We start from the raw sequence: 255,663 nt of genomic DNA on the forward strand, positions 1-255,663 counted from the left end.
TCAAATATTAGAAGATGATGATAAGAAATTCTGAAGTCAACAAAACAAACTGAAGAAATACTTTAATTCCATATATTGGTTCTAATGTTCTTCTGGTCAGCGTTTTCATAGTTTATCCATAACCCCAGTTAGCCTTGACCATCAATTCTGATATTGCACCACTGGAGAATGTCAGCATCAATGAAACATGATAATAGTGGTCAGTGGAATTGATCTTTTGAATCTGGATAGAGCAAAGGAACAATGTTGGATGTGCTATGGTTATTGAGGTGGTCAGAAAAAAAGAAGTTAAGTAAGAGGTATTAGAGGGTTCTTCAGTAACTGAGACCAAAAAAAAAAAAAAAAAAGAGAGAAAAAGAGGAAAGGAATAGTTTCCAGATGTGAGCACTGCAGGAAAAGGGAAGCCAAAAGAAAGCAGCTCTGCATGTTTGGGGTAGTAGGTAAACAGGGATTTTTCAATATTGATTTTGGTGTATAAGAAGTTACCAGCCATGAGGCTGATGTGGCAAGCAGGTGATATTAGAGACCGAATGGGACAGGTGTGATGTAGAAAAGTGTATTATTAACTTAAAATAGTCACTGCACATTAAACCAATTACTGGTGACTGCTGGGCAGATCTCTGTTCTGTGCTGCCTGTCTAAAGCTGATCCATCTTGTTTCTAAAGTGCACTTGCCTCCTTTGACTGTTATCATCATATTGGCTTAATGAGTGTTGTAAAGTGACATAAGTGACAACGCTGCCAAATTAGGGAGTTTTCTGCTTTTAAATACGCATCTGATATGTAAGGAAAGTATGGCAAATGCTTGGTGCCTTTCTGATTGGGACTTCTGGGACAAAACATGCTTTTGGTGTCATACACCAATTGATCTAAGTAAAACAAATTTTTTTAAAGTGTATGAGAGGTATTGAAATTCTGTCTCAAAACTGATTGCTTTCTGTCAGAAATCTACATGGTTTTCCCAAGGCTTTCTGTAGGTCCAAAAATGGGTATGTTCAGGAATGTTCTTTGTAAATGGGATGGAAACCATTAATAGGACAAAAAAAAAATTCTAGTAACTCTAGTGTTAATAAAATAAGAAGAATTACAGTTTCTGAAAAAATCAGAAATGTCCATTACATATTCAACTAGCATAAGATCAAATTACAAGAGTTGAATAATTCTGTGAATCAGAAAGCAATAGGTCATGGTTTTGATCTTTTGTTTATTTATATGCAGAAAAGATGCCCTCTGACTTCTAAACTCCTTGTTGCTTTCCTAATATTGTTTCATGTGGCATTTGAGCTGCTTACCTTTTCTCGCTGACCTAGTTAAAATGATGAGTTAAATTTGGAATATTGTGGGTTTTATTTCTAATTAGCTGGGATGTAATCACTCCTTGAACAAATCTCATCAAATGACTTGGGACTGAGTTGCATTTAGCTTGAACAAACAGAGAACAAATCTGCTCTGATTTCTTTCATTCATTTTGATCGTCCCATTTACCTGAACTCAGTGCCAGTTTCTCATATTGAAGTATTCTTTAATTTCTGAGTGAAAGGCTGCTCAGCTCAAGTGTGATGGAAAATAAAGCACTGAAGTTTGAAGCAGACATGGGTGGAAATTCTAAACTTGTTCAGTGCTGAAGTTTCTGGGTTAGAAAAATACTTGAAATTAGTTGAGTCATTTCTGCTCCCCACCCCCATGTGTAGAGATCCCAGACTGTTGCTTCAGTGTCTCCTCAAGTTACCACTGGGAATGAGGCCTCTGACACTTCACATGAGTGTCAGCCTGATGTGTCACAATACAGAGGGAGATTTAAGGCCCTTTAAGGAAAAGTCTTTCATTAACAGTGTTTCTTGCCCAGCCAATGAAAACCCTTGTTGGGCAGTGAGAGCCAGGCAGTTTGTAACCACAGCAGGGCTTCTAGCTGAGCACCAAACCCCAAAGGAACAACATCAGGGCCTTGGCTCAGCCACAACTGCACAGCAGTGACAGCTCACAATGACACAAAACCATTAATGTTAATGACTCCCTTTGCTGGCTCTGCCCAGCGCTGTGGAAATCCTGTCCCACTGCCTGGATTTGTCTTCAGAGCACTTAGAAATTCTAACTGCACTATGATGTGTATCTGTTCTAGGGATTTGTGTGTGAGACTGCTTTGTCCTCACCAAATGAAGGAACAATTATGGTCTCCAAAGACGATTTAGAGACAGATACAATATTAGATGAGATTGGAAATAATATATTGGTAGTGAAGGATATTGAATTACTCAGGTTGACTGCCGGAGTGTATTCCTGCATTTCTGCATAATGATTTTGGCCATTATAATGAAATAGTGTATTAAGGGAATAAAAGATTGTCAATAAGGTATTTAAGCTTCCACTAGTGAATGTAAAAGACTTACATTTTACCATTTAATACCAACTAGGATGCTTCTCTTTATCAAACTGCAATAGGTTAGGTGAAAAACTGTTTCTTTGGTGTTGTATATCAGCCCTAGGGTGAAGGTAGGGTTAAATTTCACTGTCTAATGCACATTTGTTCTCATCGTAAAGCTAATCTTGTAATTTCTCACAAGACTGGCAATCTTGGGAGAAATGAGCTAGTACTGAGGTTAAATTACCTCTTACCCTAAAGGAGGCAAAGGATATTCTTGGATGAATGGCTCAGCATGATACACATTATAGATAACTAAGGTGTTGCATAATGCAAGTCTTGGCTTTTGGCTGTGGAAAGAGCTTTAGGCCTGTTTCTAGTAGCATATCTGTCTGGGAAATAATTCAAGGCTTTTTGGAATAATTCAGTTTTACTGAAAGTTTAAAATTGTACTATCTCATTTTGTATTGTCTGTTGACTACTGATCTCAGAGTTTTCAGTATTGGCTGGAGCTATTAATGCAGTCCCTTGCTAGCAGAAAAATGTACAGTGCTGACTTTTTTGATGAAGTGTGCAGGATACTGGAATTTAAGTAGTGTGGGTTTTTTTAATGTACATGACTATAAGCAGTAAAACACCTTTTTCTCAGCATAGCTGTGGAGCTAAAATTTTTAAAGATTTTATGTCAATGCTTACAGATTTAAAGACAAGAAAATGTAATGCTTTCAGCACTTACTTTAATATTAATTATTGAAATGAAGAGGTAGATAGAACTCACATTTGATCAAAACAGATTTTGCAATCTGTTTTTGATTGTTTTCTGACAGCACTGATTCTTCTTTTCTGAAACAGACTAAATTATAATAAAATATACAGCCATAGAAGGAGTTGAAAAATAATCCTGGAATAAATTATTTAATGCTGGTTACACAATTAGTTTTATCTCATAATAAATTATTTTTCATAGTTTTCACCCATTCCACATGAGAGGAACAAGAAATGGCAAGCTCAGCAGAAAGTAGGGACATTATAATTTATGAGTGGTTATTAAAAGCATCAAGAAAGGGAAGTATTTAGAGGAAAAATCTGGATTGAAAGAAATTAAAGTGCCTATAAAGATTATTAATATAACATAACTGTGGCTCATAGTTCAAATACTCAAGTGTTTCTTGAGCGTACAATATCCCTTCATTTTCCAGTAGTGCAGAGTTAAGGGAGAGATTCACTTTACTCAGTGCTCTTTGATATGTCTGTGAAAAAATTGAAGAAATTTAGAACATTTTTTGGGCATTTTTTGATTGGAGCTTGAAGACATGGCACTCAAAATTGCAGAGAAGTTAATAGAGAGGCAAGACAAATGGCATAGGTAACCAGTGAAATAATAACTTTATAAAATGGCCTGTGACTGATAACAAGTTCTCACATTGTTGGTGGTCACAGATATGGAAAACTTCTGCAGAAATGTGTAGAAGTTTGTGGGATCAGGTAAATAAAGGAGCTGGGATATATTCATAAAATATTATGAATTGGAAGGGACCCACAAGGATCATCAAAGCTGATGCTGATCTATGGTTTTATGTTGATGTGAGAACTTTGATACTTCTTGAGAAGTCATAGAAAAAACAAATCTATTTCAGTATGTAGTATTGAGATGAATTTTGGGACTAGTAATAGCTGATATAAAATTTAGGACTGAATTTATTTTTTTTTAAGAAAAAAATAATTATAATATTTCTGAAATGGCAGCAAACTCAGTGAAGAAGCTAAATTGGTATTTGTGTGTGTACAGTTACCCAGAAAAGAAGACAGAATAACTTATTTTAGACAAGAGAAAAGCTGTCAGTATGCATCTTGAGCAGTAGAAATAAAATGCCTTTAACAGAAGAGTAGCTATTCAGCATATGAGCAAAGTGGCAAAATCCAAAGAGAGAGGAAGGGGAAGAAAGCAGAAGGTTTCTGCCCTAAATCCCTCAGTGATCTCCATTCCCACTGAAGAGGTGGAAATGATGGGGTGAAGGGAAGGTGAGGGTCAACCCCAAGAGCATGATTTCCGTTTTGTATCTAGTGAATGAAAGTGACAGGCTTTCCTCTGTGGATTATTTGTAATCATCTGCTCTTAAGAGTAACTACAAACAATAGTAAATATTAGCATGAGTTTCAGTGCAAGTTACAAAATATCGTTTACATTCTGAGATGGAATCATTAGCACCTGATTTTCCAGTAGTATTCTGAGAGTGAAATAGACTGAGATTTGGGCTTACAGTCCTTCTTGACTGTATTTTTTCAATACTTTATTTTAATCAGTGCTCTTTCTTCCTGTATAGGGAGAGGTTGGCTTGTGTCATCTGTTACATGAATGAAACTATGAATTTCAAACAACGCTTCCAGCATCTGGGCTTCGTGCAGATGTGTGACATCTGAGCTAGGTAAAGAATACATTTAAATTACTTTCTTAATTGCTTTGTTTAGGTGCTCAAAGCTATTAATAAAAATGGCTGAAGGATGAATTTTTTATAATATTTGGACAAAGAAAAATAGATATGGTTGGATGGTGTTAAAAGGTAATAATAACAATGATCATAAATCTGGAAAGTTCAAGAAATTATTGTCCTCAAGAAGAATAGGTTTTATGGAGATGCTGGCCTCATTACTCTTATTCTGAGAGCTGTTGTGTCATTATGTGCTGTTAATATGAATAAGTGAAAACTCCTTCAATAGCATCTCCCCCTGGGCTGTGTCTGTTACCTGGAGGAATGGGTATGTGAACAAGCCACATTATCAAACTAGGAGTCAATTTATTCTATTCTCACTTTTTCTCGTGCAGTTTTTGATAACTTGAGGGATGTTTCTGATTTCTGCCACCTGCAGCAGCAGCACTGGCAGCACAGGGAAATGCCAGGGAGCCCTCATCACAATGTTCATGTCTTCAGACATGAGAAGGAAAGGACCATTAAAGTTAAAACTCCTCCACACCCACTTCAGATGTGTCACCTCCTGAACTGCCTGATAGAGTGATTGCATGGGCAATTCAAAAACAGCTGCCCTACCCTGCAACCCCTTTTCCAGAGGAGCCATGTTTTCAGAGCAGTTTCTCTTACTCTCTGCAAATCTCTGCCTTGCTCTCTAATTTAAAAAGATATTCTTTGTGTCTGCCACCTCCCTGCTAAATGTAGATTGTGTGTCAGGGGGCTGACACACAAAAGGCCTCAATCTCTTAAGAAGCTGCCACCAGAACACCTAATAGACTGTCAGTTTGAATGTTTAAATGAGACACAGCAAGGGAAGGAATAATGCTTTTAACAAAAGAGTGGTGGGTAGACTAGGAAAAAAAGCTCAGCTCCACTGTCAAGGTGACTGGAAATGCAGTACTTGCAGTGGAAGGGAGATATTGATGAAAGCATCAGTAACAGGTGAAAAATGGTGCTCAGACTTGGGCTGCTAATGGGAAATAGAGAAAGCATTTATGGCTGTAGAGAGAAGCAGGTAAGGAGTCAGGTTGGGACTAGAAGATTGGCTCCTTTGTAGGATGCAGTGCTGTCACCTCCCCCTGTGAGGAGCAGTACTCTAAGCTACATCTCTGGATGTAATACAGATTTGGGCATGACTGAGCCCTGAAAATTAGTGTTTGTACATCCTGTTTGTGTTTTAAACCATTGCAGGTAGCTACATCTTTGAAACTCTCCATGACATTATTTGGGTTAGGGATTCAGCACTGAATTCCTGCATGGCAGCACCATCCCAAATTGCCTTGCTCACAAATGGAATGTAGAAGGATAGAAATTGGAGGAGTTTCGCTCTGTGTCATGCAAGTGATTCATTTGAACACTGCCACATTTGAATGAAAACACATTTATTTTGGCACACACTCTAACCAAAGACTCTTCTGCTTTCTTTAAGAAAGGTGGAAACAAAAGCTCTGTTCTTTCCTGTAGCAGTAAAAAACTTCCTGATGTTTGGATTTGATCTTTGATTGGTGGTCTTCCATAAAAATGTGTATTTCTTTCCAAAATTGAGTGATGCAAAAAAGAAGCCATTACAAGTCAGGCACAATCTCTTCCTCCCTAGTCTTGACTAGGATCCACTCATGCCTTTGGCTACCTGTTTTGCCAATAATTTTCCAGTTAACAGGTGGCAAGCCCACATTCCTGGATGTTATTAAATAAATGGTTTTCCAGATGGCTATAATATTGTATCTTTAAATAAAAATACACAAGCTTAGTGTCAGCACCTTATTTATGGAATGCTTTTGGCTCCTGAACTGCTTGTTAAAATTGTTGTGAGCCATTTGGTCACTGAGAAGTAATTGTGTATTACTGTAGACAACAAGCTGTTTGCATTAATTAGCAATCCAAACATATTGCCAAATGAGGAATAACATGTCTTTGACATCTCTGCAGATCCTGGTAACTGAAGCAGTGCAAACTCATGGATTGTCCTTTGCTGCATGTTTGTTGTGTGAAATTCCAGTCTGCCCATCTGCAAAACCACCAGGAGCTCAGCTGGGAGGAATAAAAGCTAAGGTAGGAGAATCAGCGTGTGAAGGTACAAGGAGTTTGTAAAATGTTATTGGTTTTTGCAGAAAAAATAATTTCTGTGATGATTTTATGTGGCTTCCAAACATGGGAAATAGTAAATATCTTGCTCATGCGTGCTATTTTCACCACCTAGGGAAGAGCTGTAGTAAATTGATCAGAAGTACCCTGAACCAGCCTCAGGGAAGCACAGTGCAGCATGATAGAGACACAGCCTTCTGAACACAGCACAGTAATCCACCTTGGGTGAGGCCATGGACAGGCCAGATCTCATGGAATTTACCTCAGAAAGAATTCCAGCCATTCTCTGTCTCTCCCATTGCACTTTTGAAGGCACAGGAGTTAGACAGCAATGCCTCCACGGTACATTTGGATGTAGAAGGTGCCCTTGGCTGAACAGCTAGATAGGATTTGCTTTTATCTTGTTTTGTTGGGTTTTGGGAGGTTTTTGTTAAAACCTCTTGAAAGATCATGAAAAGATGGGGAAAACTGCAAGAAAGCAGGAACTTTGTTCCATGTGGAAAAAGAAGGGTCAAGATAAAAAAGATATCTCTATAGAATTGACACTAAAAGTAATGCTGGGGGGTTCCCCTTTGGCCAGTTAACTTGCACCTTCTCTTGAAAAATAATGTTATACAATATCAATTGCATCCTAAATAGCAATTGTTGTGATAGGCACTATGAAAACTTTGAGATTCATAGTATTTCCTGTGTAGCACTGTTTTTTTTCCTCAAGGCTTTTTGAAAATGTTCTCCTTAGTGGGAAAGTTTCATGTGAAAAACTAGGAGTAAAGAACCCAGAGCAGTCTGGACCCAGGGGCAGAAACCTTCATAGGGAGAGTGGGAACTGGGGGTTTAACATTTTAGAACTCTTGCTCTTCACATTCCTCCTTGCTTGGGAGTCCTAGCTTGGTTTTTGATGACCTCTGAAGTCTTTGTTGACAAAGGTGGTCAGGAAAAATTAATTTTTGAGGAAAAAAAAATTTAATTTTATTTTTTTTTACAAAAAACCTCCTTCCTGCTACCTCCATTTTTCTTTTAAAATGAAATTATTGTGTAGGCATAAGGTGCTTTTAAGAATTATCTTCCTGGACCTAAGCTAATAAGTGCACGTGTCTCTGAAAACTCTTGTGCTGCTGTGGTGGATTGGGACAATTTTGTCTATGTGTTTTGTAGTGCAAGTAATAAAACCAGTTTTGACTCCAGTGTGCAGATTTTTACCCCCTGAACTAGGAAATGTGGGTGGTTGAAATCTAGCAGTGGTTTCTGCCTCTTTTGTGTTGTGTAGAGAACAGAGGCACAATGGGAGAGAGGAAGGAAAAATACATTCAGGTGCAGGTCAGTGCTTTGCATTTTAACTTTTTGCAGGAATGCTTGTACTGGTAAATGCATTTTTTATCATTTATCCTGTGCTTAAGAATTAGAGATGTTTGCTACTAAAATGCCAGGTCCTCTGAGTTATTAAGCACAGCATAATGAACCCTTTGCAGAAAATAACTAGAATGTGATCTATGTCTGCAGAGGAAGGAAAGGAGCAAAACACATTAAAAAATAAATTAATGTAATGCAAAGTAACCTTAGTTCCAGTGCACAGAAATTTATAATTGCACTGATCTTGTTAAGGTGCTCTTCCAGAAGATGCTGCACATTCTGTGCAGAAGTACAGTACAGTGATGAGTGTCATTCAAAATTAGGATCTTTCATATTCAGAGTGTTTCACACACACATTTGGCATGTACAGGTAGAGACATTTCAATGAAGCAAGATATCATCTAGACAGGAACTCTTAACAAACAATTCCCAGCAGGGGCTTGGGGATGTAGTTTTCTAGTGCTTCTGGGTTTTGGCTTTTTGTTTCATTTTTTCTTTAGGATGTATTGCTTTTTTGTTTACTTTCAAAAGGCAGTGCACTGACATAATCTTTTAGGATCTCCTTCATACCTCCAGGGTTACACTAGAGGTCAGGGCTGCATTCTCAGCTACTGGTGGCTTGATATGAATAAATTGATTTTGAAATAACTAAATAAATTTCTATGATAGAATAAGCAAAGATAAAGCATTTTCACCAAAGCATTCAAAGCCAGCATAATTGGCCAATAAATAAATAAGAAAAATCTCTTTGCTGTCTTTCAGAAAAGCATCTCTCACACAATGTTTTTCACAACTGCAGGGTTCACTGGCCTTAGCCCCATGTGACTTTAGTTACCCAGTTGAGACTTGTGACTCCTTCTTAGAGTTTCCAGGGGAAGCTGATGTCCTGTGTTTTCCCTAGGGAAATGTAACTGTGAGCAGAGCAGTGTATGGTGATGGAGGCCCTTTAACAGGGAATTGTCTGAGGGGACTTTGTGCCAGCAGCGCAGGCACTTGAAAGAAGATCATGGATTCAGGCAGCTCCTTTGCCTGTGCAGGGAGGTGTACAAAGCCCTGTGTAAGCCTTGGAGTTAAAGGTTGGATCGTGATTGTGATCCAATCCCCAGAGTGGATCAGTGTGTGAGAGGCACTGAGCAGCTGCTCCCTGCAGGGGCTGCGCAATGAGAGCAGGAGCTGCAGGGGAGGGCACAAAGGGAGGCACTGCAGGGGCACAGGGGCTGCCCTGGGGCTCAGCCCTGGCTGGGGCTGCTGTGTTTGGGGGGCTGGAGCAGGGGCAGCCTGGCCCTGGGTGTGGAGCAGGCCAGGATCAGGATCAGCCTGTGTGCAGTGCTGCCCTGGTACTGCACACACTGCTCGTGGGAACAGGTTGGACGGACAGTGCCATGTGCCTGGGCAGGAGAGCCTCCATCTGGGCCTTGACAAGAAGAGAGGTTTGGGGAGTTTTTTTGTTGTGTTAAAATTTTTTTGCCTTCTGTTATTTTTCAAAAGTCATTGGGCATTTTCAGAATGGCTTGATTTGGTCTATTTCTTCTGTATTATGACCTGAATTAAAGGGAGCAGGGAGTGAAAAAAGTGGATTTTAAAAAGCTCCCATAGTAAGTAAACTGGACTTTTAATTTTTGCTCAAAGCAAAATTTTTAGGTTGCGTTTCGCTTAATTTGACCGCACTCCTTTTTTCTAAAGCCATGTTTATTTGCATGGAGGCTGAGTTGTGAAAGGGGAAGGTGTGCCTGAGAATGAAATTGAGCAAGATGCTTTCAGCTTGTCTGGCTTTGATTACTTGTCAGGAGCAAGTGTTGCTCTGTTACTGAACCTGTTAGTGTTATGCAGTTCTGCTTTTCCTCAAAAAACTCCATCAGATGTATTTACATGTCCCCTTGGATGAAAGCCCCAGAGCCAGGCAGGGATGTCCCTGCTACCTCTTGTACTGTGAAGTGGTTGCAATTTTGCTTTTGAACCTGGAATGATATTTTAATCTTGTATCAGTGTAGGGTATTAATCCCATATAAATCTTGGTATCTCTTCAGAGATAAAGACTTAGCCTTAAAAAATTCATTTAATAGTTATTTCATAAAACCAATGCCTGCATACTTTTGTTCCCCTTTGTGTTTTTCTTGTCACACTTCATTGAGGTGAAAACAATTTATTTGCTTCTCTTGCCAGGATATGTCGATCTGACAGTGAAAATAAGATGTCATTTTCAGTGTCTCATCTGATCAACAACATAGACAGCCATCAACAAAATATTTACATTTTTCAGTGATGATTATGGATGAGAATGCATAAATCAAGATTGTTTTACATTTTATAATCTAAATTGACACATATGAATTGATTCTGAAGTTTCATTAGGACTAGAAAGTGCCAAAATTATTCAGTGAACTCTAAGCATGGCAATAACCATTGAAAACAGTCAAAATCAGGGCTATTCCTCCTTATATTGATTTTTTAAACTAGGTTTCAGCACATTCTTGCCAGTAGCTTCTATTGACATTTGGTGTAAAAGAAAGTAGGCGTTCTGATTATTGTTTCTAACTTTTTGCTTATAATCTAAATTTCTGCATTAGGCATATTACCAGAGAGTTGCTAATAGACAAAATTAAATCTGCTTTTAGTTTTCCATATTTTTTAATGTCTAGCCAATTTATATATTATCTACAGTTTTGCATTTATCTGTAATTTCCAGTAAGCTAGGTCATGCTCTTAATTCTTATATCTGATATCTTTTTGCCTCCTAAATACTCTGAAAATTTTGGTTTGAGACTGTGTTTTTTAGATGTAAACTCTGCCAGATATTGAGTCACTAAACACTTGTGAGAGCTTTGGTGATTGCAATGCTGTCAACTGCCTTTAAACTTTTTTGTATGCTTTTATAATTATCTCATGTGTTCTCACAGGTGCTCTAATAGCCTTGGGTCCTTATTTAATGACCCATACAGACATAATTGTAGAATAGTCAAAAAGAACATCATAAAAGACAGTTAAATACCATATATATGTCTTAAAAATTCTTTAGGGATCATTTAGTCACTGCAACCCCTTAGGTACAGAAGCAAACAAGCTGCTTCCTAAGCCAGCTCAGTTTTTCATATGGGGAATGGAAGTTCTTTCCCACAAGAGAAAAGAGCAATTTCCAATTGCAGCTGCTGTGATGGGGATGTGGTGCAGCAAACACAGACAGGAAGGAGTGGCCATCCATCATTTGACACACTAGGCTGTTGGTCTTGCAGGGGTTATGGAAAAGTAAACCAAGGTGGGGAAAAGCAATTATTTTATACATTGAAAGTGCCAGTTCAAGTTTTACTTCTTTTGTTTTTATCCTCTATTTCGATGCTGGCTTGGAAAATGCTGTGCAAATAGCCAGCTAAGACTGAACAGCAGCTCCTTGTTTCTGCTGCTGGGAAAGCCCAAATGCTGCAGTTACACTTGTGCTGAATCCATGAGCAATCCATGACAGAGATGTGAGGTTTCACTCCAGGGTGACTTTGGAAATTCTGCTCAGGTGCTGTCATCTCTACTGCATTCCCAATCCAGTGGGCTGAGACTTCCATGGATTTGCAACAGCTTCATGGATGCAATGGATCCCAGCTTGGTTTCCTTAAATGTTTCTAGTTTTTCTCAGGAAGGGCATGATCTCTATACTCCCAGATGCTCTAAAATGCTTTGACTTGTTTTAACACCTCTTCTGAACAGAGAACCTATCCTACACTGGAAACTTAGAAAGCAAGTACTTGGGATCTGAATCTGTCATTCCCAGTATCCAAATAAATGGTAACACACAGTGACCAGAAAAGTGCTAATTTCTGAAGGCAACAGGCTTGTATACAGCATGAAATGAGGTATTAAACATTTTTTCAAGCTGGTGACCTTTTACACTGGGGAGGGAAATGTAAAACCTGACATTTTTTCACTGATCAACTTTCACAAGAATTAAAAATACCACCTTTAATCAGTGAGTGATAAATGCTCTTTTTTTGGTTTTGAAATGTTCTACAATTGATTGCACATACTAACTTAGAAAAATTGCTACAGACTCATAATGTCAGGATTTATCTGAAATTATGTTAAATCGGTTTCAGTGTTTTTTTTGAAAAATAAGAGGTTTCATTGTCTTTAGGTAGGAGTGAGTTACTCCTCAGTGTGGGTAATTGTACCTGGTAGTTGTTGTTAAGGAAGGAAAAAATGTGTTTTTTGGTCCCAGTTCTCTCCTCCTGTATGCCCCCTCACTGCTTCATTTTTCAGCCAGAGCTATGCTTAGCATGGAAACACAGCCACAGTACCAGGATGCTCAACATGTTTCAGCTTTATAAAGTGTAATTCATGAGCAATGCTGAAACCCAAGTTGTTGAAGGGCATAAACACAGGGAGCTAATATTCTTCAGGCAAATCCAAAGTTATTTTGATATGAGACAACTTCTGGCAGGTTACCTTCTGTCCTTCCTGCAGTAAAATAATGGCTTTTGTCACTTGTTTTTAATTTCAAACTGATGTGCTGGAAGTATCTATTTCAAAGATGAAGGAAAAGTAAGACAAAAAGAGATTGTTACTTTCCCCAAATCAGTTTGATTTCTGTCATTACAAAACAATACCTTTCCAGCAGATGTCTTTGAACACCAGCCAGCACTATGACAGATAACTTATAGCTGCTCTGATTATTCATGCAGATATCAGCAGGTTATTCCAAAAGGGCTTTATTTCATATTGTTAAAGCTATTCTCTAAAAGAAACAGTAATCTTTCTGATGAGCATGGGGAACAATTTCTTCCATACCAGTCCAATTTATTTGGACCCTCTGATTGGTGCTTTCAGCTAGATCTCTAAGCACAATATTAATTATTCATTAAGGTACTTGAAGGGAGAATATTTGCATAGGCATACTGCAAAATTGATGAGGCTTTGCCTATGCACTGTAGGAATAGCTTTCAACTTAGTGCTAAAACTAGAGATGATACTAATAAAATTATTTTAAAAAATTATCTAAAAAGCCAACAATAATTTGAACTTTCTCATAACCACAGAACATTTATTTTTATAGCACCCACATGTCCTATTGAGAGCATGAAAATATTCTTTCTACAGCTGCTCATGTGGGTATAGAATAAAAAAAAAAGTCTTCAAGAACCTTTGTATAATAAAAGGTCATAATGGGGATAATAGATAGTAAAAAGGGAGAAAGAGCTTTTCTGTGAGTGGGAGGAAAGAGTAAGCCTGACATTTAATGTACTTATCTCCACTTGGAAACACACAGACTGGCTTTATGAAAAATTGTAGTGTCTGTCCTTAAATGGGCAGAGGGTCATCTGCTTAGTAAAAGGTTGGGATACTCCTCTTTGTGTGAGCATGTTAAGGTGCAGTTACTTCTAAAGTGGTAAATTAAAAATAAATCAAAACCTTTAAATTCAAACTTTTTTAAAAACTGTAAAAATTGAAAAAGATCTTGGTAACTGGGAAAGCTGCAAAGTGCTGCCCTGTGGCCTGGCTGCAGTTCCCACAGCTCTTCTGCAGATGAGGGAATCCAGCTGGAACATGTTTGAACTTTTAATCATCCCTTACTCCTTTCTCCCAGACCTTGAGCTGTGCAGGGGAGAAGCTCTTGCTTCACACCCCATAGAAAAATGGAATGACTTCAGGAGCTTGTGCCCGAGTTTCAGTATTTCCATTCACTTCCCCAGTAATGCTCACTTGGTGTGAAACACAGGCGTTCTTACTCTCTAATCTGGCACCCTTGTTAGCAGGGGAGGAAGGAAGGTTCACAGTTTGTGAACTTAGGGCAGCAGCACCATCAATTCTGGTAAACATTGAACTAGAATTGGTTGGTTTGTCAAAAAGCACTTACAGCCTGTGATTTAGATAGCTAAAACTCTGATAGGAAACGTGAGTTTCCACTCACAAGGATGGAATAATATTTATGGGATTATCTTTCAGAATATAGGAAAAAAGTGACCAGTTGTGGGAAATGTCAACAGGGAATCAAGAGCAATAAAGTTCATTTTTTGTTCATTACAAATTTTTAAAAATTCTATTTCTAACCTTATTTCAACACCTTTGGAAAAATAGTATATTTGCAATATTAAAACCATTTGAAAACTAGAGTATGGTTCAGTTTCAGTACAATTCTGCTGAATCTAAAAATGTTTGAATACACTGTAAATCTAATTTCAGTGTGGATTTATTGAGAAACCATTAAAATGTAAACTGAAATATTGCCAAATCAAATGCCTTTTAATCATAAAAATTAAATATGAAAACAGAAAATAATATGCTTAGGTAATTTTGTAATTCAGCACACACAGAAATTCAAGTGATTCCTATTTGAGTGTCAAAGAGCTTTTAACTGCCATTTGTTGCATTTTAGGAGGTGCAGAGAAAATGTATTTGTTGATGCACTGATGATACAAGGTTTGAAAATGTCTTAGAATGCCAAGATAGAAAAGATACTTTAGGTAATGAAGCAGGTGAGCTTTAATTTCAAGTCTTTTTCTTTTGTACATGAGTAAAATGTTTTTGGTTTCACAGAAGGAATTTGGATGTTCAATTTGCATTGTAACTAAGGGTAATTCAGCATCCCAGTCTCCTGAGAGTCTTTGAAAATATGATAATCTTACCTAAAATCTCATTTGCTTTGTTTTACCTTTAACGCTTCTATACACAACCTAGGCATTATTAAAATGCCCTTTAAAATGAGCCTGAAAATATTGGGATTCCATTTTGAAACAGGTTGAATATAATTGAAGGTATTAGGAGAGGGAAAGACTGTAATGAATGGCAGAAAAGGCATATGTGCTAGTCCTGTGCTGGAATCGAGGCACTAACAATGGGATTGGAAAAATGCAGTCTACGTTATAAGAGAATATGAATTTCATCAGTATTCATAACATATGTTGATATTCCATCAGTGAAATGCTGCTGTAAGCATCAGCCCATCTGCATGCAGAGCAGTGCTCTCTTAAATAGGAAAATAAATGAGGAGTTAGTCCTGATACGGGGAGTGTTTCAAAACTATTTCCTTACATTGAAAATTCAGCAGCCTTGGTATGATTGCTGATTTCTAAATTTTTTAAGAGATAACCATGAGTCATAAGAAGTACCACAACTGAAATCAAAATAAATATTTCAAGGCAGTTTTGATAAGCATTTGGGACTTCATCTGAATGTAGTGCTAGACCTCAAAGTTATTACACTTCCCATCCTCTTTTGCTTTCCCCACTCATTTCTCAATGCAGTCTTTGGAAAACATGCCCCACAAGATATACCTCAGTCCACAATATCCAAAATGTTCTGGGTTGCCTCTCCTTGGGTTGGACAAAAGCATGATTTTCCTCTCTGATTCACATGAATTAAAATGTACAAACCAGCCATTTTTCTGCTGCTTGTACAGATACTACTGCCTGCACATCTGTGCTTTTCCCAAAAGAAACTAGTTTTTTGCACATTTCTTCATATTTATTTTGGTTTTATGTGATTTTTTTGTTGTTGTTATTTATTGGTGGCTAAACCATATAGATATCTCAGACTTGGTGCAGACAGGGCAGAGTCATCCTGAGCTTGTCCTCAGTCACCACGTTAAGTTTGATCACCAGTAGCTGAAGGCTGTGGTTGCTACACCTTCTAATAGTGTAGTTTAAAATTCAGGCTGAGCTTAGCCTGCAGAGCTGTTTTCACCTATTGAATGAGCTCCAACCACTTCAACTGAAATTGAATCTGACATCAAGAGTCACCCAGATGTCCATTAGGTAACAGGAAAGTGTGAACTGAGTTTGCCAGCAAAGAAAAGACACGTGCCTACACACAGGTCTGTCCTTTAGGTTCAATAAGATGGGGTATCAGAACAAAATTCACCAGAAGTATCTAAAGACATGCCTGTAAGAATAGTGAGCAGCCATTTCAGTGCTCCCTTTTGACTGTGTAATAGAAAAAGCTATAAAACTGGTGTAATTTAACTGAGAAATCTGTGCACTTTTGCACATTGTTGTTCATTCTACTTAATAGAGTGCACCTAATGGGCAGCAGATGAGCTGAGGACATGAATATTATCCTTTAGTGAGACATTTTGTTGAAAATAATTCAGCTTCTGCTAAAATAGTGTCTATTTGCTTTAATATGTTTTTCCCTTGGGAAGATTAAGTACGTAACTTTTTTAAACTGGTGAAGTTAATGATTGTGTGTATGGAATGAAAGAGTTCTAAATTCTGTTATCAGTCCATGCAGAGCAGGGATGATATTTGACATGAGATCAATTGGATGTTTCTGTACAATTCTGTACAAAGTCTACATTTAGAACTGGAGCTGCAGAAGAGGAAATCACATTTATGGAAATAAGGTGAATTTTGGAACATCCCCATATTTTGTAGTCATGATTTGGTGAAATGTCAGTGTCCAAAAGGGTAGGCATTCTGGATCATAGAATCATTAACACTGGGAAAACCCTCCAAGACTGTCAAGTTCAACTTTTAACTGAAAACCACCATTTGCACTAAACTGTGATGGTTTAGTGAGTATGGTGAAAGTGGACAGGAAGAAGCCACAGAGACTTGTCCTATCTGCCTGAGCAGGTTTGTCCTTCCATGTTTCTTCTGAAATACCTTTCCAAAGAGATCACTTCCTACACTCCCTCCAATGATCTCCACATGAGTGTTCATAAAACCAAACTTTAGAATATTGCTGCTGCTTTAATTTATAAATAATTTGCATAATTAACTGTAGCCCCAGGTATGCTTCAAATCTAAATTTGCATTTAAATCTAACTTTCTCTGGATCTCTGCTGCCTCCTTGACATCACCATCAAGTGTGGCTCAAATGTTTCATGTTTAAAACTACTTAGATTTGAGGGAAAAACAGTGAAACTTTAGGAGGAAATACCTGCACTGCGCAGATTTCCTTTTTAAAACAAAAGATTTTCATTTAAATACATCTGGAAGAAAATATGTCTGGGTAGATTGTACTCTGCTGTTTCCTCTAAGGATATAGTGGTCATTATAATTAACAAATACTTAGTAATCAAAGACAGAGGAGTTAACCTCTGGAAATAGTGTGGTGTGTTTTCAGACAGGTGCTTGGGAGTTGCTGGAAAAAATGAAAGGTTAAAATATTTGGGTCTGCAGCTCCGACAGTCAGTGTTTCCTTCCAGATGACCTACACTTTCAAAACTACCCCATTTCCCTTTCTTCTTAGCAGAAGTTGAAGAAAAACACACATTATTTAACTAAACGTTCAAGAGAGCTTGGTTGTGATCTTTTAAATTAGTTTTTTCATCTGAGTTACATCCTGGAAGCATGTTCCCTTAGTAACTGAGTAATGCTGCTGCTGTGATGGTCTCTGCTGATGGCTGAATCGATCTTGATGCTGTTCCCAAAGCCAGAGCTGCTTTGGAACGTTCAGATAACATTTCCATGGCCAATTTACTTTATGCCATGATGTAGTATCAAGTTAAATAGGTTAATTATTTTCTTCTTTTATTGTTATTGCTTTACAAGTACTTATCAGTATTTGAACAGGAGGGTATTAAAAGTCACAAATGCAGCTAGGAGTCGAAATATAGGTGGGAAAATAATGATCTTCAGGAAGGTTTCTCTTGTTTTTAGTACTGAGTGGTATTCCCAAATAGTTTATCTAAAAGCCATTTTTAATGCTGCTGACTCAAAGCCTGTCTATGTAGTTTGGTAGACATGCAGCAGCAGGATGAGGGTATTTCAAGAGACTTTTTCACCGGTTCTCAAAAATGCTTAAGCAGTGTCAGTTCTTTTATGTTCTTCAATCCACACTCCTTTTGCAAGTTATCTGCTAAGTAATAATGGAGCCTTTCTCTGTCAAGGTCATTATAACCTCCACAACGTTAGAGTTATGTACTTTCCAAGGTTACAGGACTCAGATTTTACATAGATCTCACGAGCCACTACTGCTGAAGTAGATTAATATTTTAGCTGCCATGGCAGATTATTCCCTGTCCCTTAAATCTCTTTTATTCAAGCAAAATGACCATGATTATGATCTTACTCAGCTGCTGGAAATTAGAAGGCATTATGAAGAAATAAACAGGAATTAGGAACAGTTTATGAATTTTACAATATCAGTTTGCTGTTAAAATAGTAAACCCCAAATGGGAATTATGCGTGCTGTGCCTTTTTCATTAGATATGTATTTTCAAAATTATATGTGAGTTGAAATAAATTAATACTTTAAAAAAGAGATTTTTTTTTAAAAGTACAAATAGCAATTTTTCATTAAAATCTCACTGTACAACACATTGAGGTTTATCTATTACAGTATTTTCTGTTGAAGTTGTTTGATGTTCTATGAATAATAATCTCTGGAGTCATGTCTCTATTCACCTGCAGCACAGCTGAACTCCCAAAAGTCTTCACTTTTCTCTGTGGTCCAGTAAATATCTTATTAATTTAATTCTCTGAGATGATGGATCTGGGTTTGCTTTCTGTCTAGAGCATCAGAAGAAAGGAACCTTTGTTATGAAGAATTTGGAAATAGGGAGAATACAGAAGGGGGATACAAAAGGCCTGCCTGCCCAATGGATTTGGCTCTACAGGGAAGCTGGATGGTGGATGACCTAATCTATGAATGCTGTTCTCATCCTTGGCATGGGAGAAGCAATAGCCATCTTAGTTTTGAGCAGCCTCAGGCTCTGTGTGCTTGTTTAGTGGCTGAAATGTAAAGGACTTTATTGGCAGGCACTAAAGTGAAGCAAGTGTGTCCCTAGGGTGTGACCAGGGTTTCGGGGAGCTGAGTTCCGCTCTTGCACCTGAGCACTGGAGATGAGAGCACACTGTGACTCTCCTGTGAAATAATGTGATTGGCTCTAGGGGAAAATGTGTGCAGGTTGCAGTGCTTTGTCAGGGCTCGGTGGGCATGACACTGTCGGGTTATTTTCTGCAACTTGTTCTACTTCATCACATCTGAATGTGGTGTCTGAGAACTCTGTTGTGGTGCCAGGAAGATTTTTTTTCCAGATTCTGTGTGAACTTTTCTGGAAATATGTTCTGCCAAACATTAATTAACAGACATCAGTGAGTGCACTGGCTGCTGTGTTCATCTCCCTGATTTCATGGGTCTGCCCCAAACCCCTGCAGGGTGGCTGAAGTAGCTGCCTTTTGATCCTGCCTCTTAGTGTTACTCCTTAGTGGACTGACTGTGTTCAGTATTGCCTTCTCTTGGATAAATTCAATCTGTGGTAGAGGAAAAACACATTGACAGAAAAAGTGACCTTGGGAGAAGCCAAGGCATGACTGTGTGTGTTAAGCCATCAGCTGATTTGTCATGAATCACCTCCTCCCTTTTCACACAAAAACTTAGGTGAGGGGAAAGTCCATTTAAGCCCTCTTCTAATTTTCTTGATTTTAAAATATTTTTGGTAGCAAGAGAGCTTGTTCACAAGTCTGAAGTAATAAATGGGATTTACATCCATTATCAGCTTAATCTAGAGTTTCTTGTTTGTACGTCCACACCAGCAAGCGCATATTGATTACTTGATGGTTTAAAAATTACTCAAGCAAAAGAAATCACATGGCATTTATAAATAGAACCATTTCTAGAAACTGTTTACTCTCCCCTTGTGCAGAATACATCCTGCATTGAGAATTCTGAGAAAAGTATATGTGATCTGAACTGGATACTGGAAACTTGGACACAAATGTTAACCAAGAAGCAAAATAGTTAAAGAGTAATACAAACGTTCAGCCTGCTTCCATTTAAAATAAAAATATTTTATCTTCATTTTGGGGTAATTTGTAGCTTTACTAACATTCTTTTTCTGTATATAATTTAGTATTTTTCCTGGCTTAGAAAAATGTTATGGCAGAATCTCTGATTGTTCATGAATTAGTGAAAAATACAGAGGCACAATGACACATTTTGAAATTAGCCACTTGCCTAAAGATCCCCTCTGTACTCCTGCATTAGTCAATTTAGGACTGTGTTGCCAGTCAGACAGGACATCCAGTCCTGTCTCTCCACCACCCATGTCTGGCTGCAGATTTTTGTCCACTTCCCTTGCCCTAGCTCAGTCTGTCAAACTGACACTCTGTGGGCAGTCCAAAAGTCAAATAAATAGAGCAAAACAATCTGTCAGTCAGCTATGATGCTGCATCCTAAATGATTTGTGTATTGTCTTCTTCCCATCTGCAGGAAATGTGCAGTTGCTTACACCTCAATCTAAAAGGCAGAGAAACCTCCAGGTATTGAGTATCTGCCTTAGTCAGCATCTTTTGCTTGCCTTGAAATCCTCTAGATGCAAAGTAGCCTCAGCATCATAACCTCAGGTGTGATTGGAGCTGAAAGTTTTGGTCTGATAGTTCTGAAACAGCATTCTGAACACAGTAAGTGTATTTGACAGAGTATGAGTCTTGAAATGCAGCTGACAGTTGAATTTTTATCTTAAATATATATTGCTGAAATTTCTAATGGCACATTGCTGTCTTGTGAGCTGTGATGCAGCAGCTGAGACATGGCTGGATCTGTCTGTGAGTTGCTATGCTGAGTGTGCCAAATGCCTGTTTGGAATTAAGAGCTGGAACTATGGCTTCCCATGACTTTGTAAGTCTCCATGTGGTAGGAGAATGTGGTCCAACTGGTGGACTGCTCACATTTTTGGCCATCTGGATGTGGGCAACAAACAGAAACACAAACACTCTCTTAGCAAAGTGATCGTTACTTTGAAGAACATTTTTTGCTATTAAGATTTATAAACCTAATGTTTCTCAGTGAAAAGCAAAGAAATCATTTTATACATATTTCTGTATAATCTGTCATGGCAATATTTGCATTCAGACAATGTTTTATGATTAACATGCAGTTAGGAGATATGCTAGATATGAAATCTATATTTACAATAAATTTAAAATGTGCATCTCTGAATATTTCTTTCTGCATCAATTGATATATTTTCTTCATGTATATTAGGGAGATTTTCACTTGTGTGATCAGAATTTGCTGAACTGTGGTTTATAGCAGACAATTAACAGCTGTTAAATAGGATTATTGCAGGCTGTTATCTTCACCTAGCATCGATTCAAATGCTAATTTCACTCAATTTACTTCTCATAAGGCCACCCTACTGCCAGGTATGCTCTTCTTGTGATGAATGACACAACACATCTGGAAATAGTGTAACCTTCAGCAGATTTCATGTCCTGGTTTTCAGCTCCTTGACACAGGTCAGAATTCACAAGTGGAGTGTGATGCCTTGAAGAAGTGGCACAGTCAGGCCTAGCCCAAAAGAATTGTTACAAAACAACATTTTCTAGGGGAGTTTTGTGATTATAAATACAATTTTAGTAATGAAAATTAATAATACTTTTCACCTTTTGAATCTTTCACCTCTTGAAGAATGTCATACATGCTGGGGGATCTGCTAGCAGGAGTCACCTTTGGGTGATGTGATGTTTCTAAATGGTGCACATATGTTGAACTGTAGGTTAAAATTCAAAGTACATCTTTTTTTCATGCAAAGTTAACTATCCTTTCTCCCAATCAACATTTTCCTCATCTCATCTTTCTTCTATGGCTTCACATTAGATGCTTCCCTCTTTCCAGGTTAACTTCAGGATGCAATAATTTTCTGAGCTTTGCTGTTGGGATGATGTTGTCATGGGAAGACAATATTCTCCTTCCTGCCCTTTACCAGCTATCTCCCCTTTCAGCCTTTGGCTGGCAGTAGCAATTATGCACGTTGCTCCAAGCAGACAGGAAAATGATGCCTTGGAAAGGCATTTCTGGTGAATTAGGTCCCTGCCTTGGGTCTCTGGGCAGCCACAACTCAGTCAACAAGAATGTGTGGTGCTTGGACACTGGGATTGCTGTTTGGAGCTGTAGGGGCTTAGACTGGCCTCTCAGACTCAGCTGGGAGGTGTCATCCTTAAGCTCTGAGCTGTCATTAAATCCTGTTTCACCTTTACAGCTGGTATGTGATCCCCTGGTACCCCCAGTGCAGCTTGGCCTTGTGTCTGTGGATGCTTCTGCACAGGAGAGTCCTGGGTGCTTTAAAAGAGAGTTTGCTAGTTCTGCATAGAAATACCCCACATAAACACTTCTTCCTATCTCTAATGCTTATGAAAACAGCAAGAGACTTTTAAAGGTATTTCTGTTAGGTTTGAATTCTATGCTGCTGGGTCTGTTTGGGAAATCTTTCCATTTATGGGTTAGTTAATGCTTTCAAATGTTGCTTGAGGAGAATTTAAATTACTGTCTGATTAGGAATGAAAGAAAGAAAAAGATTGTCTAATACTTTCAGTTTTACTGTTATCTCACTATGTCTTTCATAGTTAAACAAAAAAAATGTATAAAGTAATAAGTTCAGTATTATATTCCATTCTAATTATTTATCTGATCAGCCACTTGTAAGGTATATTCTATATACCTTGCATATTCTATAGTTAAATTTTGGACTTGACTTTTCAACTAAATCCTTGACAATTGTGTTACATTAAGTGAACATATTAAAAATAATTTAATTTTTCATAGTCCTGTGTAGCCCAGAGATTCAAAAATATACAGCAATAGTCTTTCATGTAATGCTTCTTAGATTCTTCCTAAATTTTATTCAAGTGGGTTACAACAGGGAAATTAAGAGTCTATCCTGATAAAATAATAATACAATTGGAATGAAGCATCACTGGAAAGCATCAGCCATCTCTAGTTTAAATAAACATAATCAATCACATCAGTATGACATTTTCTTCATCAAATGGGCAGCAATGTGTTGTTCTTAATTACATCCAGACTTGTAACCTAGGAAAACTAATAACTAAGGCTTCAGAATTGCTATTAATGCTCAGAAGGACTTATTAGGATAAAAGGTTTAAAATCTTCTTGTTTTCATATGGGTCGATATTTATTGTGGTCTTCTGCCAGCATGTCTTACACTTGCATTACAGATGTTACAGTGTTCATCCATTTTCAGGACAATGACAAAGTAGAACATCCATTGTTTTGTGGGCTTTCAACAGTGAAGAACACAAACACAACACAGGATGATGAATGAATGGCTGTCTGACAATTAACTACTGTAAAAGGAATATACTCAATGAAGAATTTTGCATTAAGAAATTTTATTTCTCACTTGCTCTGCAGAGTAGCAAACAATTATGTTAAGTAAAAATTATTCTTAAGTAATCTCTATTTTGGAATACATAAATAATGATATGTTTCAGGATTGTGCCACTTGTTGGCCATAAGAGGTAGGTAAATCATTATTAAACTATCAATTTTCTGATAAATTAAGCCTGTTTTCTATTCATGAAATATCCAAGCAGTCTTAGAGTGTTCATAATGATTTGAAAACCACTTCCTTCCCTCTGTATTGATTGTAAGTATTTGCTTTTTTTAGAAACTATGTTTTGCTCATAACACGTTACAATAAGAGTTATGGCAAAGCTCACTAAGTTTCCTCTGCTGGCAGAAGACAGAAACCTTTTACACTAATGAGGAGCAAAATTATTACTACTGACAGATAACCATATTCCTCTCAAAATTCTCCATTCCTATCTGAAATACAAAATGAAAAATAGCTACTCCCCAATATGTTTGGAACCAAAACTGACATTGCACTCCTGGCAAAACAAATACTTCAAACTTCAGGTACAGCTGAAAAAAAAAGTTCCAGAACTGACCAGAAGAGTTGCAGGTAATTATTCATTCTTGCTGTTAGCTCCTTAGGGTTTATTACTGTTCCCATTGAAGTAATCTGAATTTTAGTTTCAGAGAAGTCTTTGCAAACAGAGCCTCTGGAGTGGCTCATGGCCGGATCAAGTGTGTCTTGGAGGTGACCAAAGTGCTGCAGAGATCTTTGGCAAAGGCTGTGTTTGGAGCAGTAGCATCTGGCACTTAGTCCATCTTGACACATGTAAAAGTAGCTAGTTTGGAATAGTTTGTTCTTGTGCCTTTTTGAGTGAAATCTTGCCCACAGTGGCTTTTGGAGCTCAGTGCAAAATTCTATGAAAAATTGATAGTATGGAGCCTGCTTTCAAATATTTGTCCATCAGTCCCTTGACTTAGTAACCTTTGAAACTCTATCCTTTCTTAGAATGCAAATCCGATTTTTTTTACTGACATAAGCAGATAATTTCAAGCAGCAAAAACTTGTAGAGAAAATACTGTATGTTTTAGCGTTACCAGAAGCTTTAAAATCTTTCTGAACCAATGGAGAAATTAATAAATACATCTTCACAAAGTAATAGCTGTCTCTCAAATCTGACACCTTTCACTCAGACAGGTAATGGAGATGCAGAGCAAATAAGCTTATGCTCAGTCCTGTATTCCATGGTGGCTGAGAGCTGGAGCTGTGCCACAGGCAGAACAGGTGGGGGGTGAGGGAGTCATCTTTTGATCTGCACTAATCAGAAGAGCAGCAATAGGATTCTGTCAGCATTAATTGTAAGTGTAATTAGGAATGTTACATTCTGTGTCAGCATTAGGTGGGGTATGGCTCAGTGTGGAAATAGCAACTGGAAATGTGGTGAGAGTGCTGAGACGCAGGGGAGGAACAATACTGGCAGTGAAGGCATCAGAAAAAGCTACTTGAAATCTGGATTCATCTTATTTTTTTCCCACACAATAAAAAAAGAAGAAAAAAAGAAGTAAAATCCAGGGTTTTAAATGATTAGCGTTTTCAGAACAGTGATTGTTTCCATTACATGTTCATACAGATCTGGAAAAAGTCAGGGTTGTGTTACTGTGATATCAAAATGAGAAGTCATTCTTTGTTAGAGACACTAAACAGAATCCTTGAAAGGATGAATATTGCATGTTATATTGATAGCTGACAGAGCAGAGATTAAGGATGAAATTCCAACTCGGCTGACTTTATTGTCAAAGCTCTCAATGATTTCAAGGTGGCCAAGGCTTCAGCCTGCATTATTTCAAAGCACCCTGAAGAACACCTCAGATTGTTCTCACTAAATTGACAGTGGTGTTCATATGTCCTGTTGGGCAAGGAAGGCCACAGACACAATTGCTTTTATTTGTGTTTATCTGATGAAAGTGTGGATTGCATAGATGAGTAATTACTAAGATTAATCAATTTATCTTTGTTTGTCATACAAATGTTTCTTTTCCTGTACATGAAGAGGGAGTGAAGAATTCAAAACAGAAGGGAAATGAAATAAAAAAGGGTAAGATTTGACTGCAATCATAGTAAAAACACACTGTAATTTATGAGCAAACCATCTCTGTGCCAAGTTCTGGGCCATTTGTATTGATATTTGTTAATAAAGTGGAGTTGATATGGCAGTATAACAATCATGTAATATATACATTCAGGCTCATGCTTATTTTGAAAACAGCCAATAAAAAATAATGGAGCAGTAAAGAAGTATTTTTTCTTGGTTAAAGAATTTTATAATAACAGTATTTGCAAGTGGGTTTATCTGGTTTTATGGTGTTTGGGAATGTTGGATAATGTGGGGACAGTTTTTTAGGAAAATTTCCCTCTTTACCAGAAATTATTCTAAAAGCTAAACAACAGAGACCTGCCCCTAACATATCCAGAAAATCTTATCAATATTCTTTATTTATTGTACTATGGCTCTTGTATCTATATGTTGTGCATCAGTTTAGGGTCAGAAATGCAGCATTCCTCCCAGGGCTCTGGGTTTGCCTGCAGGACTGGAGGGTGCTGAAGCCAGGCAGTGCCCGCTCCAGTCTGCTGGGGCTGGGCTCACCTGAGGGGTTTTGCTTGTCAGCACAGGAAGATATCACCACAGAACACAGACCTCCAACATTCTCTTTCTTCAGGTGTTTTTCAGAAGCTACTTAATGTAAGGTAACAAGGCTTTAAATCTGTAACTTTCAAAAATTACTCACAGAGGTGTCTCACCTCTGGACAGCTCTCTCACTGGTTTTTGACAGATAATGCACAAGCCAGTTGGAATTTCAGCTCTGAGCTATCATCTCATCAGAATTTAGTATTTCTATGATATCACAGAGAAAGGAAATAATAAGAAAACAGGATTTGGAAACAAGAATGCACTGAAACATGTTAAACAGAATTTGTAAGCAGTATTGTGGGTTTTTCTCTTCCTTCTGGCTGTATTCACACCCGATAAAGCAAATGCCATATGGGAGGATCAGCAGTGACTCACATGGCATTGTGCAGAGCTGGTTTGTGAGTGCCAGATGATGTATTTGCTATTTATGTAGTCAACAGACAGTTCTAGGAAGCTTCTAAAGTGGTTCAGAGACAAAGAATGATTTGTCAATGACAATCAGTGTCTTATGTAGCAGCTTCAGAGCTGGGGCAAATGGGCTAATCTCATTCATTCCTTTCTGAGTCTTAATAGTTTGTCTGGAAAGTATAGACTATTCTTACACATGAAGACCCTAGAAAAATAAACCAAATGCTAGAATTACTCTCTTAATACTAAAAACAGGCAAAAACAAGATCATTAGGACAGGCTAGCAGTTCAGATGTCAGCATGAAAATTCAAGCTTCAAATTCCTTCAAAATTTACAAAAAATTTGTATTGAAATATTATGATTTGAAACTTCCGCCACCTATATAATTGTTCAAATAACCAAGAACAGTCCAGAACTTAATGCCTGTTAAAAGCATCGACAGAACCACAAAGCTAAATCACCAAAAAGCCCAAAACAAACCAAGCAAAGCCAAAATATTTATTTATATTGTTTCAGTGAAGTAGAGCTACTTCTTTATGATGCCTGCAGATTTTTAAAACTTAAACTTTTAATGGTTTTATGAGTTTAAAATGTTTAGATTTTCAGTGTATAAAATTCTACTAGAGTTGGTAATTTTTTTCTATTTTGTCTAATTTGCATCTTTAATGTTTGGAAGATAATTCACTGCTTTTAGAGAAAGTTTATTGTTTCTTTGCCTGTCATTCTCACTTTTCAGAGATAATGCTTTCAAAAATTGCACAGTAAGGAAAAAAGAAGGAAAAAAAGCTCATTTAATTTTTGGTGTGTTCACAGAAATCTTTTGGACAGATCTGGTCAGATCATTAATCTTCACTGATTATTGCTTTTAAATAGTAGAAAAATGTAGCTGGTTCTTCTGTGTTGGAGAAAAATCACCCTCAAATTTTTTTGGCTGTCACTCTTGTTCTGGTAGGTGAAACAGCTTTTTGTACTTTCACATGCTTGTATTTCAGTCTTCTCAGAGGGGTTTATGGGAAGCAGAATGTGTGATGAGGAGTTGGCTGGTAAAAGAGAAGATAGAAAGCCCTGTCTTGTTTTAGATCTTGAAGACTTAGAAGTTTTCTGTCTCAGAATAGTCTAAAGCATCAACACTTTACAAGTAATATTGCGCTACAGACCTTTTCTGAAACGAAGTTTATCTGAGGAGATCAGAATACTAACTGGGGAAAAAAGAAAGTACCTGAAATCTAAAGATTCAGGTTTAAATTGATAGCTGATTAAACTAGTAGAGAATGGACTGCCCTCTTTTTTGAATCTTATGGTTGACTTTGGAAAACTTGAAAGCATTACAGCTTTTGTGAAAGACTTTACAAATCTTGTAGTAGTGGGACTGACCTAAATTTCTTCAAAAGTGACAACTCTGGTAGGGCAAAAGAGTACCTCTTCAGAAGTTCCCCCCAAAATAAAAAAACCCAAAACCCTAACAACTGAATGGCCAACCTGAAATTGTTTTTCTTATAAGAGCCTGCAAGTTTCTTTGCTTCTTTAGGGTAATCTGATTTTTCTAAATGTATGTGTTGAAGATGAGGATTCACCCTGAAACTGCTGTAAAGTTCTCCCCTCTGTGTGCTCTTGCCCTTTGTTAGGAACTTGTTTATCTGTCTGAGGATCACAGGTGAGTTCCTCAAGAACAACTGAAAACTTTCAGTGATGTTTTTTTCCTTTGAGAAATCAATTATCCTCAAAGCTTCTTGGGATGTTGCCCTGTTCTGTCCAACTGGGAAAACTAATTTCCACAGCAAATTATGTGTCTGCTGATCTGCATTACATATTGGAAGGAGACTGCATGAGATTCTGCCCTTTAGGTGGATTGAATTTGTCTTTAATTTCTTGGGTTTTCTTCTTTTGCTGCAGTGTAATGATAGCCCTTGCCTAAACTGATGAAATGTTGGTTCCTGGCCAAAATTTTAAAGCGACGAGTGTATTTTCTCTAGGAAAGTTGATATTAGCTCATTAGCATCTCTCACAGCTGAAATAACACAGGGAGCCAATGTGAATCAAAGGTTCCCAGGGGGCTAATTTCATCCCACTGATTGGAGAGTGATGAAAACAAAGAATAAGAGGTCAGACTGCATCTAATTTCAAAAAGGGCCCTATTGGTGGGGAGAACATCTGAGATCAAAGGAGCAAGATCCAAGTGTAATCCATACAGACCTGGTCTGTGATAAACAGTGAAATCAGCCTTTATAACAATATTACCATTCATTATTTTAATGCATCTAATGATTTCTCCCCTATGGCCTTTTTTTGCCCTCTACACAAAATCCATACTTGTATTGTTATTTCTAGTGATATTGGAATTGATGAGCACCCTCCTTGGCAGTGGCTTTGCAGCTGAGCTGACAACATTCTCTGTCACCAGAGTCACCACCACTGGGGGGGCTGGCTGATAAACACAGGCACTGTCTTCATGTTTCATGTTCCTGAGTAAAGCTCTTCCTCCTAAAGCCCAGACCCTCTCTATCATACAGCATTTTTGGTACATTTCCTCAGCTGCTCAAATGCCTCTGATATCAGAGGAAAAGAAATAATTAAAGACTGAAATTCAGCACAACAGATGCACAAATGAATGTTGGGATGAATATAGCCCGGGCTCAGAAGTTAACTGTCATTACTCCCCATTGCATTTTGTCTGTTCCATGTGCTGTGCACCTGTGGCTTGCAGACAATGGTTTTGATTGCACTATGGAAAACTGGCAGTCGAGTTAAAGCTGCTGCTGCCTGTTGCTGTGTCTTTGTCTTCTCCTGTGAGCTCCTTGTAAGTTTCTGTCCTTCTTTTTTTATTACTATTATTTTTGTGTTACCTCTGTGTGGTCATTTAATTATTATATTCATGCCCTTTGTTGCCACTTTTGAGATACTCTAAATGTAGTGAAGAGGAAAGTGAAGGCAATGTGGATTTTAGACAGAAGAAAACACATTCAGCAATGTGTGAAGTACACAAACACAGGGCCAGTGTTGTACTGACTTGAGTCCACTAGGCAGCAGAAATAAATTAACAGCAGACTATCCCCTCCTCCAGATCCTATCATCAAAATTAAGTGAACACCTGCACTAAATACAATTGAGCTGAACCAGTGTGAATATCCAATTCTGGGCTTGATTTACTGCTCCAATACTCCAGTTTTATGCTGGCATAAATTCCCTTTAATAGAGTTACATGGTTATGAATTGGGAGTAATGTGGTTGTGAATTAAATAGTTCAGGTTCTTTCCTCTGATGTCAGGTCTTGTTTGCTTTGGAGTATCAATACAGATGCCACTTTATGTCCTTTCTGATAGAGCATAGAGTTGGAGAAGAAATTGGCAGACTACATAATTTATGAGAGAAGTTTTTTGTGACATTTTCCATTGCTTTGTTTCACTAGATTCTCACACCCATAGGAGGTTTGCGTTAGAAGGGGCTTTAAAGATCCTCTCATTCCAACCCCCCTGCCAAGGACAGGGACACAATGCTTTATTTCACAAGATTTTTCAGGGTTTAAGGTCTATGGGAAGCTCAGTTTCTCTCTTCAGCAATGGGTTCAGTGGATCCCCTGCAGCAGGGAGCACCACAGAGGTGATGGTTCCTGTGGAAGGGCTGCCTTGGACCTGCTGGCACTGTGTCCTCATGCAGCCATCGGTACACAGCCCTTTCATGGACCATGGTCCAAGATTACAATGGAATTTGCACAGAATTCAGTACAAAACTAAAGCCATAGAGCATGGAGGGTACATGCAGCTCTGCACCCATGACTCCCATGCTCTTCCTCAGCTTGTCTGGGTTTGGTGTGCTGGAAAGCCAAGGATACTCTGTGGAAGAGAAAAGCCCATCTTGGACTCATTGGCTTGGAGATGTTAAAGGAGCTTGGGCTAATTATTTTATAAGAATTCTTCTGTCCATCCTAATGATGAATTGTGCAATTTTCCATGTTGTCATATCCAGCCTAGCCACTTGATCTATAGTACTCATTCTATTTTCCTATATTTTCATTCCTATGATAGACCTAAGTGTTTTTAAGTAGACAAATCTTAAAAATAGGGCAGTGGGAAAGATGCAAGGAGATATAGAAAGAGGCATCCAGCTGCAAGTAAAAATGCTACCAGATAAATAAGCTGAGACACTCCCCCCAGTCCCTTGTCTCCTAGGGCTTAGTCTCAGGCCTTTTGAAGACTTCCATGGACTTCAGCAGGCACTGGGTTAAGCCCTTAATCCTTTATTTTAAACTTGCATTGATCCAGAGGGTTATTTAGTTTTTTCAGGAAATCTGTGTTGCTTTTTATTTTCCTTTTTCCTTTCAGGTGCTGTTTAAATTATTTGTTCTTTTCTGGATTATCAAGACTACATTATCCTCTGATTGAATCATATGTTTATTGGTGATTTCTATATTTATTATGAGTTGCACACTATCCTGGGCAATTTGTAGAAAAATAATACTTAGTTCTGAAAAAAAACAACCAACCCTCATTTTATTTTCTAGTTCACTTTTCTGTTATGGTTTGCATTCCAATTTAGCTACCTGCTCTATTATTAATTTAAAAGTTCTCCAGCAAATTCTTGCTGTACTAGTCTAGGGAAAAGTTTACTAAACCCTCCTGTCAGTAGCATTGAGCTTTTATTGATGTTTCAGATGCTGGTAGACAGAATGCTGCAATAATCAATCTGCCATGTCTCAGTAATCTGCTATTCAGAATTCCTCTTTTTCACACACACTACTGACTCTATGTGCAGGTTCTGTCAGTGCCTATTGAATCAGACACAATGAATTTGTAGGGTGAAAGATACCTACAGATGTTATCCTTGTCCCTACATACCCAAATCTCTGTCCCATATTTGAAAGGCCTTGGAGTTCTTCCTTTGAAAAGTTTCTTGGTAAGATATATGTAAAAAGGCTTGAAGTTTTTAATGTGAGAAATTAAGTGTGAGATAGGCAAATGTCAGTCAAAAATTCAAACTTGTAGTAGAAATAGCATCAGCTGAATAGAATACATAAGAAAGTAACAAAAATATTTTGACTTTTAGTTTTTAATACTTTGAAACAAATATTTTGGTTAAAACAGATTTTGTTTCAAATCTGGGCTTCAAAAGATAAATATACATGAGAATAAAGAGTTATTTTCATACTTTTTTACTTTATTGTGTGCAAAAATTTAAAATATTCCAGAACTTTTAATAATTACTTAGACTTGATTTTGAGCTTTTCAGATTTTCTAAAAACAGTAGATCACGCTTAGCTATTCTTGCCATTGTTTAAGCTGATATTAAAGGAATAAGGAGTACAAGTATTGCATCCATATTTGTGCAAAGCAGTGATCAGAAATAAGGCGGAGTCATTGACCATGGTGTTAAGTCAAAAGATTTTCTAAATACCAATATGTTACCAAAGTGATAAATGTGAGCAGCAAATGATATGAAAGCAATCTGACCTCTGATGAGTGAGTTTAATGGGGTAAATAAATAACTGCACAGGATTTTGCTAGTCAAGCAGAGATGCTGGGACCTGTAGAGACTGCACACTTTCAAAGACAGCTTTCATTTCTTCTGTGAGTCCACCTGTTGTTCACTCCAGTTGCTGTGTGTATTTTTTCTTTATTTGAAGCTGGCTCTCCCATTTATTTCTGCATTTGCTTTGCATCCTCCAGCTGTTACAGTCCCTACTTTAGTCCTCTTTAAGGAGCCTTAAGTTAGGCAGTGGCAGCTGCTCACTCCTCGTTGGGGCTGTTTTGGGATCAGGGAGAGGCTCCTTATGCTGTCTATAGAGCTCTGGCTTTCCTGGTAGACACTTTTGCCTCTCTCTTTCAGTCCCTTTCACCCTTATGGCTGTAATAGTTACGAGCAAAGGGAAAATGATTTCCAGAACCAAGCTGGGCTTTGTAGCAAGAGAGTGAGTGCCTGTGTGCCCAGACATGCCAGTACAAGATGGTTCTGACTTTGTGTCCAAACATTTTGTTTGTCTGTGAGACTGAGTGTTAAAAGCAGTATTGGGCTATGTTGGCTTTATAATTTAAATAGCCAAGGAAAGCATAGAGTATAAAACTCATAAACTTCTGTTCTTGCCAACATAGTGTTTGTCTGTGTGCAGAATAGTAGGAAGTAGTTATGGAGTTCCTTTGTTCATTAACAGAAATAATTGGGGTCATCCTTGTATCAGCAGTATTCTTTCATCTGGTGAATGATTATGTACCAGTGAATTTGAAATGACCTAATTCTTTAACACATACTTCTCTCATAGATGGTTATGTGTGCTGGCTCTGGGACTCAGGTAGCTGCTGATGGGAACTGCAGCAATCTGCAGTAGAGATGGGCATTTGGGCTTGAAATGTTACCCAAAATTGAGGTGTGATTTGTCAACAGTGGTTGAAAGCTGGAAGTGTGTCCTATGTGGGATTGTAGTTGACAAGTTGTGATGGAACAGCTTTTGTTGCTACTCTTCTGCCCTTGTCCATAACTGGAGGACCTTACAGCTGGGAGCTGTCAGTCCTGAACACTTTTTACAGATAAACATATTTTTTCTCCTAAAGAAACAGGAGTAGTGAATGTAATGGAAATTTGGTCATTGTATAGCAAGTATTTAGAGTTTTAATTTCAACAATGCTGATTTAATGAAAATTGGCTCCTGCTGCTGGGAACATGTTAAGAGGCCCTCCTTCTTGACTGCAGGTGGGTTTTAACTTGCTGGTTTCAAAGCAGGCACTAATACAGACTGTCAATTTCTACTTAAAAGAAGATTGTTATCAGTCCCCTTGATACTTTCTGCCTGACAGCTAAACTTCTTCCTCAAAGAGGTTAGATATACATAACTAAGCAGTAAATATCCCAATGACACATCACAGTGCTTTACAAAAAATGGCAAAGAAAAGGAAAGGCTTAATCTACAATACACTGCAAATTATTTCCTTGAGCTGCATATTTTTGTTCCAGACAGAATGTCCAGGGAAGTCAACCAAGGAAATGACACATGCAGAAGGCAATGCCTTGGTTTGACATAACTGAAAAAATGCAGCTCTCAGCCTTGAAAATGTTGCTTTTGCCTGACTAACACATCAGTAAAGCTGGGAGATGGGCTCCTGTTGTGATTTAACCTCAACTAAGCCTCACACTCCTTTCCTCTCTCCTGTGGGATGGGGTAGAGAATTGGAAGGGTAAGAATGAAAACCAGTTGAGCTAAAACCAGTTTTAATAGGTAAAGGAATAGCCACTCCCAGATGCAAAGGAAAACAAGAAATTCGCTCACCACTTCCCATGGGCAGTCAAGTGTTGAGCCATCCCCAGCAGAGCAGGGTCCCACACACCTAATGGTGACACAGAAAGACAAACAGCATCCACCCTTCCCCCCCCCCAGCTGTACACACCGAGCCTGGCACCGCCTGGTCTGGGACATCCCCTGGGGCAGTTGGGATCAGCTGTCCTGCCTGGGTCCCCTCCCAGCTTCTTGTGCACCCCCAGCCTCCTCAGGGGTGGGGTGAGGAGCAGGAAAGGCCTTGGCTCTGCGCAAGCTCTGCTCAGCAGGAGCTAAAACATCCCTGTGTCCTCAGCTCTGTTCCCAGCACAAATGCAAAGCACAGCCCTTTAGTGGCTGCTGGGGAGAAAAAACCACTGCCCCAGCCAAAAGCAGCCTCCATTAACAAAACTGTTTTCTTTATTCTTATTAAAAAATGTAAACACGTTTATGTGAAAATATGAGACTATTAAAAGATCAATTAAACAGGAACAAAATAGATTCTTTTATAGGGAACTCCAGCTTTGAAAATGTAGGTAGGTGACTTGAGACACTGTGCTAATCCAGTCAGTGCAGATGGGAGAGATATCCTGTGCTGCTTTAGACCTTGAAGTTATCTGATTCAGACTCTCTCTGTTGTCAGTGGAAAGACATAAACTTCTGACATAGTTCTTCTCTTCTAGTAGGAGGATAATATTGGTAGGAATTTTTCACCCATTCTTTGCTAATGATAAACTTTATGTTAAATGTTGCTTCCTTACCCTATGGAACATCAATATTCGCTATTGTTTTTAGATGATACCATACTACCAGAAATGAAAATGGTCTTTGGCTGTAGGGGGATAGAATATAAGGAAATAAAGATAGTGTAGAAAGTAATCTTACCCCTAAGGAGTTGCAGCTGGGCCAATTAGCAAAGATTGGGAGCAGGCCTGACTTTAACAGGCCACAGCTGTGCCCAATGAGAAGAAGATGCTATAAAAGAGTACGGTGGCTGGGTGAGAGGGGACCTGGAGTTAGTTGGCTGCTTTGTGAAGAAGAAAGAATCAATGCCCTGAGGAGATGACCATGAGAAACACCAAGAAGGTATGGAACTTTTGTGATATGGAGAGAGTAGTATGGAAGCCCTGCAGTAACATGACAATATTTGCCTAGTAGAGTTTTTACAGTATTTTAATAGTTCTGTAGTGTCAGTGATGCCAGACCAGGGATGTCTCTCCAGGTTCACTTGTTGGCACATTTTCAGCTGGGGATGTTGGTCATGCCCGGTCTGTACTTATTTGTGCTGTACCTACCACGATCTGCAGAGGCACAGCAGGAACATGAGCTGAATACTAACATGAGCTGAATCTTGCTGCTCACATGATAAGCCTTCTGCCCTCCTCCCCCTCAGCTTCAATTTATAGTAAATTCATGTAATGTACGACCATATAGAGCCTTTGAAGAATGACTTTTAACCTGCCTATTAAGTTAGAATCTAATTTAGTCTCAAATGGGATTTCACAATCTCATAGTATTCCTGAGAAACTCACATCTCAATCTAATGTTTTACATTAATACTGATGTTTTTCATAATTGTAGAACACCATTCTGTGCACTTCTGGTGAAAGATCATAATTATATGGCCATCCTTAATGAACATATTTTTTTCAAAGCCATGTAAGCCATCCTCATTGTCATCTACATGGGGTGGTTCCCTACGAGGTGCACATGCCCGCCTCACTTTTCAGTTTTGAAACAATACAGCAAAGATTCATTTGTTGCTCACACACTGTCTAATCCTTTCCAAGCTGGCAAGAAAAAGAATGATTCTTTATTGCTTTTGAACCTTTTCTAATTCTGTAAGCTTTAACTTAATTTCAAAATGTGTAGATGGCTTTAAAATATTGCAAACTCATGTTCATCTAATCCCAGAACAAACAGTTTTTAAAAATTCATCTGCCTGCACTAATAGAATATAATCCCTACAATATAAGTGTTGCTCTGCTTAGAAAATAGACTGGGCATGTAACATCTCAAACTAAGTTAGCTATTCAGTAAAAAGCAACCTTTGCAGTCTTGTAAGCTGTATGAAAATGAGAAATGCTGAACCAAGAGGCAATCTATGTTCACACATCATGTTGCTCTTAATCATATTTTTCTCAAATATGCATTGATGTCTTTTGTATTTAAAGCTGCTACTGTTGTTTATTTTTCAATTTCTTCATTAATGCCAGATTCATATGACATTAGGCAATAATTTGCTGAAGTACTGGCATATATTTTATTGTAAAATTGCAATCATGCTTGTCAATTATAAAACTGATTGCATTATATATCCAAGTTACTTTTGCTTCATATAATTTGAAAGAAAAAGAGGGTCCCTAAATCTTCCTGCAGCAGAATAGCTGAAAAAATATTTCAATTATTCGTTAGTCACACTAAGATTAATAGCATCCAGTCATTGACAAAACTCTGTCCTGTAACAACGTGCAATTGTTCATTACTGAAAAGGATGTAATTCTGAGAAGCCCATCATTTGATTAATAAAGCCTTATTTGTGTGTCTTGAATCCAAGTTAGCAAGTTTCTGCTCTGTTCCCTAAAGCCCTCACACTATAATAAAAATATTTTACTGTGTATGCTGGGAATGATGCAATCACTCCAAAGAGAGGATCAGTGTCCAGGTCATTCCAAATGACTAATGTATATGGTTGATCATTGTGAATTATGCTGTGTTAGATAGAAAATCCAATTTATTTATTTTATGATATTTTCAATTAATTTATTTGAGAAGATTTACCCATTGTTTTATTCTTTCAGTCTTACTGTACAAGGCTCACAGCAATGAACATTGAAACTTTGACCTTTGGAATGTGAATTCTCCAGAGCAGTATGAAAATTCCCAGTAATAAAAAACTGTGAGTCTTTACTCTGTGAGACTGAATTCCCCAGAAGGCACTGTCAAAGTGCAAGCTACAAGGCTTCAGAGTGCTGGGCTCAGGTTTGATTCCTGTGTCAGATCTCAGGCTATGGCTTTTTGGTACCTGGTGAGTGGAATGAGGCAGATTCTGCTAATGGAGGCAGCAGGTGGGAAGGGGAGAAGAAAATGCTCCTGGGGGAAGCCAGCAGCAAAAATAGTCCCTATTGAAATTTGCTGTACTTATGCAGTGGATTAGTGGGCAAAGTTCAGAGTACCACACAGAGGGAAGGTTTGCAATGCAGAGCATCAAGGTAACATATGTCAGAATTGTCCCTAAACTTGTATGGCTCTAGGACAGTCCTGTGAAAAATGGAAGCTTCAATTACAAGGGAGACTCTTTGTTGTGAGAGGTCTTGTTCTATTCTGATATGTGCTAGACCTAGAAAAGCAGCTGGAAGTGAATCAGGTGTCACCTTCTTGGGCTCACCTATAGGTAACCTAGAACTTACAAACTGTATTTTAAATTGCAGTTCTGCCTCTCCAAGAAGAGGCAGAGGATAATGGGAGGGATAACTCAAACTTTCTTGAGTACTTACTGAGAAAATATTTGAAGAGATGGATGTGCATGTGTTAAACCCAAAACCTCTGTCATTAATTCCTCTGTTGTGTTTAACATTACCCAATGTAGAAACGGAAAACAAGCATTCTGGTAGGGATTTTGAACTGGAATTGGGATAGGTCCTACTGGCTTTAGAAAGTATAATTGTTTATGGTTGTGCTTTCTGTATTGTAACTAGATGTCTAGATGTTCCTAACCTCACCTGGGGTTTTTTAGAAATGATAGTTTTGTATTTACCAGCAGGAGAACACCTGAGATGGGCTTGTACTGAATGTGCTCCTTTTCTCAGGAGATCGATCCACAAGATAAAGAATAAAAAGGGAAAAAAAAAAGAAAAAACAAAACAAACTTGCAGCTGTACATTTTTGAAGGTTTTACAGAGAAACATGACAGGACTTTTGCTCTGTATCTTGGGTCAGCTGCAGATGAGTATTTGGCTCTGTCTTCCTAAAGACTGAAAAAGGAAGAGACAGTTCTGAGTGAGTGGTTATTATACACAAGTTTACATGAAGTGTGGAAATTATCCTTGCAGTCTCATCTTTGCTACTGCTAACTTGCTGTTGGCAAAGCAGATGTTTCTCACAGGGTTGTTTGCAAACAGCTTCTCCCAGAGACATTCCCAAGAGCATGCAGGTTGCTTGTACATCAGTGTGTTTCTCCAAAAGTCCTTGGCTCCTTTTGTGACCCCAGCTCTTGCACAATCTATGTGAAAGTTTCATTTCTCCTGAGTGCCTGTCTGGTTTAATTATGGTAATTAGCTCTGCAACATGAGTTTCTCTATTTAAAATTATTTCTTGAGATATCGATAGCAGTAATGTCCAATAACTAGCAACGTGAGTTTTGCGCTACCACACCAAGACAAAAAATATTCACTCTATATTAGGAGGAAGATACTTCTGTGGACCTAAAGTGATAGAAAACTGAGGGCATGTCATATCATTATACCAAGACAGTACTATTAAAAGAGGGAAGTTAAAATTTAAATACAATTTCATGAACTATATTAAAATTCGTAGGCTTTGGGGAAGTAGAGTAGGACAGGATTTATCATTATTATCTAAATGAATAAAAGAATGAAGTTTCTCTGTGTACTGGGAATTGAAGATTTTAGCTAACCTTTTAACAGGAGATCTGGATTCTTTTCAAGTTTCATTACTTTTACAGCATCCTGTTTAATGTTCTGCTTTCCCTCTGTCCAAGATCAGGACAATATCTCACTGTCTTGTTGGCACAGTGAGACATTTACTAGGATGGTGAGATATTTTACTAGAATAGTGAGCAATTAGGTGTGACAAATTAAGCTCTGCAAGTACTTTGAACTTCTCATGTGAAAGCTCCTATTGAAATATAGGCATTGTTTTTTTCTGAACAGGTGGGATAGAAGACTACTTGAATTTTGAAGCTCTTTAGCAAGGAAAAGCAGTTCTTAACAGCACCTTTTCTATCAGCTACATGTTAGAAAGCTTGGAACAATGGCCATATTATGGATTTTCTGTTGGACCCCTGATTTTAAGGGTGTATCATGCAATTTCAGCCTTCTGTTCTTGCTGTGTTCAGTCTCAGAAATAATGGCCTCTGTTCTGTTTCCCTAAAGTCTGTATTAGAACAAAGTGTAATAACATCAGTGCTCAATTCAGAAGGTGGTAAGGCATGAGTGCCTGCAGCATTATTCACAGTATGAGCACTATATCTGGTGCTGACTGGCTCCCACTACATCACAAAGTGACAGCAAACTTGCTCGACTGTGGTTGATGTGAAAAAGCTCTCTTGAGCAGAGTCCTACAGGAAAGCACAGAAAATTGTGGTTTGTGATTTATATTCACCCAGTTTTGCTTGATGATCTATGTAACTAAATACTCTATCAGTTACTTTTAGGAGATGAAGTATTTGTTGTTAAAATTATCTCACCTATTTTGAAGAAGTATCAGGAGATGTGGTTACAGAACCTTTTCAAGACATCTTAGATCCCCAAATAGCTTTTGGGGTAGGACTCCCCTTACAAACTTCTCTTTTTGCATGTAAACTGGCATAATGCAAAGGACAGACATGAAATCAAAGCTGCACTGAGATCCTTAGCCAGATACGAAGATGAGACCTACTACAGTTGACATAAATACATATTATGACAAGCCCATTCTTGATCTTTCACAGTTTGTCCTTTTAAAAGTATCACAAGGCTTCCCCAATTATCTCCCATGAAATCAGTAGAGTCTGACATTGATTTTCACGGGATCAGAGCAGGCGCACATTATAAAGGCTGTTTCATTCTGGTCCTGAAAGGAGTTGTTCTAAAGCAAAGGGTGCATTTGTCTTCCCCTGTGCGTATGTCCCTGCAGCCCCAAAGCCTCTCCATTTTTTGGACTTGTGTGGAAGAGGAATTGGAGAGTGGGTTTAGCTGACCCCAGGAAAGTTGCTGGTGATTACTGTAAATTTCTGGCTTTTTTCAGGATGATACATTCTCTCTTTACTGTGAGAACTGTCTCTGTCCTTTAGAACAATGCAGTCTGCTTAAAATTGTGTCTGGTTCCTTGACATTGTTCTGGCATCCATTAAAACTTCTTTTGATTCTATATATTTACATGGGGTTTGGCCCATGAACAAGTCTACTATTTTCTAAAACATATTTAAGGGCTTATGTTCCAAGGTGGCAAGGAGATAAGCCCTGATTCCTGATCTAGCTCCTTAGCTGAATGGTGCCTTCAGCTAAACTGATTAACAAATATCAGACCATGTAGAACCCTTTCTGCTTTGTTTATTTGTTGGGACTGTGGTAGAATCAAATCTGAATGATCCAGGGCAAAACAATTCATGACTGAAGCCCATCAAAATTACTCGAAACTTTGGACCTGCAGTCCAAGACGTGGGATGCAGTTTGGCAGTGCTGAGGAATGAGAAAGAGAACTACAAGAAGCAGCTGGAGGAGCTACAGGAATGTTTTCTCTCTTACAGAAGTTAATTGAACAAGTTTATAGAAACCTTTTTCTTCTGTGGCAAAAAAAATACAAAACACAACTCTCAAATACTCTAAAAAAATGACATTTCTAATTTTCTTCAGTAAGAAACAATTGCTTCTGTGTGTTCATGTCCCAGTAGTCCCAAATTCTCTATAGACAGCCAGAAGATTTATATTTGAGTGAAAGCCAGTGCATCACACACAGGAGCTTGCAAAAGTACAGTAAACATCCTTCAAACAAATTCTCATGTGCCCTGACTACAAAGTAAATGAAAAGCAATACACGGGGTTGGAAAGAAACCACATTTCTAGGTTGGTTTCAATAGACTCTTAGTTTTCCCAGTGTATTAGTACTCACTCCGAGTCTGCTGCATCCTGCTTTCCCCCCCACAACACAGCTGAGCTGCACTTTGTCTACCACTGTGACATTTTATGGAAAGCCAGCATATCAAGGTTTATCTTTAAAACTTCAAAATAATGACTGTTGGTATGTGTGAGGTCTGGTTAATTTAATATCTTAAAATGTAGTCAATAGAGACATAAAAAGAACAGATTTCTTGCCATGCTGAAGAAGCAGGAAAGAAAGTAGACTAAAGCAGAGTCCAGGGTAAGTTTAAATATGCTGAGCTATATCATGGCATTGATTTTTGAACAGAAATCCTATTGAGTTCAGTGGGAATTTCTGCTTAAAAATCAATGGTCCAAAACAACACCCTCAGATTAAGATGAAAAGATGGAGGATGATACTTAACTGGTGCCTCCTTGTTGGGATGGGTTTCCCCTATAGATGGAGTTGCTGCTCTTTGCCTTAAACAATAGTAAAATCTGTGGGAAGTTCTGTGCAAGATGGTTGTTATTCTACCCTTATTCTGCAAGTCTTAACATATATTAGGTTTAATTAAAACAAACACAGAGACCTATTGAAGTATTATTTATTTTATTTTTTTTTTTTTAGATTTGAGGTAATGTCATGAATCTCTTTTGGGAACTAGAGTGTCCTACCTGGGCAGAGAGGGGCATAAGAGCACAGCCCTTACACTCTAAACACCTGATTGAGGGAAAAGCTCAGACTTTTTCTGTGGTGTTTTCTGCAATTAGAATAACTTCATACCCTTTAGTGAATACATGTTGGGATCTGTAGAAAGGCAGCACAGGTGGGGAAATAAAGCACAGCATCACTGGCTGACTTGTCTGTGTCCTTTCAGGAAAGGAATGGCAGTGGCTGAAAACTCTGTCCCCTTCTCCTGAGACAAGGTCTGCTGCCTTCTCCTTGCAGGAAGGCAGGGCTGCTTCTTAAGAGGGCACATTTCGTGTAGAGAAGAAAGATGGCCACAGCATACATTTTAAGAAAGCTAATTGCAACTATTGCTGTTAGGGGATTAGATGATGAAAGGTCTTTCTAAAAATTCTACAGTCATAGAGGGAAAAATAGGTCGTGTTTGAAGAAAAAAGTTCCTGTAAATGACAAGAAATGAGATAAAAGCCAACAGTAGAGTTTCAGACAAAATTCTTATGACTTTTTGCCTATTCTTATCTGCTTGTGATTAAGGAAGCAATGGTGTTTTGAATTGAGATGTAATTCATCTTATTGGTCCACAGGCCAAACAAAAAGTTTGGTGACTTATTGCCATTAGAAGAAGCAGTTCTGGGCATTGCTCAGGAACAAATATATTGTGGTAATGTAAATAAAAGAGAACTTAGATTCTGAGAAAAAAATTGACTGGAGGCTGGTTCTGCTGTAACAGATTGTGTAATCTAACTACTCTTGACTTCAAAAAAACCTAGCAAATTACTGTTTTCCTGAAAAGAAATTATAACAAATTTAATGGGAGTCATGCAGTTCTTATGATCCAATGATGGACACTTTAAGACAAATTCACTATTCTTGCATAGCCCAGTCAGATCTAATCAAGGTTTATTTCCATAAGAAATGTCTTTTTTTTTCCTTACAAGAAAACATCTCACATAAAAAGGTGCCTTTCTTTCTCTGGTTTCTGTTACTTGAATGTAAAAACTTAAAATTTTTGTTTCCTGAAAAGACTAGGGGAAAGAAATCAGTGTTTATGTAATACTTAAAAGGAAATAGGTATAGGTAAAAGTAAAGGTTTTTTATTTTCTCTTTCAGTCTTGCCCATATTCTCATGCTTGAAAGCTCCTGTAGGGTGCATATATTGTTTAATGTATTAATACCAAGTATTGCATGTGTAAGATACTTTTTTGCTCTGAGGGCATCTTGTCTTTCCCATTAGCAGCTTCGCCTGAGGTGTGACTGTTCTACAGGGAGAAGTTCTAGTCTTTGGCTCTGTGGTTTAGTTTACACTGTGTGCCATGTTTTGTGTGATTTGTTTTTAACTGGTAATTGAAAAAAAACTCATTTGATGGAAAAAAAAGAGACTTCTTAACTGTGCTTTTGACATTGGGTCGGATGCCTCCCAGCTCAGCCTAAGTGAGGTGACTATTATTTGGCAGGTCTGCATATAGCTCAGCAGTGGCTGATGCAGCTGTGCCCATTTGGCACACAGGTTTTTAATTTTGTAATTGGTAGCTGGCCAATAACCACCCATTCTGTAGGTTTTTCTTGCAAATTGGTGGGGAAGGGTGACCCGCAGCTTCTGTGTGTGCAAAGAACATGCAAGGATACTGGGGCTGTGCTCATCCCACTGATGGCATTCAGGGTTGCAGTGGGGGAGCAGATGTGCAGTCAGGGAATAGGCAGGCGGAAGGGTTGGAATACTGGCCTGAGTTCTCTGTTTCCTCCTGTAAAGGATTGCAGTGTTTGGTTTCTGCAGCTGGCTGCAGTTTCTTCCATTTCAAGAAACTGCAAGATATGTTAGCACATATGTGGGGTTTTAGGTTGTTTCAAGATCCTTTGACAAACTGGATATTTTCCAGACAGTTTCCTTATGAAATTGCACAAAATGTCAAGAACAGAGGATTTGTGTACTTTAGGAAGTAGTAGAAGAAACTGGAGAGTGCCAAGGCTATATCATATCATCCAAACAATGTGTTCTAGATCAGGTGTTTAGGACTTTGTTAGTCAGTGCTGGAGGTTGATTCTGTCCAGAACTGGTCCCTAGAATGTGGTATAGACATTATTGAGTTTTTTCTGTGCTTTTGTAGACAAAAAAAATCTCACATCCTCATAGAGACATCTTTTTATCTTGCTGAATACCTCAGCAGGGAATCATTACTGACAGGAGCATGCACTGGACTATCAGGAGGCATTTTTTTCATGGAAAGGGCTGTTAAACATGGGAATGTCATGAAGTCACAGTCTCTGCAGGTGCTCAGGAAGAGACTGGATGTGGCACTCAGTGCTGTGGTCCAGTTGACAAACAGATGGTGATCAGTCAGAGGTTGGATTTGATGATCTCAGATCTTTTCCAACCTAAATGATTCTGTGAGTATGAAAAAGAGAAAAAGGTTACCCATGCAAGGCAGTTTGTTCCTCTCAGATGAGATGTGATGACTTGAAGTGTGTCTGAGACTGCCTCACTCCAAAAGTGAAGGTAGGCAGTCCCTGTGTGCCAGAAGAAGGGGTATGACTATGTTCTGGCACCAAATATTCATCCAAAGATTTGATGAATTGTCAGTAAGAGGCAAAGAGTCAAAATCTAGAAATCTGGATACCCCATCTGTCTGCTGCAGTTTGTGTGTTACAGAAAGATGTATATCCTTTATGTTTTTAAGGCTGAGCACTGATTATCTTGTGATTGTTATTTATTGCTATTGTCAGGTTGGATTAATGTCTGACGGTGCAGCAAGTTTTCTAAACCTTTGTTTTATTGGAAAGAAAACTTCCTCTAGTGACTTTGCTCTGTTCATGTTCTTTTCTTAGATTTCTGGTGCTCATAAAAAGACCTGAAGCTGTGAAAATGCTCTTTTAAAAGTTAATTCCGTTCTGAGCCATCATGTCTTTTCAAGGCTCCTCAGCACTTAAGCCCCAGGTCACAGTGCAGTGATAAAAAATATGTATGTTCATAATTAGCTTATAAATAATGCAGTTTTCTCATTCAGACTTCATCCTTTCAACATGCCCATGGATTATTGTTCTCTCTGCAGTTTAAATGTCTGAGCGCTCTGTGGCCCAATTTTTTTCTACCATTTGGTGGGTTAATTCTCTGTTACAGCATGATCAAAGCCTAGAGCTGTGGTGGAGTCTGGGCAGGATTGTGTCTGGTCTTCATTTGTTTTTGTGTCAGGAATGTAACAGATAAATGATATGGTTCTTGTCTTCAGGTATGAGTTTGTGTAGCTGAAGTCTGAAGAGCTGACGCAGTTAGACTCATGCTTCACGTCTCTAATCTCAAAGGTTTTATATTATAGATAGAACTAGATTGATCATGTTTGAGGCTGAGGTGCTCTAATAGGTAATTTAATAGTATAAAGAATAGAAAGGAGTCCAGAGTTCACATGAAATATCTGGACATAAAAATGAAAGCACCCTTTGGTTTCTTGGTAAAAAACCTCAAGTGCCTCTTAAAAAAGGTTAGCCCATTTGAGAGAAAAATAAAAAACCCAACCCAAACTTAACAACATATATTAAACAAGTACCTTTCCTGTGACAGAAGTTTTCTGGCCAGTTTTACCAAAGCAGAATTCTCAATGGCTGCTGGTAACTTGCACAGAAAAGAGAGAATACATGGCAAAATTCACCCTAATTTACACGCTGCATATATCTTTTGTTGAATGGGTGCTGTTGCTTGCTGGACATGGACCATGCTGTCATTTTCAATGGAGATTTCTGTGGCAAAAGGATGGAGAGACAGAAAAAACCTCCTTGATGAAATGCCTGCAGTTTTTTATTATGCATCCTTCCAAAGGCAACGCAATCGGAGGGAGGCAGGAAAAAGGAAGAGATTGCTCTCGAAAGCATCAACTTGTAGTGTCTCTGCCACCACTCCTCAGTTCCTCCCACATAACTCTGCAGTGCCCTGGTTCCCCTGGAGCTCAGTATTATGGGGATAAACCATTCTATAAAAACAGCAGCCCTCCTCGTGCTCTGGTGTGTTTACAGAACTGGTGAATATCATTGCTAGTTTTCAGTCTCCTTTCAACACTTAAATGCCTTTCTTTTCCTTTTGTGGAGCTAGAAAGTGTGAGATCTAGGCTTGAGCAGGAATGTTACTGCATACTCAGGCCATTACTTGACTTTGAATGGTTACAGAGCATCATTTTGGAACTAGTAGACTGGAAAAGATGAAATGTAAAACCTCTCATGAAAATAAAAGGGGCAGACAGGGAAAGGAGCCCATAAGCAATGTTCTATTCCTGTTATAGAAGTATCTGAAGTAAAAAAATTGTTGTAAGACTGTTTGGATAAGATAACCACCGTGTAGTTGACAAAGAAAAGTTCCTGGTCAAAATTAATAAGATATTGGTCAAAATCCCATCTCGCGCTGCCTTGATTTGGTTTCATGCAGTAAACATAGTGATGTAATGGAAGACCCAAGTGATGGAGCAAGGGTTAAGATTGAGATTTTCTGGAAAGAAACATCAGTGTGGGAGGAATAGGCAACAGCTTGCAGGACAAAATGAAAATTCAAAATTATCTCAGTTGAATAAAGGCTGGTCTGAAAAGGTAGAATGAAATTTAACAGGAATAAATAGTGCTGTGTTATCTAATTTTTACAGACTTAATCAACACAAGTATAAGAGGAGAAGCTGCTGATTTGGGTGAATTTGTTGGTTGGAGTTGGGTTTTTATCATTTCTTTTAGAAAAAAATGATGTGATTATGGTGGTTTATAAATTTTCAAGAATCAGAGGTCTTGTACTTTTGCAAAAAGATAGGGCACAATTCTGGAATGAAAGTAACATTTCTAAACCACACACTTCACAAGGCATGAAGAAGAGACTATAGCTATACTACACACTATAAGCCTTCTGCTGCTGGGCAGTTTGGAGGCAAATTTTTTTTTTAAAAGTTGAAAAGTCATCTGAGTCGTCTGAAATGTACATAAGCATTAGTGTAAAAATGAAAAAAATTATTTAGAATTTTGTGGTGACCATAATAAGGAATAGACTTAAATCAGAGCAAGATTCTTTAGCGAATGCTTCCTAAAGCAAAGATAATACACTCTTTGGGGAGTTTTGAAGTTTCAGTTGTTGGAGTTCTCTAGGGAAAGGGATGGGAAAATGTTTTAGAAATTACAGAGGTGTAATGAATCCTGCCTTGGGCAGCACAGCCATCAGTGCTGTGCAGTGACCTCCCCTCCCTGGAGCTCTCTGCTGTTATGGTTTTATGTGCAGGTGTGGTGAAAAGTGTTTTGGTCAGAACAGCATATGCATTTCTCTAGGACAATCTGCATTGTTCAGAAAGCATGCAAATGTCCCTTATTCCAGTACTGGAATTACTAGCCATTGCATTGTTCAGCATAATCATCACTGGTTTTGATAAAACATTTCCTCTCAGAGCTCCTTTGAATTTATTATTATATGATGAAAGACCAGTTTGTGGCTTAATTCACAGATTAGACAGCGCTCTGTAATGGAGTTCCTTCAATGTGTGAGTGACACTAATGTATTTGCTGTGCTGGTGTAAATATTCATGGGGAGATTTTTTGCATTATCTAGTCTGTGCACAGAGTATATTGTGGTCTTGCAGAGATTTCATAGGGATAAACAGAGACTGAATGCTCCAGCAGTAGAAAGTGATGATGAATAAGAAATGAAAGCATTCCACTTTCTTTGGTTTGATAAAAAATACTTTAAAAATTTTCTCCATTGTTTTGGATGATTTGAAAGTCTTTGTTAAATTTTATTTAATCTTCAATTAAGTGACCAACTGCAAACATAAGACAAAAGCTTTCCATTTTTTTTTACAAGGAGAATTCATTCCATTCATAAAATGGACAAAATGGATTAAATTTAATGCAAATATTAAATTGTTGAATTGTACAGGGAGGCAGAGTGAAATGGAGCTCCTCAAGTATGGTCACTATATACTGTAAGAAATTGTTTCAGCTTGCAGTGTGGACAGTTCAGACCTTTCAGTGATTTGCTGTTCCTGTGCAGGAGAAACACAAAATAACATTTGAATTGAGGTTAAGGATTTGTGTGTTCCCAGGAAGTCTTGATTTTGGTTAAATAAAATCTGAAGCAGTGAAAATCAAAATCTCTCATCTCTGTAATCTCTGATTTAAACCTTTCATGTTTAGATGCTTTCAGATGATCAGGGCATTTTGGGGGACATTGTGCAGTTAGCTTTTGGGGTTTTTTTCTTTTGTTTTTCTTGCTGCTTATTTGGGAAAAAAACACTATTGTGCTCCTTATGTGCTCCATAGATCAACAAATGTCACACGCTGAAGTCCCCTGGCTGCAGGACTCCTTCCCCTGGCTGAGACTGACAGGTCATTTCACAGGATGCTTCCTTTAGGTAGAGCTAAGAACAGTGATAGCAGGGGGGGAAAACCCAGTAACAAAGCCATGCTGGCTAGCCTTTGTGAGCAGCAAATGTGCAGTAATTCTGTCTACACGATGATATCTTACTGTTGAGTTCTTTGATCTGACTTGGTTTTTTAATTGCAGTTTTTTATTTCTGAAGCGGCTTTCAGAGGCAGAAACCTCCATAGGAAGTTTATTTTTTTTTTGGCCATCCTCAAAGCTTCTTTTGTCAATTTATTATCACAATAGCAAGATATGCACATGGAGTAAATCAATGTAGGTTAACTTTTTAATGGGAAATGCATTCTACATTTTTTGGCATCAGTCTGTATCTTTTTTTCAATTATAAAGTCTCTCACTGGGCTAAGCATTTGTCTGGTAGGTGCATGTATCAGTGACAACTTAATATTCAAAGGTCAGACTGCAAAGAGCTGGTCAGTGTGATGGCATCTTTGCTCTTTAATAATCAGATGGGATGTCTGTGATCTCTTGAAGTGCTTCTTCTAGGTGGCAGTGTACCACTGCAGCAGTTAATTGCCTGTTAGCTTCTTGGATCAATGTAAAAGAGAGAGATGTGAAGATTTTTCCAAAGTCTCTTTTCTTTTTTTTCCTCCCAACACAGCTCTATTTGAACACTTTCCTCTGATTTATCCAAGAATAACCTGACTATGTGAAAGGAAACTTCAATACTCAATTTAGACAGCTACCTAGGAGGTTTTTTTCCTAGAGGCTGGTAAAGGAAAAGGGGAAATTTTGCCTGCTCTGCACTGGAGGTTGATGGTTATTCATTACATAGGGTCACTGAGAAGAGGTTTGGTTTCTCAGCTTCCCCCATGTGCCTTGGTGTTGTGCCTTCAGTGGGGTCAGTGATTCTACATAATTTTTAAGCTTTTTCCCATGGGGAGCTGAATTAACTACTAATGTATTCTGCAAGTATTTTTGAGTTAATTGAACCCTATAGGTGTTTCCCTGTCCATTCCTTACTGTTTTTTTCTTGATTCCTCCCTTTCCCCTCACACATGGCATGATTGCATGTGCAGCTGCATTTGTTACCAGCTGAGATGAGCGAGCTTATTTACTGGACTTTTAGAACAGGCTCTATTAAACCATCTTAATGGCTATTAAGGAATTTATATTTTAATGCTCATACATACCCTGTCTGAGAAATAATTCATATGGATGCAAATTTCTGCCACTGTGGGTACAGCATGAGCTGCCCACAATTTGTATCTGGGGCATTGCACTAGAAATGGCAAAGGTGTAATGGATCCATTTTAGGTAGACATGGTAGAATCATAGAATAGCTTGGGTTGGAAGGGTCCTTTAAGGGTCAACTTGTCCAGTGCCTCTGCTAGAGGCAGGGTTGTCTTCAACTGGACTAGGTTAGTCAGATCCCCATCCAACCTGACTTTGAATGTTTTCAGGGAAGGGATCAAACCAAATGCACATCACATCCAGAGAGAAACCACCTCAATCTCTTCCCTTGTCCCCTGATGCAGTCACTCCATCACAGAAGGCCACTGGGTTGGTCAGGCAGGACTTGCCCTTGGTGAAGCTGTGCTGGCAGTCACAAATCACCTCCTTGTCCTCCGTGTGCCTTAGCACAGCTGCAAGAGGATCTGTTCCATGATGTTCCTGAGCACAGAGGTCAGGCTGACAGGTCAGAGGTTCCCAGTCCTCCTTTTGATCTTTTTTAAAAACAGATGCAGTGTTTCCTTTTTTCCAGTCATCAGTGACTTCACCTGGCAGCTGTGACTTTTCAGATATGGAGAGTGGCTTGGCAACTACATGAGCAATTCCCTCAGAGCCCTAGGATGCATTTCAGCTCCCACAGATTTATGTATGTTCAGATTCCACAGGTGTCAGAAATCTGGACTAGTGGATCTAGCTTATCTATCTGAGTTATAGCTCCCTGAAAAATCTAAAACTTGTGAGATCCCAACATTTCAGCAACTCTCATCTCTTTAAGGTCTTTCCTTGATATGAACTTGAATCTTAAAATAAAAAAAGAAATTTAAAAATTAATAAGAACAGTAAAAATGTATCCTGCCCTCCACCTCTTTAAAGATTTTCTTCTGTCATGGTCACAATTCCCAGGAGACAGAAAATGAAAATACTTCAGACATCAGCTTTTACCCTCTTGGGTTTTTTGGCCATAATCATGTCATAACATCCAGTGTAAATGTTGATGTTGGTTTGGGACAGTCCCAGTAGCCCACAGCTGTTCTACCCCCTGCAGAAGGAGGAGCTCTGAAACACAAGAAATGAAGCACTGCAATTTGCTAATTTGGAGATCTATTTTACCACTTCAACATTATAAAAAAAAGTAATCTTGTGCTTGCAATTTTTCATTTTCCCCTCTTCACCAGCTGCCATAAAGCTGTAAGGCACATAAAAGTGGTCAGTATGGTAACAGAAGTTTTATCAGGAGGCCTTTGAATGCTTTTCCATCCTAGGTGATCATATATTTCCAAATAAATATGACTCAGGGGAAAAGGAAGAATTTAAAATGAACCCAGTGTATGTGTAAGGGTATGCTATGCTTATAAAAATAAAGTAACTTTTGGTTATCTTATCACTGTGAAGCTGATCAAGTACTTTCAGCAAAAGACTCCAGACACATCAATGTAACTATGTGAAAGCTTTTGAAAAATTAAGGCTGATGTGTTGACAGCTGTAATACCACTAGCTTTTAATCCTTGGTTTCTTTTTTCATTATTAGGGATTCCAGAACATGGGTAGGGGAAGATTAGGTTTATCCACTAACAATATAAAATCCTGTAATCCCTTGAAAGTTTAAAATCTTCCTTGGGCTGGAGAAGGAACACTTTATCAATATGTACAGCTATGGCCTCTTTAAAGGATAAAAACCACATCTCCTAGCTTAAGGGAGGAAGAATAACTTTATATTGGCCTGAGGAATTTCAGTTTTGAACCTCTGCTTCAATTCATGAGAAAGGCTGAGTGAAGATGCTATTATTATAGTGTTATTTTGATCCAGGGAAATACCTGGTTTTTGACTCGTATATTGCTTCTCACCTGTTGCTGCCTAAGAACTTTACAAGGATCAGTAAATACCATGGAGCCAGGTGTTGACTAGCTGTCCTGGGAACCTCTAGAGTCCTTACTAAATAACAGCCCACAAAGGCACAAGCACCATCCAGAAACCTGGGAAGATGAATTTAATTGTCTCAGTGTTGTCTAAGTGATTGTTTCTCCCTCATAAGAGTTAATCCAATGCACTTAAGCAAAAGGAACTGCTTTTGGAGTGCTGGAGCCATGAGAACATGCCGTGAAGAGTTGCCACAAGACCCCAACAGCAATGCCCAGCACAGCACCTCGGCCCTTGTGCCCAAAGCTGGCTGAGCCCTCTTAGCTGCCCTCTGCCCTTGAACCAACCTTTATTCTTTATGGAAACTTGTTTGTCAGGTCAATGTTCTGAAAACACTCTGATAACTTAGTTTGTATATATTTTACTCTTTGTTATCTTTATTAAAGTTATCCCTCATGCTTTATAGAGCTGACCCTATTTATGCAATGTAGAAAGCTAACTGAAGACCAATGGGGAATACATGTTTAAAGCAGTTTTCCAGTGAGGAAGAAAAGGTGAACAGCAGCCTGATTAGTGAAGAAATAAACTTCACAACTATTTAAATGTGGTTTCATTATTAAAATGCAGCTTTATATACCAATTTCCAAAATGAGTTTTTATGTTTAAATGTTTAAGCCCAAAACATAGTTGTATGTTTTCTTAGTTTTGCCAATTTCTTATTAGGAAAACAGTCTTTGGGGCAGGAGAGCCAAGGACATGTAATTCCCTCCATGGAACAATTTCCCTCTTGATTACTTATGAAGTTTAAACTGAGATTTTTCAGGAAAGCAAGTCAGTCTTAATGCCTAGAATAGGCTTCTAGAACAGGGGGATTAAAGTATTTACCTCAAACCTAGACTCACTGCAGCAATAAATTTATGTGCACATCAAAACCTAATTCTCTTATTCTCGTGGATAAACATATGGTTATTTTGCTAAAACAATGCCATGCCATGAAATTGTTACTGCTTTGTGTGAGCTTAAATGTTTTTTCCCCTCTAACTTTCTGAGAAATTCAGGCTTTGGAGAGAAAAAAACCTTCTACAATTCTTTATAACTGGGCTCCTACAAATAGAGGTGACATTTTTATACCTCTCTGCCTAAGGAGACTCTACAAGCCTCATAGAATTCCATTGTACTTTTTGTGTTTGCATTTATCATCAAAGGAGAAATAGCTACAGACTGAGATGTCAGAGAAAATATAATGTCAGCTTACCAAGAAGTGTTGGAATTTGTTTTGGAATCTGGACATTTTAATTTGCGTCAATATTCATTATATTCATAAACAAAACAATAGGGGGCTTTTCAAGTTAGAGACAACAATTATTTTATGGATTATAATTTAAATAGAAAATTTTTCTTGTGCCCAAACACAAGAAGTCAATGTCTTTAGAAGTCAATAATTTATTTTTATTTTCAAACCCATATAATTTTTGAGACACTTGGACATATGATCCCAATAAATATCTCTTGGACTCTGTGGGAGCATTTCCAATCACTGCAGTGGGCAGTGAAACAATTTCATTTTCATCTCTCTGCTTTTCAGCCCATTGTTTCTTTTTTCAATACAGTGAATGAACTGTTCTCAGTTTCGCAGTAATAATGAGCCAAGGCTGCAAATGCTTATTTGCAAATGCACCTTCAGCCATAGGAAGAGCTCTGCACTGACATCAGTGTCTGCACCGTCATTCCTGAGGGATTGGGACCATAAGTGTGTAAGTGCATCAGGAGAAAGCTACTTAGCAATTGTGTTACTTAGTGCTCTTCTCTGAAATGCAGTCCTAATAGCCAGGTCAGAAGAAAATTTCTGAGATAGTAACTAGAGAGAAAGGGAAATCACACTGCACAGCTAAATAAATTTGAGCAGTAGAACTGTTCCAAGAATCCTCTTAATGTGTTTGGATCAAACTTGAAGTTTCAGTGTGAATGTCCCGAATTGTCTTCTCTGTAAGGCTCTGCCATTTACATTTTTAAAGCTTTGTAAATTTTATCTTGCTCTACCCTGTTTGAAAAAAATGAATCATTTAGGTGCATTACAGTTATTTCACAGTAGCACTTCTGTGAATTAAAAAAATAGAAGGGTATCTATAGCTATTCCTTCAGCTTTTTAGACTCTTCAGACATTAGGAGTCTGGGTGAGACTGCAACCTGTACTTTGTCTTTGCTTTCCTGGGTATGGATACAAGAAAAATTTTTCTTAGGTAATGCCCTTCACAGAGAAGGTCATCACCAGAAGAATGGCTTCAGGCTTAGCAGGACTGTGCTACTGCAGATATTTCTAAATTTATTGTCCTCTGAAAATCAGTATTTTCTCCAGTTCTACCTTTCCCAGTCTGGAAATAATTGGGTTATACCACTGATTCTGGCTGTAGAATAAAAACCTGAATGAAAAAATATTGCAATTTCTATAGAATAATGATGTCTTTTTCTCTCTTAGTCGTTGTGATACTATAAACCGTACTGCCAAAAATGCTAGGCCTTGTGTACTGTTTAAAGTTCTGGCAAACAGATATTTCCTTGTTTTCAGCTGCAGAGGAAACCCTCACTTATTTTCATTTCTTAATTTCTAGTTCTTCAACTTGGCAGGCATGATATTATTTTGCTATAGATAGGATGTGATATATGTAGGTATGTATATAAATATGCACATGCAGATGCTTATGTGTGCATAAGCCTTCTATATCCAGTTATCTCTGAAAGTATCACTGCTCCTTTTGGATTTCCTGTGGTTTAAAACTCAGGTTTCCTGTGGTACTTTTGTGTAGGGAAACACACTTGTTATTTCTTTGTACACTGGTGTGCTGGGTGGGTATGGCCAGCAATAGTCCCTTAGGGCTGTAACACACACACTCCTGTGCCAACTGCCAACCTCACCATGTTCAGAAACCATCAGTCAAGTCCCAGAAAAAAAATTAGAATGGTATAAATATTATTGCCCTTGAGAGAAATAATACATTTGTGAATCTCTTGTATTGTCCTGTCTCTTGTTTTATTCAGTGCCATGTTTTTGTAGCTTCTTCTATAACCAAGAGGCTGAGTAGCACCCTTCCCTCAGTCCTTATCAGTGGTGGTGGTTGTTCTGTGCTGCTGGTTCCCAGCAGTGGAGCTGGGATGCAGGCACTGCCTGCCTTCCCCTCCTGTGCCTTGTCCTGAGACGTCCAGCTGTGCTCACAAACTTGTGCTTCCTTTTTTTGTAGCTCAATTTAAGTGTTCTCTCCTTCAAGTAGTTTCTGCTGCCCCTGAAAGCCTTGGTGGTAGTTTGGTAGCATACACAGTTTGTGGGCATTTTCCAAATACAGGTGGAAAGCCCTGGATGGCCTTCAAGCACTTAAGTCATAAGGCCAAGATTCACAGTTCTCGTGTCAAGAAATATTCTTGTCTTGGGAAAAAGGCAGAGAGATATTTTTTAATTATCTTGCTTTTTTTGTAGTTTATCCTAAGCAAATGTGTGAGCATCTGAGACATTTCTAATTTTGGTGAGTAATAATGTCAGTCTTTTTTGCTTCATTTGCGTTTCATGTGAGATTCTTGCCAGGAATAAGTAAAATATTCAGGTTTCATTTACATTGGAAATTACTCTCTCATGGTTTAGGGGAAAAGATAGAGTTATTTTTTTTCTGACAGGTGTTCTTTTGTTGATGATGGTACATGCAGCCATAAAGTGGTGTTCTATGAGGCTTTAATGCTTGTCATAAGTGCACTGCTAGTCTTTAAAGACTGTAAATGTTAAAGACCTCTTCTCCAGAAGAGGAAAGAAATGAGTGTCTGTCTTTGGGGAGAAAATGACCTATGATAGCAGAGTGCTTTGATTGTGCAAGTTCAAATCCTTGACAGACTCAATCATATGAGAACTATAAGAAGCAGCTATAGGTGAATTTTGTAATCTTTTCAGCATCTAAAAGTTCAGATGATTATCTGCTACTTCTTGACCTGTGAGTTTCATAAGAGAGAACTTTACTGGTATCACTTCAGGTAGTAATGCAAGAGAATTAGGGTTTCAAGAATTTTTGAAGATATTTCAGTGACTGACTGGCTAAAATAATTAAATGTTTTGTATTAGTATTTTACATTTTGAGCTGTTTCAGATCTTGATGATATTTGGTTTGACTGGCTCGAATTTTGAGTTTGCCATGTTTTTCTGTTCTTTCAGAATGACAGATATTTTTATAATTATTTTTTATTTTTAAAGCACCCACCTGCCACAAAGAAGTTTTTTCCTTCAGCAAAATTTCCAAACATGAAAACTTTACAGAACAAACATAGGGAAATCTTCAATTATAGGAATGAATTCAAGTATCTTTTAGGTGATTTTCCAGACAATCATTACAGCATTTTTCACAGCTTCTGGGGTCCTCAAGTGTGTAGTTTTCTGGCTGTCAAATCTCTGTACCAAGAACCAGAAAATGGGAGAACAGGAATGTAAAATAAGCTAAAGAAGAGTTTCAATGCAAACAGAGCTCTTCAGAAGTTCACAAGCTCTGGAGAACCTTGATAGGCATGTGGATTGATTTTATGGGTAGGAAAGGTTTGATACTGAGAAAATGCCAAGAAGATCTTTGACAAATGCAAATCCTTTGGGACTGGAACAGAGGAGAGGAGATAGATCATGAAGTACTATCTGTATTTGTACTTTAAAACTGTGAACTTTAGTCACTACCTATTGATTGCAGTGTTTTCAGCTCCCCTGTTGTGCTGCCATCAGCTGCTCACATCTTCCTGTATTATCCTGCTTGTCACATAAATTGTTTGATCTCTTCTTGTACTTCAGTCACAAAAGCTACTCTGAGCTGGACTGAACACGTGCAGTGATCTTGCCAAACTGTGTGTGTATGACAAGGCTGATGAGTGACAAGCTCACTTGATTTGGTCCCTGTGCAATGCTACAGGAGTTGGTCTGGAGAAATTTATTGGATCTTAAAATGCTTGAACAGAGATGATAAGCAGATAGTTGTATCTGAATCCATAAGCTATAAGCAAACAAGTTTTATTGGGTTCATAAAACTATTACCATTTTCTGTTGAAGAAGTGTTTCTGGCTTGTGGGACTGAAATTAGGAATGGATAATGATGATGATGAAAAAATTACAGACCCACCCAAAGCCTGAAGCTTTGTTGTTATGTGAGCTGCTTTGTCCTTTCACATGAAGGAAAGTCTTACACCCCAAATTACAGCCTTTTTTATGACCTTGTGTAAAACACATGATTTTTAAAAGAGAAATTGTGTTCAAATGGGTCTTATCAGCTACCACCAGGCTCTACTAATTTCCTTCATCTCTGTTCAAAAAACAAAACAGTAAAAGCTGAATTGACTTAGAAGCAAAACAGGCTTCTCACCTCTAAATCAACTGAAGGGTGGGAGATGGGCACTTCCAGTGACTTTTAACACTACTCCTGTTTCAGCTGTAAATGTCATGTCCTGCAGGTGTTTTGTGCTGCCAGTGCCCTTCAGTGCAGAGCAAAGGACTAATATGGGGTGTGAAATCAGATTGCCCACATGTGCTGTGGAACCACAGGATTTGTCTTACTTAACCAATACCTATGGTTTGACTCAGGGTCTGTAATGCCTCAACTCACTGACTGGGTCTGTGGCTCTATTCCTGACAACATTTAAGGTCGCTGCATGTTTGTATTCTCAGGTTTTCTCTGTGTATTGTTTGAAACATTTCCATCATCTGTTGCTACCTAGCATATTTAGAAGTTATTAATTATCAGCTAGTTGTGTCAAACTGCAGGTTTTTATGCCCTGTCTTTCACCTTATCGATGAGTTTTATGATTGTGTTCTATGATGTTCCCTCTCCAGCTCCTCTTCCTGGGGAAAGGGATGCACCCACTGCAAAAGGCTTCAGCAGCTACAGAATGAAGTGGCACCCACGGTGCTCAGGCAGTTTTTCTAGACATGGGTGAAGGCTCTTCACAGATAAAGGATCTTCAGATAAAATCCTAGAAGGAGCCCTGATAGCTAGCACAGGCAGTGCTCAGGCAATAAAAAGGACCTGGGTGAATCTCACTGCTGGTTTCCAGTATTTTTGTAACCGATCACAAAACCAAAATTGCCTGTGAGGGCATTTTACCCTCCCAGGTGTAAATGCCCTTTTCCACAATTTCTTTGCATTTTAGTGTCCTGTTTAGAAAGATGAAGTGGCATCTCTTAAGGATCTGATTTCAGGATGAACCAGGCTTTAACACTGATACTTCTGTGTCTTCCTGCCTGTGCTTGACTGTTATTCTGAGACCTAACTGTTGGCCCTTGAGACACTGATCTATTTAATTGGATTGTGAAACATGACAGAAGCTCATTTTTCAGACTTTAATCTTGGGAAGTTTCCAATATGTACGCAGAGTTGTAATTCTCAGTAGTTCCAGAGGCCTAACAGATTCTAAGACCATTAACATTATGTTCTTTATGGCAGAGGGTGTGACCATAAATTATGTTGGTATGAGCTTGAATAGAACTTTATGAGCTGAATTCTGCTGAGACCCTCAAACCTTGGGCTGTTACAGTTGTAAGCAAGGGTGCAAGAACTAATAAAAAGGAGAAATTTCAACACTGATGCAATTTGTCAATAGGATCTTTTAGTTCAGTGGAATTAAAGCTCCCTCAAAATTACTTTTCATTTTAATTTTGTTCAGTGGCAGTTTAACCTTTTTTCCAATATTGTGGTTTTATTTATGCTAATTTTTGTTTTGCCTGTGAAATGTTTGTGAGTCACATGACTTTCTGGTGATATTATGCACAAGTAGAAATATTTGTGCTCCTAACTGCTCTTTGAAAAATAGATTTTTCCTAGCCATGTGTAGTATAAATATCATTTCCCTCTTCAGGTTAGAGTCTGATTTCAGATAGTGTTTTCATAGAGGATAAAGATTAGTGCCTTCTTATTGGTGTTGCTTATATCCTTGCTCTGTATTCTTTATTGTAACTGCTAGAAGATGCTTCTCAAAGCATGAGAGTTTTGTAATTGTAAAATCAAGTTTACATAAGATGAGGAATCAAAATGCCACTTCTACATGGAGGCTTAGGAATTAGACTGTGCATTTGCATTTGCCTTGACCCAGACCACTCATTCTGATGCCTGGTTTACAAAATCAGTTTACAATCTTTTATTTATAGGCTTCATATCCTTCAATCCCTTTTTTTAGATGATTTCCACTGAATTGCCATGATGAGAGGAACTCTTGTGGAAGACATCTCTTTGTTAGCTGCCCTGCTGGCTGTTCTTCCTTGCTGTGCTGTACCAGCACCAAGTGGGCTGCAGAAGCTCAGGTTTTGCCAGGTGCATTAGGCTGCTGTTGTCTGACAGCTCCTCAGATGCACTGAACTCACACCCCTCTGCAGGGCCAAATTAGATTTGTGTGAAATGGTAGCTGAGCCAGCAGCACTGTGCAGCTCCAAGTGACTGCGTTAATTAGGAACCAAACCATAAAGAGTAGCATCTCTGCAAGGAGAATGCTGGCATGCTAACTACATCTGTGACAAATTGAATTAAAAGAAATCCCATTATCTTGCTTGGGATTCTGCTTTCTACTGACAACATGTGTCAGTGTTACTGCAGGTCAGTTACTGCAGAGATATTTCATTACTGTAAAAGGTTCTCTTAGAACAATGCACAGAGGCATAAAACTAAACACAACTGCTGTGAATGGTAGTAAGAATATTATTTGAAGTTGAACTAAAGGAGTGGTTTACCTCTTTTCCTCTCTGTATTGCTCAGAGGTGAGGTGACAGAGTCATCAAAGCACATGGAATGTTCATAATTTTGATGCTGTATCTAAACACCTTTGCTGACATGCTGTTGTCAAGCTAATACCAGAGAGCTCTTTCAGAGACAAGTATTTGTCATAGTACTTATAACTTTGTCTTTCTCTGGGGCTTGTTTTTAGCAGTTTGTAAAAATGTTCATAAGAACCAAGTATATTCAACCATATATGTATCTCTTCTTTTATAATCTTTCATGATTCCTGCAAAATTATGATTTTCTGCAAAGAATACAGAAACCATAAAATTTTCAGTTCCATAAGTGAGCTAAAATATTGAGAGTGAAGGACAGGCATACAAATGGAAGCACATGTAAAATTTCCTTATGTACAACAATCCTAGGGTTAGGGGTAAATAGAAGCAAACAGAAACATGGAGTTATCTCTTTGTACCTCTGCTAATTTGGAATAATTGTTTCAGTTTGGTGACAAGAGTGGACAATAGAGTTGCATATTTAGCTAGGCTTTGGCACTGGAAAAACTATGGGGAATAAGAGATGATTAGATTTTAAGTATGTAGTGTGGCTTTGATAAAAAATAGCCAGCAATGCACTTTTGTGTGCCAGCATGTGGAACCCACCCTTTGCAGCAACAGGAAGACAGGTTTTGTTTGTGGGCAGTGATGCTGCAGTGTCACTCTCTTAATTGCTTTCTGGCTTTTATGTGAGTATCCTCTCATCCTAGAAACTTGTAGATTTAAGCTCCCAGAATTTAGGCTCTTTTTTTCCCATATGCATAAGATATAAGATTTTTAATTTCTTGAATTAACTTTCTTTTACTGCTAATAATGCCCCTTATCCAGCTATTAAAATGTCAGCTTACTCTGGTGGTCCTTTTTACCAGCAGATATAAATTTACTCTGAGACTCTAAGACCATGTCTTTAAACAATGTTTATGCTGCTTGCAAGAATTTTGCTCTCAGCTATTCTCCTTAATAAGCCTTCTCTCCATTAAAAAACTTTTGAAGAGAGGATTTTTCACTGACAAAGATGTTTTCTTCTTGCTTCTTTTGGCTTTTCCATCTGCACTGATGCTGAGTATGATGCCATTTAGATGTCATTATAGAGCTAATTTTCATATTTAGCTTGTGAGCCATGGTTTTTTTCCCTGATTGGGACTAAACAAAAAATATTTCTTCAAGACCTTCCCCTAATGGATCAGATTCTTCCTGTCATCAGTATCCCAGGTCCTCTAGACAGATGATGTCTTCTCTGAACCTTGTTTGCTCTACACAGAATATTTGAAAAAAAAAACCTGTAAAATCCATCTCCTTTCAAATATTTGGATGGAATATTTCAAGAGAACATTCTCAGTCTGTGTGTACTGAAGATTGACTAAGATCTATCCTTATCTAAAAAGCCCTAAAAACATCTAAAAATACGTCTAAGCACAACATTCTTGTATCAATTGCCAGACTATTATTAATGTCCCAAGAGATCTTGCACTAATGGAGATTCCAGCTCCATGGACACCTGGAGCAGTGGCTGGGCCTCAGTCACTCAGGGGCAGCAGGTTCCTGCACCCAGGGCTGGGGCTGGGAAGAGCAGCTCCAGCAGAGCCTGGGGAAGGCTCTCATGGGGGATAATCCTGTGTTTGCACACCCAGGGCTCTGCCTGCCCCACGAGCTCTTTGGTGCAGGAGTGTGCATGGACCACACAGACCCCTGGACTGAGCATCCTCCTCAAAGCACCAAGGGAAGAAGGAGAGGGGACCCCCAAAAGGGAATGTATTTAAAACAGCTCTGTAATGCTTGCTTATATCAGCTAATGTTCAGTCTCATGAAGCACTGCTCAAGTACTAGAAATTATATTGGACATGATGTATATGCAGGTTCAGAATAATCACCCTGGTACCTACAGGAAACCCAATTTCCCAAGACCAGCCAGGAGTACTTTGTAAGTGGCAGGTGTCATAACCTTTGCACATCTGAACTATGTAAAGGTTAATTATATTCCACTCCACTGCAACTATGGTTACATCCATGGGACTTCATGCGTAATGCTGCTTTCTAAATGATGTGTTACTGCAGAGATGAATTATATGAATGCAGAGCTAAAATTATTCACATCAATTACAATAAGTTATTTTACTTAAAAAGTAGAGATAGGAAACATATTTGTTATAAATTATTCTGAATAGAATAATTTCTGGTTTGCAAATATTTCAGCAAATGATCTTATTTTCTGATAGTGCATGTTTTATTTTTTAATATTTCCTTCCTTGTCTCAACAGCTAATTTTTAGCATATGGGTCGTTATCAGTAAACTTTGACTGTTTCTTACAGTCCAAACATGTCTATGTCCTTCTTATGCTGGGACACCAGATCTGGATGCAGCATTGCAGGTGGGGTCAGAGCAGAGGGGCAGAATCACCTCCCTCCCCTGCAGCTCACAGTGCTCTGAATGCAGCCCAGGGCATGTTTGGCTCTCTGGGCTCCCGGTCATCTTGAGCTTCTGGTCAGCCAACACCCCCAAGTCCTTCTCCTCAGGGCTGCCCTTAATCCATTCTCTTCCCAGCATGTATTTGTGCTTTTTTGTTTATCTTTCTTTTATTGTAGCAACTGTCTCGAAAACCTCCCTGTTTGAACATGTATTTTAGTGTTACAGTATGGAAAATCATGAAGGCAAAAGAGCAGCTACCTATGGAGATAATAACCATGATAAAAAGGAACTGTACTTAGAGCCAAGACAGGTGCTATTGTTAGGTGTACATGTGGCTCTGCCTTGAGAATCTCTGTATGTCCTTTCCCTAAGGAAAGGCTGTCTTTTGTCTTAGTCACTGCATTGATAATTACCAGTCATCCAGTTATGTGATGTGAATATCAGAGCTCACTCCTGAGATCATGCTGCTACTACACATTCACTTGGACAGTTAAATTAACCACCGACTGGGTCATGACTACTGTAAGTTTTTGTGTATTAGGGAGAATAAATACATGGACATGGAATGAGCAGAACTGGCTGGCAGCAATGAGAGGCCTTGGAGCATCTGTACAGGGAGCAGCTGTTTGTGGCTTTGTTCATTTACAGTTCTGCTACCAAAATTCCCCTCTCTCTTTCTGTTGTTGATTGGAAAGAGTTATTGTTGCTAAGGTCATTACAGAATCATTGTAAGTGAGAATGGGAGCCAGGTCCAAGCCATCTAATTGTGTGTTAGTGCTGAAGAGATGAGCCCTGAGGCCCTGCTGAATCTGTACTTAGTTACCAAACAGCTGCTGGTATTCCCAGTAGCTCCATGTGAAACCCTGCACAAGCCATGAGCTTAGAGGGGTAATAGCTCTCAGGATGCAGGGTGCACCCTGGTACTTCTGCTGCAGGATTTCTGTTACTGACACTGCAGCGGGATCTAAACTGAAACCTAAACTAAAACAGGAAATCAGACTTTTTTCTATCAAATAATAGACTTATTTCATACCTTAGGGACCAGCTTAAGCTCAGAAATTTCCCTTATTCTGTGGTTGAATTTGTTACATTTCTTGAAGGATCATGGTGACTGATCCACTGCATGCCTTCAAACTTTATGGAGTTTGCCCCTCAGCTTTCTTCATAGGCTTGTGTACCCCTCAAGAACTCCTCATGAAGACAGAATTTGTTAGAAAGAGCAATGTTCCCTTGTCAGAAAGCTGCAATGTCAACAAATATTAAATCCTTCAAGTGTTGCTTTTCAAAGACACACCAGAGAGAACGAGGAGTGTGTAACAAAACCAAACAAGTTGTCAAACTGATATGAATCTTGAGAATTAAAGTTCCTGCCTTGAAATGTGCATAGATTCTGCCAGGTGTTCTCTGCCCTGGTTTTGTTACCTCCTCAGTCTAATTATGGAGGAATCTGAACTCAGTGCTAACACGACAGCGTGAGCCTCAGAGTCATCGCTCATCCTGGAACAGAGGGAACAACTTTGACGTCAGCTTGCTTAGTGCTACATCCCAGATTCAGGAATATGTTCTTGCAGGAGACCTCATGGCAGAAGAGTGTGGAGTTTGCCATTGTGCTGCAAACACACATTCCTCCTGATCTTGCAGGAGCATTTTAAATTATGCAGTCACTATGCTGCAGTATCATCATCTGCCATGTCCTGTGTGGGATGCAGCTTGGATGCAATGAAACATTGCAGGTTTGCAATGCAGTAAGCAAGAGTAGACTCATAATGTGTTTAATTAGGTCATCTAAACCCTCAGTTCTCCTAAGTTTAAGTTCTCATAAATTAATTCACTTCCTTTCTTTAGTTGATCAAAACTCATTCCCTTTGTTTTGATTGCACCTCTCTTAGTCTAGGAGCAATGAAACAGATTTTTGCAGAGATGAGAAAAGGCTTGAATGCAATGAGTTGCTTCTGATTTCAGAAAAATGTTACTATCAAATCTTCAAAGGATCAAATTCTGACCTCAGCTGCTGTAGATTCCAATTTGTGCAGCACCATTGGTTCCCTTGGATTTACTCCTGCCTTTCTCTGGTGTGCATGACAACAGCTAGAGCCTCTCTGTGTTCAGTGTGGCTCTGTTGGGGTGGTTTGTGCAGTTTAAAATGGCTGATGGCTGCTGGCTCACCATTCATTTTCTGTATCAGGCAATCCAGGATTCTGTGGCATTCTAGTCACGACATGTAACAGAACCCCAAAGACAGATTATGCAGTCACACCGATGAAAATTGATTACTAAGCACTCAATGAGTCATCTGCCTCAGGAAGTAACTACTTCAATCTATTATTGTCGATGTCCTGATGGGTCAACCAGGACGTGAAAAGGAATTTGCATTAAATTGATTTGAGTGTTTTTTCTAGAAATAACATCACTCAATCAAAGGAAACATTCAGACAGAGCTAGGGAGGACTGACTGAATTTGATTTGGGAAGGCAAAGCAGAAAGGGATGAGCAGGCTGATTCAGATAAAAATATAAATGGGGTTTAGAGCACCATAAATCTCACATTTCAGAATGAAGAGTTGGAACAATTCTTAAAAATTTCTGCAATGCAGATTGTGATGCACATTTTGGAAATCCTTTATTTGCTTATTGATCTGTGTGTGTACATATCTATAGACACACATCACCCAGTTATGTGAACAGTGTGTTTATGCAAATAGTGTGCTTAAATATGCACTCACCATAACCAGTTGCCAGCAGGTAGCAGAACAACATGGCCAGTTTCCAATTCTCCCAGGTGACTTTGCTGTTCTGAGCTCATATGAAAACTGTAGAGTGGAATGTTTCTCTTCAAATAATTTTTCCTTCTCAGAGCTGAAGACTTTCCGAGTGAGCAGCACACCACTCAATAGAATTCAATGAGGGATGAATCATACTGAAATGTCACTTCCTTCTCATCAGTCTTAGTCTTAAAGTGATTCATCTTCTCTCCCTCATGCCTGTAATATGGGGTGAATGTTCTGGCTCCTGAAATTGTAGTGAGTTTCTGCTATTATGTTATTCCCAATAGCTTTGTATCTTCTTCCAAGATTACTACTCATCATTTGAGGATCCAATTAAAACTTCATACTTTAAAGAACTTGCTCCTTACTGGATACATGATTTGTGAATTCTTCTCTTATTGATTTTTATACAGTCAGTCTTTATATCAATTCCAATAAGTTCTATCTGAATAATGATTTTGTGATTTCGCCTAAGAAATTACAGGAAGATCTTTTTAAAAAAATTACTGTTGACTTGATTTGTTTCAGCTTTTGGCTTTCCACTCTGAGGCATTTATAAGGTTGTGATAGCTGAGGGCATATATAATTATTATTGCTTCAGAGAGCTGGGGCTCTTGAAAATGTTTCAGTCTGGAGCCCCCAAATCCATGGAATTCACAACCACTGTCATACTTGAAACTGCCTTTAATAAATGAGGCTTAACCCTGAAGCAAGGAGGAAAAGGACAGGGAAGGATGTTGGAAAGGCATATGCTAATCCACTATTGAAACTGCACAAGAACCAGCTCAGTGGGCTGGATACAGGATGAGCAAAATCTCTGAGAATAGAGGAAGGACCACAATCACACTTTCCTCTGAATAATCTAGAAATGTCATCTCCTTCTTTAGTGGATTTATGCTTATCCTTCCTCTGTCAGACAGGTCCAAAAAAAGCAGAGAAACTGCCCCATAAGAGAGGGGATTAGAGAGCTGCCCACGATTTCAATTCACTATTATTTGCACAAAAGACCAAATTATATCACATTTCTCAATACAAACCTGAAGAGCTTTTGAAAAGGATTTTACCCTCTGTATATGTTACATAACTAAATAGCAAGGTATTCCTGTCTGAGTTATGATGTACATATATTGAATATACAGGAATATGCGCTTTATTGAACAACACCCATATTACTTTAGCAGTCAGGAGCCTAGGAGGTAGCACAAAGTGATCGTGCTGTTGTCAGATAAACCCTCCAGCAGTAATATTCACATTTTTCTGACAAAACCAAAACATACCAGTTGGAAAAATGGATGCCTTAATGGCATATACTGCTATTCAGTAAGGAAGGAAAAGAAGTGTAAATTTAAATGTGTTTCTTCTATTCTTACTTTATTTCACTCATCATTTGTTCTGGTAATAGAACAAATATTCTCTCCCATTTCTGACTGCAGGTGCTTATGTTTCTCCTTCAGGCAGTTAATTGGTTGATATTGATGAAGATGCAGCAGTAATAGAATCTTTATATTTTCTTCTAAATTTACACATCTGTGAGATTAAGATTCAGTCCCGGGCATGTGCATAGGGAATTGGAGTTATGTGTTTTGACAACACTGTGAACATACCCAACAGTAATTAAGTATTTGGGAATAAATGGAAAGTCAGTGTCAAGCTGCTCAGAATGTATGCTGGGCCACAGATTACTGGGTAGCTCTGCAGAGTTTAACATTGCTGCTGTTAACTGCCATATCTGCATGGCTTTATTTCCCCTAAACTATGACATCTTACATGAGCTGCAGTTCCTCTCTCTAATGGTATAGCCAAATAGCCAATTCTGCAGTGTCTATTAGTTATAAATAGCAGTCATTGAAGGAAGATGCTAGAGAAAGCCTTGTAATTCCATTTTGTGCTAAGTATTTTACCAATTTGTAACTGGAGACAGTGTCTCTCTGGCATTGCCTTATTTATGTTAAAAACAGCCCGTGAGCCTTAGACCCCAGTCACTGTGTGGAGTTAACAGGATAATAATCACTTCTGAAACCTTCACCTGCATGGAGTCAATTTTGGAAAACAGGAAAAGAAATAATAATGGTTCTTTCTACACTGGGGAGCTCAAAAGTGCATCAGCATTAATGTTTGGCTCAGAGGAGGAATCTCCTGAGTGTCCCTGTTTATCGTGCTTAGGTTTGCCTTAGGGTAAGGAGGATGGCCTTGGAGTGAACTCTGATTTCATTCCAATGAAAATGGTCTGAAAAAGTGAAATGTACCTAGAAATGAACCTTATTCACTCCAAATGCAGATGAGCATTCAATCCATGGGACCAGCATAATTTATCCAAAATAAATCTCTGAAGCCTGTGGTGCAATGTTGAATCCTGGGAGCTGTTCCACTCCACAGGAGCACTTCTGCTGGCCTGCAGTACCTGCTGTCTGAGGGATCTCGTGGGCTTGCACAGACACTTGTGTCCCAGTGCAGCAAAAGAATTAAGTACCTGTCTACTCTTAAGATTTTTTTGATGTATGGTCGTTGCTGGTTTAGGTTTCTGGCAAGAATTAGAACTTACAAGAGGCAAAATGAAAAATGCTTAAATTTTACCAGAGATAAGGGATCAACGCAGACAGTAATCTAAGAGTGAGCACAAGCTCCAAGACTGAACATAGGCATTGATCTGTTCCTATAAACATGGATGAGAGGCCTGAAGTACCTTGAACATAACAATAAAACTTTTAAATTATATCCCTGATCTCAAAAAAGAAAAGAGAGAAAAAAAAAAAAAAAAAAAGACACCAAGAAAAAGGTCGATGAAGCTTCTTAATCCAAGAGGTAACATGATCAAAATGAATTTCAGGACAGCTAAGTCTGGCCAGAATATTACAAACAGCTTGAGTCTGACAGACTGAAATGCAAGTAGGTCAAGCAGGAGAACAGAGGCATAGGGAAGGAGAGTCCTCACTGAGAGTTGAACTTGGAATTTTAATTTTCCTGTATTTCCTGAGTTTAAAATCTGACAATCAAGAAAAAGTTTGGTTTATGGGAGAATTTACAGCTAGTCAAATACCTCTGTAAAAGCATAGTCCTGCCACATTTACACAGGAGTTCTGATACACCACAGGATCCTGTAAGAACTGTGAGTAAGTGCACAGGGATGGGTTGGCAGCTCTCTGCCCTCCTCAGCCAGAGGTGGAAAAGGAGATAACTTCCCAAAGTCAAGGAGGTTCACATCTGCCACTGCAGGCTGTGAGAAGCAAACTGCTTTAAGTGCACGTGCTTAAATCCAACCACCATCTGAAAAGTCTACTCTGGAGTAAGGGCAGAGTCCAGGGACAGCATGAAGGCAGCCAGAGCCTCTTTCTCTCCAAAACAGTATTTTTTTAAAAATCAGACTCTTTTACGCTGAAATTTCTCTAAGATTCTGTCCAGCTTGTGCTTGTGGGAGCATAACTTCAATCAAAGCCCTCTGCCTCCACACTGTTATTGTGGCTGGCGCATCCCTTAATGCAATAGACTTGCTTAATGAAAAGGGCAGGAAACTTGCACAATAACAAATCTATCATGCAAGAATTGATACTTCAGTATTATGCTTACTTGTATTTAAAAGAATAAAGTTGCCCATAGATAAGTGAAGATTGCTAGCTGGAGACTGGCTAATAAATCACAAGAATTAATAATTTTATTATGTTTATTTTTAAAATAAGTAAGTGGTTGGGAAGTGTCTGGCTCCAAGAAGGCAATTCTTCATTAAAAAAAATGGGCTACAAGGGATTTTGTGGCATATTCTTTGTGAAAAATTTTATTTTCCATTTATCTAGACTGAAACACAACTGAACCCAACCTGAATAATCTCATGCACCACCTCTGCAGATCCTGTCCCACTGAAGGGTTATAATTCTATTAGCAGATCTATTAGCATCAGAGTCAAAGAAATTGAAAAAAGAGAAATTTGGTCAGGATCTAAAATGTTAGGACTCAATGCAGTTAGTTTTGATATGAGGAGTTTGATAATGTTTGAACAGCAAATTACTAAAAGAAAAAAAAAAAAAAGGAATTTATTGTTCCCTGATATAAGCAATGTAATTAGAAGAGCATAACCATGACTTTGTAATGGCTAGAGTATGAGCTGGGATAGGAATGCTGACGAATTTTAAATTATGTGATTTGAAGCCAGCAAGCAGGGGTATGACTTTACATGGTTCCTGAAATAAAACATTATTTAGATTGTGTCATTAGGTGTGCACAGGTTCTGTCCAGTCAAGTTAATAAAATCATCAGCTACCTGATGTCAGTAAGTGCATTGCATTTGTAAGCAGGAATAAAAGAAAGAGGACAGGAGATATAAAATAGGATGATACAAACTGTCCTAAATTTGCTTGTCCTTTGGCCTCTATAAAAGTATGGTCAACCTTTATGTAGCCTCATATGCAGTTACTGGACCCCCTGTGAAACTGCCAGCAGGGGCAGGGGAGCAGAGCAGAGCTGGCAGATCCTTAAGGACATTGTCCAGAGTGGCAGAGCCCTCAATGCGCAGGGTAAGGAACTGGGCAAGGAGGGGAAGTGGCCAGAATGGCTGGGCTGAGACCTGCTGGGCAAAGGCGAGGAGGAGGAGGAGCCCCTCCCTTGCGGTGGGAGCAAGGACACAGACCTGGGAGGAGCACAGGATGGATATGAACTACCCAAGGGAAGTAAAGAGTAACAGGAAGGGCTTCTGCAGCTGTGTTGGACGGAAAGGGAATGTCAGGGAAAGCACATGCCCCAGCCCCTACTCCATGAGCAACACTGCAAACAGCAAGGGAGGAAGGGAAGGCTGAGCCACTGAAATTGTGTGCCCTCACTGAGAGCTCCTCCCTGAGCTCCTTGGGTGGGCAGGAGTCCCTCCCGGTGCCAGTGAGGATCAGGTTCATGACCTCCTGAGGAACCTGAGCGTACAGAAATCTGTGGCACCTGGGGAGAAACACCTCAAAGTCTTGTGGGAATTGACAAATGGAGTTGCCAAGCCACTCTCCACAATATTTGAAAAGTCATGGAGGTCAGGTGAAGTCTCTGGTAGCTGGAAAAAAGGGAAACATTGGACCTTTTTGAAAGGGGTAGAAAGAGCTGCTGAGCTCTGTGCCTGGAAAATCATGGAACAGATCTTTCCAAAAGCTGTGCTAAGGCACAGATCCCTTTTCTTGGCAGGAAGATTTAGAAGCCTAAGAAATATTTCAAATTAAATACAAATAAAGCAAATACCTCAGACCAAATGCTCATTTCTATTTGTTTTTCATTATGACACTATCAGCTTAAAAACTAATGCAAATTATTATGAATTTGTTCACATATTACCTCAGTTCCAAATAGCTGAAGTTTTTCTTATCAATTTATATAATGCCTTTTCACAGATTAAAGTTTTCTGAGATTTTTTGCTATTATGGACCAAGTGGCTGTCATATTGTGCTTTTGGGTTTGTTTTTTTCCCCACCTCCACCTTAATGCTGAATTATCAGATTCAATATTGTCTTTTCTGTTCAATTTTCTGTTTCAGTAGCTCACAATTTTATGTATTTTTTCAGTCCTCTTTCTCAAGGAGGGAAAATTCTGAAGTTCTAGGCAAGCTGGTTTTGCAGTTTTGTTCCCTAAATTATGAGGAGTTTTATCCAATACCTCACTGTTATCTTACAGAATTACATTTTTTTAAATGACTGACCTGAGGCTGATAACAGGTAACAATTGCCAAGTTACATGAAAGGAGACAATTTAATCTATTGGTGAGACCATACCCAAATTCAACAGGTCACAGTAATTTGCTGTTTGTTGTTTCACAGAAAAACTATGGAAAAATATCTTGCTACTATAGAATAGGTCTTCAAGGTCACTTTGTACTTCAGCAAGGAGGATAAAAAATTATAAACTATGTCTTATTAGAGGCAATACAGCAGTGCTTGGTTCTGTCTTCATTTTAGCAGATGTTTTTCCTATTAAAATCTAGAATATATGACTGCAGTAAACATATGGAAGTAGTTAATTTACTCTCTTCATACAGAAAGAAATCTGTGAATAAGTCTCTAATGCATTCACTGTATTGTTTTAGAAAAATCCCACAACTTTTTGGGAATACAGCTATTCTAGTAAATATTCTAGTAAGTAAACATTTACAGTTAATAAACATCTAATATATTCCAGTAAATAAACAAATAACACAGGAATAATGGCCTTAATAGTGCCACGATAATAGAAGGAAAGGGAATATTCATTTAACCTTTCCTAAGATTTTTCTTAAATTGTATATAAAACTTTCTTACATTGAGCTTTCCCTAAAAATAGGTTTTTTGGGTTTTTTTTTTTTTGCATTAAGTGTCCTCTGAAATGGCTGATTTTTACAGGCCCCTTAAGCAATATTCTGTCTTGGCACACATAGTTTGAAAATAATACTTTGCTAACAGAGTTACTGAGGCAAGGAGCAGAAAGTGACTGGAGGGCTTGACCATGCCAATCTGCCCAAATGGCAAATACATTCTGTCCTTTTTAAATTAAATTATTAGAATCTTCCTTTGATTGTCTATAAAAAGAAAAAGTGGCACAAAGTTCCTTAGCTGAAATGTTTCTGTGGAATATTCATTCCACTGCAGTTATAAATAGATTGCCCTGTGGGTTTCTGAGGATACAGATGTCACTATGTAGAAGAGAGCTGCAAGAGCTCTGAAACATAGGAAGAAATGAGATGTTTGTAACACTCCTGAGACTCATGGGTACAAAAAAAGAGACACATATAGGTTAAAAAAAGGAAGACATGAAGCCAAACTTTTTTAGCAGTATAGGCATCTGCTTCAAATACTAAAGTTTCCTTAGTGTGAAATAATGGGCATTTCTCTGTGGTCTTATAATTTAAGGCTTTCATATATAGTGGCTGTCTGCCTTGCAATATCTTCATGACAAAAGCTCAAAGGAAGCAAGGAAAAACACAACATTGTCAAGGGAAGGGCAAACTGGAGGAGTGGTGGTGATACTGTCACAACCCCCAGAATACTGGGAGAGATGAAATCAGAGGTGAGGTCCCTGTCCCATACTATTATCCTAACCATATCAGTAAAAATGCTTTACCTGCTATTTATGAGCTTGCAGGGCTGCTTCTTGCAATGATTAATGGTAAGCAGCTGATTCCCTTTCCCTTCCAACCACTCATTAAGCATCTGAGGCAGATCAGAGTAAGTTTCTGTAAAGACATGGCTGTTAATAACCTCACAGCTTTTAGCCCTTCAGGCTTAGAAATATTGTCTACAATGTTACAAGGCAATCTTAAAATTTAAGTACTGGTATATGAGGTTTTGTTTTTATGAGGTCTCTGGCTGTACACCCAGCTTCCTTCCTCTGTGCAGGTTCAGAATTTTTTGGAGAGTTACTCATGTTTTACTTTACCTGCAGCATTCTCTAGGTAGTTAATGAAAAGTCATTAATACATATGGATATCAAGAGTTCAAGAGCTTCTTGTCAACATCTGTGTGGAGGTAACTGATACTGAGAATAAAACATGGATATTATTTTCTCCTGTGATGTTGCTCTTAAAGAAATTATTTTGCTGTTTACTGGACAGGTCTGAATTTTCCCAAATTTGGAAGGGATTGGTTTGTCTTGGCATAATATCAGCATGAAGTTAGTTTGATGGATAAAATAAAATCCTTTGAAGGCTTTACTTCTGCTAAATGATTTTGTATTAATAACGTGCCATGGCAGGCAATGCAACTTCATTAATTAAGCTGGGAAGCAAATTGTTCTTTCCTGACTGGTTTCTTAAATATGCTTTCATCTCCTTCATGCTTCAGGTCTGGTAGTTTATATCTATATAGAATTCAGAGGGATGCTTTCCGTTCTGCTGAAAAAGGTGCTTTGTTGCAGTCAGAAGAGGCAGTGGGAAATGGAAATGTACCATTGTAGTTAATCTGTCTCAGCAGATTTGTTCAGGTAACATATGAGATTGTCAAATCCCCTGTCATCCTTTGGGCTAAAACACTTAATAGTTGAGTCTAGACCTATTAAGGTGATGGGGGAACTCTGGATTTCACAGTGTGGTGGTACAAATCCTGAGGGGAGGGAATAATATTTCCAGAGATGCCCAGAGGATATGTGGAACAAAGGAGATGAATAAAGATATCAATGTGTTGTTATCGAGCCAAAGCCCCTTAGCTTTTGTGTTCATTGAAACTTCACAGAAAAATCTCTTTTAGGGAAGCTCTTGGTAGTGTTGTGTCCCTTGGCAGAGGCAGGGCATCTCCATAACCTGCAGCCTGCTGAGGCTTTGAGAGAAACGTGTGCAGCAATGCTTTGCTCCCCTCTTGGTGGCTGTGCAGGCAAAGGGTTTTTATCCAGCTTTGTGAGAGTCCATTGAGCACCTCTAGCTAGGAGGCAATTTTGCTAAAGCAAAATTCAGATACTAACACTGCAAATCAGTTGATTTTACTGTTTGTGGTGTGGCTTTGATGAAACAAGATGATTCACACTTCATCTGCACCCTTGCATTTTAATACAGCATTTTATTGTAGATCTTACTGACTGGGTTTTCAGTAGCCAGTTGAAATGGAGAGAGAATATTTTTAACTCTAGTGTGAGTGAACAGGAAGAAATAGATGAGGACAAAAAACTTGAAAGTGGGTGAGTTATCACATGTTCCTGAGGTTTTCTCTTCTCTTTAAGCAGTAACAAATATTTTATCAGGAGAAATAGTACCTCTTTAGAAAGTCTTGTCAAAAACTTCTTAGTTTAATTTGTCTGTGGGATAAGACTAAAGATTATATGCAGTGGCAGTATTAATGCATATGCCACAGGTAAAAATAGGCTCCAGGTTATGTTGGTGTATTTATGCATAGAGTGGACTGGGAAAATTGTTAGTCTTCATTTATTTATTGGATATGTAGAAAAGGTATATACTTTGAAAATCAGTTGTTAACTTGCTGAAGCTGAATATTCCTGGCAAACCTTTAAAAATCTATGGCTTCAAGGTTGTTGTTGCATTACTTTAAAAATAAACTGTTTTTTAATTTTTTTAATAGAAGAGAGATTCTCTTATTCAAGTTTTCTTGTCTAGAAGGTCTTTGAAACACATTGCAAAATTAACTAAGTACACTGTGATTTAAGTCCTCTGCTGTGGTATTCCTTCTGCAACAAAAGCTTGAACAAATGCAATGTTAGAAAAGCATTGCTGAAAAAAGAATGCTGGAATCTCTGTACTCTGGAATTCATAGAATGTGATATATTTCTTCTGATTCTTTGGCAATCTCTGTGAAAGAGGATAGTGGCATCTTTCATAGCTCTGTATTTTTGTCTTTACTTTTAAATTACTTTTGTTCTTCCAGAGCCTTTCAATATCTTTATTTTCTTGTGAGCTATGAGATAACCCTGGACTAGGGTGGGATTCATGCGGCCAAAAGTAGCTGTCCAGATTCCATTTATAGTCAATAGGGTCATTAGGGGCAGGAGTTTGCCTCACTTGGGAGAGGACATGCTAAATATGTGAAATTAATTGATCTTTTAAAAAGTGCAGATCAGTCCACGTTGAGCTGCAAACATCCCCTCTCTGATGAGCTGAGCTGTCCCTGCCTGCCCAGGGAAACAAATCTTCCCCCTGCTCAAGTGATAGCTCTGTTATCTTACTCTGGCAAGCTCTCTGAAAATGAACTCCAGCCTAGTGTGGGTGGCCAGAAAAGGCTTTCTAGGGTGTATTGAAGGACAAGGATTTATTTCTGCCCTTTTCCTAGAATATGTATTTCCCTCCATCTTCTGGCTGGTGATTGCTACACGTGGAAAAGGTTAATCCATATAGTTTAAGATTATGTTGACTTTAAGAGTTTATTTTCAAACTTTGCAAAGAAATGAGAAATATGGTGCTGTATTCATTTAGCAATGCATTCTTGTTATCAAAAAAGGATGAGGTATTCTTCTATTTTGTGTTCTGTCTTTCATAGATCCGCAATTCTAATTCTCTCCATGAAAAATCAGATCCCTTAGGAAAAGTGATTATTTAATTTGTGCTTTTCCTTCATTGTGCTGCCATCCCCTTTAAAATGCTGGAGATTTTTAATGGCATAAATTACTTAACTGGTATTGTATAAGAAGAATAGGAAAAATATCAAATTGCTGTGGGATTTGGAGTTTTTCAAGAACTGATTATCAATAATCCGAAAGTATGGTTGAACAGTCTTCATTAGAGTCTCTCAGCAATCTGAACCTAGGCAACAGACTGATTCCTAAATTGTTTTCATCAGTTTAGGACTGTTAGTTGTTTTTAGCTCTTTTCTTTTGGCATCCATCTGTCACTAACATTCTCCTTCTGGCTAGCCACAGCAAAGCAGCATTATAATTTCATTATATGCTGGACAGGGGGAAAATAGAGTCTGTGGTATGTATTTTTAAGATATCTTTCAAATCCTTGGTGCTTCTGATAGCCCTTATGTCATATGTCAAACATATTTGTGTCTTGGGTACTGTAATGCAAGGATTATGGAAGTGAAGGGAAGGAATTGAAGTTTTAACATATAATAATGACATAAAAAAATTCACTGATTGTTCAGGAGGAAAGATGAAGTTTTGTCATATATATCAAAGAGGATATATTAGAAAATGAGGTAAGGAAATGAACTATTGGGAGAAATGGAAATGCTGGTTGTTTATGGATATTTAGAGCACCCTGCTCTGATGAGCAGAATGTAGCAAGAGATGGGTACAGACACTTCCATTAGGTGTCTTAGTGTCTTACAATTCTCATGATCAAAAGCAGAGCAGCCAAAGGTGCTGGCAATGCTGTTGTGCAGCCATGTGGCTCATGAGCTCCCCACCTACCTGCTGGAAAGGAATGCAGATGGCCCAATATCTGCTTGAAACGTTTTGCAGTCATTTTTCAGAATTTCAGGAATAAAGAGTTAAAGGGAGGCTCATGGATTGCATTTTGGTGGTTAAAGATGAGCAGGTGAAATTGCAAAAGTAAAAGGTGGGGTTCATGAGAAAGTTTATGAAATATTGACATTTCTGATACAGTAAAGGTGGAGAGACATATGAACAAATTTAAAATACTGGGCTTAATAAAGGGATACTTAATAGCATTGAGTTACTGATATGGATACTGTGTGAGAGCGAGAGAAAAGACTTTCAAGAACTGGCAGCTCCCGAGAGACTTTCCAGCAAGGCCACAGACTCTGGCTGTCCTCAGGAGAAGGTCAGCTAAATCATGAACTCTTCAAGGATTTAAGCCACAAGTAGGAATTACGTAGAAAGTGGAAAGTAGGTCAAATGGCTAAGAATGACTGTCAAAGGGTACAAAAACTAAGGAAGGAAAATATGAGAAAAGTTAAGAAGGACCAATGAGCCAGGAGCATAAAGCAGTAGAGGAAAACACTCTGCATGTCAATAGCAAGGAATCAGTTATTTTTCTCTTGGCAGGGATGATAGCAGGCACTGCCCAGAAGGTTGAAATCTACTTTTTGCCTTGGTTTTCAGCAACATGTGTTTTAAACATGTGATCAAAGTTAATATAAAATAATTAATGATCCTAACCTGATTTGCATGGCTTCTATCTAGTGGCTATTTTAAAGATCCTTACGATGGCAGGTATCTTCTCTAGGCATTTAGAACACTGGCTAGAAAATCTTGGAGTCACTTGTAGTTGTGTGTGGAAACTTGGAGAGAGTGACTGAGATCCCAGCAGCTACATATAAAGTTCTGGAGCAGCTTTATGGAAAGCAGAATGAAGGATCTTTTTCACATTATTGATGAGGATCTGCTTGGCTGCAGATTTGGATGTTTATTCCACCTGTAGAAATTAGTGGCTTTGTTCCCTTCCCCCTGCTCCATCCTTTCTGTACTGGGCAGGATGATACAGAACAATGATCTTTGGAGAAGCTTCTTGTGATGTACCCTGTCTGAAAAGCTCGTGTAATTACAGATCACCATCAGCCACAATGGCGCACGTTCAGAGATTGTTTGGTGTTTCTGGTGTTGGTATTCTACTGTCTCAAGTTTTTCTTCCTAACACCTCCTGTCACAGCCTTTTAAGTTGGTAACAAAAATAATTTCATTTTTAGATTAAATTGTGCTTTTAAGGAGAGAATGTGGAGGCAAGAAGAATAAACATGTAAGGGGAAATGACTAATTTTAACCTAATAATGAAAATAGAGAGAACTAGAGATTTTCAGATCTTTCAGCACCTTGGGACTCGCCTATCTCTGACTGCTTGTTGGATTTTTTGCAAGGAGGCTTTTAGCAGGTGAATGCTGCCAATTTACACCAGCAGGCAGGCCATCCTTTTGTTCATGTGAATGCAAAGGCTGTTGTATGGATAAAGGTGTTGATGTGTGAAAGCTTCTATTCCTTTCAAAAACAAAACCCAGACTCATCCCTGAAACTGTCACATTTCATGTACGTTTGGTTCTTTAGAATATTTTCATTATAAAATTCCCCCAAAGTATTCTGTTATCAAAATTAAATTGCATTTGATTGTCATCAGGTTAAGTCCTGAGGGAGAAACACCAATTCAAAAGTACCCTGTTAAAGCACTGTAATGGGTCTCTAACGTACATCCTGCTGATTTTACCTACAATAACTCAAATTACTTCTTTTATTGTTCTATCTAGCAAATGTTTTATGTAAAAAATGTTGTCTTTATATTGCTTTTTTAATTTAATTTGTTTTTCTCTCTTAACCCTTAAGAGCTCCTGCCCCAGGAAGCATACCTTGCTTACAATCCCTTGACTGGCAGTGATAAACACAAATGTTTTTCCATTGAAGCCAGATCACCTTATGTTTGTATATATCTATTGTCCATCTTTTTTCAGTGGTGTAGCTGAAATACAAACAAATAGTGAATAAAACTTTTTTTTTTCTGTAAGAATGTTAGTGAAGACTTCAGAATTAAAATAGCATTCTTGGCAACTGTCTTTTCCAGAAAACTATTTTGAGAATGAGTTACCGAGTGATAATTAGATATTGAAATGCGCCCAGTTTCACATTTCAGTGCTCCTTTCCAATTAGAATGGCATTAGAGTGAACGTGCAGCTATATAATTGTATGAAGAATAGATCCAATTTTCTCAATGTCACTGCAATATCACCTTTCAGTACTAATGGTACTGAATGATTACACATATCATTTAGTAATAGTATTTTACTCATTTCACAGAGGGATCTCTTTTATTATTTTTTTTTTAAAGTGGACAGGCAATCAGATTGTAAATGAGCACATAGAGAGGAGGCCATGCTATGTACAAATGTGTCAGTGCAAATGGTGCTGCATTCTGAGCTGCTGGCAGTGGGATGACACTGTGTCAGCTAACATGCAGCATCTGCAGGCAGAGTGCACCTTAACTGGCTTTTTAAATGGTCAAAAAAAGCAATTGCAAAAACGATCTTTGCAAGGTCTTTTTGGTCTGCTGTTGTGTGTTACTATAAAACGAGTTCTGACACAGGTTTAGGAATAAATAGTGCCATTAGCCTTGCTGGTTAGCAGGCATTTTGTATTCATCCTTCCCTCCTGGTCTCTATCGTTCCATCTTCCTGTGGAGCAAAGCAGGCTGCAAAATGGATAATCCCTGTGAGAAGGCAGTGCTACAGAACTCAAATCAATCATGCCAAATGCTACTAGAAATATTTCTTATAGGTCATGATTGGAAATTTATCCAGCAATTTCCATTTAAATGGCAGCTGCTAGAAGCAGACTGTATAGAAATATCATGTTTAGGCTTTAAGGCATGTCCACTAGGACTCAGGGAAAACATGGGCTCTTCAATTTAACTCCATAAATATTAGTCCAGCAGTGAATTGCACAGTTGAAATACATTATCAGCTTAATCAGAGGCACCTGAGTGGTTAAATTTGATGCAATGTTTGTTCGGTGGTATTTCCAAGATCTGGACAGCCAGAGATCTTTTGCTTTAACAACTGCTGCAGAAGTATATTGAGATTTAGCTTTATGCCTAAGCTTTTAGATAAGAGTTTTTCACATTTCTATGGTATATATTTCTCTCTGTGGTCTCATCTTCTTCTCATGCCTTCTTTTTAAATTCACAGATTTGCTTGAAGCAGAAAGAGTCTCTAATTACATGTGTGCTTGTTTCTGGAACTGCCATGACCCTTCTGCATATGTTCTATCTCAGTGTTAATTCGTTTTCTTCTATTGGATCTCAAATGCCACTGAAATAAGCCAGGTGTGAAGGTTGCCCTGGCTATACCCCAAATTTTTTAAATAATCCTTTGGCTAGTCCTGCATATGCTTTATTCATTTCAAAGTTCCCTGAAGTCATAGCCGGTGTTATCAGTACAAAACAAATGGACCATTTCTGGTAGCATTTTGATAAACCAAATTTTAAATTTAAAAAAGGTCATGTTACAATTTTAAATGGGGACTTCAAAAAGTGGCTTTTGCCTGTGTCTGGTGGGTTGTTTGAAAGGCCTAAGCATGCCTAATGGATCTTCTGGTGGTTCAATTCTAAAGATATCTGTAAATGATATGTCATTATTTTCTCTAATTATGAATGTAATATACTAAGAGGATTCAGAAAGATGTTTTCAGAAAATAATGGTCCTTAGTTTTTGAGAAGCTGAAATAATTAAAAGGAGATAATTCTTAGCTCTAGGGTGTAATGAGACAGCAAAATTAGGCAGAAAAAAAAAAAGGAATGCTAATTTTTTCTTAAAATTACATTTTAAAAGTCCAAGATATTAAATTAAAATTAGCACTACATGCAGCTGCTGTTTATACTTTACGCAATAGCAGATTGAGAGCAAAATATGTATTGTCTAAATTGCATGGATTTTCTACCTTTTCTATTGTGACTAGTGACTTGCTTTATCTATCTTTTTGGTTTGGGTTTTCTTTGTTTCAATTGTGATCATTACAAAGAAGAACATAATCTATCCAGTTGGAAATATCAGCAGGGTTCTGACATCATTAATGTTTTATTTGCTCATGATATTGAGAAACAAAACATTTTCAAAGAAGAGTGTACTCAAACTGTTGTAAATTAAAAAAGAAAATATTTTGAGCATGGAGGTCTTCCACCTTGGTGTATAACTGAAACCTGGTGTATGACTGTGCCAAATTCATATTAAATACTGCAGATAAAAATATCAATTTTTGTTCTTCTAGTACTGAGAAATTCCAATGGAGACCTTCTAGAGATTCCTCTTATTTGTGGAAATAAATTTGCCATTTGTTTCACTCAGGGCAAACTTGGTACTTCTTTGCCTCTTTGGAAATGCTTTGTCAGAAGCAAGGACTTCAAAGTGTGTCATTGTGCTGCTGCCAGAAGTAAATCTTGTACTTATCATTGTAGACATCCTTGAACTCAGCAGCAAAAAGGACAGATGGCCAGTGAAAGGGACTGACAGACTTGAACAAACTGAAACCTCTCAAGACTCTGTGTTGATTTTTTTCTATTTTTATGGTCATATTTTCAGTCATTTGTGATGGAAATGAGGAGTGCAAACGAGCCAGAATATAGTGATGTGTCACTGGCCACCAGAGTGATGGAGTTTACAGTACATAAATTGTCCTTGGTGTAACAAGGGATTTTCCCAGATAAAGAATAGGTGTGTGTGTGTTATCGGGCTCTGCACACTGCTTTTGTTGTTTGCCAGAGTTAATACAGCCTTGGAAATTCTATTCATCAGCATTTCCCCCCAGTGGAGTCTGTCCAATATGCTTTACCTTAATGTATTCCAAACATCTGCATTCAAATAATTTATTCATAGGCTGAAATCTCTAATCCCAGTCTGAGGTGCAGAAATGTTTACTTGGTCAGCCTCACTCCGTTAATCTGGGACGGTGACAGGCAGGTCACACGGCGCCGTCCTTTCGCGTGAACTTTGGGAACAATGGCTTGTTAGTCATTTTCTCCAAGAGCAGGTAGAGGCAGCAGTCTGTGTGGATGTATTGAGAATCAGCTAATGGACAGAAAGTACCTGCTCCGACACATTAATTCCCTTCCCTGTCAGCCTGCATCATTGTAGAGTGTGCATGATGGGAAGCAAGGTCCCATCGCACTATGGCACCTGCTGCTTTTCCATCTGCCGAGCGCAATAGCTCCTTTGATTGCCCATTTTTCAGCCTAATGACTTTATTCCTTTTCTTTTTGCTAAGTTTTTACATTTTTATTGTTATTTTGATAGGCATGGTTTGTAGGGTTTTTTTTAATTTCCTCTTCTCCAGTGGGCACTTGGAGCGTTATTAAAAGAGTAACTAACAAAACAATATTCCAAACCTGTGCCCGCATTCTGCGTGCCCCAAGTGTTGTGTTTCATAATTTATTCTGATAAAGTTGTCATGGTGATAATGTCTCTTGAGAATGAAAGTGCCATGTGCCTGGCTGATTACAGGAAACAGCTCAGATGGTACATAAACTGGTAAATATTGAACCCATGGGCAATAACATTAGCTGTATTTTGTCCATTTCTTTATTTATTCAATGTAGCTCTGGTCAGCTTGATTATGGAAAGAGTGTGACAATTCATATTTTACTTTCTATACACTTAGATTTATGAGGATGTGAGACAGGCTTCTGCTGTGGATTTAGTTTTCTTTTTTTTAAATTTAGTGACATAGATGTTGGCGGAGGTCCCTGAAATAGCCTTTGAATTCCATGTAAAGCTGTTGATTTGGCTGGATTAGTCAAAGCACCAGATCATTAATACATATCGAACATCTGTCAAAAATAGAACTTCCAATTAACAGATGTATCATCTGTAAATTGTGACTTTAGATTTTGTGTGAGAAAAGTGCCTTTAGGATTCCGATAAATGCTGGTTTTATTAATTTCAAATATGAAGATAAAAGACACACTTTTAGATATGATTCTCTTCCTTCAAGAAGAAAACAGAATAATGTGTTTTTCATTAAAAACATTGATTATAATAATATCAAAGCATATTAGAGTACTCCTTGGAGTTCTTCTAGGAAAAATCTTTCAGTGGTGAATTTTGACATGACACACTCCAACAAGGAAAGTTTAGACTATGATATGCTTTTTCTTTTTTTTGTGCTATTGTTGTGCGGTGTAGTCTTCAATCTGCATTTGAGAAATGCCAGCATGCAATCTTTACACAAATGTGAACTATAAATTACTGAAATATTGCAGTTCTTTGTGTGTTTTTCCATTATACTTCTGTTGGTTTCTGTTAAGTGATTTAGTAAGGCATCACTAAGTGCACATTTAAGTGTACAGACTTTGTGGGTGGGGGTCTGCTGCACCTGACTTCTACTGAAGTTTCAAAACTATTTCTCACTTCTAATTGTAGAGAATTTTTGAAATAGTCCTAAAGCACTTAGTGACTGAGATTTACACAGTGCCCTTTAGACACCTTGGGAAGAACCTCTCCCTGCAGACAGAAATTTAAGGCCTCACACATTTGAATGATGTATGTAAATGTTCTGGTGAGCGGTTTTAAACAAGGTCCATAATTTACCCACATCAAAATGGGATTATGCAGGGACATGGAACTGGTTGGAGATTCCCCATAGCAGATGGGAAGTGCTATTGGAGTAGTTTTAACCCATGCTGTGTGCAGGAGCCAGGAAGAGATCTTCAGGCCAAATGCAGAGGAGTTGGTGACCTTGGAGAGATCTTGAGGCCAAATGCAGAGGAGCTGGTGGCCTTGGAGAGATCTTGAGGCCAAATGCAGAGGAGCTGGTGGCCTTGGAGAGATCCTCAGGCCAAATGCAGAGGAGCTGGTGGCCTTGCAGGCAGAAGGGAGCAGCTCCTGGGCAGCCTAGTCACCACGGTGCCCCTCAACATGGAGGGGATGTGCAGGGAACAAGGGTCACTTAGGGATGTGGCTGTGTGGGGCCAGGCCTAGGCCTACACTTGCTTTTTGTGAGTGTTCAACTAAACAGAGCAGGACAACAGGTTTGCCAGGTAATTCCTGTCTAGCAGGGCAGCACAGGGATGCCACAGATGTGGCACTGGAATCTCTCAAGGTCATGTCACTATGAGCACAAACTGCAGCATTGTGTGAAGCACGTCCCAGAGGCTACAACTCCGTTTTTAGTAGATCCTGAATTTCTAGGAAGGATCTAGATTGAGAACTTTCTGCAGCTTTCATTGATAATGACCCCTCTCCTAGTAAGCAATAACTTATTTGTTAATACAAGTTATTTGTACCCTGTCCCAGTCATGGTTGGAGCATGTATGTGTTTAGTGTGGCTTCTTGCCTGCAGGGCCTGCTGACAAGAGGGGTCTGGAATGCACAAAGCCAGGTGACCACTGAGATCTGCATCTCTGTGCACAGTTTTGGTTAGGTAGACTAGATGTCCTGGGCTCTACCCACCTGCTTCTGTGTGGCTGAGTGACTGAGATGTCACAGCAATCACAGCACTAAGGCGTTCAGGGTGCCTGCAGGATCACGGAACCAATGCGGAGCAGGAGGTGTCTGCCCTTGAGCAAAAACACCCCTACTGTGCTCAGGGCTTGGAGTAGCTCAGAGCTTGAGGAGACACATTTGCTGTGACACGACAGGTGCTGCCAGGCAGGCACATGCTCCTCATCCAGCACTGTATCCTTGAGTGCTCTCACTCAGTGCTGCACCATTCCTATAAATGCTGAGAGGAGCCAGCTCCCTACTACTGTTACCATCACTCTGAAACCCTGCTCTAGGGAGGGCTGTGCTACACAGCACAGATGTATCACACAACTAGCACAGAGTGCCTTATGTATGACTACACAGTTCAAATGCAAATTCTTTGGAACACTGTGGCAGGATTATATTGCAGAATTATGTGTGAAGATAATGAAGAACAGAGGAGGAGCAAGGAGCTGAATTTAGGAAATAGTAGGCTTCTGTAGTAAATGTGAAATGTGTAACTTCATAATAGGAATGAGAGGCTTAACCTTAAAATCTCTCTCTGCTACCCTTATTTTCCTTTGTTTTGAACAGAGACCCCTCATATCCTCCAATGTTGTCTCTTTCCCACATCTCATTCCCTGCTGAGTCAGGGGGCTCATCTGACTGTATGTTTCAAATGCAAATTTCTAATCCCTAATCTAAAGGAAAAAAAAATCTTTGATTTGGTGCATCATCATGGGAGGACCTAGGTATCATGGTTGCAAGCTCCATCTCTGCCACGGAATGCAGAACTTCCCACCTCTGCTGTGGGAGCCTGAAGGGCTGACAGACCCCTAGGCATCTTGTTATTTCCCAGACTTCCTACTATACAGCATGGCGCCTGGGAGGCTCAGTTTAACAATCCCTTAATTCTTCTTGCAAAAATTCACCATCATTATGCCAGGACTGAGGGTGAAAGGCAGGTGTTCAGGATCCTGATTACAACTTTGTTTATGTTTTGTTTAAATTAGTAGATTTCCCTTTTTAAAACCAAAATATTGGCTTCTAAGGGAAAATTCACTTCTTGATCTATGGCATAAGAAATTTCTCACTAGAAATTTGGAATTTCTATTTTGAAGATACCCATTTTTCAACAGTCCTTTCCTATCATTGGTCAGGTCAATAAGCCTTTCATGAATGGCAAGGTTTTTCATACATTTGGAATTTAAACAAATCCTCTCATATTTTAATGTTCAAGGGAGTCACATCTTCTGCTCTCCCAAGATGTCAGCCACAAACTCCCAGTGCAGTAGCAGTATTCAGCAGGGATATTATTTCACCTATGTCTGTGCAAGAACAAATTGATTCACAACCCTGAGCTACTGTACAAAAGGGGAAAATTAACTGCTTCTGCAAGTCATGAAATTGTTATAAAAAGCCCCCCTAAACCGGAAACTTATTATAAGTCAGTGTGAAAAGATTCAGTCCCTGACACTTCTCTGTTTCTTGTGAGAACTTGCAGTATATTTAGCTCTTTGACAAGGTTATACATTACACCTAAAAAGAAAGGGGAAGGAAACACTCCACACTGCAGACAAAGCCTGGAATTATCTTTAATAGGTGAAAGATGGCTGTGACCCCAGCTCAGTGCTGTGATGGAGAGCTGCTGGTGTGACAGCTCCTTTCTGCACTCTCAGATACAATGAGACAGATGGAAGCAGAATGTCATTTTCCTGCTTCCCATTCTGCAGGAATCAGAGACAGATTCAAACTTGGTAAAAGCAGAGTGAGATGCTTTCAACCTACTTTCCACTTGCAGCATTTGAAAGGCTTGAGTTTCTGTGTTATCTGAACACCATTGACAGGAAAACGAGAAAAGGGGGAAAAACTGATACATTTCTTCCTACAAATGACTCAAAATGTTGGAGTTCACATATTTTTATTTTTTGTCCTCAGTTTGTGAAAGTTTGAGGGTAGCTCTGTACACAGTTTTTCCTGAGAGAAAAGGAGGAAGGGGAATAGTCACTGAAGATCCAGAAGTAGTATAAAGTAAAAAAATACCTAATCAATCATTCTCTTTCAGCCTTTTTTTTTCTTAGGAAGAGTCTGTCCTCCATTGCAACCCCTTCCAACCTCTCCCAGCTTTTAATTACATTCTGCTGGAAGTCCTAACCAAGAACTATGATAAATAGAACAGAAATGCAAACAGGCTGGTCAAGCAAACAGCCCAGCTGCCAAAACACACCATCTGGATTTTTAAAACCTGTGGCAATATTAACAACAGTTATAAGAGCTCTGGTAACACGCTTATTAAAAAGCCATGAAATCAGTTTGGAACCAGTTGTTATTAAAGGATCAGTAGGTGTTAAAATCAGTGAAAATTTGATCCATTTGAAAGTAAAGTCAGACGGTTTTGAGGGCTTAAATTTATTTTTAAGCAGAAATGAAAGTAAATGGCCCTGTTACTGATGTGTATGTGACAACAGAATCAAAGAATCATGGACAGTGCTTAGTTGCACATCATGTATTCAGTTCAAGTGGCACCTCTCCCATGGGCTGGTTTATGAGCTGAGTTTTCAGCCCTCTGTAGTTTAAACCTTTTGGTCTTGAAGCTCTTACTTGGTGTTTGAATCAATTCAGTTGGTGTTGTAGACTTGCACACAGTGTTCCCAGCAAGTTTCTAGGAGATTTTGAAACCCAGAGCAGATGTCCCCATCCTCTAATAAGACATTTTGATTTTAAGTGGTCATAGCAACAAAATGCCCTCCTTGGCCTTTTAGAAGAATACCTCGATAGGAAAAGCATTTTAATTAAGAAAATATACTAATTAGCTACCACCTGAAGTGAAGATAGGAGTTTCACTTCATTAGCAAGGCTGGGTGTGTTGGAGCAACTCACCTGGCAACAAGGGGACTCATTTTTCAGGCTATTTTCAGTATTTCTCTTCCTGCAGAGAGAAGGCAATCTTAATTAAAACTTGTGAAAAACAGGGCATTTTTAGCTGTTAATTTACAGAAGTTTGAATAAGTCAAAAGAGGAAAAAGAACCTTTTGGCAAATAGTGCATATAGATGGCTGCCAGCAAGCCTGCACTTAGCAACAGGATTTTTTTATAAGCCTGAGAGAGGCTGTTGTACTGCTGGAACTGCAGGGTCCTCCTGAGTTGGAGCCTGGGGTCAGTGGTGTTCATGAGTGTGTAAAGGCCTGACCCAGGCATGGCCTTTAAACCCTTCCATCCCATACAATTTACACTACAGACTGTTTGTATGCCTGTCAGAAAGAATCTGTGCAGCTAAACTCAGAATTTCATGGTCCCATGTGCAGTCTGGGTATACATCTCAGGGCTTTTCTGCCCAATTCCAACATCCTCTTACCTTTGCTCCCAGCTTTTTTTTTTTTTTTTTTTTTTTTTTTTTTTTGTTTATTTCTGGTTATTTTCAGATATTCATGAAAGATGGAAGAAGAAAAGAAGTTTGTTTTCAGTGTTTGAAGCTTGCTTTGTGGCCTTTGCTCTCTCAGTCTCTTGTGGTGGCATGCACACCCAGCCTGGGGCACGGCTCAAGCACAGCTCAGCCACTGAGGAGATCCAGTGCACTGGGAGCTCATTCAGGGCCATTCTTGCATCTCAATAGCTCCATTTGGTGCCTGCTCCCACAGCAACTGGAATTTTTTCACTTGTGTGGGTCTCAATAATTCGTGTTTGTGGGATTTCTCTGTCTCCCCTTTTGTCAATTAGAAGTACTTGGTTGCCTTTGCCAGCCAAATGACCCCGTTCTGCTGCACGATGGGGGTTTTTTGGTCCAAAGTCACCATGTTTTGACAGGACTTGCTGCTGGATTAGAAGGCCTGGCAGCATTTCAGCTTGTTAAGAAGGCTACTTTAAAATTTGCACTCTGTTAATGCTGAATTGAGAGATGGTCTTTAAACAAGGACTTCCTGTTGCAGGTTGTGAGGATTGTACAGACTGGAGCTTTCTGGAGGAGCTTGGGAACAGCCTTGAGCTGGTGGCCTTGATTTGAGTCCCCTGCAAGCTTGGTTAACCTCAAGATTTGACTGTAGGAGAACCAGAATTCCCCTGTGTTCTACCCAACTTAAATTAATTGCAAGTCTTCCAAATTAATAATTTTCTAATAGGATATAGTGATGTTGTCATTTATGTACATCTAAGACAATCCTTTCCTTTTCCTCTTTTCATCAGTATTACTTTCACAATTGGCAGCAATTTAGATGTCTGGAAAAAATATAAATAAGCACATCCTTATTATGTGGGTGACAAATGACTCAGATGTTTTTGGCAATGCTATTTATAGTAAAGCTCTTAAAATTGTTCAATTAACGTAAATACTTCAAACTGGTCTGATATATTCTCTCTATTTAAAGAAGGAAAAATAGGGGTTTTTTTGAAGCATCAGTCAAATGAAGCCAGATGCATAGGCACTACAGAAAAAACAGTGATGACATTTCTTTGTGCATTGTGGATTCTGTCTTCAGCAAACATCTGCTAGAGCTAAGTAGCGTGGCACTTTGGCCCCTAGCCAGCCAACCCTCAATAATTTAAAATCAAGCAAAAAATACACTTAGTAGTAGCATATAGCAACTTCTTCATGGTTTCTATTGAAGGTTTTTAAATTTTGTTTATTGTAAATGCCATGTCTGACTAGGCTGTAGAGCTCTTTTTGCTTCCAGAGCTGTGTTGGTGCTTTAACTTCACCATTGTTCTGTATTTTAGGCTGATGTAAAAATATATTGCTGGACATTCATCTCCATTTGTGGCACAGTCTTTGTGAGGAATGCTCTGAGGGATCCCATGTTTAATATTGGTAACATCCAGGTTGTCCTTCTCTTTAAGGTACCTCAGAGTAGGTGGTGAGCAAGCAGGCTTTTCCCACTCTCCTCCATTCCTGAGAGGTGATCCCATGCACACATTTTTGCTTGTTCAGAGGGACAGGACTGCCTGCTGCTGCCTGCTCCCTCTCAGCTGGGATCAGCCCTTCAGGTGGGACCCTGAGGAGTTTGGCTGCTGGGATGTGCCCTGCCCAGGAGCACACACGTGTCATGGTGTCTCAGCAGCCCCATCCTGAGATGCTCCATCAGCACAGCACTTCAGATGTCCTGGCAAGGTCAGGATTACCTTCCCTGGGATGTCCTTGGAACCCCAGAGCATTCACAGGAACGCAAACACTTGGGAATGATACATGTCGATGATTCTTGGGAGAGCAGAGTCTGCACAGCAAGGAAAGTGCTGTGCTGCTTTCCTCCTTCAGAGGAAGTTATGTACATCGACATTCACAGGAATAAATAACAATTTTGAATAATTACCCAAGTGTTAGAGAAAGGGCTGGCTGGGTGATACACTGTGCCCTTAAATCAGCTGTTTTTACTTACCAGGCAATTGAAATCTTTTACAGTCATAAAATACAAAGCCTGTTCGAAATAAGCAACTCACTGAATTTGCTTAGGCTCCACATGAGTAATTTTGTTTCACTGAAAATAATACAGCTTTGCTGGAAGCTCATGTTGGAATTTAGGAGAATATTAGCATAACTTGTGTGAAAAATATCCCTGCTCTTAACCTTATTTCTTCTTTCTGTTCTTGCCATTTCCATATCTTAGCATAAACACATGTGAGCACAATTATTCAGTATTTTGAATGAAGCAAGGTTTATGAGGCAGGTTAATATCTTTTATTTGCCTAACTGATATAGTTAGGGGAAGATCAGGTGGACTTTTTTGGCATATAATTCTTCAGATCATTGGGGATGGTCTTGAGCTTCTGAAATCTTGTTTGTTTTCTTCTAAATATGTCAGTCTAATAAAAAGATATTAAATATATCGTCATACATTGTTTAGATCCTTGGACTCTAACAACATTATCATTTTAATACATCGTAATTGTATATGAATAATACATTCTAGACAAATTATCCTCAGTTTTCTTGTAGAACATATTGTCTGGAAGGCAGAGAAAGTGCAAAATAACCTAATTTATTCTCCCTCAGTGGAAAAGCAGTGCTATGCGCTAGGTAGATTCCTACCCAATTTTTTTTCTATAGCTAATAACCAGCCTATTTTCCTCATCTGTGAGAGTCTTCATAAATAAAATTTAAGTATGCATTCTGAAATACCCTGTCTGGGGGTGCCTCATGATTCTCCAGATGGCCCCAACTTTTTATCTCATAAAGGATAAGATTTTTATCTCATAAAATGTCATCTTGTATTGTGTCACAAACCAAACCCCTGTCCACAATCAGCAAAGGAAGGTTAAAGCTCCTTTGGTTGTGAACCACAGCCAAAGAGAGTGTGCAGCAGGGTTCCAAGGGTCTAAGGCTTCTCAGCTAAAATGTGGCCAGAGGCAAAATCCACTGACAGAGTTGTGCCTTAGGATCTGAGAACTATGACTTGGGCTAAAGCAGAAGCTGCTGCATGTTTCCACTGCTAATAGCAAATTCCAAGACATGAATTATTAAGTAGTGTTAATAGACTCAATACTGGACTGTCATTACGAAGTCATTATATATTTAAAAAAAAAAAAAAAAAACAGGTGCATATACATCTATAAAGTAAAATTTTCCTCTTGGTGCACATACATGCTGGAAGTGGAATTAATTTTATAGGAGCTGAGAACAGCTTCACCTGGGAGGGGTAGCACCTGATTTACCACCTGAAACTGGTCACTGCTAGTGACATCTCTTTGAGGTGGGAGGAGCTCCAGAGACAGGAGTGCCCATCCAGCTGGGTGCCAGGGTTATCAGCAGTGGTGGCTGAAGTCTCTCTCCTATCCGGATGTGCCAGCCATGCCCTTCCCCTCCAGCAGTAGTGCTGTGGTGCTTCACCTGGGTCAGACAAGGGATATAATTTATTGATCAAGATTCCCTTGGCAGCTGCTCCCTTTTACTTTATATTGCCTTCCTTCCTACAGAATCCTAGCTTGGAAGCTCCTAATGGGACAAAAAATGGAATGGAGTGTGATAGCACACTAGAAAACAGGAAAGACAGTAATTTTTGCCATTATACCTGCAGTTATAGGAAGATTAAATGAAAATCATCTTCTCTATTTTCAGGGAACCCCTACTTCCCTGACTTCAGAGGATTTATCATTATTTCCAATGGCTCTTCTGCCCCAGAAAGAAAAATAAAATAGTCAGAAAGGAGAATTCTTGTTCTGAACCGGTAAGTGAAAGAAAAGAGTGTAGGGCAAAAACTGGAATTTTGTTTGGGGATAATTTGAAATGATACTTTCATTCAGGCATAGCAAAAAGTCTAAACAGAATCAAACAATACTGTCTGATTCAACTTCTAAAACTGCATTCAGTTACAAGAAGTTGTAATCATAGCATTTCAGTCCTGTATTACTAATCATAACCCACAAATATTTTAATGTTCTTTAAATATCAGATGAGTGAACTTCTCTTAATGAAAAATTTCAGTGATTTGCCCATATGATTCATGAAAAAACCTTCTACAATTCCAAAATTCCTTTATTTCCTCTCTTGTGGAAGATCTTTCTAGAATTTTATGTATTTCTATCTTCAATTTGATGTATTTCTGGCTCCAAATATTTTTACAGTCAAGTGCTTTGAAGCTATTTTATTGGTGTTTTTTGTATCTCTGAGGTCTGGGCAGATCCAGTTTAATGCCTGGATGATACTGAAAACTTCTGGGCTGATTTTTAAAGCATTTTGCATGCAGTGGATTATGCTGGTGAGATATTAGTTTGGTTTGGTTTTGACTCAGTCTGGTTTTAGATTTGATCTGTATTTAAGATGCCCACTGCATGCTCAGTGGTTAGGACACGTGAGCATTTAGGAATATCAAACCCTAATCCAGCAAGATGTGTATGGATTTTTATAGTTCTAAGAATATCAGGAATTCAGTTAAATTCTTAGTGTTGTTCCTATGATGAATGACATGGGGACATTTCAAATTAAACCCAAGGCCTTCAAGGAATAGAGAAAATACACTGATGATGTTGTACTTTGAAACAAAGTAGAGGTTTTACCCAATTTTATCTATTTCGTTCTGCCATTTTTCCTGTTTACAAGATGTTTGCTGAGATTTTTTTGAAGCATGTACCATAGGCTGTTAGTTTTATCATCACTGTTCATGTAAATGCAATGATTTCTTTCCTGATGTCATCACACTGACCATTGCTCTGGTCACAGAAATGCTCTAATCAGAAGCTTAATTGTGGTGTTAATAAAGAGACTTGGTAGTTTTTGTCTAACAATACTTAGATTATTGACTGTTGTAAAATAGAACCATTTGAAAAGACACTTCTCTTTTAGGGTGACTCCTAAATCAAAATTCTTACAGAGAGGTACATAAATACACTTTTCTGTATTTTTGTGATGGCAGAGGGAGCACCTGTCTCAGTGAGAGGGATTTGGTGTGTGATGGGTGAGCCCAGTGTGCACTTTCCTCTCATTGCCTCAAATTTGCCATGATCATTTTGAGGCAGAAAACTGGCTTTTTTTTTTTTTTTAAATTCAAAAATGTTCAACTGACTGGACTGATTGCTGTAAGTAGAGTGGTGTCATTGGGACAGTTTTAAATGGACACTGCCTCCTTAAATCCTATAGGAGGGTATTCACAAGTTTGTAAGATCTGATGGTGCTGTAGAATCATTTTATTTGGTGACTGGCTGCATTAATTTGGGGACTCAGCTAGATGGTGATTCAGTTCAGGATCACTGTTAATCTAATGGTTTTTATTGACTCCATTTCAATTTTGACCTTTACTTGTATAATCTAATTTAATTTTAGTAAAAGTTTACAGTAGAGACTGTAGCAAGGTATTAGATATTAAGTTCTCTCCTTTTTCAGCTTTTAAAAAAGCCTGTGAAAAACAGAACCAGTTATTCTTCCAACACAGCAGCTTGAATGAAAACTTTAAGGATCTAAACAAAAGAGGCAAGAAATCTGAAGGCCACTTGGATTATTGTCACAGGATATATGACTTGGTATACCTGGGTTATCAGATTAGAGACTTTCTGTCCAAATCCAGTGTGGTAGAAAATGCCTTCTGTGGCCACAGAGCTAAATCAGAACTGCTTGGGCTGTTATGGATTTATGACGATTTTAGGGGGATGTAAATCAGGTTTACAAAACTTATTTCCACCTGTAATTACTTCATAAAACTGAGTGATACAGTACTGCACCTAAGCAACAATGCCAAACTAACAGGGCAGAATAAACTCACAAGAGAGAATGACACATAGGAGACAAGTAGGAATAATTTGTTTGCAGACTTTGTTTCATGATCCTGTACCATATTTATCGTGGAAAAAGCAGAGGGATTTCAAAGCAGCAATTCTGGGCACTCCTCCAGAATTAAGTGCAGCTGTTTATGCCTTAAAGTGAATTATTTTTCTTGTTTGTGCTCTAATCATTCATTATTTGTAGATGCCACAAAACAATCCATGAAGCGCTGACAGAACAAACATTATTCCCTGTAGAGTTTTTAGAAAATATTTATTGTATGTTTAAAGTTTGTATGAGGTAGTTCTATGAATTCAGCTGTACTGAAGGTGGAGAGGGCAGTAAAGTGTGAATTTAAAGCCTTTTAGCACTATTAAAAATCAAAGCCTTATTTATTATTAAAATCCCTTGGTTAAGTTTTCCCTTCTCTTCTGGCACATGTTGCTGTTGGGATAAATCTATTAACTATGGACTGAGTCAGTGTGAATCTGTTGCATTGTGAGCCATGTCAAGTTGATATTTCAAAGAAAGATTTATTTCTGTCAGTATAATGGTACAAATACCTTCATCCATTTGATGCTCACTTGCCTGCCATTGGATCTTCACCTTGAGGATTTCAGGAGTGGGTTAATTATTAATCAAGGGCAGTTATGATCCTTGGCTACAATGAAAAAATGCTCACAACAATCACTATGATTTTCAATTTATTATTGTGAGCTTTGAGTAGCTTGAGTAAAAGCCCAAGACATCCACATTTTCACAAGCATTAATCCCAGAAAGTTGTATTAGACTTCTTGCCTGAAATAGGTAAAAAATGGCTGAGGTAGGTCCTTGTGGATCCACCCACTTCAATAGAATGTACCAAACAAAAAAATGGGTGCCACTTGGTGACCAGTCTGTGTTACATCAGCACCTCTGTATTTGGTAATAGAGTAGTGTCTGTCCAGGGATATGAAACTCTCCTGGTAGGGTCTTGTGGGACTGGCTGGCTGAATGATGCAAATGATGAAAGCCCTCTGTTTTGTTTCCTGCTGCCTCTAGTTCTGTAAAAGCAGGGAGTAACAGAGGGAATAAACAGTCCAGTTATGTTGTGCCTGTTCAAATTTAGAGCTCTTTGTACTAGAAGAGAGAAGAAATTCTCAGGCAAAAGGGCCAGAGCCTCTAGTGGGACAGGAACAGTTTTGCATTGTCCAAGAAATGAGAAGAGGACGGGATGGTAGAAGAATAAAGCAGAAGAAATCATGGGGAGAAGGAGGAAATAGGTCCAGTAAAAGAGCAATCTGTAAGAGAATAAGGGGGACAGCAGGAAAAGTCCTGCCTTCTACTTGACTGCCTGTGTTTTGGGTGCAGACTGCTTTCATCCAGTACATCCCCGCCATTTAGAATTAGAGTTCCATAGGACTTAAAGGTAGCTCATATTTGAAAAGCTTTATTATGAACCCATTTCTTCTTTCCTATTGCAGTTTTGATTATTCCAAAAGAGAGACTGATCTTGCTTTTCATTTGGGGATGAGACAAGCAGAATTTTTTCACTGGAGTAATCAGTTCATCAGTAGCACTGAAGGAACCTAATTCAGATTCTACTTTTCAATGTAAATCAGGGAAGATGCAGATGAATCAAAATGAATGTGAGAGAGGAATAAGAGCCTGAACTCTCTGCCCTTGAAGAGGCAAACAGTGCGAGTGGCCTTACCCTCACATCTCTGTCAGTGCCTAAACACAGGTGGTTTCCCTGTGAGGTGTAAGGGAAGGACAGCCACTGACCACATCTGGGGTTTTGGTCTGGCTCTTCTTTTGGTATTTTAGTCTCCTGAATCTGTTTTTAAGGGAAGGCTGGTGTTTGCTTTTGAAAGGGGTAGCAAAATGCTAAATTCTTCCTTGCAAAGAACAAGGTGTGTGCTGAGGCACAGCATGACTGATCCAGGAGAGGTAGCTCTGCTCCCCAGTGCAAACTGTGCCACATGTTGGTCCTTTAGGCTCTGCTGTGCAATGTGACATCCAGGACACTTGTCCAAGGTGCTTTAATTTTACCTTTTACCCTTCAAGTAGATAATGGACCAAAATGGAAACATACCAAAATGATCAAGGCAGACTGCATGTTTTCTAGAGAATTAACAAACAGCATATTCAGCTTTGAAAATGAGCTTTGCACAGGGATAGCTACTGCCCCTGGGAATTTTCTTGCAGTTGAAACCAGCTTACTTTAGTATTGATTAAAATATTGTTTAAGGCATTTTGGAAAGATGAGTATTCAGAGGATAGTTTAATAATTTAATGACTCAGCTTAGTCCTCTGTATCCCTCACAAATTCCAAAAAAGAAATACCCATAAAATACAAGTCTGAGAAATGTCATTACAGCTTTGGCTTATATAAATTGCTTGATGCAGCAATGTCAGTCTAAGGATGAGTGATTGCTCTGTAGACAAGTGTTTTCATGACTGAAATAAAGAGATGCTGGGGGCTGAAGCACCTGCAAACTGATGGGTGGATTGAGGACTTAGATGCCAGCCTGAGTCTGGGACATGCCCAGGGATCATAAATGATGCTGCCATGTAAAGTGAAGGATTGCAGTAGCACTCAACCTTTACAGATCATTGACAGAATACCATTTATTGTAATAATTCTCATTAAAAATGTGTTTCTACTTTTCACCCACTATGAACGTTCATGTGGGTGAAAAAATACAGCAAATTAACACACAAAGAAATATAATTCAGAGCAGAGTCTGTGGGAAGGGCAGTGCTGCTGACTTCTCTTTACCCAGAGCACAGAGCTAAATTTGAATCCTGTTTTGATCCCATAACTATGAACCTATCATCTTTCATAAATGCTAGTTTCATTTAGAGGTAACTGCTTTTGAGGAAAAAGAAAGCCACTATCAATTCATTCAACTGATCTCATCAAGCGCAATACTGATTTTGTCTTCTGACAAGTTAAATGCACATAGACTGTGAATAATTCTGTTTATGCTTTAGTTTCAAATAAAGTACAATCCAAATAACCTCTATGAATCAAATTCTGGCCTCAGTCCACTCAAACTGGAGATATTCAGCAATCTAAGAAGAGCAGTTACAGGCATATGCTAGTGTGAGGGGAGATTTTGGCCAGGTACATCTGTAGAACTATTTGTAAAAATATCAAAGTGATTTAAATCATGTTCAGCATGCAATGCAGTGTTTGGGTAACCTCCTCCCATAGTTTCTCTACCTACTCTTAAGGTTCGAAGCACAAAAGATAAAGCACAGAATGCTGTTTTTGTTGATTTGGCTGCCAGGTGTCATAATGACCTGAACATCATTTAGGCTGGAAAGAGAGGAGTTTTGTGTATGTTAGTCTCTTGTGGCATTAGGTCATGCTTTAGATACAACATTCTAGATGTGAAGCAATTTATCTATTTTTATAGAGGTGGTAACATTAATTTTAGTGTTAGCCTTTGGTATGACATAGACTTTGTCTTCATTATTCTGAAATATAGTTGGAACTCTCCCCCTCCCCCCCCAAATCCATTTATGTTTTCAATTTGCTTTGAAATATTTTTCAACAACTCAGGTCAAGACCTAATTTCTGCAGCAATCTTCAGTGTATTTTATTGTTCACCAGTGACTTGTATGTGATTAAGGAATCCATCAGGAAATTTCTCTTTTTATTCTTTCTCTAACATCTCTTTCCATTGTCTAACTTGCAGTATTTTTATTTTTATTTCTTTAGTAATGGACCTGAAATAAAATTTGAGGATGAAAAATGGATGCTTTACTTCACAAATCGGTAAGATCATTTCAAACACCTCCTTGGTAATCTGGCATTTTGTTACACAACACTATATTTCAATCTTATACATGTGCAAAAACTCATTCAAGTGTTTGCAATACAGTGTCTGCTGGAGTTCTAATAAGGCACTAGTGTTTGTTTTCAAGCCTAAGAATCCTGCCAAAACTATTCGGGCTGGCAAACATCCAAGTGACCTGATTCACAAATTCATCTGTTCACAAATACACTTATTTAAAGAAATACTTTTATATATATACACATGTATTTATGTCAGCATATGCACGTGTGCATGTCTCAAACACAGAAGATAATCTGTTTATTGAGGCTTCAAATGGTATCCCATGGTATTCCCTGGTATCTCTGATACAAGGAATGGATTGGGTGCTAATTTCAACTCTCTTGACGCCGTTATACCCATTCAATCCAAAGAAATCTCACTGCAAGGTAATTCCACAGGAATCAGCCTTTCCCGACCAACTGCTGACTTGTTTGATGATGTGAGCAAGCAGGAGTCTTTAGGCTGATGCCCCAGTTGGGGTAATTATGATGGCAAAAGTTTTTTCATGGGCTAAGACTCAGCGCAAAGATCTCAGGAGATTTATTTATGGGTTAGTTGCTTTTGGTAGTAGCAGTGGCTCAGGAATTCAGGAATTGTAATTACCTGTTAAAGCAATTCAAATATCTTGGATTCCACTTAGGAGGAGGTTGTTGAATCCCTTGTGGATAAAGGCATGCCGGTTTTGGGGAAGGTGGTAGGCAAAGCAAGGAGGAAGCTGTGCCGCACACAGCCAGGAACAAGGCCCAGCATTGCCTTAGGCATGATGGCACTGGCTGAGACACCAGAGACATCCATCAGCACCCTCTCTTTTCCAGGCTTCAGGGATTTTATATGTTTATGACTTCATGGTGTCAGAATCAGTTTCAGCAGTCTTCTTCCTTTCCTTCTCATTTGGAACTCTTGTTACCCAGGCACTCTCCAGCTGACTTCCTGCGCTTGCATATCTCAGAGGGCCTGTGTTTTACTCTGTGCTCCCAGGCTGATTCCTTCTCAAAATTGCGTGTAATGCAGAGAGTTGGTACCAGCACAACACTTATCAAGGTTAAGATGAAAAATCCCTTCTTGGGATTTCTCTGAGAATACACCAGGTGGTGCCACGGATGTTTGCTGAGACAGTGTGTAATTACTTTTCTTGTTCTGCCAGAAAAGCTTAAAAAGGCCACATGAGTTCTACTTTATCACTTGCCCCCCTCTTTTCCCTCATGCTGCCTGTGACTCACTTGGATGCTGTTCTGGAAATGCCTCTGTGCTCAGTGGATGTGACCCCAATTACTCCTCCTTGTTTTTTCTCCTTTTCTTTCCCTCCCCAAATGCTACTGGATTGTCTTCTTTACGTTTACATTATGACTAAGAGAAAAAAACCCCTGCCCTCCCCAATAACTCAATCCATGAATCTGCAATCTGCATCTGATATTGAACATTTTGAGCCAGATGGAACTGCTTTGTATCCTGTTGTCTGTTAATAGAACTGAGTGGACAAGATTAAAAATAGATCTGCCTTTGAAAGCAACAATAGTTTAATTTTAAATGAAAAAGTAGTTTCCATTGATTCTGCCCTTATCGTGCTGGAGCCTCCTGGTTCTGTACATGTCTAAATTAATGCAAGCAAAAGGCTCTTGTGAATAGTAATGTGTTTTCCACAGCTGCTCCTTGTCTTGGGATCTTGTAGAGTCCCTGTCCAGCCTACCATTGTCCCTCTCCTCTGCAGTGAAATGTGAAATTGCACTCTTCTGCACCAGGGGTTTCAGTGGCTTGTGCTAAAGCAAGCACTGGGGTGTGTAATGGCCATGGCCATGGAAGGGGAGCCTCAGCAAACCTCCCCATGCAGGAGCCATGGAAGAAGGTCCTTGTAGGGCTGATGCTGGGAGTGAAGGTGCAATTTATGTCTAAGAAATATTTTGTCAGACTCAAGACTGCAGATGACAGTTGTTGCCTTTTCAAAGTTCTTCACCAGGTGGGGTGAAGGTCATGTTCCTAACACTGATCTGATTGATATATAAATATCAATTATATATATTTCACAATATACTTGCATGTATCTGGCCAAGAGCTATGACTTCCTCTAATAAATGTCATCCATAACAGACTTGCCATATGCAGAATTATTTTAGGCTAGAATTACACCTAATTGCAGAGGTATTCAGTAAGCACTGGTTTGGGTTAGCTTACATAAATGGTGTTAAGCTTCCAGATTGTTTTTTTGGGAGAAAAGTATTTAAGTTTCAAGATAGTTAAAGCACTCTAATAGCAAGAAAGATCTGAAAAGACAATTGGGCAAAGGGCCATTCTCTCAGCACTTGGTCACAAATGTTTAAGGACATTCCTCTATTTCTGTCTCTTTCTAGAACTTTCTATCTTTTCAAAATGTTTCAGTTTGGAGAAAAAAAATTTAAAAACAACAACAAAAACAATGGTTCTCAGCAAGTTGAGTTCCCTGTAAAACTTTTCAGAAAGTCTTTTTGTGTGTTGTGTTTTTCCTCAAGTCTTTTCTCTCTAACTCAGCTTTAAAAGCTGTTTTCTTTCTGTTATTTACCCTTTCACTGATTCTTTCCCAGCATTCTCTTCCACGTGGAGCTCTAACCAAGGATATTTACTTAGAAATCAAACTTTCAAATTCACAGACTCACGATGTTTTAGCTTTAATTTTAACGAGCTCACACATCTCTAACAAGAAATATTTTGTACTGTCTTGTAGGCCTCATGAACTATTCAGCCTGGTGATGAGGAATAAAATGAAGTTTTAGAGTTTTATAAAACCAGCCCTGTAACCAGGACAGGATTCAGCAACACTCAGGATAGAGAGTGGCTGGAGCCACTGTCTGCTGCAGTAAACAGTGTAAAAGAGTGGGTCTTAGCCTGCCAGTGAATCCATCCATAGTGGTAAAAATATAAGCACATTGGCAGAAGAGAAGGAAAGGAGGTATTTATGTGCTCAGAATGACATGTCTGTACTGTGTGAGGCACAGAGGTGTCTGTGCTGCATTGGTGGCCCTGTATATTTTCCCAGGTATATCTGCTCACTTGGCTGACAGCACAGAGTTAAATGCAGGAGTGGTGTTGGGAAAGGGGAGCTGACAACCCATGGACAATGAAAAAGACAGAACTCTGAGGGTGATACCAGCATCCCTGGAAAAAACTGTCAGTGAGATGATAGTGTTTGCTGGTTGTGCTTGATGAAAAGAGATATGATATTCACTGCATTCTTCAATGTGAAATACAGAAGCTTGTTTAGAGAATAAGAACTGAATTTTTTGTCCCCTATGCTGCAAGTATCTTTCTCAGATCACACAACAAACTATTTCTTCAAGGAGCATTCCTTTATTGGCACAAGTCTTGGAGCTCACCTGTCTCCTGGCAGTCTTGGTCAGTTCACACCAAGAAATGGCAATCACTGATCTCTGGACAGACCTGTTCATGTGGAGCAGAAGAATTGAGTTCAAAAGAGAACCATGGCACGAAACTCCCTTGCCAGGGTGAGCTGTGCTGCTGCAGGAGGTGCTGCATGGAGTGGGTCTGGCATTCCCTGCCCTGCCCCAGGGACATAGTGCAGTGTCAGCCAGGGCAGAGTGCCCAGCAGGGCTGGGGAGCCGAGGCAGCAGCTCCTGCACAGGCTGTGACAGAGCAGCTCTTTCCTCCATTTGGGCAGAAAGGGCCAGGGCCATGCCACTTAGAGGCATGTGGCAAGTACTTGTTCCCAGATTCTGTGTTTATTTGTACAGTGATGTGCCTGTTTTAAGAGGGTTTAGTTTTGAATTTCTGAATGAGTTTCTAGTCCCAGGCAGTCAACTTCCCTCTGTTAGCAGGGTATAACAAAGTGAGGTACAACAGCTTCATCCAGAGAGAGATCAAATTAATGGGACATGACACCTGGGATTGCATAAGGAAAAATGGGAACCTAGTGAGGCTTTAACTACAGGAGGCTGCTAAAAAACCCAGACAGAGGCCTCTGTGTGAAAGAAGCACAACCTGAAGGACCTCAGGTGCAGCATCCCCTCAGTCCTGGCACACAGACATTGTGTGCACTCCCAGGAGCACAGACACGTTGACTGTACACAAGAAGGGATTCTGGAACTGGCACCTTTTATGGCTCATCACAGGAAATGTGACTCAGAGATACTGCTGCAGTATCAGACACACAGTTCCTTCTTTTGTGAGTTTTCTTATAAGCTGATATGATCTCATTTAGGTATTTTTAGTGGATTATCTGTTCAAATGGCCAAGGGAGGAAAGAAGAAAACCTTCCTGTTGCACATACATTGGCATATAGATAAAGCCCCACATTCTTCAATCAGATTTTTAAAATTGGAATTTAGCTGCTGCTGTAGTTTAGCCTCAGGCTGGTAATTTGGTGCTTGATTTCTGTCACTGGGGTTCCTAATTGGAAAACGTACAGACGAGAAAAGAGACAGGAGGGAAGGGTTAAGGGTGGAAATGGATCACACTTGTACCAAATAACCAAGTCTCCCAGCACAAAAATTCAACCAAACTTTAAATATCCATTTATTCCCCTGAAGAGTGTAGAAGAGAAAGAAAGTTATTAGGCTCAGATGACAATGTCTCTAGAAAAGCATAAAATCTAATAACACTGCCTTTCCATCCAACCTCTCACACACATATCAGAGGAAAATGTCCCTTGCTAAATACAAAGGAAGTTCAGTTGGGCAGGGTTATTTATTTTCTTTTTAACACTGCCATTGCCACACATATGAGTGTACTTGTTCCATCTATACACATATCTACGTAGATGATACATCACTGATATGATTCACATAGTTCACAGAGGCTCAGTACAAAAACGAAAGAATTTTCTCAATTTTGGCCCAGTTCTCAAAACCGAAAGTGAGCCACACCAGGTCTACCTATAAACTTTTTCTCTTGATGTGTGTGGATGTCAGTAGGGTCTAAACACCTTTGGATGTTTTTAGGAGGCTGAAAGGTTTCCTTTCAGTCTGTGAAAGTTCTTTTGTGGAGTAACACGCCCTTAGGAGCCCAGCATTACATGAACAGGATTTCTGGGATGCAAGGAGTGAGGGCAATCCTGCCTAAATGGTCTCTCACATTGTGCCCTTCAGGTGAGAAGCTTCTATGTGTGCTACTTAACAGGCTGCAGCAGCTTCTCTGGAGACCTGCTTTGTTATTTGGGTTATTCTGGCCCTGAATTCCTCATCTCTCCAATGGGATGAAACTGTTGCTGTGGCACAGGAGCAGCATCTCTGTGGGTGCACATCTATGGATGATATTCTGCATCTGTTCTAGCAAGGGGGGAATTGGTCCCACAGTGTTCACTGGTATAGGTTTAATAGAATATGTTAGTATTCTATTAATAGTGTAGTAAATCAGATTTTCATAATACACTGCTATAAGCAGGTGTTTTTAAAATCCAAGTCTGTTGTGGTTTTTATTGTATGTGTAAGCTTACTTAAAAACTTGTATTCTTTGAAAGGAATGCTTTTACTTAACCAGGACTTATTGACCACTTTGCAAAACTGTGTACTCTACAAAGCTTAAATTGTTCAAGAAGGACTAGTACCTCCTGTGGCATCTTCAGTTAGAGCAAAGAGATTGTTGCATTAATCATGACTTCTGAGGATGCGGATAAAGATAATTCTTTCCTAATGTATTGATATAACTCTCAATTGTTTCATATTAAACTGAGAAAATGGGAAGAGTTAGAAGATGGTACATGTTTTAATAGAAGCAATAATTCTACTTGAAGGCTTTCCTGGATGCTGTGCTGGGGAAATGAAACCAATAGATCTCATTTTGCAGAATGTAGCTGTATAGGAAGAAAAGATCATAATCCTGGGCCTAATACTGTTAGTGATTTAAAGCTGATGTTAGTATTTTTCAATTTATTTTATGAATTTAAAATGGGGTCAAACATATAAATGTAATAATTATGGCAAACTACAAGAGATTTGTTTATATCATAATCCATAAGCTTATTAGCCAGTGTGACTCAGCTGCCTTCTGCTGTCCTCTGGTCTCTCAGTTTGCACCAGGTGTCGGTCCCTCACAATATTTCTTCCTGCTGCTGATTATTTGGTGCTGATGGGCCTTTAGCTCTTATGGGTACTCAGCTGTCTAACACACACTGCATTCTGACCCAGGACCCTTGCTAAGTGAGTAGTAACAAGGTACTGCCTTTGAATGTTCATGAGCTGAACATCGTGGGTCAGCTTCTCCTTTAGAGCAAGGCACCTTTAGGTCTGTGGCATTAGAGAGAAGCCTTATTGTGGATATAAAACATCCTGAGCCTTTTGAGGAACAGAGCCACGTGATTTCTCACAGTGCTTCCATTTGTCATAAGCACTTTGCAGCCCAGGCCCATTTTCCTTTACGCTGTGTCCTTTGGGGAGGTGTGAGTGGGGAAATCTCAGTGCAGGCCTGTGGCTGGAGCCTCTGAGGCTGGAACAGTGATCCCTGCCAGAGCTCATTAGCACTGCCTGTCAGGAGAACTGTGTCATCAGCCTGTCATTGCTGCTACAGGGTCTGCACCCCTTTGAGAACTGTGCCAGCCAGCCAGGGTGTTCAGTAAATAATACATTATTGGTTAAACTGCTGGTTGAGAGATACTTACAGCCTTTAATTAGTGTCTTCCATTACTCTTCTAATTAAAAAGGAGTCCAGAGATTGATTACCATTTATAGAATACAAGAACTAAAAATACTGTAAACCCCTCAAATTATCATTATTTTCATGCAACTAAATTTCTGTCCAGTTTATAGAATTTGAAGTCAATATGTAAGTAAAATCATCACAACCAGTAACTGGAATGTTTTTGAATGACAATACCCTCCACTCTTATTTTCAAATTTTTCTCTATTCTCATTGTTAGAGCAAGACACTGCAGAGAACAATCTGAAAGGTGTGTTAATATACCTGGTGTGGTAGATGTAATTCTTTAAAGTAATCCTCTCCACTCGCTGTGGAGCAGTGCTGTTGCATACCTTTCTCCAGTTATAAGGCCACGTAGTCTAATTGTTTTCCCTGAGAACAGAACTGAAGAACTCTCAACTTCAGATCCCTTGTCTATTCCTAACCAATTTTGTGTCCTGAGAAAAAAAACTCTGTCACTTCATCTTTACCTCAGAAAAATTAGTAACTAATTAGCTCAATTCAAGAGGCTTTGCAAAAACTGCTGTGTTCTTTCAAAAAAAAAAAAGCTTGAAAATAGAAGTGCTAAATGTTCTATAGTAGTATCTGCAACAGTGCTATAAGCTTAGGTAGGAAAGAAAAAGAATAACCAGACCTTGTGATTCCTAATAGCTGAGAAAGTGATTTCTTTTTAATTTTTCTTTTATATTCCTACATTTTTCTTTTGGACCACCTTCTCCCCCTGTGCCATTTATGCTCTACAGACATGTACATTATTTGATAAGTATACTATGTTCTTTCCCAAGGATTCTGTGAATTCTGTGATTCTAGGAATCTCTTGTTGAAAAACACATTGTGCTGTCACTACATTTTCTGTATCTCTTTCTGTGACTAAACAGAGGACTTAATTCTTCTGGAATATTAGTCTACTTCATTTCACAGGCATCAAAATGAAATGAATACTTGCAAAGGTCAAGTTACAGTATATGGCAGGAAAAACATGCCAAAAACAATTAAAATTACTAGGGCTGCATAAGAAAGTCACACACAGCACATATTGCTCACAGGTGCTCCATGTGAAGCCCAATCCAATAAATGTCAGTCCAGTCATTTACACTAGAAGAGTGCCAGTCATGTAAAAAGAAACAGAAGAACAGATGCTTTATGAGAAACAAACCCAATACAAATAAACTCAAAACTGATTATGAAAACCCCCCCACACTAAACAAGTATTAAAATGCATGTGAAGTACATTTGGGATTCTGTGAATGTTTTGTCTACAATTGGGATTCAGTGAATGGTTTGTAAAGCAAGAGGCAAATAACTCTTAGTGCTTGCTAAGTCTTTTGTAGTCTCTCCTTTACAGTTCTGTTTATGTTTTTAATTTTATTTTAATTGCACTGGCTTTCTCTCCATGTTGTTTAATCTTTGATTTTCAAAAGGCCAAAACGTCCACAAAAGTGAGGTAAAGCTTAAGAATTTCATCTGGGGAGGGGGAGGTATTTGTTTTTGCTGAAGTGCTGAGGAGTGAAGGTTTGACTTTATCATGTGTTCTGAAAAGCTTACACACCCACGACTTTATGGAACTAGATCTGGCTTTAAAATCTTCTAAAAAAGCAAGTTCTGTGGGCTTAGTGTTTATTGTAAACATTGTAGTGGTTAAAGCGATTGTGGCTGACGAGAGAGAGCCGGGTTCATCTGTGCTCCCTCTGCCCTGGGCAGGTGCTGCTGTGTGTGCTGCTGTCAGAGCTGGGGAACCCAGCACAGGATGAAAACTGCCTGAGTTACAGCCTGCTCGAGTGCAGGAATTGGTAACTGTTAGAGAAATGTTTATGGAGTCACTTCTTTTCCTTCCTTCCATCCATCCATCCATCCATCCATCCATCCATCCATCCATCCATCCATCCATCCATCCATCCATCCATCCATCCATCCATCCATCCATCCATCCCTCCATCCCTCCATCTCAAAGAAGGCTATGGATTTTGCTCTGTTGTTTATTTTTTTCACTGGTATTTTCAGTAGTGCAATTTAATGCAAGGCACATGGATATAGGCACCTCGGAGTCCGGTCTACAGTGCTGCTGCCACTTGTGGCCTGCTGAGGTTTCTGGAAAACTAGAATCAAATGCAGCTGAGCTGAACAAATTTTTAAAGGGAGGTCAAATGTGGATTCTATTTTTTTAAATCTATCCAAAATAAATGTAGGAGCTCTAAAGACTCTGAAATATGTAGACCTCAAGATTGAAATCTTATATTCATAAAGACTACTACAGAGCAGGCAGCAATAAGAACTCACCAGAAAAATTGTCTCAACTCTGACCAAAGAGACCACCCTTCTGGAGAAAAAACTAACTTGTGTTCCTAACTCTTTTAATCCCCTGCTTTTCTGCTGAAAGGTCGACAAGGGACTCATTCTCACTAGCAACTGGGCTGAAGCCACACATTCATTTCATATATGCCATGAACAGGTCTGTGATACTAATGATTTTCAGACTCTATGAACTTGAGTTGGATCTGACCCTATGACCTGGAGGTTAAAGGCTCCAAATCCAATTACTGAACCCCAGAAATACCAAGTCACTTTTGCTTAACCATTACACCAGCACTGATGAAAGGTGTAGTGAGCTATTGTACTCAGCCAGGTAGCCCAGCACCATGAGGGCGAGTTGCTAGGATATGCCCCTTTCAGACAGCACATTTCATTTTTTCTCCTTTTCCTGACAGAGGATTCATCTTTCTTCGGAAAGGATGTGTTGAGCACTTGAGAAGGTTCCTGTGAACATAAAATCTACAATCCCATTCTTGGCACTTAGCTTATGTTAGGTATTTGAAAATACTGGGTGATTCCCAAGAGAGAGTGTGACGACTGCACATCGTTTATTCATGGCCTCTCTATGGCTGACATTTGAAATTCAGTGTTCAGCCTTAGCAGCTGGCTCATGCCACCTCTTGCCAGTCATCTTTTTGCTAATGCTGCTGTGCTGTCACCACTGAGAGTGACACACAGGCGAAGGTGGCTGACAAAATGTAAATGCACAGGGCAAGAACAGGAGCTGTTCTTCTTCTGACTCATCTCTGGTGCCCTTGGTCCTTGTTCATGTGGCTCTGTGATGGCAAAGACCCATTTTATGGGCAAGGAAGACTTCAGTTGTAGGCAAGTTCTGTGCCAGTACTGGGCAAGGAAATGTTTTGCTGGAACTAAACTTTAACTCACAATTTGGGAAGAGCAGACAGAGTTAAATTGGGAAATTTAAGAAAAACAAAGCAATTCAGGAAAAAGTAGAAGCATAACAATAGCAGAACCAGTGAAATGAAATATCACTTTAATCTGTCTGAGGTGTTGAAAAATCTGTGGTTCAGTCACTTTGTACATAGTTAGTGCTTTTCTTGAGGATCTCCTATATACCTGCTGTGTTGCTCTACTGTTTGAGTGTTTTGGAGATAGGCTAAAGTCCCATAAAATTCACTAAGAATGTTTACTGTTATCACTGAGAGGCAGTATAGTGCAAAATCAGGCTGCAGAGCCCAGTACTGGGTGCAGTCCTTCAAACAAAGCCTCACCAGCGCCAAGCAGAGAGAAAGGAACTCCTCCCTTGGCTTTCCCTCTGTGCTTTTCCAAAGGCAGCCAGGATTTGTGGCAAACTTGCTGAGGGTGTGCTCTGCAGGTCACTGCTGAAGTTGTTAGGCAATATTGATCTCTGGGAGTCTTTCTTCCAGCTGAATGTTCTTTAGCTGATCACAAGCATCCAGGCCTGGTCATTCAGCCAGTTTTCACTTGAACTCACAGCACACTGGAATGGGAGAGGAATTGGACAAGGGACTGTTGGCTCATGTGATCTCAGAGTGGAAGGTAATCAGAATGCAAAAGGTTTTTTTTCTTTATTTTAGGGAGGGTTTCTTAACAAGATGAGCTCCCCTGAAGACTATAAAAACAACAAATGCTGAATTTTTGAACTCTGAGAAATGTCTAAACAATTACATTCTATGTTGTTGAGCACATTCTCTTTGCTGAGACATACAATGTAAATATCAGTAATTATATTGCTATAAATAGTACTGTATTCAGTTTTGTTTTAAAAAATAATTTTAGTCTCTCTGGACTCAGGAAAATATTTGTGTGTTTGCAAGCAAATATTTTACTGTGTTCAAGTTTTTGGAATTGATGCTGTCCCTTATAGGTATTAGTTCCCTTCATGTTCTCTGTGATTGCATAGACCAGGACATAGAATCACAGAATTGTTTAGGTTGGAAAATACCTTCAAAGTCATTAAGCCAGCACTGCCAAGTCCACCAGTAATTAATGTCCCCAGGTGCCACATCTACAGGTCTCTTAACTACCTCACGTTCCCAGGAGCTGAGCAAGGGTCTCATAGCAGCAAAATTGCAACAAATGTATGCAGCACTTGTCAGAACGGAGTGCTGTGTGATAGGCAACGCTGGTGTGAGCCAATTAAAGTAAACACTTCTGAAATAATCTGCCACAACTGAGGAACTTCATTGTTGGCTGTTTGTTGTGAATATTACACATAGAATTGCTGATTCTTACTTGATTCCTTGTGTTTTAGAAATAGCACGCTGCCTTTGGAAAGGCTCTTTGCTAAATAAACTAGAAAACAAAGCTTGATCTTCTATTATTTCTATCCAAAACTCGAACCAAATGCCCAATTGCAGAAGAGAAAGGGGTAAGTTTCATTGATTGTGTGTGTGTATGTGTATTTTACACTGGGATAGATTTCAAGTGAAGAAATGAAAAAAAACCACCCAATATATTTGCTTTATAGAGCTACATGAGGGTGGAGACTGGAACAGGAGGTGAACATATCTGGTTTTGGTTTCTTGTTTTGGGAGTTTAATGTTAGATACATCCTAGAGACTTGTGCGGATTAAAAAAAATTGAATTTTTGTGATGAAGGATTTTATGGTATTTCTGAATTATGAAATGTTCTCAGCCATTGCTGCAAGCTCAGGCAAGCTTAACATCACCTCCTCAGCATGATTGGCTATTTCATTATGCAATAGAAAAGCAGTGGAATTTACTTAAGATTTAAAAAGAAAGCTTCATATGCAAGAGGCAATTTATGAGGATTTAAACATCTCTAAAGGAAAGATTTGAACATGTATAGGAAAATATAGGCACATTTTCTCTTTTACCATTTGTAACTCTTCACATATACACTGTAAATCTCCAGAGGAATATGTGCAGAATTTCATTCCAGAGAGGTGTACACTGTAAGTTAGCATTTTAGCTTTTGCCCATGAGAAAAAGTGGAAAGAAAACTATTGCCTTCAAAAGGAATTGTGCTGCATTAATGACTTTAGTGTTCTTTCAAATACTGGTGCAAACAGTGAAAAGAAAAATTGTATTTATTTTTTTGATATCTTCTCTCTGTTCACTGTAATAGTGTAGACTATTCTGTCTGTTCTCTCTAGACTGTAATATTAAAAACAAATCTGTGGTACTGATGTTTAAATTTTCATCACCAGGTGCCAGGTCATGTGTCTGTCTCTATTGTAATTTGCATGTTGAGGGGCAGTGTCAGTACCCAAGGCAGCAAACCATTCCTGGGATCCAGTGGATCTTCAGGGTAGCACTGTGTCTGCCCAGGCCACATCCAATGGCCCCTGTTGGACTTACCAGCACCAAACACAGTGATAGTGGGTAGAGAGGGCAGAGGGGTCTCTGTTGGTAGCAGAGCATCAAGGTTTCTCTAATTTATACCAGATGGACAGGCAAATACACAGCCTGCGTGGATAGGGAAGTACAGGGTTAGCCTGAGGTCGTCCTTGTGCTGTTTATCCTTTCTTTTGCTTCCATTTCTGTACTGGAAGATGCTCGACTCTGTTATGAGCAACCTCTGTACTTTGCTTTTACAGCATGGAGACAAATCCACATTTGAATACCAAGTTTCATACAGTTGGACTGAAAAGTCAAACCTTTCTTCTCTGGCATGTGGAGTGCAGACTGAAACATGCAAATGCAACCCAGCCTTTCTGTCTTCTCCTCCCCCAGTGTTGGGACACTGAGACAGAGTGTCTGAGCCCTGCTGGTGATAAGCTCTAAAATCCTGAGCTTGAGTCAGAGGGTCACTGCTGTGCTTTGTGATAGAGTCACGCTGATGAACAATTAACAAATTTTCTTTCATGCCCAGAAATTTAAACACAGGCTTACACATAACAAGATCACAGAAAAATCTCCACTCCCTGAAATACCACCACTGTGAAATCCTGAACACAGGCATTGGAGAGTCTAGACCAGGAGAGACTGTTGGGTTTGATTAGATGCACACAGAGAAAGGGATGACCTGAGCGGGAAACCAGGATGATTCAAATGTCTGCCAACATGGGATCCTTCTGCAGATGCTCAGTGCTGCCAGAGCCCTGGGGAGGGCAGGTGGCTCCTGCAGGTGCAGCCTTTAGAGACATTGAATCTCTGTGAAAATACAAGTAGTGGAGTGCTGGAATTAAGATCTGGAACCAAGACTGAGATTGTAATTTTCTTAATATAAATTACTTTAGGGGGAAAAAAGTAGGATTTTTAGTAGGAAATTGTACTGAATGGTGGAAATAGCTACATAATTAGCATAGAATGCTCACAGAGAAATTAATCTGTACCTTTTTTTTTTCTCCTTCCTCTTCACTTTTGTACATCTAGCTGATGAAAAAGGCTCCTTTAACTCTGCATGAACTAGGGGGTTTAAGGTGGTTAATTAAAACCAGTGTTTTGATGCTGTTGCACAGGCTACTTAATCAATTAGCTGTGTTTGCAAAGCACTTTTAAGGACTAATTACGACCAAATAATAAGTGGATTTCGTTTATTAATCTTCAGAAATGGAGGATGCCAAGAGGAGAGGAGCCTTGTGTCAGAGCTCAGCAGAGAGTTTCTGATCCTCACTGATCCATGAGCAGCCAGGGCAGAGCCCTGACACAGAGGCAGGTTAGTGCAGAGCAGGGCAGCTACTCACAGAGCAGCTGTCAGTCAGGCTTTGTGTTTGGGGGGTGTGCTTGGTCTCTTCTGAGGGGACTTGCTTTGGTGTGGGTGGGATGGGACACCTGGCTCACACTCCTGGAGCTGGTTCAGGCACTTTGGGCTGTGCTCAGTGTGTGGCATGTGCTGGGGGATCAGCTCTGCCCTTGAGTGATGCTCACACATTGATACCATGGCCCCAGTGAGCAAACAGGAGCATCCCTGAGAGGCTCCAAGTACCATTCCCTGCTCCTTCCACTCAAAACTCCAGCTGCAGTGGTGACAGACCATGGCAAGCAGATCTGACAGGCTCCACTCTATTTTCCCCTTTGTGGGAAGAGACAATAAAATTTTGTGGTGCATTAAGTGCAGTGATGGACACTGGAGAAGATATTCTTCATTTAGGTACTAATATCGACACTGTAGGATGTCTCACACTGTGGAGAGCATATACCAAAGGAGTTCTGTTCTTAAAAATATCCCTGAATTAGATATTAAATCATTAAATTAAGGCCTAAAGATCCAATCCTATCTTTGATGCAACAGCAGAAAGCTGAATGGTGTTTCTCGTCCTAAATACTTTTCAGTGGAACTCCTTGGAAATTCAAGGACTCAGGTTTTTAACATTAATATGCAGGGTTTTTGCTTTTGTGAAAGTTAGTAGGAAGTTTAATATCTCTCATATGCATCTACTGTGGTTGTTTATTACCTCTTTTAAAGCATAGAGAAATAAATACATAAAATAATATGAAAAGGACAATGTACAATGTGGTAGAAATGAAGGTCTTGTGTTTCCATGTTGATACAATCAGGTTCCTGAAGAACTATTCTAGTTAATAGTGCAAAAGCTTCTGCAGACAGGTGGTGGATTGGTTGCTGTCATCTGTTATATCCCTTTGCACTATTCCAGCTGCACAAGAGGGAGTAACTTTAGAGAGACACCTGGGAAAATGATCAGAGGGCTTTATTTTCTTATTCTCTAGACCTTTAGAGTTTTCAGCACAGTAAATGTATAGTTATTCCCAGTATCTGAACAGCATGCTAGGGTTTTAATCAGCAGTAATTTTGAGCAACTGTGCCCCTTCTCTAGCATAGCTCATGGTTTTATTACAGCAAGCCATATTCTGATATTGACAATTTACTTTTGAAACATTTTTATTTCAGTAATTCTACTGTTTCATGGGTGGAAGTGCTACTTAGTCCAAGCCTAGAGGCCCCTGTTCTTCTGTTCATTAATAGTGTGCCTGGGGCTATTGCCTTCCACATGAGTATGAACTCAGTTTCTATTAATGGATATTGTACGTGCTAGACAGTAATCACTTAGCAAAAAAACATTAACTTGCAAAGCTGGTGTTTCTGTCTGGGTAAGCAGACACCCACTTGTTTCATCTAATTGTCCTCTTAAAGAACCACAGATTTCCATTCTTCTGAAACCCACACATGCCAGATTTCAGCCTGAAACACAGTTTTACACACAGGTTGCAAAGCCTTAGAGGAATATTCCCATTGAGTACAGCGCTGTGAATTGTGCTTATCTTGGATTTAAGTGCTGCTATTTATAAAAGTCCTGGTGTTAGATGCTTTCTTCCATTAAGACAGATGTAAAGCAAAAGTAGATGAATGGCTCAGTCCCACAGGCTTTGAGAGGCTGGAAATGCACAAAAAGTCCTTGCATTGAAATTCAGCTGATTTGTTCCCATCTTATATATGAACTTTGAGAGTCCATAAAAGCACAGCTGATATTTGATCTCCTTATGGATCAGTTTGCTTTGTCATGGTCTCCTGCAATAACTTTGCTGAGGAGAATTTTAAAATCCTCATTCAGTATCTTGGATTGGACTTGTGCTAATCAAAATTTTATACTGCCCTTGGAAAATGAGTATTTAGAACTCCCTGTCTTTCTTTGGAGGGAAAATGTGATTTATACATTTTCAGGTGCTGGTGATCTTTCCTCTTTCTTTTAGTTTACTTTTGGTGAAAAAATGGTGACTTCTGACACATAAGTTCACAGTAGTTTTTCTTTTCCCTTTCTAAATATAAAAATGAAGCTATTGCCTTAGAGTAGAAAAGGGATCTTCATCTGAATCCTCTTGTCTAGAGGTCAAACAACAAAAATGCTTTAAAGCCATGAACGCTTTTAATGAACACAAACAAAAAAGGAAATGTTGACTTCACCATTGTGCTTGTTACAGACACTGTTGTGGAAGATGTCTCAACTGAGCATCATCCAATGGAAAAATATTTGTCAAATTTTGCAACTTTTTTTATGCCTTTGACCCTCCTCAGAGGTGCTCTGCAATATCTAACATTTGAATTCTCTCCCATTTGTTTGAACAAGTGGCCCTCATTGGAATTCATTCAGTTAGCTTTTTAATGTGGCAATAGTGAAGAGAAAAAGCTTTTTAAAATGTCAGGGCATAATGTGAGAGGAGCAGTACCTGAAATTGCTCTTTAACATATTGAATTTAAAAGCCATGTCATCTTGGCTAACAATTAAATAAAGAGCAGATGAGGTAAATAAATCAAATACTTTGAATATTCACTATAGCTTCCTCTGCAGTCCATATGATCAGCATTCACCCTTCCCTCTCTGCAAGGAATTTTTAGGGAAGCCCAATGGCAAAAGAACCATCCTGAGATCAAATGAATAAAGAGGGCATAGTTGGTCACAGCTTGCTTATGTCTCATCATGAGGAAAGACTGGGGAAAAATCCAGCCACAAACTGGCACAATGGAAGGATGTATGTTTCTGAAAGATAGCAAACTTCATACTCCTCTTTCATAGTATAGCAGTCAAATTTTACTTGTGCTCAGGGATTGTCTCCCTCATCAACCATAGTGGCCAGTGCCTACCCTTAGCACAGAATAACCAGAGCTATCTCCTAATACAAAGGTCTGTAGGTAAACTCACTGTTCTTTGACAGGAAAAAAAAAAATTATAATGCAGTACTGCTCAGGATAGTGCATTGTTGGTTTGCTTTATCTCCAAATAGAAGGATACTTTTTGGAATTGCAGTTCTCTACTTTTTGTCATTCACAAAGTAGCTTGGTAAGAAACATGAAACTTCTCATTTTCTCTTTGTAGAAAGCCAAAGACCTACCTTGGGAAGGAATTAATTAATTGTTTGCATCATTGACTCACTGCAAAAAATTATTGTTTCTGATAGGCTTTTCTTTAGCAAAAACAGATACTCAGTTACTGTAGGTAGGACAACTGGCAGTATCCTGTATTTAAAGACCAGGTGATTTCACTTCTCCTAAGGTTTTATTAAAAACATAAAGTTGCAAACTGCTGTTATTTTTGTTCCAAACTAACTAGCAGCATTAATAACAGAGCCTCATTTACATGATCACTTGGTTACTGGCAATCTGTGCCTTGGAAAACTTGGACTCTGAACAGCACTAATTAACAGCAAAATGGAGCTGGAAATTAATTGGCATCAAACTAGGTGGAGAATAGAACTGTCTTGCAGTCCAGTTCCTGACTCACAAATCTGTATGCACAGCAAGTATTTCTCTCTTACTTACCTAGGTTAGAATAAGATTTCCACCAGCAGTGTGGATTTTCCCTATTTTTAAATTCTTATGAACTTTTTACTAACATTTTGATATTTAGTAACCTTTAAGCATAGCCAATAGTCTTTTCTATATTTGATTTTAAAGTATATTACAGTAATAAGGAGAAAAATGGCTGGGATCTATTTGTTCTTTTTAATTTCTCAAAACTTCTGTTTGGTGTTTATTTCTTTCCTGAGTCTTTTTGGGTTCAAGGCAAGGAAAGAGGCTGGAAATGCTGTAGTACAATGCTTAGAGTGGAAGTCATATCTTTGAGATTAAATTCAACCCAAAAAACTGTGATTATAACTGTTGATTATTTAGCTAAAGGCAGTAAGGACTGATCTCTATTGTTTACTGAGGCCAAAGATTTATCACAGAATTAATTGGTTCCAATTACTTTCTTGGGACACCTGGGAACTTATTCTCTAACCAACACTTCAGAGTGCTAGAAATGTGTGGCTTGGCACCTATTTGAAGTATGATTTCCATAGGGTTGGTTTGTATCATTTGGAATGGGATGTGGTCTGACATCTGCACAGAGGGACTGCTGGTGGTAGAAAGATCGGGGCACTGAATTTAGGTGTTGCTTTCAGCCAGTGATCACCAGATCTAAATGGTTTTGGTTTTGCTGGTTTGGGCATTTTTCAGACTTGTCTGGACCCTGCCATTTTGGTTACTTCCAGTCACATCTATTGAAGCCCCTTAACCCTGTTCTCTCCACTGCAAAAATGTATAGCTGGGAGACTGCCATAATTTCATGTAAAAGCAGTTTTAATAAAATTCCTAAAGTACAGCATTACTTTTCTGCTTCCTATAAAACCCCAATACTTTTGAGTTTCTTCACGTAAGCACAATTTGAAAATTAGTAGGAAAAGGAATTATTGGGAAATTAGTTATAAATCTGGCAGCCTAATACAATTTTGTTTTAAAATTTATGGTATTTCCAATGATCAAAAGGACTTTTAGCATTACCTGGAGTGCTTAATTCATGGGGAGTGATTGAGGAAGTAATTACAGGGAGCTCCCTCTGACACCGTCTGAAAATACTAAATTAAAATTAAATTTACAGGCCAGAAATTGTTATCATTTTAGAAGAAAAACAAAAGCTAGAGATTATGGGGAGAAAATACTAAAATTCAATCCATATGTTAAGTATAATTTTCTGTGTTGTTTTGGGGGGTTTTTTGTATAGCCATTCATGTAAAAAATTATAAGAAATAACAATGTATTTTCTCAATATATCAGTATCTCAATATATTTCAACAGAAATAGTAGCTGCAGCACAATCCTGCTTGTTGTAAGGAAGGAGCTGCCAGTCTGAAGATTATTTAAAAACTTTTCTTGGGGTTTTTGTTCCATGCCTTCTCTATTAGAAAGCAGCCATATCTTGAGGAGTGTGCTTTTGGGCAGCAGAAGGGAGAAACAGAATCAAGGTTATTGGAAACTAAAACAATGCACAAAAATTCTGTAACTTTATCCTGCTCAGCTCCCTGAGCACTGTGAGATACTTGCTTTTCTCTCTTATCAGAGGCAGAGCTGGTACTGATGCCAGTAAGACTCAGCAGTAATCACCATTTATTTGAAAATAGGGATTATTCAGGACCTGAGAGCAGAGGGGCTTAGCAGGGAAATCAGTATTCCTGTGCCAGGTTGGTTTGGTGCAGACACACATTAGCTGAAGAAACAGATATTATTTTATCCATTTAAATATAAAGCAAGCAGTTTTGAATGTCAGTCTTGCTTTTACATCAGAAATATCCAATCTTATCTGTATGTGGGTAAAATGGATGTTTAAAAGAAAGAAAAGAGCTTCTGGGATGTTGAGTCATCCGGATTTGCTGGGACTGATGAAATCACTCCTTTCCTGAGTACAAGAACTCTATACTGCATCAATGCTGGATGCAGCCAGGCACCTTAATGCAGCAATGGGCTGTTAAAAAAGGTACTTCTAGATTGGTAATTTTTTTCCAAAACACTATGCAGAAAAATTATTTATAATAAATACAGTGGCCATAAATTTGTTTTTATAACCTCTTGTCTTCAATCCAGAATAAATTAGTCAACATCATACAGGCTGGGATGTTGAGATTTGTGGTCTGACTTTATCCCTGGTGCTCAGCCTCACACCAGGAGTGACTCAGATCAAAGTGTCCATCCTGTGAGTTAGGGAAGGTGGGGAGCCCCTTCTCCCTTTCCATTATTAATCCCACTGTGTTGCCTCTACCTGGAGAAAATCAGTCTTTACTGTGGTTGCTCTTTTTCTTTCAGCATTCTTTCCACTGTACTTCTGAACTTTTCCACTGTGCTCTGTCATTTTGTCTTTAAGGTGAAGGCCCTGTGATAAAAAATTGATACCCCTCAGCTTTCTCTACAAAGTAGCTCAGTAGTAGAAGTTTGAGGAGCACTGCTGGACTATACATAGTTGAATTCTTCCTACCTGTCAACTGAAAGAATGTCAGTAGACCCAGTCTTCAGTGCTTGTTTGACAGAAATCTTTGTCCCCTTTTGTTGTATCCAACAAGTTTTTCACTGATCTTCAAGAGCAGAAGACAGCAGAAAAATGATCTCTAACCTTCCTGAAAGCAGATTGTTTTGGAGCAGCCAGGATTGCTGGTGTTTCATTCTCTGTGTTGAACCCTTTCTGTGACTCAGCACCTGGCAGAAATCTGAACCTACACACCTGCTCAGGTGGGCAGTGAGTGGTTCAGACAGTGGCATGCAAGATTCAACCCTTTTTTAAATTCAGATTTATCATCCTTGTAGAATCTGCTGTCTTGTTATTGAGGAAGAGGGAAGAGGACTTGTTTTATATTTCTGCTGATTCCTTTTAAGTGCATCTGGTTAGAAATGAGTATTTCCTATGGACATTTTCAAGGACTCTCTTACTCTTTCTCTCTCTCTCTCTCTCTCTCCCTCTGTCTCCCCCTTCCCTCTTTCCTTCTCTTAAACCAAGATTAGGGTTTGTTTTTGCTTTTAAATTGCAAAATTCTTTATAAAAGAGAGTTGTTATGAAGGTTTCCTTGTCCACAAATAGGTTTGAAGAGAAACATTCTGATACCTCTGCATCAGAAGTATCTGCTTTAATCTGAGTTAGTAGAGCTCTGAAGAGCAAAACAGTTGATAAAGCTAAATTGCATTTGTGTTATTGTTATCAATTATATAATGCTAGGTGTCAGTTCTGAACAATGTAAAGGAAATTATGGCAGTCTAACAGCCCTAAAAAAGAGAAATTTGATAGTTAGGAATCCTGGATGAAACTCTGCTCTGTAACAATATCATACCCAATTTAGAGTGATTACAGTGAACTGCAGAAAACTGTTCCTTTTTAGATTTTCTAATCCAGGTATTACAGTAAATGTGGTTATAACAGAGCCATCTTAAATTCTTATTTTCTGCTAATATTTAGGTTTTTGTAATAAATCTGTTTTCTTGGCAAAGAATCAATAGTGCTAAACATAATTTTAATAATTAATGCATGCTTGCACCAAAGCAAAAATATATAGATTTATAGGGCTCTCTAATGTGGTGGAAATGCTGAGGTAATTTATTTATTCCTTCCTTTGAAAACCTGTGCAGTAGTAGGAGGAGTATTTTGGTTTCATAATCTGTTTAGCTCAGCCTGCTCTACATGGCCAAATCAACTCTAGGTGTGCTCTTGTTTAACATTTTCATTCCTTTCATAATTTTTTGGGGATCTTTGCAACTATATTGATTAATACATCAAACCAAGTGTTGTGAGTGAATCTTTTGCTTGCTACCTGGAGTATGAGACATACTGCACAAAATGAGCTGTACATTCAGATGGTTCATATATTGTTTTGTTTTATTTTATTGTATTGTATTGTATTTGTGGTGAAACTGAAGTAGCAAGATGAGTTGATGACAAAGAGACTCATTTGATCAAATTATCTTTCAACCAATGCTGGGCAAGAAGCTGACCCACAGCTGAGTCACTGCTAATGTGAATGTTAAGCCTATCACTGTAAGTCACACAGAAGAAAATCCAATGGGAAATAGACCTTAATGTACAGGACTGGAGTTAAGGTCTTTTAATTAAATTTAAAGATTTTCATCCTCATGGGAAAGGATATAATTAGCTAATTTCTGACAACTATTTGACCTGCAGATGCTCGGATCAGCAGTCAGAGGAGTGCACTGAGAAGTACCACTAGATTATAATTATGAGATTTTTGGGAGCTATTAATTATTCATGTGGCATCTTGTTTACTAACTGCTGGGATAATAAGTTAGTAAACAAGTATCAGCATCTTGTGTTATAATAAATATGTGTTTTAAATTGATGGTCAGACTCCTGGGCTGGCTTGAACTGAGTGGCTGCCAAGTGTTGGGATCATTGTTACTGTCCTTGTAACTGGTACCAACTGAACTAAAATAACAAAGCAGATAAGATTAGTATGATGAAGTAATGCAGTGAAGGAATGTCTGCATTGCCCTTAAGGAGACCCCAAACATAAGAATGTGGCCAATACATCACTGGTTTTGCTTCTAACTTGAATGAAGTTAAATCAGAAGTGATTTTGGTCCCTGAGCTTTGTGCACCTGAGTCACATTCTAATTCAGTCTAGTTTAGAAAAAAGCCTTGTATTTAATTTCAAATTGTGTTCAGTGCACTCCATGATAATGTCTCAGTCCTTTCATGCTGTAGCCATCACAGCTATGATGTAGGCAGGTGCCAAGAGCTATATCCCCAATTGCTGAACAGTTCTCAGAGACAGGATGTTGATAAATAGGTAGAGAAACCAGACACATATCCCTCAGCACACCAGGACAGGGTGTTCTCCTGTTTATAGATTGGAGATTTGCTATCGAACTCATTAATTTGTACATACCTTTATCATGGCTTTGCAGGTGTCAGCTGCCATTTGGCCATCAGCATAACTACAGGGCTGACAATTCATCCAGTGAGAAGGGGAATGACCCCAAAGCCATTCTGAATTATTCTTGCAGGAAGTGCTCTGTGGGAGTGGGAATCATTATAAAGGTTGTGCTCTATAGAAATTAAAACTGTGCTTTGCCATCTTTGCCATCTCTGCACTACCCACTTGAGAGACGCAGGAAAGCACAGTGCACTCTGAGAATGCCAAAGGAAGTGATCAAAGCAGATCTTCCAAGAAATCAAATTATTAATGTACTTGCTGTTGCTCCTGACTCCTTTGTGTGTTAGAAATGAGCTACATTTAAGCAAGTATACTGAGGATTTTATTCTAACTGCTCAAAAAAAAAAAAAAAAAAAAAAAAGAAAAGGAGGTAGTTTGTTTATTGAATAAATTTGCAGCTACTGTCATTTTAATCCTGAAAAATTGGTTTGGAAAAAGCACCTGGTGCTTCCAATGTGCAGATATAAAATGTGAAGAAGCAATTACAGACACCTTCTTTCAGCAGGGAAAATCGAAAAGTGAAGCCTCTTTTTAGAAGGTTTCTGAAGACAAAAAACTTTACAAGACAAATTTGTTATCCTGTTTTGTTCTAAAATGCCTTGGTAAGGGTATTAGAAGTCACCTCATCTGGGTTTCTAATCTGGTGAGAGTTTGCAAGCTTTCATAATTAAAGTTTCTTTCTATCAAAAACTAATTTATCTTTATTGTGTTGGTTTTTTTTTTTTCAAAAGTAGCTACCTTTCAACCTCAAGTAGAAAACTGCAGCAGAGCTGCAGCTCTGAAGTGGTCCAGGCAGGCAGTGGCTGAGCTGTCAGACTCTGCTCCCTGACAGAACTGAGGGGTCTGTGCCCCCTTTGCTCCATGCCCTGGTGGGGTTGCTGGGATTGGCCCCCAGCTGTGCTTTTATAGCCCCTCTCCCTTGCCTTTCTGTAACTTTGGATGCTGAAGACAAACCATCCTGTGGCTGTGCTTGTCCCTACTAGTGAGGATGCTACAGGCACCCAAAATAGGAGCATTCAAATCAACCAGCATGAACAAATGTTTTTTCTGAGCAAACAAATCACTCAAGTTACGCCTTTTTGCCCAAAGTAAGGGATTAGTCTAAAACACATATACACATATACATGTATGCAGTTAAAGGATTGTTTTCAGTCTCTGCCTCAGGGCCCAGATCAGCACATATTATCTGTGCATGAACATAATTTCCATTTAATTTGAGCAAGAACTGTGAAACAGATAACTTTTTGGTTAGTTGGCTTCGTTTTCATGCATTTGTACTACAGCAATTTCAGTGTCTGTAAACTTAGGGTAAAGCAATAGGAGGACTGGTGGGAGCAATTAGCTCAGTACTATTGGCTTTTCTATGGCTAGGCAGAGAATAAATCCAAACATTCCTGTCTTTTCTGGGGGTTGAGAATAATGTATGTTGCTGGCCCAAGTGCTAAAGGTTGTAATAGAAACAAGACTCCAGTCTAGGGTCTAAATTAGAATTTTAAAACATGAAAGATGTTACCTGTACATAATGTTCAAATGGTTTATGACACTTCCAAGTCAGCTGGTGATGTGTCAAATGTGTAGTTTTTTCTTGCACAAATGCAAGCACTAGCAAATTCTGAACTTTAGGTCCTGAATAGTTTGCAAAAATGCATTTTAAATGAAGATTATATCTTTTCAAATACTCAGAGCATGCATTTTTTCTGGTTTTGTGACTACTTCACTCTTCCTGATACAGCATCCACCCACAGTGCTTTTCTTCTGAAGGGAACAAACAGCTGGAAAACACATGAATGCTATTCTGTTTAAAATTCTAGTTAAATTTAACCAGTTGCCTGTGCTCTCAGACAACTTCAGATGGAGAAACATAATGCTACCATACAGAACTGATGCTGATTTTGAGGAGAAATTTCAAAAAAGAAGAGGTGATTATTTTTTAAGTATTTGTAGTAGCTTTCTAATTTTCCCACTAAAATAATGCCTCGAAGCGGCTGGCACTGTGCTAATAAACATACACATCAGTCATTTGAAATGCTTTCCAAACAGTAAGGCATTGCCATGCAGAAAACAGAGCCACAAAACAGCTTAGTGATTTATCACAGAATCCTGGAATGGTTTGTGTTGGAAGGGGCCTTAAAAATCATCTAGTTCCAGCCATTCTGCCATGGGCAGGGACACCTTCCATTAGACCAGGTGAAACTTGATCTAAAGTCTCATTTCATATCTTAAATATCACTGACCTCTTCACTGCTCTGCCCTCACTGGCCATGATGACTTTTGGTCAAACAGTACAATTTTGGTTTAAGCAAAATTCTGTGGTGTGTGGCATGGGCCAGCATATCCACACTCTGGTGTCTGGGGTCAGGGAAGGCTCTCTGTCCCATGGAACTCCACCAGGACAGCAAGACCATGGGGGATGCAAGAAAGGCCAAGTGCAGTGCATATCTTGCCCCTGATGCTCACTAAAGGAGGTGTTTGTATGGCAGTGTGGTTTTAGGGCAATGTCTCCTCTTTATCTCCAGAGCTAGGGTGCAATGTGTGTACTAAACACTGGGCAGTTTCTGGGTAGGAGATTTTCTCCAACATACCTCTTATCAATCAGGACTTTTGCTAGAGGATTCACTTTGATTTACAGAAAATTGAATAAATCTGAGCAATTCTTCAGTTGCTCTGAAGAGGAGGCTACTCCTGATCTTTCTTAGAGTTAGTCGCTGTATGTGCTATATGTAGTTACTCATAGTACTAGAGAATCAGAATGAAGAGAGAGACCTACCTTCATTAATTCAGGGAAAAAAAAAAAAAAGAAGAAACAAATTGATGCAGTATTTAAACCAGAAAATTGCTATAATGACAAATGACAACCCTGTAGCCTTCAAAATCTACTAATAAAGTGTCTGCTGTGGCTGTTATTAAAACTAAACTTATGATCCATGATTATCTAACCATTAAACAGAAGTGGGGGCTGGATATAAAATGGATATCTGTGTCAGATGATATTTCAGTGCTGTGTGGACTGAGAAAATTATTCATCAAATTTGATTTCTGATGCCTCCCTTCTCTGAAGATTAGCCCCCTAAGGAGTTTACAGGCATTTAGAAAGATTCCTTCCTCCCTCCCTTTATGTCCTTGTTCTCTTCAGTAATTACACTGTAAGCTTTCTTCAAGTTTAATTTGCAGACTTTTAAAAATGGCTTCTGTAGAACAGCTGTGCCATGATGAGGTGTCTGACTGCAGAGCAGCTCTGCATTGCCAGGTGAGCATCCCTTCTATTTTTTGGAATTATTCTTGCCCAGGTGAAATTTGCTGGACCTGTAACAGCAGTAGCATAGGTGTCTCCATCAGTTAGGTTGTGTGGATATTTACATTATTTTGCCAGAGTTAGACCAGCTGAAATAAAGTTAAGCAAAAGGCACATTCAACTGAGGTAGTAGTTGGCACATTAGACTTTCTTTTTGATTGATGTGTGATACATTTTTTGTTGTCAAGGAAATTGTTTACACCGTTTGACTAATGGGATGGCTGGTCTGTTTGGGAGGGAAAATAGACACATATGGCAATGGAAGAAGCTCTTGTTTTGCTGGATTACTGCCCACATGCCAACAAAATGCTGCTTCAGTTCCAACCTCTGCTGGCTCCACTGTAGCCAACAGGAATTGAAAATGGTGAAAGTGTTTATGGCAAGAGGGGAGCCTTAGACCAGCAAGCCACATGACTGCTGTGAATTCTGCTTTTATTCCTGCTCCTGCAATGGGCTGAAGATCAATATATGTTCTGTTAATTCATGCATGGCTCCTCACCAGCTGATTTCTTTTTAGAGGCTGATACTTTTCCCTCTGTTAGTAAATATCCCACTAGCAAAGGAGTCCAGCACTGACCCTCAGATGATGAGGTTACTAACGTACAATCAAATTCCTCTTCCACCAATGTCTGAAAAAATTGAGTAATAATTGCACACTATGAAAGTATTTGCAAGTGACAGGATGGGTAGATTTTCTGCATAGCTCCAGGGTTTGCTGGAATGCTTAATATTAAAAAAAAAATTGGAGAATTATTTTTTTTTCTCCACTCCCCGAATCAGGAAAAAACTCCTGTTGCCTGTCTCAGTGGCAGTGCCAGCTATTTGCTGCTCTCAGCTTTCTTTTAGTAGGGCAAATAGGAGGCTGAAGAGGGTTCTCACCAAACCCTGTTTGTTTTGTTCTGCTGCAGACTTTTATCTGCTGAGACCTGAGGTGGGTTGACAGTGGATTGACAGCTAACCTGAGCAGTTCTGAGCATGTAACTTGGAGGAGAAGGTATCTGCATGTATTATACACCCTTAAACCATTTAGGTTTATTCTCCAATTTCTGTATAGCAATCATCCAAATTACAGAGCAAAGGGTTTTGTGAATGATGTGCAAAGTACAACCAGGATTCTTTTAAAAATCTAACAGTCAATAAAGTATTCATGCTTTCTGGAATGAAGCTAGGCCTTTATATATCATTGATCCTTTATTAATTTCAGTTTAAATGCCACTATCCTGATTCACTATGGAAGCATTTTCCATTTTCCATTGCTCTTCCGTTAAATATTCAAAGGGAGAATTTTCTGCTTACAGAAAAAGTAATTTCACAGATGACCACAATTGCTGAGGGCCAGATTCAAAAAATTATCATCTTCTCTTCCCTTTCTCCAAAATTTCCTGTCTTTTTTCATTAGCCATACACAGCAAGAGATGAAGCAAGCTGTATGAAACTTTGTAATTGGGTATCTCCCACTGAGGCCACATTAATATGTCATTAGACTAATATCTTTTACTGACACGCTGATAACAGTTTTCAGAACAGATCTGGAAACTTGACAATCTGGATATTGTATTTTAAAAGAATAAAATTGCTTATAAATGTTTTATTTAAAAATTTCCTGATTTGCAGGGTGCCTTAAAATCTGGCTGAGAGCCTCCCATGTTATCACATCACTACAGAGAGCGGGTTGCCAAAACTACATGTGGAGCTGTGGGGCTCTCAGAAGCCCAAGCAAAACCAGTGCAAAGGTCTCACACTGCAAGCCCTAGAAGGGAGTGCCCTGCATTGCCTGCAAGGGGGGTGTCTGCAGCACACACTGCATGGGGCAGACCCTGCTTTCCTTGCATGGGGGCTTGCAGCCAGAAATATTTCACTTTCTGCTTCAAGTCGTCAGGCAGCTCCTGTATGAGGACATAACCCAAACTTCAGTTACCTTGTGTTAGTCCATTTGTAGCCCTTCTACCAGAAACTGGACCAGAGCTGTAGGGTGGGAGCTGTGACTGTGTTGGATTTCTTTCTAGCAGAGGAATACTTGCTTTAAGTCCTATTATTAGTCAGAAAGAGTATCAGAGCAGGAACTTCAAAGTATATGTGTGGTGCTCATTTTTCACCCACAAATCTGAATGGGAAAACTGGGGTAGATTTCTGTCTTTTGGTTTTGGGTTTTATTTTATTTTTTTTTCTTTTAGATGAAGGGCTGATGAAGAGCCTCTGTTGCAGTGAACTCAGAGCAGGGACATTGTCTTGAGAAAATAAAAAACAGAGCAGTACAAAGAGAGTTTGAAGAGCCCTGTGGTCCCAAAGGGCTGCCTGCCCCTTCTTTTAGCAGCTTTCAAGGTGAGTCCTGTTTGATTTATTTTGGCATATCTTTATGCTGAAGAGCTGAGCTGCATTTAGCAGAGTGTGAGCACATGGAAGTTGCCTTTGGTACTTTACATATCTGTGTCTCCTTTCATCCCAGGTTCTGTTAGTAAGATAAAAGGTCCTTGTAGGAGTTGATGCAGGATTAGGGCGTACAGTGGGAATGGCACAGAGATCAGAAGCAGAGCTCTTTCAAAGCCAAATGGGCCTCAGCAAAGAGTACAAGCTAAACAAAACACAGAACTCGATCGAAAACATGTCCGTGTTCTCTCTCCTTTAAACCATGTCAATCTTCCCTACTGCGACTGTGGCACTGTTTTGTTTTTTCCAGTGAGAATCAGAATAACTAAATCTATTTAAAGTGTTTAAGGAAGTGAATCTTGCACCTGAAATAAATATGTTTTCATGAAGATTAACATAGGTTTGTTTTGAGAAGTGAATTGGGTGAACAGAAAACAGATTGAGAATGCAGATAACACTCTATGCCAGTCATGGAGTTTTACCCAGAGAGCTGCAGCCTGGAAATATTCACAGAACTTTAAATTTCTGTTTCAGATTGTCATGAAGTATAAAGAGACTATTAGGGGAATGTTAAAACATTTAATTCTGGAATGAAAATTGGGCATTTCAGAGATTAAAATTTACTGTGTGTAATATCTTTCAGATAATTATCGAATCATTAATTACAAAGTTCTTTGACCTGAATTTAGTTCTACAGCATGCATTAGGATTCATACATTATAAACTAATTGAGGAACAATTAGTTAGTATTTGAAGGTATAAATTTTTTTTGCTGTTGTTTAAATTCAGCTATTTTGTCCTATAACATAATACATAAGAGGCAAAGATTATTGCTTTTTAATGTTTTCTATAAATAAATTACAAAATTAATTGCTGGCTGCACTGTAAAGAAGATGTCAATTACAAACCTTTATTTTTGGAGGGTTATAAATCAGTTATACAAGTTCTTCCCAAACACAATAAATAAATTAATTAGCAGACATTGTCTTAGCAGACAAGCATGTTTATTTGCATCTTTAATGATCTCAGGAGTCTTAATCATTTAGCATTTTCTATGTGCCTTGAGATTCTTGAAGGATGGACTTGGAAAAGTGCAAAGTTTTATTAATATTATCTTTCATTCATTCATTTTAACTGTATATACCACAAGGCTATTTCAGCCAGCTGTGTGTGCTAGATCCCACAGTGTATCTATTAGCAAATGTCTCATGGAAATTATTAAAGAATCATTTGAGAGCAGGTGATCAATTAATTTGAGCTGCAGAAAAGGTGAAAGCATCCCTTTAAGGAGAAAGATGAGCCGCTGGTTCTTAGAGGACATAAAAACTGAAAGAAAGGATTTCTGTTATACACACCATAAACTTGAAAAGCCTGGTTAAAAACATATTCACATAAAGATAAGTATCTGTCTTTATAGATACCTGAGAGATAAATATAAACACACCCAGATGGAAACAACACACACATATAAATAGGGTCTATCATTTAGTGTTCATTTTGAGTCATTGGATTAAACCACTTTAGGATGTGCCAGTTCATATCATAATTGAGCTGCTAAATGGGGCTATGAGTCCCTTCTTCCTCTCCTCTTCCTCCCTCTGTGCTCCTAGGCTTACTGTTAGCCTTGGGCTGAGCTTGTCACACTCATTCCTGAAGTGCTGAGGGCTGGTTCAGGGAGCTAAAGGCAGGAAGCAGTTTGTTTTTGGAGGGGAAGATAAATTTTCTACAGGTTTAGATACCTGAACTATCCCACAATGGATTCAGGCAAATACTGGAGCAGTCAGATGAACAGGAGAGGTGTGAAAGGACATCAGTTTAGTTCTAAAATCAGATTTAACTGTGGATTGGAACTTGTCCCTGTGCATTTCGTGGTGAGAGCCAGACCTTTCCAAAAAGTAGGGTGGTCTCAGGCTGTGTGTAAGTCCCCTTGTTCACTGACTACAGAGGAAGAATAAGGTGAAAGCACTTATTTAAAATGTAATGCCTAAAGTTAGATCATTCTAATTTAGAATAAACAAAATCTTGACTAAATGAAGAATATGTATTTTCATGGGGTTTTAGGATTCAAGTTAAAGAGGAATATGGCCATTTCTCTTGGGCTTTAAAGCAAAAAAAAATTAAAATGTTCATCAAGTTTTCTTTGAAAGCTATTTAAACATCTGAATAAAAGGAAGATGTATTGTTATTTAGAGCTCCTTGGAAAATCTCCAAGCTTTAATTGCACTTCACTTTCATTTCAGCAAGAATGAATCTGAATGAAAGTGTCTCTGTCCTGTGGTGCTCTTTCATTCCCCATCTTAGTTCCTGCAAAAATAATGCTCTGCTGAAGCCAAGCTCAGCCAGGGCTGTGGATTTAGACATCTCTTTTGGCTCCTGGCTGGTTTTCTCTTGTTTTGAGACTAAATTAAAAGCACATTGGAAAGTAGCAATGTCAATTTTCCTAATTATCTGAAACGTGGTGACTATAAATACTACATTACCTATTAAACTAATACATTCAAGAACGTTCAGTAGATGATTGCAGCCAAATTGACTTTTTACAGTGAATCCACTGGTTTTCTCTTAAATTTTCAGGCCAGATCATGTGTGCACACTGGGTGCAACATGAGGTTTCTGGGTATGTTGGACTTATGATTGTGAACATTCACAGCAAACTGACTTTGTTTCCTGAGAACTTGCTTATCATGTTCTCTGGAGTGTCTGTGCAAATGCCACAAGAGTCAAAGAAAAAAATGAGCTGAAAGATGAGACAGCTCTGAAGAAGCCCAGGTCTGGTTATCTTTTATGAGGGTAATGAGAGGAGAACTCTTCCTCTGCCCTGTGTCTAATGCCACTTGCTGAGATCTGTGGCAGTGCACTTTAAACTCAGCCATCAGCTTTCCCATGGACACTTCTTAGTTAAATACACCTCTGTGCTGAGCTGTATTTTCATGCAGTATCAGGAATTCCTCATCATCTGAGTGAGGATATTATGAGCCAGGTTGTTTAGTACCTGTAGGCCACTCAAACTTTGGCTTTCATTTAAACAGACATTAGGAACTGTGGGAGCAGACACTGGAGTCAGAGTCCATGTGCTTTGTTATACTGGATCCTAAATGGAGGTTAAAATTGCAAAACAGGAGAAATTTGGGCGTATCTATGACTGTCATTTTAACTCATATAAAGAAACAAAGAGGGACTTATAAAGAATGAGATTCTATATTCTGAAATTAGTTTCTAATCCTAGTTATACTGCATTTGAATTTCACATACTTAAAGCATTTAAAAAGTTTTAAAATCAAATAAAGAAACTTATAAAAATCCATAATGGAAACTTTGGGATTTTTCAAAAGCATAATCTTTATTGTATCAGTGATAAAATCATGATGCATTCTATACGCCTGCTTTTAAAAGGGAACAGTGTAATAAGTTATTCCTTAAGTTATATGTAGTACACATTTGTACTGACAGTAGCCAGTCAACCAAATAGACATGGGTCATGGGTCAATTCTTGTATTTATTTTCTTCTGTTCTGTCGATGTCCAGTCACAAATCTTGCATATTTTTGCATGTTGATATGAGGTTGTACAGGTACATATTTCATATGTGTGGAAAAGGAATCTAGGGAATATTTCCCATTCCTTTTCAGGGGATGTTAATGCATGGGGAGTTAGCAAGAAAAGTGGGCATTTCCTTAGGACTTACCTTCAGAGAGGAAGGAGCAATCTCTGCTCACTGACCTCTAATGATCTGTATTTTGTCCAGTGCTGGCTGGCTCAGCTGTTGGTGGTTATGTTTTTGAACATCTGGACTTAATCTGCTCAGAGAAGTTTTTTGTGTGTTTTCATTGTGAGGAGGATGGAGTCTGCACCATTGACAAGCTGTGGGACTTGGAATTATCATTTTGGCAATTTTTAGCTTTTTAGTAGTATTGTTCAAAGTATTTTCACTTCCTCACACGTGTGAGGAAGTGTTGATGCTATTGGACCTTAAATACTGTGTACAGTTCTCTGCTAACATTCTCAGGAAAATGATATCTGGAATAAAGAATGGCTGCAGGGATTTGGAAGCATGGCCTATGAAAAAAAGCTGAAAGCTTCTTTGCATTGGCAAAACAAAAGCTGAAGGGTCTTAGACTGTTCTCTCTGACAGCCATGAGGGTTGAACCTGAGGCTTCTCATGAAATTCAATAAACACATCCTTGCACTGAGATGCTGTGAGCCTACAGACCAGATTTTTTCTATGAAACCTAATTTTGCCATTTGCTCGTTACAGATTGAAAAAAAAAGTCTTTAAGATGCATTTATACTGCCAGATATTTCACAGAGATATTAGTGTACTCTTGAATTAAGAAATGTCTTCCATATGCCTCACAAAGTTTAAATCTAAATACATAAACTGTCAATGTATATAGATTAAACAGATATATTTTGATTTTCATGATGCAGTTGTTTTTCTAGGATTTATTTTCTAATTCTGCTTGCTTCAAAACTAGTACTCTCATTCTTGATTTAGCATTCCTAAACTTGATCAATGTTAAAACTTACTTGTAAATGAGATGGATTTGCTGAAGTTTTACATAAAAGATACTTTTTTAACCCATGTAATACCTAATGTTTTCATCATCTGTAAATGAAGTAAATTCATCTTTTTGCAAAATATAAATGCAAGGCTGTATATAACAGTTCTTTCATAAGCCATGAATGCATTGTTCAGTTCATCTACATGCAGAACTGGTAGTGGTAGTGGTATTCAAGAAGCATATGCGTGGGCTAATTGGATTTTCCATTTTACATTTCTTCTTTGTTGAATATGTGCAGGCTTAAAAGATTCAGGGTAATAAAAACAGCATAATGCTACATGTATATGATTACCTCTGTCTTGTCAATGACTTAATCTCAGAGTTAATGTCATTTATTTTTCAGATGTGAGAATGAGTCATCATCTATCAAAATATTAAACTGATTCTCACACTACAATATTGATTGGCAGAACTGAAAGCGTCCTTAAAGTTGTTTTTTTGAGTTTAAAAATTAATGCAACAAGAACTAGTTGTGGGTAGTATATGGCTTTTTCTCCTGTGACATATTGTTGGAACAACAGGATGGGTGATGATAGCTAGGGAGTGCTTTTAAAAGTTGAGGGTTTTTTGCTAAAACCCTTAGTAGGGGAACATTAACAGTAGTTTGATTTTGGGATTCTCTTGTGAGACCACTGATTTGCCTTATTTCTCTCTCTTAATGATGACACATTGCTAAGATGCACAACATATGGAGAAAAAAAACCACTAAATATCAAAAGAAAAACTGAATATGAGGATTAAGGTAGACTGGGACATTTAGGCACTTATTTTTACTGAAATCCAGTAAGCAGGGTTTGGACATCAGAATTTAGTGGAAACCTTTGAAACTGTGTCCCTCCTTTTCATGACTCCCCATTTTGAAGGTAGTGGAAGGATAAGAACTACCAGCATAAGAAATAATCTTATCCAGAAGGGGAAAAAAATGGATGGAAAACTGTTGTATGGGAGTAGAGGCATTTACTCTGGGTAGAAACAACAACAGGGCAAAGAAGCTGGATCTGCCCCTGACATCCTCTGGAGGCTGGGAACAGGCTTGCAGGATGTTCTGCATTTCTTCTGTACCTTGTCTCCCTATTTTCTTTTCATTTTTGAAGGAGAGTTGTTTACTTGTGGTATAATCATAGCTGTGTTTTATTGTAGTAAGGCTGTCAAGTAACACACCAGCAAAAGTCCAGAAAAATCCCCAAATGCCACCCTGAGCATTCGTGCAAGTAATCAACAGTGATAAATTTAGCATGGAACATTTGGTGGTGTAAGCTGCAGATTGAGAACAATGGATTTCTCCAGCTCTAATAGTAGGGACTAGCTGCCCCCATCCACTAATTATCTATGGAAATGAGGGTTGGGACTTGCTAGCAGGATTAATTTCTTGGCAACTGCTGAAAATTATAGTGATTTTGAGAAAGTAGCAATCAAAGAAGATGTCTGTACATGTTTGTTTGCCAAAAATAGCACAGCTAATACTTGTCTGTGTTTTGAAGTCTTGAGCAAAATGTGTCCTCCCATTTCAGTACTGCCTGAATGCTGAACAAGCAACGTGAACACTGTGGCATCCTGAGGTAATAAAAGCATTCAGGAGACATTTGAAGATGTCAAAGCATCTGTTTTCCCCACTAATTTTGTGCACTTGTGTTAGACAGAGGCCATGACATGGAGGTGGGCTTCTGTCTCTGCAGCTGTGATAGCCTTCCACTGTTCCCTGGAGATGGTCTGGAAAGGGGAACAGAGCCAAGGGGAGCTGAACAGTAGAAATATTGCAGAGATTTGCTTTCCAGGACAAGTTTGCTATGAAAGATGATAAAGCAGGCCCATATTCTGTTTTACATGTGATAGAATTTTGTTAAGATTATGGAAAGGTTGGTGATGGTATTAATGGTCTCATTGGTTCTATATTTCACTATGTCAGTTTAAGCAAAGGCTTAGTCATCCCACTCACTGTCTAGAACATGAATTTCTCCAGAAGATATCCAGCTTTACTAATTCAGGAAAAAGGAAACAGAGTGAGAGTTGTTCAGGTCTTTATGAGCCTGCTCCTCTGTGGAGGCTGCAGACTACAGGTCACTCCTCTGAGCTGGCAATTCCCAGGTTTTTCTCCTGCTGGTTTATCATTGCACAATTAGTCTAACTGCTTTTAGGGAAGATTTGTGCAAAGCATACTCAGTCCTTTGTTTTACAGATAGTTGTTATTACAAACTGAAATAGCCCCAGGTTCTTAGTAAAAGTATATTTTAAAAAACAATGAAACTTGAAAAGACACAACTACAAATATTCATAGCTCCCTTAGCGATGGTCTTGAAAAAATTTCAACAATATATCTTTATATTACACTGTACATCCTTTGAGTCAGACATCTCCATCACATGCAGACCACAGTATATTAGACAGCACACTGAATTCTGCATTAATGACTTTAAAATAGTCCTCACAACCCATGATATTGCTTGAGCTGTGGGAACAGTTTTCTGTGAGGCTTACTTCCAAATCTTTCACTTTTGTTATTCTGGTATGAAACTCTGGCAATTTAGTACAAGCCTGTACTAAAAGCTCACATTTTATATACTCACAAAGTGCAAAAATCAATGCACGAGCAGGCAGAGAAATACTGAAATGCCTGTAATCTGAAAGCAGGGCTACCTGCAATCCTATTTCATCAGTCTGCCTAAGCACCCAAAGTCAAGAAGCTTATCTGATCCATCCAGACTTCTTGATGATGAAAATCTCACAAAAACAAAGGATTTCTGAGACTTTGTCATTTCAGTCATTCAGAAAATATGAGGCACACTTGTGCGTCTTTCATATTTCATCTTTTGCTGTCTGCAGACAAATCAGAAAATGAGAACACTGATCAACTCCTAAAAAAATAACCTTTTAAAAAATCCTTAACATTTTGGCTCATGTCTAATGACAAAAATGAGGTAATTCTGTTCTTGCTTTTGACACAGCTGATTGATCCCTGCTGGGAGTGCATGTTCACACTTGCTTGATTTAGTCAGACATGAAAAGGATTCAGAGACCAAATTCTAGACAGGTATAATTCTACTCAGATTGAGAGAATTTTTTACCCCAGAGATTTTTAGAGCTTTTCACAGTTCAAAATTAGGTGACCTTTCTGATTCCACTTTACAAATGTTTTGTAATGAAAACAGAATTGGTATGAAATTTCATTATTATAGCAAAGCATTTCATACTGTGACAACCCAGCTTCTTCAGAATAAATGCAAAACATTGTCCAAATTGAATGGCAAAAATGCCTATTCCTGAAGGGGCTTCAGCCCTGAAATTCTCAGCTGTAGGGTGTTTCCTGATCTGCCTACCTCCCAACAGGTCCTTTGCTTGTCAATACAAGTGTTTTGTCAGCCTGTCATATTACCAAGAGATATTCAGTCTTTCACATTCCAACATGTATATACTGCAGTGTTTAAAGAAATATTTTTCAAAATATGCACACCACTGAATCAACAAATATAACAATGACCACACTCAAAATGTACTGCACTTGCAGGGGAAATACTGGTTCTGACTGCTGTCCATGGTGTAGGGATCTTTGAAATGTTTCCTCTCTCACAAAACGTCCTGGATTGCAGCAGCAGAGAGAAGCATGAGCACATGGTATGCTCCTCAGCTCTCCTCCTATCTCCCATCGTGAGAACAAGTCCTTCTAACTTCTTGCTCCTTTTCATGAGCATCTCAGACTATGAAAGATTGCCGAAAGTGATCCACGACTCAGTTAACAGATTGTTAACAAGAACAGTCTCCTCAATCTGGAACTCAGCTTCAAACAGAGAAAAAAGTTCCCAGATTTAATTTGCTCTTTTATTGACATTTGTGTGTCCCTGCATGGTTGTAATGGTAAAAACTTAAAAATACTAACAGCTTAATTATATTAAAATGTAAGAATAGCTTCTTAAAAAAGCACTAAGCCTTAATCATGTTAAAATGAAAGATTAGGTTGTAAAAAATAAGCTAAAACAGTAAGTCTTGTTACTATTTTTACTTTTCAGAGAAAGGTTCAAGCCAGATCGCAAAGATAAAGTGCCAGAACACTTACAAAAAATTACTCATCACATTGTGTCCTAAAATAAAGCAGCATGCACTTCATGCCTCCTGACAGAAGTGTGTCCTGCAAATTTCCCAGGCTGGATTTATGGGCGTACCTTTAAGCCAAAGAAGCACTTGAGCTTCTATTTGCTGATCAAAACCAGGACAGAGCTCTGTTTTCAGTTCAGCCACCTCTAATCAGTGGAAGTTTAAAGGGCTTTTGAAAGACTGAACAAAGCACATTTGGCTGAGACAAAGCACTTGTCAGGCCCAGGGAGTCACCCAGCGTTGCCAGCCTGAGTCAGTCTGTTCCTTGCACGATGGCACCGCCGCCAGCAAGGGCTGCTCAATTCACTGAGGAGCCTGGAGTCAGCTGTGGCCAGAGACAGGGAAACCTCATCCTTCCTGTCTGTGGTACCTGCTGGGAAGGACCTGTGCCATGGCCATGTGCTCCAGATGGCAGAGTTTCCCATGGCATGGTGAGCTGCAAGCCCTTCACATTCATCCTGTCCCCTGTTGCTGGGTTGTACATCTCCTGCAGGAAGGTTTGCTTCAGCCAGGAAAAGGCACTTTCTAAATTATGCTGCAACTATTAACAAAGAAAGCATGGATGATTATTTCCTATGCTTAATTACATTCAAATATACTGTTACCAAGAACAGATTGCAGACACAGAAACTCCCGTGGTCAGACTTTCCAGAGCCTGTGTTGCTGTCCAGTTTAAATCTGTATCCTTCCTACTCAGGCATAGGCATTTTTATTTACTGCTATACTTTTACCACTGGACCCCAGCCACAGTCAGTGCAAGGATTGTGATTAGATGTTCAGGGGTTTCTTCTGTCCTTGTGGCTGACTATATCTTCAGATCCTGCTCTGGAGATAAAAGTAAGAATGCTTCTATGGGCTTTTCTATGATGCAGATCAACTGCCAAATAAAATTTCAGATCAAATTATTAAAGTTTGGCAGAGTAAAATGGTATTTGAAAATGTGGTGCTAAAATGTGAAACACCAGCACATAATAATAGAAGGCACTACAGTTCCTACCTGTGCTAAAATTCTGACTTTGAAATCTATTTAAAGTGAGCTCAGCTCTAGCCCAATCCAGTTTTGCCTGTTCCAGGATAGGTCAGCAGGGGTAACAGAACAGCAGCAGTGTTGAGAATTGCTGGATTATTAAAGTCTAAGAATAACTGAAACAATCTGACAACCCACATACACATGAAGACATCTACCAACTAATTCCTAGAGCACCTGATGAGATAGAAATGCATGTTTTCAAATGAGTTATGACTGGGATAGTGGATGTAGAACAGAAGCAGTTGTTACACTTTTAAGAAGAGTTAGGCAGATGTGTCCTTTGCTATGAATGCTTGTGCAATGCCATCAAAATACAAAACTGTCTGCTGTGACTGTGGTGTGATGGAAGATGTTCTAAACATTGTCAGCAATATGTAGAGATGTGTAAAATTCCAGCATGAAGGAAAAATGCATGTTTCATGCAACAGTACATAAATAAGTGGGGAACTTTAGTGCCTGTCTGTGCCTATACAGATGAGGAAGTTAATCTCTCCAGTGCAGGGAGGCTGCAGTTTAAAAGGGAGCCTTCCACAGTCTTGGTGTTATTAATGCAGCTTAGACACAGCACTTTGTTCTCCTGCCTTTTTGTCTGTGGTAATTCACCTCCAAAACAATATTATAGATCAGTCACTCTGAATCAATAATATTTGCATGTATTTATGTGTAGTTCATGGTAAGGAGAGTAACCCAGAGCTAATTAAGCTAAAGCATCATTTACACATTTGGCAGCTTTGTTAACTTTGATCAGTCCAGTACATAAAAGCACAAGGATTAAAAGATCTAGAACTGAAATAGTGAGGACAGCTGATTTTTAAATGGAAAGACTGTAAAAGTCAAGTGCTTCATGAAAGCATCTGGGCTTCTACAAAGCTAAATGACAGGTCTTGCTGATACCCAAAGGCAGGCAATAAATTACCCACTATCAGATGATAGTTCTCAGATTTCTTTAACAATATCTGAACACCTCCCATGTATTTAAAAATCAAAATGATTCATTTTCAGAACTGTAAAAAGAACAGCTTGATGGATATCTATTATTTATTTGATCACAAGTGAGATCAAAGATCAGCCTCTATGCTAATCAGGATTTCCTAGTCTGGAACAAGATAATTTTTCAGATCAGCTTGATTTATTTTTTTTAAGATACTCACACCAGGATACCAGCTACCCACACCAAGCTGCAGCTTTATTTTGTTTCCCTGCATAAAAATTGGCAGAATCAACAGGGCTTTGAACAAGGGCATCTCATTAATTAAGTGAAATGCATATAAAATAATATAGGTTCTAGATTTGGGGGAAGGGGATATACATTGTGCCTGCATTTATACGTGGTGCTTTCCTGTAAAGAGCCTCTCCTTATCCCTTGCAGATATTTAGAACCTATTTGTATGTGAACTATTTAACCCTTCTGAACCTCATTTAAATTTGCTGTCACTCTGTAGAGGACTCACAGCTTTATCTCGGTATTTCACACCTGTCTCATGCTGCTCAAAGTTGGTCTGCCTTCCAAGCCTTACTGCTGTATGACTACCAGCTTGAACTGAGCAGGGCAAAACCAGAGCTTTTAATATTTCTCTGAGATACCTCCCTGACATGTCCTTCAACTCTGCAATCCTGATGGCTACTTAGGCCACTGGCTGGACCATCATACTTGTCCTGTACTGTTTTCTGGTCCTCACAGTCACATTGTACCCGAATCCTGCAAGGTTGGTTTGGGTCTTTTTAAAAAAATCTTATATTCTGCCCACAAAGCTGAAATGCTCATCCAGAAACTGTTCATCTCCCATCTTGATTACTGCACCATCCTTTTTACTGGCATTGCAAGTGCATTTTGCTCTGTCCACATTCATCTGGAACATTGTTGCCAAGATTATTTTACTAGCTTGTTGTTTTAACCATATCCTTTCAGGACAAATGCAGAGAGTGCAGTTTAATTTGGGCATCACAGAATTCTCTTATATCTCATTTACACCAAATAAATGAAGGTACCTATTTTATTTGGCTCTACTTGACTTGCTTCCTTCTCCTAAAACACCCAGGACAGTTTGGATTATCTTATTGCATCTCTTTCTGCTTTCTAGAGGCTGCCTTGTTCCCCTTAAAGGAGAAACCAATGTACTTTTCTATGTTCTACTTATACATGAGCAGCACTGTCAGTGGGATTTCACAGAGCTGCTTCCTCGTTCTGCTTGGATACCTAAATCACCATCATCTGAACAAAAATAGATGTTGTTCATGTATGGTGCTGCCACTGATCAAACTGACAAATGTTACTTCCTGAGCTTCCCTGCTCTGCCTGAGAGCATCTTGGCTGTTCCCTTAAACACAGATTGTGTGCTCCCTGGGGCAAGGGCTGTGTCTGAGACATGATTAATGGCACAGAGCACCCACTGGTGTCTACTGGCTGTAACCAAAAAAATTCATTGTGCTTGTATATTTGTTCCTATTTGGTGTCCTGTGACCTTCACTATTGTTTTTAGAATAACACTTCAGCAGTTACACACAGGAAAAATTGATCCTTTTCAACATACATGCTTAGAGGAATGTGCTTACAATTCATGGACACAGTAGCCATCAATAATAAGGTGCATGTATGGACAGGTGGAGACAATATTTGGAAAGAGAAGAAAACCTATTTCTATTGTATGTATAAGAGTTCTCTAAATACCTTTATGATTTTCAGTATCAAATACAGTGACAGCAATTATTATGAATCTCAAGAAAACATTTTTTCATTATGAAGAAGAGAGAAGAGAGGCAGAAAACTTAGATCTCTTGCCAGCATTCACTACAATCTTCAGCTAATCGGATCTGGGGAAAAATCCAAAATTAATACTGTCAAACTGAGCAACAGATGTTGAAAGAGAATCAGGCACTGCAAGAAAATTGATGTGCCAATGAAAATTAGACAGACAGGAAATTCTCACTAAATAAAACCCAGCAGGTTACAGGGACTCAAAAAGAAAAGTAATTTTAGATCATCTAGCCAGTTCATCTTTGTGTAACCATATTATTAGTGTTTTTCTTTTTTCCCCCCACTTGTTATACACATATTTGTGTACTAAAAATAAATGTGTATGCTGTTTTACATTTCTGCAAAGCACCTTTTCTCTGTTCACTCAAGACCGATTGGCTCCATCTTACTTGCAAGACTTTCTAGGTTGTGTTCCAGCTTGTCAGCTCTCACTTCTCTTCAGCAGCCATTGTTTGCCTTTGTATCTGGGCTCAGACAAAGAGGCTTCAGTTGATTGTTTGCAAGAATATGAAATAAATTTACATTCATCAGAGTAATGGGTTTCCATTTCCAGAGGCTAAGCCAAGGAACAGCTGAATTTAGAAGCAGACTTGTTTGCAGGGTGGCTACAGCAGCATCTGTCTGTAAGTGGTTTTGCACAGCATAGGCACTTTTAGGGTATAGACTTTGTTATCCCTACATTTCTCAGACAAGAGACCAAATATTGGAAGGTTGTCTGCAGATTTGGAGATTCTTTTGCCAGCTACAGCTGCCAGGCCTCTCATTCAAGTCAGTAAAACAGATGTGATTAGGTCAAATATTTTTGAGCCAAAAGCTCGACAAACATAATCATTTGAAAAGCAAAAAAAAAAGACTAATTTTCTGTGTCTTCTAACTCATCTTATGTTTTCTCTCAGATAGCAGCTGCTGCTTTAAGTTGCACACAGCATTATTATTTTTGTTTCCCTGGCTTGACTCATTTCTTTTGGAAAGAGATCTCTTAGCCTTTTTTTTTTTTGGCAAGCAGAATTCTGGCCTGACTGTGGATTTTTCTCCCACTCTCACTCACACATGCTTTCCTTCCTTTGCTGCTTTTCCAGCTCTTTAGCTGTTCCTCCCTCTGTACTTGCAACAAGCACAGGGGGTTCATGCATTGGCATTAGGGGGTACCTACAGATTGACTGTGTCCTGGTACCTATGTGCTCCCTCTGTTAACACTTCAACAAATAAGAGAGATTATTAAGAGATTATTTTGTTTTCAGGGATGTGAAAACTAACTAAAAAACAATAAAATTGACTGTTTTGGTGTGTGTGTGTGTGTGCATGTGTGCTAGAACTGGAAAACTGGAACTGTGATGAACTGGAACTGTTACTGGCTTTGGACTGGAGAAATTCTTTTGCTGTGTGCAAGCCAAGCCCCTCACCAGATGGCAACACTTCAGCTGGCATGGATTGGGATAGGTAAGCAACATTGTGCAGACTATTGAGTATCTGAGCTTTCCAGTCCCCCTCTAACTGATGCCTTGTTTTCTTGGGATCTCTATGAGTGTCTGTTGTGGTGGTGCAGACTGTGGCATGCCTTGCCAGAGATGGAGACAGGAATCCACACAGAACTGGGTGCAGTTTTCCCTTGGAGGCAGAGCAATGGAAGATCTCCATTGGTGAGACATGAGTAGGGACTGTGCTTCTGCACCAATAATTGCTTATCCGGGAGCTTTTCCTGTCTTAAATCTTTTGCACAGGTATTGTGCCAATAGCATCCTGCTGTCTCCATTATCTGATCATTATCTGCAAGTTTCCTTTCAATACCAATCAACCCCTGGAGATTTAGCTACATGCTGTCCTCTTCTTCCCAGGTCCATCACTTCATTCCATGGCATTCAGAACACTTAGGGCAAGCTTAACGTGAAAAGAAAGTAAAAATCACTAAAGAGAAATTAAACTCTGGGTTTGGAGTAAAGGACATCATGGGAGTAAGGAACAAGAGCCAAGTGCACTGGGGTTCCAGGAAATGTTCACCAGAGATTTTCTCACTTCTTGTCCATCCCTCTCACTCTGGGTTGCAGCAAAAGCAAACATAGCAGGTTTTATTAAAAAGGTGGTATAACTCAATGGGTCTCATCAAAATAAGGCAAAAAAAATACCCTAGGAATTGTAATTTGGTTTTCATAAAGTGTAGTCCCTTTAAGTTCTACTTATGCCTAAGTGTTGTGAAATTTTAGATCTGAGTTTTCTGTTTTGATGAGCCTGGATCAGCAAGGGTAAGACATGGGTGTAAAATGAAGAATCCCAGAGCAGCTGTAGGTACCCAAAAAGTAATGCAGACCAAAGTGGCTCATCCTGAAGACCTTTGTTAGAAAATTGGATTCTGAAGTTGCTGTAAGGCTTGGAGAGTGGCAGGATGAGTGGGTGGTATTAATAGTTTTTCTCTTCATTACAGGGTGTTTTCTTGAATTGATTATAACCTGATGGAGCTGCTGGGTAAGTTAATGAATTTAGTGGGGTAGGGGGAGGCACAATTTTTATGTATCCAACTTCAGATATGAAAACAGATTTGATTTTCCCAGTCTGAGATTCAGGCCACTGAATGCAGAACAGAGCTGACTGGAAAAGCGTATATTATGCTTCAAGTGTTGCTTTGTGTTAAGGATGTACTTAACTCTCTTCCCAAACTGGTACTTCTCAGGTTTTATTAGCACTCTTAGCACCCTAAATAAGATTGGAGTAAAGAAAGGAAGGAAAATTTCTTTGATGAATATGTCAGCTAAATGCCTTTTTTTTTTCCCTGAAGAAGGTTGTAATGTGGATTTTTATCTGATCTGCAGAGGAACTGAAGTGATACATGAGCACTTAGCAATAAACATTTTTAATGGAGACCCCTATCCCCAGCTTAATTTCTGCCCTCAGTCATATTCCATTTATCAATAGTAGTGATGTTTCGAGTGGTTCCACTGCACCCTGTGAACAATTTTGCTGCCTGGAATTAAAGAAATGTGCCTTGGGTGCATTTTGATACTCAGATTTCATAACAGGGGATCCAATATTGATTTTAATGGGAAATGGTTTGTATATGAGTGTGCACATCTGTGTTTTTCTGTGCACCGGTTTCCCATGCACACAACAGTCCTGCTCCAGTCCAGCACTCCTGGCTGTTATAGTACTGAAAGATCATTAGAAATGGTACAACCATGGTAATAGTGATTAGAGGAAAGTGATTAACTGCCTAATATGATCTTGCTTCCCAGCAAAAGATGTACAAGTTCCCCATATGTCACATTCAGAGTTACTCACACACAAGCAGTTTCTACCAAGCATTCTTGGCAGCGTGAATATTCACAAAATTTAGTCTGCAACACTATCTGTCAAATGATAGTGCTGCTGTTTGTTTGGTTGTGTTCAGGTCTTAAATCTGGGCTTCTGAGGCTGATTTTTGTAAGGTACTTGTAATTCCTTTTTTGAGTCAAATGCACCCATGGGCAAATGGAGGAGGAACTTTAAACATGCAAATAAATCTGTGGGCTTAGAATGACCTTTCTGCTGGTAATATTTACAATTATTCAGAATTGTATAGTTAAATTTGATTTCCAGTGAATCCTGCTGTTTCACCAGCAGCCAGAAAGAGACATTTCAGGCCATTTTTAGTGGGTCTACATAAACCACTAGGACTGCAGGGCCGTTCAGTCCTGGAAAACAGCCTTTGCATGGTGCCTTGCTTTCACTCAAACAGAACAAAGGGCTGTACATGGGTCCTAAGTTTTAACTGAACTTCATCAAAACACAAGTGAAAAGTAATTTCAAAAAATTTCTTGAAGCTATTTCGGCAGTGTACTTAAGCATGTATTTTAGGAGTTTTTCTCAGACCATGCTAAATACTACCACAAGCCACAGCCACAGAAATATTTATGAGTATGTGTACTTAGTCACTACTGTGGTTCATGTGAGAATATGCATTTGACATACACAGAAAATTCATGCTGGATAGTTCACAGGCTGATGAGTTGCAGTTTTTAAGGAAACAGTAGGGGTTCTTGGGTTTAGAGGAAGCCAAATTCAGGAGGAAAACTAAAATGGTTGGTCCACTTTAATTTTTAATGGTTCATAAGTCTCCATACAACCATACAATAAACACTTTGTTCTTGAAGTATTTTATTGGGACACTTTCACACAGTCCTCCAAAACCCTGTTCACAAAAACATACCAGGTCAACACACCTTTTGAGTGGGTCAGGAAAATACCACGGCCTTTCTCTTCCCACACGATGGCATGAAAGCAGTCAAGGACCACTGTACTGAAGCTGGTGATCTTTCACAGGAATTTGGCCTTAGACCCTCTGCTTTCTGTGTAGGTTAATAGCAACCTCTTCCTGCAGGTAACAGCCTTTTTATGCAAGGGCATTTTTTGTTATTCGTAACAAAACCAGACATTCAACAGCTATATCTGTATGAATTACTTCATACTGCTCCTATAAAAAGTACTTAAATTAAAATATAGCATGAATAACTGTTTGCTTTAATACCAATACCTTATATTTATTAAACACGTCTCCAGTTACCAAACTTCCCTGTGACTTTTCTCAGCCATAAGCTTTCAGCAAAAAGAACTCTAGCCATAATTTAAGTAACCTCATCATACAGATAAATTGTTTGTGTTCAATTTAAAAACTATTTTAAAAATGATTGCACAATGAGGGTGCATAAATTGTTGGAATTTGCAGTATCACAGTACACATAAGATTTGTAAAGGGGCTATACTCAATATTAATAAAATTAAAGAAAGTCTTATTAAATCACAGAATCTCTAATACTATGGATATAGAGTGCTGTCTTAAGCAGTATTTACAGATTTTACAGATGCACTTTTGTATATAGACTGAGAGAATGAAATTAATCCATAGATTTTTGGATAGTACATAGCACAGAGTGACTTACATGGAATCAAATTTGCCATTTTGGGTGACACCTTTGGAGCAAGTCATGTGCATCCTGGGGCTCCCAGGTAACACTTGTTCTGTACTTGTTGCTGCTGTATTTTGGCAGCAGCAGAAGCTGCCACTGAGAGGGGTCTGAGCATGTTTGTCCAAGGTGGAGAGACCAGGGGCTGCCACACAGGCAGGACACAGCCAGCCTGTACCTGTGGCCAGGGGCTGGGCACCCAGGGCACTCTGGTGGCTGATCACACTGACACAAGTATTTTACTGTAAGGTGTAAAAGCAACCAAGCACTTCTCCACAACTCCTGGGAGTTGCAGATGGTCTAATGTGTCATTCTGGCAAGTGAATTCAAACATAGAGAAACATCTTCCAAATACAGACAATTAAGCACTACTGCTGCTTACCTGGGGATGCTTTCAAGATTATGATAGACAAATGACTTTCAGGCATAGCAGAAGAAGGGGTGGACTTTAGATTTGGCCTAGGGACAAGATTAGATCATTCTCAGAGACTTTTGTTGGTTCTGTTCTGTGAGTTCTGGCCCAAGAAAGACAAGCAGTTCACACTGAGTCCACTTCCTTTTCTTCTTCATTCACAGCTCTGCTAAATCAACATCTGTCTAGTTGGACAGATCTGTATTTACATATACACACACAAAAGGGCACAAAAGGATTTAGGCCCTCGTGTTGTAACCACATCTCACAAAAGTTAAGAGGAGAGCAGTGTATGAATTGAGACTGATCCTCAGGAGACAATGCAAATTGGAGCTGCCGAGCTTGAGACTCGAGTTGACAGGGCAGATCCAGAGAACAGTCGCTGGTCTGCTGCCAGCGGTAAAACACGCCCAGACGGGGTCACCGTTTGTCCCCAGACCCAGGGGCATGTAGGAGGGGTGACCCTGTCCGGGTGGGCCGGGGATCACAGAGCATCTGCCGTCCCTCACGCCACCTGGGCGGGCAGCGCTCCGGAGCTGGAGCGCACGGAGCTGCTGCCGGCCCTGCCTTCAGCAGGCAGAGCATCCCTGCTGCCCCTCCCGGCCCTGCCCGCGGCTGCAGCGGGCCCGAGGGCACTGCGGCACTCGAGGCACGGTCTGAGCACTGCTGCTGCTCCGATCTGAGCTGCTGCCGAGCGGGGATCAGAGAAGCCATGAGCCGCTCCATCCCGCCGGGAAGGGCGGCCCCGCTGCCCCCGCACAGCCCCGTGAGGCGCAGCTGCCGCCGGAGAGGACTCCAGAGCCTCTTCCCTTGGTCAGAGCAGGGGGGAAAAAGCTGCAACATGAATTCTCGGGAGGTGCAGTGGCCCTGGCAGGTGACACAGGCTCTGTGACAGACTCGGACAACCCGCAGATGCCCATGATGTGGAGTTTACCTGCCCATGATGTGGAGTTTGGTCAGTGCCTCCCGGCTCTGGGTTTGAAGGGCAGGCTTTGCCCAGTGTGAAGGACGGGCTTTGCCCAGTGTGAAGGACAGGCTTTGCCCAGTGTGAAGGACAGGCTTTGCCCAGTTTGAAGGACAGGCTTTGGCCAGTGTGAAGGACAGGCTTTGGCCAGTGTGAAGGACGGGCTTTGCCCCACTGTGAAGCCTGTCCCCAATGTGAAGGACAGGCTTTGCCTGCCACACCACACTGAAGATGGGAAGGGCACTGCCCGCAGCTCCAGGTGGCTCCTGGCCTTTTCTTCCCCTCTTTTGGAAGGCTCTCAGAGGCCCTTGGCCCCAGCAGGGTAAACGGGTGACCCCCACAGTGTCAGGAAGGTGGTGACCCTCCTGTCAGGTGAGAAGGGATGATCTAAAACTGCCTGCCAGAGCAGTGGGTCACTGGGGAGGAAGACTTGGGCCAAGGACACAGTGTTGAAGTCCAGGACTTCGGGGACAGAGTTTTGGTGAAACAGGAAACACCCAAACCTTTAGCAAAATAATTATTTGCTGCTGGTGGTCATCATTTTGCTTGCCATCATTGACAAAATACTTTGGAACAGGATGCATTTGCAGCCTTTCTACCTGCACACTGGGCATCCTCAGCATTTCATAAGCTCCAACAACCTCTAAATATTTAGGTGCTTACACAAAGTATTTGACTTCTAGAAATGAGCTTCTGCTACTATTGGCACTGTCTACTGAAGCAGAACAGCAAAACCTGAAGTCTGCAAAGGTAAAATTTAAGTTATTAATCTGCTGGTTCTGTTTCTCAGAATGAAGAGGAAGTATGAATTACAATTATTTCATTTTTTTACGTCTGTAGCCTTGGCAGTTGCTGACGCATTTCTCCCAGTGAGGTCAGGCTGGGATCTTTCAGGATTTCATGCAAATTAAATGACCATAATTCTCAGTGTGTTGTTATTATCTAGAATCTATTCTTTGTGTTACATATCCTTTGATTTTCCTAGCAAGTATTTCTGTTAGTTTTAGTGTGAACTATTTTTTCTTGCTGTAATTGGCAGCGATGACTACCTCATACCTGCTCTATATGTGGGTTTTATCTCCTCTCTCTTATTTCTTGATGCCAGGGGGACTAACATGTGCGATGTTGGTTAATAATTTTTTTATAAATCTCTTTTTCTTTTCAATCCTACTCCATGCAGATCCTATGACTGTCATGCTTCCCCTGTAGGTTTCTTGGTAACAAAATCGAAATAATCATTTCTCTTGATGAATAGTAAATTCACAGATAGTTGAATATTGAGATCAAATTCTTACCAGTTTTAGATTGAATTCAGAGAATAGTTTAAACTGATTAGCATATGGAAAAGCAGAAATGTTCTAAAATATGTATTTGGGAATTTAAAAGTTGGGTTTTAGTTGAAAAATGATTTTAAACTCAAAGTTTAAAGAAAAATGTTTAAACTCAAGATTGAAACAAAGCCTTTAATCACTGCAAAATATCAGAGCTAATGGAGCACTTCATAAGGACTGCAAGCAATTCTTCTGCCCACCCCAAAATGAGGGATCAGCTGCACTGGACACTGTTCTGAGGAGGGGAGGTGCCATACATCACAGCAAACCAGAAAATCTGCAGGGCTTGTCCTTGCTTTTTGCCAGGGGGTGTGGCTGGGGACAGGCTCTCCCCTCACCCCCTCTCCAGTGTCTCATAGATTGTGTAAGTCTGTTAATGCTGTGTGGCAAAGGATACCCTACTTCTTGTCAGTGGTTTTGAATGTTTGAAGACATTTACACAGGAACAAAATCAGGATAAAATGAAGCTAAGTCTGTTAAAATGGGTTGGTGTTTTAGTCTTTTTCTCCAGGTAAAGATCTTTAGTGGTGTAATGTGGCTGCAACTCATTAGAGCCCAGCTACACAACGATTATGTTAAAGTATATTGAAGTCAGTGGAGTGATGCAGCTGTGCTCTGGCAGAGGATCTGCTCTGCTTTTTGCCATCATTTGCTCTGCTGAACTGAGTAAATATGGCAATTTCTTGGAGTGTCAGTAAGAAGGTCACTTTTACTCCTCAGTTCCTCTTCATCCACTCTACTTCAGTCATTCAGTTCCAACTTTCAAACTTTTTCTCTTTAGATTTGACTCTATGGCCATTGAAGGGGAAAAGAAGGTCACCAGTACATGTAAGCCATACATATGCCCATGGCAAACAAAGAAGCTTCTGGTTTTTTGCAAATAGCAAATAAGGCATGCTGCTGCCTTTGACTTCCTAGTTCAGACACCTGTGGTCCACGTGCAGTCCAGTAAAGAGCTTCCTTCAGATCAAGGCACAGCTTGCAGACAAGACCAAACCTCATTCTCTGCATGGAGAGCCACACTGTCTCTCCAAGGCTCCTTGTACAAGATTCCGTTGCCTAAATATAAGATTGCAGTGGTGTTTTCTGAGCCTAGGTGGAGGTGTTGGGCCTCCAGGTTCATCCCAGGATGTGTGGATTTCCCCCAGGTCCTGTGCCATATCTGCTAGCTGCATCCAAATGGTTTGGATACTCTAGGACATTTAAATAACACTGTTGGTTTGAGGGTCCTTTTGTCCTTCAATATTAAGTCTTGTGGTTCTACAGGTTTTGGTGCAATATCCCCTCAGATGTCTGTAATAGTCCTGTGATTTTTCACAAGTGTTTGCAATCATGTGTGCCCCTGTCTTCAAAGGCCATGTGCTCTGCAGCCATCCCACTGCCTTTCACTCACTTCCTTTGCATTCTGTATGGGGTAGAGGCTGCACACAGCTGCAGGATGCTTGGCAATCTCCATCTGCCCAGCAGAGGAGGAGCAGGCTGGTTAATCCCTTTCCTCCACTCCTTATTGAGCAATTAGGCCACTAAATAAGATCTTGTTTACTGATACCCAAAGAGGCTGTGATTTACTGGGTCTTGTAATAAATTTACATTCATAAGGAGATAGCCAGAGGCAAGTCTGGAGTTTTAGCAGTGGCTAATTTGCAGCTTCACTCTTGGGATGGGAACAGAATTTTAAAAGTTCTCTATAATAAAGCAATGTGTTTAAAATCCCTAGTCCAAAATAAAATATGAATGTTTGCTTCAAAAAACTGTACCCCCCCAAAAAAATATCCTCACTATAGGGCCCATCCTTGATGTAATTGGAATCATTACCAGCATGGCTACAGCTTACCCAGGCTGCCTCTGTGTGGGCTGTGCCTTTTGATGGGGTAGAGGCAAGGCAGCTGGAGTGGTCCAAGGGCTGGAACAATGCTGGATTCTGCACTGCTGCTCCTTTTTGGTAAGAATTTTGCTTTTTGCTGTAAAATGTTCTATGTTCAGGGCCAGACTGATTCCTTTTCATGTGGTATCCATAAAGACCAGCTATACCAGGTAGAAACTAATGAATGGGTTGTAGCTATCTTTGTACTTTTAACAGATCATAAATAGCAATATTTTGTCATTCTGTTTTTATTTCATCTTGTCAAGCAGTATTCTCTAGAATTATCTTGCATGTCTTCTAATAAATGCTGAGTATGTCTGCCGTGTTTTAGCCCTGTGCACTTTCAGTAGAGAACCTCAAATTGATCTGTTGACTAGAAAGTGGATTTAGTGTCCGATTTGAAGAGCTGCTTATTCAACTCTGGGACAAGAACAGTAATGACTGAAGGTTGTTATCGGTTGATTGTTGCTGAGTGCTTTAAGTGAAATGAGGTTTTGGAGGATCAGTCAATTTTCCTGTGGACTGCTTTCCATGTAGCACTTGGCACCTTTGCTGGCCCCTGCTAGAGCAGTGTTCAATGTACCATGGAAAATCACCCTCCTGGGTCAGGTGTGAGGAACATTGGCACGATGGGGGTGGAGAGGGGAGCTGCATTGTTGTTGTTTGTGTTGCATCTGTTGTTTCTATGCCTGAAGTCCTTTAGCAAAAACCTAAAAGCATCACTCAGACTACATTAACATAAGGTATTTACAAACCGAAGGAACTCTCCTTCCAGGGTTGTTTTAGAAGTGTTATCAATGGTGATATGTAAATAAGGAAGCAACCAGAAGAACAAGTAGCCCAGCTGACTCAGTTTAATTGGAAGTATTACAAAATAGGGATGGAGCACAGTTATTGAAAGGAAAAGGACAAAATGGGTTAAAAAATCATGGTAGTTGTAAGCAGCTGCCACAATATAGGCTAAAGAAAATTGCTTTTTTTTTTTCTTTTTTGTTTGGCTAGTTTATTGGTTTTATAATTAATTACACAGAGATACAAGAGAGAAAACAACAGCAAAGGCCTGCAGTGAAATACTGTGGATATTTATAAAGCTGTGGAAATGCACAAATGCTCAAATACATTGTCCCATTCTGACTGGAGGTTCATGGCTATAACCTGGCTTATCTCTTCACATCTCACACCAATGAATTTAAGTCTGCGGAGGATAAAAATGACTGTGCATTTTGCTCAAGCACATTTGCAATCCATCTTGTAACATAAGAAAAAACCCCTCTCAGCTATGGGAATACTCAACAGTCTCGTTAATTTTCTGAAGTCTCCAGTGGGACATCATTTTCTTTTATCTTCTCACAAATGGCCTATAGAATCATATGCATCTTGTGCTAGTTTGGTATTGAGTGTGCTATAGTTATATATTATTTAACATTTTGGCCAAGTTTTGGTTTCATGAACAATTTATCTTCTACTGTGCATTTCTGCCCTTATGATTAATGAAGGTTACCAGCCTGTGATTGCAAAGTGCCCTAGGTTCTCTCTCTCCTACCTAATCCTCTTTAAGTGGATTTTGGTCTAATTTTTTCTGTTCCTTCCTTTGAGCTAATAATTTTCCTCACAGGTGCTGAATAATGTCTTCATGCTGCATATTGCTCAGCTAATGTCCATAGGGAAGCTGCAAAGCTCATGATGCTGTCATGCCCTGTATTTATTGTCAGGAATTCTGGTAATGCAAAGTGCCTGGGGTCAAAGGGGCTGTGGCTCTTAGTTTATATTTACAGGGATTCTACAGCTTTTCTGATTTATTGGCTTCTGTGATCAGCTTGACAAATGAAGATGTACTGAATCCATACAAGAAATAATAATTTTTTCAGTCTCACAGTGAACCTTTGCTAATGTAGGGTGTTGTATAATAGCCTGTTATTCAGGTATTCCCCAGTTTCCACAGGAAAAAATGATTAGTGTTTTAAGACTAACCTCCTTAGGCTCTTTTTTAATGGACTATGAAAAGTATATTTGCCTTACTTTCACAGCTCAGATATTTCAAAGGATTAGTTAGAACAAAATAGCATCTACAGTAAGTATTTTATAACCTGTGAAGAATGATCCTGATGTGAGGCTCTTTGTTTTTCCAAGTGCAGATGTGGTTTTTAGCACTTTCTGGGTTGTGGTGTGGGTGGGTTTTTCTCTGCCTTTGGTAGAGTTCCCTTGTTACCTCTGTCCCAGTATGTTTCCAGCTGCGTAGGGGATTTCCATGAGACTCTTGGGTAAGTTTATCCCAGAATGAAATAGCAAGCTGAGGCTAAACTGTAAAATTAGTGTGTAAGCCAGTTCAGCTGGGGCTTATTGGTTAAATGGTCAGAGAAAAAAGTCCAGCTTGTATTTCTCTGGAGTGAGCTTCTGCATCTCACCTGAAATGAATGAAACTACACTGATCTGTGCAGACTGGGAACTGGGCCTGTGCTTTACCTTGGGAGCTTCCCAGGCCCTGGTGAGTGGAGCTGCCTTCTCTGTACGAGTCAGCTGCAGGGATTCATCCCAGTACCATGGGTCCTCATTGAAATCCTGGGGTGATGGGGGTCCTTGGGTCAGCAGCCACTGCCTACAGCACCCACCATGGGCAGTGCAGCACTTTGCATCTGTGTGGTTTTGCTTTGCACTCCTTGTTTTTCTATCAGCACACGCACGTGACACACTCCCACGCTCTCGTGTGCACATGCAGTGTGTGCCTGTTCTGTGAGGCTGTAGGAAAATGACTCAGTTGTGGTGTAAAAGTAGGTGGAAATCCATGCATCCACACAAACATCTGCCAGGCAGGTGTGGGAGTTGCAGCCTTTTCTAAGTAAGTTATTACTATCTCACTTTTTTGAACAGCTTAATAAAAAAAAATCCCATTCCACTGTGTGAGATGATGTTCAGAGCAGCACTGAGTTCTAATGGCTGATTTCAATAATAAAGACAACAGGGGACTAAAAGGTGCAGTGCAGGAGGCTGGGAAAAACATTCCTTTCCCCAGAGGGTGTACTTAGCTCTGTGCCTTTGATCACTTGAGAAGTATCATTAGAGCACAAAATGGCAGGCACTAGGGAACATTATGGCAATTATAATGTGAGAGTTAAAAAAAAAAAAAAATCAAAAGAAGTTTGAACTTATTTTGGAGTTTACTCCCATGAAGCTCTGATCACAGCTGAAGGATAAAATGCTCTAACAGATAAAATATAGAAGCTCCAGTGGGACTATTCTTTGGATATTGACTCCCACCTTAGCCCTGGTACAGAACAGGTTATATTTACAGGTTGAAGAAATCTAATCTGTGTACACACTTCACCATTACTTGCTATTTGTACTGCAGTAGCACCTGCAAGCCCTTGCTACTCAACGAGATCCCACTGTGCTAAGGACTGTAGAAATATGGAAGAAAAAAAACCACAGGCCATGGGACAAAAAAGGCTTAGAAAGCCTTTAGACCATGAGGCTCCAACTTAGTAGTTTGCGCTTGGAAAATCAAAGTATTTGTCTTAATACCTTGCAAATCGCTGTACAAATATTGCTATATCTTATTATCACATACTGTTATGGAGTGGGTTTGTGTTCTGATTTCATAGTTCTAGAAAACAGAGGAATTCAAACAACACTGCTTGTTCTGAGGGGTTTTCAGTAGTGCCTTGGCAACACAAAACCAGATTTTGCTCCACTCTGACCTTGAAAAAACCATGTTTGCAGACAGAGGAGCTGCTCTAGGTTGGGGAAGCAGGCCGCAGGAGGTAATATTTGTATACATTCCTGAAGTGTCCCAGGACTTGAGCTGACAGAAAAGGCCATGCCCACTTTCTCCTTCCTGTGGTGCAACATGCCTGTTCTAGCAATCAGGCTATGCGTGTCTGTAGGTAGGAAAAGGAATAGGAGCTAGGGATTTTCACATAACTTCAAGCTTTCCCTTCAGTGTTCTGAAAACATGCTCTATGGTGTTAAGTAAAAAGTCTAGGTCACTAAAGAGCAAAATGCAAGACTAACAAAACAAGACAACTGCAGACTCACAGAGGCCTTGTGTTTAAGATGTCCAGAGAAACCTGGCACAAGCACCAATCTAAAGCAGCACTCTTGTGTCACCTGCATTCTCCTCATCTGTACTGCACAAAATCCAATAATAAGCACAGCTTTTAAATATGCCTTTTACTGCCTCGGCACAAGCTGCATTGATTGTGCTCACATGAACATCCTTAACATAAAATACAGCAGAGATAAAATGAGAGAAATAACCCAATTTGCTTCTGCAGACGGTGAGTGGGGGGGTGTTAAAGTTCCAATTGGGCACATATGGAACAAATCTTGTTGTAACATAGCAAAAGAAAGCATTTCAAAGAAACCATCTTATCATCATCATCAACCAAAACAGGCAGCCCACACAGCTTTGGCATCTCAATTTTCTGCTCATTTTCTTTTGTCTGTATCAGATATGTTGCCTATTTTCAGTAGTTCATAGATGTCTCACTGTGATAGGAGCTTGGAGAGCAGCAAGCACAGCCCATTTTCAGAGTTGGAATTGTTTCTCCTTTTACTGGTCCCGCTACCCTTTCTTTCTGCAGCCACTTGAACATTGTGGAGCTGGTGGCATATAAAGCTACATAATGCTTATCTCCTGGCTTACTCACTTGACTGAGAATCCTTCCTGCTGGAAAAGCTGTTAGCATTTCATAGGGAATGGCTGGAATGTGTTTCAATACTGGTACTCGAGTTTCAGAACTGGTTCAGTTCAGAACTGGTTTCATCTCTTTTTCTTGCTACTGCTAAGTGGCAGATATATGCAGTTGGTTGGTACATAAGAAATGTTATAGAAGAGGTCATTAGTTATGGAGGTATCACACACATCAACACTTGATAAAAAAGCAGGAGACTACTGTGTTTTTCCAAAACAAGTCTCTCTAAACCTTTACTGTAATGACAAGTCACTTGATTCTATTTGCATTACTTCTGCCTTTTATGAATGGGATATTATTTCTTTCTTTGCTTTTGTGCCCTAGTGCCCTTACTTATTAATGTATCTGTTCCCATTACCCACAGCTTTTGAATTTTTGCCTTTTTTGCATGAGTGGTCTGAGATCTGCAGCCTCACTTCACACTGAGCTCCTGTTTTGGTGTCTAACTTACCATATGTTCCAGTGGGGAATTAATTGCTTCTGTATCTTTTTGGGCCTGCTACTGAATGATTTGCCAAAGAGACACTGGAAAGTACAGCGAGCTATTTCTCCAAGCTCTTATCTCCTAACTGAAGGACTGGATCGCACTTCACCACTCACAGTATTATAATAAGTTGTAATTCATTAATGTTTTTGAAAGATCCTGTAAACCTCTTAGGAGCAGAGCTTTGAGAGTACAAAATGCTATTTTATTAATGAACTTCTAAAACCTTTCGTACTTCGAATTCATTTAAAAAAACACAAGTGAGACAGAGAATGTAATAGAAGACAAAGTTGGACATTTGCAATCTCAATATTTCAACGTAATTAGGGGGAAAAAAGAGATACTGGGAACACAGAGTCATTCATGTGACAGTGTAAGAGTGAAAACAGACTAAACAAAAATGGTGAGGGTACCACAGTGCTGCCCTTACTCAAATCTAGGTTGTTTCCATCTGAAGTATTTTCATGTTAATTCTTTTCCCTCACCAGATTTTAGGGCCTTGAGAGCAAAGGCCAAAGCAGTCAGGTAGTTTCCTTCAATCCAGAAAACATAACCTTTGCCATTAGCACCTTCTGCATTGGAATAATTGAAAGGAAATTGTATTGGAGCTCAGCACTGCTTGTTTTAAAGGACCAGAAGAGGGCAAATAAAGATCATGCAAAACCAGAGGCTTTAGGAAAACCAGAGCCAAGAGTAAATATGTCCAACATCTTTGGAAGCTGGAGAGGGCGTAATCCTAAGTCTTGGGAAATGTTCTTCATCAGCATTTCCTGCTTGAATATAGATCACTATAACCTGCACTTTGAAAAGAGTTTCTGTCTTTCAAAAAATCCCAAACTTCAGGATGCTTTCTGTAACACAAAAGGTAACCACAACAGGCCAGGATATAGTGAGCTGATGCCCTTCCTGAACCATGGCAGGCTACAAGTTTAAGAATACTCTTCAGTGTATGGAGCCATGTGAAGCAGGCTGCTGCAGATTCTCATTTGAAGTACATCAGCCTGATTTCATGCTGAAATGCTCATTTGCAATAGTTTCAGATAGGGACTTCACTGTGCTGAAATAAAACTATGGGGTTAAATTCAACTCTGGAGTAATATTTTCCAATATTTTACATTTTGGGAGTCATCAAAAAAGAGTGAACAATTGTGAAGTGAAAAGCCAATTCAAAAAGCATTTTTCAGGTATGGACATCCCCACCTCACATCCTGGCATTGGCTCACTCCTAGCTAAGCAAAATACTGACTTAAAGGTCATACAGCCTCCATAAAATAATGCTGGATTAGAGGTTCAGGCAGATTGGTACATTCCCCAATCTGCTAATTGTGCCTTGTCCTGTTCCAAGGTTGGTATCATTGAGAAGTGTTTAGTTTCATTTATTAAAGGCTTTGCAATAGATCACTTTGCATTTCACTTTCAAAGTACTAGCACTTGCCTGGAGTGATCTTCATGTCCATACTTGCCTCTTGGCTTCATTTATGTCAGCAGACTGGAACCTAATGTTGTCAGCATCATCAGAAAATGACAAGTAATGACAACACTCCTTTGTTGTACTTCGTAATTTTAACTTTGGTGTCTAGAACTTCCTGCATCACTCGTCATAGAACAAAAGTATGCTCCTGGTATCACATTGAGCAGTGGCTTCTTTGACTAATAGCCATAATGGCAGAATGAATTTTCACTGTGAAATGAGATGCCTGTGGTGGGAGCTCTGCCAGCACACCAAATCAAGCGGGAGGGCTGAGTGCAGTGTAAACGGGTGTTCCATATGCTCGAGAGACTTTTGGAATCAGCCCAGCCTACATATGCTTCTGTTGGCAAGCTCTTGAATAGAAAGGAAGATATTGTCCTCACCCTACCTAACATACCTCCCACTCATTTGAAATGCTCATTTGCAAATGGAGAGCATGCAAATCTGAGAATGATAATGGCACAATCCAGTCTTGCTACAGCTGGATAGGAGGAAAATAATGTAAAAATCATTGAGTAGATTTTTAAGCAGAAAATGTATTGATGTAAAACATGGTTAGAAAGCATCTGAGATGTTCTCCTATCCATGATCTGTGGAGTAGAAGAATAAATTTTAGCATTGCATTAAGGTTCACTAGCCAGTCCAGGCAACTGCAGTTGGCTGGAAGATGCTTTGGTGAACAAAACACTTGAAACAATAACATCTTCCCCTGCTTTTCTGTGATTGCAGATTGCAGCTATATGTCTACCATAGCTTTTTAGCTATAGTAGAAAATGGTCCAAGTTAAGGTGAAGAAGAGGAAAAAAAATACAGAGAGGGGATTTTAAGCATATTACAGAGAGGAAATGGAAGAGGCAGAATCCCTGGATAGAGGGATTTGCAGAGATTAAGAAGCAGAGTGGTGGGTAGAGGAAGAGGTAATGGAGCAAACTAATTGAGTAAGCAGGTTTTCCACCAGGATGCCATAGTGTCATGAACCAGGTGTAACTGTTCTGTCTTCCTCCCTTTTGAAGTTGTCTCATAGCTCCCAAAATCATTTTTCATCCCTTTTTTTCTTCAGTATACCTGTCCTCATCTTTTGAGTTCTGTGAATGCCAGGCATGCATAGATGTGTGCTCTGACCTTGCTCTGAAAGTCCCCACTTTCCCCTTCACATGGAGAAAGTGATTTTGTGAAGGAGATGTGGGGACAATGGTGGGTAGAACTCCAGTGAACAAAGCTATCTTGACCAAGACCTTGATCGTTTCTCCTCCTCTTCTGCTGCCCTGCTGCCTTGTCCATCGTGTGCAGTGGATGGCAGGAAGCTTTTCCAGTACCTGATTTGCAGCACAAGCCTTTCTGCTCTTATAGGTGTGTTCTCTGAAGCTTTTCAATGCTGACCTAAAGACAGAATACAGTTGTTTTTCCCAGCTTCAGCAATGCTGTTCCCTGCCACTGAAAACTTCCATTATGTGTTATTGCTCCTTGCTTTATTCTTGTGCCTTGTACCCATGACAAAGCCCCTTTCCCCTGCCTTCCTTACAGGAATGTAATTGCCATTTACCAGGAGTTTGACAGAGTCTTGGGTTCTCTCTGGTAATCCTTCTCAAACCTGTTATTTATCCACCTCTTCTTTCCTACATGTCTTTGTATCTGCTTGGTAGTTAAATAGCTGGAGTGGGAAGAATATTACCACAAAGCCTATGCTGCAATTTCACATACTTCAGTCTTTTGATGGTAATTCTGGGTAAATTTAAAAGAACCCCTCTATTTCTGTGAAAAGAACATCAAAATATGTAATTTACTAAAAATATAATAATCTGGTGTCTTAATGGATATTTTGAGAAAATATTTTAATACAAAATTTGATTAACATATGAGGAGAGATCCTGGAGGGCAATTCCAATTATGAAAAGGCTTCAAAAATTGTTGTTATTGAAGGTTTGGGGAAACTTGAATCTTTGATATATCTTCAAAACTGTGTAATATTTATAGCATAAGTGACAAAGTAAGGCACGAAAAGATCAAGGGAGAGGTCTGTAAATCAGATGAGTTTGCTTTAGATTTTCTTGGTGTGGGGAACAAAGTGATCTTGCACTTGGAAGAGTGATTTAGGGTAATACCATTAAATGTGTATATATATGTGTTTATGCCACTGGGCCTTGTGCCAGAAGTGCTCTGGGAGGGTTGTGCATTGTGTAAACCACCTTCAGTAACACTTATATTTTCCTTTAACAACTGTAATGAAAGGACCAAAGGTGCATTTATTTGGAACAACTCAAAAATAGTTGTTTCACTGTTTTCATGGAAAAAGATTGCTGTTGATTTTTCTATGAGACTTTTTTCCCCTCCTTACAATCCATTGGATTGTAGTAGAAAAAATAAAATTTGGTGCAACTAAAACAGCTCTGAGAAAGCAAAGAGCTACTTCTGTGAGTTTATTGCCATCAGCAGTGATTCTGGCTTTGAACCATTTCTAGTCCAATTGTTTTGCTTTGTTTGGGTTTTTTATTTTTCTTTTATTCACACCTCTGTAACATTTAGGAGGTGGGGAAATCTTGTGTTCCTGAGACTGGCCTGCTGTTCATGGCTGGGAGTGTGTGATATATATATATATATGTGCATGCATATATATATATGCATATGTATGTCCTCATTCAGGCACATACACGTAAAGCCCTCCTACTCACCACTCCCTCTTCCCTCTATTCTTTGCCCTTGTTTATCCTTTTCTTCAGAAACAAAAATGAAAGCATTTGGAGCTTTGTAACTCTTCCACTCAGAAGCAGAAGGCTCTGGCCTGCTGTTCTCCTCCTCCCCGCTGCCTGAGACTCCCCATCCTGGAGTGAGACGTCCCAGCATATGCCACAAACACTGAGCACAAACAGATTCTGCTGTGTGGGTGGCAAGTACAAAACCCAGCTCTGGCAGCAAACCCCACTGCCTTAACCCTCTGGAAAATGCTAAGGAAGAAAAACTGCACCAGGTGAGGGTAGCACCCAATAAAATGCAGCTCTGTCAGTTTTGCCTCCAGAGCAGGACTGAGGGATTCTTGTTGACTTTGGGTGTTTTCAAACCTCCTGAACCATTAGCAAATCTCACAGGATCTGCAAAACCAGTTCCAATCCATGCAGTATTTTTCTTCTTCTTTCCCTGAACTTATAAACTCTTGTGGTTTCCAAGGACAATTCAATATAAAGGGAAAAGAAAACTAGCAAATGGAGGAGTTTTGTTGAATTGGGATGGAAGGCAAAACCAAAAAAAAAAGGCTGGCACAAGTTTATGGCCTATGGATACATGGGATTTATACTGACAAGCAGACTTATCCCTGCTGGCTTGAGTCCCAGAAACTACAGTGGCTGGCAGGTCTGCCCAGAAATGGATTGCACCAACAGTGTGAAATGCCTGTTCCCCCTTCTCCTGGGGAGAGCTCCAAACATGATAACTGCAGAGTAATGGGATTTGATGGAAGAAATTAAAAATTATGCCCTCTCAAGGGAGAGGATGGGAGATATTTGCAGGAGAAGATGGGAGATATATGCAGGAGAAGATTCAAGCTGTCAAATCTTTTTCTTAATTTGAAAGTTTTCTTCACTCTTCCTTACAGCCTTTCGATGCTCTCTATCAGCAATTTTTATCCTATATGCTCATTGCTAATCTGTTTTCACACTTTACATCTGGCTTTTTTTTCCAGGTCCCTTCCAGGCACTCAAAGTCTCCTAACCCCAACACGAGCCCTGCTAAGAATTAGCTTTGTAGGCTATTACATCAGCAGGTTTAAAGTGGATTAATGTTGTTAGGAATGGAAGACTTTTATCATAAGAAATTTCAGAGGGTTTTTTTTTTTTTATTTTTTCCTGCATGTCCAAAAGTATCATCTGGGTTTATAGCTTCAAATTGCATGTGGACTTCTCAGATGTCATGTTAAAAAACCAAGAAAATCTCACTACTGTACTAAGCACTGTACAGGCTGCTAACTATTTCTTTTTAATCTTCCTTTCAGTTAAATTAGGGGAAAATTCTCTTTAGAGGAAAAAATCTGAAAAATATTAATTTTAATAATAAAATTAAAGTTAGAATAGAGTTGTGCCTTCAATACATATAGTGTCAGTGCTCACACAAAGAGGCAGCATCAGGCAGCCCCCTGCAGTTCCCCAGTGCCAGGTTTGCTCAGGAGCAATGCAGGGACCTTGTGCCGCTCCTCTGTGACTCTGGAATCACCACAGGTATGGGCTCAGTGCTCCACCCTGCCCCGGGGCTTGGCTCTCCCTTCCCGTGCTCCCTGAACCTCAGCAGCACCTGCTGACAGCTCTGGTGGGCTGGCAAGGAGGCAGCGCTGGCTCCTTCCCTTCCCCTGAGCACCTGGGCAGGAGTTTGCTCAGGCTCTCCTTTTGTCACCATCCTTCTGTAAAAGTGAGATCAGATCATTCCTGCTCCTCCTCTGCTGCCCTGCTGCCTTGCCCATCGTGTGCTCTGGGTGGCAGGAAGCTTTTCCAGTACTTCATCAGAGGGGAATTCTGCAGCTGGTCCTCATCTGCATGAAGTGAGGCTCAAGCTGCTTAGGTGTGTGACTGAGGGCTTTGAGGATTCCAGCAAAGGATGTTCAATTGTAAGCTCTAACATTTTTCTTTCTGCTTCCCACACACTCTTCCCACCACCACAGGTGTAACATTTCAAGTAATTTTTCAATAAATGACATGTTGTTCTTTCTTCTGTTTAGACTGAAGAAAAATAGTGTGGTTTTGATAGATTTTCAGTATTCAGTGATATTTCCAAAGTTCAGCAGATAACAAGAAGGTAGAATTATTTCTTCCAGGACTTGGACAACTTGGAAATCTTTTTCTGCCCTCTGTCAAGTTTGGCATTGTGTGTTCTGTCTTTCCTGCTGCCTTCTGTTTGAGACCTACCACAGCTGTTTCTGCAACCATGTGAAGCAGCTAAGAGTTGAAATTTGAACAGGTGACAGTCATCCTTATTTACAGGTTTCAAATCAGAGCACAGATGATGTTTCTTTGTAGGATGTTAAAAAAAGATCTCAGAATTGGAGTGGGACATGAAGAGTAAGTCAGTCTCATTTCAAAGTCATAAAGGCACCTTGCTAATCAAGAGGTGGTCCATGGACTGAAATGTGTTGTACAAGAAAAAAAAAACAACTCAACCTGTTAACACTATCCAAGCTGAGCTCCAGGTTCTTTTCTTTCACAAGGTTGATACTCACAGGTGTTTATATCTTAAATACGTGGTCTAGTCCTGTGTACTTGGAAAATTCCAGAGTTTTGTTTTTTATCACCTGTCTGCTCTCTTGGTACTTATTGAACTCGCCTGTTGCTACAAGAAAATAAATTATTTATTTGTGAGCTTTGTATATGCTGCAGTGAAAGGAATCTACATGCAGAAACTGTCTGAGAATAAATATTTTGTGAAGAGGTAAAGCATTTGTATCTGTCAGTTGAGGCCATTCTTGATCTCATTTTAGGTGATAAAGGAGCCCTTTAGCCATGGTGAGAAATGCCTGCTTCCTAGAAGTATTCATTTTACTCACAGGCTTTTGCAGTGAGGAGTGAGTAAAAGGAATTGGAGAGCTCTGTCATTCCTCTGTTATTTCTATCCTATTTATTTAATCTATATATCATTGTAAGCTTTGATTTTGATTTCCAAACTGATCTGCATTTTCACCTTTTTATTTATTTTCTTAAATGATGTGTATTTGATAACCGTCTTAGTCATTTGTGTGTTTTTTTGCCTGAATTGAATGACTTTGACTCTTCAAATTTCTATCATGATTGAAAATTCAATTTGACTCCAAGGACCTCTATTCCTAAAGTGCTTGTTATGGTGAATTTTTAAGCAAGTAAAGTTGCTCAACTCAAGTAAAGAAAAGAACAATCAGTCAATTTATCTGTTTAATAATTTCTCACATGAGAGATTATTCCTGGCTGTATGAAAATAAATTACAAGACCCATGAAACTACATTCCTCTGAAATTAGGATAACTTCTCCAAAAGCAATGATTAGATGATCATTTTCTTGGAATTAACTCTTTCTTCTTTAGTAATACTGTCAGGATATATCTGGAAGAATTTGGTGTGCTAGCTGGATGTTGCAAAGCTGCCATTTCACTTAGAGCTGTGAAAATACTGGAGGGAAGAGCATTCTTCTTCTATTAGATTTTCATCAAGCTTTCAGATGCTCTTATGCCCTTTTTGCTTATGTCTTATAAAAAAATCATATTTTTCTAGATTTTCATCTCCCTAGTTCCAAAGTTGTTCCATCACAGACCATGATGGAATGAGGTCCAAGTCATGTTTGCTGATTGTCAGGAATGAGTGATTTAGGTCACTCAATCACTGTCAAAGGTATTAGCAAAAGTGGTTTTAATGGGAATTTGTAGAAGTGTGACTAAGTTGGTTGAAAAGGTTCATTCTGTTCTTTGCTTCTCTATTGCTTCAAAGGATTCCAAATGTAAACTCAGGGCAATCTGTGCTCAGATTTCTGCCCAGTACCTTTTGTGATGAGTCAGACACACTTTTCCAACAGATTTTACCTATTTTCAGCTGTGTTTGCTTTTCAATAATGTTTTCTTCTTTCTTTCCTTCCCTCTTGTTCTTCTATACTTTTCTCTACATCCATGTTGTTTCAACTGCTGGGTCTTTTGCTTTCAAAAAAGTTTTGCTGGATTTTTTCCCCCTGGAATTATTATTTAGCCCTTTGTGTACCTGAAAGAAAGCAAATTGTGAATCTATTCTTACTCACATCCAAAAGCAATTTATGTGAATACATGCAATGTTTGAAAACTTCTGAAATTTAGAAACCAATAATTGTAGTTTGAATACACTATACACATTTGAGAAAAGGCAGATTTGGTGCCTTCTCTTGCTTTCTTGAATTCATTGGTAGATTTACGATTGATCTAGAGGAGCATGAGCAAGAATTTTAATGCAATAAGATGGAATATAAAACAGAGAACAGGACTGACATGCATTCATTGCTCAGCCTAATTTTCCAATGGGGAAATATCTCAGACAAGCTTTCATAATTCTGAAATAATTATGTTTTTTGTTGTTGTTTGGAAAAAAATTTATGGTTTGGTTTTTTGTTGTTGTTTTGGGTTTTGTGAAGTTTAATTTTGGGGGGCTTTATGCCTTTTTTTTTTTTTTTTTTTTAATAGAGATCCTTGTGATTAAACCTGGTCTATCAGCTCATTATTGCACCTCCTGGCACCACTGAGCAAATAGGCTGACACAGCACAGCTCCCTGCTGACCTCCCAGCAACGGCTGATTGACTTTGCAAGGATTTTTCATTTCAGAAACATTTGCAATTTCCTGAAATGACTCCAAAGAATCACATCATTTTATTTCATTCGTGTTTGCTTGCGTCAGTTATTTTGGGGGTAGGAGAGGAGGGGATGAAATTGTTTTATATAAATAAGCTGGATGCATTTCATAGCAAGCAATGTTCTGACCCTGGCACTGTTGCTTTTCTACCCTTCTATATTGAAATAGGATTTCATTGTGCTTGGATAGCTCAGGCTTCCCAGAATCCCACCTGTTCCATTTGTTTTGCTATGAAAAAGTATCATTATAGCTCACTTTATGCCTTTTGTTAAGAATTAGCACTCCTGAGAATCAAAAGTGAAGATGTGATTGTTCACACAATTAAATAATTGCAGGTATTAACAATGGGCTCAGCAGGCTCAGCAGGTGCTGGAGCAATTGGCTGGGAAATGGAGTATTTCTGGTACACAACCTGCAGATACTTTGGCTGCTGATTTTCTTTAGAATCTTGTTCACAAAAGAAATATAGTAAAAGTTCTTTGAGCCCAGCTGGTTGAAATGTGTGAAAGACCTTAGAATTTCCCAAATCATGACTAATTTGATGTATATTCTTCCTCTTTTTCAGGGAAAAATATTGTACAGAATAATGAAAACCATGTTATAATCTGCAGTGGACTTAGGCACAGGAGTGTCCAGTTCATGTCACAGATGTTTTTTCCTAAGTGAAAGCTTTCAGAGGGAGATCTGAAGTACATGTAAATAAATGCGTTTGGGATTTTTTTTTTTTCCTTCCCAGGGCAAGCTCTGCTCTGTTCAACTTCTCCTCTCTCTATTGATTCCAATTATTTTCCAAGTTGTGGTTCTGTCCCATAATATGGCAATAATCTCAAAAATTGGTCAACTGGATTAAGGTACGCTGAAAGAAAACCCAACATCAGTGGTTTAGGGGGTAAGAGACTGAAATAGAAGTTGGTTGCTCCTTATGCCTCAGAGATTTCTGTTCTCCCTTTCCTCAGTAGTGCCACAAACACAATCCTGAGAATATGTAATGAGTTTGCATACATCAGATGAAAAACAACATCAGAAAACATGATTAGAAAAGCAATTTTTCACTTCTCCCTTGTGGCTGAAAATTGAGATATCCTTGGGCATGTTCTTTCTAGTTCATCACTAAGGGCAGTGAATCTTTTTTTTTCTGATCTGATTATCCTTCTTTGGGTGACAAGTGACCTGTCAATTTGAAGGTGCATTTTCTAGCTAGATGGACCTGTCATCAGACTAGAATTTCTTGTGTTGGATATGGCCTTTCAACCTGAATTTCTGAGCTGAAATAATAGATAAGTTGTAGTAATGAAATATGGTTGGAACTGCTTGGTTTCTATAGATGTAAGTGCTGCTGATAGCTAGGATTTAAGTGTTTCTTGTTGCAGAATTCTAGAGAGATAAAAAGAAGTGTTCACTCCTTCATTTGTGGATCTTTCAATTCCTTGATGCCATATCCCATAAAATTGCATGTGAAGCACTTGCCCTTTGCAAACCTGACAGAAAGCTGGGCCCTGGCAGTAAGGGCATCAGGATGTCCATGTTGATGGGCTTGGCCAAGAGTGATAAAGGTCACACAGCAGACCAGAAGCAGAAAAGAGAATCCAGTGTCAGTCTGAGGCTGGGATGAGAATACTGCTTAGAGAGAGAATTAATGTGGACTTCAGTTGAACTGAGTTCAGATAAAGAGATGTGACTGTTTATTAGTGCAGACCCCAGCACAACAGAGTCTGGCTGTGTACCCTCCTTGCACCTGGACTATGACACATTTTAATCCAGGCATTATGAAAACCCAGCTGACAGTAGAACTTTGTCTTGCAGTATTCAAACCAAGGAAGTTATGGCCATTTTATCTGTACTGTATATTATACATATTGCCAGAAATTATAGAGGGTATTTTAATATTCTGGAGTCAGCAAGAGCACGAGAGAAAGAGGCATTTTCATTTGTGATATTAAATCTCTGTGTATTCAGAGTCTATTAAATTGCATGGAACAAGTGAAGAGGAATCCTGCTGCTCCTTATGACAAAGCTCAGATCATTTGGTAGCACCAGGATTTCAGAAAACATCCTCCATGTATTCCACTGGTTGCTAGCAGTAGGGTTGAAGTAACTTTATCCAGGTTGGTTTGATTTTGTTTTGTTTTTAACTCATAACCTTTTCTAAAAGATAGGGATCTTATCCTTCTTGGGACAAATGCAAGCAAAAAACTTCCATTGACAAGAGAATGCTTATGCCTTCAATCTGAACAAACATTCAGAAGAGCTTTCCTGGGTAACCTTACTAGAAAGCCAGTATGTTCACATTACAGCACACAAATCAGTGCAGCATTTTTAAAGATATTTTTTAAAATAATATTTTGTTCAAAATTTATGTTTCATAGTGCAAACAAATGTGTTGGTTTTGTTTGGTATATTTTGTGGGTTTTTTTAATGTGCTATGTTAAGGGTTTCAAAAACAACAGAATGATCTAAACCAGGAGTTGACTCCATTTTACTGAAATGCAGGAACTGGATAAAATATTGAAAACTTAATGGTAATGGCAAAAGTACTGAATTAACAGCTAGAACATGAGAGCTCCCTGCCAGAATACATTAGAAATTTGGGGTCAGAGGATGAGTAAGAAGAGAGTGAGGGAGAAAAACACTGAAATGTTAGCAATAAAACAGCTTTTATGGGCAGGAGTAGAAATGCAGAGTATGTTGGAAGCAGCTCAATCCTGTGTGTTCCAACTGCTCAAGTTCCAAATGTGTAATAATTTCTGTGACTAATTCTAAATACTATATCAAGCTTGCACACATATTCACAGAGAAGATCCAAGCAAGCAGAAGCACCATATCCTCTGAGCAACAGGCCAGATGAGCTTGACCTCTTTTAGTGCTTCAGGAAGGGGTTTTGGGGTTTTAAGTGACTGGCAAAAGGACTGGTGTATACAGGAAGGAATTTTACACACTGTGAAGTAGAATACACTCCATTGATTATTCAAATATTATGACATTTGGCCAGGATGGAGTGAAGAACTGAGGATGGTCTCTGAGACTACTGAGAAGCAAAAGCTAAAGTGTGTCCTATCCACTTTGATAGACATGGTCTGGAGTTGAAATCAGGTCCTGGCAAGGGCTCTAGCCACAATGCCACTGAATGGAGAAGGAAATCCTTCCCTGACTCCTTCTCAGTCTTCTTCAAGGCTGGTTTATGTGCTGGTGTGGCAAGAGGATTCAGGGCTTAGAATGCCAGTTTGACACCAGTACCTCTCCAAGGCCTGCCTCTCTTTGTGCAGACTGGGAAGGATTAGAGAAACTCCTCCCCTCAAAGCTCATTTTCTGCCCTGTAGCTCTGCTCAGCACGAGTTCTGCCTCAGGAATTCTGGTCGGGATTCACTGCACAGAGGGGCTGCACTCCTCACCTGGCTCAGACCTCTGTGTCACACCACGGTGTGGGCCCATTAAGCTCTGAGGTGTTGCCTTGGCTGTAGTCTAACCCAGCTTTGGGATGCTGGTGCTCCTGTGCTTAAAAAGCTCCATCTCAGAACCACATATAATGGTCACAGCAAGGAGGTCTGACCTGAAAGAAATAAATTGGCCAGCAATTATTTATAGAGAAAGGCCAGCTGAATATTAATTGGAATCAATGGCAATTACTGTGCTGGGAAGAAACAACTTAAGATTAAATCAATTAAAGGTAGTGCCTTGAAGGAAGGACAGTGATATTTAATTTAAATTGTTTTAAAGGGTATTTCACACTCCGAAGTCGTTATTTCCATTAGGTTGTTTTAAACATTTTACATTGAAAAGTGAATTGAATTTTCTCTTCAAAGGCAGAGCGTAAAAGGCATTTTGGTTGCTTGTTATTCCACAATATAGAAATGACAGAACCCACACTTTATTTTACAGTTCTTTGCAAGTTTAAAAAAATATTTGTGGGGATGTCTAAATGTTGAAAAACCATCAAAGATGTGTTTGTTTTTGGTGGTGGGGTGATATTGGTTTTTTTTCCGCTCATTAATGACTTCTTTAGATCCAGTTTCTACCAAAGTCTATATGGTCCCTTTATTGGTAATTTTTTTATATTTAGAGCCAGAGTTTCTAAAGTTACATATTTTTGTTGTTTAGCATGTTTAAACATGGAAACCTGGAATACTTGCATACAAAAATAGTTCTTTGCTTCTGGTTTTTTTTGTTGTTTTTTAATGAGGGAAGTGGTGGATGAAGCAATGTCCTGAAAGAGAACCATGTTCTATAATTGGTCTTGATTCTGTCTAGCTCCATACTGGTTTTCAGCATGTGACAAAAAAGGAGGGGATATTTTCAAAATGTGTTAACTACTGCCATCCCATGGTCCCTTTGCAGAGATTTTAACAGTACTTGCATAAGCAATATAGCATAATATGATCTTTGTTGAGCTTCCTGTTTGTACTGATGGAAGGGAATGACTTTGAAGTAATAATCTCAAGAGAAATGTTTCCTGAATGGTGTGGTGTGCTTGTTGCTTAATATTGTGTGTTCCCTCTCTTTTAGTGACAAACCTCTGCTCTCATTTTCTCATGGATGGTTTAAAACATCTTGGCACACATGTGCACACGGCAGTACTTCCTCCAGCCCTGTGCTGAGACTGAATTGTTTGGAACAATCTAATAATGGCTGCCTTAGCAGAAACTGTACTGGAGTGGTTTGACTTTGTCTGAAATTCTGATGTGGGAGGAGGGGAAGGAAGCTCCACACAGACCTTGGTTCAGGATTTGCAGCAGCTCAGCCTCCTCTGTGGGTTAATGTGCATGCAGCTGGTTGGAGGCCATCACATGCTATCCAGGGCTTTGTCAGGTACAGCATCATGTGGAGAAGTTTGGAAAACATCATCCCAAGGCATACCAAGTGCATCTTTTTTCAGACTTGTTCTGCACAACACATCAATCTTCAGTAAAGTAGTCACAGCAATCATTACATAGCAAAAATATAATTGCAGGTTCTCTTTTTCTGAAGCTTTGCCCTGTCCCTGGATGATGTTCATTTTGAACATGTCAGCCCACCTGCCTGGGGGATCTCAGCAGCTCAAGCTGCTTGATGGCTTGAATTAGTTGTAGTTATTATTTAGACTTTTGGTACTGTCTTGGTGTCAGTGCCACGCTCCAGAGGTTTAAAATTTGTTTTGGAGCAGGTGCTGTGTTTCTGTCATTTTCTGCCTTTGCTAGCAAGGTGAGGTAGGGAGGTAAGGAACCTCTCCTCAAGCCCAGAGAGCCTTCAGCCAAGTGTCACTGCAGGGCCACAGGAGCTCTGTGCACCATTAACCAGCAGCTGCTTTGCCTAATGCAAACAAACAGGTGTTTGAGCTCTGATCATCTGCAGGACATGGACTGTGCAGACCAGTGCTCTGTAATTAGTCATTTATAGCAGTGCAGCAACACTGTATTGGTTTTGGCTGAATGCAGGGAAACAGTTTTCTTTTTTATATGAGAAGGGAAGAAAAAAAGGCTTTTCAGCTGGTTTTTACCTTCCTCCTTTTAGATAAGCTTTAAAAAGATACTACTTTTGATTTACTCTCTGTACAAAGTTTCCGTTGTGTTTGTTAATATGGGGGGATAGAATGAAAGAAAGCAAAGATAGTGCAGAAGGTAATCTCACCCCTGAGGAGTTGCAGCTGTACTAATCACCAGAGATTGGGAGCAGGCCTGCCCTTAACAGGCCACAGCTGTGTCCAGTGAGGATGAGTGCTGTACAAGAGTGGGTTAGCTGGGTGAGGAGAGAGCTGGAGTTTGTTGGCTGTGTTGCAGGGAAGGAGTCAGTGCTGTGAGGAGCTACCCATGAGAAATCACTGAGAAGGTACGGGAGCTTTGTAATAAGGTGTTGGCATGTTAACGCATGAAGAAATTAGTTTAAGCAGTTTAAAGGCTTCTTAATTTATTAAATAGAAACGTTGTTAATACATTTGGGAAAGTACGTCTTTAGTTGTGCTTTGAGGTAAAATCTGTATAGTACCAAGTAAGCGATATAGGCTTCAAGAAAGATTGAAGTCTACTTCTGGAGTACAGAGCAGATTTTGCACTGGTGCAACCTCTAACAAATGAGCTCTTCTGTGGTAGTTAAAGATCTGGTCTTTTTGTGACATTGCGTACTTGAAGATTTTCTGTTTCACTTAAAATAGTTTTTTAGAGATGGTGGGTGCCTTAATTTCATTGTTATTGCTGATTTAAACATTGCTTAAATCCAAGCGTAGTTTGGTATAGAGTGTATATGAAAATTGCAATGACCTTTCTTTTAATAGGTTCAGCAAGGTGTTTATCAAACTTTCTCAGTAAACAGCAATTAGGAAACAAACCATTTCACAGAATAATATGTCATAAAACTCTTATTGCTATAAGTTTGGAAGATTTCCCCACACATTTGGTGCAACGCTTGTAATGGGTCTGCATGGGGTTTACATTTACTGTGTGTAAGAAAAGTGATGTTTACTGCCTACACAAGCCTCCAGAGAAACATTCTGTGTAGCTCTTAGTCAAACTAGACCAGCTGGGCAGATAAATCATGATGTAAAAATACATCATTTCTATTAGAAGATTTTGAAGAAATTAACAAAAGTTCATGAATTTCTCCTAAAAATGCTGAATTTGCAGTTATTAGTTTTGTTCTCTACAGAAACCGTCATTTAGTAGTAACACTATTAAACAAGTGAAACACAAATTGCAAGTGACATTTATATGATCATAATCCCTCCTTTCTGGCTGTCAGGAATATTTTTTTTCAGATAGGAACCTGCATTTTTGCAGATGGCATGAAAAAAAAAATGAAGCTTGCAGAACACACCATTATTCCTGCGAGGCCGTCAGTTTGTTAGTTGAAGCAGCCAAGACTTGACGAGCTGCAACAGATCAGCAAATGGGAAATGAGCAGGAGTATAAATTCCCAGCAAACTGAATCATTAACATTTGCTGCCTGCATCCTGGAAACACAGTAAATCAAAAGTGTCATGATATATCAAGACAAAATATCATTACTAATTGGGATTAATTTCCTGCTCTGGGATTGCTGACCTTTACTGAAAGATAAAAACACTTGCTTGTTAACTCCTGTTACTTAATTTCTTTTTTCTTTTTCTTTGAGGATCTAGTACGATTTTAGGATACAGGCTCTTCTAAAAAGTACCCTTCTTGTTGCATTTTTCCTTTTTGATGGACAAATATGATGTTTTCATTTAAGAAATAACCTTTTTATGGATGTGAGGGTGCAGAGGAAGTATTGGATAACAAAGATGAGATTCTGTATTACCTTAAGCAATGTTAGATGGACTTTATTTATTTCACTCGTGAAATGGAGGAAGATCCACTGTAAGCTTCATTGGGCAATTGCTGCTGTTTCCCAAAATGCTCATTGATATTTCCAAAAGTTTCTGAAGTGCTCTCATCTGAAAGTGTGCTGCAGCTGCAAGCCAGCTCCTGTCTCTCCCCTGACTGGAGCAGGAGTGCCATGGAGGTGCTGGAAGGGCAGCTGGAGCCCACTGTGTCCTCACCTGGCTGCCACAGTGTCCTGGGGACACAGCCACAGCCTGTGCCTGGCAGAGGAAAGCATGAGTGTAGAACAGGCTCCCAAAAATGTCAGTCCTCCACCCCCTCTACCCCTACTGATGCGCTGGTGTGAGGTATCATGATTTGGGGTTGGTTTTAACTCCTTTGTGTTTAAACAAGACAGAGAACAAAAGAGAGAAGCTGGACCTTAAAGGGGAAAGATGGGACTAGGCCAGGCTGATTGAGCACATTGCTGTTCTGAAAAGATGGACCATGTGGCTGAGGAGGGGAAATGTGGTAAATGTGTGTGGACAAGGGGTTAGGCTGCCCAGTATGTCCCAGTTGCATAGGAATATGGTTTGGGTCAAAAATTGGCCCAACCCAATTGACCTGGTTTTTTTTTTTGGGTACTCCATCCTTATTTATGATAAGACACCAGGGGTAGGGGAGGGAGGAAAACGTTGTGAGAAACAGAACAGCTTACCTGAGAATGGAGATTTTCAACCCCATCTACTACCTTCCTGCACTCCAGATCCCATTTCCTCTGTCTGCCCTGCAGAAGAGAACTATGGCTTGACTATTCAGTTTTCCCACATCCCATTTCCCATCCTTGTGCTCATCTGTACCGCTCTGGTGTTGTCCCTAAAGCTGTTCTTGTGCTGGTTCTTTCTGAGGAGATAGTGCATAATCAGTTAAACTGACAGAACAATCCTCTTGCTCTTGCCACCATTAAGTATTTTGGTGCTTATTTCAGTGCAAAGTCACCATATGCTTGAACACTCTCCTGCTGATGAGTTGCTCCCAAGTCTCCCTTCATATGTCCCCAAGCTCTCACCAAATTGTAGTTAAGCATCTATTTATTCTGTCAGGGTTATGCATGTTCTTCATTAATTTCTGATGCTTGCTCCTTTGTAGTGATTTCTTGACTCTCCAACACAGACTAAATCATGATGTCTCTGTAAATACAGGACAATATGAAGTTATTATAGAGCTCCATGACTGTAATGGAAGTAGAGAGCTGTAATGTATTTCTCATGTGATTTAGGTTTCTAATGTAATCCCCTTCTTTGACTGTCTCCTAAACAATAGTAACACAAAAGACTTTTGCCACTTTCTTCCATTTCTTTTGTTCTGGGGTAATAACTCTGTGTTTATGTCCAAAAAGAGGCCTTGTTTTCCTGGTATAAGTGAACCTCCACCCCTTCCCCAGAGCCCCTTTTTATTTTTCTGTATAATGGTGGGAGAAGCTGCACTGTATGCAGAGATCAGACTAGCACACAATAAACTGATATCCCCAGGTTCTTGCATTGCTCTGAGACAACGTTACTAGAACTGTTATATCGACTACAATAATCCAAACATTCCCACTGACACTAGAAAGGGAGAAAGGACAATGATCTATAAATAATTAAGAGAAAAAAATCATTTGTTCTCTGTTAAATGCCCAGAGATAAGCTCCTATTTCAACTGTTACATGTTACTGCCAAAATTGATAGGCCAAGGTTAGTGGGAGTTTTACACAGAGGTCTCCTTGAAATAATAATCTCCTGGTCAGAGAAAGGGACTAATACCAGCTTTAGGATAAAGGTAAGGCCTTGTTTTAGCTGATGCCTCTGTGAGCTCTGATGTGGATTTCTGTGGGTCTGTCTCATGTTCTCACTTAGAGGAGTCCGCAGTGGTGAATGGAGGAAATAGGAGTTCTTCCATGGCAGAAGTCAGATTGGGCCACTGCACGTGCAGTTTTCCCACAGTTTGTTGTAAGCCCTGTGGAATGGGGGATGTTGGCTAAAAATGGAAAGCCATATCAGAAATATGAGAGGGCACTATGACAGTTTGAGGTCGCTTACAGAATTGGCCTGTTTGGCTTTGCCTTCAAAAGATGTAAAAGAGTTTGATATGGAGTCTTTTTCAAGACTTCTCAAGTTGAGGAAGGCTGTACTTATGCAAGTGGTATATTCAAAAGGGGGAAATAAGTTTATGAGGAAATTAGAACTCATCAAATTAAGTAGCATGCCAGGAAAACAACAGTCTTTGCTAACATTTGCTGTATATTCAACTGTGGTGTGAAGGATGTGCTGTGTGACTGGATGACATTGCTGTTCACAGAGATTAGTGAGCTTACCAAAATAGAAGACAAATATTAAGAAATCCTGTGCTTCTATCAATGACTAAATGAAGAAATAAACAAAACAAAAAAAAAATCCTCTCATTATGAAGTTGTGCATTATACTTATGTGACTCATTTATTTGATGTGCGTATAGGATGGCTTCACATGCATGATAAATAACCAGTTTGCCTCTTGAGCTCAAGCTGACTTCATTAACATCACCAGTACAAGTACATTAGCAGTACTACATGAATTTAAAATAACAAAGCTGCTTTAGTTTCTGTATCTCAGACAAAGTCCCCACAGCTTAGCTCCAGGTTCAGTCACCCGCAGTGCCACCATGTATTGAGAACTGCATAGGGGCTCGGCTCGCTCCAGACACACAGGCAAACCCCCAGTGAGCTCTGCTTTGGTCTTGGGCTCAGAGATTGTGTAAATAGACAATACCAACTGAAAAACTTTCTCAGATCCCCTCAATAACACTCTAACTGAGCTGGTAGTACTCCATTGTACGTAACACATTGCTGCAGTGGGTGGCTTACGACTTCTGGTTCTTCCAGTGGATCACTTAAAACCTATGTTCACACATGCATATGAATACATTCACATTATTACAATGCAGCAGTCTATTTAAAGTCCTTGTCTGTTATGGACTTTTTCCTTTCACTCAAGCATAACTGTTGACACAAATAATTGCTTTTTCAACTGATTTCTTCTGTATCAAACAATGACAGATAACAGCAGGTGAACACTCCTCTTGGCTGGGGAGGGTTCTGGTTTAGCAGAGCCTTATCTGTCTGCTCTCATTTTGTCATATTTCAACTTTAAAAAGCTCCTGCTGTAAAATAAATCTATCCATTTTGAATGGAGTCACCTGTCTGCTTGTCCTATTGCACCTTGTCCATACTTTTACCTGAGGGTGGGGAGGCCCTGGCACAGGTTGCTCAGAAAATCTGCAGCTGCCCCTGGATCCCAGGAAGTGTTCAAAGCCAGGTTGGATGGGGCTTGGAGCAGCCTGGTCTGATGGAAGGTGCCCCTGCTCGCAGCAAGGGTTTGGGATTGGATGGTCTTTAAGGCTCGTTCCAACCCAAACAATTCTATGATTCTATAAGAAGCCTCGATAAACAGTTTTACCAACAAAATATAAAGATCCTTTGGCCATTGCTCTTTTAACAAAATGGCCAATCTAAGAAAGTACAAATAGATTTTTTTTCTGGGATGACTGAGTGTGTGCTGCAGTGTGCAGGCAGCAGTCTCCTACAAATGGAATGAATTCACGTTTAGGACTAAAGATATAACTATGATTGGTTATGTGGTTCTCTGTGGTAAAAATTAGCTGGTGCCACGTGCAGCATGTATCTTGTCTCCTTGCAGAAAGGGAAAACTTTTTTTTTTTTTCCCAGAGACATGCTGCAGAAAAAAAACATTAAAATTTCAAGAGTTTTTGTGAGCACTGAGTTTTCCAGCTTGCTTAAAAGGTGATGAAATAATTAGCTAAATACAGAGAAAGACTTCACCAACAATTACATTCACTGAAAAGTCAGCATAAATTAATCCTGATTTTCCTGAAATGTTTTCTAAAATATCTCTTAAAAAAAATCCTGTGCCTAAGATTCTTTCAATTTTTGGATATTTTTCTGTGTTTGTTTTTTGCTGTAGGTTTTCTGTTTGGTTTCGGGGTTTATTTTTGTGCAGATGAAGAAATGTCTGCTTTCTTTAGAAGACTGGGGTTTGCCTTGCCCTCTCTTACAGGGTTGCATATGGCTCCCTTTGTAAATTGTATTCAAAGGAAGAATTCTCCTGGCAAGCATTTTGCACCTCCAGCTGTCACCACAAATACTGTGGAGTCATTCATAAAACAGTTCATGAATGAATATAGGGGAATATCTTCTATCCTCACATTCACAGCAGATGAGCACCAGGAAATGGAAGCACGTTCATCTACTGAAACTTCCCAAAGGTTCCCCATGGTGGCACATTCTCTCTATTAGAAAATAAGCTTTTTTTCCCTTGATTCTCTTTATGTATATAAAATTAAGTCAATCCATAGAGAATATGAGTTCGGGGCAAAATGTGTGTCTGAGTCTCAGAGTTGAAAATGTCGGTAAATAAAGAATTTTTAATATATTCCAATAACTTTTAAGACTATTTCTGAACACAAGATTGTACAGATATGCATTTATCCACAGCATCTATCAGTATCCAAGTCAGTTGTTACATTATTTTATTTGCTGTGTATCCTCACAATCTTAAGAGATGCTCTATTGAACTCACTGAAACCCACACCAAATCCCGATTTCTTTCTTTGAAAATGCAAAGTTGTCATTCATTTTTCAATTGCTTTAAGTCAAAGCTATACAAAGGGAAAGGGCAGGTGTTAACAAGAGGGAATGTGCTACAGAACAAGTTTTTCTTTTTGCAGTATCTTGCAACAATGGCTTTGACAGTGCTTTTGTTTCAAGCACAAAGCTTTGCCAGGAAGATGCAAGAGATCTGATGATATGTTTGTGGCAGACCTTTTGTTTCTGCAGCTGGATCCCAGTTAGAGCATCTAATCATTATGACCTGAAGTAAAAATATTCATTTTATCGCAAGTAATAAGAAGTAATTTTTATATCACTATCTACTTCAGGAGTGAGCTAACATGAAATGTGTTAGTAATCCCTGGCCTTTAAAGGAAACTTCTAAATTTTTGTCTATAGGTTGATATTGCAAAGATTTTCACAAGTACCCAATCAATTTCATCACAGCAGTTTATGTACATGCAGACAATGGTTTCTGTTCAGGGAAATTAAATACATGCTGAAGTGGCCAGAAATATATTCTTCTTCATTGGTTATAGGAAAACATGGTAGGGAAAAATGATGAGGAGGTAGGGTGAAAAGAATTTGAGTTGATGTTTTGTTTTGGAGATTTCTTGGGGTTTTTTTTGGGAGTGTGTGTTTATTTAGAATAACCAAGATAGTTCCAAATCTTGGAAAAAATGAAATTGTGATTCAGCCTAAACATCGAAAGCATTTCAGGTGCACGTCTTCCTGATTTTGTGTAGCAGTTGGTAGAGGGACTGAATTACTTTGCTGATGTTTCGTCTATAACATAATACATTTTTCTGCAATTTGAAAGCTTTTCTGCAATTTGCCTGGAATTTATATTTGCAAACCACATTGCACAAGGAGCTTGACAGCCGGTTTCCATTACATTCTATGGCAAAGCTTTACACAATTGGGTGCAAGTTTTTACATTTTTCAGTACTGATATCTGAAGACCTGACTTTTCTAATGAATTGTTTCTTGCTATCAGGTGTGGTAATTCTGGTCTGTAGAAAATACTGTTTCCATAGGGGAAAGCTCAGGTATGGCATGTTGTTAATGGAGCTCCAGCACCTCTCAGGGCTGTGGCTTTCACTGGTAAAGCCATTGCTTGCTTAGGACCTGCTGCTGCTGCTGCTTTTGCACTGGGGCCTCCATTTGCTATTAAAGTTTCTCTGTCACACCTCATGGAGTGGTGAATGGCAGCCTTCAGTAACTTCTTATCCCCTGGAAACTGAAGAGACTCCTGGCTGAGTTAATTTGTGGAAGTTTTACCATTATTTTAGCTGAATTGGAAGCACCAAAGAGTGTCCTTTTTGTTTTTACATAGGAAAATGAATCAAAAAGAAAGGAAGATTAGATATGTCCCTGTTGCTGCTGGAGAACATGAAAATCTTTATGGTGAAAGTACATTTTGAAATAATAGAAATTACCAGTGCAGAGGACTCTCCTCCTCTTCAGGAAGTGCAGTGTAGATCTATCCTTTTGTCTTTTGTTCTATATTGTCCTTATATCAGGTAATGAGCTCTAATTGTTGTTTTTGCCTTCAAATGGGACTTAATTTCATACGCTATAGAAAACAGTAAATTAAAATTCTCTCCAGGTTTTGGGATATTCATAATGCATTTTTATCAATCATGGCTTTTTTGAGGGACATATTATTTTTGCAAATGTGTTTAACACTGGAATGTGTAATAAGAATTTACCTTTGTTACTCTCATGGATATGTTTGTTCCTTCTGTCAAATATACAAGCATGCATTTTGAAGAGGGCAGGGGCCATAAAATAATTGCCTGCTTTTGCCACAATATTTAATGGACTTTTGTTAAAGTTTGGCTCATGGTAGTTACCATGAAATTAATTAAGAGGATTATCCAAGTTTTGAAGTTGAATTTCTTAGCTCAACTGCTTGAGTATCTTCACAGGAGCAGAATATTTAAGTTATTGGTGCAAAACGAAAAACTGTTTGCAGAAGTTTTAGGTAAGGCAACAATAGCAAGAGTGGAACAAATATACCTGGACCCACCACTGGCTTCTGTCTGTGTAGAATGTGGTTCCCATGGTGAATGCAAGGTGCCCAGGAAAAGGGAAGGACATCCAGGAGGGGAGAACTAAAGAATTATCCCTGATTGCTGCAGAAACAAGACATAAAAGGAAAAAACAAAGTTATTTTACATTTCCTAGAGTGCTGTTAATGCAGAAGAGGTCTGTTCTTCAGGCTCTGGAGCAGATAAATGGTATATTATTGATAAAAGGAATGTATTTTTAATTTGTTGGAAGAGGTTTTTGTGCCCTGGTGTGCTTTTCGTTGAGCATGTTAATTTTTCATTATCACTGTATGTGTAGCTCTTGTGGTACCAAGGGGGAGTATTTTGTACTTTGATTTCTAAGCAAATGAGAATGGAGAATGATGCTGCAAATAGTCAATGAGATGTGAAGGATCTGGGTTCCCCAAAGGCAACCTCATTAATAGTGAATTCAAAATGGAGAGAGAAGTGACTTGAAAACCACCCCTCAAGAGGTGACCACTTGTGGTCACTGCTGCTGCTGCACTGGTTGTGCTGTGGTTCCAGACACTCCTGTCTGATGTGAAAAAATCTCCCTCTACTCCCACAGCCCCAGCAGTGGAGGCTGTTAGATATTTATAAGTGTTTTACATTTTCCTAGTTAAATACTCATAATCCAGTATCTTGAATTAGTGTTCCTTTCTAAAATCCTAAAACGGTTTCATTTTAATATCTGCCTCCTCGCAGGGAAGCCAGTATCCTGTTGTACTCAATTTACCATATTTGTAAGGTGGTTCCTTTATCTCCCCTGTTCTCTGAGATAACAGGTCAACATTTTAAAATACTTACCATTCTGGTCATTGGCTTGACTCAAGGCATGAAAAATTTCTGATTTCCTGAGAGTCAGATTAAAATCTTACAACTTTATACAAACTCACAGATGAGCTTAAACATTCAAGTACATTTTTAAGGTTTTTGGGGGAATATATTTGGAAGATTACCATTTCCTGAAGCCTACCAAGAAATGCAGCTGATGCTAAGACACCTGTGTTGTGACCAACTCTTTAGGAACATTTTTCACCAAATCCTTAGCTGTCTTCTGTGTGTGCGTGTGAAAAATATACCAGGGATCCAAATGGAACCCACACTGAGCAGTTATAATCAGTGGCCTTGCAGTTAAACTGATAATCGCTGTGGAGAACTCTAAATGTTTTTAATGGAACTATCTTGCTATGAATTTAAAATTTGTATCTAGCCCCTGTAATTCCCTGAGCTCAGATTCTCTAATGAACTAACACTTAATGTAAAGATAAATTCTCATCACAAAACACAGCTCATAACTGTTTAAGTTCAGTTTATGGTGTGTTGATTGGCTAAAGCCAAGTTAATTGAAAGCAATTATAAATAGACAATTTGCAAACTGCAAAAAAGAAAATCACAGTGAAAAATTAGGCCTCTATGGTACAATTCAGTGAGTCTTATGGTTGGAAAAAAGAAACTGTAATGCAAACATAAATGCTCAACTGCAGTGTTTTTCCCGCTGTTATTATTTGAAAAATAGATGTAAACAGATACAATACTTTCTACTGAACAGCTGGTCCTATTGCCACTAAATCTCTCTTTCTTCCTTTCTAAACTTGTCCTAAATGCGAATCCACATTCTGCACCCAAAACTCCTGCTAGAAAACCACAAATCTCTTTTAAAAGTGTCTTTCTATGTGATTGCGTTAATATCACCTTGGGCTCATGGCTTTGTTTATCTAAGGAAGGCTTTTGGTACTGCTGATTCAGAGAGTGTTTGGATTAGGAAGGGTGATGAGCATTTATCTCACAGTGCAAACAGGCTCAGGGCTGTTTATCCATTATAGGATTGGGCTGTTCAGAGGGAGCCCAGCAGGATGAGAAACGTGTCTTGGCATTGTTTGTGTGCACAGCCTGGGACACAGCAGGGTCTGGTGGTTATGGAGTGACACTGGAGATTGGGGAATGTGTGGTCTGACATGAACCCAGGATGAGAGCTTTGGCAGATTGCATTCATTTCCCACCTTATCTTAACCTCAGAGCTTTAAATTTTAGGTTCTTCATTAATGAGATTGCCTCTGTCTGTTCCTACGCTGGTCAGACACCCATGACTTGGATTAGGCTGGAGTCTCTGGGAATTTTCTGAAGTAAATAATGCTACTGAAGCAGTATAAAAAAAGACTCTTGTCATCTTCTAGAAGTTCATAAAATTCTAGACACAGCCTCATGTGATAACAAAAATACAGTATGGGGCAAGTAATCCAGTGGCATAAGGGCCTATGTAGACTCCAGCAGTTTCATTCTGTGTATATTTACTCTACAAACTGGTTTCAAATGAGCTTTCTACCCACTCACCTTTTATGCTGACTATCAAAACATTAATGTGAACTCTAACTGCATAAGACACATGAAATCTCATGAGTGCTTGCCTTATCTTATTCCTTTCACCAAAAGTCATCATAACTAAAGTGAAACTTCATTAGCAGGGACCAGCTATTGTATGTCTACAGCACTGCACAGTGTCATCCTCTTCCTATGAGAAGGACACCTTCCAATTTCATCTCTTGGCTTTGCTATCACACAGGTCCTGAAGCATTGACTTCCTTCCATGCTGTTCCCAGGAACATTCCTCCTTCTAAAAGAGGAAATATTATTCTACAAGAATAATACAGAAATCTAGGAGCAGCTCTTTAACTGCTAACCTATCATTCTGACATTAAAGAAAACAACTTTTCATTTGGAAGAGCTCCCTCAGTGGGCTCTGCATGTCTGAAATTGATAGAGAGAGAAAGAAAACTGATGGATTTTGCAGGCTATAAAACTGTTTTTTACAGATGCATTTGGCTTATATCAGCAGTGAGCCCAGAGCCTCAGATATTCTGTAGGTGAGATCAGACCTCTAATTGCAACTGCAGAGTGCTAATGGAGAGCTTTGGGAAGATTTGCAACCCATCCTGAGTTCATCTGAAAGTCTTATTTATAGATTTCCACAACTGAGGCTCTGCATCACCCTGCCCTTTGCCAGCTGTATCGCTCTGTTGCTGCCATACTACCTTCCCCTGCTGTCCTCATATGCAAACAAAATTGAACTCCCAAGAAAAAGAATTTTGGACTTCATAGACTCTAATTCAAAGCACACTGTATGAATCAGTAAGTTGTATGTATAGCTTTAGAATTTAATTTCTTTTCATTTTTCTTCCTTCTTGCAGCCACTGGAGGGTTTGTATAGCCCCTCTGTCAACCAGTCATTTCAAGGCAAAAATCCAAATACTGCACTTCTGAATATTTCAAAAGCTTTGTATTGCAGACTTTCTGAAAAATGAGTCTTACAGGAAAATTGCACAGTATGAGGAAATAATGTAATTTCTGGAGTGTATGAAAACTGATTTTCAAAAATGCAGATAAAATAGAGAACAGGATCTGCTAGCTGTGCTTAACCCCATTGACCTGGGAGCTACTGCTGGCAAACCAAGTGTGTCCAAGAACACACAGCCTATTCCATATTTAAAATCAGATGCTCACCAAACTCAGTGAGCATACTTGTATAAGTAAAAAGAGCTGAAGGAATCTCTCATAGGTGATCATTTCTTCAATATATTAGCCATCTTTTTCTCTTCATGTGATAACTGTTGTATGTTGTTTCAATCATGCTGGTAGAACTTAGTCTTGTGTTTCATCAAATCTGGGCTGGTTTTAGTTTGCTGGGAAATATTGCAGCAATTTTCTCTAACACTCTTCCCTTGAGCCGCTGAAGTCCACGATAAATGGAGGGCTTTAAACTACTGATGTTTGTTAATGCATAGCATAGACAATCATTAGATGTAGAGCTGGTCAAGTTTACTTTTAGACTGAAGATAAATTTCCTGCAAAATGTAAAATTTGCAGATTGGGGCTTTTTGGGTAGGGTGGGGAATACTGTTAGTAATAATTTTTCCTGAAAATGATACTTCACTAAGAGCACATTCCTGTTTCCTGTCTTACTTTAGGATACATTGGCACTGAAATCCATGTGCAGGTGAGACCTGAAGGCAGATGTGGTTTGTGTAGCTCATTCTGGGTTCCTTGCTCGTTTAGTTCTTCCAGCCCATCCCAGGTGACCATGCAGCCAGGTCAGGTGCCACTGAGCTCTTGTTTGAGGTTTCCTGTGCTGGACTTTGACAGAACAAACACTTTCAAGCTCAAATGGCCCAGGACCCAAGCATGGAAGAAATGAATTGAAATTAAAAAAAAAAATCTGAAGCTGGCTCAGCTCTTTAGTATTCTGGGGGCTAAGGATTACCTGAATCATAGTCATTATTGCAGCATGCTAGAAAATGCAATTTAACTGGAGTCTAATTTGAGGGGAAATACAGTTCTAGCTTAAACAAGAGCCATCAGTATCTTGGCATAGTTTTTCATTTTTCTACTTGCTACTCAGAACCTTCTACTTTTCCCCCAGCCCTTCCCCTGCAAAAAGAGTAGATAACATGAGCATTCTACCCTTTTCAAAGGAAAAAACAGTACTAGAATATTGAAATATAGCATAATGCAAAATTTTATGGTTTCATCAAGCCCTGTGATAAGCATGTAGAAAATAAATATTGTTGGGCAAGATATCTGGCTACCTTTGGTATTAGTTTGCATCACCAAAACACACATTTCCAAAAAGAGCCATTGTTATTGTGAGAACTTTGACAATGGCTCACTTTCAGGAAAGTTGAGTGATGTACATTAAAGGATGGTAAGAGGCATTTCACACCATCTAGAGATTTAAAAGTGTGAGTTTAAAGCATCAATCTGCAAATAAAGCCATCTAATAGCGAGTAAAATGAGAGAGGTGATAAGAGTGTCATGATTCATGGCATGAGCCAACTGCATTATGAATGATCAATGAACATTATCATCAGAACAATGTCATAGTCTTACAATTATGGTGCATCGTAAATGCAAATATAATTGCTTTGTATGTAATGAAATACAAAAGCCACATTTAAATAATAATGTTAAGGTTGTGATCCAAACTGGCAAAACCTTGAATAGTCAGCTAAGCTGACATGATCTCATCTTAACCTTTTCACTGCTGTCAGAGCAGAAATGGGGTTAGAGAAAGTGTGTTTATGAAACACCAGAATTTGCTGATGATATTGGAAGAGCCTGTTTTTTCTTAGTAGATGGGAGGCTAAAGCAAATAGATATCATTTGTTCTCCTCTATTTTGAGGTCATCTTATTGATTTTGCAGTTGCTTCTGTGTGACTGAGAGGTGAGCCAAGTTAGAGTACAGTTGATTATGGTGGTGGTGGGGAAGAGGCTGCAAGAATTACAGTAACAGACCCAACAGTAAAAGAAATGGTAGTAGATGCCAAGAATCACTGTGTACATCCACTGAGTTTTTGCTTAATTCATCATTCCAGTGCAGATGTCATACTGCTAGAAACTGATAAAGTGATATTTTAATCTGTCTCCCATTTTCTCTAAGGGTCCCCTCCTGTAGAGGAGTATGCACACTCTGAAATCCAGGTGCTCTGCCATGGTACTTCAGTGGGGAAGGAGGAGGCTGCACTTACATACCACTGCTTTAAAAAGCTATTTACATGTTTCTAATATCACCTTGTGTAAATAACCCCAGCTTGGAGAGGCACACACAGTCAACTGAGCAGTCCAGGCATATTCCATTCCTTTTGTTTAAGGAGCAGAAAGGAGTAAGGAGCACAGCACAGATGAAATCGGCATCAGCCAAGCTGATTTCAGAGGGTCAGGAATTCACATCAAGAATCCTTCCTGAATGGTTCCCTCTAGTGCTGGTGTCACAGTGTGGCTTTGCAAATCTTCACAGTGTGATTCTCAGCATTCCTCATGTTACTGTGCCTTCCCTTTTCCTTGTTTACCCTGGTGTTTTGATATAGGCATAAAGTAATATTCCATTTTAAGGTAGAAGTACATATATTTAGCAGCTGTGGATGTTATCATGGCTTGCAGTGGCCTGATTCTTGATGCAGCATGTTATTAAAAAAGGTCAGAATGTCTCATCTGGTTGGGAGACTGGCAACTGCTGCATCCATACCATTCAGCAGGAGAATGATGGTGTCATACTTCAGAACATGTACTTTGACAGATTTTCCAGAACTGTGGCATTATGAAGTTTTCATCTCCCATAAATGGCTCCAAATACATAAATATCACAGTTAGTGTCTCCTCATTGCTATGGGTTTTAATAGGAATGTTTTCTCAATTTACAGGTAAATATTTACAAACCTAGTGAAGGGCCAAAACACTAAATTTATCAGGAATTCTCATTAATCTTCTGCACACAGGGATCTTTAAAAATGCACAAGATCTATGATCACCTGATGCCATACAAGGACACATCAGTATAATTTTCCTGTGCAGCCAGAAGAATGCTGCCTGTTAGAAATATGGTGAATAAAAAAAAAGCAGAGCTGTGAGGGCTGGGCTGGTTTTCATGGCAGTATGTTAAATTGTCTAAAAGTCTCCATTAAATTTTGCATGAAAACACTTGACCCTTTATTATTATTAAAACTTAGTGGATTTTCAGCATGTCAGTGGCCAAGCTGGAAAGAGCAGTTAAGTTAGAATAAGGCGTTGCATGAAGGTAATACCTCTATCTATAAAGTACAAGGAAATGAGGACTGCATATGGTAAAGAAGTGCTTGACCCTTCTAGTCCTACAGTTTCCCTAAGTTTATAATGCTGACATTAATAAGGGCATTGTCATTACCAAGAATATTTTATTTCTAGGCAACTTCAGCTTGGTTTAGAATGTATTCATAAAATATTAGAAAGTTTTCATTGCTGTAAATGTGCTCTAATCATGTAATTTACACATCTCCTAATATGCAATTCCTGTTAATAACACTTCCCTTAATTGTTAAGGTGTGATACAAAGTTAGTTGTCTGGGTCAGGGATCTGGTAACAAATAGAGAGAGATGAAAATTGCATAAATGTCTTTGCTGTATATCCTAAAAAGATTGTGGGCTGAAATTGGTAGGTATTTATAGACCAGAGATGAGTTAGGATTGTTTTATGGGACAAATGGCTCCAGTTTCTACATCAGAGCATTTTAGGATGATCAGATTCTTCTCGGGTGAAACTTCTGAGAGACACAGGCATGAGTGTCAGGGCTGGAGTTACACTTAAAGACTTCATAACCTACAGATGACACAGTCATGGTGTCCTTAAGAAACAATTACTGCAGATCAATGCAAAATAAGAAGTCTCAGCATATTGAGTCATCAGATCTGCAAGATACAAAGCATGGGACTAGAAAGATCTCCTGCATTTTCAGGTTCTGCCTACTACTTAGTTGTTATGAAATCTGTATTTGTATCAAAGGTCTACCTAAAAACCAATAAGGTTTTGCATAGTCCTGTTATTGGACTGCTCAGCTATGGGGCTGTCACCTCTCTGATACTGTCTTCTAATTTCTAAGTTACATGTTTGCAAGCAGTTTAAATCTACCTACAGTTCTACCAGCATTTCCTCCTCAGATCAAATAGTTCTACTTCTTTAGCAGTTTCAATCCCCAGTGTATTTACAGAATATTATTATTTTCTTATCTTTCTAATTTTCTAGGGTCTCTTTAAGACTTTGTAGCCTTACCTGAGGCATCTGTAGAACCAGAAACAAAATAATTCCAGGAGTATGAAGCCCCAGTTATTACAGCTCTGCTGCTTTCAGTGCCCACCTTAGCACAGTGTTGTGCCCTGATAGGTGATGTGTATGACACAATGACCACATGCATAAGAGTGCACCTTTGGAAAACTTCATGTGCTATGGGTATTGTTGATGCCATGTTCATGTTATAATGCACCTCAGATGTGGGGAAATTTCAGGCATTCAGGAACAGACACTGTTGTCCAGGTCACTCACAGTCAACTGTCCTGATCCTGAGTAAAATGAAATAATTTCTCTCCTAGTGCTGGCTGATTCCTGTAAGAACCCAGGAGGACACAGACTTTCACCCTGGCAATATGCTCTGAAGGGCAGCTGCATAGAAAGTCTGGGACATTAGCAATAGAAGCAAAAATAGCCAAGGAAATATTGCACAAATGAACTCAATTTTCTTTAGGTTTCTGAAAGAGACTTTTGAGAGGGCAACTGTATTAAAAATAATTTCAGATAAGAGGAAGAGGAAATGTAGCAGAAAGAATGATTATGGTAGAATTATATTCAGTTTTTCATAAGTTATATGACTAAATGAAAACAAAAGTTCTTCTTTCATGCATCATATACACCACCTGCATCTCTCACTCCTAATTGGTAGCAGATAGATGTGTGTACACATATTGGTTTTGATTACTTCTGATGTTCAGTGGCTGAATTGTAGACACCAGTCAAGCAATATCTGTTCATTTTTTTTTTCTGTCAACACCTATTTCTTTCTACCATTTCTTGCCTTCAGAGATGAAAACTTACATGAAAAATAGAAGTAAGGGAAGATAGAATTCAATCAACACAGTAATTCCCAGTAGCAATAAAGAATTTTGTGGTTGTTCTCTCTCTGATATATAACTCTCATTTAACAAAGATTTTTTTTTTTTTTGCATGGAAACTTGCTTATCTCTAATAAAGGAGAAGAAAATGCAGACTCGGTTTTCAGTGGCCCCCAGGGACGAGCTTTGTGCAGCTCCCTGGACTCACAAGAAAAGGATAAGTTAGTATGAAACCACAAGACTCACAGAGTCTGGGGTTACAGATGTGCTGTCCCAGTGCAAGTTCTAGGAGGGGCATTTCTCCTACTCCTGAGTCTGTAGTTGTGACCAAAAGCCCCATATTTCTGTATGGTTTAGAAACACATCTGAAACCCATTTGGAAGATCTCTAAGCATTTCACTGTACCAAATTCCTCCAAACGCTGGAGGCTTACTTAGTGTGCCTCAATTTCATGCCATGTTATTTGTATGGTGTGGAACTGATCCTTGCTGCATTTATCTGGGAAGAGTTTCAGGGATAGCACTCTTTTTTTGCTTTAACAACACCACAAAGGAAGTTTGAGTCAGTTGTCTTTTTCCTAGAAAATCCATGGCTGGGGTGGAAACATGTCAGCTGAGTTTAGCTTGTGCATCTTGGGAACACAAAGCAATTTGCAAAGACTAGAAATGAGCTTGTATTTTGGATGTAGCTTCTGGGGATGCATCCAAGTGCAAGCTTAGATCAACTATTCAATATCCCTTTTTCCTGCTGCAGACTGAGCTGAGCACCAAGCCTGTCTGCCACCTTCTCACCCACCACAGAGAAACAGATATTGCTGATAGACTTGTGGTCAGGTTTTTTCTTGTTTTGGTCACATATTTTATGTGTATCATATGATTTACAGTCTGTCCTGATGCTTGATTATGGAAGCATCACTGCAGAAATCTTTTAAATGACATTTGACCTGCAAAATTGGTCTGTTTTGGACAAAATTGTATATAAGTGCACAAAGGCAGATATTCACCATTGACTTCACAAAGCTTAAGGTTTTTTGGTGGCAGTGGTTTCATTCAGGCAGTGTGGGCTTTGATTTTTTTTTGTTTTTGGCGGTTGGTTGTTTGTTTTGTTTTGGGGGCTTTTTTTGATGTTGTTTTTTTGGGGTTTTTTTGGATCAGAGCAGATTTCAGCAAGGTGAGCCCAGAATACCCCTGAAAACCCTTTGCCCCCAGAAAACCCTTTTTAAGTTGTTTACCTTGAAGGAATAACCTGTTGATGCTTTTTCAGGAAAATGCACATTTCTCCTATCATAGGCTATCCCCATTCTTTCTTGCTTTTTCAACTTCATTAGGATGACTTGGCCAGAATCAAAATAAGTTAGCTGTTTGGGGCTGGAGAATCCCAGACAATAAAGTTCTGTAATTTGGGGGTTTGTTTACATACTTGCTGCTTAAATCCTGGTCTATACCTTTCAAGAAGCATTGGGATGTTCTTACTCAACAGCTGTTCCAGAACAACTCTCAATCTCTCCCAGGAGTGGAGAGAGGAAGGTTTTGGTGCTCACAGTGCTGGTGTGTGGAGGTACCTGGGAGAAGAAAAAGGGCTCTTCCTCAGTGTCAAATGCTAAGGAATAAAATGGATTTAACCATTTCAAGTTCCCTGTAACAGAAGCACTGCTGCACTTCCCCAAGGACCTGTGATTGAGATCATAAACCTGTAGTGCCACTTTATAAATCATTCACAAAATAGGCACGGTGATTCATTCCTTTCCTTATGGAGAGCATTACGAGAGGATATGAAATAAATGCATTTTTAATAGGGTCTGAAAGCAGAGCATTGTCTCTTTGGGAGAGGCCAGAGACCAAAGTAAAACTGCTTGACTGTGTGTTAATTAAACTGGCCCACCTCCTTTTTCTCTACTTCCCTTTTACCTGTTCATGGATAATTGGCTTCTGGGAGTAGAAAATTAAATTGGAAACTAGTGGATATTGTCAGGGATAGGAAAAAAAAAAAGTGTCTACACATGTGGAAGTGGGGAGAGAGAGAGAGATGCCATCTTCATATGTATTTGTATAGTTTCTTTGATTTTTTTTCTTCCTTTACTTTCCTTTCTTTTCCATGGACTATGGCACAGTCCTGATGTTCTGGGTTCTGTTGTAGTCAAGGATTTTCACAAAGAATCCAGATTTTCATCCTAGAGAGATTTAGGTGACTTAAGTAAATCTGACCTGAAAGTATTTAAAAGATTTTTATCTAACCTCAGCCTATAAATCTCTCCAACTTTCACCTATTGCCTCTCACACTCTGTGTTGTGAGCTTCTACACAGCCTAGCTCCTGCTTCACTTGCCTTTGGGATTCAGTATCCTAAAGGTCATAGTTTTGTGCATATGCTTTGATCCTCTAAATGCAGTAGGTTGTACCCACAGCTATTTATGACCAAAGTTTCCCTGGTTTCAGAAATTCAGGCCCCAAACCTGAGTCAGAGCCTAAATTACTCTGTTTATGATCCTTCATCCCCTTGGGTATGATTGTTCTTTAAACTGAGATAAATTTCAGGTCATGGCTCTGTACAGTTGTTCCATGACTGAGTGATGGACGCTTCCTTGGCATTGCTGTGCATCAGATACAGCAGCTGTATCTAAAAAGCCATTATTTTGTATGCTAGACTTACAGTCACTAAAGTAGTGAATTATCAGAGCCTCTGAAAACCAGCTGTTTGTGGTGTCTAGACACACAGAATTTTTATCTACCTATGATTTCTATCTCTTTATTATTTAAACTAGCATCTATATTACTCTGTCAGATTGCTGTATGCCTTTCTCTGACATTGGATGCTTTTATTATTTTCTCTCAAGGCGATTTCCACGAAAAGAAATATTAAGTTCTACGATCATGATATGTTATTTGTGACTTCCATTCTGCATTGCATTCTGCACTTTCTATGCTAACACAGTCCCAAATCTGTATATTTAGTGCCTGATCTAAAGCCAGTTCAAACCTGTGAGTCTCAGTAGAACTGGGAATCACAGAAGGCCTTTAATGCTGCTAACAGATACTGCCTGATTGAAATGTCTGTGAGCAGTAATTACTGAGGAGGAATTGTGGCTGAGGGCTGGGCAGAAACACCTGGGGCTCATCTGGAGCTAGGGAACATTTGTCACCTATTGTGGAGAAGGTCTGTCCTCCCCAAGACACAGGTAGGCAGACTTCAGTGTTTGACACAGTCAATGAACTTGTGTAGCAGTTTTTTGTAAATGCACAAAGTTCTGAACTAAATGAGCAAGAGTTTACTGCACTTGGCACAGTGACTGCTGGGCTCTTTTGTCAGCTGCTGAATTAACTGGTTTTATCTGGCCCCATTTTTTATGCCAATGTGTTTTGGGCATTTGAAAAGATTTTTTCTGTTATAAAAGGTGCTGAGGAGAGATCAGGGAGGGGAGGAAGGTGGTGTCTGAAGGGATGCTGAATTGTCATGAGACTGTAGCAAGCACACAGGCAGCAGGTGTTCTCAATATCATCATCACTGAAACAGTTAACTGTGTGGAGGTGGGGGTTTCAGTTAACAAATATTTAGAAAAACAGGCTATTTGCTGCTTCCCAGGGCTATCATTTCAAGCAGCCTATGAAGAAGAAAGCTGAGTGAGTTTACATGCATTTCATGGTTTTGAGGTTGCTCTTAGAGCTGTAGGATCTGGAATATGCCTAACATAAATAAGTAGTTTTATAGATACATTTGTAGCAAAAAATGAACTTTGCCCACAAGTTCCAGTGAATAGAATGAAGCAATACAACTCTGTTAATCCTGCTTTCACTCACAGTGTCCCTTCCATGGGCTCTGGGATTGTGCCACAGTCACTACAAAAGATGCTCTTCCATGGTGCCAATTTTTCCTCATAACTGAAAGGCACCTGCTTTTGTTGTCCTGTACTCTGTGGCTGTTGTGGTGTGGCTTATGAAATAACTCAAGGAAACAGCTACATAAACACTACAGTCAGAGACTGGCAATGAAGGAATGGCCTTTCAGCCCTCTGTGAAGGATTTACAGGGTGAGGCAACCTTTAGGAAGTTAGGCTGGAAGGGAGCTCGGCTTGTCCGGTCACCTTGTGCTGCAACAAGGGCAAGTGCTGCTAGACCTTCCCTCGAGAAGGTTTTGGGAGCAAACATTCACTCCTGTCGGGCTGAAAGGGTGAGCCAAGCATTGGAATAGCAAAACCCTGCCTTTAGGATGCTATCCACATCCCTCATTTCTTAGTATAAAGTCAGTATTTTACAGGGGTGTATTGAGTTTGAGTCGTTGACTTTGCAAAATCTAATTCAGGGTTTTTCCTAATTCTGAGTAGATTGATTGGTAAAGGCAAAGTTTAAGTAGTATGTAATGCAAGTGAAATAAATAAGTAAAAAAAATAATAAATTTTAAAATGTATGGAAAATCCATCAGAATTCTCTGACTGTTACAGCCATTGCCCCCTGTCTCTCCAGCGCAAGAGTTTCTTTACCTGACTGGAAAATCTGGCTTTGGTTTGATCCTAATGAATTGTAAAACAAATTATAAGAAGCAGGCAAGAGACCTGTAAAACTAGCTTTACTTCCAAAATAGGACAAGTGCTATTCATTAAACTTTTTTGGCAAACTGATGAAGCAGCTACTTTGCACAATAGCATGAATGAGTAAGTTGAGAAGATAGATGGTATAGGAGAAAATAGTTATTTTATTCCTGAAGTTTATTTACTCAAAGCATTTAGGATAACTAGTTTCAACAAACTAAAAATCACTAGGAAGTAGCAGTGATTCTGTTTTACAGAAATTTTGTCAAGAAGGAGCTAAGGAATGGGACTGTTCTGTCAGTAAATAAAATCAGCTGGCAATTGAATTTAAGAGGATCTGTTTTACAGATACTGATTTAATTCCTCAAAGCCATTCCTTACTGATAAATATATATGTATAGTGATAGATGTGGAAGAGCTTGGGGGAGTCTAGTTTGGTTTTTTTATTATTATAGCTGACTATTTTTTTGAGAAAGTAATTCCTTTCTTTTTGGGGGGGGGGGGGGGGAGGGAGGGTGGATTATTTGTGTAGGTGGGCATTTTTTTTTCCATAGATGGTCCTTTTTTTTTTTAAAGAGGTTTTATGTATTCTTATACATATTCTTTCTGTATCACTGAGATGTAAATGAAAAAAAAAAAAAGTTTTGTCCTTATTAAGCACTTCTGTTTTGCATCTTTCCATAAAAGCGACGATAACAAAATCAGAATAGAGGCATGTTCTACTCAGCCTACCCTTATGCAATTAATAATTAAGAACAAATTGCTTGTAAAATGCCTAATAACCAGTATGGTTATAATGTTAGGAAAAGGTTGCTGTAAGAATAATTGCTTTTTTTTGAATGTAACCAAAAACCAAACCCGTGGTTTGATATCTTTCGTGTTGTATGTTTTCTGTTTTTAAAATTAATGTGACATAAGGCATTCTTTATGCTAATGTTATAGCTCCTTGGACGAGTTTAACACCATTATCTTCTTTAATGAATAATTCATTCCCTGTTGAAAACTTAACTATATCATTTTTACAGTGTGTTAATGAAACTTTGAAGTGCAATTTAACTTTAAAGAACTTCAGATTGTAGAAAATTCTCGTAAATCAGCAAAAAAGTGCTGTGCAAGGAATACTGTCCTGTACTGAAGTGTAAGCATGTTGTGATGAGCATGTTTGCAATTTTTAATTTTGCCACTTGTTTTAAAATGGTTTGGAAGGGGTTCCTGGTTGGTTTTACTTTATTGGCATTTTATACACTTTTAGTTATGTCTTCTTTTTGAAAATAAAAATGCTGTCTGTAAGCACAGCAAAGCTCAAATCCTCGTTGCTCGTAATAATTCAGGAAGAACCTCTAGGGGAAGGCGGTAAATTAGGAGCAATACTCTTATTTCTCATACCAGATTCTTACCTTCTTGTAAGAAAACCTCTGACAGTCTCAGTTCTTGGTGCAAGTGAGAGCAAAGATGAATCCTAGGAACTTTTCATGGGTTTTTTTGGTTTTTTTCTCAATGTTCTCTCCTGCCTAAGTAGGCAGGGGCTGAAATTTCATGTGGGATTTTTTGTCTGTAGTGCTCTCTACATGTTAAGGGGAACATTAGATACGAGATCATTGTTTTTTAGTTAATGTGAGTATGGGATAAGCAAAATGGAGCATGAAGAATCATTGGCCAGTTAATCAACATATTATGTTGACGCTGAAACTTGGTCACAGTACCTGATAATCAATTTCAAGTTTCATGAGAAATATTCAATTATTGAGTTCCACACTGTCGTCTTAATGCTGGAATGTGCATGTTCCTGTATGTGCATTGCTCTTGAATTTAATTACAGGTTCTGTGGATTCTATTCCATATAAGTACATCCATAAAGATTTCAAAGTTCTGGTATCTGATGGAGAATTTTACTGGGTCATTGAGGTTGTTAGATTACTGTATCCAAGGAAAGACTAACTGGCATATGGATTTATATCCATGTAACAGGGCCTTGTTTCCTGATGCTCATTGACTGTCACCTGTAGTGAGACAGGATTGATTGCTGTGCTCTGTTAATAACGTGACTGAATGGGGTACTGCAGGGCTGGGGGATCAGACAGGAGTCCTCCTGGGTGAGAAGGTAAATGATATAACAGGCAACTGTTTCAAGAGAGGCATTTTCCATGCACTAATTTCATCCTAAGCCAGGTCTATTTTGAAAGTTTTCTGATAGCTCTAAATGAAATCTGGGGATGCATCTTACTGTGTAGGTTGTTTTTATTCTCAGTGGAGTACTGCCTTCTGGGTACTGGGGAGCAGCATGTGCTCCTTCCTCCAAAGGGAGCACATTATCAGCTTTATTTTTATTATGTCCTTGCAGCAGATTTTCATTTTAAAGACTGAGAGGTGCAATATTTTATAAAACCCTACTTAGCAAGCACGTTTCTGGTTTTCAGTTTGTTGGAGTTTTTTTCCCTCTACCTTCCCCTTCCTTTTTCCAAGGCGTCAGAGCTTGTGGGTCAAAGGAATCTAAGGAGGGTTTATTAAATGTCAGAGAACAGAAAGGAAACAGGTACCTAATTTATTTGTTTGTTGTATTTCTTTTCCCTGTGTTAACATAAGTGGTGATGTCCTCAAGCAGGAAGCTGTCCAGATTTGTGTTATTTTACTGCCTTGCATGCTCTCCTCAGGCAGAAGGTTCCTCAGACACTCCTTGTGGCACTGCTGTTGCTGGCTAAAGATAAATCATTTGTCAGGGACATTATCCACAGAGAAGAGCGAGGCTGGGGCGGGAGGAGGTATGAATCATAGCACTTTGGGTAATTTGCTATCCCTCTGAACATATCTGGCTGTGGACACAAAACAGTATTTCTTCAAATGAAAAATAAATCCCGTAGTATTATAGGCGCCTAACAATGGCAATTCAGCAGGCTTGGCTTGACACTGGGATTTGTGGTATTTTTGTTTTATTTCCATGAGCTATCATTGCTGAAAGCTTTGCACTTGTCCATCTGCACATTAGGAAACATGTGAGCATTTTCATTTTCCTCTCAAGTCAATCGTTTAATATAAGAAACGCTTCATGTTTTTCTAACAGCTTTGGATTGTACAAAACATTGAAATAATCAGAGTTTATCCTCCTTTTCTATCCAGAGTTCATGCTCCTGTCTCCTCCTTTATGTTACTTTTTCTTTCTTTTAGTCAAATAAAATCCTTTGAAGTTCAGCACATAGAAAAATTCATTTTTACCTCGAATAGCACAAGCACTCATCATCATCATCAACTGTTACATTGGAGATTAGATTTGTCATTAAGAGGAATAATCCCCATAATACTCCTATTCATCAGGTAACAGTTAAATGTAGAAAATGTGTGCAATTTATTCCATGGTCCTGGCAATTGTTATTAGAATGCTATATAGAACTCAAGTAAGTTGAGTGAAAAAATAATTAGCACACCTTTTTTCTCTTTGACATTATGCAGCTTAAGATGCTCAAATGTAATATACAATGTTCTTCAATAGCTGCATTTTCCATACCATTATTGGGCATTTGCTGGTCTCTAAGTCGTATTTGGCTCTCTTTATTTAGAGGATTTACTGATCTGTGACACCTCACTGTTTTCTTCAAGTATAAGCTAAGGCAGTTCAAATTTGTGATTATAGAAGGGAATTATTTTTCATCTGTCATTGTTTTGATACCAAAATTATGCATTCACTTGAAAATAGAGGTGTCACTTTGTTTGTGCCAAAGAATTCTGCTTTAATAAAACAGACTGTATAACCTCTTCCTGCAAACTACAGGAGAATGGTGGCATTCAGTGAGTTGAGGTAAATGCATGTTGATGCAGCACCAGCACAGGTTAATGTGAGCTGCAGCAGCCAAACAGCAACACTAACTGTGCATAAATTGTTGGAGCAAGATCTGGCTTGAGGCTCCGTGTAGTCTGGAGGGGAATGAGATTTTTGTGTGCAAGCCGCTCATCTGTGCCTGATAACTGCTGAATTTGTTGGCCAGTTTTGACCAATGCTGGAGGAAGAGCCAAAGTCTCAGAGGCCATTAGGTTCTTACACAGGTCCTGGAAAGCAGCAGCAGAATAGGAGAGGGATTGCCAGTGGAGGTTCCCTGCAGAGGTGGCTGCAGGTGTCGGACACTGCAGCGGTGCAGCCTCCTGTGCTGCCAGGACGTGCCCAGGGAGCCTGGGCAGGGGAAATGCTGTGCACAGCACAGTGGGAACCTGCAGGGGAGAGGAGTGTGGGATACAAATCCACAGGGAAAGTGGGAATACCAGTACTTATAAAAAATGCTTATTTGTTTTATTGCACAGGCTGCACATTAAGCATGGGCAAAAATCTTGGCCAGTCTTGAACCCAGAGCTGAACAGCAAAGCTGTGAGTGTAGGGCTGCACTTTGCACATGAGCAACCTGGGAGTGTCACAAGGAGTTTCACACAGGTTAAATCCTCCTGGAGTTCCAGTTAAACATGAAAGAATTGCATGTAAGAAGGAGTAGTGCAACAATAGCAGTCCTTGTAACTGGAAAGGGAGCTGGCTGAATCAAAACTGAGCCCTGCTGACTGAGGAATAAGAGTGTTCTTTATAAGGTATTAATTTGAGACTAATCTAAAAAACAGAGGGGAGAGATTATGTAATTTCACAAACACAGCTAAATTAAAGTTGAAGAGATATGTATTTCAACCCGCTGTAGAGCAGTGATCATCGTGAAGGAGGAAGAGCTGGGAGGAGGAGCCATTACTAAAATGGAACTTAGTCTTGGGACTTGGAGAGTAGAAGTTTCATATCTGGTGAGCAGTAAGAAAAAAAGAAGTGTTAGTTTTCTCATTTTCCTCATATTTTTGCCTCACGGCTGCTGATGGTATATTGCTGTCTGACTGAATACCTTCTAGCTGAAAAGTAATCTTTCACTGTTGATTTATAAGAAGAATTTAATTGAAAAAAAGTTGGCAAGGTGACTCAGTGGATGGAGACAGATTCATCTGTTATGCTCTGATGCAAGTCCTGGCAGAACTAGTTACATTATCATTATCTTTCTGGTGTCAAACAGCCAGTGTTCAGATTTTCTGACCTTACTGATATTTTTTTTTCATTTTTAGAGAGTTATGTATGGCTTGTTGATTGAGTTCAACAGCAGGGAAGGCAGCAGTGATCAGTTTTGCCCTGAGAATCATTGCAGTCAATGGGAATTTCTATAAGAGGTTTCCAGGGACAATCTGCCAGCCAAAAGGCAAAGGCAGAACTAAATTGTCATAGAAAATTGCAGCAAACCTAATTAGGCTAGGTTTGTGGCGAGAGATATTGGTTTTAACCACATGAATATCTATTATCTGCAGTCACTAAAGATGCTTACAGCACAGCTGACTCCAGCAAATCATGCAGGACAGAGCTAAAATCTGCAAGGACTCTGTCTCGTGTGCCTCCGTATGGTAAAAGGTGTTTAATATTAATCCTTAAGACGATGAGGTTTTGTGGCATTTGAAAAATGCTCCCATATGCTCATGGTGAGGACCAATATGGCTACAAAAGGCCTGTGCAGTGGGGATGACACAGCAATCTGCTCCCTCCAACAGGTGCTTTGCAGCACAGAAAAGAAAGATCAGGGAAGTATTTCCTGAGCAAGTGCAGAATGCAAAATATTGTTCCTTCAGGAGCTGGTATGTAACACACTGAGAATCCCATACACCATTTATCACGGGCTCTCTCTGCTAGAAAGAGAAGACAATAAAATTCCATTGTAATATTTTCATGGGGGTGGATGCCATAAGAGACAATGTGACCTTATGCTAATCAGAGAAGACTCTATCAGTGTTGCACAGCCTCGACCAGACTCTTCACTGAGTGAAGAATTGATTCTCTCTTGCCCCTTTTCCCTGTGGCTAGGATTAGCATCACTATTGATTAATGATCATTGTAAAAACACTGTCCAGAGACCCCTGTGAAGATCAGAGCTCCATTGCTAAGGGCTTTTTTGTCCAGAGGATTTTACAGATGGTGTAAAATTGTTTTCATTCTTATTACAAGCTGCTCTATATTCTGTTGTGCACAGTCATGACTCCTCCAAAGACTGGTTGTCAGCCATTCTGTGGTGTTTTTCCCAATATATTTATCCTGATCTAGAGAATTGCAGTCTTACAGCATCTGCCAAGACTCTAATGTACTGATAGAGGAATATAGATAAAGGTGATCAGTTGGGAAACTCTGCTGCAGCCTAAACACCAAAGATGGAAGATTACCTGAGAAATCTATTATTCTATGAAACCTAAACATCAGCTATTTATTCATTTCTAACTTGCTTAGAACATTTGGAAAGGGGGAGAAAGGAGTGCTGGAAAAGATCAATGGACATCCCTCTGACTTCCTGATGTATTGTTTTTCACATGCCTGTGTATTAATGGCTCTGAAAGCCATTGCCCCATTTGATAATGTTTAGAGGATGGCACAGTCTGGTCCAGTTCTAGGTTTGTTAGGCTGAGAGCTGGGAAGGAGGGGCACTAAACTTAGTACTGAAGTGCTGAAATGACTTTCACAAGTTTTACAGGAGGATGTCTTAGGCTGTTCACATTAAGAGTTTCTAGAGTGATTATTTTTCTTCTTTTTTTTTAATGTTACACACGTATTTTGGAGATGAGACTGTCATTCCCAGAGCTATTACTCTTGGCCAAAAAAAGCTACAAAATTTTGTGGACCTAGACTCAATGAAAATGTTTGCAAAATGGTAATTGCAGCCACATGTTGAAGGAGTTGAAGTTACCCATTGTGTCCCACAATGAAGATCTTTCTGTCCCTTATATCTGTGCAAAGCAGAGTTAATAAGTCAGCATAGCCCTGTCAAAGCTTCTAGTGTCTCGAACAGTCACAGTTTGGGTCAAAATAAAACACACAATGTGCTGACCAAAGAAAATATCTACATTGTCTACCCCTTCCCACATTCATTCTTGTTTCATTGTAAGGATTGCAACCATAACTTCATTCTTCTTTGAATTCAGACATAAATTGCTATTAAAGATTCATGTAATTTTAACAGGCCTACATTTTTGCAGCATAGCCTTGAATTTACAGTGGACTTTACAAAAGTGTATGATTCTGACAATTTAGAGGTTTGAGGTTTTTGTGTTGGTTTTTTTTTTTTTTTTGTAAAATGTATAGTCACATGAAAATATTTTATAAAATCAACATATACATATGTGAATGCAGCCACCTAAGTACTAGATGTATCTGCAGAGAAATTTATTTGTACAGAAGCAGAAGTACTAGAGGCCTTTTCATGGTCTAACTCCTAAAAATATTTTAATACAGGATTGTACTTAAAACAATTCAAGTGACCTAGAGTGGTCATTCAGTCCAATTGCCTGAGCACTCCACGACTGACCCAAAGTTAAAGTGTATCATTTAGTGCATTGTCCAAATGCCTCTTGAACACTGACGGGCTTGGGAATGGATAGCCTCCCTAGGAAGCCTGTTGATGTGTTTGAGCACCCTCTTGGTAAAGTCATGTTTCCTAATGTCCAGTTTAAACTTCCCCTGATGCAGCTTTGAACCATTCCTCTGTGGTCTGTCACACCAGGGAGGAGAGCTCAGCACCTCTTTCTGCTCCTCAGAAAGCTGCAGAGAACAGCGAGGTCACCCTGCAGCTTCCTTTTCTCCAAATGACACCAAACAAAAGGCAAAGCTTGCAGGGAATTCCAGTAAAAAGTTTCTATATGGCAGCTTATGTTTAATAAATACAATTAGTTCTTTAAACATAGGTGGGGGGGAAAAGACAGCTCATGAGATCCCACAGGGAGAGGCCCGAGACAAGAATAACCAAAGGTCTGTTACATTTGCTGCTGAGGGCAAATCTGCCCTGTAGTGCTCAAGCTGACTGATGAGATAAGGTGGTTTTAGCTTCCTGAAGGGCTTTATCTCTGCTGAAATCCACCATCTCTATCAGGACTTTGTCTTAAATACAAGGCCAATGTAAACACTCTGTCACATTGAACACAATGGCTGTTAAAAAGGAATCAAACTCTTTTTTTAAAGGAACTCAAGTTATTATATCTGTATTTGCTGAGCAGGAGACTTGACAGTACAAGGAACTGAAGAGGAAACATGTAAAAGGCAGTAATTATAGGTCAGTTTGCTGAAGGCTACCAGGAAAATATACAAAGTGGATGGCAGCCATAATGTTACTAAATATTTGGGGCTTTTTTAATAATAAGGCTTCTCTGCTAAGGGGAAAAAAAAAAACAACAAAAAAAAAAACCCCACCAACCTCTCAAACTTTAAGGCTAAATTGCAAGAGTAGAGAGAAAGTGATGCCCTTTGAGAAGTATATAGATCTCCAAAGGGATTTGTAAGGATGGATGCTACAAGATGATTTGAATTTATGTCAAACACAAGAACAAGAGGCATGAACTAAAGCCAAGAAAGGGTCAAATCCTAAAGGAATGCTAGTAGAGTGTGTCTGTGCATAGTGCAGCCATGCTGCATTAAAAATAAGGCGATCATATGAATAGTCATTGCAAGAAATAGGCAAATGACTAGGTAAGCAACATAATTGTGGGATGTAGCAATTAGCTCCAGTCAATGCAGTGATGCTAAGAGGATCTGATGGCTGCTTCTGATTTCATAATTGTCTTGCAGTTTGTGTATTTGGATTAACTGTATTTCTGTAAAGCAAGAACTGCTCTTCCTGCTAGGAGACATTGCCATATGTGCAGTACTGGAAACAGCAATAATGTGTGTTTGTGCTGTTTAATAAAACCCCAACCTTCATCCATGTGCTACTGTTGGGTAGAACCTGTGCACCTGTAAAATTCTCTTTGCAGGATGTACTCGCAATTGCTGCTCCTCCAATGCATTCATTGCTGCACTAGACTTCTTTATTGCAGATTATTTAACTGAGGTTCAAAGCCCCCTGCAAATTCTCTGCCCCACCCATGTTATGCTGAATGCAGGAGAGAAAACTGGGTAACTCCCTAGGTAACCTGGGAGCTTTTTAGGAAGAACTCATTTCCAGCGGACTTGCAATGACCCCAGAGTTCCCCTCAGTTACAATACAATGTCTGTCTCCAGTGTCTCTCCCACTTCCTTCCTCAAGGAAGGGCACCCCCGAGTTCAGTGTGGCTTTGTGCCATTTGTGTGACACTACAGATCCCTTCTCCATGTATCCTTGGGATGTGCAAGGACAGGTTGGCAGACTGCAGTCCCATGGGGGACTTTTTGGATTACTACCTTTCTAACAAATTAAAATCAAAGTAATGATGAAGATCTGTCAAGAAACATGTTAATTTCCAAAGACTGAGTGTGCTAGTAAAAACACCCTGCAAAACAAATCACTTTTCAGGGCATAGACCGTCCGGTTTAATGATTAATTTGCACTAAACATCTCATTAATAGCACAGATTGTTTTGCCAATGCTTCTGAACAAATATAATTGGTAAATTTATCAAAAATTCCTTAATGTATTTAGTGCTGCAAAAGACAAAATAGAGAAATTAATAGCAATATCTAATGATTTATTTGCATATTATGGTGTACTCTTTTGTGGCTGGGATCAGATCTATATGATCTCTAGATCTATATAGCTTGCCAGTTCCAGCAGTGGGTTTTCTCCCAGCAGTGTTTTGTTCTCCCCACTGTCCTATGTGAAATAAGTCTTTTACTCAGAAGCGAAAGAAGTTGGTAAAACTCCCATTATCTCAAGGAATGCATAAGGAAGCTGAGTAAGGCTGCTAGCTAGTGCCCAAAGCAGAGCCCTGCTCCTCTCGTGGTGTAGCTCAGGGCTCAGGACAGCTCTGACTTGGGCAGCTGTCTGAGCCACACTTCTTGCCTTGAAGGGAATGAATTGAGGAGCATCACACCCAGTGGAGTGCCACAGAGCTGGGCACCAGGGTGTGACTCGTGTGCATCAGAGGTGCTCCTGCATCTGTCCATTTGGAGCTGGAGGTACCTGTGCTCTGTGTTGAGTTACCACAAATGAGCCCCCAGAAGTTGTTGTTTCAAATCTTGCTGTTCCTGCAGAAAAGCCTGTGACCTTCAGAAGTGTCTCATTTCTGTTTGCCTTGGTTTCATATCAGCAAATAGGGCTAAATATCTTTATTTGATGGCTTTCCTGGTTTCTGTGGTTTAAGTTCTGTGGGATAGGGATGGTCTCTGGGTACATAACGTACAGAACTCTGCAGGAAGAGATACAATTTGAGGTCACTGGCTGCTATAGTAGGATGCATAATTTTACTCAATAATATACTTAATGGAAGAAAAGTAGTATTAAGACTTTTGTTGATTGTAGCTTTTGGGAATTGTTCTAAAAATAACGCAACAGTGACTGCACCAGTTAATCAAGTTGACCTGATATTTTATAGAGCTGAAGATACACTTCATTATGCCAGAGAACTAATATAAACAGCCTATCTGTTAGTGCAGCCAGCTGAAAGTTCACAGAGATTCAATTCTGAAGTGACAGCAGTGGGATTCAAGCACATCCAGAAGTGCAGTGTAAATAGAGATGGATGCTTTGGGCTTACATTTTTACCTGTGGTTATTAGCTCAGAGGAAGATATGGAGATGACTATGTATTCATGCACTTTTCTTCTGGAGATCTCTAGGATCAGATATTATTCTTCAGATGATATAAGATAGTCAAAATGGTGTTTTCTCTTTTGATCAGTATAGAAATGTAGGAGATACCTGAGTGGCTGTGAAATCTCTACATCTGTAACTGGACAGAGAATAGTATCTCAGCTGGTTTATGAGGTTAACTACTGCAGATGTCTTTACCAGTTACAAACATATTATTCTCTACTCCCATTTGGTAACTAGTGCATCTATTCAATTTTCATATCTTATTCTCCTTGCTGAAGAGCATTTTACACTGCAGTTTACCTGCTAGCCAGAGACAGCATGGGAGTCTCTTACATGTTCAGCACCACAGCTTAGATATAGGAAAGGAGGATTCTAAATTGATAGCAATCTCTGCAGCTGCTTTAAAATCAATGGCGTGTCTAAGCCGATGCACATCAGTTCAAGTTCTAGCCTCGATGCATTTTCTGACATAGTTTTGACATGTTGTCATTGGAAAAATTTTCCCAGTAATTATATTTTACAGCAGTTATGCCACAAAGGTGCTGATGATTGTATAAAGTAACTTTGGAAGTTCAGGCATCATCAGAGCAATACTTGAATGATTTTGGCAAATTTATGGTGGTTTATGAACAACCCAGCCCATGGTGTTCCTCTTTGTCTAGAGTCTATGAGACCTTGTATTTTGTACTGTAGAAAGATATTTATTATTAAATCTGGTTCTCACAAGAGCAGGTGATTCCATATTTATGGATGGTATATAACTTACTAGCATCCCTGTGTCAGGTCAGGAGCCAGAGGCCATCTTACTGGAATGCCACAGTAGAAAACCATAACTTGGGTAGAATCCTCGATATTGTACATCAGTAGTGAACTTGGGAACAGAAGTCGCAGGGCTGCCTACAGGTAGAAGAAAATCTCTTGAGAGCAAGAGCCAATAAAACACCAGTCCAGGCTGGAGACAGTATGAGGTCAGTAAGGCATCCCTTTTTCCTCAGCAAAGTGAGACAAAAGAACAGAGAGGCCTCTATTTGCATGAGAATTCATTAAATCATAAATTCATCATTTAACAAAGACTGGTCCGCAAAGTATGTTGGTCACTCAGTGTGCTGAACAAATAATACTTAAAAACAATTAGCTCTTCTCATTGCTATTTCTATGTAGCAATATCAGAATAAAAAAACAAACCCTTGTCTCTTGAAAATCATAAATACACAAAAGAAAACCAATTCCTCTAAACTGGAGAGAGACTTTTCAGCATTATCTTTGCTGGACTTTCTCCAAGTCCTTCAAATGGCTGCAAAAACAATAACCAAAAGGGTTTTACATAAAAGCTGGAAGGACACTTATTTAATTAGAAAAGAGGGAATATTTTTTCCCCAAAAAGGACCAGGAGTCTTGGTTTTCTTTAATTTCATTGTGCCTCCCTCCATGCCTTGGTTCTGCTCATTATACAGATAAAGCTGGAAGAGGAATTCAGTGCTGACATTTTGCAGTCGGACTTTGGTTCTGCTTTTGCAGTCAAGCTGTCTTTGCAAGGGTGAAATTCAATTTGCCATGCATTTTCTAACACTATAGGAAAAGTAGCATGAATTCTATATTTTTTAAAATAGGGGATCTTGAACTTAATTGAAATGGAGTGCTACAGGGATTGGCTAGATTTTCCTCCTGCTTTTGATGCTGTGACTGCAGATTTGCACATGGTTAAATTGTCACACATGAATTGCAAGGTGGGTGGTGCTTCAGGGGGAGTGGATGGCACTGTAGACCCTATTAATGGTGTCCAGTGAAATGCATGCATTGCCACATTTCTCTGGAGAACTGTGCTGATGCCCTCCTTCATTATAGCAGCTACAGTGACCCCAGGTGTCTGTGGTTGTTTCCAGATGCTGATCTCAGAATACAGGAAAAAAAAAATACTTAATGTTATACCTTTGTTTAAACACGGCAGTGCAACAGAATTTTCTCATCAATGCCTTTATTCGAGGGGAATAAAGAAAGTTGGTGTACATAATTTAGACCTATTGGTTAGAATTTAGGCCTTACAGAGACTCTACATAATTATTCCTTTGGTTACATTTATCTGTCTGGACCTGTCTTTTTTCCAGTTGACCAATATGCCCCTTTCATATCCATCCCTCTTCCTTCTTCTTTTAATGAAATGTATTTATTAAATCTTTACTCCACGTGATTCTTTAAACTTATAGCATGAGGGGAAAGAGAGAATATTTCACAGAGATATTTTATTGCACTTGTTCCTTAAAATGTTCAAGCCTGTTATATTGCTCAACCCCCCGGGTGTAGAACATGAACTCCTGAGGTTGAATAGAATGATTCACTTGTTTCACTATGAATTCAAAGTGGATATGAAGCATAAATCCCCTTTTTCCCTCTGTAATATAGTAGCCATGAATCACAATGTCACGCTGAGTCGATCATAATCTTAACACTTCACGCCTCAGACAACAACTTGATTTGTCAAGAGAACAGGCCTGCAAGCTGCCAATAGCATTGATTCCCATTGGAAAAGAAAGGATAATTAAGTCCTCAGTGAGCTAATTTATTTTCTTTTATAAAAATAACATTTAATTCTATTTTTTAAGTAAATAGAAATCATAAAAACTACGTATGTATAGAATCAGTTAGGTGTCTGCTTTCCCTAAATAACTAATATGAGTTTTAGTTCTATTTCCATCTCATAAAAAGTTATTGGGATCATACAATAGCACATTCTGCTACATCTCAATTAGGGAAGCTAAAATTAATTACATGCAATCTTCATGATGACTGGCCTGCAACAGGATGCCACCATTGCTGGGATGGAAGTGTGAAGGTGTCTGCCTCTGAGCTTGGTGATGGGAGTGAATAATCCCTGCGTCTTGTTGGAATTTTAGTCTTTTGCAGTGAGATAATGAACAAAATGTGCTTTAAACCTTAAATATGGCTCATGAGTCCTAAATATGCACAAAGGTCACCACAAATATTTTTAATATACTGTGATATGTTTCCCATATGGAGATGTGGTACATTAATAGATTGGTCTGTTACAAGAAAAAAATCCAGTTGTTTCTTGAGGAGGAAAGATGCTTTGATGCTTTTATTTCCACTGCTTGTGAATTTAGCCAACAAGTGGAGCCTCTTTTTGGTGCAGGGAAAAAACCTGTACAAATAAATATCATACTGGCATGCAGATATTATTTGACTATGCTTATGAATATTTACATTAAAATTAGATTTGGTTCTAGCATTTTTATCCCCAAGGTGCTTGGGAATTTATGAAACACATTATTTCATGCACAAAGCCTGGATAAACCCATTGATCAGACTGTAATAGATCCTTCAAATATTTTTCCTTTTCATTGTGGAAGAGAACAGCCAGTGTTCATCCATCAGGGCCAAATCACTCCATCCTTCTTACTTGCTGAGTTTCCTGTTTGGCAGCACAACAGAAAAAGAAAAGCACAGACTTCCCAGACATAAGGTTGGAGGGTTCAATGTAGTCATCAAGTCTAATTTCCTATAATCATAAGTAATTTTGCAGAAGACTCCTAGATTACCAGAGTCCCTGCTTGCTGTATAAAGCACTCCCCAGCATCCTGCAACAAACTGCTCTCACAATGAATGCTCAGGATGGTTGTCAAGCTGGAAAACATTCTCTGAGCTTCAGTAACACAGAGCAATCTGCATCTCCTTCTTCCAAGGCTCACATGTGTTGTACCTGGAATCCTCTCTGCTACACCCTTCCATGATCTTTGCAGGGGTGGGCATTTCCTCCTCTGTTGCAGAGGCAAGGAACAGTTCGTGTCTTTTTCACCTCTGGGCATCATACAGTCCCAAGAGAAGCGATGTAAAGTGTTCTTTGTATTTCTCCCAGCTCCTCTCCTAGCAGCAGAAAGTACAAACCAAGAGAGCACCTCATTTGCAGCCTGACAGCAGAGCCCGACTTAGTTGGTTCAGCATGGTTATTAAAAAAATTTTGGTGATTTAGGGCTTAATCCTTTCCTTCCTACTGCACTGAAATTGTATATAATTTATGGTATCATGTAAATGAATAAGCTTTTGTCCTCCTAGTCATTTCACTTTCTTCCTACAGCTCTATCTCTTAACAACCACTACCTGGTTTTCCTATTACACATTCTGTAGTTGCTGGGATACATGCCATTCGTAAGTCTCCTGAAACAAACTGGAGTTTTTGGCGTTGATCAAGCTTAATGTGGTCCAATTGTACTTGCCCTTTTTTCAAGTATTTGCTCGGGTTGCATTGCTAAGATACCATGTCTTTGTGCCCTCCTTCCTGCTCCTCTGGAACAGAATGCAAACAGATTATTTGAATATGGCTGGTTTTTCACTAATATATTATCTGTATTTGTTTTGGTTTTTTCCCCTAAAAGCTAAAAATTTCCCCAGCAACTCAGGAGCTATTCGTATCAAGCTGTATACAAATCATGCTTGGATAGAGAATTTAGGTGGAAATTTATTTTGACATCTGTTTAAATTTTGTCAGATTTTGTTTGTAGCTAAAAGCATTTTAAAAATCTGTCCCAGAAAAAAAACCGAAAAAACCAAACTCATCATCCTCTATGCATCTGTAGCTTTGTGGAAAAGCTACCTAAGTTAAACAGAATGGGTGAACTGTGACCACCATGTGTGTGATTGTTGTTAGGAAGCTATAAAGTGTATTTGTAAATGCTTTCTACCTGTTACCAAGTCAGGATTACTTTATCCTTACACAGCAAATTATTTCTAGCAACGTGTCCTTACTCTTCCTACCCATGAAGGAAGTGATGAGTGCGCTCTTTTGGGGAGGGTACCCTCTTAAATACATTCTTATAAAGCACCTAAGGCAGTTTGGCACTGGTTTCTGGGTGGTCCTCAAAGCATAAGTGCATGTGTTATGTATGGATTGTCCAGCACAGGAGCTTAGTTCCCTGCTAGAAGTGCTTTGATGATTTTATATTACTAATAAATAGTAATATGGGATTGAATATCTTCTCTTAGTAATTTACATAGAACATGCAGTGCCTGGATCACTCATAAACATCTGCCATTATTAGAGGGGTGTATAACATCAGCTACGGGAGACATATGTCAGAAAATGGGAGGAGAAACAGAAGTTAAAGTCCAAACATCTTAATTATTATTAAGTTCCATTCAGTTCTATTAAATCTCCCTGTTAACCTCAAATTTACTCCTGTCTAATAATCTTTGTAAGGTCTTTGCAGTTCCTTCAGTAACTACAGACATTAACTTTACTGTAACATTTACAATTTTCCCCAAATTGTTTAATTACTGCTGTAACTGAATAAAAGCTTAGGTAAAAATTCCATTTGCTTCAGTGATGCCACCCTGAGTGAGCTGGGGGAGGAGTAGCCCAAAATACATTAGAAAAACTGCATCTGAGAGCTGCTTTCCCTTTTGGGTCACTTTACAAAGGGTATGAACATCATGATGGACTGCAAATATTTTTTGTTTTTCATTTAGTGTCTCTGAATTTTAACTAAGGCAGAGATCAAAACATGAGTACTCCATAACTCTAGCTTAAAAGCACTTAATAATAATCAAGTTCACATCTTGTATAAAGATATTTTTCCCATAGTTCATCATGTCTCTTTGGAAAATAGCAAGATCTTGAAGAGAGATGTGTTTGAATTGGGGACACAGAATTCTCATTTGATGTTTTGACTTGTTTGTGTAATATCACAGACTTTTTTAGGTTTAGTCTTCTGGGAAAAAGCTATATAAGTTTATTCAGTGCAAAAGTTCAATGAACATTAGTATGCAAGAACACATCTGAATTACATGGAAGTTACCCTTCAGTATCTCTGCTTGTCTAATGTAGTTTTGGACTATGAAAATATCCACATTTGCTCAAAGTATAATTTTAGCTAAAATTATATTTCTTCTTTTTCCCCTCTACAAGAAAACCAGCATTTTTTCACTTAGGCAAAGGTCATGGAATTCTACCACACAATGTAGCTGTATAGTTCATATCAATGACACTATATTGACTCCCTTGTCATATATTTATAGTATTATTTTTACTTATTTTAGTATTATATTTACTTATTTTTACCTTTGAAAACTGCTTTTTGCTGATAGAAGGAACTCCCAATAGATGACATGACAGTAAACCAGTAAAACCTAAATATTCTAGAAACCCAAATATCATATTGTAAATGATAAGCTTCTTTGCAGCTTATATCAGCTAGGAGTGTGTGGAGTCACCAAGGAATGCAAAAGGGCATAGAGTACTGCAAATCCCTCCAGTTCAACTCTTCCTGAGTTTTCCCCTGGCCAGGCAAAAAACTTTAGCAAGTAACTAAGTGGATTTGTCTGAAAAGTCTGAAAGATTGTGGAAAAGCAGTACCCACACCTGTCTTGCTAATCAGGATAAAGGTATTCTTTGGCTATGAATATCATGTCTTTGGGTGGGCTCCAGAGAGGAAAGAATAACAGGCCAGGCAAGATAGTACGTGAAAATGCAGGAAAGAACATTTAAAGCTGAGCATTCATAATGGGATACAAAATTTCCAGGCTTTTCACTGCTTTGATTGCATTTGACTCTTGGTTTATGGAACCTTGGGTAGATACTGGAATATCAGCTAAAAAACTTCACAGAAAGCCCAAAAGCTGGGGAAATGAGGTTTTGGTTGAAGAAGTTGATTTCCATATCAGACTCATTCAACAGCTTTCTATTATCAGAGTAGAGTATGTGCACAGAACACCCAAGTAACACTTTAGCAGGGTCCATTTGCACTGTCTTCATTGTGGTTAGTTTTATTTACCCAGAGTAAGCTGCTTTTGCCCTTTTGCATGCCACTGTTCTTTCTCTGAGGGTCAGTCTGACTTCAGAGGGAGCTTTAGCTCAACGAAATCTGCAAATGCCATTTCTGAAGTCCCTGCAGTTCTTCCCAATCTTCTCATGCAGAGCAAATGAAGTTGCTTTGTCTTAACAACCATATGTCAATATTAATAAATATGTAGCAGAGGAGGAGAAGATGCCACAGCAAGCCACCCCTAGATATGAAAATCAGAATTCCACCTTTGAGAGTAGGGACTGATCTTTAATGAGATGTCCTCACAGAGCTTATTCATGCCAGGATTATGGCCTTCACAGAGTGATGTATGGGCATTAAAATTCCACCTGCCATCTACACTCCTGAGTACTACTGAGACTCTATAGAATACAATTTCCTGGCATGTTTCCAAGCCATTAATACCATAGACTCAGCATCTCTGACAATAAGTATTGTGGTCCCCTTTTCCCATAAAAATAGTCAAGATGATTTAATGATGTTCAAAGTTCTGCTGAGGACAAGGAAGATATAAAAGTCATACATGGCCCATTTCCTAAACTTTGGAGTAGAACATAAATTCAGACAGATAAAAATGGTCCCAGTTCCTCTTTTAAATCTCAGGTTATTCTGTACATTCTACTCAGTGTGTTTGGATTTGCATTGGTGCAATTGACAACAGAGTATAAAATGCAGGTGAAAGGAGGCAAAGAGGTGTATGAAAAGTGTTTTTTAAGCTTCTTTTAAAAGGTTTCTAATGGAGGTGACTTGATTGAATTCTTATAAACACATTTTGTCACAGGAGTAAAGCTCAAGTATGGTAAAGACTTTGATTCTGGAAGTTAAAAATCACTTTAATCTGTCAGTTCCTGTTTATCTGACTAGTCCTTACTTATGCAACATGTGGATATTTTCAGCTGTTTGGATTGCTCAAACAGACAGTACATCAGGCACCAGATGTAGGTTCTCATATTTTTGAGAGAATCTTTACAGCTAGAAAAGTCAATTGCAGGGTTTTTTTCTCTGTATCAAGATAGATAAGCGTTGGTAGTATGTAGGGCTTTAGTTCAGTATCAAAACATGAAGAGACTCTTCATTTTGAGCAAGGTGAATTACAGTATGAATTCAATTAAAAAGAACATTATGAACAGTATTTTACAACTTTCCCTCTATCTCTGTTAAATATGCTTGAATGATAAGCCAGATTGTGCTCTCAATCCAGATTTCTACCTGAGTAACTCCATTGACATCCATGAAATTGCTCCTTATTTGAATCAGAGCCAACAAGATCAAACAAAGATTAAGAGCTTTCTAACTAGCAGTTTTATCCTGTATTTGGTGAGCTTATTGTTTTACTATGGCTCTATTAGAGTGAGCTTGTTACCAATTTCAATTTTAGTTTGTGCACTCCAGAGCCCAGGCTGCCTTGTGCTTCTCTCTCTCAGGGTAACACCAGCACTGTCTGCATCACCCACGCCTGGAAGCAAATTTGCCAGGTGAAGTCTTGCCCTCAGAGTCAGAACAAACTCTGCAGGTGATTGTTCTGCAAAGTAGATGTGGCAAGAAATTGCCTCGTGGCCTGTGTTTGTACAGTGCCTGCTGCAGGAGCTCTCTGTGCACAAATAGGGGACCAAAGTTTCTCGTAGGCTCCGTAATGACTGCTAATTGCCTAAGGAGAAATGGCTCCAAGGAAAAAACAGCATATTTTCTAGGCTGCATTAAGGCTATTGGATCCTCCAAACATGCTGAATTTTGAATCAGGGCAAAAGCCAGGTTTCCCTTGAAACAAATTTTGAAAGAAATCTATTTCCTGTCTATGTTATGCAAAATGTTTCTTCCTTTTCCTACAAGAACAGTCACCAGCCTTTGTTTTCCTCTCAGAATGTTTTGTCAAGATGTACATGAATCTGGAGGAGAGCAAGTGTGGCAAGAGTAGGTTTGCCCAATAAAAACTTTTCAGGTGGTTCAAAAGCTCAATCAGTTTAAATGATATCTGTGCAGAGCAGTCTGAGTGAGGATGTTTAAATATTCCTGGTAATGGACAAGAGTCTGAAATTGAATGATATTGTTTATTTCATAATGAATGACTGCAAGTTTTCATGAGTTTAACTAAAAGGGGAGCTTAAATTTTGATAGCTTGATAGAACTCACTGACTCATGAGTTCTTGTAGTGCCATTATTTCTGTTGGACTATTTTCTGCTTTGATGAAATTAATGATTACTTTTTAGAGTTCATTCATGGAAATACATGTGTTCTTTTCACAGTTAAATATATTAGTCTATTTTCTTCAGACCAGATACTTCCTTTAATCACATTTTAGAGGCAACTGTATTTAAACCAGACCATCCATATTGGTGTTATGCCAACAAATATGTAAAGAAGCTCATCCAATTATCCTACTTTGATTATAACAGTGAGGTATTAGAAGCTGCATATTGTCCTTCTGTTTTTCTAGGCAGCATAAAGAATGGTGCCAGAATATAACATTTTTGGGGGGAGTGAAAAAAACCAGAGATTTTTGTTGTCATTTGATAATTACATATAGTCAGGGCTGTAAAGTGTTTGAGAAGAAAACAGCTTGAAGGGGAAAGAAAATGCAGCCAGGCTTCCCTTATGGAAGTTATTCATCTGTCCAGGGAACCCAGAGAGTTACAAGGGGTAGCCTGGGCAAAACCTTGGGCAGAATGAGACAAGGATTTGAGTTACACAAATGAGAGAAGAAGAATGAAATTGTAGAAATAATTACACCTTTTTTCCTAGATGGCAAAATAGAAAAGTTACAGTTTTCATTGGAACACAGACCTCTGCTGAGCTAGGTGCGATGTGCTTGTATCAGCTTACCCAAATCTTTAAAAAATACAATGCAGTTTTGTTTGGCGTTTGTGTAGCAGCCAAAATGATTTTTGTAATTTTTTCTTTCCTAGCACACATAACACTTCACTGAATAGAATAATCCTAAGAGCTATCACTGAAATAAATCAAGCCCTTTGATTTAATGCTAAAGTTCAAAATCATCCAGTTCCAGTCTCTACTTCCAGACACCATTGCCATCCATTCAAGTGAAGCAATGTGATTTAGAGATGGTGCTGCCACCTTCTCAGTACATCTCATTTGGAGCAGGTCCTTGAGGTTACACTGCTGTTGATGTGGCATTTTCACTGATGTCTAATCTAATAGAAGGATCCATCCTACCATGTGGTTTTTGTTGAAGCTGTAGCCAGTGCATGCACAGAGTGTCATATTCATGGTAGAGACTTGTGGATTTGAAAGGCTACTTGAAATTAAAATTCACTTGTATCTCTCTCCAGGATTGTGAGGAAAACAACAACAAAAAATCTATGTATAATGGGATGATTTAAAAAAAAAAAAAAAAAGCTGATCCACTCAGTAGCAAAAGTTTATGTTGATCTTAAGTCTGTGAAATGTGGCATCAATTTTATATTGGTGTAAGAGGGGTCAGAACCAGGTCCCAGTACATGAGAGTGACAGACTCATTTATGCAAGTTAATGTTGGGTCTTTGCTAAAATTGTCACAGGATCAAACTGAATGAGGAAGAACCTGGGGATGTATTTTTTTATAACATGTCAAAGTCTAAATTCTTCATTATTGACTCTCATACCAGAACTGGAGAGGAACAAGAAATTCTTTTTTTTTTTCTGCCATCCACCCTGAGGCAGGAGCGTTCTAGTCCATTGTCTGCAATAAGGAGAAATCAGGCTCTGCACATAGTTAACTTGATGATGTTTTGATTGTCTAAAGGAAATAGCTTGTTTTGGAAACAGCCTCCAAGAGGCTATTAGCATTTTTAATTACACAGATTCTGTTTAATGCCACCCTATTTCCATTTCCCATTCTTCTCATCCTCTTTATTCCCTTGTGTGGAAATAGCATCTTCTTCCGCTCAGATGCCTTGTTGTGCGTTGTTAACTCTACTACTACTGCCCAGAATTAGTCTCTGTCCTTGGTCTTTCTGCCAGTTTTGGTACAAAAATACAAGTCTGTGCTGTGCTTTCATCAAAATGATCTCAAAATGCAGTCATGGACATATAGGTGCACTTATTTTCTCTTTCCTCACCACTGTCATCTGCTGTCCAACGAATGTGTTCTCTTGGGAATGAAAATAAAACTCTTGGTTCACTTGTTTCATTCCAAATGTTTGGACGTGCAGTTGGTAATGGTTCTCCACTTTGTAACTCAGTGTAGGCTACCATTAATGTCCTGTCATTGTGACACCTCATCAGAATTCATTTTTTCAAGCATTGCAATGTTGTTGGAAACCAGAGAACAAGAGTCATTCAGCTGATATGGTTGGTAAAGCTGCATTATTGTGTCACAGGCAGATTACTGAATCAATCTAAGAAAAAGGGTAAAAAGATTAGGGGGAAAAGTGGTATGGGCTTCATCTGCTCAGCTTTCTTCATGTCAGAGGGGATCTCTTGTGCAGATATGTTGGAAATAGGGGCATACCAAATGCTGTCACTGGTAGGAAGGGAGCCAGAATCCCACAGGACACATGTAGCAGTTCTGGGAATGAGCAGGCAGTTGTGTGATTGTGAACATGTCCCATGAGAACAGAACTTCCCTTCTCCATTTTCTCTTCTGTCATATTCCCTTCCAACAGATCAGTGGTGCATCATTTGCAGCACAGCTGAAAGAAGCACAGGATTCCTGGATGCTGAGTAGAGTTTTTCTTCTCTGCTGTTGTTATCCTGTCTCTGTTGGGATAAATCCTCTGTTGCATTAGTCATTATTGGACATGAAAGGAGTTGGCTCTTGCCCCACTGTTTAAGATCCCAGAATCATGACAGGCATTTTAGGAAAGTGGATAATAAAAAACAAAAACAGATCTGAGTGGTTAGAAATCAAGAGAAAGACAAGCTGTGACCAGTGATGTTAAGACTGTACTGGGACACAGATTTTACAAGCCTCTAGGCATTTGAAAACTGTAGACATCCTTGGGAATCAGCAGTTTCAATACCCAAACTCTTAATTCTACAGTGAATTCTTTCAGCATTGGGGAGGGCGTATAGGGGGTTCTCAGGATAATATTTTTTCCCTTTTTGTGGGATATTTCTGTTTTCAAAGTTTTCTGCAGAAGTGCCTGTGCTTTCAGTTCATCAGGCTGAAGCTGTAAGAAGGTAAATTCAGCTGGGTAAATAGGCAGATGCAACTTAAACTGCCTTTCCTGTGACAGCCCTTTCAGCCATCCCTTTCCGGCTATTGCACAGAAGCACACCCCAGTGCACCATGAGCCTGTGTGTTTATAACAGTCAGAGGAGAGCCTTTGGTAGTGCCATAACTGGAAACAGATGTTAACTGCAGACAGACACCAAAGAAAATGAACAAGAAGTGCTCTGCAAGCTGATAATTTGAAGGCTTAGTTTGCTGTGGGCATTCATCTGTGCATCAGTGGTGATCATCGATTCTGGTCCAATGTTTTACTCAATTCCTGATAATGCAAGGAGAGCACATCAGCATCTGAAAGTGCTTCCAAGCAGTCCTCCAGATGTGGGAATAAATTACTATTAAAATGGCCTGTTTTCATGCTGCACAAAGCACCTCAAGCCATCTTACATTTCATGAAGATGATTCATCCCAAGTTTGGTTAATGGAGGCAGTGAGTAAAGAAAAAAAGGCAATTCTGAAATTGAAATACTGAGGATAATGGAATTAGATACCTGTAGTCACATTTAAAAGAAAGCATGTAAATGAGTGCCAGCCTTCAGGAGTCTATTGTTTACAGTGTGTACCTTATATTTAAAAGGTTCATTTAGATGCAGTAATAGGCCTGTTTTCTGGGTCTGTCTCAAGATGGCAGAGGAAGAGTAATTATTCACTGCAAGAAAAAAAATGCTATGCAAAAGATTTCTAGAATAATAGAAACAGCATTTTGCCAGGATAAAAACAAACTTGTTCATCTGTATCTAATAAGATTGGTTGAAAATGATACTGTTTCAAATTATAAAGAACTCGAGTGAATATGTGCATACATCTGTTTTCTTTAAGGGTAAGTTTGTGATTTAAAATATTCAAAATGCATTCCAAATCTGGTTCCCAGGAGTCACTGGCACAACTCACAAAGCATTAGGAAATGGGCAAAACTTGGAAGGCTTTCAGTTGGGTTTCACTTCAGATAGCCTGCAAAAGTCTGGAGGCCTGCAGTTGATGCTGTTAAAAAGTTTGCATTTGGGAAAGCTCTCATTCCGCAAAACACTGTATTCAGCAAAATATTTCAAATTAAGCAGAATTTTATTTGTTTTGCCAAAAAGAAAGAGGCTTAATCAGGTGCTTATGAGGTTTTTCCACAAATGCCCTGGTTGCTATGTAATGCAATCTGAGTATGCAACACAATTTTCCCTATCTATATCAGGAAAGAAATGTAGTTACATAAAATACATTAATTTTGTTTGGGGTTTTGTGGGTTTTTTATGAAAAAATAAATTGCAATCTGGATTGTATTTTGAAAGCAACTTGTACAATGATGTTGCTCTGTGTTGCTGTAAGGGACCTCTCAAATATCTTTCGATTGAAGAATCTGGGCCAGTGTTTTCTTTCAGTATGGCTCTTATATTTTTATTGAAGTATTTTTCAATCTCCTCTCAAATCTGCCTTCTTCACGGTGCAGTTTTAGTGCAATGAGTCAGGGTGCTACTGAGATATGCTCTGTTCTTTGTTTTCTCAGTCTTTTTGAAGAAATCCAATGGTAACAGTGGTTCTAATATACTTGACAAGGTGATAAAGTTGTGCCCCTAGGTATCCTACATTTATAAACTCAGAAATAAAACTGCCAGTCACATCACTGGGATTTTTTTTTTTTGCTGTAACTAAGAGTTGAATTTTTCCTATGTTTTTAATGTTGGGTATCTTTATTTAACCTTAAGACTTCAACTTGCTCTTTCAGATCTTCCTTTCTTTTCTTTTTCCTTTCTGATTAAAGTTTTCAAAACAAAGTCAGCCAACATTTGTGTCACAACAATTATGTCTTCTTACGTGTCATCTCTGCTCAAAAATGTTGCTGCATCTGGATGAAATTTAGCTCAATAAGCAAATAATTTCTTAAGCCTTCTAAGTGACTTAGTGACTTAGAGAACACAAAGTATTTCCAGCATTTGTGCCACCATCATTTTTAAACAACTTGGTGATCAGGAGATATTTCTCTTTTGAAGAATCAATGCATTTTTGTTTTAAAATAAATATGTATTCATTGTCCCTTCTTTAGTAGTTAATATTTTTAAAAGATTGTTTATTGAGTATCATTTCCTATGGTTTTCTTTCTGAGACTAAAGCATGGCTATTACTGTAATGTATTTATTAAAATGTTTAAATATTTAATACATTCTTCATCAGCATAATAACTACTATTTTAATTCATGTGCATCATTAGCAGAAAAAATGCTTCATTCTGCTGGAAAATGCTATACACCCACAGGATCTAGATTTACTTAATTACCAAGGAATAAGCTCCACCTGGAAGATCTGTCTTCCCAGTTCATTTTAAAATAAGTCTCCAGATAATCTCTGAAACAGTCTCCTTAAACACACTAAGGTTTCTATGGTTATTAGTAGTAATTGTGTTGCAAAACCAGGGGAATTTTATTTAGCATGGTGGAGGAAGCGATGTCATCATTAGTTGATTAGTGTGAACAGTCTTTGACAATATGTAGTACTAGCTCTGGTTTCAACCACTGACACCTCATTATTCTGATTGCAGTTTGATTTGCAATGTTAAGAGGCAACAGGAAAAAAGCAATCATCCAAATCTACCTCTATCAGCTGAGAACAATGGAGGGAGTGTGTGTGCTTCACGGTATTCTAGAAATTTCCTTCCCACAAGAAAATAAAACCCGTTAATTGACAAATGACTGACACTGTTTACTAATTAGCAGGCACGCTGCCACGTTTCTAACACACCCCATTGTGTGCGTGCTCTGCTGTGTCAGGATTTGGTAACGAGATTACAAGTGTGCTATTGTACATGTGGTATTCTCCTGAAGCAGATGATTTTTAGAGCAAAGGTGGCGAGTCTCAAGGGGTTAGAGATCACTCATTCTTTTGTTTGGATATGGCATTAAATGAAATATAAAATCCTTTAGGCAGACTCCTCAGTCCACATGGGAATGTGGGTGGCATGACCCCGTTAGCAGCACTCTTTGGGGTGGTCACGGGGAGCTGTGCCTGTGTCCTGGGGCACAGCAGTGCCAGTGATCATCTGTGGGCCCTGTGCAAACGGGAGGCATTTTATTTCACTGCTGTTCCCAGTGGTGCATTGTCAGGAGCGAGTCACAGGTTATCATCTCTATTAGCAGGACAAGATAAAAAGCTGCCTGTGCTGCTCTGTGGAGGGAGCTGTCTCGCAGAGGGAAGGTAGGGCAGGCACATGGGGCAGGTCATGCAAACGCTGTGCTTCTGGTGTCTTGGCTATTTGGGACAAGGCTTTAATCCTGTGACTTTTATATGTTTGATGTAGTCATACTGTATGGCACCCCTGTGTTTCACGGTGGCATTTGGAAAAAAAACAAAGCAGTTTACACTGGATGCTTCTATGTGTGCTTATGTGTCAGCCCACGGGGCAGGAAGATCTATGTTTTTCTTGGGTCATTACAGTCAATGCTTCTCACATTAGCTTTCCCCTTAAAAGTCCCCTGGGCTCTAGGGGATGTAAACAGACCTGTTTAGAGCTCAATGCTCTAAAAGCTGTTCTGAGGTTTTATTTTAACCCAGAAGGACATTTTTGCAAAATGAAAATTCTCTAAAGTCATGCTAATTTGGATACTAATTTAGTGATTAATAAATGCCTCCATTGCTTGTCTTTCCCTCTTCAAAGAGCACTGATTTAAATGCTGTTTAATACTTGTTTAATGTGTTTGCCATCATTGAAACAAGTAATTAGAGCACGTGGTACAATCAGTAGCCAAGCAATAGACTCTTTATTAGTAATCTTGGGGGAAAAGGGGAATGAGGACATGGTGCTTGTGTTACTGTCTGTACTAATTTGGACTTAGGAAAATCAGCATCTGTTCAACCTATATGTATTGGCAGGAACTAAAACTGAGCTCAGAAACAGAGTGGTAGCTTAGCATTAGAGATTCTGCCTCTGACTTCCAGTAAGGACAAGGAGACTGTTAAAAGGTGTGATGTTAAAATGACACACCATGCCTCTCAGCTTTGAAAACTCTTTACTGGGGTAAAGTCCCCTCTGTTGTGTAGCAGCATTGTCAAGGTAGTCCATTAAATTAAACAGACTCCCTCTGCCCTGAGCTGCCAAAAAAAGCAAGAGCATCTTTTGGACACAGCTCTAAATCAGATAGACCTCAGGCCCTGTTTTCACAAGGGCCTCCTGGATTCAAAGGATACTTGTAGGCTGGGGCTGCATTTTCAATTAGATCTCAAATGCAAATTTTCAAATGCATCTAGTTCTCACACTGGAATTGGACTGTTGGTAGCAATAGCTGCAAATAGAAGGATTTAGATAATCAACTAAGTTAGTTATTCTTTCTCTGAATTCTATTGATTAGAAGGTACTTGAGATAATGAAAGATATTGAAGTATATACAGTGTAATTCACAGTGCTAGCCTCTCACAGTCTTAGCCAACACTGGAAAATGAATGCTTATTATTTTGACCATTGATAAAAGAAGTTGCACAAGGAATTATCTTTAGAATTTAAAGACAAAATGGGAAGAACTGTGTTGTTTAATTTGCTGCATATGATGCAGAAGGCCACCAGAGCTGTTGCCAGCAGCTGCCTGCCAAAGGGCCTGTGCTGAGGGGCTGGGGTTCCTCTGACAGCAGCAGCCACTCTGTCACATTTGGTGTCAAGCCAAGCTGGGTCCTGGCTGAAAACTCCTGGTGTCTTTGCATATCTGTTGTTCTTACAGGACTGTAATGGGCAAAGGAGGACAGGAGCTTCTCTATCTGTTCCTGGTGGTTAGTGATTTAATGCAGAAACATGGAGAGACTTCTCTCCCCCGAGCCCCTACCACCACTGTTTTTCTCCAGCTTCGTGGCGGTGAAATGATCTTTCAGTCAGTGCTACACTGTGTGGCTGCTTCATTAATAAACTAGTTTGAGTTCCACTGACAAAATTTGCACAATCTCATCATTATTTGGACCTACTTCTATGTTGTGAGAAGTACTTGCAAGTAGCAATTCTGGCTGGCTGACAGTGACATTCTGCCCATATCAAATGTGCTTCTTCTTTGACCATAAATTCCGTTTTAGAAGAAGATTTCCCACTCTGTACATTTCTACAGCATTACTGCATATCTCAGGTGGTAGAGTGCTGTGGTTTCCAAATTCCCATGGCATAATGACGCCTGAGGAGTATAGTAATCAATCACCCACCACTGCCTGATGTAGCTCATTGCTTAAATACAGTGTATGGATTTAAAGGAATGTAGAAAACAAAACCTGAGTGTGGCTGGGTCCAAACACAGAGTGCAGTTTGCTGGTTGAAATTGATTCAGTGCACTCAGATGATGGCCCTTGAAAGGCAGCAGAGAGAGGCTCACATCAGTCTGAAGGCAGAAAGCAAGGAAATGTGGCCATGTCTGCAATCCCTGCTCTGCTGAGGGGAGCATAGACACATTGAGGTCTGGGTCACTCCCTTGGGACACCCAGGAGCCCATGGAGTGCTACAGAGCCCCAGGTGCTCAACTCTGGAGGGTGAGAGTGTTGTAATAATTCTGGTTCTTTTTATTACATCTGAAAAATAGGAGTAGAGATTTATTTTCTTTTCTTTTTTTTCAAATGACATTGAATCCACTTGGGGTCCCACATCCTTTTTTAAAAAATATTTTTCTTTTGTCTGTGCAGCTTTTGCTAACATTTTTGGGGTTTTACAGTATCATGTGCTTTAGGGGCTCTGGGATTTTGCCAATGCATACTGCTAGCTGCTGCAAGACAAGAGGGGTTTTCAGAAAGGGTTTGCTTTGGCAGCTCAGGCTAGTAGAGTGACTTGAAGTGATTAAGCTCATTGCAACTGGGGACCCCAACACCTGGAGTAGTACAGTGACTATGTTTAAAGATAAAAAAACCCCAAACACTGCCACATAGCACTCCCCCACGAGAAAAAAAAGAAAAGAAAATAAACCACCAAAAAACAAAGTGCTCAGTCAAATTTCAGGTGAACCTGAGTTAATTTATTGGTTTGGTGGACCTGGAAGCTTGGCAAGGTCTTTGGTTTGGGTTGAAACTAAGCCAAACTTCAGGTTTTACTGTGCAGTAACCCTGGCAATCAGAAGATATACACAGGGAGACAAACCTCCCATTGTGAGGCCACACAGACCTGTCCCTAAATAGCTGACTTTGGCTGAAGGCAAGACCATGGCTTGCTGTAATTCCTCTTCCCCAGCCCATTTCTGTGGCTGAAGCATTTGGGCCTGCAGGAGTTTTGCTCTCTGGTGCTGGCAGCCAGATTTCTTTCTGGGCAATGGCCACATTAGCCCTGGCCCAAGCTATCCCACCTGGGAAGTGCCTCCAGTGCTTCTGCTACGGTCAGCACCAGTGGGGAAACTGTGAGGGAATGTCACAGACCTCCATCCCATCCATCCTTAGGCAGCCCCAGTCAGAGTCCAGGGAGCACCCACTGATTCAGCCCTGGGAGGCTGAGCAGGACCCAGGATGGGCACAGAGTTGTGCTGACTTTGGGAATGAGTCATTTCATTGCCTGTCAGGTCAGTTTTTGGGGCCTTGCTATGTCTTTTTCAGACTTTTTATTCTACATATTTCATTACTATAACAGAAGTCTGAGCATGAAGTTGTATTTTTTTGCTGGATCTGAGCAGGTGTTCCCAGAAACCTGGTAATTGTGGCAGCGTGGATTTTTGGAATGCAGAACATCAGAACTAGCAAACACGCCCTGGAACAGAGAATCACTGCAGTATTGTTGCATGTACTCTTAAACTTTTTTTTTTAATAAACTACTTTTTTTTTGTTGATCTATATAGTACTTAATCAAATTCAAGGCAAAAGGTGAAGCACTGATCACACATTACTGATCATGTCATCTGCTGATGTTTCCTGAGATTTCACTTCTGCATACTAATAAAACCCACTTGGAATTAGCATGCTCAAGAGGATGTGAAATAGGTTCAGCACACTCATGTTGGGAAAAAATAACAAAATGTCTTATTGTCAGGAAAGCCCACGCTGTGGAGCAGGAGTCAGAGGTTGCCACATTTGCTATTCTGTATGTGTAATGAGTAGCTGGTTAGGTATGCTACAACTGAAATGTGAAATGCCAGTTTTTATTACTGAAAGAGAGAGCGCAGGAGGAGTGATGAAGACTGGCTGGGTGGGTGTCCAGAGAGGCTGCTGTGGGTGCTGCTCCTCAGAGCAGGAATCCAACTGAGGGATGTGCACTGGCTGCAGAATTTGTAATTTGGAGAAGGAGGGGGAAATGCAGAATGAAACCTTGCAATAAAGAGAGGGAAGAACATTAAAAGAGTTCTTAAGTCAGAAATAAAGGATATAATTCACAGCCCATTGAAATCAGTGGGCATTATCTCTTCTCAGTGGGCACTGGATTAGGCCTCAAAAGGGTTGAAGCAACACAGTGTCAATCAAGCAAATTTCCATTAGTAGCAGGGTATGAGAGCTGCAGTGTTCAAAATGAGTGTTTTGGAGTGAGCCAAAGCACAGCCACAGCCACGTGATATTGGTCAGATTCTCCTTCAGTTCCTCTCAGCTTGCTCAGAATTCAGAACAAACCATGCCAGTTCTGACAGGACCCAGCATGGACAGAGCACAGAGGTGGTCCTACCCAACTATTTCTTGGAGCTGAGAATGTCCAAAAGGATTGTTAGGCTTTAAAGCTGAAAATTATTAGAAAACCAAAGTGATACATGGCAACGGGGAAACACTTTCAGCAGAGAAAACTCAGATGTGCCTGGTGAGAGATTCAATGAAAAGCTTTCAGGCAAAGCTTACCCCGAGCCTGCTCTGACTTTGCTGAGGACAAAAGAGTGAGCCCTCTCCTCCATCTTTGTTTTTTTGTCTCTGAACTTCCTTTTTCTTTTTTTCTGGATTGCAAAAATTCTGACATCTCTTTGGAGAGACCTTTGTAGACCTTCAGATACCTCAGGAAGTTTCTGTCTATCAGTGACTTTTCCAGCCACTTCTGGGACTGTGTCTAGCACTCATGTCTGAGTTTCCTAGGAGCAGTCTTAGTCTTTCTTGTGCTCAAATTTTCTTGTATATTGTTTTTTTTTCCTTTCACAGCCTAGCCTGCCCTGTACTCCAGAAGGATCTCCAAAGACATGTACTCCTAACTTCTTTTTGCTAAAGTTTTCTGTTGCCCCTTCCTCCGGGCAGCTTCTCCTGACCCAGACTAGATCAGAGAGCAGTAAGTAGTTTGGGCTTTTTGTCCCAACCAATCTTTTTAGCAGAATTTGCTTTGCACAGCAATAAACTACCTTGTGAACAAAGAGATCAGAGGTAAGCCTCAGACCAGGCTGTCCCGTTGATACACATGTGAAGCCTGAAGGGTGGCACCCAGGATGTGTGACTGGCAGTGGAGAAGTGGAATTCTGTGTTCCTGTGCACTCCTTGACAGGACACACCTTGTCAGCACAGGCATGTGTATGTCAGGAGAACCCAGGGAGGTGCTTTTCCTGTATTACAAATGACCTTGGTATCACGATTGAAAGCACAGAGCCATTCCCAGGTTAGTGACAATCCCCCGTGGTGGTTTTGTTTCTGTGTTGCAGGTGCCAGTAGATGTCACACCCAGCTGTGTCATTACTGGCTGCCATCTGCATACAAGTGTCTTGCCACAGGTGATAGACATTGTTGATCCTAACATCTTTCAAATGGTGAAGCTAGAGAAATGGGATATCTATGAGAAATGATCTGTGGTGAAATTTCATTTGTTACAAGCAAGATTGTTTCCTTTTCTGCTCTGGGCAAGTTTCTGACGGTTGCCATGTGTCTTTAATGCATACTGTGTGTACAAGCCTCTCTACAGCACTCATGCTGACCAGCAGAGCAGTGCCACAAGCAATGAGAAAATGCAATTTCTCTTAGCTCTGTTAAGTAGTGTCTATGCCAGATCTGCCTGCAAGAGTTGCCTGCAGCCAGCTGCCATCTCAGAGTAATGTGTGCACCACCGTGTACCGTTGCCCTTGGATCTTGCAGAGCAGGCTTACATTTACCTCTCACTGTTCTCATTTCAAAGGCAGTGTTTTTGCAATTGGTACAGAGATAACAAAATACAATTGCTTGCTGATCTGAGATCAGCATTCTTGGAAGAGCTGCTGTGATGAGTCAGCAGTCTGAGGGCAGACAGCATCCTTGGATCAGAAACCAGGCCATGGAGTAATACAGTGATCCTAATTGCAATCTGTGCCCCTTTCTGATGAGTTACAAAGTTGTCTGCTCTTGAATATGTCATCATATAGAGCATGTAGGACTCACAGCTAAGATATTGAACGTGATATGCATGTACAGCTGGTGCTGAAAGTGCAATTTGCTTATGTGAACCTGTAAATTTGCTTCCAGATCAGATAAAAACAAATGAGCAATGACCTTTTGAGGATCTAGAGAGGGAGGAGAAGTCTCACTAGGCTGCATCACTTTCTAAGAGAAAGGAAATAATGAGTTAGAGCTGAAATAAATTATCTTTACAACTGTCCTGGAGTAAGTAGGCGGAGGGAGTGCACAGAGTTGGAGCTCCACCACTGCCAGGGTTCTGACAGTTAATATGACTAAATGAGATCAGCTCCCACCTAACAGAACATTGGAAAGGGTTCAGGGATTGCTTAAGATAAAATGAATGGCAAAGACGTGAAGTACAGGAACTTCCTTATTCCAAGGGATGGTAGGCACAGAAACCCCATTATTTTCTAATAGCATTTTACACCTCTCCCTCACCATTTTGAAACTCATTTAAACTGTTCATATAGTTCAAAAAATGCCCTTTTTGGTTGTCTTGGGTGGGACATCCATCTGATTTACTTTGCTGCATGCAAGTTAGTTGAAAGAACCAGGACAGATGGCTCATGGTATTTTCAGCAGATATTTCGTTTCTTATCTGCGGCTATATTTCTTTTGAAGGAGATAGTTTAAAAAAAAAAAGTTTCCAGTCTACAGGTCTGAGAAGAGAATCCACAGGTACCCATGTCTTTAATCGTGCTCATAAGTATTTCACTGAAAAGTAGGGAGAAATTGTTTCACAGATGGGTTCAAGCACGTGTTAAGTATTCAAGAGCTTTCAAATGAGATCTAACATCTAAATGCAATCTCATCCATGTCTTTCTTGTCTGCACTAACAGCACATTGCCCTGTTCTTTATTTGGCCTTGTAGTTGAATTAGCAACCGTAGGACAAATCCATATGAAAAGATGAAATTATTAGATCCTATTCAAGTAGCATGAGCTGCATTTCAGTAAGTTTCACAGGTTGCCTCATGTATAGAAACTTTCAGCTGTGTTTCTTCGTGTATTTTTAGTCCTTGAAAATCCTTTGGTTACAGATCAGATTTCTCTTTAAGTAGCAAAATGAGTGCAGTCATTCTGGTTGCCTGAGTAGTCTCCTTTCTTGGAGGACATGTCCTTGTCCTATAACTCTTCTCTGCTTGCCAGGCCTAGACAAGGTGGCTCTGCTGAAAGGCTGTCACTACAGATCGTCCTTGACTTCAGCAAAGGGATGATTTCCCCCCCTTTGTCATTTCCATAATGGGATTACAAAGATGCACAGAGTTGCAGTGTTCCAGGAGACCAGATAGCTGGACTAGAGTCAGGGCCCTCCACGGGTATGCTGTGAGCTTTGCTTTAATAATTGCCAGAGTATTTTTAATTAGGATAGGGCACCATATCCCTGTGAAACCATGGAAAACATCTTGAGGGTGTAATGGGTTTCAGCTGATGTTTGGTGGTTATTCTTACTCAAATCCTTCCAGACTGGGAAAGAAAATTTGTAGAGGACTGTGGAATCTTTAGTTTTATTTAGCTAGAACATCTCTGTGCAAGAAATTAATTATTTGAGTTACTTAACTGGGGTTACTTAACACCATTTCTTTTATTTTTTCTTTTGGTAAGGAAAAGTGTAAGCAGTCCTCAGACCAAACTATAGGGGTTGCTAATGTTGCTGAACTATTTTGACCTCAGTTAACTGGGAGTGGGTGAGAACAAAAATGTATGGAGACAGCACATCCAGTGTTTGGCTCGTTCTGCTACTTTTTTTAGGGTCCTTTTAACTGTTCTGCAGAGAAAAGGTCCCTTATGACAGAAAGTCTTTAGCTGTCAAACAAAAACACATGGCATAGGAACTGATGCACTGGATGCTTCTCTGAGATAGCCATATCCCCCCAGGAATGAAGGTGTAAGTCAGCCCTCTTCCCCCAGAGTCACATCAGCTGAGAGCCGCACGTCACTTCAGTGCTCTGTGTGGGACAAACCCTTTTCCCTTTGCTCCCTCACTGCAGCACAGCTCAAGGCCTACATGTCCTCAGGGACATTGCCCTTTTACTCCCAGTAATGCTGCTTTGAACCTCTTTTCAAGGCTGTCCTAAATTCTGAGAACTATAATACTGCCTGTTTTGGGGACACAGTGCAGAAATGATGCGTTTTGAATTCCACAAATACCATCACAGAGACAAGGGACATGGCTGACTCAGAGATGTGAAGTGACATATTTGTTCAGCTGAGCTTTTGAGGGAAAAGCAGCCACTGTGGTGCATGTCTGACATATTTGGACTGTCTAGGTCTGCCCTGTACTAGAGAGGTCAGTATCAACTACAGGATTAAAATGGTGTGCTTAGGACAGATAACCTGCACCTATAGGACACCTGCAGGACAGAACAAGGCCCAGTGGCCAAGCTCATTACAACTCTTACCCACATTTAGAAGAACAGGGCACCATTTCCTGTTCTACCTGAAAGCAATGGAAAGGCACCCCTTGTTGCACAACACACACACACACACTCAGACACACTCACACACACACACCCAGACACACTCACACACATGTGCTACATTTCACCCCAGGGGATGAGTTATCTCTGCAGAAATGAAACACCTAAGCATTGCATAGTTCCATGCCAGCAGCCTTTCAGAAGTGCCTCTTTGCTATCTGTAGTCATTGCACTTGGTCTGAATGTGGCAGAGCTGCCAAAAGCCTCAGAAGTTTATCAGCATCCTACTGGAGTTGTCTCAGGATTTCAGTGTGATCAGATTTTATTAAAGCAGCACCTCCTGCATTTGTTTCCCTAAATGTTTTACTACTCAAAGTAATAAACGCAGATGGATGTTCTGGACTCTCTTGTAAAAAACAACAACTGAAAAAACCCTGTACAATAAAAGTGCACATTTTAAATAGAGAAACTGTAAAAGGGCTCTACTTCCCAAGTATTATTTAATGGAAATGAAGAGAGCATAAGATGAGCTATATTGGAAAAGCAATAACAGCTGAGTTGCTGTACATGACATCTAATTCTGTATCAATTGATTTACCTGTTATTGATATACTATGGTATTTATATACCATGTCCCCAAAAATGAAACATTAGGAGTGGCAGGTGGCTCCTCCTTGCTGAACACCAGTGTGATTAGAGTCTCTGCTCTTGTTTGATTACCTTGCTGATAGAATAGTCTAAGCTGAATTTTTTACCCTTAATTTGGGAGTAGCTGTAAAAATTAGGGTCATCTACAGAACTGGCTAATGAGCCAGGTAGCACATGGCAGTAGCTTTGTGGAGAAGCTGTGATAAATATTGTATTGCGTGAGGGGACTGTGTTTCAATCTGTGTGTGCATTTCAAGTAGGGGCCTCCAAAGCACTTGGCCTTTCCCTCCCTGAAGTTGCTGAAAGCTGTTAGGTGACCACTGAAAACAACTGCTAAACATCTCTCACCCTTCTCCTGTAAATGGCAGATGGAGAACTGCCTGGCTGAGGGGAGTTTTGGTACTGGGTCACTGGTGAAAATATGATTCAGGTCCTTTAGAACAGAGAAGTCATTGCTGTGCAACAACTTTCCATCAGGTTTTTGGTCTCATTCTGGTATCTAATGGACAAAGGAATCCTGCTAAGTGCTCCCAGGCTGGTTCTTCTCTAGGCAGTCAGTGCAAAGGAGCAGAGATTGAAAAGGAGTAAACGAGCATGGAGCTTAAATTTCTCTCTGTGCTGGGTTATCATGAAGGTGAAGCTAAGGCACATTACGAGGCAGCAGGAGGGCAGCCTGGCTTACTGCAGATTCTACTTTGCAAATAAACAGTGACATCTACTCCTCACAGTGACCCACTGCTACCCCTCACACGTACCAGGGTCACTTGCGGTTTAAGTGTAAGAAATTCTGTTGATTTCATTGTTCTCTCACATATTCCCACCTGTGCTACAAGAGTACTCAAAGTCATTTCTCCTGCAAGTTGGAGTTGCCTGCCCACAGCAGAGGCAGATGCAGCTCTGGTTCAAGTGCACAGCATGTGGAGTCAGGGAACTTTGACCATATCACTACACACATCACATTCCCTTCACGTGACTGTACAGTTCAGAAACTTTTTGCTGATCCAAACTTAAGACTGCAGTACCATGGGCTTCATTACAAAAGCACAGGCAGATTTTAGCACTGCCTGCACTGTTCAGCAGCCAGCACTCACTGGGAAATTACAGACTGTTGTGTTTAGCTGTGTAGATGCTGTGCAATGTTTCAGAGCTTACTAAGGATTATTTTTTTTTCGGTTCAGGAGAGCAAATAGCTTACATTGGTTTGTTCTATCAAATTCAAGCTGACACAGTCACTCTAAAAGAAACATCCATATTTCCTATATGTTTATGACTAAATGTTTCAGCCACCACTACCAGAAAATGTAAAATAATTCACTTAAAAGACAACAAATCTGGAAGGTGTTCCAGCTCTGTGCTGGCAGAAGTTACTGGAGATTATGTATGGACGTGCACAGCTAGTGGTGCTGCTGTTCTAACAAAGAGAAAAGAAAGGGCCTTTAAATAGCCTGCAATACTTGGATAAGCTAAAAAGCTGAAAAGCAGCAAACAAACAAACAAACCCAAACAAATTTTTTTAAATAAACAATGGATGGAAAATATCAGAGTGAAACACGTCACTGCTCCTGTGGAGAGGCCAAGATTTGATGCAAGGAGCACAAAGCAGCTTTCAGGGTGACACTCAAATTTTCTCATGCAGATTTTTTCCCTTATCTGGTGTAAAAATTGCAGAGGCTATCTGCTGTCCCCCGGCATGTGTACATCCTTCATTTCCTGACGGGTACCAGGCACACCTCTCCATGCCTTTATATACACCTTTCCCACTCAGTGCTGCACTGAATTTCCATCTCTGTATCTTCATTAGGTATGTTCAAAAACATCAATAATGTGTATATATATATTTTTAAGAAACAGGACCTACCCAAAGTTGATCTGAACAATGTTAAACCATTCTAATTGTCTCTTAATTAGGGCTGTGCCTTCTAACAGAATAGCTTTCTTAATACACTACTTAGTGGGGGTTCAGTTGTATTAGCATGAATTAAATCTTTACCCTACAGGAATAAGCAATGCTTCTACTTTTTTTCTTTCTTTTTTTTTTTTTTTTTTTTAATATACCAATAGAGGGAGATACATAGCTCTGATTGTATGTATGTATTGAGGCAGCCCAGGAGGTGTGCTGGTGTGCTTTTGTGAGGCTGAGATCCATAAAGGCAACTAAATATCAAAGATTTCAATGGAAGCCTCGTGTCTAAAAGCTGTGGTAGCATCAAAATCAGCTGTAAATGCTTGTGATCTTGTGCAGCCCCTGAAAAGTTGTGAAAATCACCACAAGCAAGAAACAATGGAGGATGTGATAGTTGCAGAAAATTGTTACGAAGACACTTTATGTATCCTTTTGCTATGAACAGCACACATGCTTTGTGCTCTGCAGCATGTCATCAAATGCTTCAGTTAATTACTCACTAATTATAACACTGTTGAATGGCTACACTGTGGCAACCATATAATTATGGAGCATAAAGTACTGAGCAGTTGCAAGGCTGAGCATATTGACTGATTACGATAAATCTCCTGCTTATTGTTGATATTTTTCACCTGCTTAACAGTTCTAATATTTGCCTATCATACCCTCAAACTCAGTGCAGTATATGAAGTGTTAGTAGCAGAAGTTAATTAAAGTGGAAAGCAGGAAAGCTGCACTGAAATGGTAGTGTATGATGACAAATATGTGCTGAAACACAAAACCTGGAAATGGCCCTTCACAGCTGCCAGGGCGCAGCATTCCTCTCACACCCATTATGCAACTCCCTCACAGAAAGAGGGAAAAGGAGAAAAGAGGTCACTGATGTTTTAAAAATACAGTGAGGTGAGTCAGAATCTCAGGGCAGCTCTCAGAGATGGAGAGGGAGTTTCAGCTTGCGTGTTCTTCCAGGATTCCAGCATCACCAGGGGGAGAAGGCATTGAAAGAGCTGCTGGAAATGTTGCCAGCTAATGAGCCCTGCAGGGACTCCCCTGGCACGCTGGGGCTGCCTGGAGCACCGTGTGCCCCCGCAGTACCAGCGGGATCCCCAGCTCAGGCTGGAGGGAGCAGATGATGCACAGCTGGCTCAGGTTATCCTTCCCAAGCAGACTCTTACACCACAGGAAATGTCAGTTAACCATCTTAGGGCAGTTGGCAGGCTGCTTTGTACTTGCTGGTACAAAGTACAGCTAAAAGTCTTCATCTACCCTTTTTATGTTTAAGGGAAGACACAAACACAGGCAAAAATCCAGCTCTGGGGTCTTGTGTGTTCCACAAATAATTTTTGCTGTCCCCTCAAATACATTGATGTTCAGGATCTGGGCAAGTGTATACTAAGCTGTCCCTGCCGCTCATATCTTGCACTAGAGCCAGGAACAAGATACAAAGCTGTTCAGCAAAAGACACTATTTCATTAAAACTCAATGAAAGCCTTGCTTGCTCATGCTGCTATGAGTTGTTATTGCTGTGTTCTCAGAATGGAATGGCAAAGCAGGAAATGCCTGATCAAAGAGTGTTCCACTTCATTTTTGGGAAAGTGAGTCACTCCACACTGCTGTGCTTCTCGTTCCCTCCCAGTGCCACCTGCCATACAAATGTGCACTTGGAGGAGGGCTCAGTGATTGTCATCTGCAGAGCATTGAAGTGCTACAGAGCCAACTTTTCACTTGCAAGTGAATGGGAAGTTCTTTCCACAAAGACAAATCGTTCTTAAAACATGCTGCTGGTTCCTTCCCTGTGAATAGAGGCTGACTCTTGGAGCAGCCTTGCCTTTCTCTAGATTTAAGGCTCTGAAAGTTGAAAAGAAGCCTAAAGGATCTGTGTGAGCTATTAGCATAAAGGCCTCACAGTGCACTTAGGAACTTCTGTATTTATTGTTGATGTTCATTATCAAAAAGAATAAAATGTTTTAGCAAAATGTGATAAATTAATGCCATAGAGAAAACTGCAACAATTGCTGAGTCTGGGTTTGGACTACATTAGGAAGAAGATAATTGCTGGTGTAATTACACACAGCTCCAGACAGTGGTGTGTCTGACCCATGGTCATTTTTATGCCCATACTAAAATGTCAGTAATATCCTGAAATAGAATGTCACCCCATTCTCCTCCCCAGATCCTCTCAGCATTGTTAGAGCTGATAATGCATCTGCAGTCTGCACATTTTTCTCAGTGTTTGTTTTGGAAATGTTCCATTCTTCAACCATCATATAAACTTTGGCTTAAGTGATAGCCTGGACCTGGAAGAGTTTCAGGACACAACAATGTGGGGCGTTTACTGATTTTCGATGCCTGTTGAGAACGATAGACTGGTAAACTCTTCTGTGGATGATATATGTAAAGAGTGTGGCTGTTTGCCAGTATATCCAGTATATATAAAAAAGCAAGTTACTTAAAAGGGGACTCCAGAGAGACAAAGACTGTTCTTACTTTTTCCTGACATAGTCCTGGTCTCCTTTATCTTTTTATTGTTTCTGAATTCAGTGAAGTCTATTGTGTTGCTGTAAATGGTCCTAATTGTGGCCAATCTGTTATGAATTTTCTGAGATATTTGTGCGTCTTTGAGCTTTTTTACTCATTCAAGGCAGTATTTCCTTTGAAATTTCAAAATAATTTGTCCTTAGGATAATTTTATTGCATTCATTTCTTTGACGTGCACAGGGTCTCACCAGAGAAAGGGTTGGCTCTGTTCTCTTTAGTGTGTCTCTTAGGGAAGTATGAGTCATGGCTTTTAAGACTCCTTTTGTTTCATTAAGATGTTACTTTTAGAATATTGTCAAGATGAGCCCAGGTTACCAGCTGGGAACAAGAAAGGATGAACAGGTCTCCCTTTACCATTCTTGTGCTTTCAGATTTTGAACATTTCAGAAAGGCTGGTATGAATCTTGCTTCTCTTCCCTCCCAACCCTTTTTGGTCCTTAGAAGCTCTTGCACACACAAGTTCTCAGGCAATTTCTCTAGTTTTGGGAGCAGGGATTTGTAGGCAAAAAACAGTTATGCTTTGATTTTGCAGAATGAGGTGCAGGGAGATGTGTTTCAGATCCCGGGCCACAGTGAAAATTGCAGCATTGCAGCCCTGCACATGTGGAGTGCTGGAAATAGTGGCTCCACTGAGTATGAGGCCAAGTCACACTTGGAAAACACCAAAAAATTGCAGGGGATCAGTCCAGCACTGCTGCAGCAAATAGGAGCTTTGTGGTTTATTCCTATAACGTGCAAAAGAAAAAGAACCCTGGACCAAAACACTGTTTCTGGTTCCCCTTCCATGAAATGTGAGTATCACTCAAGTGTTGTTATGAGCTGTGAAAAGCTCAGTAGTCTGAACTTTTGCTAGTTGTAGAACACAGAGAAGACAACTCTTTTTGTCGAGGAGCCAGAGGCATATGTGATGTAAATCTGCTGTTCCACTGATTTCAGGAGAACCCAACAGGCTTGTGTTGCGTCAACAAATCTGATGGGAAATAATCAACAAATTATATTAATCAATTTAACCCCTAAAAAGCCATAGCAGCATGCAAAACTCGTGGTGAAACCTATGAAAACCATAAGCACATAGCTTTGAGGGAGTGGCTGAGGCTGTGAAAATTAAACTTAAAGCGTTAGAAAGGTGGCGGGTGGATCTGCAGTGGGTGCTGAAAGTTCACCAGGGCCCTGCTCTTCACTCAGGCCCCTTTTGCACTGAAGGTGCAGTTCTGGGGAGCAAGAGGAGCTAGACTAGAGGAAAGAGATTCTTTTCAGGTCAGGAGAGGACTGATTTTCTTGGTAAAGATCTTTCCTTTCACCATGCGAAGGATCAGTTGCTAGTTTAGAACATTTCCCTCTTTCAAAGGGGAGCAAACAGCAGCTCTGTTTCATCTCTCAAGGTGTGGTATGTGCAGGGGCAGCCAGGTGACAAACAGGCAGCCTGTGCTGAGCACTCCTGTTGATAAAGGCACTTGTGGAGCTGAGCCCGTGTCAGAGCTGCAGAGAGCAAATGTTTGCTGCCCGTGCTCCATTAGTGCCGTTATCGGCTTGGGACGAGCAGGAGAATGGGAGCTGCTTTGTGGTACAGCTACTAACGCTAACTAACAGTGTCATTCAGGAAGGAAATTTAATCTCACGTTTGCAATTTGATTCAGACTTCTCCATTAATGATTTTTCCTGCACAGATATTGCTGTGCAGGCGCTGGGCCGGGCCTGCGGGCAGAGCGAGCGCTGGCAGCGGCTGTGCGGGCCCTGAGGCAGCCATTCCCTCAGCCGGGCTGAGCTCTGTCCAGCAGGCTGATAAAAACACAAAAATACAGCTCCCTGAGCCTGTACCAAATAGCATTTATCTTACAGCATTTCCCCAGCCACTGCTCCCTGGGAGAGGCACCAGCACCGGATAGAGCCCTCCCCATCCAGGCAAAGGCCCACAGGTATTTCTGTCAGGGCAGGACAGGTAAAATGGTCATGAAAAAAAGCAGGGTTTGGGTCTCTGTGACTGCAGGCAGCAGCCACAGGGGTTGATTTATCCCTGACCTCACATGCACAGCAGCACTGGCACAGGACACATGTCTGTCCATGCACAGCAGCACTGGCACAGGACACATGTCTGTCCATGCACAGGACACATTTCTGTCCATGCACAGCAGCACTGACACAGGACAGATGTCTGTCCATGCACAGGACACATTTCTGTCCATGCACAGCAGCACTGACACAGGACAGATGTCTGTCCATGCACAGGACACATGTCTGTCCATGCACAGCAGCACTGGCACAGGACACATGTCTGTCCATGCACAGAGGCACTGACACAGGACAGATGTCTGTCCATGCACAGGACACATTTCTGTCCACGCGCAGCAGCACTGGCACAGGACACATGTCTGTCCATGCACAGAGGCACTGACACAGGACACATGTCTGTCCATGCACAGGACACGTTTCTGTCCATGCACAGCAGCACTGACACAGGACACATGTCTGTCCATGCACAGGACACGTTTCTGTCCATGCACAGCGGCACTGGCACAGGACACATTTCTCTCCACACGTGGCTGGGGCTGCCAAGGAGCTTGCCAGAATATGAAGCACGTCTGGTGTGGAAATCAAAGCTAGGTTCACCTGCTGGGAGCTATGAGCAGCAAGGTCTCCAGCCTGGAGTGCTCTACCAGCTTTTGTCCTCTTTAAGGGGCTAAGTGAGGTGGTATAATGTTACAGCAGCATGGATTTTCTTATTTTAGCAATAAACAGAATTTCTGATGTCTGAAAGTAAAACTGGGGACAAGATGAGTAATTTTTTTTAAAGTCACCTTTTTCCCCCCAAGAACACCTTTTCACTTTTCTTTGTGGAACACTTTTACGATCACACAAACATCTGTTAACAAAAGAATAAGTAAACTGGCTGGGTTAACTGAAATATTATTTTTCTACCTCAAACAAAATGGTGGGATTTTAAAATTTACCTGGAGTCTTACATTTTTTCATAGAAAAAATATCCTAAAATGAAATCTGAAATTGTTTTAACTGATCACATTTTCTCAGCTTTTCCTTTCTCTTATCTTTGTGTTTTGTTCACATGCTTTCCTCTTTAGTCACTCTTTCCTTAAATTGACTCCATGTTTGTATTAGTTTTTGCCCAGAGTTGACACAGAGCAAGCAGAGCTGGTTCTCTGACCTGCACAAAGACTTTTGATGCCACGGGTTCTTTAACAAGACTTATGTCTGCCCGGTGACCCATCTGTGCTCTGATTGAGCTGCTACAACAGGGCCTCAGGGCAACAGTGAAATAGGCATAGGATGCTAATCCACATCCTCTGCCACCTTTCACCATGTGCATTGCAGATAAAATCCAAACACAGTTTATTTGCTACCCTGAAATTCAATCAAAACAGCTATGCTGCTATTGTAGTGTTCTGTTTTTGTGTTTTCCTTCCTAGCAAAGCAAGAATAGGAGATAAATTTGCCTTTAAACTTGTTCTCAGTTTGACACTTAAAATACTGTTTACTAATTTATGATAAAAGCTGTGGGTTTGGTTCTTTCAGGAGGATCTAAATTGCTAATGACCAAAAGACACACGAGAGAAATTGCTGTCATCGTCTGCAGTTTTCCTTTTGTTCTTTAAATTTGAAAAATTGTTTTTCAAATTTCTGCCAATGAAAACAATATCAAACTGGTTGAGACACAACTGTGTGGAGAGCAAAGCCTCTTACAATAGGAAAGGGGGAAAAAACATAATAGATCACTGGGCTGCCTTCTTTCATTTTTTGACCTTTAATTGAAAGATTGAAGATAAGTAGTTCCTGGGAGAAAGCAGAAGGCTGATTCACTTACCCTGTAGCTTTGAGTGGAAAAGCTTCCTGGAAGCCTTACTATATATTATGAATCATCCTCTTGTCATTCCAAGAAGTTCATAGACAAGTAAAATGTTAGAAATGGATTGGAAGTGGAGTGATGGGCAGTAAGGCCTAAGTGAGAGGTTAAAGGTCTCAAGATAATACATTCAGGCATCCCTCAGGACATTTTTGTAAAACTGATGTTTCTGACCTCAGGAATCCTTGTCTCCATGTATTAGGATTCACTGCTCTCTTAGAATAATGTCATTTTGAAAAGTTCACATGCTTTATATGAAGTTTTAAAAATGAGGACTGAGTTTTCTTTCAAGGAAATCAGATGGAGTCATTACTGCTTCATGCTTATGGGATTGCAGAGCATGTGGGGTTGACTGTCTGCCATTTCAAACCCTGTAACATAAATGAAATCAGGTATAAAACAGATTTGATCACAGTAAGCACAAAGGAATCAATTATTAAATCCTCGAGGGTGTCACAGTATGCTATAGGTGGAAGAGAATAAGCTTTGGAATTTCAGGAGACAGAATGGGGTTGGAAGAGTAGCAAATCCTCTGCTTGGGATGGGAATCAAGTGTTTCACAGTATGGCAAGAATTCAATTGACCTTGAAAGTATGTGAGCCCCTTATTCTTTTTCAGAACCACATCCTTTCAGGATGCTTATTAGGACACCTAATCCTCACTGTTGACATAAGAGTTCATTACATATTCTTTCTAAAATGTAACTTTAAAGATATGGTTTTGATCAAGGTGGTAACTCAGTGACCATTTCTTAAGTTAACTACCAAAAAATGTTCCTATGTTCAATCCTTTTTTGCCCTCATATGAGTGTAAGTTGGGGAATTCTGCATGTTCTATAGCTGTTCACTTTTAACTAGAGGTGACAGGATGAACACATCTTTTGCTCTGCTGTAATCTCTTCCATCATATGCATATGACCAATATGCAGTGTTTCCAAATCTCTACATGGACAGTGCCACAAGCCCTAGTGCTCTGCAGTGAGGGGTGAGGAAGAGCTACTCCATTGGCAAAAGTACCCAGATGTTTTAATGATTTTCTGAAAGGTTGGGTATTTAGGACTGGCATAGTAGTACAGCTTCATTGACAGTTCCCAATTTACATGGCAGCTGACCCAGACTGTGAGATGTTTCTTAGTTTGACTGTGTCCTGGTTTCAGCTGGCACAGAGTTCATTCTGTTCTCAGTAGCTGGTTCAGGGCTGTGTTTGGGATGCAGCTTGGGGATGATGTTGATGTTTTGCTGGGCAGAGTTTGCTCTGAGCCCTGGATGTTCTGGTGTCTTGTGCTCTGCCCATGTGGGGCTGTGCAATAAATGGGGAGGGAGCACAGCCAGGACAGCTGCCCCAAACTGGCCAAGGGGACATTCCATGCTGGGAATGTAAACTGGGAGGAGCTGGCCAGGAGCAGCTGATGGCTGCTTGGCCGTGGGATGGGCATTGGTCAAGGGGTGGAGAGCAACTATTGTCCATCACTTGTTTTTCTTGGGGCTTATTTTCTCTCTCTCTGTCATGTTCATTAAAATTGCTGGGTTTTTTGCTCTACTGTAATCTCTGTTCATTAAAGTTGCTATTATTGTTATTTTAGGATTATTTATTAGTATTGTTAGGATTATTGTATTTTACTTTGTTTCATTTATTAAACTATTCTTACCTCAACCCTTGAGTTCTTTTTTTGGCTCCTCTGATCTCTCCCCCACCCCACTGCAGGGGGGAGCCAGACAGTGGCTGTGGTACTTCATTGCCATGTGGGGCTAAACCACAGCCCTGAGCAGCAGCATTTAAAATTTAAAATTATTGCAGCTCGGATTTGAAGTAAACACTTCACTGGGGTGAATACAGTGGGGAAGAGTGAATGCTTCTGTGCCTTTTTCTGCTGATATTGTTTAGCTGGAGACAGCTTTCTGCAAGACTGAATTATCAGGGCAAGAGTGCATTGATTTACATCCTGAAGGTTATCTTTCTAGTGAGAAAAGGCACAACAGCATGTGTGTCTGTTTTTATAACTGTAGATTTTGAGGAGAAATATATGCTAAAATAAAACAAGGGTTGAGGAGGAATAGTACTGTGTGGATTTCTAAATAGTGAACTTTAATACTGGAGAAGAGAGGGTTGACTTTTCAGTGCTCCTGCTCACATGCTGGCATGCATCACAATAATGTATTTTCACCCCTGCATTTTGCTTTAGCTATTGACTCATTGACTTGTTTGTTGATAGAAGAAAGGCAGCTGAACAAATCCCAGGAGGGGGTGAGCAGATTTTTGATCACTAATGGTGCAGTAGCTCAGACCCCTCTATAAGGGATGCCATTTGATTTGATTTGTATAGCAAAGAGTTAATTTTATATTATCTAAAGTGCTTTTTGGGATTGATTTATATACTCCTACTTTCACATTAATTGGGAAGTATCTGTTGTTATCTCTCTAAAGGTCAGCTTCTCCTCTGCTTACTCACATGAGTAATGTAATTGATGGCACTGCATCTGCTCAGGAGAATAAGGAGATCCTGGTTTGATGCCACGTTGAATGGAAATAGCTCCACTAAGTCTGAATGTAGGTGCTGAAGAATACTATAACTTCAGAGAAATACACCTTCTCTCTTGCATATCTCAGCATAGTTTTCTTTCTTATTTTGTCTGACTAGAATACCATTAAGAGTAAATTTGAGCTTTTTTACAAATAAATTTTTCAAATTTACTTGTAAGGAGATAATCCTGGACAGGCTCAAATCGTTTACCAAATGTTCTATCCTGGTTATCATCTGCTTAGAGCAGGGCTGGGCAAGCAGTTACTTGGGAGTTATTCCAGCTCTGGATTCTTCCTTTGCTGTGCCAGTTGTACCATCACAGCAAAGTAGCTCGGCAATGGCATTTCTACATCAGCATGATTCATGTTTTGTTGTTCAATAGAGAAGGAAAATTAAGCTGGGAATTTTAGAAGTGCATATATAAAGAAGGATGTAAAAGGATTGCTTACTGGAACTTGTATTAGATCTTTCCCTGTACCCACACTTCCAAAAATCATCCTATAATTCTGCCTCCCTGTCATTCTTCTGAAGTGAGTGATGACCATATGCTTCTTTTTGTTCAATTATTTTTGATGGTGTTTGTTTCTGACACATTAACCAATGCTTTTAGTCACAATTATCTCAAAGGACTTGGAATTAACATTTTAATAAGATATAATCTGCTTCCATTCATAACTTTTGGCTTTTAAATTCTAACACATGCAATACTTTAGTGCTGAATCATTTGAGGGATTCTACAAAATATAGAGATAATTGAAATGAGGATTTAAACTTGGATTATTGAAAGGAGGATTAAATTCAATCTGTGAACAGCTTGAAATGTTTTATGTTAATGCAATCACAAAAATTCTGTCAGATTTCAATTGTAGAGACCACAGCTCATTCAGAGGAAGAAATAGATACTTTTTCCTCTAGATTTGAAATAAATTTAAGCTATAAAGGGGGAAAATGAGGCAATTCACAAATGTGAAACTACAGGAAAACAAATTTATAGGTTTGGGAACACATGTACCCATCAACAGAGTTTCTTCAATTACAGAAAAAATAAGGCTAAAAAGTACCTCAATGCATCTCTCTGTTCATCTTTATGCTTCTAAGCAGGATGTGCAGGATACTTCTGCCAGTTCTGGCAGATATTTATCTATCTAACTTCTTGCTCTGGATTTCCAAAAGTAAGGCCCTTGTGGTGCCCCCAGACAGCTATTTCCAAGCTTTATTATCTTTCATACCAAGAAAAAAACTCCTCCTTCCTTTAATTACCCCAATTATACACCCTGTTTATCTGGACCCAAACTTTGTTTTGTGTCCTTCCTATCAGCTGTCATTTGTGTTCTTCAAGACTGTTCTCAGTGTCAAACACCCTCTGCCCTCATCATTTCTGGCTGTGGGTTTGCTCTCCCAAATTCCCTGCTCTAGGTTATGTTCCCTGTGTGGATTTCTGGTATAATCCAGGTAGCAGCTGCTTTTTTTTTTTTTTTTTTTTTTTTTTTTTTTTTTTTTTTTTCTGCATGATACATTTCACTCATGCTCATTTTGTAATCTGTTATCTCATTTTTTTGCTCTCCTCAGACCTGCATTTCTCCCTCTATTTCTCCATAAGCAAGAACAAGTCCTTATCTTTTCCTTAATTAGTTTTATCTTTTTTTTTTCCACACCAGTGCTTCAGTTAGGCAAAATAATTTTGATTTCCATTCCTGTTCTCTAGCATACCTGGAGGCCTTTCTGCTTAGGAGTCATCTGCATCAGAAAGCATTTCTCCCTGAAAAATCCTTGAATAGAGCCAGACCCATGATAGAACTCAAGCTCAGCTTCTTCCCTTCCTCCTGTCAGCGAAGGAAATAAACAAATTTTTGAAACAATTTATTCTTGCAAAATCCATGTCATCTGTTACCTGCCTTATTGTTGTCTTTTAGGTGCTTGCAAATAATTTTATTCATTCCTACTTTTTTTTTATTCTCCCAAGAGCTGGAGTTCAACTAACTATCTATCTATCTATCTATCTATCTATCTATCTATCTATCTATCTATCTATCTAATAAATTTTTTAAGCTACTCTTTTTATCCATTTCTGTATTGGGATTGGGTTTATCATTCTAGTAAACCTTTCTCTCTCCAAGTTCCCATAATCACTTCTGAGATTTTTTTTCAGCTTGTTCTCTGAATATTTTATGATGAAAATCATCAAGTCTAGACTGTTTGAATCACCTTAGTTATCTAAATATTCTCTAACCTTTTAAGTCTTCCTTTTTCTCTGAGATCTTATCTTTTTTTGGCATTTAAGACACCTGACTTCTACTCGTGGTTGACTCACCTTGTCAGTTCAGGAGGTGCAGACCCCCCCCTGCCAGGTCCCTGAATATTTCCCTCACTCAGTTTTGCTGCAGCAGAGCTGGGGAGGTTCCAAGGATTCTGCAGCAGAAGTTTCCTGTGCCCCCCCTGGCTCTCTGAGGACTCTGAGAGCTGCAGGGCAGGAGGTGTCTGTGCTGCAGGGCAGCTCTGGGCATCTGCCCGGCCTGGAGGGGCAGGCTCAGCCCACACACTGAGGCCACCACAGCTCGGGGACAGCTCTGGGGACAGTCCTTCCCTGAAGGGTGCCTCAGTCCCTACAGGCAATGCAGTCCTGGCAGGTCTGTTTTCTTTGAAGGATTTCCACATGCCTCAGTATGAAAGCAGAATTTTTAACCTAGTTATATTGCAATATTGCAGTTTATTCCTGTAACACACCTCGTTAGCTTGTGATCTGTGTATTGGTCATAGAATCATGGCTAGTGGGGACATGGAGAGCATCCTAACCAAACCCCTGTGCAGGGACAGAAGTAAAAATTGAAGTGCTTCTGACTGACTTTTGCCTTATCTGTTCTTAAAAACTCTCCAACCCTCCTAAGTAGTTCTTTCAGTGTCCTTGTAGCTGGGAAAGGTTTGCTTCTGTGCCCTAAATAATTCTTGTTGCATTGTAAGCTGTTTATTTTCTGTCCTGTCCTGTCCTAGTGGAAAAGCTGAGAAGTTTATTATCTTTCTCTCTGTGGAAATTGTGAATGTAGTGGCAGATTGCTGTCTCATGTCCAGGCAAGGTGTTCTTCAATATTTACACCATTTCCCTTGAAATGTGTTTTAAACATGTTGGGGACAGAGAATAGCTTGTTCAATTTTGGAGCTGACAGAATGTGAAATCATCTATTGATTCTGTTATTAACCTAAAATATATTTGATCAGCTTTTCTCACTTTTCACTGCACATTCCTCCATAATGCTACACTTTATTTTTTAGTATGTTTCGGTATTGTCACAGATACAAGTTTAAACAGGATAAAAACAGAACCTATGGAAGAATCAAATATCAAAGCAAATATTTGATTTTTGTGTAGTTTCCAGAATACAAAATTATTCCCCAGTGTGAGCAGACACAATTCTTTGGAATTAATGGGGATATGCAGAGTTATCATGAGTCTGAGCAGGCTTTTCACTGCAGTATTGGTTCTGCATGTGCAGCAGTCACAAATCTCCTGCCAGTAACATTCAGGGAAAATATAGAGCACATTTAAGGACACATATATGTGGTTCCATGTTAATGTTGTCATAATGGAACATAAACTGAGGCTGTTAGATTAATAAGAGGTACCAGATTTGTTTGCAAGATTAATCAGGCAAACATATAGGCACAAACCAATTTGTAGAGCATTAGCATTTCAGGATTCTCCAGAATGGGGGGTAGATAAACAGTTTCATGTTTTACAAGACACATGTGCAAGCTTCAAGCTGTGACTGCAACCCACAAGGTCAACCAAAAGAAGGAAGTATTGGGATAAACAGAATTACATCTCAAAATTTATAGATTGATGGGGTGACAGGAAGAATAATAGCAAAGAACATGATTCAGCAGAAACCAGGATCAACATTTTTTTAATCAAAGATCAGATACTGATCCTTCACCCAGCAAAGGGTAAAACCTGAGGCTAGAGGGCTCAGCTAGGGGAGCTGATATTTGCATATGGTTTCATCTTGCCACAGTTATAAATCTGAGCTCTCTCAGTGGTATCAATGCCTTGCAGAAAACTGTGCCTCGGAGAAGGAAAGAGTAGGGACAGATAACAAAGGAGATGATGGTGGAACAGGCTCCATCAGCATCACATTTGCAAAGCTGTTGCATTTCACCTGGCATGAATTCTGTATTGAGGCTAAATTCACTGTGAGAGTAAGTTCCTTCTCTCCCAAAAGGCAGAGTGGACACATATTTTGTGTTTGCATAATATATATGAACGTTTAGATTTTATTCTATTTGAATTTTCCTAACTGCATGACAACCTGGATGTAGCACTGCACACCTGTGCAGAGCACCTTGTCAGGTCCTGCCTAGGCACAGCCCCTGAGGTGGCTTCTAATAGAAATCCATAACTCTGCATCAAGTGCTGTGTGAAGTCACACACATTCCAGCATGTTAAGGCTTAGCAGTAATGTTGGAATTAAAAATGAAAGGTATAAAAAATGTAGTTCTTGATATAATTAGAGTGAAACTGGAGCTTACTTAAATACTTTTGTCAAGTGTCAGCATTTGACTTTTTGCAAGATATATGTCTTTATGAAGTGAATAGAATATCTGTACTTCTCAGTATACTAAAATATTGAGTTTTCTTTCCTGTTGTTTCTTTTTCTCTGAGTAATATCAATCAGAGTACAAGATGTGATCAGAGTTGCTGTTAGTACATAGCATCTCAAGCAGATGCAAAAGGTGACACAAAAGATCTCAGCAATAACTATCACATGTAAACTCTGCTGGGCCTCCATAGCAGGAGAAACTTGTAAGATCCTTTTTGTAATACTGTGCATATAAGAGCATCCCCAAAAATTTGCACATGGAAGAAGATCTTTGTGGGGAAAAGGACATAGCCGTTCGCATATTTGAGATAATTGAAATCAATGACCAAATGCTTGTTAAAAGTTAGTTATTAATATTTATGCTGAGAGTTTCAAAGGAGCCTAAGGGTGTGCTCCTGACTCATTGAAATTCACCAGGAGCTGAGTGCCTAACTCCCTTAGGTCTTGCTGAAAATCCCAGCCTTAATCTCTGTGTGACAATCTGATTTTGATGTTTTACAAACCATACTACCAATAATGAGGGTATGCTGAGGAAGCTGGGAAAACGTTGTGAGTGCTTATATTTAGTGCCTTTATTTTGACATAATCGTTTAAAATGGCTTTGGATGAAAATTTGTGAAGTAAAGCAATTTCCAGCTGAAAGCCTCATGGCAGAGGCTTCAGTCTGTGTTAGTGATGTAAACACATGCATTAAACTTTGTAATGGATTTTATGAAACTTAATGAGCAGATTTTTATTGTGCTGTAATACCATGTTGAAACTATCCTTGTTTCTTTGTTTTTCTTTGCCTACAGCTAGAAATAAATTTGACATGCCTTATTATTACATTGTGCTAGTTCACTGTAAGTTTATAATATTACCTAAAACTAGAGCCTTTATTTGAAGTTTTTGGCAAAAGTGATATTCTCTCATGACGTCTGCTCAGAATGATATACAAAATTTTTAAAACTCTTTGGTATAGTTTTAGAAATAAGTTGATGGCATTTTTTTAATCATTTTTATTTCTAATGTGGTTGCAACTATGAATCTCCAACTAAGACAGGCCAGGCAGCTCAGTTCTTCAAAGACTCACAGTAGCACTGTGAGCAAATACAAAGAGGTGTTGGTAAGGTAGCAATGGCTGCTTTTGTTCAAACACTCTAAGATCTGTGTGACTATGAAAATTCACATTATACTCCTGCCCTTCTACTGGCATTGCAGGAGTATAACCAAAGAAAAAAGCTTCACTCATACTGGTATTTCTGTCAGCCTGACGTCACAATCCCAAACTACTTTATTTATAAGGAATCCAAGGATAGAAATAATTGAATGTTTCAGCATGTGTTTCTGCTAACTGCCTTCCCAAAAATTAACAGACCCACAAAGCCCAGTTCTTTCTACATAACTGGAAATTTTACCAGTCTTTACTGTTGAAAGAGCTGAAGGATTCCTCATGGCACCAAAAACCTCCCCACCTTTAGTAACTTGGCTTCTTCCACATCATTGTTCCTGTAAACTATCAGCTTAAACCACGGGTCAAGAGTGCTTATAGTCTCATAAAAATGTCCTGTAAAAAAAGAAACTGATTGCTAATCAGTGAACTATTGTAGTTAAGCTACACTGTGTTATAATACTGGAGTAGAATCATTTCCATCTTTCAAATAGTATTTTCACTGTGATGTTTCTTTCAGATGAAAGACAAATTTTGAACCTCAAGAGCTGTAGAAAAGCCAAGACAAAATATGTACAATTCACATTAGCAACCTGTTAATTTTTAGAAGCATAAATGGTAAGGTGACTGGATAGATGTAAACACCACACCAGTGAGGGACGAACCATTTCATCTCTCTTGTATGTGCTGAACAACAGGGCTGCGCTCAGGCCCACAGACTCATGGACAGTTTGGCTGCAGTGCCATGTATGTGGTAAATAATATGGGGAATACTCAGCAATATCACACTTCAGTGTCCTGCTGAAACCAGCAGGTTCCTTGCTGCCTTAAAGAAATATGTATTGAAATAGTCATTAATGTTCTTCTTCCTATATTACTGAGGGGCTCAGTGCTCCTCCCCTGGTGTTCTTTGAGATTGTATTCACTGAAGGCAAGTTATTGCTGGCATAGCTCAAGGTCCACTTGACTCAATTAGCTGCAGGATTTTAATATTCTTATGTCAGGTAACAAGCAGAGCTGGTTGAACTTCTTTCCATGAATGTAGGAAAATATAGGAAAAAATAATCAAACTTAAGAAAATTGTCAATTTTTATTGTCAGTGCTTCTCCCCTACCCTCTTTGGTTAATTATGATGCTTTTGTTTTCCAAAATTGAAAGTTTAGAGAAAAAAATCCAAAATTTTATTTTCTTCCATTCTATTGTGGTTTCAGTTACTCTGCCCAAGGCATGAGAACACAAGATTTAATAGAGGCCACAAATGAGAGCATTGGTTACCTGGGCTTCAGGAGCTTCTTTCAGCTTCTCCTGCTAAGAGAAAATCTCTGGCAATCATAGATCCCACTGTGAAGTCCTAGCCCCACTGAAGGCTCCAGGAAACTCAGTTGTCCTTACTGGTAGCAGAGTTTACCAATCTATTTTTATGATAACTATGCCCCAAAGCTGTACACATGCAGGTTTTCTTTACAAACTTTTAAAAGCTGACTATTCAACAATTCATTATCCAAGGTGTGAAGGGCCTGGTGAGCATTGCCAATCCTGTTAACACCATTGTGAGGAACCCTTGTGCAGCAGGAGTCCTCTGACAACAGGCAACAGGGCAAACCCTCCTCAGCAATTCACCCAAGTGTCATCTTTGGTTTGCAAGTGGAATGGCACCTTTGTCTCCAGAAACGTGTCAAGTGTCACTGCCTGAAACATCAAGCTGAGCCTTGTCGTGCTGTTTACACGAGCCTGATTGTGCAGTACTAATCTACAGGCTTTGGAACTGCTTCCCCAGCTAAATCCAGCTGAAGGCTGAAAAGTGCTTGATAAATCCTTAGGGTGCTTTAACTTTGAAGAATTCTTTTGCAACCGAGACAAACAGGATTAGTATACGAGGCCTTCCATAAGGGAGCTCTGGGTCTCCCTTTCACTGATAGAGTATCCCTGGCAAATTTTTTCTCCCATTGATGCCTCTTGATCAGAAAGGTATAAAGATCAATAGGTTTGTAACAGTATTTCTTTAGCTATAATAAATATCTTTTGAACTCTGTATTACAAGACTGTGATACAGAGCTTTCTAATTTAGCTATAAAGTATGTTCTGGGCAACAGTTTCTGATAGGAAAGTGTGCTGAAGTCAGTGGAATGCTTTCCAGTAATTTCCAGAGGCTCTGGATCAGGTTTTAAAATTTTATCCTGTTTTTATTTTTTTTCCTATGGTGGTGTGGCTCCAGCTGCATCACTAAATATGCTCCACTATTAAAAAAAATTACCAATAAACCAAAGCTTACATGATCACTGTAATTAAGGGTTTAGAGATTGTTTGGCTCTCACAAGTGTTTTAAATTACTATTTTCAAAATGAAATCTTGCAAGGCAGACTGCTTGAAGGCTAAGCAGTCTGTGGTCCTTTGGCAGGTATTTTCACCTCGTTGCATAAGTGACTTTTACTCTCCATTTACTGAAAGTACTGGCAACCACCTGCCCTTATATTCAAAGGAGCAGTAGACTCTACTCTGATATCTGAGAGGTGTAAGCAGGATGAAAAATCAAGGCCTTTTATTCACCACACCTTCCAAATGTAAATGTGTTGTGACCCAGTTTGCAAAAGCAATGGAGAGCCATCCTGGATGCTGCACATTGTCTGCAAAGCTGAGAGGGATTGTGCTGCCAGGGAAAATGCCTGGCAGGTTACCTGGAAAGTTAGCTCATTCCTTTTGGAAGTGTTTTAAGTCCATCACAAAGAATTCTATACTTGGACATGGAAACACAAGTAATTGAATAACCAAAAAATCCCTGCTCGGCCTCTTCAGTGGCTGGGGAACCCTGGCCCCTTTTGAAAGGCAATCTGCCCATTTGGGTTGAGCTAAGCACTTGCCTCCCTCTGCAGCCAGTCTGGAAAGACACACGAGGTGTCCAAAATGAAGATATGAGCAGAACACATGAGCACACACTGACAACACCAAACTCAGGTGTAATCAATCCACTGGTGTGCTCTGATATTGCTCTGGCTGCTCCCAATCCTTGTGTCAGGTATTTCCCTAGAAAGTGTGAGACTGTTTCCCATGTTTTTTTAAAGCTGAGGGAGATCAAAGCCACATTGCTAAAGGACACTGTCAGCACTCACACCTGGGCTCTGCCCAAAGTTGAGGTGCCCTTCACCCCTTAGGTAAGATCTTAGGGCCATTCATAGGATCAGGCCCAGGGAAACCAGAGGTAAATAACGTGGCGTGTGTGAGCAGAACACTCACCCTGCTGAGAGCAGCTCAGGTACCACAAGCAGCATGGCAATGATGCTTCTCAGCAGAGCAGTTCATTGCAGGTGGGCTTGGGTGGCCCTTTCTCCTACCATGGAATAGATATTCATAGAGAAAAGCAAGGCTTCAGAAACAATTCTCTGTTTAGCAAACCCTATTCTCTCCCATAGGTGTCTTGCACCTCACTTTTCTGTCTCCAGGGAATTCCCTTGTAGCCATGATGAGGGAATTCTGCTGCCAGGGTTGGCTGCCTCTGGGCCTCACTCGCCTGTGTGGTCCCTGGCAAACAGTGCTTTGTGAGTAACAGCAAATGCTCTGGCTTGCAACGTTTTTCAAATCATGTTTAGCTCAGAGGAAAAGCATCTTTGACAGCTCTGCAAACTCAGTCTTGAGATACAATAGACTTTTACATCCCTGCAGTTTAAAAGTTAATAGCATACAGTTTAAAACCTGCCTACCTAGATAGGAACATGACAGATTTTAAGCAGCTTTAAGCCTCTAAAGTAAACAATACTAATACTAAAAAATTGATATTTCAAGTTCTTTCCTTTTTTTTTTTTTCCTTCTTTTTTGTTAGGGGAAACCCTGTAAACATGGCAAATGTGTATCTTTTCTGTCACTTCATAGAAAAGCAGCAAAACATACAGAAGAAAAGCCTTTCTCTCTGGCTGATTTCCCAAATGTACTTTGAGTTACCAACCACATTTAAGAGGCTGCTGGAGCTTCTTTGTACAGTGAGAAAGTGCTGAAACAGAAAAAGCATTGAGCAGAATATGCAATGACTTTGTCACAATTATGGGCATCAAACACAGAGTTTTCAGACACAATCCTTTATCCTGCAGATGTTTCAGCTCAGTGTGTTGATCAGCACATTGCCCTGGGAAATTGCCTTGCTGATCAAAAAGTGTCTGTGTGTGCCTCCCTTGCACATATGTAGCTTAGTCTCTTCAGGACAACCACTAGTTTGAATATTCAGGAGATAGCAAAATTGTAGACAAATAGTTGAAACACTCCACTGATGCACCTTGACTCATTAGAAATGCTGCATCTGTAGTAAGCAACAATATTCTCCATCACAACTAAGATTCAGCACTTAGGATGTGTGTAGGAACATAACCTTTGCCTCTTTGTTTAATGCTCTACTTTGGGAAACAAATGCCTTTTGAGATATCAGGAAATGCAAGCTCAGTCATGGTAACATTTAGTTTTCCTTTCCACCTGCTGTGTATAAAATCTGCCAGTGAGTGAAAATTTTCTTGGTACTGTAGACATGAGGTCAAATCCTTTTCTGTTATTATCTTTTTGCTTAGTTGAAGTCATATCAGAAGCAAATTTAATTAATTTAATCTCTCTCTTGGTTTGTTGGGTTTTTTTTTTTTTTCTGGGTTTTTGGGGTTTGGTTTGGTTTGGTTCAGTTTGGTTTTTTTCCTAGAACTGTGGCCACTGCATGAAGTTGGCTAAGAGTTATTTGTTTCTGTGCCAGAAATAACTTTCCTTCTTCTCAAAGCTAATCAGTGGATCTGTGCCTTTCCTTTGGCAGATACTCTCCTTGTGCCACTTTGCTACTGAATTTTGAAGATGCTGAGGGCCAGGAAACTTCTGTGAACTTCACTGACAGTTGGATGGACTTGGCAGAGAGAACCCATCTGACAGGTAGGCACTGAGAAATGGAGCTTCCATTGTGTTCTGATAATGCCAAGACTCCAAACCACAGGCTGTTCCCCCTTTAGTTTAATGATTAAGGGCTGATCATTTAGATGTGGTCTCACACAACATTCTGGGCATTTACTTGAGCTATCAAGTTGGTTGTTCAGCAAGTCACAGCTCTAGGGAAGGATTGTCAATCACAAGGTCATCTCTCCCCCATTCCATGTCCTCCTCCATGCTGGCGCTCAGGCTAGGGCCTAACACTAATGAGAAGACTCCACACTCACAGTGTGCCAGGGGAACCAGATTTGTGGCAAAGAAACTCAGGGAGGAACATAGGTGGTAGGGCTGTCTCTTGTGGACAGGGGAACAATGAGTCTACACTTGCCTTGTCAGCAAAGAAGAACAAGAAAGGATTGTATCCTTCTCAATGTCCTCACCTAATGTCCTTCCAACCCAGCTGAGCCAAACCAGAGGGAAAATTAAAGAGTAAAATATTCTATGCTTGCAAAAGGGAAGAGGAAAGTGTAATTCTTCAACCTGCTGTTTCATAGCGAAGCAATATGTGTCTATAACTCAATCTAGTTCTCCTGCATTAGCTCTACAAAGCATTTGAGCTTTCATTCAGAAATAGGATTTGGTAGGTCTGATGAGTTCTACTGTGGACCAGAAGGGAAGTTCATTAGAAAAATTGCAACTCTGAGTCCTTTTAACCTCAGAACAAGCTTTTGGATTTTGCTAATCAGGTACATTTGTCATTTATATCGACAAGAAACATTTAACATGTAATCTGCTCTGGGAGGAGTGTGGTTTACTGCCTCAGTCTGGGTTTGTGCTATTAATAACAATAATCATGTTTGGCACCAGTATAACCAGTTTAAGCAAAGGATAGAACAGATTTCCCGAGCTCCAGCTGGCTCAGCGTGATTTTCCATGTCCTGATGAAAAGAATTTGCCAGAAACAGGCTTGTTGGGATCAAAAGGATGTGGAAAAGCAAGAGCAGAGTCTTGAGCAAGTTTGTCATTTTGTTTAAGAGTGAATGCTGGGGTTTGACATGATTTCTTCCATTTAATTTCTCTCAGATGGATTTAATTTAAGACGGAGCTTTTCAGAGTAGTGCTAAGAAAACATTTCATTTTTGAAGTTAAATTTGGGTAGGATTCTGAATAAATTGTGTTGAAAGTTTTTTTTTCAACATTCTCTTGAAATAAATGAAGCATTTGTTAAGGTTATAGTTGTTTTTATTTTTTTTAAGAAATTGTTTGTTTTTCTTCAAAAGCAAAGATTTGCTTTCATTACAAAAATTAAAACCTGTAAACTTAAAATATTTAGCTTGGTTGCAAAATTCCCCCCCTCTAATAATCAAAATTTTGTTGTTCAAACTTACAGCATTTTCAGGGAGGTAGAGAGGAAGATCCATGAAAGGAATTTCCAGAAACCTCTGGTGTCTGTGCATGTTTTCCTCTATTGCCAAACTCTCTTTGGTTCAGAAACATTCCTCTCTGCAGTGAAAACAATTCCTGCCAGGTCCATATCTGCACTTGTGGGTCGCTGTTCACTTTTTCAGCAGTTGGGACACAAAGAATCAATAACTTCCTTTCTAACTCAGTTATTACACAGAGTCTGGACAAGATTAGGAGCTGTTTGACTGACAGCAGAGCAACTTTGCCATTAAACAAATGTGAATCCTTCATGTACATGAGCAACCACTCAGGGCCTTGTGCACTGGTGCAGTTTCCTTTTTATGGATGATTGCTTAAGTAGTGTAGCTGAGACCTGCATGCCCCTGCTAGTGCAATGTGATAGGTCTCAAAAGGCAGCAAAGGTTATGAGCCATTTTGATGGTTTTATTCCATTTGATTCCCAGTTTTCAAAGCTGCAGCCTAGCCCTTTGCTGAAATCTTTCTGAGAGCTGTGTCATCTCAAAGAACTGTCACCAACACTTATTCATATATTTACTTCCTTATTGAAGAATTGTTTTTCTTTCAGGTGTGCCTGTTTAGAATGAAAATACTATTTTTGTAATTACTTGAGCGTTTTTCATTTTGGACAAATACAAAGTTTGGACTCTCTTTTCATCCTTTCTATTGCAATCTCTGTAATATATTTGATTGATAGATTTTATTACTATGGTTACTCCAATTTTACACAGCAGATTTTATTTGTGAGAGTAGCATCCTGCTCTGCCCTCATTCAGCCTACTTTGTTTGTTATTGTTTACTGGGGAGAGGGAGGGGAAGATGTTCTACTGCTTTCCTTGAAGACAAGCTTGGCACAAGTAAGGAGCTTCTCACATCTGCAAATCACCGTGTTTTGTACTGCTACCTTACAGAGAGAAGGATCTTACATACTGAAGGACCAAGGAAATTTCACTGTCCACAAGAGTTCAGAAATCAAAATCACACAGAGAGCTTCCATCCTATTACAGGGAGCTTTTTCTTTCTTTCTTTCTTTCTTTCTTTCTTTTTCCTTAATTTTTATTTTTAAAAAAGATTTTGCAGTCCAAGTCGCAGTGATTTACTTGCATGCTGCAGGCTGATTTAGTATGCTTATTCAATCAGTCTGCTTCTAATGATACTAGAAATACCATAATGGATGGAACATTCCTGTCTGCTCTAAATTGGATTAGATGGTTTACTAATGTAATACTGGCGAGCCAAATCAGCCTCTGATGCCATGGGGATTAATCTATAGGGAATACTTGATCTCTCATGCCCATGTGCTAGTTGAAGTGCAGTCATATCTTTTGATTTAATAAACCATTTTTATATTTCCCAACAGTATATGTGTATTTGAACAGGATGAGCTAATTGGTAGAATTAGCCTTTTTAAATGAAACTTCATAACTTTCTGCTAAATGGAAGAATACTAAGTACTTCAGTCTTAAAAGATTTGGCTGTTGTTTATGCTGTTTTTTCTGAATAGCTTAAATACTAAGGACTACACAAGGATATAGTGTGCTCTGTTAAGAGACAAAACTAAAAATGCTGATATACCTTGGAAAATACTCTTTTATTACTGAACTGAGCAGTCACAAGATGTACATATCCCTGTAAGTCCAATATATTAGATTTGATTTTATTCTCATCATCACATGCTTTGTTTAAAAGTTAAACCTTGATATACAAACATTTACAGATTGATGATCAAATCAATTATGGCAAAATAGGTTGAGGAACAAAGAAAAATTATGCAGTACCGTGTTCTTGGTGTCACTTGCTGGTCCTGTAGTGTTTGCTGAGGTGTTCACTCAGATCTGTCCAAGCTTTGGCTGGAAGATAGTTTGTGCAGGGAGCAGAGAGGCATAGGGGAAGGTCTGAGAATTACAGAATTACAAAGCAAAAGCTTCCTCTCTGTTTTGGTGTGTGCAGCTTCATGCACCTGTACAAACTGATGGCTTTTACCAAGTGAATGTAAAGTGTCTGCATTATGCCCAAGTAATTTTGCTGTTAAAGTCATCCTACACCAAATGAATTCCACTGTAAAGTTGTGATCAATTTTGAAGGCAGACAGGAAGTCTTTTCGTTAAATGAATAAATAAATTCATATATATGATATACATATATTTCCCAGGTATAATCGCCCTAATTCAAATAGCCATGACATAATGTATAGAGACCTGGAACAAAATCTTTCCCCTTAAGCCTATGGCTTAGCTGCTTCCATGGCTGATATTTCAGACTTCCAAACAAATGATATAAACGTGAAACAGTACCTCCCATGTACTGTTTCATGAAAATATATAATTTTCCCACCAAATTATGCATGCCACACATCTAAGACAGACACATCTTTCCCTTTTCCAGAACTGTGACAGATCCTAAATTGAATATCCTGACTAACACCTGGGTTTGACACACTTCCTATATTCCATAAGACAGCTGAAAATACAGGATTTCCAGTTACATGTTTTGAAGTATGCACCATGTAGAAGCATGTGTTTCTAATCTTGGCTATTCACAAAATATCAGACCCTAAAATAATTACATGCTAATAAACAGGAAAAATATTTCAGATATTTTTTATGGTTTAAAAAAATTGCTGTTGCTGACATTTTTGCACAGTAAATAAACAAATCTATTTGAAAAGTGCTGTGACAAACAGTACTATGACAGCAATAAAGTTTCTAAAATATTGTCTGAAAACATTTTTCAAGAACCAGCATAAACAGAAATCATAAGAATATTTGCTATTCTGTATCAGATGTTTTGGACAATTTTTGCAGTCTCTGTGTAGCTAGATATCAAAATATCAGTCGGTACAATCACCAGTGCATCATTCTGCATTAGAGATTGTCTGTTCATTCACTGGATCACTGGTAATTAGAGTGGACTTTCAGGCCTATTGCTTTAAATGATGATTTACCAGATATATCAGACATCAGAGCATATGCTTAGCTTCCCAGCTGTTTTTGGTGGATTTGATCCTCTGACTTCCACTGAAACTTGTCCTTCTAAAGACATCTGAAACATTACTGTATCAGCTGAAGTATTTCTGCAGGCTGGAGTTGCCTTATCCTTCTTTAAACCAGTTGTCTTCAGCTGACCTGTTTAAAATAGAATATTTCTTACTGGTACTGAGTCATCCTGAGTCATGTACCTCATGTCTTTAGGTGAAAGTCTGGCCCCACTATAAAATTGTGTATCCCTCTTTCTCTCTTTGTCTTGGTTTGTGAGCCAGAATCCCACTGTGTGCTCGTCTGTGCATATGAGGAGGCATAACAATAAGTAAATACTTTTAGAAGTTACTTCCCGTGGCTCAGTTGATCAGTCATTATTTTTTCCAGCTGGGAGCTTTCTGATGGATGTGGACAGCTGGGTTTTGACTAAGGCTACCAGCCATAAAGCATTTCTAGCAAAGGGAAGACATTTGTGGTGATAAATCAAGTTTAGGAGAACGGGCATGCATGATTTGGGGTGTTTGCTACTGACATGAAGGGACACCTTTTCAAATGCCATGGCTGGGATTGTGCACAAGCATTTCTGTGCAGAGCAAAGACTGAGCTTCCTGTTCAAGCAGAGCTTTACTTTTGTTTGTGCATGAACACTTGCTGACTGCACTGTGTTGAGGAGGTACATCTGAGATGTTGCTACACTGGAAATCTGACAGTGAAGGATATCCATCATATGTGACATGTGAGTGTTGCTGTTCGGCTGTAAATTTTAGCAGAGTCAGTCAGTTTAGAAGAGGAGTGGAGTTAGAAATAAAGCTATTAGTTAAAATTTACTAAACATGTCAGATGCAATCATGAAATTAATATGTTTGACTTAACTTTTGAATAATGAAAAATAGTCAGAATAATAGAAATAGAGTGATGTTATGTATTGGAGTATCTAAGCATGTTTTGCCTATTGGCATAATCACTGCACTGTGCAAACATTCCTGGGCACACAACCTTTGTAGCATAACTATATCTAGCCCCAGGAGTCTGACTGATTTTCAGTACTTAAAAACTGCTGAAGAAAATTTCAAAACCTACCCATATAATTATCTATCCCATGTACAGTGATTACATACATTAAATGAATGCATTTATTCAGCATGTCATGTACTGATTTGCAAGTAATAATGACTTTGAAAGGAACTGAAAATAGCAGGGAAAAGTGCTAGAATAGGTCCAATTGCCCAACAACATTAAGACCTCATTGGTTCAGTAACTGGAATACTTTGGACTGTATGTAATAACTTCAAAAAGCTATTATTCTGAGGGGCATTTTTTTACAATTTTAACTTCTGAACATCCAGCTTATGTCAAGCTCAAAATGAAAGATCAGCAGGTTTTGAACAGTGATAGAAAGTTCTTACATTTCTGATATGAAACAAAACTAACAGCAGTAGAAATAAAGACACAGTCATTACACAGCAATATATATATATATATATATAAAATATTTCTTTTGAATTCAGGATTCACTTTCCTGTGTATTGTCCTAGACAGTTTGGCATTTAAAAGACCATACCATAAATCTATCCCTGGTATTTTCCACAAGAGTTTAAAGTTATGAGAAAACAGTCTTTGAAACCTTTGCTCACCCAGGTATGCACATAAATCTCTCCTGGTTTCCCTCACTGTCAGGCAATTATAACTTGTAACTGCTTCCAGAGACACCTGACTTTCCTGATGAAGAGCTATAATAATAAATTGTTCCAATAAACATGATGACACTCAGAGCCACATAAAGGTAGAGTCAATTAGGAGCAACAAACAAGCAGTGCTTCACCATCACTATAACCCAGCCTGAGCCACCTCTGAGAATGTTGTGTTGGGTGCTCAGCACACCCTGCCTTGTGCAAGAGGAGGAAAACTGTAGGGTGATGGTGATGGCTTGGAACAGCACAGGAATAATCTTCTGGGTTTGTATTCCCCCCACTTTGCACTCCTTGACTTTCAGAAGCGACCATTTCATAAAAGTCGTATTTGCTTTCCTTTGATTTACAATTATTGAAATTTTAATAAGGATTGTGCAGCGACTCCAGACATCACATATTGTCAGTGAGAAATTATAACTTTATTGCAGCACACACTGACAGCCAACTCATAAAAATGAATGACATTCTATATCATAACATCTCGTAGGCTGTTCAGAATGTTAATAGCTCACTTCATCTTTCTTTAGCATAATGAGGCAGACAGTGTACCAATATTCAACAAGAAAATGAAGATTAAGAAAATTTGAATTGAAGCAAGAAAGTAGCATTTAGCAAAGGTTCAGGCAACATTCTGATAAAAAGTTTCAATTAAAGTACTCTTAGGGAACCTTTTATCACTTGGAGCAAGGCTTTGTTACCAAATACCAACACTTACTACAAAAATATAATTTTAAAATGGCTTTTAAAATGCTGCTTTGAAACAGATTTATAGTCTTTCTTTTCTCCCATACAGTACTCTATTTTTCTGTAGACTCAATTGTATAGGGTTGGATTGTATTAGAATAATCTATTTCTTCACAGCAGATCAAGCTAAAAATGGAAATAATATTTAGCAGAGATGTTTTTACTACTTTTATTAGTAGTTCCAAATGTACCTACTCAAATATGGGCAAAACTGTCCAATTACTTATCTAAATCTGCCAGTATCTAAATCTGCCAGAGTTTTGTTAATCAAAAACTCTGCAGACACCAGTTAAGATACCTGCAGCCTCACTACATCAACTATGAACACATTTCTCCATAGTATGAACCTGAATCAGCCAACTATTTATGAATAAAATTATCCAGTAAAATAATGCACCTGAAGTTGCTGCTACAGGCTTTAAATTTGCTGATTAAAGAAAAACTCCTACTTTTTACTTTAGCTTTTTAACTTTTTTCTTTAACTTTTACTTTAGCTTTTTAAGGGCCTCTTCTTTAAGTATATCAAAATTAAAGAAATTTGACATTTTGGAGAATTCCTTAACCAAAATATTTACCTTTTCTTTTTCAAAATACATGCACTTTTGAAACAATCTTATGGCTGTACTTTTTTAGTGCAGTGCCTGAGGCAAATGTAGCTCCCTGGATGTGGAAATGTAATTCTGACTGTTGGAAGGGGATTCATCCCATGGTGTGGATAAGGCACAGTAGATTGATATTCCTTTTTGGAAGAAGATGGCAGATTTGGTCCTTAATCGCTCAGGAGGGCATTTTCTGTGGAGTGTGAAAAATGTCAGATCTGTACAATGTTTCATCCATCTCAGAGATATTTGTGATTATCAGCTTACTTTGGGGTCCACCATCACTAGCAGTGCAGGTTGTTGGTGCTCAAGGGCATCAGTTCCAGCCAGACTGGGACTGCCACAGAGTCCTCTGCTGTTAGAAGTGACCATGGGTCCAGGACAAAATGTATTTTGTTAAAATCCCAATGATAAAGGGGATAACTTAATCTTCAGGATTGTTTTTTACCATAATTCAAACCAAAAATAATTTCTTTGGAGCATTCCCCTAGAGTCCAACACCTGCAATGTTGTCACTGAAGTACATGAAATAACAGGAACATCCTGGAAGCACTACTAAAGGCACATCCAATTTTCAGGCAATTTAATTGAATTTTCTCTCCCCGTTCCAAGTCCAAAGAAATTAGCACTGTGTGTTCCAGCTAAAAGAGACACTCCTCGTACTGCGTGCTCTCTGTGGAGATCTGTCTGCTCAAATTTAACGCTCCTCCTCTGTTTGCCTGAGCTGCTCTGGCTACTGCTTTTTTCATGCTTTTCATTTTAAACTGTTATTCCTTTGGCATACTTTTCAGCTCATGCCCTTTGGGTTTTCTATCACAACCAGCTATTCGTTTTGATTTGTTACTGAATGACCTAAGCTGATTCCTGATTTGATTCTTCGCTCATTAATACTTTTCATTATGGGTGATTTTGAAATTTATTCTGATACTGTGGAACATCCACTCTTACAACGGTTTAATGATTTGTTGAATCTCCTCAGTTTATCACATGATGTTAATTTTCCTTCTTGCAGAATGGGCCATACATTAGAATTGAGTGGGTTACTTAATCTTCATCACTGTAATATACTATTCTTTTTTCCTTCGTATTTGTTTCCTCAGTGTGAAACTGAAGATTTCTCTCCCTTTCTTTACTTGACCTCTGGTATTTACCAGCTGCCCAGGGCTCAGTGGTAGATTTAAATCAATGACCCTGCATGAAAACAGCTTTCAGAGCCAGGCAAAGCCCTCTCTCAGGCCTTTCTTTCTCCCTTCTGGTTGTCTCCTCTGTGTCTCCTCCTTCCCTCAGCAGAATGGGATTCCTGCTCAAATTTCCTTTCCCTTAATTCATTTGGTTCAATATACTGCCAAGCACACAGTGCTTGTATTGATATTTATTGCTTTTTTTCCCCCTCCCCCTACAAAATTAAGATTTACTTCTTCGTGTTTCTGTAAATAAAAAAGGTTAGACTACTTTGCTGTCTTTTGGTGATTTGCCTTGTTTTCAGTGCATTGTATCCATTCCTGAGGCTATCAACCTCTGCTGAATATTTCTTTGCACTCAAGGTCAGTTCCCAGCTTGCTAGAACATAAGTGCAATTACTTTTGGAATTAAGAGAGCTTGGCTAGTCTGGTTAAATGCAGTGATTCTTAATCCAATCTATACCATTCCTTTTATTTCACTGGCAGTTGAGAAGGTGGTAGTGAAATAGCTTTTGCAGCAACTTCATATATTTGATTTTATCAGTAAGTCTTAGTTCCCACATCTGATTGCTCATTGGAAAAGCTCAGAAGTAATTCTCTAAATCTAGTGAGTTTAATTTATCCCTGTGTCATAAGTAAGTTCAGCTTGGCACTGGGGGTCTGGTGCAGATAATGCTACTTTAAAGGTTATCTGCCTTTCTGCAGGGTGTCAGAAGCTCAGCTGCAGTGGAAAATAACCAGAATGCAGCCATTGTCTGGCAATGTCATGGGCACCAAGAGATTTACTGGAGGAAGCACAGAGGGAGCCATATACATCAGCTGATGACAGGTGGGGATTGTCTCCCAGGTTGATGGAATCACATCTCACACCTGCAGCATGGCTGTGCTGTTTATTTCACCTGCTGCCAGGCAGGGACTGTCTCCTGGCTTGATGGAATCAGCTCTCGTTCTTGCAATACAAATATGCTGTAGAGCAGGAGTTGTTTGGGCAGAAAACTTATACACATGGGAGAGCTTTGTGTGCCTGTTTATTTCATTTGATTGCCTTGAATTCATGAGAGTCAATTGTGTAAATCTGGTGCAGGCTGGGATAGAATTTTGTGGATTGTCTAATTTGCACCAAATCACAGAGTAGCTGGTAGTGGGCAGGCTAACAGTTGCTCTACCTGATGTCTCTGTTTTCCATTTATCAAACTTCTTTCTTCATGATTCAGGTGTCTGTGGCCTTTTCTGCCTCACTTGGGATTTGGACTGGTTTCTCAAATTTTGATTTTCTGTCTTCTGTTAATATTTAGCTCATGCCATTTCTCTGAGAAATTATTGCTGCAATTGCTGAATGCCATTTGTGGTCAAAATAGCATAGTAACATTAATCATATACATCATCTGTGGTGTCACTGGCATGCAGGAAAGACATAAATACACTTTCCAGGCTTCACAATCTTGAAAAATAATTGATGCCTTGTATAATTATCTGATAGATACTTACAGCTAGATGGCTTCATATTCTTTTACACCCTCTAATTTCTGTAGTCTGTTCATAATCACTTGGATTTAGTGCATACTGAAGCCCTGCTTCCTGGGAAGTGGCTGGACATTGCCTGCTGATGAGAAGTAGAGAATAAATCTTTTGTTTTCATTCGCTTCCACACATGACCTTTGCTTTTGCTTTATTAAACTGCCTTTATCTTGACTCACAAGGGGTTTTTTTCCATATTATTTTCTCCCCCCAGTCCTGCTGAGGAGGGGAGTGATAGAGTGGCTTGGTGGGTACCTGGCATCCAGCCAAGGTCAGCCCACCAAACAAGGATATATTTCTAACTCTTATTTTACACACATGGTCAAAAACATTTACTAGAACTTCAGCTGTGTGCCTTACCACTGCCTTGTCTCTTTCCTCCCCTATTCAATGAGGTCAAAGCTCTCCATGTTTCTATTAAAAAGAACATTTAAAGTCAGAGGAAAAAGGATCTTCTGGTAATTTTAAAGATGAAATTTTATATAGAAGAAAAATCAGATAAGCATTTGGCATGGTATATGCTGATCAAATATATCTGTGCTTTAATATAGAATATCAACAAACAAAATGGGAGTTGCAGGATAATTGCATAAAATCAGTAATAAATTTCCATACTGAGTATGTTGTCTGGAAGAACTTAATGATAACTTTTTTGATTTTTAAACAGCTTGAAGAGAACTGAGACCAGCTCAAGAAGTTCTTTATCTGTCCATGTCTGTTTGCTTATGTGTAAACAGGAATAAGAATATTTTCTTCCTCAATATGATGTTACAGAACTCAATTAATATGCTTTCATTGTGTCAGCAATAAATATTTTGTCCTGTTCATCTAAATCCACTTTAAAAGCTACACATGGGCAACAGCAGAATTAGACTCTATGGTATTATTAGAGACCTAATAGTCATAACTCAAATCATAGCTAATTTCAATTAGGGTGTTAAATTTACAAAATAAAAATATGGAGCCACTGTTGTCCATAATTTAGAAGGGACAGTGGGAGAAATGTGAGATTAAACAGTTGGTAAATTATTATCAACTAACAAATGCAAAGTTTGTCATAATGACAAAGCATTAAGTAGCCTGGAACTATTAAATTGCAGTCTTCAAAATATTTTTGAAATAGGAAAACAAAAGTTTTTCTGGGTTATTGCAAAGGAACTTATGTCACTCTTTTTAAGATAGACCCAGTGAGAAAATACACTGATCTGACATCTGCAGACATGAGTGTTGTTATAACTGTAGTGTTGTAAAACATGGGCTTTTGATTCATGACACATACTCAGTGTTTCTTCCATATAGTTCTGGGGCTAATTTGATTTAAAACACTGGTGTCTGAATGGACCATGTCCTAAACAGCAGAACATAATGGATGTTAAATATTGACTTTTCAATTGGAAGGATATATTCATTATACAGCTGGAGTTAGCCTATCTTAAATGTTCATAAAAAAAAGAGAATCAAGGAGCTATAGAATCAGTCTTGAAAAGTACCCTTCTTTATATCAGTAATGATCTTCTGACTCTGCTTTTTATTACTTCCACTGCTGTCAACTAGCTGATGTTAGAAGCTCTCTTTACTTTATAGTTTAAATAATGTTAGAGACACATTTAAAATTGTTGTGCACAATAAACTGTTCTGATAACTGCTGTTAGAGGTTTTCTGTAGGTGGCCTCACATTTTCTAATTTTCTGATAAACAAAAAATGGCCTTGAAATATTTTTCCTCTCTCTTTTTATATGGATTATTGATTATATGGAACTTGCATTCCTCAGTAATCAAATCCCTTTTCTTTCTTATTTTTTAAATCCAGTTTTCACATAGGACACTTTAAAAACTTGTTGGGCTAGTTATTTGTATTTATTAAACTGCACTTGGCTTAGCAGGCAGAGTAGCAAAGGAGAGTGTAATCCAGTGTAACAACTGCTCACATCCCAGGTTCTCTGCAGGCCAGAGCAGGACAGAGCACTCAGGACAGAGCAGCAGCCAGTGTGGAGCCCTCTCAGGCCCTGCCCCTGCTGGCCTCTGTCATTCCCAGGGCACATCTGTTTGCAGGTGGGGAATCCAGCTATCCTGGCTTTGTCTGTACTGGATTTTCCGGCTGTCTCTGTGGGGCAGTGCATATGGGACTCAACCAAGAACAGGTGTTATGTCCATTCTATATATTTCCTGCATTGTCAAAACTCTACAGGTTTTAGTTCTTGCTCCAGTTAAGGTCATTCTTTGGCTGGGGTGATCACAGTTTGCATTTAGTTCTGACTGGAGAAAAAAATACTGTCTGAGACCAGGGGTTTTATTTGATTCCCAGATTACTTCTGCTCTAACCACCACCTATTGTGTCCATCCTTCTTTCACTGAACTAATACATATTTATAGAGTAAAAGATTGGCAACTGTTCCCTGTGGCTGGTTAGGGTACTTACCTGGAATATTATCCCTGCTCTACATAATCCAAAGCAGAGGAATGGTCTGGGTCTCATCTAGGTGCCTCAGCCACACAGCTATTTACTACTTGGGGTTTTCCTGCTATTTTTCCCTGGGCACACATTCCACATCAAACTTCAGAAATTGTTCTAGTGGAAATATAACCTAGCAAATATCCTTGACCAGGTTTAACCTTCAGCCACAACAGTGCCTGAATATTCAGGATATTCAGTACCTGAATATAGCCTTGCAAACGGACATGTCTTGCATGATGAGAGTAATTGCAACCCTTGATAAATCCCTACAGAAGTGCTTTTCCTACAGTCATTATTTCTATCCTACCTTCAATAGGCCTGAGGCTGTGACCTTCTGTTCAGAGTCTTTTCTGGAAGAAATTAGAAACTGAAAAAATCAAGGTTTGATTAAAAGATGTAGAGCTGAGTCACTTCAGAGGACTGATAACACACATCCCTAACAGTCACTTCCCTTGGCATCATATCAGCTTTAGTCAAGTCAGGGTGGGGAGAGGTGGAAGAACCCTTTGGGAGGGTGAAGTTTTTAGTTATGTGAACCAGCAGCTATATTCTGATATCTTAGATGCCAGTTTTCAGCTTAGTGGAGCTGAAAGTTTTTATTTTTACAGCTTTCCACTCTACTTAGCTTCTTGCCAAGTCATAAAATCTAAGGTACTGCAATATTTAGTCTATTCATGTCCATTTAGAGAACTTATATTTGCAATACCCAAAATAAAGGTGGCTTTGCATGGCTCCTGTTTAAGCAGATGCTTGAGGATCCCTGCAATAAGTACAAGAAGGATCATCCATCGTGCCACTGCTTCAGAAGGTGTAATGCATTTCTTTCGTACATCCAGGCATCTTTAAGTGCTGATTATTCCTGACTGTCAGTGTGGCCTGTTGTAGCCACAGGTATTGGATATAATTGAGAACATCCATCAGGTATCTCTCAATTCTAGCACAGTACTACCCTGATCAAGATTAAAACTGGGTGAAAAAAGGAAAATAACGATGCAGCATTTTACCACTGCAACATTTTTTTGGATTTAAGTTTATTGGAGCATTTCAGAGTAATCTATTTGCTTTATCAGTAATTGTGATCATAATAGAAAAAATTAGCTTTAAAAGCAACATTCATTTCATTTCTTCTGTTTCTACATAATAATTTGACATTTCTTTAAAATATTCTTGTACATTTATTTAATTCATGGGAAGTTCAAAAATTGTTACCTTTTCATCCTCAGGAAGAAAGGAAATTTCATAATATTAATGTATCCTTTTTAGGAACTGTACAGTTGAAATTCTCTGGTGAAGAACTTTGTTACACATTTTGGATGACAGTGAAAATTGCGGCAGAGATATCACAGAAAGAATGAAGCTGTTCAGCACAGTTTGAGATTTGTATGAGAGGGCCTGCTTGGGGACCTGGCACTTTCTGTAGAGATTTAACAGCTCTAAGGATTGATATAATGTTGGACACAGGAATCACAGGACTGAGCCAGAGGCAAAAGCAGAACCAGGAGGCATAGGCTGAACAGACAGGAGTGGCAGCACCTTTGATGTCTGAAAAGAAAGGAACTAGTTCTCTATCCAGTAGGAATGGAAATACATTTAAATAGAAAATAGCAACAAG

The 255,663-nt window shown here is 39.3% G+C and overlaps 1 long non-coding RNA gene across 1 annotated transcript; it reads left to right on the top strand.

Moving 5' to 3' along the window:
- Positions 1-120,960: 120,960 nt before the first annotated feature.
- Positions 120,961-241,455, top strand: LOC134425053 (uncharacterized). The gene is made up of 3 exons (XR_010029584.1): positions 120,961-121,045; positions 122,226-122,373; positions 241,357-241,455. It is a non-coding gene; the product is annotated as an uncharacterized LOC134425053 (long non-coding RNA).
- Positions 241,456-255,663: the final 14,208 nt, after the last annotated feature.

The sequence above is a fragment of the Melospiza melodia genome, chromosome 15 (genome assembly GCF_035770615.1).
Source record: "Melospiza melodia melodia isolate bMelMel2 chromosome 15, bMelMel2.pri, whole genome shotgun sequence".
NCBI lineage: Eukaryota > Metazoa > Chordata > Aves > Passeriformes > Passerellidae > Melospiza > Melospiza melodia.